Source organism: Cygnus olor, chromosome 2 (assembly GCF_009769625.2).
Source record: "Cygnus olor isolate bCygOlo1 chromosome 2, bCygOlo1.pri.v2, whole genome shotgun sequence".
Lineage (NCBI taxonomy): Eukaryota > Metazoa > Chordata > Aves > Anseriformes > Anatidae > Cygnus > Cygnus olor.
The window spans coordinates 149,460,091-149,748,448 of record NC_049170.1 but is presented as its reverse complement, the minus strand read 5'-3'; the positions used below and the strand labels follow the sequence as shown (position 1 = coordinate 149,748,448).

The following is a 288,358-nucleotide window of genomic DNA, read 5'->3' as shown; positions in this document are numbered from 1 at the left end:
GCAGACTTGGAATGAGTGGGGCAAAGATTTGCCTCTACGAACCTGTTCCAAATTAAAACCACTTTATTAATTCAGAATGCACTTATTCAAGTGTTTGATTGGACTATACCTAGACTTCATTTAATTGTTAAATGCTAATGAAAATTATTGCAGAAGTCATGTAGAAACAGGCTTTTATAGCAGTTAAAGAATATTTTTAATTACCAGACCTAACAGGTGGATCTTTCCTCCAATAGTTAAGCTATCAATCCAACAGAGGCAAAAAACATCCTAAAGTGAGTCAATGGCTACTCCCTGTGACAACAGATGGGGACGCAAAGCTGCCAAAGAGCTTCCACTCTCCCTTCTTCTCTCTCTCTCTCCCATGGATATGGCATTAACAAGATGGCTGCACAGTCACTTCTGATTCCAGCCTCTATGAAGAAAAGTCCTTTAAAATGTTCTCTGTCTTCTCCTCCCCATTTTTGTAAGAAGTCATACCCGCTGCATACCCTGATATCTCCTTGCATACACCCCAATCTCTAAATGAAAAGGCAACAGGTGCAGGTCTAATTGGCTGCCAACATTCTTACTTATCTCTAAAGAAAACATGAACAGCAAAAATTCTTTAAATAAATCTTCAAAGCAGAAGTTCTTCAGGTAATTCTCTTCATTGTAGAGATATTTTAACTAAAATTCAACAAGGCTTGGGAGAAAGACCAAATCCTAGACATAGACATTGGGCTCTCTGAAGTCAATGGGACTCTAAGGACTCCACACTGTATTCACCCACTGGCCTGAGACGTATAACATCTGAGTGCAGTTCATACCTGCAAGAGCTGCCCATTTCCACTTAACAGAGCATCTGAACTCTAATCAGCAAGTTAAGATACAGTAGGCAACAAATAGACTAAGATTTTGTTTCAAAGAAGAAACATGAGGGAAAGTCAGAATTTTTGCTTTAAAATAAGCAAGTTGAGCATTATTGCCCTGCTAGGAAGTGTAGAGAGCTGACTCAGGGTGCCTGAGAGAACACACTAGGTATGAGGTGTATCAGAGCTTGTTCTCAAGCATTCCCATGCTCCAGACCCCCCAGCACTGGCAGTAGGTGCTTTGCGCTTGCTCATGGATGAAGATATTTTTCCCAAGAGCCTATTGTCAACAGTAGTGTTGATGCTTAATATTTTGCTATAAGCCATCATCACTTGCCCAGTTAGCAGGACACCTGAGTTTATTTCTTGGTTCTTCAGCCTCCTCTAATGAAACCTTTCTGCTTTGTGTGACAGATACGCAAATGATTTACCAGGTTGCTCAGAGAGAGCAAGAGGCAGCATGTTTGGTGCAGATAGAGCTGTTACTTTCTGGTGAGAACCTATGTTTAGGTCCCTTTAAGGACACTTCATTACAATCATTGGATGAAATATGAGAACAACATCTGTAGCAGGACTTGGATCAAGTTCCTCTTCCTAATAAACTTCTCCAACCATTAAAATTCATGTTGTTCTTGTACCTTGACCTTGGCCAGATTAATCCTCTGGGCATCCCATTCTATTTCCTGTAACAGCATTGTTTAGGCCTTGTCCTCACCGGTGGAGATGTGGATTTGAATTCCCTCAGGGAGTAATCCTGCCAGATAAAAGAGTGCTCTGACTGCTCTGCTAGCAAGTAAAAGCAGGAGTAGTGGTAACCCCACTACTGTGTTCTGTGAGGAGCAACTTTTGAGAATGTCCTTCCTGAGTGAAGCCCTCCTGCTAATGTTAAGGAATGAGAAAACAGTTTATGGTACTAAGATGGCTGATAAGCAATGAACTATTCAGCTGTGACAAGACCAAGACATTCCTGGACGAGATACGTCCTTTAGATGGGTGGGTGGACAACTGGATAGATAAATGGATCACCTGGTTAATGGATCATAAGAATTGTGTATGTCGAGTTAGGTAGCAGCAGAGGTTATGAAGATGACCTTTTCAGATGAAGGCCTTCCAGCTCCATCCAACTGCATGACATTGGGGTACCTTGGTTGTCTATTATGGCAAAGAGAGATTGGGAGAGGAAAGAAAAAACAAACAAACAAAAAACCACAACATTTCAAACCAAAGTATCTGTCTAGGGACAGAGACTGAACCAACCTTCATCCTCAGGGGCAGGTCCAAAGCCACAGTCTTCTGGGTCACAACTTGAACTGCAGTTCTCTGGTTTCCACACACAAATAAAGATAACAGAGGTAAGAAGCAGCCTTTGGTGGTGCAGGGTGTTTTTGTTGTTGTTTTTGTTTTGGCTTTAATATAGTCCTGGCAATAAATAACTCACTGGCTACTTTGTTGACAAACTGCGGTTCCGCAGGCATTCTTGAAACCATTATGGTGCCAAATCCAGTATAATCTTCAATCCACTTAAAAAAAAAAAAAAAAAGCATTTATATTCCCCTGGTTCATTTTGTCATCAGAATAAAGTAACAATGCTGCAGTCCACAGTCTGCCTTCAGGCTAAAGAGCAAAAAAAGCAGCTGTCCTGATTTTAGAGACAATGATTTGCTGTTCTAATTCTTTATTTTATCTCCTCCACTGTATCAATTTATAACAAACCAAGGGACATCTCCTCTACCTTCATCTATAAAGAAAAGGAGTGTGTTGAGGAAGCAATGCATCTCACTTCATTTCTTAAAACCAAAACAGTTTCAATTTCTTCCTAAAACAAAGCAGGGGATATATCTTCCTATTAGTGTACTCTCACTGCTCTTAATAGTGGTGCTTTTCTTCAAAGTCAGCTTGGCCACCTCATTAGAGAAAACTTCCAGCTCCCTGTCTGCTCTTCCTGTTTCTATCCTCAAGCTGCAAAGGACTAGCTGAATTTAAGAACTCTGGCTAGGTAATTTTTTTTTTCCCCATGGCCCTTAGCAGTTCATGTGAAGTTAAATTCCTACTGTTAAAAGAGCCTTAATTGTCAGCCTATTTTGGCAGTCTTATTGTGGTCTCACCATAGCAGGTACTAGACTAATTACTGCAGACCTTCAGATAGGATTTGAGTCAGTTTATGGTTTTTTTTTTTTAAGTATCTTTTTATTGCTGCAAATCTTCAAAATACAAGTAAGAAAAACCAATTCCCTTTCCACATTCAATCTGAAATTTCTGATTTAGCTACAGAGTACTTCACCAAAAGCCAAATTCCATGCTGGATATCCTGTTTCTCTTTCCACTTTGCTTATATAAATCCCAAATCATATGAATTCAGTTTAAGTTGTTCTATGCCAGAGATTGGCATCAGTCCATTTTTTTCCAAATTTGTGTGAAACTGAAAGGAGAATTTGTGCAAAATTGAGAGTTTCCTCTTGAGTATAGGAACTCTCAGGCAGCACTGGATGAGCATATGCTTTAAGGGATGGTCTGAAAACAATATTTGCAGTGACAACCCTGTAAGAACATCTGGAAGATAATGCTAGAAAGGTTCAGTTCTCTTTTTAACCCAACCACAACGCATCTTGAAAGACACCATACGGTCCTCTGAAAATATCACGCATTCTGTTGTTATTCTTACAAATGTCTATATAAAACGTAAAGTCATGCAAGAGAATTTTAGGCCCCCTTTTCCCATTTTTCTAGTTGCCCATTATTATATTCCAAATAGTTTACCTGTAGATGGTGCAAGGTAGTGAGCTGATTATTTGCAGTCATAAAAAATCAAACGACATGCCAAAGAGTGGTGGTGTTAAGTGGGCTACCAGCAAAACCCAGGATGTTTGTCATGGTAGGAAAAAGTCTCTGGTATGAACATCACTTTTTTGTTGCTCACGTGGATGATAGAAAGTCCAGTGGAAGTAAAACCAACTTTCTAACAAACTCATGTTGAGCAGGGTCCACTTCAATAAGAACAGTGTCATTACATGTGTACAGCACAGGGTAGAAATAAAGGATCATCTTTACCTTTTAGTAAGTGCTGGTTGTTAACTGAGATCAAGGCCCTCACAGTTCTGTCTCTCATTGCCTGTGGACCATGCAGCACTCCAAATACATGTTTGTTTCAGCCATGCCATCCAGACTGGAGGATCTATTTCTGCTCGTGCCCTGAGAATTATTGCAGCAGGGAAAAGCTGCACTTGTATTTGGGACTAGCTGTCAAGTAAGTCTTCAGCTCACTCCTTGAAGACTTCAACATTTCAGTTTTCATTTCTGCTAGATCTGAGGGATTTCCATTGGAAAATAAATAAATAAATATTCCCTACTCCAGTGTTTTCTTCTAAGAAACCAACACACTCACACCCTGCAAACTAACCCCTCAAAAAAATCTTATGTTTCTATAACAAAATGTAACCTGCAAATGTCTTTTCATTTCAGTGTTCTAATTCATCTATCTGACTATGGCTTGCAGTAGTTTAAAAATGGCACAACTTAGGATGTTTGCCAAGTTTTCCAAAGCAAGCGTTATGTGTATTAAATCCTGGATGAAATTTTCTTTGAATGTGAGCTTAGAAATGTTATTACGCCTCTCAGTTCAAGTATTTTGGCAACCCAGTAACACCAAGGTTGTTTGAAGTTTTTTGCCATATAGGGAAATTTGGTGTGAGACAGATGCTTTGTCTTTTAGGTAACCCCATAGCAAGTAGCTTCATAGCTGTAACTCCACAGCAATTCCCACAACTCTTAATTTTCCCCTTCCAAATCTAAAGCCAAGGTACATTAGCTACATATTATTCTATTTTAAAGTTCTGTATTGCATGGTAATAACTTAATGGAATATTATATTTTTTGACTATTAGAAGTAAAAGAAGAGGGGGGCCAAGGGAAGCAGGATTTGGAGCATGAAGGTATATGCTTTCCTGAGAGCATCTGCTCCAAGACAGAGACAAAAAGGAAGAGACTTGTGACATTTGAGAGATTTTGAGGCTAAACAGTTTCCACAGACAGCTGTGCTTTGGACATTATAATATGACTTTATCATCACTGCATTTAATGGGTTAAGTATGAATCCCTGGAGGAATCTGAACTAAGTACTTTAGGCTTCCATGATGAAGAAAAGTTAAAAAAAATAATAATAAAATAAAATAAAATAAATAAAATAAAATAAAATAAAATAGAAAACTAGCACCCAGTTTGAAATGCCTTTTACTTCATACTATAAAAGAGGTGAAACAAAATACGTGGATAGATGCTGGAATGCTGGAGTCATCTCGCTGTTGGCATTGGGTTAATTACAGTGGTTTCTGAACCTCTGTAGTTAAGCAAGTGACAGGTTTTCATTATAAACCTAATTTTTAGACCTTGGAAGTGGAAAAAAACGCTTTGGGATAAAATTTAAAAATTTTTAAGAAGCACGTGATTTTACATAGAAAGTTTAGCTATCGTAGAGGAAGTAAAAGTAATGTAGATAATCTTTTTCATTTGCTATTTAAAAAATAATAACTAGTTACAAATGGCTCCTACATTAGAGTTACATCTAATATTTCCATTACGTATTTCGCTATATACCTAAATATGTGCATTTCTGGGAAAAAAAGGGGGGGGGGGGGATCCGAATATATTTTTAAGGCTTGAGTGTAAGAGAAAAAATAACAAAAAAATTATTAATCTAGTAGAAATAAAGAGATCATATTTCAAAAAAATGTTGAGCTTACCCAGTGGACCTCTAAGGCATCTACTATATGTTTCAGTATTCATTTGGACCATTTTAAAATATCTCCCTAAGTGTTATTCAAGCACACTTGCAAGTATTTTTTTGCAAGGCAATGTAATACAAATATGATAAATAGTCCTATCTGGCTGTGCCTCCCAATATTGGTATAATTTTGCTGAAGTCAAGAAGTGGCAGTCTAAAACACCATTATCTAAATATATGCTGATGGCAAAGCCTTCTCAACAGCATGGGCCAGGCTCAGAGCTCACTGCAGGCATGCAGGGAAGCACAAACCCACACCTTTTAAAAAGAGATTTTCTGCCTATTGCTCCCTAGTAGATTTAGCCCCCTTTTCCTGTGGACATGAGCAAGCAGCAGGCACTATATTTAGGTTCGTCTCTTACTGATCTCTTCTATGTTCCAGCCTGAGCTGGAAATCAGTTATTGTGGTGATGGACACTAAATCAATGCCTGTAATCATGTTTACAAAGCATCAAGAAAAACATATTTGTGACTAGCAATTCAAGAAAACAACACAAGGCTACTTTGGCTACACAATCACTTTTCAGTAAGACTGTCCTTTGAAGCAACTGTGAAATTTCACTAGCCCACAACTTCCGACTGCCCTAAAACACAAGCATATGTATAGATATTTTACTTTTGTTTGTTCTGTTTTAAAGTAACTGTTGATTATCAGTGGGGAAAAAAAAAAAAAAAAAAGTGATTAATCCAAAGAATGCTTATTTGTTCTGTCAGTCAGCATGTTGTCAGAATTCAAATCTCTCTTAAACCCATAAAGGACATAACCCAAAGCTTATCCATAACACTCCACCAAATAATCTGGTTTTCCTTGCAAAGACAGTAGCATCTTTTAAAACAAACAAACAGCAAAAACTAAAGACATATATAAGCTAAAAGATATCTTAAGTATGCGGGATTCATCTGAATACAAAAAATACATCTGATTTTAAAGTATTACCCATGCATTTATTAGAAGTGTTTTGTGAAGGAAGGTACAGTGAGCCTGGTGAGACTTCAATGAGTTTATTTTATACAGCTAAACAAACCTATTGCTGTCAGTTCATATGGTACAATGTAGTGCTTATTTTATTTAAATAACAGCATGAAGAGAAAAACAAAACAAAAATAAGGGACTCACCTAACAGCTCATTTATCACAGAATTAAGTATTCTGAAAATCAGGGTTGCTTTTAATTGCAACACCAGCCCAGTTTATGATTACGAGTGGTATTTGTGCATTAAATTATTTAATAATTATGCAAAAGACCTGAAATTATTCTAGTTCAAAGCTATTTTTCTTAACCTTTATCCATTATGTAAAATAAGAAAAAATCTAGTCTTTGCAGATTTTTTTTCTGTATCCCTGTAGACTTTAGGTTCTCTTTATTTTGCATGCTAATATTAAAGTACAAACACTACCGGATGTTATAAATAACAGTCCACATTCACAGAATCACAGAATGGCTCAGGTTGGAAGGCACCTCTGGAGATCATCAAGTCCAACCTCCCCACTCAGCAGTGTCCCTGGAAAACATAACCCAGATTTGCACCAGATGACTTTTAAATATCTCCAGAGAAGGATGTTCCATAACCTCCCTGTGCAACCGTTCTAGTGCTCAGTCACCCTCACAATAAAGTTTTCTTCATGTTCAGACCGAACCCCCTGTGTCGCAGTTTGTGCCCATTGCATTCATCCTACCACTAGGTACCACTGAGACCAACCTGATGTCCACCAGCTCCCTAAGCCTCATATGTGCATCCCCTCAGGGCCAATGGATTTGTGGATGTCAAGTTTGCCTAGATGATCTCTAACCCAATACTCTTCAACCAAGGGAAAGTCTTCCTTTCTCTAGACTTTTCCAGATCTCCAGGTCCGGGGTTCCTGAGGGCTTGGCCTTGGCAGTGAAGACTGAAGCAACGAATGCATTCATTATTTCTGAATCACATCATCACAAGGATCCTGCCCCTGCTCCAAACTACACCTTTCTGGGAAAGTTCAGTGCTTTCGTCCTTTTTTTTGGTGGTGATAATGTGCTACTGGCCTATCCCAGAAGCAGAGTAGTAAAGATACATGAGGTGTGCTGAAGAGAAGAGTCAGATATACCACTTAAAGAGCAGTTAAGATTCCCCACAGGTTTTGGAATATACCATTTCTATAATCCTGGGCTTTCTATGAGAAATGCTGTTTTCAATAACAACAAAAACATTCAAAATTATTTTGATAAATAAATAATCCAGCCTAACTCAAATGGAATATTTACATAATTTCTTCTTCAGATCTTTATATTATATAACTAATTCACTAAAATGTTCAAGTAAAAGTAAAAAGTATTTATTTTATTGAAACACAATCTCTCAAAGAATCTGGTATGTATACCTTCAAACTTCCATCCAGTAGAAATTCCAGAGTTATTAGTTATCATACCAGTTTGTAACAAATTTTGAAACTGCCCCACCTGCTCAATGCTAGGAAGAAATCTCCATTTTTGCTCAGGTCTTACTATCTTCATGAAATAAATAACAATATACATGCTCCTTTCATACAACTGATTGGAACATGGTGTGGAAGATAATGAAGTACATTTGTTTATGGATGCCACCACTGCATTAAAATTGGACTTTATCAAGTCTCTGCTGTGTCAGGTGTGTTACAAACACGGGAAGCAACCAGCCCTGTCCCTGAGGAGCCATCTGCCTAGTTAAGAAAAGACACATCAGCAGAGTAATTCAAGCAGGAAGGACTATGTGTTTATGGTGGCCCAGACAATAAGAGCATGCAGTTAAGTAGCTTGGTTGCTCCAAATACAGAGAGTAAGATAAAGGTAAAATGAAAAATCAGACTGTGAGTTAATAGAAATGTCCAAGACATGAAAAAAAAAAAAAAAAAAAAAAAAAAAAAAAAAAAAAAACTTTTTTATTTCTGACCAGGAGAGTTTGAAAACTTTGGAAACATTAAGTGCTAAGATAGGGAAGTTGAGAAGGGGTGCTGGAAACTGAGAAACAAGGAAAACGGGGAAAAACATTTCAAAGTGGGGTAGATCAAAGGAAACAGGGAAGTGACCTGGAAACAGAAGGTACTCAAAGAGCCTGAAAAAAATCTGCCCGATCTCATAGCCCTCCTTTAATACCAGAACTATGTGCACAGGAGAAACTGACAGTGTGTTACATCAGCTTTCCAACAGTAAGCATTTAAATAGTGCTTGTGTCATGCAGCTGTCCAGGAAGACTATTTCTCATCTACACAAGCTACACGGAGTCAGAACCTGGACGAACATACCCATCTATTTTTCCTAAATCTGCAGTTCTCTGAACCATGCCTGCCATCTCTGTGGGGAAGTGCTGGCAGATGACATCTAAAACTGCCAGGGAGCACATGAACTCAACTAGGTTGTAGAGCAGTGCCCAACCCCATGGCACGGCCCTGTTACATTTACTAGGATGGTCATAGACAATAAGCCAATACTTAGCCCTGGAAAGAAGTGAGTCCCAAAAGATTAACAAGAGACTGTAACAGCAACTGAAATGAGAATCTCCCAAAGAGACACAGCACCCTACCCTAAGTGAGACAGGGGCCTGAGGGATCCTATCTCTATGACTCTTTCTGTACCTTGCCATTTCTATTCATCTGACAGTGATATAGTCAAAGATGAAGATAGAGCTAAATATCCTGGATCCAACTCTCTCATGGGGACCATTTTAGAGGCATAAAATGTTTCTTCTTTCCTCTTTAGTGGTGGTTACTTTCTTACTTAGCAAATACATTAATTAGCAACCACAGATCTTGACTCATTTTAGGTTACTTGAGTTGGACTAACAGATTGGACACAAGATGGGTGCTGCCAGTTTCAGCATATGAATTTGCCACCTGGATCCACTCCATTTCTGATTTAAGTAGACTTTTCAGTGGCAAGAAATGGAGCTGCAACTTCTGTATCTTTGACTCTGTAACCATGGAAACCAGCACTAATTATATGTATCACTAAGTTTTAAATGTATTCAAACTTAACACATTACTCTGAAAATATTGAGGTTGTTTTTCTTTTTCTCTCACCTTAATATGTTGCAGTTTGCCTTCTGGCTTATTTGGTTTACAAGAGGTTCCACTCATAATAAGATAAAAAGTATGTAGGTGAAAATTACATTCATTTCTTTTATGTAACCAAGGTAGAGTCATGTAAATGTTTGATCACACACTTCCTACTACTGCTGTAATCGAATGTGAGGGGTTACTTTTCATTTTAAGGAGGTGCCGTTTCCAAAACTGAGAAAGAAATCATAGAAATTCTGCCTCCAATGTTATGAAAGATCAACTTCTTCATGGAGCACTGCAATGATGGGTCATGGAAAGAGGGATATGCAGGAAAGGAAATCAGGAGGAATGAACCCTTTGCTTTCATTATTCCTCCTATTGCCATGCCACAGCCCTTGTAGAACAGCTACATGCCAGAGCAAAAGGTGAGCTAAACCTCCAAGTAAATCTATTCCCAGTACCTTCAATTGACCTTTTGGTTTAATGGACAGCCAAATCCCTAACCGTGTTTGCAAATGTTACTATTTTATCAAGTTCCATGACTAATGCTTTTGAAAGGATCCTGAACATGCACATTCATCATTATCTGATGAGTCCACTGAAATCAGAGATGCATTAGGCCACTACACACTTTTTTTCCCCACAGCTGAAAAGGCATCTCTCACAGACAAAACCTGATGTGGAAGTACCACAACAGGGAACGGCTAAGGCTGGTGGACCAAGAAGATTTCAAGTATAATGCTCTTGTCTCCCATGCCAACAACTAAGCATGGAAAGGTAACATCAGTGCAAGAAATCCTGGGTGGATGGTAAACAGCAAGGTTTGGACCCAGAGCTTGAAATCCTGTGTGGATGGTAAACAGCAAGGCTTGGACCCAGAGCTTCTGAGTATGACTACAGAAGTAAGCTGAGCATTCCCTGGGACTAATCCCAGCATCCAAGACTTGGTCACAGCAGTGTTAAATTGCGAGGCATGTTATTAGGGTGGTTTTGGCTACAGCCAACTAACACTATTCCAGACAATTCCCAGGAACAGCTCAGGTGCTGACACAAACCCAGGACCTTTCTCAATGCACAGTTTGGATATGGCTAATGTTTCAGAGACCAAAGGAGCTTAATAGCATAGGCACAGGCCATTAGTGCCAGAGAACAAACTCAAGCAATGTGATTTATTAGTATGGAAGTGGTCTGTAAGGCAGAAAGTTGCTGGTCTCCAAATACATTTCACAAAACTTTCTCACAGTGATATCCACCAAGCCTGAACTGATGGAACTTCACAGCCTGAGAAGAATACTTCTTCCTCTAGGGTTGTATGTTCTGTGCCCCCAACCAAATTAGAGTTGCTAACACATATTCACCACCAGCCAGCTCAAGGAACAAAATGCCAGTCCCTATAGTGGACTGGGGGCATTCACACGTGTTGGGGTATTCAAAGATCAATCTTCCTAGGCTCCTTATCTAGTACATGCAGAGACACAGATCCCTCCAGAAGCTGATTTGAATAAATTGTTGAAATTCAGTGGACTGGAGAGCAGTACAGGGCCCTGAATATAAAAATCCAGGGGAAATGGAGTCTCTTAACACAGGCTAACTTTAGGTGCCTCCCACCACCCTTGGAATTCCTCAGAACATTTTAAGATGGAGTTAATCTTTGGTTGTTTATTAACCTAAATCAAATAGTTTGCATTTCATAATCAAACTTCAAGAAACTGCTTCTTTGGAAAGTCACCTCTAGGAGATAAGGAAGAGAAAAAAATGAGTATCTGTAACAAGTAAAAGCCAAGAAAAAGTCTTCTGATAAATGGCCACAGGCAAAATGGCTTTAAAAAAATCTGATCTCCATAGATGGTTTACTTTGCTATATTTAACAACACCCATGAAATCCAAGAAGAAAAGATCACCTGAAACTGCCAACTGGAAAGAAAAAAAAAAAAAAAAGGCTAATACTGGAAGGGTTGTTTTTATCTTCCCTTGTTTCAGTGAAGTGACTTACTATATGACTGGTTTGCTGCCCCGTCATGTAGTGCCAACACCATAAAGCAAAGGTCATTCTCTGACAACAAAGTGCCAAAATGATCACTTTTCATTTCAGGAGAATAACAAATTTGAGTAGCAGAAGTAGATCCTCCTGAGTTGAAGACACTAGCTAAAATATAGGGCTTTTCCTCCTTGCACTATTGATTTGCTGACTGGCGTTGAGAAGCATCATTTATCCTTGGTTTACTTACATTTAACAGTAGCTTCCAAGATACTAAAAAGTAGACACTGTAGGCATAATGCATCCCCTGAAAGCCAGGGGAGAAATTTAATACCCTCTGGGAAAGATATACTGGCATTGCTTAGCCCTTCTTATTTATATTGTAATAATTCCTGCTGCTAGTGGAGGTCTTGTAGACAAGATGGTTCTGTCCCATGCTCCAGGCTGGGCCAGTGGCAATTTATCCTTGGTGAGAGTCAAAGCATTGCACCATATGTGAACAGGTTAATTAATTCCTGAAAATAATAGCTGCCCTAATTAAAAAGCTGCAAAGGCACACCTTTCAAAAGTCCTGCATGGGGTAGCAGAAGTTGACTGAATTTCCTCCCCATTTTAAGGGGCCAAATGAAGAGAATGGCCCCATGGTTTCCACTCAGCATCCACAGAATTTGATTTATTCACACTATGAAGCTCCATGGAAAAATCGATTAGACTTAGATTCTTCAACTTATGAAAGAAACCACTGGGCAGAAAGTAGAATACACATCTATACCATCACAGTTGGTGTGAAGACGAAAAAAATAAAGGCTACCCACTGTTTTTACAATACAAACTTTAGAATCACCTAACAAAGTTACCAGGTGATCACTTCAGAATAAAAAAAAAAGTTGTCCACCCCAAAGAAACACACACAATGCTATAATTAAATTATGCAACTCATTGCCACAGAATATGGTGTATTGTAATCAAGTTTATATGGGAATGAGAAAAATTCAGAGAGAAACAATTGAACACAAATGACCAGAAGCAGAAACTCCTTGAATATGGTTTTTCTACTTGAATACTTTCTCTAAGCATTTGTTACTGGCCAGTGACAAAGATAGGAGGCAGAACCTTTAACTGTGTAGTTGTGCTTATAGTTCTGTCTTAGTTTGTCTTGGTCAGGTCCTCAGGGCTCAAGGATGGGAACTGATTGCAGTTACTACAGTCACCAAGGGGTTTGCAAGCAAGTTTTGAAGCTGTCTTCCCCTCAGGCAGTGGAGCAAGGGCTTGATCACACAAACCCCTTCCTAAACAACCAGATAGTTCCAGTTAACAGGCATCCACTGGCAGGTGCACTGTAAATGCTGTTATGTCATATCACGGTGACAAAGCTTCCTTATCGCACTTCAGAACAAAAAATCCTCCGCTGTTTATTCTTGCTATGTTTATTGAAGGTTTTCGTACACATTTAACAGATCACAGAAGTCCTAAACTCAACCCCTTACCATTCTTCAAAAGACAAAGGAGGGGAACGCAGTTTGCATCTTTACTTTCTATCTCTATGTTACTATCACGTCTTTACTTAGTCAACACAGCCATCTCTTTAAAATCCAAGCATTAACAAGCTGATCTGTACGTAAAGTCATTCCTGTATTGTTGCTGGAAAATAACACTGAAATTTGATGAACTCTTCTAAGCCCCAGGATTTTCAAAATCCTTTCAGAGTTTTAGATTTTTCTTTTAAATCTTTTAGCTTTTTAGATTTTTATTCTAAGTACCAGGATTTTCCAAAATACTGCGATTCTTTAGACTGCACTAAAAAGAAAAAAAAATGCTTTGCATTCAGCTATACTTTTGCAGTGATATTACTCAAATAATAGATTTAGTCAGACTAAATGATAACAGTCTCTGAAGTTAAGACTGCTGAGAAGGCTTTAATTCAGAAGGGTTCTGAATTCCAGTTGTACTATTTCCTATTCACTACACGACGAACTGGCTGCCCAGACTCACTGATATTAACCCAACTTCTGCACTCAGCCCTAATTACCTCAAGAATATCTGACAGCCAACCGAGTGCTAAACTCATTGGTATTTCATCTTATTACAGGAGAAAGGAATAGGCCTGTTAAATTGGCTTTTTTCTCTAAGCACAGCACTACTGCATCTGCGTAAATTCCTATTTCCATCACCACAAAGCAAACATTGCTTTTGCAGCAACAGGGTAGCAGTGGTATTCTGCAGTGCTGTTCAGTACTTCATGCCATCACCTGCAATACATCCTCCTATAAAAGCAAGCTCAAGCCCACCCATGCCTGAAACCCAATTTAGATAATGGAATCTTTACAATCCATTCCCAAAACTACCAGAATCCATTGCAATACAAGACTGTTTCAAGGAGAATTTATAGGTAGCAGGTCTTTGGTAGATGGCTGTGTTACCCATCTGTGAATTCCCAGTGCTGTGCATAATTAGGAAGTATTTACATATGCTACTGCATTTCACTGTTCAGAGGATGCCAAGCTACAATATCATAAATCGTATTGTTGAAGCAGATGGAGCTCCTTGCTCAGTTAAACTTACAGTTAGGCATAATTAGTGAAGCCTGTGCAGAATATTCTTTATTCCTTTAACAACTTATCAAGTTCTTTATATTGCAAAGCAATTCAAATGAGAGGTCTTTTGAAACGTATTGCTAATAAGCATTTTTACACCATATCTTACAGACGGCCCAATCATTACACATTGAAGGATTATTTCCCACTCTTGTCAGGGCACACTTACACTGTAATTTCCCTCCCTGTTTCTGTCTTTTAGAAAAATTACACAACTGACCGTTTCTCTACCATTTTCCATTTAAGGATCTCAGAGCACTGCCATTATGAAGTATCACAACACTCCTTCAGGATACTAACCTCATTAGCTTCGGCAGAAATTGTGTGCAAAGAGATAAATATGAAGATATTTTAAAAGTTGCTGAAGTTTTGGGTGTTTTTCTTTTTTATCTCATCTTGGCATCATTTTCAGAAGTGCAGTTCAGACGCAAACCTAAGCAGCAGAAACTGTGGATACTTCCTATCTTAGTTACTTTTATAGGGCTCAATTTGTGTCTGGACTGGTACCCTGACAGGGGTGGTGTTGGAAAACAAAACTAAAGAACATCCTTTTGTTATTCACAGTCATGAAGTGGGCTGGAGTGACCTAGATAGTGGGAAAACTGATAAGTATTTTAAAGGAAGTTAGGAAGTCCAGTAGGATCTCCACAAAGGATGTTTAGCCAGGTTTATTCTCTTCACTTGGTCCTGCTGGCTGCTGCTGAGTGGTTAGAGCCTCTCTACAACATACCCTAGCACTCAGCTAGGCCAACCCAGCAGCTCATTCCTTACCTTCACATAACAATACACAGCAACCAAGAGGCTCAGATCCTGCACAGCTAGTTACACTGAAACATAGCTAAAAACAGCATTAACACAGAGTGGCCCTGGCTGTATTCTTGTTTTGGAAATATGATGCAGAGAGACCCAAAACAGACCCAGAAGTATTTACTTATTGCTCTTGGTGGTGTGTTGGAAGCTGAGTTAGTCTACAAAAGAGCATTTCTGGATTTGCAAAGTTGGGTAGGCCTGCCAGATCCAAGCAAACTCTCCACCTGTGGCAGAGGCAGTCCACTGGCCGGGTACAGAACATGGACAACCAAAAGCCAACACAGAGAGTCTGAGCCATGCATACAGTCTTCTCCCTCCTCCCAACCCTTCCAGACTGGGATCTGTGGTCCAGCTGCTTCTTCCCCTTGTGCTCCCCTGCAACTTAACACACTTCCACCTCCACACCAGTCTGGGTATGCAGTCCCTCCAGGAGCACAGCAGCGAGAGGAGTAACAGTGGCAAATGTCCTCCTTCCCCTGTAAAAAAAAAAAAAAAATGCATTTGAAGATGACTTTTTGTCTGTTTTATGAGCAAGATTACAGGATAGAGGCTACTTCTCGTCCCGTGTAAGCAAACCAGGTGACTGTGCAGGGATCCTGCAAAAGCAGTTGCACATTCATTGCAGGACAAGTACTTCCAGGCTTCTGCTCTATTAAATCCTCAAGGACCCTTGCATTCAAGACAAAATGCCTTTATTCCATTTTATGCTTCAGAATATCCATATGCAGAGTTGAAGGAGATTCCTTCCTCTCCTTGTGGAATATCCAACAGAGCAACTAGAGAAGCTTCTGCCCAACACACAAGCACAGCTCTCATTCTCAGGTGACCAGCTCCAACAAGTAACAAGTGTCCTCTAATAAGAGGTTAGTTGCCAGCTCATTTCTCATGTGAAAAACATCTGTTTTCTTTCTCCTGAGAAGAAGCAAGCCAGCAGTTTGGAGTATTTTCAATTTGAAGGGAGCACTCTCAGATCAATGATCTTCACTGAATACCCTCATGAGTCACTTCAGTAGGTCTGTGCCATGAGAAAGGATTATTGCAGCAAGGCCAGCTTCCCCTAGGGGGACCAAGTTCAAGGTAAAGGACAGTAGGAGGTTTAGTAAAGCACAGTCAAGCAGTCAAAATGGGCTTTGCACTCTGGTGATTCCCAATTTGCACTCTACCTGAACAAAATAGAAAGATGTGTAAAATATTTTAAGAACAGCTGGGAAAAAGCAAGCAGGTGAAATGTGCAAGTGCACACAAGCTGTCACCACATCCCATCATAATCATGCTCTTCCCATGCTCCTCCTGTGACCACCTGCGACTTGTTAGCAAGTCTCTTGGCATGGGAGAAAAGTTAGTTTGTAGCCTTCTCTCTTTGTTTCTCCTAATGTAGCTTTGTCAGGAAGTTTTCTCACATACTACCATAGCCTTTAAATGCACATATTATATCTGACTTTCTCCTCCTGCCCCTTCCCTGGAAAGGTTATGGATTTTGATTTTGGGAACTGTTTAGCGGCAAAATCTGCTGCTGACAGAAAATGATGCAGACAACAGTACCGAAGCCTAGGGGAAAAAAACAAATCTAAGCGACTGGGCAAAACCAACAATGGAGGTAATAAAAGACCGCGATGATTTACACTGGAAGAAACAAGAGCAACCTGTCACAGAGACACATGAGCTCATTAGCCTCTCCTTAGTCACAGTAAGGAGACCATGAGGCCATGTGTCAGTATTGGTAACTACCTCAGATGTGCCATTTTTGTAATTCACTCATGCCAAAGACTATACCCTGTGTTTCAAGATCTGTGGAGACTCAGACCATGGAGGCAGTACCACCAGCTATGCAATTCAAATTATCTGCCCTTACCAGGTCACATCTGCCTGAGCAATGGTTCCTCCACATCCAGAGACTACATATAGCAACTTCTGTCTTCCAACAAGATGTCAGCCTGTTATCTTCCAAAGACTCCTATTGCTTATCTTCAGGTGGAAACATTTGTAAAGATACCTGTGCTGTGAGTTTCCAGTACCCTGGTCCCTCTAATTTTGTTGGTTACTCTTGTCTTTTCATCTTTATAGCCTTTTCTTGCTATCACACTTTCAGAGGACTTATCACAGACTGTTTTCTTGCCCTGGTCACATAGCTTCTTTATTCCAGTTCTCACAAGCTAACTACAAAGATTTCTCACACATCACCCTTCTTTTCCTGGTGAAATATCTTCCCCCTCCCCATTGTGCAGGAGACATGTACTTTCATCTTGCTGCCTGCTCAGAACTTTTTCCTTCCCTTCACACTGTGCAATTATCTTTCTCAAGCTGCTTTAAGCTCAGCAGCAACCCCGAGAGATGAAAATCTTACCAAACACCACTGAATGACTGCTTACTCCAACATGAAGAACACAAAAATGTGAGATATGCCATTATATGCAGTGTTATCTGCACATCGCCCTCTGGTCTCCACCTCCTAATAATCCCCACAGGAGAAGTTGCTTAACTTCTGGAACCAAAAACTGCTTGCTGCAATGTCAGATTAGCAGTAGAGCCTACATCCTGATCAGTTTATACAACAGTCAAAAGCTCTGCACCACCACACCTTCTGTCTTTTGAAATGAACTCTCGCTGTTCACCCCACCAGCGTATCTCATCAGTTCATTGTAACAAATTAAAGCTGTTCTTGTTTACCTTCATTCCTTCACAGTGAAGCTCCTTGCTCCAGAAGCTACAGGCACATTTGCATACTCCTTATTCATTACAACTTCAAGGTCTTTGCAAAGGCAATTTTCAATTTTCCTTGCTCTGTACAGCACCAAGCACAACAGGTTCCACCTTTCCACATCAGTAAGCACTGCAAAGTGTAAGTGTCAAGCAATGAATAGGCCTGTCAATATTTAACTTACTGAGCTCTTCCCTGGGACCCTCAACACACCTCTCAAAAACCCTTGCTTAGAGGCTCCTTCACTGTGAAGAAAGCTCATCCATTTGATCAACTCATTTTTTAGACTTTTCTGTGGCATGATCTGCAAAACACCAAAACAATACTTCCGTATCAGGTCCACAGACTCTGAGCACGAACCCCTCTGCCTCTTCACTCCCTTTCAGATCAAGGCAGCTCACTGAAGTGTGAGACACCCTAATCTAATGCCTTCCGCCTCTCCTCTCCAGCCATTTCAAGTTCAATTAGTGAGAGAGGAGAGGGGACAGTACTGACATGCAGGACAGACTTGAAAAAGATTTCCTCCCCCTTTTTTTCCTTGCAGAGAGTATATGCTCAAGACAAAGAAGGAAGGGAAGAGGGAGACCTTAAAGGAAAGGCCATGCAGGAGGACACAGACAAAATATACACACAATGCACAGGTCTTCTCATGTGTCACAACAGTTGTTCATCAGGCTAAGGGAAAACAGAGATAAAAAGGACTTTAAGAGGCCACTTAGTCCACCATGGCAAGGTAACATATATGCAAGCCATCCTTCTCCTTCCATTTTCCAGCACAAAACAACAACATGCAATTTGCTATTTCTTTTCCAAGACAGGATTTCTCCTCTTCATATTTATGATTGTGTCCATGTAATCCTCAAGAAGCTCTATGAACACTCAGAGGACACCTACACTAATGCAGCGGGAAGGAGACATTACCTGCCAACAGAGGGATTCAGAAAGACGGATTTGTTCCCAGAAAAAAAATGGGAATTCCTTCAAGCCAGAAAGGCAGTCACATTTAAAAAAAGCAGACCTCGTGAGGCAGAACAAGGCACAGAAAATAAAAAACAAGAGGAGAGAGAAACTTTCTGAACAGTCTGTTCAGCAACTGCACTTCAAGGTCTTACTGAGCAGCGTATTAAATGTAACACAACAGGACTTTTCAGCTTGAGGCAACAACAAAGGCAGAGAGGACTGATTCTGCTCGCCCTACTGCTCACTGATGCTCTGCCAGCATTTTAAAAAGGGAAAACCATGAAAACAACCTCCCTTCAGCTTGCAGCTTGAGTCCATATAAGTTGGAGGCAATACCTAAACATAACAAAGCTCACCTTGCTACTTCCAACACAGGGAATCTTCTAACAAAATCAAAAAAAGTCAAACTTGGCCTTAAAGAGTCATTTTCTTTAAATTTGGACAGTCTTTATAGTTTGAAATACTCTGGGCTGGATTCTCAGTGGTGTGGCCATAACCAAAACTTTTGAAGAGAATTAGGCTGACTTTCATCTGCTGAACATCTGGCTCTGTTTTCACCTTCTGTCCTGATTGCAAAATCGTCTGTTTCCAAGACAGGTCTTCTTTTAACCCAAAAATGCATTCATTTTTATAGGTTCATTATGGTAGCTTCAAAGTAGGATTACACAATCACTGATAAACACAGGAACTTATTTTGTCAGTCTGGATGTCTGATCCTGAATGAATACATTTTTGTTTAACAAACAACCCTTTGTGTCCTGTTGCTTTGTTGCCCAGGGGTTAATGTTGGTGCACCACGTGCTAAGGGGATATATTGCTTTGAGTCAGAAAACAGTGGGGATGCTGTTTGTCTGGAATATAAAGAGGATGGAGCTAATGGCTAATAAAAAAACCACTCAGCCCTACGCTTTGCCTTCTTTGACAGTGGGTTGGTTCTGAAGGTGGCACTTGGTCTGCCTGATCAAAAACAAACTCTGACACTGTCAATAGTGCAACTCAGCCCACATGTGTTCACTGAAGACTGGCACACCAAGGCAAAACTCTGGAGCATTATATCCAGAGGGAAGGTGTGTCCCACTGCACAGAGCAATGTTTGAAGTTTTCCAAGCACAGCCCTATTCTGGAAGAAGTCTGACTCACCAGGATACCACGGGAAACATAATAGATTAGAAAAGGCTTCCACCAATAACGCACAATGGATGTTCTCACCTACCATTGTGAAGGGTGCAATCATCAGGAATTAGGGCACAAATGAGATAAGCAAAAGGGAAAATGCTGGCAGCATAGGAAATGGTAAGATTAGTCCCATGACTCAAGAATTGTTCATGGTTTTGGTCCACAAGCCTTCCTGCTCCGGCAACACATCAGCATGGCCCAGGTTGTCAGAGACAAAAAGATCTGAGTTGATTATGTCCTTTTGTCTAATCTCCGTGTACAGTGAGGTAGCTTCTAAGTGATCCCAGCATCTGCGGCAGTTTAAAAGGAGAGAGGTACTGAGCATGGGTCTAGCAATAGAAAGGGAAAGAACATCCAGTGGCCTCACACTTACTGCTCTTCCCATCTGCACCCATTAGATCTAGCTTAAAACTGAAAAAAAAAAAAAAAGAAAAAAAAAAAAAAAGGAGCCTGAAGGACTAATCAGAGCCCCCTCACTGTAACCATCTCCCCTGTCCTGTTCCCTTACTCCATCCACATTTTTCATCATTCCTCTGCCAAAAGTCCTTAGCCCATCTTCTCTTCAATTTGAAGACATCCTGCAGCCTTTTTGGACTTCCCTTGGACAAAGATCTGGTTCTCAACACACCAAGAGAAAAGGATCAGAGAAGTGGAGCTGGTTCCATTCATTTGTCTTGTGGGGCAGGGAACAAGGATATGGACAAAGAAAGTCTGAGGATTGGGAGAAAGGGCTGTATCTCAGGACCTCCTTGCTTAAGTGTTTTCAACATGGGAGAATTTTCCCTGTGCTGGTCCTGTGAAATTTCAGAGCAAGATTTTGGACTATGCAGGCAGGCATTCCTCAGGAGCTGGAAAGGAGTCAGCAGCCCTCTCTGCAGAAGAGCCACAGGACCTGGCCAGGAGCCTCACTAGGTCATACATGAAATACCTATTAACATGTTAAACTCACAGCATCCTGCAAGTTTGTTCCCCCTCCCAGCACAGACAATGTCTCTCAAGTATTGTAGGGCCTAGCTGCAGTCTTGCTCTTGCTCCTTCACCCAAACTGCAGTGGAGCTATGCTTCAAGATGTGAAACATCCACCAAAGCAGTGCTACAAAAGCTGGCAGATATGGTCAAGAGCACTCCCACACCCACATCTCCTGTCTATTGCCAGAGTTCCCCAGCACCCTGTCAAGCTCTCATGGTCCCCACAATCCCAGCTGAAGCAGCCACGTCCTCAAGACACACCAGGAAGGCTGACACTAAAACCCACTGCTTGGGTTTCAAAGCTGTCCTGCCTGTGGGGAGCTATCAAGCACAGCTGTTCTGGGGATGACAGTAAAAGCAGAGGGAAGCAACAGCATTATGTGGACTTTCAATCCACCTGATATTGTTTTGAAACAGCCATTCTCCTGGTTGATCTTTTAAGCATTTCTGAAGATTTCTACTTTCCCTGAACAGAAACAGCTGCAGCTCCCAGTCCTGAGCTCAATTGCCAGCACTGCTCTGAAATCTAAGCCCTTGCATTGATGTGTCTAAATGTGAAGGCCAGGGCCAGCTTCCATGAGCCTAACACTGCTCATAGCTTCATGCTATGCAAAAGGCCACAGTAATTCATGTGTCTTGAAGTCACTTGGTTCTATCTCCCACCTGCCATACACTTGCAGTACTGAATAGCACTGTGGGGTATGTTTACCCTTTAGGGTAAACCCAAAAGGACAATTCAGTCACTAGGAAGTAAAAGGTTTTTACCATGGGGCAAACCTATCTGAGTGGCAGTGGCAGTCTTCCAAATGCCACAACGGGTTTAGTTCAACTCTGCTGTAAATTTTAGGGACAGCTTCTTGGCTCAGCCCCACACACTACTTAGAGCCATGTCTTAAGTCTTCCATCCCCAAGGGAAAAAAAATCTTCAAGAAAAAATTAATGCAATGAATAAAATATTTCAGCAAGCTCCTTGGGACTTTCTCTTCCCCGTGTGTTTGCCCAGTGGGGCCCTGGCACAAACATGCAGCTCAGAGAAAAAGATGCAGAACAAACAATCAATTATTACTTCAGCCAACCACAGGACTAATCACTACATAGATATCTGTACCACTGCGTCTGCCTTCTGCTTTCCACCTCTGCTTTAATACATTCTTTAAGAAGAGGATTTTCAAAAAGAGCTTATGTAGCTTGCCACTCTGGTCTGCCAGGTCTTTAGGAAGACCTCAGCACTGAAGTTTTTTAGGTACCTTCAGAAATGCCAGCCCTGGTGATTAACCCATTTCCCTTTTCTATGCTCACACTTCAGAATTCTTAAACACCAGAAAAGAACTTCAGTAGAGTTTTAATTTCCTTTTTTTTTTTTTCTTTTTTTTTAATGGGAGAACATCTTCCTTGCTGCTGCTATGAAAAGTAGAGGATGCAGAAAACAAAGATGAAGTGCTTAATTTCACCAGCGTCTCAGATGTCCAGACAATTTTCAGTATCTCTTCCCTCATGCTCTTTTTCTTTCTCATTTCTTTACTTTTTCCCCCTCAGTTCACCCTTTCTTCCCCCACCATTACAGTCCCTCTCCTATAGCACTGTTTCCTGGCTTAAAGAAGGAAAAATTTTTGCTGACTATTGGAGAAAAATTCTAATACTTCTTTCTTTAGAACAAGATTGGAATAGACTCCTGAGGGAAGTGTCAGAAGTCCAATTGATTGAAACTTTTAAAACAAGATGTCCTGTTGTGGAGGAACATATATGAAATACACTGTAGAGAACAGTCCTTAACTGTAAAGAAATAACTATAGCAGATATAATAGATATATAACACTCGATGAAGGGGCTACTAGATGGCTTTTACAGGGATTTTCTGCTGGGGACAGGAAAACAGATGAGAAAGGGATGTTAAGGGAGGTGTTTACCTCCCTCCATTAGTCGTCGAGGAGACATGATGTGAAGCAGATGCAGCACAGTATGTCCCAACACTCACACCCTCTGCATCTGTTTTTATGCCCTCCCCAGCTCTTCCTCAGGTTGTCTCTGGAACACATAGACTATACTGAAACATCAACAAACCCGCTTGTACTGCTCCCAAGACATCAAATTTTGCAATTATATAGAAAAAAAAAAAAAAAAAAAGGAAAATCAACTTCTCTAGTACAACTTGCTCCACAAATCCATTCTGCTTCCTGCATTTTCAGTTCACTTCAAAATCTTTCTGGAAAGAACAATTCTGAACTGGACCAAACAATAAGTTTCGTCACAACTACTGAGAAGCATCTACAAAGAGAAAGATAACTGAAAAGGGGTAAAAACTTTCAGGTACTGTTGTGAAGTCAGTCTGACATAATGGCTTCCTTAGGATCTAGATATTTGTCAGTCCTCTACCAAAAACAGTGATAGCAGGGGGTGGGCGGTGTTGCAAAGGAGTTATGGGACAGAGAGGAAGACTCGAAGCACATAATCATGCCTGTAGGCCAGCAGAGATCTGCCAAATCTGACCACCCAGGCATCAAGATTCACAGAGCTCACTCCTACCAGGTGCTTGGCTCATACCTCACACATGAATGGGACAGAGCTATGGCTTCTCTTCAGCTTCACAGCCCCTTCACATGAAACTTAGCTGCTGACCCAGATCCACCAAGCAACTGCGCATGGGGTCACAGTGCAGCAGGGAGGCAGTACGTGGGATATGACATCTGGTTGGGTCTTACTGCACGTGTGGCACCTGTACTACATGATACAACCCAACATCCCTACTGCATGACCAGACACATGAGGTTTTACCCACTGGGGGAACAGAACATGGAGGGAAAATGCAAGCAAGCAAGGTCTCCCAGAGATAAAACTGGACCCTAAATTTATGTCTTAGCAGTAAATGTTGCCTCTAACACTGATACAGCATAGAAATGACTTCACGTAAGATCAGTCAGGCCCAGCATCAAAAAACACTATAATTAGAGCAACTGCCTGAAGAACATACGTTCTGTACCACAGCACTGACCTTACAAAAAGTCTTTGTGTAATTAAATCAAACTCGCCAGCAAAATGTTTATGCCATACTGTAATTGCACCAGCTGCAAGATCTGCAATGATGGAAACCCTTTGAAAAGGTTAGAATTATAATTCTATAATATGATCCTATTAATGGACATTTTATTATTCAAACAGTGAGTCAGGAAAAACACTTTATCTTTTCTTTCTTTGCCCTCCTTTTCCAACCTTCCTCTGTGGATGCAGATGCTGTGAGCAACCATCACGCGTACCTTTTTTGATTTGCAAACACTTCTCTTCCTACTTAGAACGGGAATCATAAGACCGTTTGAAAAGAAAGCTTAAAGGCTTAAAAAAGTAGCATCTGCAAAAGAAAGCCTTAGAAAAGTCTCAGAAGCAGCAGGGCTTTTTACATAAAAACTAGGAATAATAATGTGCTTTTTTTTTCTTTTCATTTCTAAATGCTACATTGCAACTTCAGAATTTAGAATTCAGAATCTACTTCATTCTCAGCTAAATGCCATAGAGTCCAGGTTGGGGCTACAGGTGTTTTTACAGGGAGCTCATATTAGCCTGCCATCTACTCGGACCAGAGCAACAGCCATCTTTAATTTTTTTTGTTGTTGTTGTCGTCATTATTAATGTGTAGAGCTGCATTTCCCAATGTTCTTGTAGGAATATAAATCACACTGACATTCAGCAGGATTTGTGCACCTAGATAATACTTGAACATTCTATCCATAAATATTTATATTGAAAATATTGCCTGGAATACATCTCAATAAAATCACTCTCCCAGTTGCACAGAGTAATGGCAGAGTAACTCAAATATTAACAGGAAAAAAAAAAAAAAAACAGGCATTGCACAAGTGAGCCACTAAGGTAGATGTTAACGAGCAGGTAGGCAAAGCAGGGTCCAGCACAGGATGTCATGGTGTTTGAATCACTCATTACCATCCCAACAGACAAAAGCCAAGCATAGCTCCCCAGCAACAACTGGTATTTTAGTGGCATTTCAGCACAGCACTTAGCATACTAATTACCGGCAAATAACACAGCCCTCCATTGTAAAACTAAATTGAGGCTATTGCACTCCAAATAGGCCAAGCCCAACTGTTCACTCACTTTGGCATAAAACAGGTACCGAGGCACGGGCAGCACTCCCACACTGCAGTGCGGGACCACAGCAAGGCTGCGGTGCTGGGCTGTACGACCTCCTGGCCGTGCTCAGCTCTGCTGCCTCCCATTTGTGCTGCTACACAGGACTCAGAGAATGATATAAACCAGAAAAAAAAAACAGGCTTTCCTTTCCCAAGTCTGAGGGGAAAGGGGTTTTGCAAGGTCTGAGGGATGTGCTTGCAGTGCTGCCTGTTTGCTTCCCCACTGGGTGGGAGGTGTGAAAACAGAAGAGCTGAGAGATGGCAGCAGCAGAGGATTGGCCAGAGACCCACCAATGTCCCTCAAGTGTCAAGAGTTTCATACGGCTACTGTGTGTAATTTGGGGCACCACAACATAAGAAAGACATAAAACTATTAGAGGGTGTCCAAAGGAGGACAACAAAGATGGTGAAAGGCCTAGAGGGCAAGATGTATGAGGAGCAGCTGAGGTCCCTCGGTTGTTCAGCCCAGAGCAGAGCAGGCTGAGGGGAGGCCTCATGGGGCCTGCAGCTCCCTCACGAGGGGAGCGGAGGGGCAGGCGCTGAGCTCTGCTCTCTGGGGACAGCGACAGGAACCGAGGGAATGGCATGGAGCTGGGAAGGAGAGGGTCAGGCTGGGTTGTTAGGGAAAGGTTCTACACCCAGAGGTGGTCAGGCACTGGGACAGGCTCCCCAGGGCAGTGGTCATGGCACTGAAGCCTGCTGGAGTTGAAGAAGTGTTTGAACAACGCCTCTCAGACACATGGTCTGATTTTTGGGTGTCTGGTTGGAGCCAGGAGTTGGACTTCAATGGTCTTTCCAGCTTGTGGGATTTCTACACGTCGCCAGGATTCGCAGGGGAAACAGAAAACTACTGTAGCTTGCCATCAGAAAAGATGTTTGGAGGAGAGACAAGCAAATCTATGCCAAGTGAGTACAAAGTCGTTGGAATTAGGGAAGTATGAGCAAGGAAAGAAGCAAGTACCAGCACTGGAAACAGAAAGTCATTGGGTGAATTAGGCTTGAGTATCAGTTAGGAATCCAACCATATCTGTGTAAGATTTATATATAGTGAGGTGAGAAAGGAAAGAAGTAAATAGTGCACATGCATTTCTTACAGGTGGGCAGGGTGAAAACCCTTAGGAAAAGCCTTGGAGAGACCAAAAGAGAGTAGCCCAGAGGCCAGAACTGCGAAGAACTTCAAAATCCCAACCAAAGACTGTTCATGCATACTTAAGCTATCTCCAAAGCAGTGAAACCCCCTCTCTGACTTGACTTCAGTTAGCAGCAGTAGCATAGAGCCAAGCAAACTTCAGCAAGAATCTTGCCCATGTCAGGAAACAGCCACAGACTTTTTTACAGTGCCCACATAGGCACATAGAAAACACTTTCAGAGACCCATCACCTCTCCTGCCAGGGCATCACTGCCTTCTGGAGAGAGTGTGCCTACATGGAGTGCTCCAGCAGGTAGCAAAGAGAAGAAAAGCTGGTCCTTGTAATAAACATTCAAAAAAAAAAAAAGAGAGAAAGGAGAGAAAGAGAATGGAAGAAAAAGGAAGGAAGGAGGGGAAGGAGGGAAGGAGGGGAGGAAGGAGGGAGGGAAGGACGGAAGGAAGGAGGGGAGAAAGAGAGGAAGGGAGAATGGAAGAAAAAGGAAGGAAGGAGGGAAGGAGAGAAGGAGGGAAGGAGGGAAGGAAGGAGGGAAGGAAGGAGGGAGGGAAGGAGGGAAGGAGGGAAGGAAGAAAGGAAGGAAGGAGGGAAGAAAGGAAGGAAGGAAGGAAGGAAGGAAGGAAGGAAGGAAGGAAGGAAGGAAGGAAGGAAAGAGAGAAAGAAAGAAAGAGAGAAAGAAAGAAGGAAAGAGGAAATTTCATCCATGTAGATGCATAAATTTCCCTTGTAAGACAAATTTTCACAAATTCAGCTCTGTACCCAGAACAAAGCCAGTTATACAGAATAACCATCTCAGCACTCAATGCAATCTCAGAGCTGCAGCTGTGATCAGTTATAGGAAGATCCTGTAGGTCTGGCTCAAAGGCCACCATGAAGGCAAAGGGCATAGATTCCCTTGGCACTCACTTCATCCCTGACTCTGTGCTGGGTCCCCAAGAACAGTTTGGAGCAGTTCAGCTGCAGTAACAATGTCAAAGTAGCTTCTGCAGCCCACCCTAAGAGGCACAACAAGTTCACCTGAGCTGTGCTCTGCTGTGGCTAGTTTGCTGCCGATAATGGAGCCAGCAAGTGAAAAGCCATTTAGCATCTCTGCATGATGTTTTCTGTGATGTCCTGGCACAATTTCCAAAGAAAAACAGTGGATATCCAGCAACATATTGTCCCTTCCCTAAAAAAGCAAGAATTTCAAGTTGCCAAGTGTTGCTTTATTCTTCTATTCACTGTCAAGCAAAACACAGGTATAAAATTTACATGTGACTGACTAGATTACCTGAGTGATGCATTTATTTCCCTTGGCAAATGAAAGGAAGAGAAATGTTAATGCACCATAAGAACTGTGCCCAGTATAACATACACTACTTATCCAACCACTGCCTGTATCACTTGTAACAGCAAAAGGGTTTGCTTTCATTAACGTCCCAGCTTCAATATGTCTCTGACACTCTGGCAAGAGCTACTCTTTGCAAGTCAGTTTGAAACAAAATTAAACTATTTTTTCTATTCTAGTTGGCAGTTCTTCCCTACCCAAGTGACATCCACATTTTATGTAGCCCTTCTTCTGCGCCCTACAGTGCTAGAGCATTTCCCAGTATTAATGCACCTTTGTCTCATGGCTACCACTACAATTAGGGGACAAGGCTGGTATACGAGTTCACCAGGTCAAGATGTCAAGCAGTTTAGCCATGATCACTTGCCATGCTGGAAGAAGTACTGAAACAGCAAGACTGGACTGATGCCCACATCTCTGGGATATTGTTGGAGTGATGTGCATCAGCTAGGTTACGCATGGTTTGGATGCATGCTGCAAGTAAATCTCTCTGTTGCACAGGGCTATTTGATATGAAAAGAGTACAGTAAAAAGGGTGGGTGGGTCAGAGTTAAGATTACAGCAAGCAGGCTGTAACATCGCACGCAGCAATAGCAGCCGTGAGATCAGTTACATGCCGTTAGAAGTGGTAACTTCTCATTTCCTTGTTTTTTCTGGGTCTGCGTCTAGCATGTGGCTGCCTGAGCAAATCAACTTAATGGTGTTTCTCCATCTGTTGGGATGTAGTGTGATAAGCTTGTATAATTTCTAAGTTAATTATTTACATGTGTTCCTGAAATCAGAGGAAAAAAGAAAACTGTATGCAGGGAACAAGCAGGGACGCAATGACTGAGTTCACTTTTGATCCTATGGCAGCTGAATGGGAGCTTGGTGGCTCCTACTGATTTCCAAGAAAAAGATAGGGGGGCAAAAGAAAGGAATCCAAAAGGCAGTTGTCAGGTTTACAGCTCTGAGTGGTTAATGCAGAATGAGCTGAACATCTGCTACAAAGTCCGAAATTGCTCTGCTGAAGCACAAAGCTTTCAGGTCGGGCAGGCAGGGATGGGGAAGCCACTGGCATCCCATGCTCCAGCTCCCCACCACAGCTCCATTGACCCAGGGACAGCCTTGCCTCCCACCCAGAAGGACGAATGAAATGTTTTTAGTCATGGATTTTGCTTCATGTCTGTCTCAGACAAAAGCACTGCTGGACAGACCCCTTCCCTCACCCAAGAAATACAAGACAGCGAGAGGGAGCTGTGAGGGTGTCTTTGGGCTGTCTCACAAGTTCTGGCTGGAGAGAGAACAGGAGGTGCCAGAGACAAGAGCAGTTTTCAGATCTGACAACCTCACACTTCTGTGAGAAACAGACTTTGGGAGGGATGGAAATAACAAGTCAGCAGCAACACTTGCTCTCTCTTTCTATGGGACCAACTTACCCTGAGAAAAACGTGACAGATGTGCAGCAGTTCAAGGAGTTTAGCAACAGATGATGTCCCAAGTTCAAGGAGAGGTAGAAAATGTGTATTTTGCAGTTTTATCTTGACATCATTTGTCAGAGGATTCCAGGGGAATCACAAAGCTGGCTTGCTTTTTTCCTTGCTCCATACATTGCGTTCAACATGAAGGTGAATCTAAACAAGCTGTCAAAGCTGTCACATTTTTTGTTACCAAAATTAAGTTTGTTTGTTTGTTTTTTTGTTGTTGTTGTTTGTTTTTGTTTTTTGCTTTTTTTTGTTGTTGTTTGTGAAAGAAACTGCTTTCCACTGGGGGAAAAAAAAAAATCTCTAAAAACTCCCATATGCTTTATTAGTTAGTTTTACATCTCCCATCCTATGCTATAAGGAGATCTCTAAAGACCATATTGTGGTCAAGACAAGATGTATCTGAACCAGGCATTCACAGCATAGTTCTGTCCCTTGCCACCCGAAGGGCTGCAATATGTTTTAGAAAACACATTCTCATAAGGATCCTGGCCCATAGGACAGAAAGAGAGAATTACATTGAATTAAAACATCTGCTACAATGGCATTTCCCCCTGTGAATTTCATTCCAAAAGCAAATTTCCCACCAAAACCCCTATAATTCATCTTAAACTGATTAAAGCAGCCATGTCAATATTTGTGATGATCCCATCATTACTTTTTGTTTCTGGGAAAGAGGGTTCTGGATGCTTTTGACAAACAGAGTGCCAAGGGTACAATACCATACTGGAGAGAGGTTCTCATTAGTTCTTACTCAGACAAGAAATTCTTAACAAGACAAGTAGCACCATCCTCTGGACATCTGTGGGAATCAAGCACAAAGCAAACAGTTTTGGTTCCTCAGGTAGTGCCGGATTCAGATTTCACCATCTGTGGCAGTCCCGTGTTCCAGGCATCTGCCTTATTTGCTGGAGTTCAGCATGAGGTCTCCATCTGCACCATGCTCAGCAGCTTCACAAATTTAATTCAGCATTTAAAAAAAGCCACTGGAGCAACCAATTAAAAATATAAGGAGGAAGAAATCAGCTGAAGAAATAAAGCCAAGAAAAAGCAGTGTATATCAGAGTCTAAGCAGAGCTCTTCTGAGAGCTATTTTCCATACTATTTTACAGCCTGTAGATCACTATCATACTGTCCAGATAACAGAGTCATTGAATGAAAGCATAGCACGGAATTAATTTATTCTGAGATTTACGTTAAGGAAAAATTTGACTACACATCAATATGAAAGCAAATCTTGGTGTTATCATTCTTCATTTAAGAAGTTAAGGACCTTGGTAGAAAAAATTCAAGTGCTGGGAAAACTTCTAGTTCAAAATGGTTCCTCAGTCAATAGATTTTAAAAGATCCCAAATTCTTACTCAGTTATTTTGATGTTTTCAGTTTATTTTAAATCTGTTTCTAAGTTTACATGCAACCATGTAAGAACAAAGCAAAAACCTAACAGCTTCTTTCAAAAATAGTGCTAAAAAAAAAAAAAATAGGAAAATGCATTATTGAACAGAAATAGATGGATTTTTAACTGTGATGGAGCAAAAGAAAATGTTCAAAACATTAACCCAGTTAGAAAAATCAATGGGAAAACGCTGGGAGTATTTTATCAGAGAGAGTAAGGAATTTCCTCGTCACAATGTTGTCTGTAAAGTTATCTTTCTAAACAATGTAGCATACTTAAACAACAGGCTTTGAGGTCTGATACTGCTCCTATGTAAGGTAGGGAAGCAGAATTTGTGGAAATTCACAGTTCTGCAACATGCAGTAATGTTATATTATATAGACATTATTCTAGGGGCTTCCCACAAGCCTCAGTTTGTGAAATTCTGGGACTTATTTTATAGCTGCTGCAAAGCTAAATGCCTTTTAGATGATGTAAGAATAGTGATAAACCTTGGTCAGATGGGACTACAAGGTCATTCTGGTAGGTTTTCGGTGTACCGGAAGGAAGATCATTTGGTGTTTTAGACAAAGATCTTGCAGAAGGGACATTTAGCATTTAATTTCCCTAACTACACTGCCTCTGCTAATGTCTGAATGGGGATTAGGTGATTTGCCTGACAGCTTCATGTCTTCCTGTGCTTCACAAGATCAGATCCAAGAAATAGGATCATCCTTACTGAGAAATATAAAAGTATTTCATACTGACAATTGTAGTCTATTATGGGACAGGTCCTTATAGATGCTGAGGTTCTCCAGCTTTGGTGGTATGAATGGGAACAAAAGAGGGGCCCATTCAAGGAGTCAGCATTTGGCTTTTGATAACATACTGCTCTCCATACTGATGCTGTCTTCTGCTCCCCCGTTAGCACATCCTACAGAAGTGTTCATCATGGACTGGGCTAGGGCTTGGAGTGGTTCCTTAGAAGTTTACCTGGGTTTTTGTGCAACATCAGTAATTTATTATAGCAACAGATAGGACTGTTAACACCAGACTCTGCAGTATCTTTATGTAGAAACACATATTGGCCGCAGAAAAATTAATTAATTAATTAATTAAAAAATAAAGTGAAAAGCTCGTGTTCACAGATATGAAGGAATTTTGCCGCAATTTTGAATTCACTCAAGACATTGCAAACAGGAGCAGAGCTCAGAGTGCCACAGTCCTGGCCTCTCGCCATGTCCCTGGCCAGTGCCGATAGCGGCAGACTGCTGCCACTGCCGGCAGAAACCCTAAAGTGGTTCAAGCCTGTGTCTCTTGGCATGGGGAAGGACTTTTTGCAGCACAGACGGGAAAGCTGGAAGAGAAAATCTGTAGATAACTGCATACTACCTGGGTCTTGCACGGAAAGAAGAGCAGATGCTCTGTTCTGCTCCTGTTGCTGGGTGGTTGTGCTCTCTGTCGGGAGAGTATATATGTGTGTATACATAATACCAAGCTTTGTTGTGCCTTCCTCTCACTCAATGAGAGAACAGATCACCCAACTAGCCCCTCAACACCCTCCTGCCCAAGTGATGCCACCCCTCTCTTGATGGTTGAAGATCCAGGGGTCAGTTCTGCCTATTTGCTGTGCTCCAATCCTATTCTGAAGTGAGCTGCTTTAGAGATCCATTCCTTATATCTACCAGTGCATCGAAATAGAGATGCATGTTTTCCTCCATCTGCCATGTAATCTTCCTATAACACCCATCGATTCCTTGGCTGGCTGCAGTTAAGTTCCATCTCAGAGAATGATCATGTCTTCAGGCAGTCAGTCTAAAAATAAAAATCCAAAGATGAGGGATTTCACATGAGATGCAATGCAATGATTTCAATCAGCAGATCAGAGGAAGACAAAAACACAAGGGCTTGAGCTGATCAGTGGCTTTGGGAAGATGAAAATACTGATCAGAAAGCTGAAAGGCAAACACATACTTCTGCCTTACCTTCTACTCTCAAGGTGCAGAATATATGAAAAATCCACCATTAATCATACAATGTGTGATATGCTACTGATGTTGAGCTCCTATGTATTGCTATGCCACTTAGAGCTGGATTTCTTTTGCTGAAGTTAAAATGCAGTCTATCTGTTCTTCATTTCTTGAATGTTACTGTTATTGAGCCTTTCGTTACACTTGTTCCCTAAAATCTTTATAAGGGCTTGGTGGTTGTTTAAAAAATACAAAATTTATTGTAATTGTCCTTTTTTTTTTTTTTTCTAGGGTGTTTCAGCCTTTCACACTGGAAGTGGGATAACATTCTCAAGGGCACATGGTTTTGGGGAGAGATCTTTATTTAGTGCTGGAAACCTTTGACCTCAAGCATCGTGGCTCATCTGGTCCAGAGACGTGAGAATATCTGTTATGGCCTGGAGAAATGAGAGACTCCCCCACTAATTTTGCTCTTTGAATGATGCATCTTCCGCTTGGGGAGAGGGCTAGTTCTTTGGTGCACAGTTCATACATGTCTCAAGGACCCAGCAGCTTTTAGCCAGGATGCTGTGGGAGAAGACACACAAAATTATCTCCCACAGCCCAGTCAAACCAGAATTCTCCAGGTGATACTTCATCCTGCTCTGGCCTCCCCTTGTAATGGAAGGGAGGATTGTACTCGAAGAGAAAGCCAGCTGGAAATTTAGTGGTCTCAGATATCTTAGAAATATTCTCAGTAATTTCTACTCTTCTTTCTGGCTGAAATGAGCTGCAAATGTTTCCATAGTACCTTTCTCAATGACTAGTATTTCAGTGTGTGATAGCACACATGGCAAACTGCAGAGGCTGTGTTCAAAATACTTATCCCAATTAACAAGAGAGCAAAGAATGAAGCAGATGTTCATCTTGGTCCTATAAAGCACCACTGAGATAAACCTCCATCTTCAGAGTCCCAAGATTCATAACAGACCATAGCCAAAATGTCCAACACCCTCTTCCATTTCTACAAAAAAAAAAAAAAAAATGCAGTCCATAGCAGCTCTGGCTTCACAGCTCCTCTCTTGGTCCAGTGCAGACCTGGGTGGAGCTGGGGGAGGGAGCAAACAGCAGGAGCCATATGGGATGTGGTGCTATAAAGGGATAACGGGACATTACTTTTTCTAGATTGCCAGACCAGAAAAACTTCCAAGAGGCATTACCTCTTCCCCAAGATCGGTGTTTTATGGTTTCCACTCTCACATTGGAAACCCCACCCTCGAATCTACCTGAGGAATCAGAGCAGCTGAATTCCCCAAAGGAAGCCCAGTAGTCTTTTTTTCTGCTGGACTTCTGGACCATTTAGGGATGATTTCCTTTTTCCTCTCCAAAGTTTGAATTTCTCTAGTTTCATGACACTGTATCTCATTGCCCACTGGATAACAAATTCTAAATATCATGACTATTCCCCTTGCACGTACTGCATAGTTAGATTGAAAAGACATTTATCACAACTAAGCCGTGTTTTTCTCTTCATTGCAGCCTTCCCATGGAGTTATTCAAGGTTGGTGGGGGTTTTTTGTTTTGTTTTGTTTTGTTCTTTTGTTTGTTTGTTGTTGTTGTTTGTACTTCTGTAGCCACAAAACTGTGGGGGATGCTCATGAAGTCATAGTGGTGTATTTAAAGGCAGAGTTTTCTTCATCCTAGAAAACTCCTGTAGCTTCATACTGTGACCTTTTGCAAATCCTCTCCTCCATGCTGGTCTATTGAAATAGACGTATTTCCAAATGCATGGCATTTGAAAACCAAGAACTCCGCATATGCCGTAATTATGCCTAGTTTGTCAAGGTCTGTGCTAGTCTTAGAAATGCTTGCAGTAGGCCTCACTCTGGCACATCCCATACAGCAACATCAATTTCTAAGGAAATAGATTAATGTACTAAATATATTTTCTTACTATTCTGCATAGGCACGTTAGTGAAAAATTCCCTAATGAACCATCCTAATACTTTTCATGAGCTATTCAGAGCAGAGCTTTTTCTCTGTGTGTGCAGTGCACCAGTCTGATGCATACAGAAGGGAGAATTGTAGTCCCACAGTGGGCACTGGCCAAAAACATGAGTCCTTGTAATTTTGTCAGGCTACTCCAACAAGCCTTCTTTGCTCTCTCACGAGCAATAGGACAAGAAGAATTTATCTGTTTACCAACTACAGGTACGAATTCCATTGAAATGCCCGGTTCTACTCTAGGCAAAAGGAAAAGTTAGTTCTTTCCTTGCTTATCTTTTGCATAAGCCTTTGTGTTAATCTCCTCTTGCTATTTTTTATTTGTCAGGTCCCCTGAGGCAGTTTCTATATACATCTTGCACACTACTAAGCACATCACAGCTTAAACACAAAGGTTTCCCATTTACCAGTAATGTTGGTAATTCTTCTTATAAGTACCAGAAATATTGTGTCCTTTGACATTTCAGTGATGCATTAACCTGTTGTCTGGAATATAAATGTGAGTCGAGAACTGCTTTCACAACAGAGTAGACTAAAATTTTCTTGGAGAAATGGCTCAACATTTCTGTTTCCAGCTTTTCCACTGGACAGGCAGAATTGGCATCATTGCACATCTCTGAATGAGAAGAGTACTTCAGTGTGAACATCACCTTATAGAAATGATTGCAACAATGTCCAGCAGAAGTCCTGTAATGGCTTCTAATAGCTGGCCTTAAGGTAACTGTTGCTTCTGCTAAGCAGAACACAGTGGAAGGACTTCTCACACTGAGCTGAACTGTACCAACCTCACTAAACAGACCCATTAAAACAGAAGACTGCTAGTGTATTAGTTTATTTTTTATAAAGATTGTATGTTTACAAGAAAAAAATACGGATGTAAAGGTGCACATTCAAATTTTTATTTTTTTAAGCCTATTCACAAAAAAGGCAAACAGGATTTTCAGACTGATTTCGGATCTCTGTTTTGCCACATCCTGTGGATAAACCTTAGTCCTTCCAGAGAAGAGACCTAACTCAGATTCCACAAACTACATCCTGGAGGAAGTTGTTGACTGTGTAGGCTCCTGTCCTAGGGACCCTTGAATCAGATGTGGATAGCTAGGCAGTATCTCCTCACTTGCCTCCCCAAAATCATTTCTTTATTTGAAAAAGAACAAAGAATGCAGATGTAGTTATAGCTCTGATGTGGTATCTGCAGTCTGAATTAACTTTTCTCATTAAAATCTTTAACTTAAGCAAACAATAAACCAGGTCTTCCAACACATCATCACAAATTCTCTTCTGGAAAAGTTAAACTCTCCTCTGCTTGAATACTTCATCCCCCAAATAGTGAGCTTTATTAAAAAAGCGGTGAGTCAGGTTCACACTCTGACTTTAGCTATATGCTTTCCCTTAAATTAATGGGGAGCCATTCTCTGTAGTCACATGCTTTCAAAGTGCTCTTTCAATGATAGTGATATGTCTTGAGGGGGGTAGTTAATAGACCTGATGTGTTTGAAGAAGTTAATCAAAAAGGAGTATGTTACTTCTTTTTGCAGCAGGCGGCTCAGTAGCATCAGGTGCTCTGTAATCCCATATTGTCTGATGCATGTGAGGCATGTAACAGCAAAGCAATGCTAAGGGAGGATCAGTTTTGCCCAAATCTCAATTCACCACTGCCTATAAGCACATTTCAAAAGCTTTCTGCATCTAGGTCTCAATTATAAATTAAATATGGTTATGGGAGGATGAAGGGGAGTTTGAAGCTTTCCATTTAAATAGCCTTTGCAGGTAAGATAATTCAGGCTCCCTTTTCTACAGCACAGCTGTATGTAATCTCCAGTCAATAAGCTGAGCAAACGGCATCTGCTCACAATAAAGCAACCAGCAACAGCCGCAGCAACTGATAAAGAAGCAGCAACATGTCCTAGCAGGGACTGCCCTTTTCCACAAACGCCTCAGGGGCCAGGCTTATGTAGGGGAGACCACACACACAGAAGGGAGGTACCATGTTCCCTGTGGCTCCGGGGCTCCCACTCCTCCCAGCATCACCAGCTTGGCAGCTGGCACCTGGGGAAACCAGCCTGGGGTGCAGGAGGTGGCAGCAAGCTCCGCTTTTGGAGGAGTTAGGCACGGGTGACAGCACTGGGATGCTGTCTGCAGCACTGGGGGGATGACGCCTCCCTGGGACCACAGCCCTGTGCTTCTGTTCCTCCACAGTCCTTTCCCACCACGCACAAGATGCATTTCTTCAACTCAACCCCCCGGGCTTCTTTTCTGCCCCTCATCAATGACCACTCCTCCTTTTCTCATTCTTTTATTCAGTTTCTCTTATTTAATTTACTTATTACAGGACTCAGCAGACGTAAAGCTCCCTCACCATTACATGAAGAACAAAAAGCCAACGAGCCATGGCACTTGTCTCAGCTGGTTCCCATTCCCCTTCATGACCCCTCCAAGACAGGACTGCTGTTACACTGCCTTGACACAGAAAGGTCCCAGATATTTACCAGCAGCATCACACAAATGACAAAGATGCAACCCAATGACGGCTTTTCCATGTCTCCCATCTTCACCTATCTTTTTAAAAAATCTTTAGGTAACAAAACGGGTATACAGACAAATGTACAAAGATCTCGTCCATGGGATGAAGTACCAGTAACTCTGGTGCCCTGCACCACCAAGCAGCTAAGCACACAAACCTACAGTGAGGCTGGTGTCTTCTTGTGCCAATTCAACGTTAGGTGCTGACTACACCATCGCACTTTCTCAGCCACTTGTGCTTGCGGTTATGAGTGTTAATCAGCAGTAAGGATCCAGCCCAGTGCTTGGTTCCCAAGCAAAAGTCACAGCAAAGCTGGAAGAGGCAGCATCAGCCCCCTGGGAGTTTCAAAAACAGCGCCCTTCATTAACTTCTCAGCAGCTGCGGTTTTTAGAGGAGAAAAATCATCTCTTTCAACATCACGGTCGAAAAAAAAAAATAGTGAAACACATAGACTTTGAAGTGGTGGGGAAGTACCATTATCCATTCACAGACAGCAGTCTGGCATTCATTACGTGTGATAGGGAGGCTGCGTGCGGCAATGCATGTAAGGACACAGTTCCTGCTGAGAGCAGGGAGGGCGTACGCCACGCTCGCAGGCCACGCCAGGCACTCTTCACACGTTGCTGACCCTGCTCTGGGAGCATGGGGTTCTTCCCTCTTGGGCCTTTCTTCTTTCTGGGGCACCTTGTTGGCTGGAAGTTCATTGCATGGGCATGGGGATGGTCATCCAGCCGTGGCTTTCTCTGTTCAACCTCTTAGAGTAAATGTTTGCTCCTCCTGGCTCCCAACTCCTATCCAACCGAAAGGCTGAAATCCTTGCTCTAGCCACATTTTCTCTGTCCAAAATCTCTCTGATTTTTACTAGGAATACTGGATTCATCATCAATATCCCATACCTTTTCCCTGCTCCCACTACTATTCCTCTGCTCACCTGTAGGTTTGTTACAAATTCTGTAACACAGGTAGGACTCCATGAAACGCCGAGCTGGGCCAGCTCTAGCCAAAGAAATGCACCTAGATTTAGATTGTCTAAGAGATCCCAGTTCCTACTAATTGATGATAGCATATTGGTTGAGGAGACAATTAACGGAAACCCTGAAAGCAAAGGTTTCAGCTTTATCATTGCGTTTCCTGATTAGCCAGTGTAATTTATCCCCTTGGAGACTGCATCAGCATTGTTTGCACTGGATATGGTAGTTAGCCCGCTCAGTCTATCCATCAAAACCATTCATAAGGATATAGTAGGTAAAGAAATATCACAAATAAATGAAAGAGAAGACTGTGACTTGACACTGGGGGCTACTCTGTCTTTTCTTGGCTCTGTGGCGTTTCCCTGCTCTTGTTTCTTCCCTCTTTCTGTCCTCCCTCTTGTTTCCCTGCTACTTAAACGGCAGCAGACTCAGCTTGCTCACAGAGCCCTGAACAGCCATAATCCTACATAACGGGAGATTGTTCAGTTCACATAAAAATTTCCAAGTCAGAGGACATATACTATGGATATGGAAGAATATTCTGTGTTGCATCCAGTGGTGTTAGGGAGAGCAAAACCACCACATTCCCACAGAGTTCCCCACTGGAGCAGAACCAGGGAGGAAAATTAATATGCTTCCTATCTTCCCTGAAACTGCACCCATCCAAAACCCATTCATTCCCCCTGTCATCCTCTGCCAGCCCCCACCGAGCTTCCCCACCTGCCTGCGCAGAGATCTGAAGGCTGTGGGATCTCAGGGGATTATGGGGAAGCAATTATGAATGGATTTTGGATCCTGGATGAAAGAGCTTGACAACAACTGCACCAGCCTTTCTGAGGGAAACACCGAGAAGCAAGATCATAATCTCCCGGTCCTGTCCTGACAGCATGATCTTGCACAAGTCATTGCCATCCATATGTGAAGGTTTTTTCTGTACCAAACAGAGCCTGGTGGTGCTCATCCACCTACAGAAGTGTGGGGACGTGGTGTGGCTTAAATAGTGCTTACGTGGCACTCTGAGAACACAGGAGCCTTGTATGGCTAAATACCTCCAGGCCAAAGTCACCTCTGGCCAGCTGAGTTCAGGAATGGATTTGCTCCATCATTTCCAAGTATTGTTTTTCACCCAGGCAGCACTGATTTCAGCTCTTCCCAGGTTCTGAACTTGCTGGGTACTGATTCAAGGAGATGGGTGTTAAAACTGCTCTGGACCTTTTTCCATGAAAATAGAAAGATTAAATACACACATTAAACAGCTACCAAGGCCCATGCAGGCAATGCTTCTGTTACACAACTGTTCATGTTAATTACTGTATTATCTGTTTTACATGTTCTAATTGTCTCCCTGTGGCATACTGGGGGGAAAAAAAATGCAATTTTGTAAGAAAAACCCCACAAGTATCTTTTTCCCCTCTGGTTAAAATAGAAGGAATGTCAGATTGTACTTTCTCTGCTTTTTGGGATTCAGGCAGAATTTGAGCTCCCCCTGCTGTTTGGAAAAAAAAAAAAAAAAAAAAAAAAAAAAAAAAAGAATCATTAATACAAGTTTCTCCGGTCAAGGGCAGGCCCTGGGGATCCCGCTACTCGCTCTTTGGCTCAGGCAAAGAAATAAGTAGTTAGATTTCAACCAAAGCCTGTTCTTGCAGTCCCACCTTTAAATATGGAAACTATTATGTTCAGAAAGAGGGAAGATAGCTGGATGAACACAGATATTTACTGTCTGAGTCAGAAGAGGAGAACATTTATGCAAGCCCAAGAAGGTGTTGACCTTAAACCACACTCCAGTCTGAAGCCAGACGTGGATCCAGCCCTTTTATAGTAGGCAATATTCCCAGCTTCTCTCCAAGGACCAGAGCTGAGGCTGGAGCTGACTGGCTCTGTGATGCTGAAATCACTACGTCCTTCATGCAAACATGAGTTTGTACACAGAAAGATATGCTTTATGGAGTGCAAATATTCCAAGCAGGGCTTGTGGAAAGAAAGCCTGGTGCCCCCCCTCAGAAGAGTTCTGAGCCAGCCAGGCGCAGGTTTACGCTAGGGATATTAATGATTTGGAGTGCCTTAATGTTGGATGCTCACCTTGGCAGAAACGAACTGAGTCCGGTTATCAGGAGCCAAGGGTTTCAAGTCCCATTATTAAAACGCCTCTGGCACCTCTGTGTGTGGTATGAATTCCCCTAGATTAACCAGTCATTGCCCTCAGTCTTTTACTTCACTCATCAAAGAGGCAGACACCTCTGAATGCTCTCCAGAAGAGGCTAAATTAGATGCTCTGAATCAGCCTCTGGAAGAGCCCCTCATGCAGCCCAGACAGGGAGGGCAGATGCTGAGCCAGCTGGGACACCCCAGTACCTTCAGCACTAGGTCTTCATCTTCCCACCTCACTGGGTGCTTTTGAAAAAATAATGCCTTTTACAGATGTTAACCCCAAGGGGAGGAGAAAGAAAGGAAAAAAAAAAAAAAAGAAAAAAAAAGTTCTAATAATGACTCCCAAATGCTAAAATATTTTCCTGTTTTTCTGGTTGTATGTCAGGTCTCATTGGGCTGTGTTAATGAACTTGTTCCAGGCAAGTTTTAGTGCAGTTGTTGTTTGTGGTTTTGCCTAAGACATGTGAAAGGGCAGGCTGTGCCTGGCTTGTTTTCAAGCTACTTTAACAATCAGAGGATTTGGGTGGGAATATAAAATGAGAAACGGGTTACAATGTGGGATTCAACACTTGCTTTCGATCTGCAAGAAAAATACATATTTAGAGAAGTCTCCTGCATGTCAGGTTGTTCTTCTGTCACAGCACAGTGATATGTGACCCTTTTGAGGGGGATTCAGTTGAATTTTGTCTACATTTGGGTTATATTTGAAAAAGCAGCAATCAGAAGCCAACCTGTGTAAAGCCCGCTGCAATCTGGATACAGAAAGTGCTTAAACCAGCACAGGCATCTTGGAAAAGTCTTGTCATTCCTAGAAAGTTTTTGTAGATTAGATACATCTTTGTGGTATGCACAGAAAGGCTGTGCAGCATTCATTTTCTTTGGAAGAATTCCGCAGCTTCCAAGTATAGGCAGTGAATATGGACATCCATGTCAAAGAGGACTGCCAAAGCAAGAGCCTGGCGTCACTGGTGTTCTTGAGATCTCACCCCACCTACCCTGGCCACTGCATTCCTGGAATATCAGCACCAGTTTCTGAAGAAAAGTGAAGTTGGTGACACTGAGGGGGGGAAAAAAAACTCTAACTCTTCAACTTTGTCTACTGGAACAGAGATATTCTGCAAGAGAAACTGAAATCTGTAACAGCATCTGGATGATAACAGAGGGAATGAGTCAGACACACATTGCTACTGCTTGCATTGTTTATGTTTCCCATACCCCTTTGAGTCTCTCCATTATTCATTTGTATTTATTTTACAGCATCAGGGTTGCAAAAACTGTGAGCTGTTACAAAAACAAGGTCATTGCCCTGCTGAGTGCAGGGTTTAGCAAAACTCTCTGTGCATCTGATCTCTATTCTGCATTCCCTATATTTAAATGAGCTTGCAAGAGCCCAAACCAGCTGCAATTGAGTACTCATGGGCACTACTGCAAGGTTGGTTAGATATTTTTGTCTAAGGAATCAGGGATCTTCATTCAACTGGTATGTGCGCCATCAGAAATGTAAATAGTTTTGAGATGCAAACATTTCCACTTCTGTTTTAGTACTCAAATATGTAAAGTGTGTCATGTGGAACACCCTACTAACAGTGAAAAGCTAAATGCCAGCTGCATCACTCAAGAGCCATATTTAACAAGACTGTACTGATGTCACTGATGGCCAGTAGTCACACTGATACTGGAAACCTGCCTCTGCAGGAGAGGTTTCTGAGGAGCATTTCTTTCATAGAATCATTAAGGTTGGAAAAGCCCTCCAAGATCATCTGGTCCAACCATCCCCTTACCACCAATGTCACTCACTGAACCATGTCCCTAAGCCCCACGTCCAACCTTTCCTTGAACACCCCCAGGGACGGTGACTCCACCACCTCCCTGGGCAACCCGTCCCAATGCCTGACTGCTCTTTCTGAGAAGAAATGTCTCCTCATTTCCAACCTGAACCTCCCCTGGCCCAACCTGAGGCCATTCCCTCTGGTGCTATCGCTAGTTACCTGTGAGAAGAAGCTGACCCCCAGCTCCCCACACCTTCCTTTCAGGCAGTTGCAGAGAGCAATAAGGTCTCCACTGAGCCTCCTCTTCTCCAGACTAAACACCCCCAGCTCCCTCAGCCACTCCTCACAGGACTTGTGCTCCAGGCCCTTCACCAGCTTCGTAGCCCTTCTCTGGACACGCTCCAGGGCCTCGATGTCCTTCTTGTACTGAGGGGCCCAAAGCTGAACACAGTACTCGAGGTGTGGCCTCACCAGAGCTGAGTACAGGGGAACAATCACCTCCCTGGCCCTGCTGGCCACGCTATTCCTGATACTTTACCCCACCATTGCTCAGGAGGCAGGCCCCTGGTGGGAAGTGATTCCCTCACTGGGCACTCATTCCCTCCTTGTAATACCACTACTATAGGTCTCTCCAGCTTCAGTAAGCATTTCTCAAATCGCTTTAGCAGTAGCACTGCACTCACAGAGACCAAAATCCTTTGGGTTTACCATTAGGCAAAGAGCCAAATAACATCTTTCCATCCCTGTTCCCTGCACTAGCATGGTGACAAGCAGCACCCATCAGTTCTCTCTCACCACAGCTCAGCTCCTAACCAGTAGCCTCCTTTCACCATTTTCTCTACCCACTGGCCTCAGGACGCACTAGCAGTTCTTACCCAAGACCTCAAGCACCCTGGCCACATTGCACCCTTATCGCACACCTTACCAGACCAAAAACACAGCTGCACCGCACAGAGCATTGGCAGCACACGGAAGCACCAGGGAGAGCCTGTAGCATCCTTTAACACCGAGTTGTCCAACCTGCCTCAGAGCACCACCACTACCCTTTCCTCACACCCTGCGGGCAGTTGCATCTAGGTTTCCTAAAAACTAGCAGCATAAACACAGCTGTGGACTTGGGATCTCCTGAAGCCTCATTATTGCAGTTCAATTGTTGCTGGCTTTTTTTTTTTCCTGTGAGTTTCAAAATTACTTCCAGCCTCTATGTTGTTATAAACTAATTAGGCTTTAATAAGTCAGAAAAGGAGGCAGATTAGGATAATTAGGGCCTGTGATTGATTACTGGGGCTGTTGTGCAATACACCAGGTGAAAGGTAAAGAAGGGAAGAGTGGGCAGTTGGAGAGGAACAACAAGGTTAGGGAAGCAGACACCTAGATTAGATTTGGTGAGCATTAGTTTTGAGTTAAACTCGATCAATTTGTGGTAAAAAGCCCCCAGCATAGATGTATCCTTGTCTGGATGAAAAGGAAGAGCCCAAGGTTTAAGTATCCAAGACACGGGCTGCTGGAATTTTGGCACTGACATATTTCTTTCCCCCTTGCTGCGAGGGTGGGCAGTGGGGAGCAGTGACAGGAGCACTCTGCGCCCTGCTGCACCGGTAGGGCAGGAAGGAGGAAAAACCCAGGCCCTGCTCAGCTTTCCCTGCCTTGAGAGCTTGCAGCCAGGCTTTGAGTCAGCCAGAAACACCTGCCCTTGTGGCCCAGCGCTTGCAGCCACACAGCCAGGAGGTCTTGAGGCAACCAGCCCAGTGCAGGGCCGGCGCGTTGCACGCAGAGGCGAGCGGTGAGTCATGCCCTCTGAATCTAGGCGTGAGGTTTTGGTTCCCACATGATAATAAAAGGGTAGCAACGCTCATCACATCAGCATAGCAAAGGCTTTAATAACCTAATCCAGTTCTGCAATAGATCCAGATTTGGACCAGGTGAAAATAAATGTTCTTCAAGCAGTTGTGAATGAGTCAGTTTATCGCATAGCTTTAAGTGAATTTTGATAAAACCTTCAAAGAAAATGACTGTACCTGTGTGAGGCAACACTGAGTAATAGGGGGAGCTTTCAGCAGACAGCCACATCTTGAAAAGTGCCCAAAGTAGATAAAACCAAAGACTTTCTTCCCTCCTTTTTTCTTATATATTCCCAAGTCAGTAGAAAATTTGCAGAAGACCATAAAAGTTAGTATTATTTCAGTATGATTATGGTGCACCAAAGCTTGGGCTAACCAAACCCTTGGGCGAGCCTGGATGGCAAACCTAAAAAGGGGGGAAATTAAAGTTCTGTCTGCTTGGACAAAAAGGCAGTTTTGTTCCAAGATTAAAACGTTACATTTGGCAACAGCAGGACCACGATTACTTATCTCTGCCCAGTTATCAGTCCCTTGACAAGCACATCAGAAAGAAACTCCTTTAAGATGTCAGCCCTATAAATACACAGATGTGTTAGGAAGCAGGTAGCAGTGATGTAAAGAACCCCTTATCCAACAGCTTCCTCTGCAGAGCAGAGAGGCAGGGTGCAGCCGCTTGATAAGAGGAACTCAGGATCCTATCACTTAACTTACATGTTGCAATAATCTGCAGGGCAAAGGTTTGCAATGAAATATAACTGCAACAGCCTACTTGTAGAAAAGGGCTCTGAAGTGAAGGTTGCTGGGTTCACAGTGCTCAACTAAGGCACGGGAAAGCTGCTGTCTGTTCTACCTCTTGTTTTGCCATAGCCTCCCGGCATGATTTTGGGCACATCATCAACTCCTATGTTTATTCTGGGTCCAGCAGCCACATTAGAAATACTTGTGAGCTCAGTTCAAAGTTGTGAACATGAACACCCCTGCTCAGCTGCCACATGGGCATCTCAGGTCATGACCCAACAACCTTCTGACAAAATGCTGGGTTTTGGAGAGGCTGAGCAATTTCAGGCTTCATTAAAGCCTGGAGCCAGAATCCAGGTGTTCAGTCCCAGCTCATTCATGGGCAAGATCAGCCCCTCAGGGAAGCTGCAGCACCTGATTCTGTTCTCCCAAAGCAACAGTCTAATCATTAACACCCTCGGCCGATAAGTGGGAGGCTGAAAGCCGAATTATTTCTTCTGCTGGCAGAAATGAAAAGACCTGATTCTCCCCCAGAAGATTACCCATTCAAACACGTGTTTTTAAACAGAGGCATAAATGCAGTTGTAGCCCAATAGTTTGCCAGGCTGGGTTTCAATCCGTGTCAGTTTTGCATAAAACCATTGCTGTTTGATGCCTCTTCTGATCCAGCAAGTGTTGCTTTCTTTTCTGCACAGTGGCAAGGCTGTAAGAGAAAAGAAGGGTGCCGTGCCCACGTAACAGCCTGCACTGTGAGATTTAGAGCATTTTTCAAGGAAGTATGATTTGCAGATTTGAAAGACCTGCGGCTAAGGGGGGAACAGCTTCTCCATAGCTGCTGTACTGTCACCAGGCGGTTGGTGTTACCTCCTAAGCCCTTTGCTGAACAGAAAAATGAGAATCCCACTCAAAAACTAGAAAGGACGTGTATTTCCCAGCCTTTTTCCTGCCTCTACCACTCACCTCCCTCATTTCAGGACAAGGGTTTCCCAGTAGGCACAGGACTAGAGGGAGGTGTTTGAATTAAGGCTTCTGGGGCTGGGATTTACCACCCACCCCTGTTCTCAGCCACGCTGACTAATGAGCTGTAGGCAGGTGCATGCCAAATGCGTTGACTCTGGGCAATTCCCTGCTTAATGCACCAGCTTTCTGGGGCCATCAGCTTTTCTTTGCCTCAGCCCTCATCTAGATGGGCAGCACAGCTGCGAGCAGGTTGTATAAAAGGGAAGTGTCTCCAGGAAGGAGATGCTGTGGGGTCCATTAGTAAGCCTGTTTTTACAATCTTTCTCATACTCGAGGCAGCAAGGATGCTGGATTTTGCTCGTCTCCCTCGTCAGCTGACTTTTAGGTGTCCTTTGCTGGGTCTTTGCTTTCAATGCCCTTCTCATAAGTGGTGTCCCTCTCACACAAGGTACTCCCAGGCTGCTTCTGCAGTGCCTGCTACAGGAGAACCCATGTTTCGCCTGGGAGTCCGCGGTCAGTGTGACGCGAGCGGCACGCTGCAGTCATTAACAGCACACAGATACGAAGAGAAAAAGGTCCCTTCTAGTGGTGAAGAAACAGGTTTGGCTGAGGTTCTGCTAAGGCCGTTCCCACACTCGAACTGAAAAAGCAAATGCAAATGTTTCAGAGTTGCCCTGAGCGAATTTCACGGAGTTCACGCAGGGCCAGCAGGACGGCTGCCGGCGGGAGCCTTCCTCCTCCGCTCCCTCCCAGCCCTGCCTCGCTGCTCCTTTTGCTCTGGTGCAGGGCAGGGAGTCACCCAACACCCACCTTTCCCCCCGACCCACCGAAAAGGTCCTCTGCGTCATGAGGTGGTGAAAGGCAAGCGAAAGTTGCGGACAAAAGCCTGAGCCTTTTCCCTTATGCGTAGGGATGTTTGTAATTATTAATCTCACAACAGCAGAGGTAAATATGATAACTGCGTGAGTCAGGCTGCACCTCAAAGGTCATTCTCGGTTCCTAGCCTAAGCCAAAGGGGAAGAAGGAAAAAAGCCTGTTATATTCATGTTCTCATTTCTCTCCTAGGTGAGTCACCCTACCAGTTAAACGCTATAAAATGACAAACATTGGTAAATAAGATAATATTAATGATACTGATGACTCAACTGAAATAAGCACACATCTGTCACTGCTCGGCAGCCCAAAAGAACGTTATGAGAAGAAAAAACCTGCTCAAATCAAAGACAAGATGATGATTGCAAATCTGCTATTAATAAATATTTTTCTATGACAAAGCATTCCATGCAGTATTTATATTTCATTATGCACAACACAAACCAAGCAACTGGAAACATTACTCATACCAATTGTGGAAAAAAACTGTGAGAACTCTTTCTCCTTTCTGTTTGGGCAGTGTAATTGTCTTTTTTACAAAGCAACAGACTTGCATTCATGTAAAACCCTTTCGTCCTCTTCCCGGGACGGTTAGGCTGTATTCCCAGATTTACACCTTTTTTCTAACACTAGTGCTGAGATGTAGCCCGAGTGACTGGCGAGCAGATAGTCTCTGGCTCCCTAATTCAGCAACAAACTGCACGGCACACCTGGTTTGGACATGTATTCCTGGTGCACGGAGACAAGCCTGCAGCAGCTACAGTTTGACAGAAAGGCTCTTCAGCTCCAGAGGAAGGACCCAAGTTGCCACCATGGGCTTTGATGGCACTGCTCTTACAAATATCCCCTAAGGAAAGGGCATGAGGAAGGGAAAAGTGATACAACGGCAATGTTGCGGCCACCAGCATGTTCTCAGGACATGCTCTCACACGTGCTTGTGACCTCCTCTCTCCCAGCCATGGATCAACAGATGCTGTTCTTCCTACATGTGCTTTCCCTCCTGTACTTTCCTTTTTCCTAGATTAACAACGCCTGTGTCATTCATCTCGCTGTATTCTTGTCCCTCACTAGTGTCTGCATCTATCTGGGAGAGTCCAAATTAAAACCTCTGAGCCAAAAAGAAGCCGAGATATTACAGGAATTGATGCGTGGGCCCTCACACAGGAGGCAGACCTTTTTTTCTGCTCCTGCAACCACCTCTTCTTGTGATAAAGTCTGGAGATGTAAATCCTGCCTCCCAATATGCAGCTCCCACTGAAGTCACCAGCAGGTGTTTGCAGACAGAGGGTAGAATTTGCACGTAGGGAAGGATCATTTGCAGTTTGCTTTTCAGAGCAGTTAAGCCTGATCTGTTGGAGATATGTACGTGAGTCATCTCACACACACTCACTTTCCTCTCCTTGTAAAGAGTGAACAAACTTCAGTCTAGTAACCACATATCTCTTCTGCACCATCTTTATGTCTTCTTCCCTGAATAATTTGCAGTCAACACAGAGGGGGAGAAAATTTACATCAAAATACTGGGCAGGAGCAATTTTAGGTCTGATCTTGCAGAACTGGTGGACTTCATTTCCTGATCTCATACCCCAGAGTGTCTTCTTTTACCAAGATATAAATATTGAGAAAGTTTTGAGTCCTTTGGTGTAAATCAGAAGTAACTCAGATGAAGGCACTAGAGTATTTTTTGTTATTGCTTGTGGTATGTGCCTTATATCACATAAACCACAAAATTCAAAGCCACACTTTTCTCATTTAATGTGGTATAAATCCAGTGGAATTCATCTCAGTACACCCATGTCTTTCCGGGGCGACTTTTGTCCAGCTGCATTTGTCATTTAGCAGTCACTTAGCAGCACAAATGTCACCAAGCTCTAAAGGCTCTCAGGACAATGAATGGCGCTGCAGGTAACCTTGAGGCTGGACAACTGCATCAGGCTTCTGGCTCAGGCACAGACTCTCTTCGCTAATTCCCTTGATCCCAAATCAGCTCTGCCTTTTGGAAACAAGTTATTGCTTTCCTCCCAACTTCTCTCATTTATCAATGCTTCGTTGCAGGGACAGCCCCCTAATAGGTGTTTAAAAAAATCTCTCACTAGGTTGAAAAATGTGCTGTTACGTGTGCCTTTATACAGTTCATCTAAGCCAATTTTTGCATGGCATAACTGTGGCATTAAAAATGCCAGTCTCCTTCTTTTGATCGGTATTAAGTGGCCTGCACTAAAGGGTGCTTAAGCAAGAAGACTTCCAGGAGGTATTTTTTGCTCTGTGACCTAGCAGTAAAATTTTCCTTTGGAACTTCTGAATACTTCCTCAGGCAATCAAAGAAAAATCAAAATAGCTCTGTCCCCCTTCAAGTTCATATGAGAACAATTAGGTTCTGAGAAAGCATCTACACAGCTGAGCTGAAAGTCCAAAGCAATGAGGAAATTTCTCCTCCAACTGCTGCAGATTTCACGTAAAACTAGGGGAGAGCACAATCCCAAATACAGCTTTCTGTCAAAGTTAGCTTCTTCAAGTTAAGCTTCAGGATCTAGCATTTTGCCATTATATCATTTATCTGTTTTGATTAGATGATTCTTAATAAAAAATCTGAGTTTATGAATACTCTGAATTTCATAGCTAATCTTTAATGGATACTAACAGACAACAGAGTTACAGACAATAATAAAAATGCAGGCAGATGATTAAGATGCCTTTCCCAGATGGAGCATTATTTTAATACTGGTGTTGTTTTGTGTTTTTTGGTGTGTTTTTTTTTAATCTGTTTTCCTTTGGAATCACTTAAGAACTGAATACAGATAAAATAAACTAATTCAGGTGTTTTGTCATACTGGGTTTGTAGAAATGTTACAAGGGACAAAGGCAGACGCCGGGGTAGCCAGACATGCTATACTGTGAAACAATTCAGTTCAACTAAAGACCTGCTGCCACTACTCCGCCCTGGCCTCCATCCATCCTCAATCCCTGGTCTTCATCTCACCTGTGCTGATGTGCCTCTACAGAGTCCGGTCCACCTCAGTAGCTCTTACTGAAGAGGAATGAATCATCTCACTCACAACATCCCAAACCTAAAATAACTCCTTGTGATCTCCATTGAGAGATTTAAAATACTCTCTCCAAGGCTGGAAGCAAGCCTACAAAAAGGATGCAGGGGAGCGGATGGCATCATATCTAAGGTTCATCTGCTACCCTCTGAAATTAGGCTGCTTCCTCACTTCCAAAAAAAAAAAAAGAAAAAAAAAAAAAAAAAAGTGGATTTATTTGTGAGAAGAGATGTAGGGAACCACTTATCTCCTTGAGAAGGGAATTTGGGGCATTACCAAAAGGATAGAGCTGCCCCAAGGCACACAGAAATTTTGCTGGAGTGGTTCTTCTCCTTGGAAGGAGCTGTATGGACATCTCAGGGCTGCTGCTGTAATTTGTTAAGCAAACTTGGCTGCATACCGGAGCTGGTCAGGACATTTTCCACAAAGTGAGATTTCAAAACTGAAATGTTCTTGTCAAGACATCAGGTTTTGAGAAAGTTTTCTTGCAAGAGAGTCATGTAATTTACATCCTGGTGGTTAGGACAGTGGCCAGGAGATGAAAAAGCCAGGTGAAACTCCTCTCCCTGCGCAATTGAGAAAGAGCTGCAATGAAATCTTTTGGCCAGGAAGACAGCTGGGGCTTGAACAAGTCTCTCACACTCCAGGCACCCAGTGCCTTAAAGATAGGGAACAAAAAAAAAAAAAAGTCTGAAACCTTGAAAATTACTGCAAAACAGAATAGTTGTCTTCTAAGTCAATTCTCCTGCATATGCAGCAGGCTTGAGTAAAGTGGTTTCATGCAGGCAACAGTAATTGAAAACAGCCATTGAAGTGGTAAACAAAACCAGAACGCTAAATATTAATGTGCAGTAAGTGCCCATGTAGGTTTTCCTTCAATATTAAGGATTTAAACCCCACAGTGTATTTGCAATAACCCATTCTTGTTTTAAAAACATTTTGTTCCAGATAGCTCAAAACCCTGGTCCCTCCTGGCAATGAGAACAATAGTTTTCTCATGGAAGCGAAGGATAACTTGTTCTAAGGCAAAAATTTCTATAAAGTTCAACCAAGTGGCTCACAGGCAAATGGACTCTGTTGCAAGAATAGTGGGTCAGGACCTTGGTTTTTGCTTCTCCAAAAAGGAGCACCTCCAACAACACAGAGCCCCATAGCAACATGCTCGGGCATTGACTCTGCACTGAGTCAGAAGGAAGAATGCCATTTAGTGACTCACCAGCACCACTTCTGCAGTATTGTGTGGTGCTAAATAATCTAATCTGTCTATCTACTCGAGAGCCTTTAAAGAGTGCTAGTGTGCAAGGTAAAGAGTTTTCACTGGCACACATGAAAGGCGTTAAGGACTGGATCCTACTCGGTGGAAAGCTGCCATCATTTCCATCGGGAGTTGGACCAGAGCTTAGGTGCAACACATAGTGTTTGGGGGAAATAAAAAATGGGGGGGGGGGGTCTTGAAATCAAAAGGCAATAGCTATGGTTATCAAATACAAAGCTCTGCTCTCAGGTATTCTGCATTATCAGTGCGTGCCGATCTCCCTTTGATGTCGCTGAGAAAGCTGCTGCTTTCCAGGGGAGCACCGCACTGAGAGCAGAGCGCAGGGGCAGCAGGACAGGCCGTCCTGCAGGTTCACAGGACAGTCGCGGAGCTTCCTGCCGCTTTCCTGTAGGTGGCAGTGCTAAATTTTTTAACAAAAGTGGATTTTGTGAACTCTGGCTGAAGTTCTCGGTTATTTAGTAATCTTATCTGAATGGAAAAGCTAAACCATGCAAGCCACTTCCCTGTCACAGCAGCGTGCTTCGCACAGACACAAAGGAGTGCATGCCTGATCCTGCAGTCAGTGAAAGTCTAGGGGAAAAAGAAATGTAAGGTCATGGCTTCTATTCATGTCATTAACTGAATGCTTTCCTGCTAGGAGTTCAGTCCAGACAGAGAACTCTGGCTCTGATTTCCTCTCAGGATCACAATTGTAGGATATCGCTGCTGTCTCGGTTACACAGTGATACGCGGATGTGTCAGAGCCATTTCTTATCCCAGTATAAAACACATGCTCTCAGCTCCCGGCCCATGTTAGATAGCCACGCTGCCTACAGTTGGCTTCTGCTAGCAATTTCAGTGCCTTGCAGACATTGCTGTGAGATTGCCACAGGACCCAAGGTGCACCTCTTGTGGCAGAAGAGCCATTTGTCCTTTCCCAGACCTACTGATACATCCTGTTATTTGCAGCAAACCAGGAGAGGCAGCTGTGGATAGGAAAACCAGAGAGGCAGCTGACGAAAATGAACATCTGGAGGGCAAAGGAAGGATTCCCTGGGGACTCAGGGGGATGCTCAACCCATATCAGCCCTGGGCATCCGTCTCCAGACCCACACAACAGCACATCTACATTGCAGGTGTTAACGCGGGTGCAAGAAGCTCCCCTCAAAACCAAGCTGTCAGAGCCAAACCCAAGGTGTCAGTGGGCTGCTTAGCCATGGGCTGGCACTCTCCCATGCAAATCCAAGCATGTATAAAAATCGCAGCAGCATATGATGGTTTTCCTGCTGACCCCATCTACCTTATATCTGACACGTAACCTGTCTTGTGAAGGTTAATACACTACTGTTGCAATAGCAGATTCACAAGCTTTTTGAGACCTGAAAAACTCTGTTTCAAGAGCACCATGTGGCAGGAAGTCCCATGTGTCAGACGCTGTTACAAAAACATCCTCCTCTTGCACCAAATATGGATCTGTCACCCTCGGTTTCACCGGTTCCTTTTGTCATCAGATATCAGGAATAATAACTAGCAGGGACACACAAGCTTTTGGAACATCATACACAGAAAATACTGTTTCTGGCCAGGCTCTCAGTCCAGAGGGGCTTCAGGTTTCCCTCCCAGATTTGCTGCTTTCCTTACTATGGGAAGGGAAAGCAGGCAGGACTCTGAGCATGCTGTAATTAAAGCTTCTCTGGTGGCCAGATTCAAAGCAACGTGGATATAATCCAGGCATAAGCCAGAGAGAAGCTTGTATCATGACTACCTGCTTTTTACCTCTTCTTTAATTAATGGAGGATGTCTCAAGCAAGCTCCTACTGCCAGCACTGAAGGGAGAGAGCAAAAAAATTCCCTCTCATCCTTTATCGCAGCTGCACTCATTTGACAGGCACTCAACCCAAGGACACTGCTTGCCTTCCAAGGTGAAAGCTCTCAAAAAATTGATGCTTATGTATCTAGTAAACTCCCAGTTTTTACTACCATCGTGGGATTCAAGTATCTGGAGAAGAGATTTGACTTATGAGGGATGGCAGCACTAGCAGCTCAAAAGTTCATTCATCCTCAAGAGCATGTATATCAGATGAAATGAGTTTCAAAGGACCATTCACTTGAACTGATTTACAGGTACACCAGCAGACACAGAGACACTTCTTTCAATGACATAATTTTACTAGGCCAGGAGCATTTTTTGCTCTTGCAGACAAGATCAGGATATTTTTATTTTGTGTGTCAGAAGGAAAGCTTTGCTTTACATGCACCTAGCCTAGGGAACAGAGTTTCCTGAAAGTATCGCCAAGAGCACATCATTTTTGCAACAGAGGTAATGGTGGGAGAATGATGTGCTTCAGTGGTCTTGATTGGGGTTCATAAACACATTTGCAGCCATCAAGCAGAGATCCAAGCCGAAGTGTCCAGTGCAAGTGTGACATGCCCTCCTCCAGGGCAGAGCAGCCCCATACCACCTCTGAGGCTCCATGCACTGCCATCACGGGGGACACTTTCAAATTGACCTCAGGGAAGGTGTAAAAGTGCTTTATTTGGGTATGACAATTTTTTCCACAACCCCAGGGACCCCAAACCACACGGAGTCCCACGTGGAAGTGCTCCCCAGCAAATCCCACTCCTAAGGCAGCAGCGTGAGCACACGGAGCTCATGTGGAGCAAGGCCTGGCGGTGACGTGATAGGAGAGAGTTCGTTGAGGGAAAGGGTGCATTGCATAATATTCCCCACCCCCGTCAGCACAGCCAGCACTCAATGGGGAAAAATGAGGTGGCATGGTTTTATTTTTCTTATGTGACGTTTTTTCCCTCCGTTAGAAAGGGGAACTTCACAGCTCTGGCATTTTCACCTCTAAACTGAGCCTGTGGAACAAACTTTGAGCTGCTGACTCAGACAAACACCCAGTGCTTTCAGTGGGACTTCTGCCCAAGCTATGACTGCAGGATTTGGTCACTGCTACACATGAAGTGGGGATTTGGAAAAGTAGTTTTCACTCACAGGCTGACTTCTCATCTGTTCGTGGAAGAGGTTGCCAAAAGCCCAAGTTATTCTGATGTTTCCTCAAAGCTTTTCTTTTAAGTCTTATTTTCTCTCTATCCCAAGGGTAGTAGGCAAATAAAGAGAGAATTCTGAATGTTTAATTTTAATCCTCATTTAAATTTCTCAGAGTGAGAAAGGGGGCTTAAGTCTTGGGTACTCTAAGCACTAATAGGTAGGGACCATTTTAAGAAGGGCCTCTTCTTTAACATTAAACATTTTGCTAACGTTCAACTAATAGTAGCTACAGCTCAAATCATTGTCCCTGCGAAGGATCCCATTCCCCACTATCATATTAAACTCGTGTTAAGCAAAATGCATTTGTGCCATAAATATTCTAACAGCAGGCAGACACGTAGACAAACTCAATCCCAGATGCACTAGGCTCAGCCTGACCCAGCTGATCACAGAAATGCTTCACCCTGGAGCAGGGGGAAGATGAAAGAAGGATTTTTGCTCCAGTTTGCCTCAGATGTTTCAGCGTTGGGGTTGTTGTACAGCAAGACACACTCGGGTACTTGGATGGCAGACAGCCACAGCCCTCATCAGTAGCACTGAGGTGAAAATTATCGCACTATAATTCAAGCCCTGTCATGCCTCATTGCTTAATTATACAGTTCTGATTACAACGGAATCATTTTTCTATAGTATGTCCCAAGCTGACATCACTTTGATTAACAACTCATTTATCTGATTACATAGTAACTCAATAACATTTTGAATTGGAAGGAAACCAGGAAGCCCTTTCATGCCCATTCAGCTTCCTCGCTAGTGTGCATATAAGTACCCTGTAATTTCATCTTCTTTATTTATAACAAGAACAATGCTTTAATGACCTGGAGAATGGAACAAGCAGTAAGGTACAGAGATTTAAAGATAATAAAAAACCTAAGAGCCGTGAGAGAAAGAGATAGACCCTACAGGGATCTGTTGCAGTCCTGCAGCTGGTGCCATCTTCGAGCTTTAGTTCCTAATCATTTATTACAGAAGGGCTCAGAGGCCCCAGCTATGTCGTAGTGCTATTATGTTCAGCACTGAGCAGGCCTCTAATTGAGGAGAGTCTGTTTCAAAGAACTCGCAGTCTTAGGCTTTGATTCAGCAAAGAACTGAGGCATTAAGTCTCTGACTTTAGGCTTCATTATCATACCTCCTCTTGCAACACCGACTCTTTCTTTTATGACTCCCAATGTTTCCCATAATATGTTGTAGTTCACATCTTCAAAGTGCTATAAAATATAAGTAAATTAAGCTTTAAAACTACCCCAGTGAGATCAGCAGACAGTTGTTTCAGAGACAGAAACTGAGTCATAGAAATATGAAGTGACTTACCCAGAGCCCCATGGTAAATCATTGATAGCAAGTCAAACAGAGAATTGCTAGTTCCTAGATGTCTGCTAGCCCACCACACCTTGCTATTTGTTCTTCATTCACCCATTCACCCTTAGGTAGTTTCTTACATGTGCAGTGGAAATAAGAAGAGAAGAAGACCACTGTTAATGATCACATGGACTTACCCATGATGGGATCCAAGGTAGAGAACTGTGAGACATAGCAACTGCATTTTAGCAGAAAGGTTGCCCATCAGAAAGGGCTGATTGAGATCAGTATTGCACAAAGGTGTGTTCATTCCAACAAAATCCCCAGTGGTACTCAAGGCAGCTGGCATGCCCTTTGCTTGCTTCATTCCTGCTAGTCAACTTGAGCAACACTCCAGGAAACAGGCATGCCCATGGCGGAGGCTGCCATCCACCTGCGATCCTGAAGGATTTCCGTTGCCCCTTCTTTCAAGCAACCTCCCACTGAAGCCAAGCCATCAGCACCAGAATTGTTTAAACAATTAAAAATCATCTACTCCGAAATTGTTTTTTAAATGAGATCTGTGACTTTTTTATGTAGCAATGCTGATTTTTCTTTCCAGCTTGGTAAGGGTTTTGATAACAAAATTATGTTTTGCTACTATCACTGCAACAGTTTTAGCTATTAAAACATCATTTCAGCTTGTAACATCCTCAGGAAAGGGGCTTGTCTGCCTTACATGTAACATGGTGTTAACAGCTGCCTGGTATATTGTTCATTGTCAGCTCATGGTTACTACTTCTCTGGCTGCTTAAATAACAGCTCTATTGAATTTCCAAGGCTTTTTCAAAGCCAGCACATGGTGTACACATTCTTGTCTGCTCTGCATATAAATAGGATGGGGGGATTTCATTAGTTTGTACCTGAAGTTTGCTCTGAGTCTCCAAGCTATATTCACTAAACCTCGAGTCAAGACCTTCACTGTGTCACGTGCTGCACAGATGCATGTGTAATAAAACATTTGCTGCCAAAGTTCACAACCTGCACGACAGATCTGATGCAGCAGGTGTGGCTGTCGTGTCAAGAACTATCTTGGGAGTTCTCCAGTTGTTTCCCGTTCAAATGTCTGTTTATTAACCTCCCTGCAGTTAATCTGCAAATACTTCCCATTTCTCTTCTTGACTGCACGGGCATGGTATGCAGCCTTCTGCAAGGGAAAGATAATGTTCATCATGCTGACACTCCACTTGTCTGGAAATATTTCCTCAAATGCCAGTGGAAATGAAATGCTATGTCTACATCCGTGGCAGACTGCAGCTGAATTGAACACAAAATGGCAGCTGCGTGAAGCCTAAAACAGCCTTTAATAAATTTGGAGGGGCAGCAGAAGGAAAATCATCAGCATTTTACCACCAGCAGCTTGAGAGTGCATGCTGAAACGTGAAAACCAGGACTTGATTAATTTTATTAACAAGTGGCAGGAGGAATCCACAAGAACAATTCCTAACCTGCTTCAAAGACCAGAAGAGCGGATCCCTGCCACACAGCCCACTGCAGTAACAGTTACTTAGCTATCTCCACCACACAAAGCCATCTGGCTTTGGTTTTTATCCACAGGCCAGCGCTCATTATTTGAAAGGCTGGCAAATATCTCTGGCCAAGACAGATCCAGCTCCAAGCAACTCTGGACAGATTGGGAGTGTGGAGTGAGAACCATCATTACAGATTTGGGGGTCCACAGGACCTGGGACAAATCCAAACCAGTCACCCAAGAAAAGCCCACCCAAATTCAAGCAAATCTGCAGTATCCCAAAGAATTGAAGGCACAGCATTTGCTCTAGATGTGCTTTGCTTTCTAATGGGGAATAAAATACAAATCGCAGCGAAAACATGATTGTGAAAACTGATTGCAGGACCCGTCCTGCTTCACTTCTAGCCCAAGGCATCGATGCTAGGGGAAGACAGCTATAAACAAACTGCACATAATTATTCCATTATTACAGTACATGCCTTCTGCGTGGGTGGGAATTCTTCTCTTCTATCTCTAGCATGTTTCCCTGCATAGCTTCCTCCACCCCCCGTCATCTGTTCAATTAAGTAATGCAACCAAAGGACATTACCTCAATGTATTAATAGTGGATACCAAAGCAATAGCAGACAATGTTTGAGGAACTTTTAGACAGGTGTGTATTCGTCTGATTAAAAATAATAATAATAACACTCCCACAACCTCCGGGTTCCTCACTGCTTTTCTTTGCCTTTCCAGCTTTACCAGGTGTAAGTTATTTGCATTTTATTATTATTTTTTAAAGAGTAATAATTAGGGAGGGTGTGAACACAGAAGCACACTGCATCTGGCTACAACCTCTGCCAAACTTCGAGTCTTCTTTGCATTCCACGGTTAGGATCAGGGAATTAAGGAGTCTTGTAATGTGGTGCTGTGGAAATATGTATTTCTCAACCAGGGCCTGAATCTTTACTCATTCATATAGATGTAAATCAGGAGTAACTGCATCAAATCAGCTGAATGCTATAGAGTTAGGATTGCAAGTAGCAGAAAGTTTCTGGCTCTCTTTTTTCTGAAAAAAAAAAAAAAAAAAAAAAAAAGGAGGGGGGAACAAAATGAAAGCTTTCTTGTGGACAGTTTGTGTTTGCATATTTATTCCCACAGGTGTAGTTTTCTTTGTGTGGTTACAGAAGAGGTATATTACTTGGACATTAAATGATGATCAGCAATATCCTTAGAATATCCTAGTGCTTCCATCAGCAGAAAGGCTTGGGTAATTAAACACAAGCTTGATAGGTCTTAGTCTTTCAGCTGACAAATGCTTCCAGCTTCTCCATGACCCCAGCGTCAATGAGGCAGGTTAGAGCACACATCACCAGGTTGTCTCTCAGGAGTACCATTACTGGGTGCTGTAAATCTTAATTGGTGAAAAGTCCTAAATGATACCTAGATCAGAGGTGTTCCTGTATGTTTTGTTGTAGAGGTTGTGCTTTCCCTACTCTATTTTGACTAACATTGCACCTACTGGGACATGGGCTTCACCCCAAAGGGACCACCTGCACTGTATTTGCCAGCCTCTAGTGTATCTCAGCAGTTTGACGTTTGAATATCTCATTGTATCTCAGCATTCGTCTGTTTTCTAAGCTCTTGAATTCACATAGAACCATAAACTGATGTTATTCTACAATAGCAGGGATGTGAGGCAACACCTTGGCTAGAACATCTCTCCACTTTTCAGAACTGTTCACCTGTAGGGTAGGTTGGTCATTAACCTCTTCAAAGACTGCATTCCTCTACCAGCTCCGTTCCTATTACACCCTACATTTTATTAATAACTCCTTATGGAGTATAATCACTTCTTCAGCCCCATTTCACCCCACGTGGACTGTCCAACTTGCCATTGTCCTGGACCAGGACAGCTGAGTGCTGCAGAGGTAGGATATTGTGCTGTCACATGTGAATAATGGTCTATGCTTTCTGCACTACTGTAAAGGATTGTACAAAAAAAAAAAAAAGGGGGGGGGGGCAATGGAAAGACAGTTGTCTGCCTGTGCCCCTGAAGGACAACTGCATGCAGTACATTTCTATACACACAAGTCAGCTTTCTTGCCCTAAATGGAAGAAAGCAGTGCTCATACATTTTCCTGATCCCTCAATATCTCTGCAGTCAGAAGTTTTTGCCCATAAACATATATTACACTTCTGAAGTAAACAAAAAGTTCAGAGAATGTCTCATTTATCCAGCCCAGCATATTTCAGTTCTGTGAAAAGAAATAGATCTCAATACAGAGGAGACAGTTGCCCTGCCATGTGCAGAGCTACTTTTTTTCCATTAAAAGAGCATTGTGTTATAATTAGCCAGCCAGGCTTTGAAATACATTTTCAGCTTTTAGCTAATGTAGAAAGAAAGAAAGAAAGAAAGAAAGAAAGAAAGAAAGAAAGAAAGAAAGAAAGAAAGAGAGAGAAAGAAGGAGAAAGAGAAAGAGAAAGAGAAAGAGAAAGAAAGAAAGAAAAAGAAAGAAAGAAAGAAAGAAAGAAAGAAAGAAAGAAAGAAAGAAAGAAAGAAAGAAAGAATAAGAAAGAAAGAGAAAGAAAGAAACTACAACTTTTTAAACTTCAGTGAGGGGAATTATTTATGTTCAAATTATGACATTAACATTTTGTCCCTCAGAGTTTGCTAGTACCAAATGAAACCTGTATTTATTATTTGCAAAGTGAACTAAAACAGTGGCAAGACTGGACAAGGAGGGTGTGACTCGAAAAGGCCTACTTTCAGTAGAGCTTACGCATCTTACTATCACTAGGATCTTCAAAAACCCTGCTAAGCTGACATCTAGAGCTGCAGGCAACCAAGTTCATGCCAGCAGCAACCTCTTGCTTCTGACACTATCAAACCATTTGATAGCATCTTAGCTAATGCCAAAATCCTGTCTGGGCAGGAGTGAACCTAGATATTCTCCCACTTGTCTCCATGGTCCCAAACCAACAGGTATATTCTAGGTATACTCTGTACTTGCTCAGCTGTATGTGGCTTCATGGCCAGGCATCACAGAAGACCACTGGTGAGAAGGCTGTTTTATGATTATCCTCATCCCAATTTAAGTTTTACCAAGGTGATTCCCCTAAAATGGGGAAAATCATTCATTTTTCCAGAAACTCAAGAGGTGAAAGAATCAGAAGATAGCTGCCTTGACTCCCAAATGACAGGCCTAGCTCTGAATATCAGGGTAGCAGTGAGAAGATGTCCCTCTACACAGTCAGAAAGTGCTGGCATGTCTTAGCAACATAAGAGATCATCATCACTTACGGTTTACATCGGGACTGTCCTGGAGAAAGATACCCCATTTAAGGGGTCTAGCTATTGGGTTTCCCTACCAGGCAATAAATCCTATAAATCCTGTCCTAGAGTTTTAATGTCTTCAATGTCTTTAAATGTCCAGGCTTTGCAAGGGAAGGAAGTCTGAGTGCCTAACACAGGGCTAGGGATGCCACGAGACAGCAGGATGCCTGAAAGTTAGGCAATACAGTGTCCATGATGACATAAGGAGTTAGCCCAAAGGGCCTCAGAGGTATTTCACAGCGAAATGAAACAGAGCCTCTGACCATTGCAACACTTGCCATCAGAAACTGCAAAGTCAGCTGATTTTCAGAGCAAATTGCTGGTGAATACAAGCATTGGCATCTTGTGCTTTCAACTGACTGACACGTGCCTTGAAACTCCAACATTCTCAACACTAGGCTGAACATTTCATAAATGCTTTATTTTTCCCTTGTCCCCTACCATTAAAGAATGTACATGGCTCATTAGAGAAAATTCTCTCACAAGAACTGCTATCAACAGGGTTAGTGAAATGGACAAGTGTTCTTTTCCTTATTTGACAGACTGTTCCACACTACTCTTTGCAGCCTACCAGCTGATAGAAGAAGTTGAGAGTGGCCTGGTCCAGTACGCCACGAATTTGTTTCTGGTCCTGGCTCTGACACTGATTTACTGCATGACCTTTGTCTCCACGGAACTCCATTTCCCACCCCCAGATCTGTCATATCTTGCTCTTTTTGAACTGAATTCTTCAAGAGAAAGGCTGCTTCTTATTATCATAAACTCTTTTGCTTAGTACAGAAGAAGACTGATACAAACTGGAGAGTTTTAAAGCTTAAATGACACAACCGTCCACCTAGGGGAATTTAAAATAGCCAGCTATTAATGATAGACTAAAACATGATCCTCAGGCTGAAACTTCTTTTAGCTTTGGAGACTGGAAATCATTCCTCTCATTTTGTTTGTATGTCTTGATTCTTCAGTGCTGGTGTGAGTGCAGCAGGCAGTAGCTGGATTTCAAGGAGGCCTGTACACTGCCAAGGCAAATGATTTTGTGAAGTCCTCATCATTCCATTTACATGAGATGCTAAGAAAAGAAGTTAATTAGAATCTTTTAACACTCACTGGACTGCAAGAAAGGCTTCCTGGGTGCATGGGAAGCCTGCACTGTCTCAACCTTGAATACACTTTCTGTTAGAATTGAATTGCACAAGGTCAGATTTCCTCAGAAAAGAGCAGTTTGTTACTGCGGGCTGCAATAAGTTACTACAGCCCTGAGAAACATTCCAGATAAGCAAAATCCTCAGAATTCATTACAGCATCTTTGCTTTCGGCATCTGTGGCAGTGCTGACCACCTTGCTACAACTATGTTAAGTTTCCTTCACTTCCACTTCACCACCCAGAAGTTAAGCACCAAGGTCTTCCCTAATTACTTAAGGCTCAATGTATGGGGAGTTAGAAACAATTTTTCACCCCAACGCCTTCTTCCCATAGACTTAATACAAAAGATTCACTGTTGATTAGGTCAGACTTGGGTGTCTACCCTGTGTCACACATTCATGTACCCTCCATCACACAGCCAATGGTGGCTTAATCACAGATCCTTAAGACTGAACCCTGAAGTTGGAATCAAGGCCATCAAGAGTCTTTTCCCATTCTGGTGCTTGTGCTTATACTGCTTAACTCAAGTGCTTTCACCCAGGGTCATCAATCTGAATACACTGAGGTGCCTGCCTTCATACACAAAGTGGCTGATGCTGGCAGGAACTAAGCTCTAAGGGGAGATTCAGATTACTAATGGACAACATTTTTAAAAGATACAATAGTCCTAAAGTGTCCGCACACACATACAAAATACATAGTTCCCTTCATTTGTCTGCTTGTGGTGTAGCTATACTGCAATGTGATAAGCACAACTGAAGAAAAAAAATATCAAATTTTAGGCAGAACCTATAATTCTGTGACCAATAAGCAGGGAGCAGGGCAATGATAAGGCAGAAAACCTCTTTGTGAATCTAAAGATTCCGCAATTAACATGTTTTTCAACACTGATGGAGGTCTCTATTATAAGACCTGTCTGCTGCAACATAGATTGCTAGCAAAATATCACCTTCTTTTACTGGCAAGTCCCAATTTTTAAGCACAGAGCAAAAGATTGGGAACATGCTGTGAAAAAAAATTTAAAAAATATACGCCAACATTCTGGGGGGTTTACATCTGCTTGTAAGCACTGTTTGTGCTGACAAAATTCGGGCTGGCATCTAAATCTAGGTACATACTGAAGAAACCTTCCTTGTGGTCTTCTACTAAACTGAACTTTCCAGTCCAATTTCACCTGTTTATTACAACCATTTCCAAGTAAACTTTCTTCTCGTTTCAGTTAAGGCAAAGTTCAAAGATAACAAGTCTGTTGCATGAAATTTGCTTTTTTTGTGGGCTTTACAGTAGGAAAAGGGCACAGAGAGCTGGGCAGGGAGGCCACAGGAAGTAAAGAAATGTAGGAAAATTTTATACGAAGGACATAGCTCGGAAACTGTAAAAATATCTTGTTGATAGGAGAAAACATGCTAAAGATAAACACTGCCCGTATTTACTGGGGAAAGAAACACCAGGCAAGAACAACCTCCTTATTTTTCCTCTTACCATCAGTCCTGTTTACCCTACGTATTAAGGAACTGAAAAATTGTCATGTATTGTTGAGCTCTGCCGTGTTTGCTTACATAAAGGAGAAGAATTCCTTCAGCAGAAAGAATTACTAAGTTAAATGGTATGGCCTGTTTCAAGAAGCTGGATGAGATCATCTGCCTGACCCATCTGACCCTAAAAATTACAAAAAACATGCTCTAGCTTCCAGATTCTACCGTTAGGATCAGCATCTCTGAAAGTCAAGCCACTTGTCACATTTCAAAATTTAGGCAACAACACCTAAAATACAGTCTTTGTCGTCTTTAGGCCAAACATCAGTTTTACTATAACCCTATTGAAAAAGTAGAGAGATAATATATCCCTGGCATCCCCAACTGTCTCTTCACCCCTCTACTAATGTCAGGATTTTTCAGGCTATAGCATGGCTTCCTTCTTTATAATTTTGTAACTGTCTGAAACTTGAAGATCACTGCGAAGCTCAGTATTAGTTATTTGCATTCATTAGAAGACATATTTTCATTTAGAACTTTGTGAATAGTGTTTTCCTTCACTTAATACTTTTAGATCCATATATTTTTAAACTTAGGGGTTGGGGGAGGAAGCACCAGAAACTGCCTAGGATTTGGCTCAGGGCTGTAAGTGCTGGCAGTGGTCCTGCAAGGTGCTTAAACACATGCTCGACTCAGCACACAGGTATGTCTTCATTGACTTTGCTAGGACAGGTATGCTGGGTATGCAACATCTTACAGGACAAAGCTCTTCACACAGCAGTTCTCAAGCACTTCCCTGTTAAAACATAGTTTCTGACATTCTCATGACTCTAAATATTAAACCAAACAGTTTAGTATCTGTTGAGTCAGGACGCCACTTGTAACCCTCTTGGGGCATGACCTCTAGGCCAAGAAGAACTGTCCTAGAGCCCTGCAAGCACACGGAGAGTTTCTGTTGTGATTATATGTCAGTGTGTGACCACTACACACAGAAGGAAAACCTCCCCTCTCTCATTATGGAGGCTGGCTTGGGCACTAGTCCAGTGCTGCCAAGTCCTTTATCTTCCCATGTAGTTAGTAATCAGTTCGTTTCTACCTCACCCATATTTACGCTGGTAGCTGAGCACCATCTCAATAAGGTGAGCAGCTCATTTTGTATTCCCTTTCCTAATTGGAGCCTTTAGGCATCAGATCATGTTTGTGCAAGATGCTGTAAAACATTTCAAATAATTCAAGTTCTAGTTAATTCAGGTAGCAGAGAGCCTTGATATCATCTGCTGTATCTAAGATGAATTGGTTGCTGCAACCCCGAAATGCTCCCCAGCATTTCAGATGAGTTTTCAATACCATTTTCGATCACTGGTACAGAATCTGAAGTACCTAGTAGAGTTCCAGTTTCAATCTATGACTCTACGCATGATCATAGTATTAACTAAGATGTTAGGTGCTTTTCCATTTCTTTTCATCCTTTGTCTCTTGTGTTACGTTTACTAGCTCTTTGAAGAAGAGAAAGTCTTTCTGTTCATTGTTCATCAGCCTTTCATTGTGTTCATACAACCTCTGTTCGGAAACTATGGCTTCCCAGTCCCTGTAATGGAAATGCTTATACCTGCTGTGAGTGAGGGAGCCAATAATCAGACATCCCATACTAGGAGGCTAATGGCAGGAAATTAACACAAAGGAAAATGTCATTTTAAATAACTATATAACTGTCATATAGTGGTAGAGGAGGGCTGCTGGAACCAATAAAAAGCATTCCGCTGCCGTAGAGAAAGATGTTTAAAAATTATAAATTAGCGCACAAAGGAAATTTTTACCCTGCATTCATGAAACCAGCAGTTGGAAAAAGAAATCTTAACACTTTCAAACATGTCCCATCCCTTATTTTTTCCATGTAAACAAGTATTGCCTTAAAAAAACAACACTGTGGGATTCATCCACATCAGTAAGTGCCTACAAGCTGCACCCTCTGCAGTGCAGTCCTTGAGGCTCCCTCCACGCTGGGTGGTGAGACAGACTCCTCAAATGCAACTCAATCCCATCCTAAGCAAAGTGGGTTTTGTCACCTGATACTTTTTGCTTCCCCTTTAATTGAGCGTTGCCTTGTTCTTTTATAGCTCAAGAGAGTAAACAGGAACACCCCCCTGACTTTCCCTATCCCATTCATTAATTTGTATAGCTCTTAGTCATCTGCTCTCTAACAAAGTAGTCCTATTCTTTTCAGTTTCTTCCTGAGGGAAGTCTGTCCGTGCTTAATTATTTTTGTTGCCTGTTCTCAACCCCCCTGTGCTTCTGCTGTCTCCTTTGTCAAGGCAAACTGCAGTTGGTAGTCCTGATTGTAGGGCTGACAATTCACACTGACAATTCACACTATGCTGACTAGTTACGCAAGACATTCAAGTTAGGGGAAGAGAAACTCCACATATCTTGTGTAACTAACCAAAACCATGTAAATTACTACTGAATATGCAACTAGGACTGCCTTGCTTCCTGCAGCGAAAGAAAAAAAAAAAAAGGATGGGAGCTTCTGGTAGGCTTTTGTGTGTGTCCTGCTTCCAAGCCAAGAAGATCCAGGGCTGTGGGAAGGAGCAGAGGAGGGTGCCTTACTCTCTGAGTGCCCTGCTTGTACTGCTGCAGTATCCTGGTTTTCACCTCACAGTCCTCAGGATTTGGCCCCTTTCTCCCCATCCCCACATCCCCTTGCCCCCAGCCTCTAAACCACAGCATCCCCCACCACCCTCAGCAACAAACCCCAGGAAAGTCCCTGTCTCTTCTTCTGCCAGACACTCCTCTCTAATTCCACGTCCCCTCTTAAATCATGCTAACGGTTCAGGTACCCCAGTCCTGAATTCTCCCTCTCCTCCCTCCTCTGATCTCTGGCCCCCTCTCATAGAGGCTGGAGGGCTCGGAGAAGCTGCACGTCCATAGACGTGCCCCAGGGAGGGCAGTAGCTGTGGCTGGCAGGGCTGGTTGCCATAACCGAGCACAATCCTGGCCTGCTCTTCCCACATAAAAAAGTTTCGGTTCTTGCTTTGAAAGGCGCAATTAGGACATCGGCCACACTTCTCAAAAAATCACCCTCAGTGACACCTGAAAAGAGATGGAGAAGACATGCCTGATGAAAAACAAGAGCTGTTGAAGTCCTCAAAACTGGGTTTTGTTCCCCTCCCCTTTCCTTTTTTATTTTTTTACCTCCCTTTTCTAAAAGTAGTCATGAGATACTGTCTGACGGGATGGCAAACACGATGCTCCATCCTGCTGCTGAGGCCAAATGCAGGCAGAAAGCACAAGCTGTTCACAACAAAAATCATCAGCCTGTGAGTGACTTGTGGGGAAAAAATGCAAGTGATTTTCAGCAGCGAGGCAGTCTTGGGTGTTGGTTATTGGCAACCTCAGCGAGACGGCCACGGGAGGAGAGGCTTTCCCGTGAACCAGCAAGAGGCTGGTGTGTCCCACATAAGCTGGTTAAATAACACAGCATTGACGCTGCCCCTTGACTGGGCATCTTAGGTAAGAGTGAATTGCGAAATCCCCAACCCAGTATTACCATCTGACATTTGCTTTTGAAGAAGTTACCACAGAAACCTCAAAAGCAGGTTTCAACGATAAACACACAGGGCTAAGGCCCAGCAAGGCCCTGTGTGAAGAAGCGCATATCGTGCCTCCCATGGCCCTGGCACTCCATGGGGCCCTTGTGTCCCCAAAAGTAGAAATGCTATTTTGGGGGGAAATGCTCCCTTTCCCCAAAATCCCAGTGGGATGCAGAGAGACCACAGACCCCCATGAGTCCTCACAGGACACAATGGGAAGTCAGTCTGAGAAAGGAGACAGCTGAATGGAGGCAGGCAGCGCTGCGTGAGTCTGCAAACCCCAGCCCAGCTCTGGGTATCTGGCTGATGAATAGGGATGGCCGGGGATGGCTGTAGGGGTTCCCATCTTCGCCTCCAAGCCCTGCCCCTGCTTCAGGACACCTCAGCTGCTTGTGCGGCAGGAATTGAACCACTGCAAATTACAGCTGGGTGTATTAAAGGCAGCCAAAGTTGGTGCCAGTTTTTCTATTAATATTACTGCTCTGCAAACTGTGCTGGTTCAACAGCTGCCTCCAAAACAGCTGAGCCACCTTCGCAGCACGGATGAAAACTTCCGAGAGAGAGGTGGGGCAGACAGTCGGCAGCAGGAATCGCTGCAGCCATCTCCGGGTAAGCCATCCTCGCCCGTGAATCAGAGGCCTTACAAAGTGGATCCAAGGCGGGATGTAAAATATTACACATAGCTCTAATAGCTCTGGGGTTTTTTTTGAGCCTCATGATGTATGGCATTCCCCCATGGCACAGACTAAATCCATGACTGCATGCTTTCTAAGAAGCTTAGGAAGTGATTGTATAAAATTAGTATTAACTAGTTTCACTATTATTAAATGGAAAATTAAAGCTCTCAACACTAAGCCATTCAAGGTGGTTGCTACACGAATACTCTGTAATGCCCTCATCAACAATAACCATCATTAAGGCTGCTCCTTAAAAGCTGAGGAAAAATGCATAATCTCTTGCATTACAATCCACTTTCCTAGAGCAGCCATGAATTTAAAAATCTATTAAGAATGGCGTGTACAGGAAGCAATTTCCTGCAAGATCACAGAACTTCTCAGCCGTAAATAGAGCAAACCCTATCAGTTAAGTTGCAAAGGGTAATCAGACATATCCTGCCCTGGACTCAAAGCACCAATTTAGCTGTTTGGCTGACTTTGCTTCACTCTCCGTGTTATAGTTTGTGGTTCCAATGTACCAGGATACTTAAGGAAACCAAAAACCATGAAGGATGTTTCCCTTGCACCACTTGTCATTCATCTTAAAAATCATGCATCTTATTGTCCCCTTTGCTCTTATTTTTTGAGGTCCTCAGCATTTACAGACTTCATATATTGCACTGCCTTTAGCCTGGCAAACAAATACAAATTCCCCCCATGACAAAGCAAAGGAAAAAGGTAATAACATTGCCAGCAGGGCAAAGTGCTGCCACCAGAACCAGAGGCAGCAGCTGCTGCTGTGTCAGAGCCGCCAAGAGCTGTCCATGTGCAAGAAGAGATAAAGGGGGAAAAAGTACCCCAGGTCTGCATGGAGACAGCAAGCTGCTGGTGAGACCACAGTGTTTTATCTGAATAGAGCACACTGGAGAGGGTCATCTTGCATCAGACTCCCAAGTTAGCTTCCCTATTTCGCAGATGAGAAAGTAAGGACCAAATTATTTCAGGACAACCACTGGGGCAGCAGTAGGACCAAGGCTGCTTTTCTCACAACCACTGAGCAATGTGCATAGTTTTCTAGAGTATTGTATTCTGCCCACAGCATTCAAAATAAATGATAAGGCTCAAGACATCAACAAAGAACAACACACATTTTCTGCTCTAATAGGTCCCTGATTGCCTCCTTTGCTAGTATCCATCAGAAAGCAAGAGGGCAAAATAATGGGGGAAGGGGCAGTCTAAAATGCCCTCTAAGGCTCAGATCCTTGTAACTATTTGGGTGGGCAAAAATTTGGGTGCACACCCCCATGTTCACTCACTGAATGTGGAGGCAGTAAGTTCTCTAACAAAAGGCCTGCCAGGGACCCAGGTGAGGTTTTGTTGGGTGAGGCTGTACGTTCAGCAGAAATTAATTGAATATGAGATGTTTTAAATGAGATGTTTCAGTCTGATTCCATGTCAGAAGGACACACCTATGCACTCCCAGGACTGTCAGTCAGGATTTGTTCCTGGAGTGAAGCTCCCAAGCAAGCCTTATCTTAATAAAAAAGTAGAAAAGAAAAAGAAAAAAAGAAAAAAAAAAAAAGAAAAAAAGGGAAGGGAAGGGAAGGGAAGGGAAGGGAAGGGAAGGGAAGGGAAGGGAAGGGAAGGGAAGGGAAGGGAAGGGAAGGGAAGGGAAGGGAAGGGAAGGGAAGGGAAGGGAAGGGAAGGGAAGGGAAGGGAAGGGAAGGGAAGGGAAGGGAAGGGAAGGGAAGGGAAGGGAAGGGAAGGGAAGGGAAGGGAAGGGAAAAGGACCAACCTATCTAGCAGTTATGGTTCTTGGATTCAGATTTCTGATTGAAAAGAAATGGGGTGGCCTTCAAATCTCCCATGTACCAGAGTAATGCCTCACCAGTGGGTGTGCAATATTCACTGGTCACCTTCCAGACAACACTAACAAGCTTTCTCCAAATGTATTTTATAGGAGGCCTGGTCTAAGTTGTCTTCCAAGTATGTCCTTGAATCCAGCTGTGTAGTCAAACATACCCAAATATGAGAATCCTGTTGACTGCCACTGCAAGCACAGGCTGTGCCACATCCCATATATCAGCTTTTGAGCAATTTTGCCTACTTTCACCTGAAAAAAGATAATGAGGAATTGAGACTTTTCCCCATCCACCGTACTTCATTCTTCTCCAGCTCAGTAGAAAGCTTTTTCCATGAGTATGCTGGCCTACATTTTGCCATCAAATATCTTAATGCCAACTTACCGGTGATGGAACATGGTCTGTCTTTCATAAAAAAGAGCTTTCAGTAAATCTATGTGAACACATAGGGCTCAGCAAGCAGGAAAAATTGGATTTTCAAGAGCCCTCACTGTTATTTTCATTAAAATTAGCAGCAAAAGTCCCATTAAACTTGAGGGGAATGCTGCAGCCAGTGTTAAGCTACTTTATAAACCCTGTCTCTATTGACTACAATCTACAGTCTTACTCCAAACAAAAATCAGTCCCATGCAAGAGGCTCAAAATTACTAGACTATGAAAAATCCATAAATTAGCTCATAGGCTAATCAGCTCTTCAAAGTCATTCTTATTTGTTTCCTTGGAAATGAAAAACAGCTAGAAGAAAAAGTCGTCAAGCTCATGAAAGTGTTCTCTCTATAGCTACATGAAAAAGATCTGAGGATTTAAGTGAATGATGAGTGCTCAGTAATAACCTCTTCAAAGTGTGCCCTCTATGCAAATGTCCCTGATTGCGATAGTCAAAGGAATAATAAAATTATACAGGCTGAAATTCAGCCCTGGGTGGAAGGATTCAAGTGGTGCCTGCCTAATGCTAATTTTCTGCACGGAGGTCAAACTCAAGCCACTGTAAAAGTTATAATCAGGTAGTGCTAAGACTAGTAGGAAATCCTGCCAAGGTGTTTAAAATATACTGTTGATTTTTGTTGTTGTTGTTGTTTTCATAAATTTCTTTTTCTCCTTTTCAGAATGTAAAATAGAGCATATTAGGCAATTTGGAGGACTGGAGCATTTTGGGGAAGTTTCATGCTAGAACATTGTCTCACGCTGCAGGATTTGAAAGAGTCAGAGTATGACAGATTCTCCACCATAGACATCATTGAGATTAAGGTATTCTGGTTTAAAATTGTATTTCTCTTCATATTTCCACATCTTACAGAACTGATACCATGATATCCCATCTCAGGCACACTGGCAAAAAAGCTTTCACTAAACTACATCCATCTGAAATTTTTCTGCACAACAGGCATAAACTTAGCTCATTTAAGAAAAAAAAAAAAAAAAAAGCATCCCACCTTTTGTTATTCTGCTAGTTGGTTATTTTCTCAGATTTCCTGGTGATTAAAGAACCTGGTGGTTTTACTGAGGTATGAGCTCTTTCCAATCAATTAGTAAAAAAGAAGGTTTTAGATATACTTAATTTTTAATATTTTCAGCCCTGTTTACTGAAAAAAGGAAGGAAGGAAGGAAGGAAGGAAGGAAGGAAGGAAGGAAGGAAGGAAGGAAGGAAGGAAGGAAGGAAATAATAGTTCCTGTTCTTCCATCCCACAATGGATAAGCTGCTCCCAAATAAGCCTTCCTCTATTCATGCATTTGTAAATGGCTACCTCCTAATATCCCCAACCAATATCTGACCCAAGAATTGGACCAACTTACACTCTACCTGACTTTATATCAAGTCATTCCAAAGCTGCTGCTTCAGCAAAATGTTCTTGCTTAACTCTTTCCTTAGGGGGAAAAAAAAAAAAAAAAAAAAAGGTGCCCTGTGTCTTCCCAGAAAGTCTAGCAGCAACAAAATGCCCCAGCTTCCCTCTGGCAACTGCGGCTCCCAAGTCTCCTTAGCACGAAAAGGCCAAACTCCATAACAGAAAGCCCAATGTCACTTGCTCTCAAAAGAGTTATTTATTGCCCACATCACAGAAATGCTTTCACAGAGCATTTGCCAGAGAAGCTCTCTCTTTAGCACTTCTGATGCCTTTGCTCAGTCGGCCTGGAGGTCCTTGTGGCTAATTAAGTAAGACTACAGCATAAGCTCCCACCCAAAAGTGGCTCTAGGAAAGTAAAATTAAATCCCCTGGTCACCTCTGTCATCCCTGATACACGCATACACAGCTCAGGCGGCAGTTAGGCATGTGGAGTCACAAGTACCTTTATGTTTAATGGGAGAACAATAGCAAGACATCTGATAGCCCTCTGTATGCTTATGGAGATGAAAATAAACAAGTCTAATCTGTGCATCAGGAATTCAGTCCACCCTCTTATTCCAGTCCATCTCATTAAAGGGTTGGCTTGAGCCGTTGCCAAGGCACTTGAACTTTTCCTTTTGCTTCCCTGAGGGTCCAGGTGGCAGTGACCCTTCCCAGCTGACCTCCTCCAGCCCTCAGAGCAGCGCACCGAGGTCCTCTGCAGAGGACCAGCTCTGCCCAGAGCCCACCGCGGTGGAGCCAGCTCCACACTGCCACCATGTGTCAGGCCCTGCTCTGCACTCGCCCAACTCGGGCAACGTGTCCCCATCAGCTCCCAAACGGATGGTTTCGGGCAGTACAGCAGGGCTGGAACCTCAGCATCCTTCCAGGCAATGCCCTGACCTCTGCCTGCAGAATGGGGCTGGCTCCCTGGCCCTATGGACACCTACCCCATGCTGCAGGGACCACACACAGAAGCAGGATGGAGAATGTCCCACCCTGAGACACTCTGTAGCCTGTTGATTGGAAATAGCACATGAGAGAAGCAGGTTCAGACCTTCTCTGGTAGACAAATTGATGGCACGCACACATCCCATGTTCCGTCTGAGTGATGGAACATGGGATGTGTCCAGATATATCCACAGGAATATCTGGATGCAACTTTTAAGGGAAGTTCTCTTTTCATATGTGTGCTCTGGGATGCATTTTGGTTCAGGCCCTAGGTTACAAAAATGGGTAGGAGGGACTGTGGATCATGTAGGGCTGTAGGCACTCCTCAACCCAATGCAAAGCATAAGCAGACATGAAGCAGACATGCCTAGAAGCAGAAATGTTAGAGACTGACAGAACTTTCTTGGTAAAACCTGATGCCTACTAGCTTTAAGTACCTCCTAATTTGTCGGAAATGAGCAAGTGAGTTACTTTAATGTCTGAGTTTACTCTTCTCTGAGGATAAGACTTCAATGCTGAAGTCTTTCTGTGAATTCAGTGTGACTATAACTAAATGGCTAGTGTCCTAGGAACCCAACAACAACATTTGGGAGACTCACGTTTCAATCCCTGTTCCAAATAATATTTTTAATGTAAAACAGAAACCTGTCATCCAGAGGGACTCATAATGATTCATAAAGACCCGACTGTCATAAAGCTGTATGTAAACTCTAGTGCTCTACCACCAGCAAAGAGCAGATTTGCCTCCTACACATGTAAGTGCTCCCCAACACTCTCATCCTCTCCAGACAAGAGAGAATCTGGTCAGGGCTTCTGTTTTCAGAGTAAAATTAGACCTTCACAGTTAGTACACCTACCTTGTGAATCTCATTACCAAAGAAACAAATCAGAGCCAGTTTTCTCCAGAGAAGTGTCCAGAGAAGCACGTGTAGAAGTAATGGAGCAATGGAGACATTCTTGGCAGAAATGCCAATGCTGACAAACAAAAAATGAGAGAGGTTTTGAGAGTCTAAGTTGGCAGTTAGGTGCTTAAATCCTTCTTTCAAGCATATCTCCATCCTTCTAGATCATGTGGGCCTTAGGTGAACTTCTGCTTACAGCAGGTCAACACCTTCCTGCGCTACCAGTGTTTGCATAGTAGAAGCAATATTGATATTGCTGTCTCCATACATCACCCTTGCAAGCAATGGAGCTGAGTACAAATGAGGTCATTAGAAAAAGGTAAATAAACTATTCCATCCGTTAAATACATGGATATAAATGCAAGTAGTCAGGCAGGACAATTAGGTTCAAGGCATCATTATATTCTCTACCTCAGACACAAACTTAAGTGCTGTATACAACCTGGAAAAGGTAACAAGATGAAATGGAAAGTGGTTATTGGGTTGAGGGGTACTATTCCTTAACATATTACACAATTGCTTATTTCCTGGTGCATTGTAATTAACACCACAGTCTTGCCCACACAGGTAAATACCTCCAGGACAGAGATGAGGGCCATCACCAAAGCAGCATGGAAAGCATAACTAGTGTTATACTCCCTGGGGTACTGGAGGGCATTTTTTTTCCTAAGCATTAGACGTTGGCTTGTGCTTCCTGTCAAAATCTTGTGAATTTGGCACCACAACACTGGAACGAGCAGCGCTTTCAGAAATACCCAAGAAAACGTTCAAAGCTGTTAATGTGCTTCTGTTCTTGTTAAAATGATGTAGATGTCGGAGCAGAGGGAGGAAATAGCAAGAATACAAAGTCTTTGCTTTATGTCTTTTTGACCTCTCTTAAGCTGCTGTTCAGCCATGGGAAATAAGTTCCAGAGATACAACCCTAACAGAACATGTGACATCTGGGTGAAAAGCTTCTTGCACCGTGGGATGGTAAGGAGCAGGCTATGTTTTGAAAGCAGACCTCTGACACAGGGTCTTGCATTTTGTCTTGCTGTCACACTGTATTACCACACCACATCACACTGTGTGACATAACCGACAAACCCTGTTGTAACCTGCCTTCGTATGTGTCATGGGAAGGCAACCTGCTGCTTGATGCTTGTAAGGGTGCTTCAGTAAAAAGGCAATCCTGCTACTTCCCCACACCCAGAAGTGTATCAGAAGCAAAGCTGAACATAAAGATCTGCTCTCTTTCTGCCCACCTATATTCAGCTCCAGGCAGTCGTCACTTGTTCCCAAGAACATTTCAGAAATTCCAGAGTACATAGCGATATAAAGCCTCTGAAATGGAGTAACGTTCCATGAAGAAAGAGTCTGACTGTTGAAACCTACTATTTCACATTCAAGTAGGAGGTGTATGATAGAGCACACCACAGAAGAGACCTGGTAGCATACATCAGTGAGGACAAATGAACTTTCCAATGCTGGCCCAAGGCATTTCAGTTTGTCTTCCACTTAAGTTTGCTCTTCTAACCCTCTTCATGCCTTGTCATCTTGATGGTGGTGATATCATGATATCTGGAAGTGATACCAAAGAACTACTCAGAATTTGAGAACTTCATACTTTTCTTTTTGCTACATTCCCCAGGAATTACCAGTTGCATCAATTTGTGGGAGTCCCCGCAGATAACATTTAACCAAGCACTCTCCTGATTTATCTTGTCCCCAGGGGATTTCTAACCTATGTGGACTATGTCTGTGGATAATGAAATACAATGTCATACCACAAATTAAACACGTTAAACTAAATGAAGGTCTTTCACACTTTCTGACTTTGTGAACTTCTACGCTTGTATAATTTTCCTTGATATGTTCAGTACCACAGACTCTCCTTAAATTCAGAGAAATGAATTCTTTCATGCAGCTCAATAAGCAGCATTTTAGAAAGCCTTTTTTTATACTGACCAAGCAGATCACTCACCCCTGGGTACTATCTCAGCAAAATGGTGAGATGCTCCTTTGCACCTTGATTTAGAGGTGGATTTCATCCAGCAAGAGAATTTTGCTTCTCCAGCAAACAGGATTGAACTATGGGCTTTGCAGGCAAAGAGGCAAGATACTTCTCTTCTCAACATCTCCAAAAGCAGGGGTTTTTGTCAGCAAGAAGAATTAGGGAGAAAATGTCCCTCTGTGCAATGTAATGTACAGTCCCCCTTGGTGCTCACCTGTCCTACCAGAGGCTTCATGGTGGATAGGCAGAATGAGATACAAGGTACAGGCCAAATTCCCCCCACCCAGCTTGCATTGCAATGACTGGGCTTCACGTTCCAAGGTTGCATGTGTCCTTCAGTCTTTCTGCTCTTGCACCGTGCTTTCTGGCTGAATTTCCTCAGCAAACCCTCCAGCATGACCACAACAGAGCCATTTGCAGCCTCCCTGGGTCTCTGCCTCAAGCAGCACGAGGGGAGCCACACAAAGCCAGCAGATCCCCGGGTGCTTTCGTCAGGAAATGAGAGCCCATCAGAGCACCAAGGGAGGCATTTCACGGTGTGAGGGAGCAGCCCAGCGTGACATCAGTGTGAGTGGTATGGGGAGGAGAGCCGTTTACTTGCTGTGTACACAGCAGCCACCGCAGTGAATGGCTGCAGGCGGTATGATTAATGAGAGTTGGGATGTGCAACTGTCTTGATGAGGGAAGCAGACTGGATTGTTGCACAGGTTACCAGGCCTGTATTTGCAGGAGAAAGGACAGTGGTAATTGTTTTCAGGGACAGACAGACATGGCCACAGCCCATTGAGATGCCAGGGCACTGCAGCCATGTGGCAGGCAATGGAGGAGAGGCGAGCTGCAGGCTAAGGCTGAGGTGGAGTGTGACAGGTGGCGTTTGGGGGACAAAGGCCAGATGGAGGCAGTGGGACTCCACACCGGCACCTTCCTCAGCTTCAGGACTGAGATGGTGGCTGGCCAGAACTGCCCTGTGGGATATTGCTGCTATCGCAGCCAACACACCGGCCTCTGTGGGCCAAAGGCATGAGGCAAGGGCCATGAGGGCCGATGGCGCTTGGCCCACAAGACCTGACCAGCCCCTGAGCTGGCGGCAGGCATGGGACGGTGACGCAGCCGCCAGGGCCGAGCGGCCACCTGCCCTCAGGAGCAGGCCCGGGATCAGTATCTGCAAAGAACGAAATTGCTGGCTCCTGGCAGGCGGCCTGCCCTCCTCGTGCTGTGATCTTGTCAGATCACCTCAGAGAAAATGGCTGAGTGCCTCGGCCGGCTGCCGGGCAGGACAACAAAGGGCGAGCACGGGTGATTCACCGGTGCTGCCAGACGCTCCCCAGCAGCACCCCGCTCTCCCGGGCATGGGCGCCAGCAGCCTCCGCTCCCCAGTGACCCCCTGACACCATTTTTAAGAGCTCAGGTTTTAATCTGAGCTCCTGCGTGAATCCCTCCCGGCTGACTCAGCTCAGTGGCCAATTCCCCAGCTTGCACCTTTGAAAGACCATTTTGGAGGAAGAACAGGAGCAGATTGCATTTAATTGTACTGCTAAGTCTTCAGTTTCCACTGGTTTGTCCTTGAGTATTTCCTACTGCAAAAATCCCCAGTCCCAACAGAGATGAGGCGGCTGTAATTAGTATTGGATAAGATTAAGATAAGGAGTAGCAAACTAGATAATTTATCAGGGATCCAAGAAGGAATACACCCTGAATGTTGATGCATGTTGCACTTATGGTCTATTGTTCCTCATATCTTCACTGTCATTAATATTTGGGGAATTCATTAGCAAAACAATGTCAAGAAACTTGTAGCGGCCAGGGAAGGAACCAAACTTAAGTCCCACATAGGGACTTCATCAAGCTGTATCGTCATCAAGCTCCCTGCTGTAGCAATGCATCACTGGGCGTTTGAGACACTCATTTCTAAAAGCACTAAAACAACACTTGTGCTGTTCCATTCTATTCCTCAGCAGCCTTTGTGTGACATCTTATCCAGCTTTCAGAGTCAGCAATCCACAGAGGAAAGGCTTGAAGAGATTTGCAACCTCGCTTTGAATGAAATTTAAAATCCTGATGTCCCTTCAAAATTGCAGAAATGAAAATGTTTCAAGCAAATATACAGATGGTCAGAGAGAAACAGAAGCTTCATGGCTGGAGAAATTTTATTGCATGTACATATCATATCAGACACTGTATCAATACATTTCAATGCACAGATAGTCCCAGAGCCCTAGCTCCCTAGCACAAAAGCTAATGTTTTATTCACTCTGAGTCCAATTGTTTGAGACTAGTACAGTTACATATTACAGTAAATATACATGTACATCTATATTACATTGTTATCTTATGTCTACTTCATACATAGATATAAAATACTTTGTGTCCTCTGTGGCTATGTAGGTATTTCTTAAAAGCAGAATATTTTACATCGTTGTTGTACAGTATTTTTGCAAATAGATGTACATTAGTAATAAAATGTCCTACTCCAATTTATATTCAAGCATCTTTTGCTCCTGGCTGGGGAAGCATGCTTGCAGTGTCTGTACAGCCTCTTAAAAGCTATAAACACAGATATCCATCTTCTGTAGAAAAAAAAAAAGTCATGATTTATGGGTAACTCTCTCTCTGTTAATCCTAATAATAGGGTTGGGAAAAGCAATGTGCAGCCTAGTTTAGCCTTCAGATTTAAGGATTTTCAGAGTCTCCTTCTGCTGCTCTCCAGTAGAAAAGCAAACAGGCAGCAAAAGAGAAGCAGCACACTTGGCCATCCAGAGTCAGAGCTGCCAGATGAAAAACAGGAAACCAATCCGGTTTAAGAGCAACAGCAAACTGTAAGTATGCATCTCGATGGAAACACGTTCTCCATCTGCAATGTTCTTAGCATACACCCTTATGCTTCACAAATGCCTGGAGGAGGACAGCGACATTGTAAAACTGACTCCAAGCAATCTCATCTTCTGAGCTGCAGTCTGGCAGCTGTATAAGTGGCGCAAGAATGACATTCCTCTGTCCCTCACCACTGAGTCACTGATTCCCACCTTTTGGCTGGGGAATGGACACACACTGTCTTTCTGACCCTATATTTTATGGGTTCTGACCCCATTAATACCTGCACAACCCTTAGAGTAGCATGGGCAAGACCAAGCAGAGTCTTTGCATGAAAGTGAGTCTCCCATCCGTCCCCACACCTCTGTGTCCCAGCCGATGTCATTTCTGCTTCCAGTCCCCATCATTCGCTAGCTCCCTGCCTGCTTCCTGCTGCATGTGCTAGACTCCCTGGCTGGAGTGCGTCTCCGTAATGTACTGCAGTCATCAAATTGCCATGATGCATCCTGGTAGTGTAGACAGCATGGAGACTATGGTGTGGTAAGTAAGGGTAATGTAATGTGGCCACAGGGCCAAGAGGCCTGAGAGGAGCTGAGACTGGAAGCACAGGAAGCCTTCTCCATGAGGCATTAGAGATACTCATGCAGCCACACTGATTAATACTGCCTCTCCCAAAATGAAATATGCCATCTCAAGGTCAGTGTGAATGAAAAGCCACACCAGAGTAAAACTCTCAGCTTGTTCAGACTGAAAGAAGGAAAAAAGGAATGCAGAGCAGAGGAAAGCAAGTGGTAATAGCAGTAGAGATTACAGAGGAACTTAATAAGGATTACTGCCTGTCATGATGTAGTAAAGAGGATAGCTTTTTCTCTCACTTTTCCTGTTATAATTCCTTCTGAAGAATAGCATAATTCTGCAGAAGGGCAGTGAACAATGAGCTGATCTCAATTCAGGAATAAGTTCCCAGTACAGATGGCAGCAGATGGAAGAAAGTTCAAATACCTCTGCAGGAAAATTGGACAAAGAGTATATGAACTACAGCAGTTGCCTCAAATCGGGGCCTCTAAGGGTTATAGCTGGCCTTCAAGGCAAATGGAAGACAAATAATGTACTGACAAAGGAAGGAAAGGACTAATACCACAGGTGAGGATTTGGATGTGTTTTTGCCTCTAGACTTCTGGCAGGGACATTCTTAATGGTCTGTGGGGGTGAGGTATTTTGCAGGAAGTCCAAGTAATTGCTTGCCAGAGATTTGTTTCTATGAGCGCTGTGGTTTCACTACACCTCTATAGATCAGGCCCCATCATGTTTCTGAGTGACACCAGCTCACGGCACTGTCTAAATGTAGTGGTTATTATTAGCACCCATGCACTGTGGACGTACAAGCTTTAACCACTCAGGCTCAGCCTTTGGGAAGAAACAGCTTGTGTTTAGCTGTGTACATTTGCAATGATTCATGAGATTGTCTGCAATCTCTGTAAAAATAGTACTTACGCAATTCAGGAGCTACTATTGAAATCCTGACATTATTGGGTCTTCCCCTCTTAGTCACACTCATTTCAATTAATTTCCATGCCACCGAGAGAACTTCATACAGAAAAGGCATAAACCTGAAAGAGGAACTGGGGGAGTTAGGAAATGCAGCGAAAGGGGATGATCATTTCTTTGCAATTGTGATGAGGAAAGATTGCAGCTGTTATTCCCCCTGTAGAAGTGAAATGTGCAAACTCAACGAAAAAAGGGAGACAAATCTGTAAGGGCCGTTTTTTTTTTTTTTCTTTTGTATTTTGCCGAGCTGTTTTTCTTTACTTTTAAACTGGGCAGCTAAGACATGGCTGGAGGGTAGGAATGGTTTTCCACCCTTTTTATACCAGTGTCCTATTCTTTCTCCATTTCCATCTGGGCCCAGCTCTACAGTATTTACTGTACCTGCAGCCTAGTATGTGTCAGCTCTGCAGCACCCTGCTGAGGACCATCTGAGGGATGGCTCAGAGCACACATAAGCACATGGGGTTTAGCCTTTCTACACCTAAACAGCCTCCCAGAACTGTGGTTCGTATATAGGACTCATTTCCCCCACACCTAGGGAGATTTCCTGGCCCAGGCCCTACACCTCCACCACACAAGCCCAAATGCAGTGAAGAGACCTGTGGGTCTGGATAGGGACTAGGACATCTTTCAGTGTTCACAGCTACCCTTAAAAGAACTTTCAGGTAGAATATGTAGGGTCAAATGATGAGCTCCTTTTCTGTGCTGGCAAAGAAGCTACCACTGCTTCCAGACCTGTTGAACCCATAGGAGTTGTTTGGTCCAGGCTGCTCCCTAATGTAATGAAGACATGGGGTAATCCACAGGCTGTCCCTGGGCCATAGAATAGGGGCACCATTGTCACAGGAACTGTGTGGGTTCCTCTTCACTCCTGCGTTACCTTCAACCTGTGCTGTTACACATCCATGGAGTTACACTGGAGTCTCAGCACTCCAGGTGGGATCAGATTTGTAACTGGTTTGAAGTCATCTGAAATTCAGATGAAATTAGCAGAGCTCTGTGCAATTGGCACACTATGAAACAAGGCTTTTGGACTGCATTCTCTCAAAGTGCTCCTTCCCTTGGAAAGGAGGAGAATATCAACAATTACACGTGCTGGAGCACCAGACAAAGGCCTTCAGAAAGTTCTTACCATAAAGTTTGTCATGTATAACCAAAAAAAAAATAAAATAAAAATAAAATAAAATAAAAGCTTCATAGAAATCAGGCCTGAAGGAAAACTGCTCAACTTGGTGTTCACAGCAAAGTAGGTGTGCAAAATGGGATTGAAAAACAACTGGAAGTAGCTGGGGTGACTTGTACAATAGTATGTGGTACATAAGCTGAATTTGGGTCCCTCCATAGTACACCTCCACAAGTGACAATGATCTAACATCTGCTTGCATCTCACTGCACTCCTGCTGAGGCTACAAATCATTTCTTTGCGTTCTTACTCTGGGATTCTTCCTAATCTACCATCCTGGCATGGAAATGCGATTTCAAATTTCAAGGTGCTTAACACAAACAGAAGCAATGTTGGCTTCCTACTTGGTTAAACAAAACTTGTAGCTCACTGGGCCAACAGTTTGTCTCTTCAGGGCTACACGGTACAGGATGCAAAGAGACACATAGACTTTGTAGAATACAAAGATCATAACAACCAAGCATGTTTCCTCAGCACTCTGGAAGCTCTTCACCCATAACTTTGAGATACCTGTTAGGCCTCCAGGTGTTATGAAAAAGAGCACTCAGACAGCTGCAGTCAGGGCAGAGCATGGAGTTGGAATACATATAAAGAGACTCAGGGCCATCTCATCGTCTTGGGCAACTTCTACATGAGCAGCGTTTCAAAACAATGTACAAAATTAGATGACAGTCTCCCAGAGTGTGTGATCAGGCAGTGTAAAAAGAATAGCCTATGGATCTCAGGAACCTGTCTGAAGCAGTGAGCAAGAGCAGAGAGAATTCAAGTGTGAAAGAGGTAGGCAGGTCATGGAAAAAGGCTCTTTTCTAGTGTTCTGTGACCTTTCTAGCAATGTGATAAAATGGACTGGTGTAATCTAGCTCCAAAACTCATATTTGCTTGTTCTCTGCAGAACATAGAAAGGAGTTGTAGCAGGTCAATGCTCTTCACAGTCTGTGTCTCCTGATACTGAAAAAAAGAGATGTTCTTCAGAGAGATGTCCCTTATACCCATTCAGTCCGATCTCTAAGCCAACAGAGGTGGTGATTTGCATATAGACAGCTTTCCACTGGAAAACTGTCCTTTCTTTTAGAGCAAAGAGCAGTCTTCAGAAGGTTATTAAAGATCCATGTTTTCTGTAGCCAGCCAGCACTCAATGCAATGGAGCCATACAGGTACAACCATTCAGAGGTCATGTTTTTTCTGTCCAAATTCCAGCTGGAATTCTACAAGCAAGCTGCCCAGTCTGATTAATTCTTAAAAAAAAAAAAAAAAAAAAAAAAAAAAAGACTTGGGATTGCAGAAGAAAAAAGAGAAGATGAAGAAGAACAGGAAAGATGACAGGGAGGGATACAGACTAAGATTAAGAAACAACCAAGCAGTTTAATGTGAAAATGCTGCCACATATGAGACAAACTGAGAAAGGAAAGTATAAACCTTGCTTGTGCCCCACTTGCTTCCCAACATAACAGCCTGGCCGAGCTCTCTCTTTTGCAGAGTACAACCATAGACACTTAGTTTATGGCATTAAAAAAGACCAGAAGGATCTAGAAGAAATCAAAACCTGGAGTGTCTGTAGTGTAAAACACTGGGTTTTCTCTAAAAGCAGAGAAGCTTAGGTAAGAGGCATGAATTCCCTGAGGCATCTATAGCCCTGGATGCAGTGCCAAGTGCTTCCTTTTCACTCTATTCCCAAGAGTTCCCACTAATTCGGCACTCAGAAACAAGCCAGGAATTTCTGTCTGATTTGAGTCCTTGTTGCATGAGCTTCTTGCTTCAAAACTCATTGTCAGAAAGCTTTCTCCTGAAATCCATCCTCACATTCCTTTTCCCTAACTGCCTGCTGTCCTCCTGTGCTGCACACTTCCTTTGGACGACGGGGACCTAAAGCTGTGTGTGCCCACCTACCATGTTAGCTTTCCCTTAAAGCTGGAATCATCGTTCTCACCAAGTAATACGGGCTTGGGGAGCTTGGGATAATGGCAAAGAGAGATGAGGTGTTCATGGCGCAGCAGTGAGCCGTACCACTGGGAATCACATAGTACTGGAGGGCCCTAATGAAATACATTGGCACCAGTATAAACCATTGTCTCTCTGATTACAAAATGGCTGTGTTGAAATGACTACCAGGCCCTGCTAAAACACCAAGCTCTTATATACCACTTGTCAGCCATCGTTTTCAAAGCACTTTCAGAGGGTGGGAAATGATTTATGCAAGGTCACTGAATAGAAGTAAAATTAAACCCCTCTGTGCCTGAGTCATCTGCCAGCATCCTAACCACTGAGATACTCCAGGAAACCCTGGTGTCTTTGTCCTATTAGACATCTACGGGGCAGGGTATAGCAGCAGCAGCAGCAACAGCTATACAGCTGGGATTTGCTTAGACAGAGTTATCAGGACAATTTTAAGTGGGGCAGTGCTGAAGCACTACGTGTGAGAAATCTCTCTTTGCAAACGCAGCAGAGTAATGCAAGTCATGGCATATATTTTTCTCAGGAATCTATGGGAGAAAGGTGACCAGGAAGTCCACACAAATATCACATTTACATTTAAAGTCATCAAAGCAGGAAACAAACAATCTGTGGAATAGAAGAAATCACTGTAGACTCTACAGTTCTGAGTGGTTAATGATCTCTCCATGACCTTTTGGTTTTACACCTCATCTTTTATTTAAACTATCTATTTAGAGCCGCAGGGCTGGGTATGAAGCACGTGCCTGGATCCCTTTTCTTACAGTATTTCAAGATTAAAGTGTGAGGTTTTGTTAAGGAAGCTAGAGGGAGTGGAGCTTGACTCTAAGCAGTTTTACAGAGCTAAGCAGGGAGCCTGCCCAGCAAGGCGTGAAGGAGACCCGGGTAGAAGACTCCAGCCTTTGGCTCGCCCAGTAGCATCAGATTAGCCACCTCATCACTCAGCTTTCAGTACTTTGCTAAACTGGGAAAACGGTTACCTCAGTTCCCTGCACTGTCAATAAAAAGAGGTAATAACTCTGAATTACTGCCTAAATTCGGGGTCTATAAAAAACAGGGCAACACGGCCTGTAGGAACACCTGACAGCTAAAGGTGGGTGCCTGGCCTCGTTCCCTCTATGTCTAAGGTCACCCCTTTCTAATCCCTCCATTTGTTTGACAGGATTGGGAACCTTAAAATAACTCTTATGATATCAAAAAGCATTCCCTTAGAGGAATACAATGAAGGATTGATTTGGCAATGATTTTAAAAACCAGCCAGCAAACTTTGAGTCAATGTGCACAGTTTTCAGAAGTGGGGAGCACCGGAAAGATCTCTTTAATCTGCAGGCTATTTGCACACCATGTCACTTGGAAGGAGCCAGAAACCCAGGCTGAGGACATCACTTTGAGCGTCTCCTTGAGAAAAGGCTTGGCCCAGCATCCTAGCACGCTCAGCTCCCACTGCACAGCCGGTGCTGAAGTGCTGTGTGTCACTCCCTCTGTTCGCTGGAGCCATGAACTCATCCCATTCAGTCTTCTGGGAACTGTTTTGCCATTAAAAATGTAAATAATAGTAGCTAAAAAACTAGCTCATAAAAAGCTTTGAAGTTTGCTTACAAACAAAATACCTTCATAAACTCTCCCAATTCTGTTTGTGCTAAAATATTGACTTTTCAGGGAGGCAAATATTTCTCCATTGCTCATTGCATAGAAACTTATTCCTGCTGTTTATTCGTATGCCAAGGCCAGTAAGTACTGCTGCAGTGTATATAATCCTGGTTTACAGGCTGTTGTACAGTTCCCAGCCTGTTCCCCAGGAAACTGGCCAGTGGAAATATTTTCATTAACTTCAGGGAGAGACAGGTTTTATTTGCGTGCTTGCAGTGCTACTCTGTACCTTAAAGTGTGCTTAAGAGGCTATTGTGGTCTTTAGAAAGACTCCTTTTGCAAGCAGATTGTTGCTCTCTCTTGTCCTGTGGCTGGTCTACAGTGCCTTGCACATGGCCCTCTACAAAGTTTGAATCATTTGTTTTTCTGGGGTAACAATCAATTGCAGGTGATATTTGTGGCTGAGTCACGTCTAGCAAGGGCAATAGGTAATGCCTATTTGCGTACGTGTAAGCCATATCCCTTCTTGGGGCTGTGCCATTTGACTACAGCCGGTGATAATTCTGTCCATCCTCCTCTCCCTTACATCTCATTTAGGTTTTATTTTGCATGTTCTATTTGCAGAACAAGGGAGTTCTCTCATTCTATTACTTATTTATTTATTTATTCCTGTGGTTGTATCTCAGAGTAACCTGACAAACACTGGACAAGCTCATGTAAAGTGCACCTATCTATGCAGAGGAGTAACTGCTATCTACCCTAGGAGACAAGAAAATATTTCCCTGGAAAAAAGAAAAATAAACCAATCTATTCTATTTCCCTAACAAAGTTACCTCCATATCCTCCAAAGCACCCCATTTATGTCCAGCCTCCCAAACATGCTCCCGGGAGAAGAAGCTAGGGAAAGAATAAGTGACACCACAGCATTGAACTCAGGCCGTTGCCAAGCATGGGGAAGATGGACCAAATCTGTCCCTCTGCAGTGAAAATCCACTTCTCAAACAGAAGATCAGTGGGGCCTGAGGTCACAACCTTATTACAAGAATGAGGAAAAGCTCCTGCAGCAGAGAAGCTTATGTATCTGTTTGAGGCACACAGGGAAGAGAGCTACACAGCCACGTAACTGCTAACCTCACATGACAGAAGGCACGTGCCTACTGTGTGCAGGCTTAGCAGCATGGAAGTATGGCTAGATCTTCCTTGGTCAAGCCCTTCCTCTTCCCTATCCTGCCTTCAGCACATCTACAGCTGGAGAAAGGGGGAAAAACAACCTAAAGAAGTGGTAGGGCTTACCTAAAGATATATCTAAAGATATATTCCAGATCAGTAGTGGAGGTATGACTTGAATCAGCCTTCTGGCAGCCATGGTAATGTTCTACACACAAAGATTTACTTGTCTTGCTTTTTTTTCCTTCTTCTTTTTGCCTTTTCTCAGTTACTCATCCCTTCTCTAATCCCCATCCTCACCATTTTCACAGTCATTTTACCATCCCTTACAGCCCCAGAAGGTGTTTCTGATAATTCTCTTTACCTAGTCCAGCAAGAGGACTTGGGAAAGGTGAGCCAGATGGACTGTAGTGAACTAGTCTCATTTAATACAGACACCTGCCCAATCCTGCCTGATCTCCTGACAGACAGCAAAACAAATCCAGAGGTAGCTCTTGTCTTGATGCAGTAGCAGAGGTGGTGCAGGCAGATGGGATGAAAATAAGGAGATCCATACTTTAATCCTCTAATTTTTCAGACCACAGTCAGGAAACAAATCCCCTGAAGATCCCACATGTCAATTTCCACTTCCCCACACAGTGACACACTTTTATATAGCGATAGACCTCATGGTCACCAACAAGGAAGGACTGGTCCGGGACGTGAAGGTCAGGAGAAATCTTGGCTTCCTTGACCATGAGATGGTGGAGTGCAGGATCCTGAAACGTGGGAGCAGAGCAAAAAGTGGGATCACAACCTGGACTTCAGGGTACATCAATATTGGAAGGAAGACTAAGGAAAATATGTACCCAAAGCTCAATGGGTTAGGGGACCTGGTGAAAAGGATATGGAAAGGCCAAGGTACTTGATGTCTTCTTTACCTCAGTCTTTATTGGTAAGACCTGCAATCAAGAATCCCACAGCTCTGAGACTGGAGGGGAAGTCTGGAGCACAGGTTTACTGTTGATTGGTGAGGTCCAGGTTAGGGAATTTAAACAAAGTGAACATATGCAAGTTTATGGGCCTGATGGGATGCACCCTTGTGTGCTGAGGGAGCTGGCCAATGTCAGTGTCATCTCACTCTAGATTACATCTGAAAGGTTGTGGCAATTGTAGAGGTTCCTGAGGACTGCAAGATAGTAAGTGTTGATACTATCTTCAGGAAGGGCAAGAAGGAGGAACTGGGAAATGACAGACTACTGAGATTCACCTCAGTCCCTGGGAAACTGATGGAGCAAATGGTCCCAGAAACCATTTCCAAATATCTGAATGGCAAGAAGGTAACTGGGAGTAGACAGCATGGATTTATGAAGGGAAAATTGTATTAACCGACAAAACAGCCTTCTACAATAAGATGACTGGCTTTGTGGATGAAGGGAGAGCAGTGGATGTTGTTTATCTTGACTTTAGCAAGGCTTTCAGCATTGTCTCCCACAACATCCTCATAGACAAACTGATGAAGTACAGAGCAGATAACTGGATAGTGAGGTGAACTGAAAACTGACTACATTGTCAGGCTTAAAGGTTTGTGATCAGTAGCACAAACCCAGCTGGAGGGCAGTCACTAGTGGTGCACTTCAGCGGTTGATACTGGGGCCAATACTCTAAGATTTTCATTGATGACCCAGATGATGGAAAACGTCATTGCAAGTTGGTCCTTCCCATCTGTTCAGCCCTGGTGAAGCACATCTGGAGTGCTGTGTCCAGTGCTGGGTGCATTTGCCATACCGGAATGAATCTATTGAAAGGCCACAAAGATGATTGAGGGACTGGAGCACTTGTCTTATAAGAAAAGACTGAGAGAACTGCAACTGTTCAGCCTGGAGAAGAGAAGGCTCAGGGACATCTTATCCCTGTTAATAAATACCTGATGGGGGGCTTTAAGAAGATGGAGCCAGTCTCTTCTCAGTGGCACACAGGGACAGGACAAGATGTGAAGGAGAAAAGAAATGAAATACAGGAAATTTTATTTAAACGTAAAAACAAACAAACAAACAAACAAAAACTTTGTAAATCATGGTTTGTCAAATCCTGGAAGAGATTTCCCAGAGAGCTTGTAGAGTCTCCATCCCTGGGGATATTCAAAACTTGACTGGATGGGCCCTAAGCAACCTTATCTAGGTGCTTCCACTTTGAGCAGCCGGTTGGGCTGGGCCATCGCAAGAAGTCCCTTCCAACCTCAGCCATGTGATACTGTGATTCTGGGTTGCCTAAAGCATGTTGTCCCACACCCCAGGAAAACTGGTAGGATCTCTAAAGATGATCCTTCTTGTTTCAAAACAATAGCCTTCTTTTAAAAGAATAAGCTGTACCTGTGTAATTCCTGACGCATATGTGCATCTTGTCCTGCAAGCTCTACCGTAACAATTGATTCTAGTGTTTCATTGTCTTTCATCATTAGATTTTTTTTTCCCAGTGACTAATCTGAATCTTTCCTGATGAAATTTAAGCCACTGTTTTTGTTTTCCATAGTGCATCCTACATTTCCAAAAGACTAAATAGTCTTTCTGTGTTTGCAGAATGCTGTTGTGTTCCCTGTCAGTCTTCTCTCTAAGCTGACTGCAATTTCTTCAGTCTCAGCATGACAAAGTAATTCTTTTCAGATGGCTGATCTTTCCTATTTCCCCCTTCTGGGCTCTCCCCAGTTGGCCCATATCTTTACTGAAGTGCCCCAGACTCAATATAATACCATAGCCAATGCCTCACTAATGATAGGTGGAGCAGAAGGATGACTTCATCCATCTTGCAAGCTACATTCCTTTTACCAGAACCCCATACAGTGTTTGCTTCTTTTGCAATCCAATGACACAGCTGATTCATGTTCAGCATGTGATCTACTATAACCCTACAGTCTTCTCAAAAGAGAACTGAAGGTTAAAAAATTGTTCCACGTCCAAAATTGGTCTTGTTACTCTATTTCTGCTCACATGTAGCATTTTGCACCTGCACCACTAAACTCTTCCTTTTTCATCTCATTTCTGCAATTTGTCCCAAACATTTTGAATTCTGACCATGGCCTCCTGAATATGTGCAGCTTTGTCATTACCCAAATCATTATAGAAGAGTATGACCCAGGGCAGACCCTTTCAGAACTCCACTGGCTACAGTTTTTCATATTGATAGTGATTAATTCATGGTTAAACTAATAGAATATTTTCTGAGGACAAGCTAGGAAACAAGCTGTCTACAACATCAGTAATTTATTCTAGAGCATATTTGCTTGTCATATGGGACTATGTCAAGACAAAAGCTGAGATGGAAACTCTCCCTATTCCCTAAACCTTTTACCCTACTATAAAACGAAAGATCGATTTTACGTGAGTTGCTTTTAACAACTCCATGTTGACTGCTGCCCATCTCTTGTGCTTGCAGGTGGTTTGTTTGATATTTGTTCCAGAGTTTTTCCAGGATTTGGAAAGTGGTCATGGTTCCATCTCTTCCTTCTCCACACCTATAATCCTCATTTTAAACATTTATCTGATTTTAATGTTGCCAAAAGGATGGCTACTTCATGGGAGAGACTAGAGAGAAAAAAGATGTGTCAAAGATGCAGATGGATCAAAGCTTCAGATCGGAACCTCAGTACTGACCAGGTTTCTGAGACTCTTGTCCCAGCTCCAAGTGTCTGACGCATGAGTTATCCCTTCCTGTTTTGATTAGGACAGAGGGCATTGACCTACTAATGTATGGGTAAATTTGAATAACACCTTCAAAATGCCTGCCTCTAAATGTCAGCACTTGGGGAATAATGTCTGACTAGCAGAAATTGATGGCTCCTGTGCCAAAACATGGAAAAACTGAGAATTTAATATGCAGGTATCTTAGATTTCCAGTACTGGAGAGTAATTGGCTTCAGAATAATATATCTATATCCTGGCATTTTGTTATGAACTTTCTCCTGATTACCGCTCTGCTTTTGCTTTTTTTTTTTTTTTTTTTGAGATAAACTGGTACATTTTATCATGGGTCTCATTTATCAGATGTAATTTTAAAAGCAAATCGTGCATGCTCTTGCAGAGTACATGTACTTCCAGGCCAGACTGCCTTGAGCAGTCAAATCAAATCAAATCGCTCCAGGCTATGTGCTGTGAAGGATATAATCAGTCCCAGAAAAGGGCAAAATCTCCCACTAAACCTTTCCCCTCTCTCACCTTTCCCCTGACTGGCAGGTTTTCCCTCCACTATTACACTTGCTGGCTCCCTGACAGGCTTTATTTTCCAGCAGCCTGACTGTCACCGGCCCCTGTTTTCCCAGAGATAACATTTCTGTACGTCAATGCCCACTATCTAGCTGTGTCACATTTAGCTTTAATCCTTTCTTAGACTTTTGTGTGAGGCCTTTGCAGTCAGTACCTGTTGCAATGGGGGTCTTGTAACATTTGCTTGCAAACTTAGTTAGGCAACCTGATAGTGTTTGATGGAAGTATCTTGAGTAAACAGCTTGTTATGTACATGGCCACTTGCTCAAGAGGTTGAACGTTGCATTACTCATTTACACATGGGATGTTTTGAAAATAAAACCCAAAACACTGCCTTCTTATCAGATAGTGTTTAACTCATTCATGTTTGCGAAGGATGATTCTGGAATTCCCTTTCTATAGTTCCTTTCCTCTTATGACTGTTTATAAAAGGTGACCGAGCTTATGACTACCTCAGGGAGGTAGCTGTAATTAATCAAAGCACAATTTAGGTATTTACATCCCGCCTATCTGAAATCTCTCTCTAGTTTCAATTGAACGAGGCTTTCCTTTCCACTTCCTAGCCTAAATTGTTGCTCTGGAATGTTAAATATTTGCCTCAGATCACTCCAAAGCTGGCTGTACTTCAGCAGGAGATAAAGTGACCTCTGGGAACTATTTGTGACATTTTCAAGAGGCTTTGAGATCCTACAAGGAGGGAGGAAAGGCTCTATATACAGAATAAGATTTTGTCCATGATTAATCAGCATTATATTCATTTTGCAAACAGATAAACTGAATCAGAAAACCCTCAACCTTGTCTGCCCACTTAAGATAGAGCCAACTGCAACTGCAGAACACTTTCAAGAATTTGACACTAACACCACCGTTCCCAATAAAAGGGGTCAAAAGCCCAACTAGAGTGTCTGCAGCTACATGCAGGGTCATGAGTCTGACAGAAACTTACTGTAATCCAGGATTTATCCCAGTCCTGGGGCTATGCTGAATGACCAACACGGCAGGAAAGAGTTTGAGGAATGTGGTCTCCAAGTAATCAGACTGATGAAGGGAAAACATGCTAAATCACATCCAGTTCCATTTAAAATCTCCCTTGCTATTAACCTAATGTAGGTTAAAGAACATTAGGTAATTTAATAAGCTGAAGAAATCTGAAAAAAAGTATTTTGCTTAGAGAAAGAAATCCTATTATGATTCTTAATGAAAAATATAAGGTGGGTTTTTTTGCTTTGCTTTGTTTTGTTGTGTTTTGTTTTAAGAGAGCTAATTAACGCTATCTAAATTATCACTTTAAATCACCTGCTTCCATGATCATAGTGCTGTGGACCAGGCCTCCAGCAGCCAGAACTGATGATGCTCCAATAGCTGCAGGCCTTCATTTTTGACCATTTGTGTTTTTTCCTTCTGGACTCTCAAGGATTCCACTTTCTAGCTTGGCAGTTTTCTCTGAAGAAAAATGTTGAGCCTGTTTTCTTTACTTTCACATCCATTTGGCCAGCCACAATAAGCCACAAATTTCAAAAACTGCCATAAAGATAAAACAAACAAACAAAAAAACCCAACCCAAACCACCATGGAAATAGCCAAGTCAACTGCTCCTATTGAATTCTACCAGCCTTACATAGACCCCTGGGGCTAGGTTTTCAAGTGCTTATTACACTCAATTACTGCTTCTGTTTTAAAAGAGGGTGCGTATTGGGTGCTGAGCACCCACCCTCTTTTAAAGATCTGGCTTTCAAAATTAATCCAAGCAACAATTGTGCAATCCTAATTACCTGCTTATACACACTTAACTAAGTGGTCCAACCAAAGGCTATGCCTATACAGTAAAATAAATGTGCTTGGGACCATTTCTGGCCCTGAGGCCAGCTGGCATGGAGCACCATGTCCGTACAGTTAAATTCCCTTATCCATCAAAACAAGGTAGCCATATCCAACCTGCCCACTGTAAGCTGAACAACCTGTGTTGACTCCCAAACAACCATGCCTGGGAATTGTTTGGGAGCCTACTAGTTAACACTGGCCAGAACTGCACAATGGAACATTTTAAGTACTAAATAACATGGATGATTGTGTATAGGGCCCAGGAATGCATGCTGCTTAATATACTAATATGGACATAGTCTGAGAGTCAATTATGACCTGAAATCTTTCTGTTAGATTGTATTTTTTTTTTTATTCAGAACAAAAATAAATGTCTCACTGTAAAACCAGTGAAAGGTCTCTATGCCTCTCTATGGACCTCATTCACTTTTGGCTCAGCTGCTAGAAAATATGTATTTATAGGCATGTTGTTAGTATTTACATTGCAGTATCGCCAAGGCATGCCAGTCAAGGACAGGCATCCCTTGCAAATGTAAAACAAGATGTGTCTGCTTCAAAGGGTTTGGGAGATAAGCGTTCTAGCAACTCCAGCATCAACATCTACAGGACTGACTGCTTTGGCTGCTGCAGATAGATGGGAGCTCTCTCTGCCCATGCTAATCCCAGGATTGGACGTGTGGGAAGCGTGGTGTTGAGAGATTCATTCAGGCTGGCGGGGAGCCAGGTCGAGTCCAGATGCAGTCTAGACAAATCAGGCCGTAGCTGCCAAGAGCTGGGGCTTGGGAGCTCGTGGACAACATCATGTAAATACAGCCTGACTTCTCCAACCTGGAGCTAGCCAGATCTTTGCTGCACCTCGTTCCACACCATGGATGTGCCCTCGCTCCATGCCGGTGTCCTCTGAGCATGCTGCCCCCAGCCAGCACGGCTGGGACATGTCCACGTTGGAGCGGCACAGGTATCTGTTTCGGAGTTTGCCAGAGCTCAACCCAGGCTGCACAACTCACCCGTGGAGCTCCCCCAGCTATTTCTGTGCCATTGGAAGCCTTGTGGGTCTGACCACCACATGAAGATGTGTGTCTGGGAGAGCCCTTGGTTAATGCTGGCTGAATCAGTGAGTGAAGAGCATTCAGCAGCACAAGCTTAATTAATCTTGAAGCTGTCGGCATCAACCAGATTGAGTTGTCCTTGATCCACAAGTGAATCAGCATGATATTTTGCCATAGGCATCGGAATTATTTTTATATTGCAAAACATATTTCATACAAAAAATAAGAGAGAGTCTTTGCCCTTTATCATGCCCTTTGAAAATTATTGAAATTTTTCTCAGTGATGAGAAAAAGCAGCACCAAGCAATCTGGAAAAATTACACAGCATGGTCATAGCAAAAACAGAGCCTCCTGCTCCAGCATGCTCACCACTCAACACCGCAGCCATAGCCAGTGCTCATCTATTCGTGGTCTCACAAGGTGCTTGTTACATCCCCTGCATTTATTCATAGGTTCTGCTCCTGCAAAACTTCTGATCTCAGCTGTGGAGCCCACATCCACCTAAGCCCCCTCCTGTGTCTGTGGTGCTGTGACTGTCACCTCTGAGGCAGTTCGTCCCCCAGTCTCCCCTCGAGTCTCTGCATCCCACTGCTTTTTCACAAGGAAAAGATGTTTCATCTCTCCTGAGCTCAGCACTGAGCCTCTTGATGTCCTCCTCTACTGCCAAGGTGTTTTCGGGAGGTCTGAACCCAGATGAGGACTGCCAGTTCTGCCCCCTTGGCACAGCTGCACTGTCATCTCCAAGGCTTCTGCTGATGATGAGCATCGTGTGCTTGGTAACATCAGCTGGTGAACCCAAGGTTACAGTATCTGAGAAGGACGGATTTTGAGTTTGCTCATTACTCCTTCTAATTCCAGTGCTGCCAAAGTCACTCAGAGTAATTAGGGTTATTTGGAAATAGGGAAGTGTCCTACCAGGTGGGGTGTCTGTGTACCAGGTGGAAACAGAAAAGCCACTGTTCCAGAACTCCCCTGGCACTCCAGTGCTCTTGAAACTTTGGTTTAGCTTCTGCTAGAGGAAATAAATGGTAGTCAGGACCCCCTGTGTGCTCTCACAGGGAACAATCTCCTTCAGGAGCCAACATCAAGAGACATGCTTTGATCCCATTGAAATTCTAGTTTCAGGTATAGTGCGGTGCTGATGGCTGTGGTGTGATGCTTCCAGGAAGGGGTGATTCCCCCTGAAATTTGTACTTGAGCGTAGGGAGGAGGACTTGCCATCTTTCTGTGAAGTGTAGCTCATGAGCATGCATCCAACAGCAGCACCACGGAGCCAGCAGTGAGGTGAAGCCTTGCTTATCTCAACCAAGAACTGCGAGCCCATCCCCTGCATAGGAAGAAATTATGTAGTTTCTGGGAGAATGGGTAACTTCTGCCTGGCCCTCTTAGAGGACATCCAGAGGCAGGTGGGCTCTGAAACTACCCAGATCCACCAGGAAGGCAGATGGGGTTTCTTGGATGTCCCAGGGGTGTAAGAGTGGTGGCAGCCCCAGCACCTCCGCGTCAGGAAAGGGAGCACACGGTGGTGGCATCAAGGTGGCATCTGCAGCTTCATCCTAGCACAAGCAGGTAAAGGAGGGGGGAGTCTCTAACCCTGTCCTGAAGAAACAAGTCGTGGTTATTTTTTTCCATCGTGCATCAGTGCTTTTGTCTGCAGGCTGGCTGGCACTGCAGGTGATTTTGAGATAACCAGGAACAATATGGCTTTCCTCACCCACGGGTGTGGTGAATGAACAAACGGGGTATTGGGACACCTTGGCAAGTGCCCTGCTCCTTGGCATGGGACTGGCAAGGCCTTCTTGCCCTGCCCACCCCACCTGGGTGTCTCCACGGAGGCGTCTCCGCTGACCAGGGGAAGTCTCACCCTGCATCACGATGCTGCAGCTACACCCAGCCCCTGAGGGTCTCCGGGAGGATCTCCCAGCCTGGCCACGTCTTTGGTTGTTACCCTGCCTGTGCTCCTGGCATTCGATGATGGGACTTAGGTGGGTGCATGCTGAGGTCTCCAAAAAAGAGCCAGTTATCACAAGATGGTTGGGGATTCAATCCTGTTGAGGAGGTGAGATGTGCTGGGATGGCAGGAGGTAGCAGTGGGATGAGCCAGCTGCGTACCTGTATGTATTGCAGTCACACAGCTGGAGGGCTTAGACTTTCTGCAGATGTTCCCGAGTTTGTGTAATTACAGCCCAGAGAGGGTTGTTCCTACCAAAAACAAGCTCCAGAACACATGGTTACAGCGCTGCAGCCATGCAGGGCTTCCCGGCTGTGTTGCCGACTCCATGCCACGGTGGGTGCCAAGCTTCAGCTCCCTGTCCCTAGGGACCCCTGCTCCGAGAGGGGACTTCTGTCCATCCACACCCTGCTGCTGCTCCCGCCACTGTCCCCAGGAGGTCACAGCGGTGGGGTGACCGTCCTAGCCTCGAGGGACCTGCCTCTTGTAGGGGTGGGAAATGGCCACGGAGGCCAGCCCTTCCTGGAGCATCCCCAGTGCCTCGCTTTTTGCCCTGTTTTGTTCATTAATCACAGAATTCTATTTTTTTTTCATGAAAGGAAGGCCAGAATGGGTCCAGCTGTCGGTTATTCCTGGTCTCTGTGCTGTTGATCATAGGGGAGATGTCATAGCTGGCAGCTGTCCCGCATCAAGCAGAAGCACTGCAGAGGAAATGAAATTAATCTTGCCAGTTTCCAAAAGATAATAAAATATTTGCAAACTAGTTGCTTTACCTCATTTCACTCTTCCTTTTCTTATAAAGACCGTTTTGCCCTCACCTTCAGGGTAAGGCTCTACCAGCAGCCCCAGCTGCTGCTGAAGGGGTCCTGGCAACTCCAAGACACCAGGTTTTGGCTGTGCCCGCTCTGGAAGCAAATATGAATGCACATTATAAAGGTTTCCTTACTTGGCTCATTCCTACATCTGTGTTCAACTCTAAGGTACCCTGAATAGTGAATAGTGAAGTTGTCAGGAGACACGGCAAAATGAAATTGTAAATTACAAGGAAACACTGGGTGAGCATACAGGAGCATGCTTCTTCAGTCTTCTGTTAAAGTGGAGTGCTGTTCGGTAATGGTTTTAGTTTCTTTCTTTCTTTGTTTGTTTTACGAGGTGCCGCTCCAGTTACGTGATGGTGGAAGCTGATGCTTCTGCTGGGAAGGGAGGAAAGAGCCAGTGCCGGCCAGCGGGAGGAGTTCTGGGCTCTGCTGATGTCAATGGCTGCTCCCTGCATGGAAAAGATGCAACATGTGTAAGATAAGTGAGTCAGCCTGGGTCAGGCCCCGAGCCAGCAACTGCTGAGCTCTCTTCCCAGCTCCGCTACTGATTTGCTTGATGGCCTTGGTGGGTTCGTCAGGCCAGAAATACAGTGCTGCGTGTGCAGCCTGTCCCGTAAGACAGCAGCTGATTTCTCATCGTCCATTATTTCTCACAGCTTCCTGAAATGTCAGCCCATCTCTGTTACCTCCCTGCTTTTCCACCTGCTTAATGGAGGTAATTGTGCAGATGCATCCCAGCGCTATGCAAACAGACCAGACAGGCCTTGCCAAGGCACATGTGCAACACTGGGCTCTCGAACCCTTCAGTGTGGGAAGGAGATGTGTGAGCTGCTCAGACTGCAGCTACAGAAACGCTGAGCTCCATGTGGCTCCCTTTATCCCGTCCAACATCTCTATTTCCCCGTCAGTAACTACATTTTCATGTCTGTCACTCAGCCAACTTTTAATCCAGGTGGTGTGTGCCCTATTCATCCTGTACAATGTGAGCTCATTAATCAAGCTGTCATGTGGTGGAGAAAGCCAAGAGCACTGTGTCAACCCGATCTCTAATCTTGTCTGAAAAAAAAAAAAAAAAAAAAAAAAAAAAAGACAACAGGTTTCTTTGACAAGACTTACCTTCCACGAAACACTGCTGATTCGCACTGGTTTTATTTTTAGCCTCTATTTCCTTGTTGTCGGAGGCCTGAAGTAACTTTTGGTGAGTCTGTCGAGGGATGCTGTCCCACTAACCAGCCTATTGCTCCCCAGAGTGTCCCTTTGACGCTTGTGATGTCCCAGAGCTGCCCTGGCAGTCTCCCATGCCTTTGGAATTTCCCCAGCTTTGTAAACATAAAACTTCACCAAGCATTTTAGCTGGCTCCTTTAAGACGCAGAGATAGCCGGGCCAGATGATGTGAAAAATGTTTAATTTTAGCAGATGCTGCCTCACATCCTCCTTTGTTCCAGATGGTAAATGCTCTGCTCCATCCGCAACATCATATGGGATGAATATCCCGCTCCTTTCCAAAGGCAGAGCAGAAATAGCTATTAAACTTTTCTGCCTTTTTTTGCACCACTGTTTATGGTTTTACCATCTGCATTCAGCAATTGGTCTATACTGCCATGGGGATGGTTTGGGAGAGGATGCAGCATTGTTCCTAACAGGATTTTTGGAATGTTTTCTGCATTTCTTTAGCTCCGCTGGCTGCTGAGAGTTTATTAATCCTTTGGTTTCCTTTTATCAATCCCTTACATTGTTTTAGCTTGTAATTTATAATCATTGCCATTCTATTTCCTATTTTTTTTCCTTCTTTATACATCATTTCTTCATGTTATGTTGCTCTTTCTACATCTCTTTTTAAATGGGCTGTTTCTTACCCAACAGAGCTATTTTCCATCTCCATGAGATCATGGATTTTTGAACATCCAGCAGAATATTCTTGGATAATTTCCAGTTTTCATTAACACTTCTCATTTTACATTTATGTTTCCAGTCAACTATGCCAGCAACTGCTTTAAATATGTGCGTGCAGGCACACACACACACATAAACACAGTGCAACCTTGAAAACCCAGACACAAGGGGACCACAAAAAAAAAAAAAAATAGTCGTGTTAGCAGTAATTTGTATGAAGTGGGAACACCAAAGAACAGAATTGGCAATGCGTTGACCCTGAAGTGAGAGAGTGCATTTAGCCCCCTCTGTATGGTGAGCAGGCCTTCAGTCATGTCATTACTAAAAAAAGTCGGTGATCTTTGCCTCCAGGATGGTGCTCTCTGCTGCTCCGCAGAGGTCTCGGTTCCATCAGTCACAGTGAAGTAATGTGATGTACCAGCCTGTGTCTCCAAGAAGTGACGAAGTTTGTCAGCGTGTGCTCGGGCTTCTGACAATGATACATGTTCTGCAGGTCTGCTGACTTCAGCAAGGGCACCAGCATCACTTGGATTCTCTCCTGCAGAAGCTACAGCGAGAAATTTGACCACAAGGTCACAAGGGCTTAGCTTGCCTCCTGGCTACTAAAGTTACACTGGCAGAGACCCAATCTCCAGTGCAATCTCTTCCTCTCCTACCAGGCCATACATTTGTCTATGGCTTAGCTGTTCCACCACCACCACAAGCTTTGCCCAATCCTCCACCTCCAAGATACCATCTTCCTGGACAAGCCCAGGTGGCTGAAGCAGCCAAAGCCATTGATGAAGCGTAGATTGTCCAGCACCACAGAGAAGGAGATCCTCCTCCCCACAAAGGGCACCAATAACCTTCCTCACATGGGTTTTAGCTTCGACCTTGTGTGCGTTTCTGGATGCAGAGATGTATAAGTGTTTATGATCACAGATATATGTGCGTGCACTACATGCATAGGCTGATAATTAGTGCTCTAATCTACTTGCACGAGATAAATCTAATTTGATTATGATCTGCGGTACAAAAGCTACTTCTACTTTTCAGACAGAGTGATTAGTCCTTCCATTTCTGTCAGAAGAAGGCTCTCTTTTGAGTTACCCAGGGCTGTGTGAAGCTTAAGAAATAAGCCCGTTTGTTTTTTTTTTTAACTCCAGGGAGCTGCAGTTGGCTAGACAAAGTGACCAAATGATTTGAATTCAGTGCGCTGAATTAAAATCCTGGTGGGGTTTCCCCCTCTGAGCTATGAAGAGGTGACTAGAGGACTGAACGCCCTGTTCGCTTGTGCAGCTAGGTGGTCTTTTCACAGCCGCCCATCAGTATCTCATTTCCAGTTTTATTAAGTAGAACTTCACTCCATAAATCACATCTCATTACTTGCAGCACCAGAAGGAAGACATTTCCTGCTGGTACTGGGCACTAATGCCGTGCAGGCTTTCAGGGCTTGGCAGCACTACAATCCTGGTGCAGAAGCACGGAGATCCCAGGTTTTCCAGGGGCTCGCTCCAGGTCTCTACAACCCACCTTATCAGAAAGCACGAGCTGGTGTGTATTCTGTCAGATTTGTTCAAATCAAGAAGGCAGGATGAGTTATATCAGTAGGAGAGGACAGCAGACAGTCTCCTCTGATGTGCAGGTTATGCTCTCGTCTCATTGCCCAGGGCAGCTAGGTGCAGTCGGGGGTGAGTTTCTGTGTGCTTTTTGGGTTGAACATTTACCTGTGCCTAACATCCGTGTGACAGTAGCTGCTGTGTTCCCCAGTACAGTGTCCCAAACAGCCTGCTCAATGGTACTGTAAACAGTTGCTTTGTCTTTTGTCTTTATTAGTCCCCCAGGAGATAATATTGCCTTTGCTTTTGACCCTGTGCTCTTGCTGGTACAGCTGTCTTCCTGCCAGAGCACGTATTAGTTCCTGAGCTCAGGGTGCGCACAATGTGTTTTGTTATGTGTTGACACAGACACACACATGCTGCTTCACCCGCATGACGTGGCTCTCTCCGAGAGCTGAGAGCTCCCTTCCAAGCGGCCATGGGGGTTTCACGGGATCCAGAACATTACAGGATGGCTGCCTGCGTGTCAGAGACAGTTTTGGAGGGACACTGGGGACTGAGCAGGAAAAGAAATAAAAGGAAAAAAAAAAAAAAAAAAAGGTGATTTACAGGTCTAAACAAGGTGGCATCAGTGATCGTGAGATTTTCCATGCCAAAGGATGGACTTGGCACAACTAAGGTGCCCATCCTGTGAACATGAGGGTGTCCCACTGCTCCCAGTCCTGCTCCAAGCCCCAGGTTGTGGTGGCACAGCCCCTGCGCTCCACTATCTTCGGTTTTGTCAGTTCTGGTGCAGGCAGGCCCAGGCAAGCGGCTCCTGGCACCACATCAACACTGTGCTGCAGGAGAGACTGCCAGCAAGGTGTCCTCGCCTTCGTCTGGCTCCATGAACGGGCACACTGCCCTTCCCCATGAGGGGATGGGGTGGGCGGCAGGCAGCAGGTATGGAAAGAGAAACCCAGCGCTCGCGGGGGGCAAACGTCGGCTTCAGCCGGGGAGCCTGGCTGCATACAAAGTAGCTCAAAAGGTTATCCTAGGTAAAAGGAGGCAAACAAAGCAAACTTGTGGGCTTGTTTCCGTGGATACTTGCCTGGAAGTAGAGGCATCCTTTAGAAGTCTTCATAGCCTCAGTGCCACAGATTGTTATGAATCACTTGGGACAAATATATCCTCAAAGCAACAATGACTTTTTAGTCCATTGTAAGTAGCTCATGTGTTGATGTTTTAGAGAATAACATTGCTTAATGTGTTTATACTTTCTGCAGGATGACGCAACCACGTCTCTGTACAAGGTAACCGGCTCTTGTGGAAAGACCCAGATGGCAGGTAAGGCACTAGCAGCACAATGATCCAAAGCATCCTGTTGTCCTCTGTGCAGGGCTTTCCTGGTGGCTCTTCGGACGTGTACTCGTGTACTCTTCTCCCTGGTACTTTCTTTACCCCAGCAGAAATGCACAAGGCACCCGTTTATAGCCCGTTCCAATTTTGCCTGCCTTAGGGGCAAAACTTTTTTTCAGAACCTCCAAAAAATGTAGTAAACTCCCTTATGTGTGTTTATGTAGCCTTTCATCAAAGACTATAGAAAGAGGCCATGTGGTCTTGTGGCTAGATCAAAGCTAGAAAGCTCCTGAGATCTAATCTGGGCTGAGCCAGTGACTCACTGGGTGGTTTTGGCAAATCACATGATCCCACTTTGCTTAAGCCTCTCCAGCTGAAAAAAGCAGGCAAGAAAGACGTGCTGAATCCAACCTGAGCTTTCCAGCACGGATGTGTTTACAGGAAAGAACCTAAACTGATCTACCGCACGTTTGGGCTAGGGTTAATGCTCCGCAGCAAAGACGCCAGGCTCTCAGTAGTGCCTATTGACTTTGGACCTGTGGCTCCTTCCTTGCATTCGCAGTTCTCAAACAATCTCAACACAGGCAGGATTATCTCAACAAAAGGTTGCAAAGACGCGTGAATCCTTGGGATATCACGCTGCTTTTCCCTCTGCTCTCTAACCCAGCCTCGAGTAGCGGGTGTCTTATGTTGCCCACTTTTCGCACCATGCTTTCCCATTGCTCCTTTTCCATGACTTGGTTACTTGCCATTTCTCTCAGGACGCAGCGTGTGAGTGCACAGGCAATTACCGTAATGCATGCGGTGGCATTTTTGCTTTGCACGGGCCTGCAGCCCGTAATGCTGCTCCCAGGCTACCTCCGATGGGAAAAGCCCAGCTCGGCAGCTGCTGATCCCAATCTCCAGCTAGTATTTATCCAACAATTCCTCCTGGAGAGATTCTCCAGTGGCAAATAATTTCCCTCACGTGTTTTCCCCTTACACCTGTTTTGAGGCTGAGAACATTTAGGAAGGCAATCCTGATCCTAATCTATATTGTAATCCTTTCAGCCGAGCATGGGGAGCAGTGAGCAATCTGTTTGCCTGACAGTTGTAATATTTGGAGAATGACGGTGCGCCTGGAGTTACGCTGCTGCGCGGAGATGGTGTTGAGTCACAGAAGGGGTGGGAGGGGGGGAAGTAAAAGGCTAAAAGTAAAAGGTTTCCAACGTGAATCTGAGATTTTCACTATTACTGAAACCCTCTTGTTCTCTGCTCACAGTTGCAAGCCCAGTGAGTGAGTCAAAAGGCGCTGTTTGGCTTGGCGAGGCGACCCCAATGCCAACAGCACCAGCCCCTTTGCTGCCGTCCCCGAGCTCAGCAGGTCTGGAAGCAGAGCTGCAAGTGCTCCTCAAGGCGAGGGGCAGTGGGAACAAAGGAGACAAAGGCTTGGAAGCACAAATGATGATTCAAAGCACTGGCAGGTCCCAAGGCACACACCACCACCGCCAGTGCTTCCAGCACCAAAAACGTGGCACAGTGCTGAGGCAGCACGTCCTGTGCCTCTTAAACCTCCGTGGACTGGCTTTGCTTCTGAAATCACAGTTTCCCCTCATTTTCGCTAGGGAAAGCATGGCTGGAGAATCTGGAAGGGTGTCTCAAAGCTAGAAGTGCTGAAAATCTGCAGCCAAATTTTGAGGACGTTTTCTGGTGGAGGGCAGAAGCTCAGACTCTAAGTCTAAAACTCAAATACTGCTTTGAAACATTAAAGACCTACTCAGATTCATCTGCTCTGAAGGAAACAAATTTTGAATCAGAACTAAGCAAAAGCACTTTTCAATGTATATTAAAACCCACTCCTGGTTAACACCCCGCAAAGTGGCCGTTCTACCAATTTTATTCTAAACCCAAAACGATGCACGTATTTGCCCCAGGGGAAATAAAACCAGTTTTCCCCTTCCCTGGAAATACACTTGGATTTGCCTCATGGGCACGGCAGAGTTGGTAGTGGCTTCTGATGCTGGGCTGCCCGGTGCAGGGTTACAAGTGAGCATCGGAGGTGAAATGAAATGTCGGCAGGCTTCGATGGTGTTGGCATCCCCTGTGCTCTATTAAGTGTATTAACAAGTAATGGCATAGTAAACTCCAAAATAGAGCAGAGTAATTAAAGCAATAAAATCTTTAAGGTTGAAATGATGCCTTTTTTTGTGGGTGGAAGGCGAGGGGAAAAACAGCTTTGCATCTGCAGCAGCCCTGTGAAGGAGACTCCTGGAAGTGGCTTGAGAAGCAGTACCCTCTCACTGCACAGAAACAAAAAGGGGCAGAGAGGGTGTAAGTCCCTGAGGTCAAGCTTAGCCCTCCGCAATGTTGTAAACACCTCCTGCTTCTTCTCATCTCCCAGTTCCTCCCTGAAGCCTCACCACTACAGCTTCACCACCAGGACCCATCTGATCTGAGCAACAAGCAACCCTTGCATTTTGCATGTGGCTGAATTTCATTGCATGATTAGTAAAAAAAAGAAAAAAGAAAAAAAGAAACCTGATGGTTGAATCTGGTGAAAGGAACTACTGTGCTTCTGTGCTAAAAATGAGAAGAGTTAGACTTCTGCCCTGGGCTCATACAGCTCTTCCCTGCATGGAGAGCCCAGAGCGGCACTTTACTTTGCACAGAGTGCTGACGCCAACAAATACCATAATAGTGGAAGTAACTTTAACAAAACATTGCTGGCTAGCACAGCACTTCTGAACCCGAGCTGATTTTTTTTTTTAAAGCTGTTTTGAAAGTTAATTGTTGAGCCTCACAAAAAAAAAAAAAAAAAAAAAAAAAAAAAAAAAAAAAAAAGGAGTTGGGCAACTATTTATGCCAAGGTTAAATTGGGTCAAATCCTGAAATCCTGACTTCAGGCCAGACTCTACAGTTCCCATTGATTTACACAGGAATGTTGCATGCACTGGAGAATTTGTCCCCGGGTTGCTGTTCAGTCTCTGCAGAGAGAAAACTGAGTTAGGATCTCTAGGTTTCACCCAGCAGGCAGCAAACAGGATGGCAATGCAGCGTGCTGCTGGGCAGGGGGAGGCTGGTTTTGCTCCAGGTGACAGGGGTCGCATTACAATTTATGCCAGAGCAAAAACCCTGAATGTATCCCTGAGTGTGGCTGAATTACAGATCATGTGAGAGCAAACTTTCGGCACGTACCCCAAAGTTCTGGCTGGGGATGTTCTGCACATGGGATCTGTGGGACCAGATGCCCCATGCATGGGGCCTGGCTTTTCGTCTGCAGAAGACACGGCTGGGCTGCCAGGGTTTCATCGCAGCTCCCTGCTTCTCAGCAGCATCTGGTTTGAGTGAAGCCTTTCTAACTTGCACCAGTGGGGTAGGACCCACAAGGGCATTTTTTGACACTTTGCTAGAAAAGGAGGGGCAACTGGGATATGGGATGGCTCCAGAGGTATCGTGCTGCATGGTCTGGTCACAAGGAGAATCCTCAGTTGGCCCATGAAGGGAAACTCCAGCTCCTTTAGGCTGCCCAGCACAGACACCAGATAAGAAATGAGAAGCTTCTCTTGTGTATTTTCAGAGCATGTATTTTCTATACCTACACACAGAGAGTCATATTTATTTATCCTTACTTTGAACTGCTGCAGCAGCCTGGATCATGGCTGGATCATTAGCTGCTTACTTTTTTTGTTTTGTTTGATTGCTTCCCAACTTAACCCCTTCCTCCCTGTTTGGTCTGTAACTGAAGAATTTCTCCCTTGGCTTTTGAGGGCTGCAGACATACCCAAGGAAGGTGCATTGCTGCCGTGTCCTGCTGGGTGTCTGATGTGATGGCCGCTGGAAAAATCTCAGGGCCGTACTGTACTTTGGCATGTGGTGAGATGAAATAATCCTGCCTGTTACAAAGTCACTCGTGCTAGTTGTTTCCAAATGAATCAATAGCCCTTTTAAAGCCACAGCTGCCAGACCGTGATCCATCTACCGCTGGCTGCAGTCATACCCAGCATTTGTTACTCCCTGCAAGTCATCCCATTGACTCTGAGAAGCGCTGTGGACGTTCAGGGCTTTGTGTTTAAGTGCCAAACCATGGACACGCTTCCACTCACGTGGTCCTGGAGCCCCTTGTGGCTGTAGTGATTTCCAAAAGGATTCAGCGTGACCTTTGCTTGAGACATGCGACAGATTCCTAGCAAAGATGAATCTCATTTCTGGAGGAATCACACATAAGGCCGCGGTGGTAAATTTCCAGAAATAATCAAACACAATTATTTGCAGGAGTCAAAAGTTCTGGACACCTGTTTCCTGAGAAGGCGGCGGGGTGGCTGTCTGGACCATCTCAGCTGTCCCAGGGCCCGAGCGAGATTAGCACCTGGGTAAAAAACAGCTGACGGCTGCTGAAGATAGCAAGACTGAGGCCAAGCTGATGGGAAGAAGAGGGGTGAAGATTGCATGGCTTTTCCAGGGGTCTCTGCCCATCATGGATGTGGATCAGCACACACAGCCCTTGCTACAGGAGGAGCTCTGGAAGGTTTATGGGAGCCCTGAGCAGCTCCTCTGGCTCCAAGGCATGCAGATGCCAAAAGGAGGCTTTAAAACATCTCTAAAACTCCATCCTGTAGCATTTGCCTTGAAACCCTGACAAGGTAGTGGGGCACACGGTTAGCTCCAAACCCCTTTCTCCACGCCGCAGGTGCAGGGGCCACCAGCAGTGAGGAGCTGTCACCTCTGTCAGCACCTAACCCCAGTGCCCTGCAGCGCTCTGCCTGCACTGGGTGAGGCCTCTTCCTCCCGGGCTCTGACTCATGCCCACATGCATGAGCAGGATGTGCATCACAGGCCGGCCCTGGGCCCTGGCTCGCCCGCGGAGCCCCATGGGGACAGCCCTGCCCATGTCCAGCGGCCGGAGGACTCCAAGCCATACCCAGAGCTGGACTGAAGTGAGGTGTAACTCCAGCCTTTCCCCTCTAGCACAGAAATCCTGGCTCCAGGATGGTCCAAGTATGGACCATCTCCTGCCCCAGGTGGTGCTGCCTCCTGCAAGCGCATCCTCTACAATCACACGGGGAGCTGGTAGAAGGTTTCTCTCAAGGCCAGGGTCCCATCCTGACGTGCTGAGAGCTCTCTCCCCATGAAACACTGGCACAGCCCTTGCTTCATGCTGGAGAAAGGCTTCCCAGGGCCTTGGCTGTGGTTGGCATGTGGACACGAGCCGCCTGGGCTGCAGCGTGGCACGTCGAGGTGCTCCCCGTCCAGCTGAACCACTCATCCCGCTATTCCCCATGTGTCGGGAGAAAAAGAAGAAGAGGAGATTGAGAAAAATGTTACTAAGTCAGGAAATAATTCTGGAGGAGGGGGAGCAGTTCCTCTAACCTCGTGTATGTGGAAAGAAAGCTATTTGCTGACTCGGCCTTATTTTTTAATTTATTGTTTTGCCAGCTGCTCAGATAAAAGGACAAAGCTCTGCCTGCTGTAATGAGGCAGCCGTTCAAGCATGCCTTTACAGTGCGGAGCATCTGGCCAGGACACCAGCGATGAGCAGGGAACAGTCCAAAGGGTTCACAGGACACATCCTTTCAAATCCCTCTTTGCAGCAGCGAGGACCGGGCACTTGCTCTTTCTTCCTCCCATGAGAACTGGAAATCTCCTGGAGATCATTAACTTCAGCAGACAGGGCTCTTACATATTAAGGATCACAAGACCCGTGATGCAAAATCCCATGAGTTCGCTGATTAAGCCTTTCTGCCAGACTCGAGTCCCCACCGCCGCAGGCTCTGCAGCCATCTCCCACAGCAGCTGCCCCGCTTCACCTCCGGCCCCCGCAGGGAGCGAGGGCAGGACAACATCCTGCAGAAACAGGGCCAGTTGGTCCTCCGCAGCGGTTCCCGTCATCTTCTTGTGTTTTAGAGAATATCCTTTTGTCCAAGAAAAAGCACCGAGTTCAGCTCTGGTGCTTGCTGCTGCAGGATTTTGAGACTTGAAAGTACACAGAGGGTCAAAGGAGGTTGAAAGAAAGTTCTTGGAGGATGGTTAAATAGCAAGGTGGATGTTGGTGGGCCACTGTGACCCTGTACAACAAGCGGGACAGCGCAGGAGGAGCTCAGCAGGCACCTGCCCTGCTCCCATGCACCTCTGCAGGCATCTGCTGGTACTTCTCCTGGGGGCAGGTGGACCTGTTGGCCTGACAGACACAGGTGGTTTGAGCACAGCTATCAGCATGGGGAGGAGAGGATTCACCACCGTGCAGGTCAGGCAACAACTTCACACCAGGCCAAGGTGGGTTTCACCCTTCCACCTAGGCCTTGGGTGGTGTTGTCCCCCTGCTTGGTCACTAAGGCTGAGGGGTGAACTTTGTGAGCCTTACTCTGCGGCCTTTACTCACCAGGGGAAACTCTTACTCACACCAGGCCTCCTGCCACCATCTGCAAGGTCATTGTCATCAGGCATGAGAGCCCTGAGCAGGCTTCTGCCCCAAATTATTCAGTACTTTGCCCCCAGTTGACAGCACAGCAAAGAGAACTCACAGTATTTAAACCTCAGAGAGACTCTGACAAGTCAAGACTGGATGGGGATATTATCACAAGGCCCAACAATGGCTTTACACTCAATTACATTTATGGTTTCTGTGATTCATCTAAACGTTTATGGCTTTGTCACTACCTGGAAGTTAAGAAAAGAGAGAAAAAAGGAAAAGAAAGTGCCGTAGTGAACAATTTTCTGCTGCAAGACACTGGGTGACACAGTAGAAACTGAACGACTACCTTCGGCAGTGGGGAAGAGTCATTTTCTGTGGTGACCAGAGCTATATTTGATTTCTTAGGCAATGTCAGCTTTTGCATGCTACATTCTCTGGCTAATAGCCAGGGAGATGTGTAATACTTTAGCCACACTGTTGTTACTTAATCCTTTCCTAATCTGCAATTTGCGCAAGAGGAGTAAAATCTAAGCGAAGCCACTGAGAACATCTCCACTAATAATTTATCAAACTCCACTTTTGTTGCTGGCAGGAGGCGGCAGTCGCTGGAGGTGAATGTTTTCCCACCGCAGCGGTGTGATAAACACGGGGCAGCTGATTCACGCTGCACTTATTTTCTGTCATCCACCCTCCGTGTCACCCTGATATTTCTTCGAATGATAAGCCTGCGTGTGTGCTCACAGCGCACCGCCGAGGTCCGAGTTTCATCTCTTTCTGCAAATTGCACGTTAATTAAGCATTAATAACAGCGGGAGTTGCGTGCAGAAATCCACACCCACTGTGACAAGGCTGTGCCCTCGCCGAGCAAGGGCCCTGCTCATCAGCCGTGCCTCAGTGCCAGCTTCACCCCGGCAGCCGTGCAAGGCACCATTCCCTCGGAAAATGTCCCCGGAGAGGAAAACAAACTGGCACTCGCCAGCCCTAATCCTGCCGTAAAGAAAAGCGTTACCTCTTGCTCTATGAATTTTATTTATTTTGGTCCTCTGGGCAGCGCTTGCTGTTGTTAGAAACATGATTGCTTCATACAGTTATGTTAATGTTTGCATTTGACAGAATGTAATTGATACTTCTGCTGCGACGGCTTCAAAGCCAAATTAGGAAATGAAGTGCTGCACATTAGCTTGTTTAGCTGGTTAAATACTGTAAATAAATACATACAGTGCAATGAAAACTAATGAGTTTTCTTTAAGGCATTTTCTAAATAGCTGGGCTCATAAAAGGAAAAAAAAAAAAAAAAAAAAAAGGTCCAGCTGTGAACTCATATCCTGAAGGATTTGTAGTTTTGCCGTAACAAAGATTGATCCTGGCTGCAATACGAACCCTGGATTTCACTTGGAGAGCAGGATTTTGCAAGTTACGGAGGAATCGGCATAAGAACTGTTGCAAATTTCACGGTACTTTTACCAACAATAGTTCTGAGAGATGTTGCATTTAACAAAGACATTTTTGCAAGGGATTAATTCAGAACATGGTTGTATGGCAGGCTATTCTTCTCCGTGCTCTGCAGGGAAACGTATTTGTAAGAGACATTTGCATAGGATATTTCTTGGTGCTGCTAAATCCGTGCAGTGCTGTAATGCTAAATGCTTTTTTTTTCTTCCTGACAGAATGCAATAGCATGAAAAAAAAACAAAAAAAGAAAAAAAAAATCTGCTTTTGTATAAAGAGAGAATCTGAAGAGATTTGCTTGACAGAGTGCACTCAGCACTGATTGAATAATTTGTGTGTTTAAAGCTCTCTCTCGGGCCTGCCCTCAATCCTTTAACGCAGAGCTCGAGAGGAGCCCTGCACAGGCTTTGTGATGCAGCCAAGCGCAATGAATGTCTCTTGTGCATCTTTATAAAAGTGTCGTTTTTTTTCCCTTTTCTTCATAAATAACTGATGCAAAAGTGTCTTAAACTGATTTTGTTAAGGTGTTGTCCTAAAATCAGGGCTCTTTTTAGTGTGTGTGGAACTGAAACTCTCCCAAAACTTCTTAATTAACAGCACATGAGCCCGACAGTGTCACCTGCTTGGCAAGGAGATGTTGACCTTCAATCCGAGCGTGCTGAGCTGGCTGCTTTACCTGGCGCCCCACAAGGAAGCTGCTTTATACACTCTGCTCCACTGCTTTAAGAATTATTGAACTGAGGGCTGAAATGTAGCTGAATATCAATTTGGTGTTGATAAAAATATGTATTCAGGAGATAAGGTCTATCCTGATGGGGAAGCAGTTGGGCACTGGCTGAGGATAGAGCCCACAGTGTAGTGGAAAAAAAAATCAGCATTATTTTTGTTTTCAGCAGCAAACAGATAAGAAGCAAAGGTTTCCAGCACCTTCCAGAGAGGCTGACAACATCTTCCAGATTCAGGACAAGAACGGTGACCAGCTCTGAGAAATAAATAAGAGATTCCTACAGCCCTCATCCAAAAGGGACATTTAAAAATAGACAAATTATGACTCAAAAAGAAATGTATGCATTGCATAAATCAAAGTTCTCACACCCACCATCAAAGTTTAATCACTTAATATGCTGGTCTTTCAACATGCTCTGAAACTTTGTATACAATAATACAAACGACGGGGTTACGAAGCAATAGCAATTTATTCTGCTGTAGAAACGGATGTTGCATTATAATCCCTAAAGCAACACAGAGGCTGTTTGCAGATGTTACTACAATTTGGCATTTATTTTAATTGCTCTACAGTGTAGCTCATGTGAAATAAAATCGTGGGATGACCTACACATTCACCTACTAAGGGTGACTTCACTGCAGGCAGAAAAAAAAAAAAAAAAAAAAAAAGAAAGAATGAAAGAAAGAAATGTTTTGAACATTTTCAAGGTTTCACCAAAACATGAACCTCCTGCAGCTGTTTTAAACGGATGCATCAGGGCTCCTGTCCAAGGCTGAAAGCACGGCAGGGCAGGGGTAATTCAATCAGCCATGCGATGCGGCGCATGTCTTTTTACAACTCTCGCTAGAATAACATCAGTAAAGTAACTTGAGATATTTTGGTGTCTGACATTCACTCAGCGAGCGCTAAGAAAATATGCTTACTGCACAGATTGCTGGTTTGTCAGAGTGGGAGGCAAGGCACCTTGGCTCCGTAATGACAGCCAGGGCTCTTTTCTTCAGCGCTGACCAGGCCCTGTCCCCTCTCTGCGCTCCCAGCTCACTTTCTAAGAGCAGAGCCTTTTTCAAGTCGCTCTGGCTCCAAGACCTGCCTGGATGCAGTTGCTCTGGTGAGCAGATTTCAAGCAAAAGGACAAAGTTAAACATGAGGCGAAGTATAAATAAAAACCAAGCCTCTCTTCCTCCTCCTCTGTACTTGCAAGCGATGATCTCACCGCTCGGGGTGGATTACAAGGGTGGCTCGAGCTCTTTCAGGAAAGCACATTCTCTAACCTTGATACTGCTGCTATTTATACGCCTCACTCCCAGCCACAAAGCGCAGCAGCTCTGTCATCTTTCAGCTCATTTTTAACGGGAGCATGGGGCGGCTTCTGCGCTTCCGCCGGCAGGGGCACCAGCACCAGCACCAGCCCACCCGCGGCACAGGCGATGCTCTGGGAGCCTCTCCTTCGGAGACACCTGAGACCCGATTTTCCACTGGCTTGAACATCCCCCAGCCGTGCACGCAGGTGCAGGATGACAACCTTTCGCCGCCGTCTGTGCTCAGTTATAAATGAATACGCAGGCTGGAAGGCAATAGGGTGCCTCAAGTTCCGCGGCTGAAACCTGACAGCCAAACTGGACCGACTTTTCCAAAGCAGAGCCACTTCTCCTGCCCTGTGTTTTTCAGGTAAATGGGACACACTGTCACACGTAGCTCTTTCCACTCCCCCCAGCCCCAGAGTCTGGGGGCAGAGTTCCCTGTCCCCTCTCACCTTCATGGGGATTCAACCGGGGAGCTCAGGGGTGATGGAGCACGTGCAGGCAACAGCGAGGGACTGACGCGTTTTGAGGCCAAAACACCTCAAACACTGAAGCCCCGAGACACCCTGAACTCACCCCAAGACACCACGAGGAATGGGAGCAAGCGTTATGAAACCAAGTTTATTAAAACTTTCTACAAGTCAGACTTTGTCATCCAGGTTTCCACATATATATACACATATTTACAAGTTGGACATAGTGTTTTTTAGCTTTTCTGGCAGATTTTTTCTACCAATATATACAAATGTACTGTTCTTTTCCATAGAAGGGTTAAACTGTATCACAGATACAAAAGTCAAGCAATCATGAGAAGTTTAGTGCAACGGAGAGCTGTAGCGCCCTGCTCTTAATGCTCATGATTCTGTCAAGTTAGTATTGCCAACAATAATTCACATTAAATTGCTCTTTGACACCTCTTATTAGGACAAACACGGTACAATTAAAAAAAAAAAAACAAAAACACAAAACCCCACACAGTACGGTATGTACAAAGTACACAGTCCATGAGGTATACATGGTATTCTCGCAGCGCGCGGTGGGACGGCGGCTGGCCGCCGGTCACCCCCGGGACAAATCCACGCTCTGTGCCGCGTCCGTGGGGTCCGTCACCCACCTCAGGGCCACCACAGATGCCTCCTTCTCGCCTACTGCAGACAGCCATCTCTTCATCTAAGCCGCCGGGCACAAGATGGGAAACATGGCAGAAGTTTTACGCGGGACTAAGCTTTACTTACCCCCAAACCCAGGAAGCTAATGATTTAGGTCTATTCGTTATCCACGCACATTGGAAAGACTATGAATAATCATGCAAAACAAAACAAAAAATTTAAGGGGCGGGGGGGGGGGAAATACGTAGCCAGAGGCCACCAACATACCTGAATAATCAACTTAAGCGTGTACGGAGATTTTATTCTTAAGACTAACTTTCTGGGGGCAAGGGGGGAAGGAGAGGGGATGTGCTGTTCCTAAGAATCGAGCCCGTAGGAAGACACGAACGTGTTTACATATACTGTACAAGATACCCCTTATCGCTGTCCAAGGGAAGGTGCCCCACCCGATAGTGTTACGTTTTGGTAAACGGATACCTTTTGGCACTGGGAACTAACGAGACCTGCTACTTGACCAGCTCGCTGAGGGCACGAAGTCGTACAGGACACGCCACGGTAACTTGAGGCTGAAGGCTATTTAAAATGATTTTGTGTTCAGCAAATGGCATCAGAGGGGATCCAGCTGGGAGATCGGCTATGTTCTGCGTCAGAAAGGGTCACAGTAGTGATCGCAGCAGTGATTTGATCACAGCCTGACAGGAGGAGCTAACAGCTTCGTCCCTACGGAAAAACAACCAGCTGGGGCAACAAGCAGGTAGCTGGACGTGGCCGGTGGAGACCTTCCCTCACTAAAGTGCACTTACAGTCAGAAAACTACTTTGCAAGATGCCAAGTCAATCCCCCCTCCACCTTTTTTTTTTTCTTTTTCTCCCCAACAGAAACAATTTTTGTCAGATTTGCTCAGTTAGAGACATGTCCTGTGCCCCCCCATCCCCCGCACATCACTGTCCGCATCCCCGAGCCACTGCAGCAGGAGGGGAAAGCCAAGGGCTGGCTTCGAGTCTCTCACATCGCCAGAAATAAGACTCTGCAACCAAAACGCAGCCGGTGACAGCGGAGGGCACGGGAGGCAGGAGAAGAGCCAGGAGGCTCTCGTGAAGCTGCACGGGTCCTCCAGGGCCAACGGGACGAGCCCACCGGCAGAGCGAGCGGGCGGGCGAGCCTCTGAGCACACACTCAGGGAGCGGAGATCGACGGGCCGACGTTTATTTTAAACAAGGTCACTTTTCTGATCATACTGGCACTTTAAGATGCTGTGAGTTTGTAACGTGGAAAAAAAATAAAATAATGAAACCCTACGGAGATGCCAGAGGTGAGAACAGCGAGGTTCTTGAGATTTCCGATTAGCAGAAGAAGGAACTAATATCGTCATTGTCTCCATGGTATTCTGGAACAATTTGATCAGAAGTTCCCGTCTCCTGGTCTGTATATCCAGGCTCCAAGACCGCCTCGAACCAAGGATGAAGCAAGATCTCCGGAGCTGTGAGTCTTTCGGAGGGCTCCCGCCTCAGGAGGCTGCGGATGAGGCATCGGGCTTTGGGGGAGACGTGGTCAGGAATACAGAACTGTCCACGGCGGATTTTGGAAAACAGAGTACTAGGGTCCGAGTCATGGAAGGGATAGCGTCCCACGAGCAGGGTGTAGAGCATCACTCCCAAACTCCACACGTCGGCCGACTTCCCCGAGTAAGTCCCCGTCGTGTTGAGGATCTCGGGGCTGACGTAGGCGGGACAGCCGTGTTTATCTGAGAGCGCATCGTCTTCGCCTTTGATGATGTGCGTGTCCTCCAGGCTCTCCAGCCTCAGCTGAGTCCTGCGGAGGGGAGGGAAGGGAGCCACGGGTTAGAGATTTCAGGTAGCGAAACACAGGCAGAGCTGAAGGCAGCAAAGCCCTCCACCACGGCAGCCACCGCTCCCTTCCACACATTAGCTCAGAGGAAAGGAGTGGAAACAACTTTCTAATTTGCTGCGGAGAAGTTGTTTATCCCAGATCCGAGCGCAGAGACATGCAGCAGGTATGTGCTCGGCGATGCCTGCTTAGCGACTGGGGATTTTAGCAAGGTGACAGGCTCTCGAGGGACGCCAGCAAGACTCCTCGCATGGGATGAACCAGAACCAGCACATCTGCATGAGTTTTAAAACGCAAAATCCAGCTCTCCCGCACTCACAGCGCTCACCAGCTTGCCTGATTTTTTCATTTGTATTTATTTATTTTTTTTTTCCCTTTCCAGGTGGTACCATATCCACCTCGCCCCCCCGTCTGGGTTAACTGGGAGCTTTTCATCAGCAGCGCCTCCGTTCACGTGCTGCGGCAGGGCTCCGCCGGCCGCGCCGCTGCGTGGATGTGCTAACTGCAGCCTGTCCTCAGCGTGACCTCCTGCTGCAATGCAAAATACCCATCGGTTCTGTAAACGGAAAATATGACTCAATGCGAACCGTGGGCCCGGGATTGGCCGCGGGAGCACTGAAACTGCACCTGTGCTGGTGAGCCCGAGAGCCTGCCTTGCCATTGCTTAACCCTCTTCTTGCCAAATGTGATGCACATGACACCGGCCTGTGCAACCCGTATTTCCAAATGAGCAAGGCTGTGTGCAATGTAACATTTCAACAAATGTTTCATCTTATTATGGGCGGGAAAAGCTGCAATAGTTTCCTTCAAAGGAATTACTTTCTTTGCATGTCAACATATGGTTGGCTGTGTTTTAAGGGGGGCAGTTCTGGTTAGTTTTCTTATCACATTCATAACCGATATCCTGAAGAAGCGTTAGCAGAGTTAAAAAAAAAAAAACACAAAAAAAACACATTTTCTTCTGTTTCAATAAATCATCTCCAGTTTCATCAGATTAAGCACAACTCCATGACAGCTTCTACCTATTTTTTAAGCTTTCCACGGGACAAGCAGCTGGTCAGAGTCAGTTCTGCCGATTAACACAGTATTTCTGGCTCTGCCATGTGCAGTGATGGACTACAAGAGCAGCAAACACCCCAGGGAAAATGCTGAATGATCTTCCCTGACCTAAATTTAGAAACTAATTCCAAAAGCATGCCTGTGGAAGGGGGGAAATTGGAACCTCCTCGCTATAAACCGAGGCTTTAGGCTAAGTTTTACCAAAGCGTTTTTCTTCCTCGCAGGATATTTAACTGTGTCCCGCCCTCCCTCCTGTGCATGCCTGCACCCACGGTGTGGGGAAAGCACCACCACCACCGGTCGTGGAGGGAGCACAACAGCCTCCGAAGAGGCAGCAGATCACCTGACCAGCAGAGATTTTGGAGAGAAGACCCCTCTCCTGCTCCGCATCGGGGCTTTCCCCATCCCCTCCTTCCTCTCTCTGCCCCAGCCCTTGATTCATTCGACCCCGGCAGAGTCGCACACACGACATCTGGCACTGAGTGCCCTGACTATCGCCCCTTTGTCCCCCAGCGGGTGTCACCGAACTTGTGCTGAATGAGAGGAGCCTCACGGCGAGTTTCCTCCATTTCGTCAGTCAAGACCCAACTACAAGCAGGCACGCACCAGTTGGATCCGTGACCTGCTCCACGCACGTGACGCAGCCCGCATCACGCAGGTGATGCCCGGCTTACACCACCATTCACGCTCCCTGGGATGCTTTTTGCCTTTCCACATGAGGCTTTCCTCCCTGCCCGCTCACCCAGAGGCTGGCCGCCGACAACCGCTTACCTTTCTTCATTGGAGAAGACAAATTTCCTGAGCTTGAGGTCACCGAGGACGATGGCCGACTGGTGGCAGTGAGCTACAGCCGAGACGATCTGCTTGAAGAGCCGGGCAGCCTCCTCTTCCCTCAGCCTCTTGCAGCTCCTCACATAGGAGTGCATGTCCCCAAAGTCCTTTTCGAAGAAGACATAGGCCTTGGTGTCCCCGAGGATCACTTCCACCACCCCGGTGATGTTCCGGTGCGACGGCAGCTGGATGTAAGGCCGGATCTTGTCCTGGTAGTGTTTGAGAGGGAACACCTGTGAAGAGGAAATTAAAAAGAAAGTTCGTTTTCAAGGGCGTTGGAAGCGGCCTCGCTCATAGCAACTCTTCCCAAACAATGACGAGGGAGCTGGAGGACAGCCAGGGCTCCGCGGGAGCGCCGCTCGCAGCGGGCTCCGAGCCCCTTTATTCGCATCGGCGAGGGGAAAGCAAAAAAAAGCAACCCACAAATGCCAAACCTAAACCTAAACCCCCTAACACCTCACGATGACGCCCCCCCCCCGGGGTACCCCAACCCCTCGTCTCACCCCACCGCCTCAGCGAGCCCCTGTGAACGGCGTTCCTCGCCGGGCGGCTCCGTGGCGAGGTTCCCCTGACTTTTACCCCGAAAGAAGCCCCCAGGGAAGGGACACCCCGACTCCTCGCCCCCCTATAGCCCCCCCAACTCACCTTACAGCGAAGCTCCCTGCCGGAGCTGACGCTCAGCGCCCTCGACACCTGCTCCCGCTCGGCCAGCGGCAGCAGCAGGTAGGAGGCGATGAGGCTGGGCCCCGCCGCCCCTCCGGCGGGCGAGGACGGGGCGCAGGGCGAAGAAGGGGCGCTGAGGCAATCCGGGGGGCCTGCGGGGCACTCGGCCAGGCGAGGCCACTTGGAGGCCGGAGCCTCCTCGGCGGGGCCGTCGGGGAGCGGCGGCAGGCGCTTGGCCGGGGCGCTGCGGCAGCGGGCGGCCGGCAGGAGGAGCGCGGCGGCCCGGCGAGGCGGCGGAGGAGCCGGGCGGCTCATGGGGGGAGCCGAGGAGGGGAGCCGGGAGGGGAGAGGTGCCGGGGGGTTTCGGGGTGGCTGCGGGGCTAAAGGAGGATAAGGAGGAGGAGGAGGAGGTGGAGGAAGCAGCGCGGCTGGCGCATCCCCCTGCTGTCCCCGCCGCAGCCCCGCGCCGTGTCCACCATCTGCCGCCGAGTCGGCGTTAAAGTAGTTGGAGGGTTTAAAAAAAAAAAAATCGCTTTTCCCCCCTCCTACCCCGGCCCTGACGCACGGGGAAGTGGGAGGGGAGGAAGGCTCGGCCCCGCCTCGCCGCGCCCCGCTCCGCCCCGCGGCCCGCAGCGCCCCGCCGGGGTGGGCAGGGGGCTGCCGGGGGGTCCCCGAAACCCCGAAACCCTTTCCCCGAGAGCCCGAGGCGCTGGAGACGAGGGAAGGGGCAGCCGAGGGAGAGGGGAGCCTCCGCGAAGCCCCCCCGAAAGTGGCAGCGATGGTTTGGGTCGGCGACCCGAGGGGTGCTGCTGGGATGCGGTGTCAGAAAGCTCGGGGGGCTCCGTGGGGCTTCGAGGCAGCATCGCCGAGGCTTTCTGTGAGGGGTGAAACCAAAAAAACCGAAGCCAGGCTGACTGTGGAGAGAAAGCGAGCCCAGCTCCATCGCCACGAGCCCCTCCTGTGTGCGTTCACCACAACCTCAGCCCCGCGGTTGCCTCACCAGCCGCTCTTTAACCTTTGCTCATCCCAAAGCGTGCCCCACAGCGCTGGTGTGGGCTCACCATCATTCCTTCGGGAGCGTGGGCTTCACCACCAGAAATACTTTACCCCCCGTTTCGAAGCCATGTGCCGTCCCCAAAAGGCACAGCATCCCCCAAAGGAACAGCATCCCCAAAAAGCACAGCATCCCCAAAAGGCACAGCATCCCCACGAGCAGCTGAAGCGGCCGGTGAGGAGCAGGATCAACCCCAACAGCCACCGGCCGGCTCAGAAGCGTGGGTTTAAAGCCATGTACAAGAGGTGTTCAGCTGGGACTGCCAGGAAATGGAAGCAAAAAAAAAAAAAAAAAAAAAAAGAAAGACAACAAATCATCCCCGGAAAAAAAGCACAGACAGCTGTAGTTTTGACAAGAGTGCTCCAGAAGGAAACTCTCCCAGCTTTGCTGTTTACATATATGCAAATGTTCTGCAATCCGGTGCTGAGGCTCCCTAATAACTGAGGGAGCCCTGGTTTTGTTCCTGCAGGCCCAGCACCCATCCGGCTCTGGTCCCCCTGCTTTAGCTGCAGGCAGGGAGCAGGATGGGGTCCCCGCCACTGTGGCGGTGATGCCACGAGCGCAGGTACCCGCTGGGATTCCTGGCGGATAACTGCACGGCAGAGCCCCGCCTGCCCTCAGCTACTTGTAGTGTATTTTAAGAAACACATGAAACTCTGGTGATGGATGACTCACAGCATAGCAGTCCCATTAATGCATTTAAACATAAAATGCATATGCCATAAAGGGATATCCCAGGGGCTGCATTTTCCTTTTTTTTTTTTTTTTTTTGTAACAGAAAGACAATTCGGCGAATGTTTGCAGATTGTTTTGGAGCGATTCACCACAACGCAGAATGTGCTGCTTTATTTCGTTCCTCTTATAGGTGAAGCACGCACGCAGGCCCGTCGGACTTTTTTTGGTTTACATTTCCCCTCCTGGAAGGCTGATGACGGGGATAGCGCTGCTGGCTGAACTGGGTTGGCGGCTTCTGCATTAATGCACCGCTTGCTACGTCCGAGAGAGCGTGAGGTGTGGTGAGGAGAGCGTCAGGGATTTTGGGGACAGGGGCATGGTGTAGGCGCTTGGCCAAAATAGCGACAGGCCTACAGAAAGGTACTCATGGGTGCTGTCAGTGTGCAGTAGCATCGGGTCGGTGCCCCCCGGCTGCTACACAGACAGAAAAGTTTTGGCTCTGACGCTGAAACGTGGCTGAGGTGAACCCAGGTTAAATCTGGCCAGCAGAAGGTCTCTGCATGATGGGGGCAGCTCTTCCCAGCAGGAAACCTTCACTGCTTCTTTAAAACTGACATGCTGTTGGGTGCCCATACCATTAATATCGTGAATGAACGTATAGTAGCGATGCAGAGTTAACAATTAACCAAATTAAGAGTGCTCCGTACCTTATTCTCAGTCAGGTTTGGGTATGGATCATAGGGAAAGGTCCGCATCCAGCCTCCTCCTCACCCTCACCAAGTTCTTTCCAACATGCCGCTGAGCGGAAAGAGAAGTGATTCCAGGTTTGGGGTTTCTGTCTTTTCTAATTTTGGCTGATCCACAAAATAAAAAATATATACATATCCAAAAATAAAACCAAACCAAACCACCAACAAAAGAAGAGATGCCAAGGGTGGCTGGCTGCACAGCACTGGTGCTTCTCAGAGGGCCGAAACTTGTCCTCCTCAGCCATCTCTGCCACTGCTTGCATGCAAGCCTGTTTTTTTACAGACCAGTGCAGAAAGAAGCAGGAATTCAAGGGAGAGTTTTGTGGAGAGCAGATCTGCTGCAGCATTTCATCATTAGAAGGTTTTTGCACAACGTGGGCTACTGCACTTGCCATAGCAGACTCGTGTTCAGACACACTGTAGGTCACTTCACGGGTTTTTGGGCATCCAGGTGTATCACCCACACTAGTGTCCTGAAATCACAAGCCATTGGGGTCTGCCTTCTCCCTACTCAAGCTTTCATCATCTCATCTCCTCCTCCCACCCCCCCAAAAAAAAAGGATTTTCCTTGAGCTACCTGCTTAGCATACACAAAGAGAGAAATTCAGCTCTACCCAGCAAATACAAGGAACCAAACACCCGGCCTTGGATGCTCCAAGAGCAGTAAGGTGGGGCAGGGGTGGCCTTTGGGAACACAGGTCAGTAGTCCTTGTCCTTGGCAAAGGACAATGCGCAACAGGCACTTCCCAAGTCCCAAGGAAGTCTAAGGAGTTCCCAGTCAATGAGAACCTCGGGCATCCCTTCTCCTTGCATATTATTTTAAGGAAATTTTTCTTCTGTGGCGTTCAAGCATCTACCTGTCTCACCCTCAGCCCGTGCCTACGCTCACCTGCTCAGCTGCTTCTCCTGAGATGCTCGCAGAGTTATCTCCACTGCTCCACTTCTCTGACCCTTTATCTTTGTAACTGGAGCAGCCGGCGGCAATGAGAATTGTGTAACCATCTCCCCACTTCCAAAGTGCTTGGGACAGGTCTGGTTACTTTGATAATGTGTCTCCTGGGATACACAGCGTAAATCTCTATTAGATTAGGCCACTTATAAATAAACTGGGCGCTTGCTATGGGAAGAAATTAAAAAGTCATTATTTTAGTTATCGGATGACGGACGCATGACACACAAATGTCTCAGTGAATATTAAACTATCAGGCAAACGATGTAAAATAACTATCCTTATTTTACAAGTCACCTCAAGCCATGTAATGATATTTAAACTACTGCTAGCCTTTAAGCCAGTAATGTAAAACCAGCAGAGAGCCCGTGATCTGCTACGGAGTCACTGTACAGACTCACCCCGTGCAGAAAAGGCTCGAAGAGAAGTCGTGTGGCCAGGTGATAAAGAACTTAAAAGCCCCGCTTTATAGCAGGAATCACATCTGTGGTAACCCTACAACCAGCCTTACACATTGTGAAATTCAGTGGCAGATTCAATGCTAAGATATAAAACACATGACAGGCATGTAGTGACATCAAAAGAAGTGAAATGTAATGGCGTTCAGATGTCTCCCCTCGAGCCCTCCCAGAAACTCTTCTGAGGGCTGCTGTCGCTAGGAAAGCCGAATAATTCCCTTTTGATAACCCTGTTGTTATCAAATCCAGGGAGTCTCATGAGCAGCACCTCCTGACTTTGTTCCTGTGTGGACCGAGGAGCATGAAGGCTTCTTCTGTTGCTTGTGAGATGTGTGAAGGCTCAGGTTTTAAACCTCAAATCCTGTTTTTACTTCAGAAGTTGATTGCACAAGCGGACAGTGAATGAGCGTCTCTCCATTTCCCTTGCGGTCAGAGAAGATCCTATTCATACTGAGTTTACAAGCAAACACTTCCTTTGGTAAGCTTCCCATGCAATTCAATTCATGTGCGTGCTTTCAAGCTCTGTCTGCGGGTCGGGACTAAAATCCGAATAACCGCGTGAGGCACAGTCTCTCCCCAGCCCTGCTGCTGTTTTTAGGCAGCACTTTGAAACAATACATCACACAGGTTTTAGGTACATTGACGCCGGTCTGTTAAGAGATGATTACTCATGCAGAAGGCTAAGCACATCCATGGGTACCCATCACGTGATTTACACGCATCCCAGGATTTTACCTGCGTAACAATCAATGTGATATTCCTCCCTCTTACAGTTACTGGCTTGCAGCCTAGTATCCGCTGGCACCTAGACACAGGATCCTCCTCTGGGCACTGCTGTGACCGTGCCATGTGTCTGAAATAATGTGCATTCACTGGAAGTGCTTTAGGACCAGAAAATAAAATCATTATTTATGGAAGATTTGGAATCCCTGTTTGCAGTCAGAACCCTATATGTTAAAAATGAAAAAATCTTTGCTGACTGATGGCTTCGCAGAAGACTCTGCACTTGGAGTAAGAAGCCATCGCTTTAAAGCTTTGGCACCAGCATGAGAGCAGAGGAACTTTCCTTAGGATATTCTAACAGCTTCCACTCCAGGAAGCATGTTTTCTAGGAGCATCTTACCCACTGCATAACAGATCACCACCCCTCAGTGAAATGCTCGGCTGACAGACCACACAGTACCTCAGGGTCCACACAGGGGGATTTTTAGGGCAGGCGAAGTTTAACATTCACTTGAAACTGCAGTGGAAGTTAATCGAGTCCCACAGTGAATCCTACACTCGCTTTGGCCACAGCATTCGAGCTATTCTTGAGAAAAAATGTCATGAGGTACTTGTGACCACAGGTAGGTAAGACCTTTGTCATCAGCCACTCATGAGGAAACATGAGTATATCCAAGAGGACATTGTCTAAAATAAGGCAGTGTGTTGGCCTTGGCTGTTGAGTCATCGGTATCACTTCCTCCAGCCCCTGCTCTTGCTCCGGGTATTTCTCAAGGGAGCACTGACTTAGCCTTAGTCTTTTTGATTCTTCTAGAATGAATAAGATCACAGCTCAGGAGCAGCAATGATGAATATATCCTTGATTCAGAGGAATGTGTGCTCCTTTTAGCACAAGTGTGCTAAATCTTCCATGAGATGCCTGCCTGATTAGTTCTTCTCTTCACACGTCATGGCTCCACTGATTTGAAGGCTTCAGAGGGAGTCTCTGGTTTTAAAATGGAGAATCTGTTCCAGCGAGAGAGCTGTGCTAATGGCTCGTGCCCCATGGTACCACTGAAAGCTTTCACATATAGATCTCCCATGCCTTTTAGTTGTTTTAATGTTTGATTAGGCATTTCTTTAATCAGCCGAAATGCTGTATGGAACTTCTCCGGCTGACAGAGAAGGTCAGTGACAGACCCTTACTACATCTAACATCAGGACCCCGACTATATCTAGGTTTGCTGTATTTGTAAAGGACCCCTTATGCAACAGGAAAAAAAAAAATAAAAGCCTCACCTCTGAGTTTCTTTCCTTAAATATTGTTGCAAAATTCCTGACGTCAAACAATGAGACACAAATTACCCTGTGAACTGTTAACATATGCCTGTTTACATATGATATCTTACAGCCAAAACAGATTAAGATTTGAAGCTTTAACTGCTGTTGTTTCCACTTCTGTGAATCATACAGATCAGCTTATTCATCCCAGAAACTTATTTTTATTCTTTAACTCTTGCAAGCTACTTCCACCCAGAGCAGAGTCTATGTGGGGCATGGGACACGTGGGAACAGAGAGGTCACTGCTGTGTAATGAAGCCCAGACTTCACAAATGAAAGAGCACAGAGCTGCCACTGACTCCAGCCACCCCGATGAAGCAGTAGTGTTTTACAGCTTCCACCAGGTCAGTTGATAGGCACAGAAGCCTTCTTTATTTGCCAAGGCAATTCTGTCCTTCCGCCTAGTAAATACCAGCTGCAACTCACGGTGATGACCAAGCCTGGATCACTTCAATTCCAGAAGGAAAATTACTTGCAAATATCAACGGTAAGAGAGAATCAGCCATGAAAAAGCAACAGGATGGCTTAAATTCTGGGTTCAGAGAAAAATACATTCATTCATTGTACTAGGATTCCTTGGACACAGTTTAAATTCAGAAAGGACAAATATTTTGGGGACCAGGGCTTCACTCATTGCAGTAAATACAACAAGTTTTCTCTAGCGGTTGAATCTATGCTGTACATCACTGATTTTGACGGGACCCTTTTAAGTACTCCAGTCAGCAATCCTGGCATAAGTGCATCAAATATTTGTCTTTTTCTGAATAACATGGATGTGGCCATACTTGAAAAAGTGGTATACGATGATTAAAGAAACCTTCCTCTATTTAATTGCATACACCTCACAACCTCATATGTCACTGTTATTAAAGCTAAGCAGAGAAGCGCTCCCAAAAATCAGTCCATTCCTCCCAGCTGAAGACTGGGAAGGATTTCAGAATTTATAGGCTCTCTGATTCACTAATGCTGCCCAGCTCAGGCTAGCAAAGGAGGAAAGGAAGGAAGGTCACGTATTTTGCCATCACCATGCCACCAGCTTGTAGGTACAAATTAATCTGGGTATAATTAAGCACTTATAATGTTATGTATTATTTGAAGGCATATTCAAGCATCCCAACACCTACATGAACTAAATTTGAGGTGCGATACTGCGGCCATGGAAATTGTAGACACATCTTTGCATCTGAAAACTTAGGAGCCTGAATACCAGTAAGGATTGAATTAGATCCATGAGGACAACATTAATGCACCTCTATCAGAAACTGCAAACTGTCGAACCACTGTAGGTTTCACACAGGTTTCTGTTTCTGAGAAAAAGCTACCAACAGCTTAGGACATCCCTCCACCACCACCACCACAACCACCACTTTTGTTTTGTTTTGTTTTTTTTACTTTTTTTTATTCTAATACTGTAGTTAACACCCTCCCTTGTGGTATTTAATTGTATCACTTTCCTGAAAATCAGCAACCCACCTTCTGAAAAGCTATTAGTCTGACACCCGAGATGTCTTAAAAGGGACCTGACTTTCAGACATAAGCAGACAAACAAGTACACACTGCTCAGCCCCACCAAGCCTCTTTCAAATATTTCAGCTGAGCTTCCAGACAGAAGTACTCCTGATCGCTACTGAGTTTTGAAAAGATAGACCTTTGGGGTTAAACCACATTATGAAAATTATCCAGCTAATTCCCATGAAGTGTTTTGAACACAAAAGCTCAGTGCAAATAACAATGGCCCAGTTCCCTTTTTTAGCTATGAAATCAGCTTGCAGATTAATATTCTTCAATTACAAAATAATAATTTCATCTTGAAGTGGTTTGCACTCGAAGTGCAATTGGGGTTAATAACGGTCTAATAAAGGAAAGCTGTTAGCAAACAGCAACCCAGAATGAAAAGCTTAGCATTTTGGTAACGTGGTTACATTTTATGTTAAATGTCAGGTTGTAAGCTCAGAAAAATGACCTAGGAAAACAACATCTAACCCACCAAGGAACCCAAAGCTCAAAGAACCCTGTATTTTCAGTTTCACATATGCCAAGATATTGTAATTGGACAAGGGGGAATGGCTTTAAACTAAAAGAGGGTAGGTTTAGATTAGATGTAAGGAAGAAATTCTTTACTCAGAGGGTGGTGAGGCCCAGGCACAGGTTGCCCAGAGAAGCTGTGGATGCCCCATCCCCGGAGGTGTTCAAGGCCAGGCTGGATGGGGCTTTGGGCAGCCTGGTCTGGTGGGAGGTGTCCCTGCCCATGGCAGGGGGGTTGGAACCAGACGGGCTTTAAGGTCCCTTCCAACCCAAACCACTCTGTGATTCTGTAAGTGCCACCTGACCACCAACCAAGGCAGCTCTTTTTACCTATGGCTATTTCTGATGCATATACCTAGTGCCTCATCTGCTAGTCTGCAGATCAATTTAGGTAGTAAATACTGAGTGTCACAAAGCTTAAATCTTTTCCTGAATTTGTACCTAAATGCATGGATATAATATTTGATTATCTGCTTTTAAATTCAAGTCATATGGTTACAATATATTTGTATTGTCTACAAATTAGTTACTGGAACACATCTGTAAATAATTGTAGTCTCCTAACATACAGTATTACAGCAAAGCTCCCTGGGAATTCCACACACACAAAAAATCTGAAATAAAAGCTTCTGCATCTCAAAAGAAAATGATAAGTTAGTGCAGAGTGTTCAATAATTATAAGAATGAGGCCAAGATCCACAAAGGTGAGTGGTAAATTTGTGTGTCCATACGCAAGGTACAGACGTGTAGCACTTCCTGCAAATTAAGCTCTTCTAAAGTTTCTTGAGGTTTGTATCAAAACAGGGAAGCACTCCCAAGCAGGGTATGTATCTTGGGTAAACTGTGGTCAGAGTGCCCAACTCTGAGTATCCCCAGCATTTACAGACAGTAACAGAACTATTTGAAACATTGAGCAAAGCAATCACTATTAAATGCTGGCAGAATTTGCATCTCTAATACACCAAAAAAAAATTAACACGCTGACAAGGAAGGTTAAATGACGAAAAACACATTTTATTTATCAAATATAAGATTTCTGAATTTCAGGAAGGGGAGAAAAAAACAAGCTACATTGGAATCCCTCATATTTGGCAGTTTAAAAGAGCACTTCCAGCTACAGCTGAGACCTTCAACTTTGCTTATAAATGAAACCCTTTAAATAACAATCAGTTACACAACCTGCTTACAATCAGCAGCTTATCTCACAAGATCTCTAATAACAAATTTTCTTTGTGGCAGCAACATATCCAGCTGACTTCTACAGCGTTGACCAGCTTTGTTTATTCTGACTGTCAATCGCTCTTTTAAGTGCTTCATCTGGCACTAGATCTGACTCTTTTACATCATCATGGCTACAGCCAATTTTAGGGCAGCTGTTAAAAAGAAAAGAGAGACTCCGGTAAATGAGAAGAATTGTATTAGTCAGATATAGGCTTTTAAACAACATCTGCTGTTTTATCGTATTTATCTGGGATTCACTCTCTCTATCAGCAACTCGTTACCTCTTTTCCGCTTCACCAGTTCTCTGTCAGGAAAAATAAATCCGTTTATCTAAATCGGTGGGAATCAACAGCTGAAGGAAGGAACACGGGGAGAGGTGGAGCCTCTCACCTGTGGATCGCTCTCTTGCTCCCTGTAGACAAGCTGCCTGCATGAGTAACGATACTAACATTGCACAGAAATCTTGCTATGCTCCTTTCTCTCTTTGAAGTCCTCTCTAAGCTGCAGGTAACCACCTCTTACCCTGTTAACCTGCAGTGGAGTAGTATAATCTTCTCTGATAGATAAATAGGGAAATTAATTTCTAGGGAAATAGATAAAAGAGAAGGAGACTTGCAGGGGCTGACTGATGAATCAGTGGAACATCTAGTCGGTGTGAAAATTTGCCAGTCCTTTTATGAACTGAGAAAGCACAGAAAGGAGAGATGGGGTCAAATTAACAGCCTCTAAATGAAGATCAAATACAAAATGGCTTACAACTACTTGAGACAGAGAAAGATACTACTGTTGAAAAATATTCAGGGACCAGAGGTCATTTTCCTTTGGCAGTGGCCCAAACATTCACAGATGGTTCCAGTGGTCAGAAATCATACTTTTTCTGACTTTTTTCCCCTATTAGGAATAATCTTTATCTCGGGTGCTGAACTTATTTACATTCAGTACTCACAGCTTTTATTCCAGACGTGCCCACAGCTTACTATGTTTGTCATGAGTAAGTCACTTAATTGCTCTGTGCCTCAGTTTTCCCATTTATCACCTTATTAGAGCAATAACTTCACAGTTTAATGAGTAACAAGTCCTAAGAAAAGCTTCCAAGGTTTTCTGTAAACACCAAGTGTTAGTGTGTCCTTCCACGCAGTGGAAAATTGTGAGCAAACCAGATCCATCAGAACTGCCTGAAGAATATGGCACGTCTGCCAGGACAAAAGCTGGTGGCTGTGCCTGTGCCAGCTGGAGAGCTGCCGCTCAGCCAGGGGACTGCCAAACACACCAAAAAGCAGCAACACGACCAGAGTGGTGTGCTCGAATGAGGAACTCGTAGCATGCACTAGCCTGGCTTCCCACCACAGCAGGCTATGGTTTTGTAAAGACTGACTGCATTTTCTCAAGAAACGTTAAAATTACAGCAGGTCAGTGAGATTGGGCAGGGAAAAGCAGGCAATCTTTCTTAATTTAGTTACAGTGAAGCTTGGTTATTGCTGGGCTCTGGCTTTTCTAGCATGCTGGAGTAACTACTGTAACAAAGGGAAGGTTGCAAGCTCAAAACCCAAGATTAAGAACTGCCAGGATTCAGACTGCACAAATCACTTCAGTTTGGGTATAAGGTAACTTTAAAGCTGGGCATTTTACAGCTTTGATGGTTTTTACTCTATATTTTCATGGTAGTAAAGAGTAGACCTTTTCCTGATGGATTTAACAACATGGAGAAATGTCTAGATATGGGCATCCTAAATTCAGTTCCATATTCCAGAAGGTATTTTGTGTAGTAGGGCTGTTGAGCACCTGCTTCCTAGCCTGACCCCATCCTCCAGAACTCTCACTTTGTCCCCTCCACCTTGGGAGCTATTTCCCAGCTCCCCTTCTTCAGAGAGCCATCCCCATGGGTGCCTGATTTAGTAGTAGCGCTTTCCTGTAGCCAGGAAGACGCATGGAATAAGAAGTCCTGCTCCACCTTTGTACCCATGTGGCGGAGTGTGTAGAGTAACAGAAATGCCAGAGCTACCGATGGAGGAAGTAAGCTGACTGTAGCATTATCTTTGGAGAAATCGGGTTTAAAAATCAGTCTCTAAAATCAGTCTCTACAGTCTTTCCTGAGCAAACTGCATATTTATTAAAAAGTTCACAACTTGTAAGTTTCCATGAGGTCATCAACCCCCAAGCATCAAGCTCTAGCATTTTTGGTGCAAAACCAAATGTGAAATTAATAACGACAGCTCATGATGACATAGTATGTCCACTACACTTGCTCTAAAAAGTGTTTGAGTCCCTTTTCCTCTCTTTTAGATTTAGGTGTTGGGGGTTAGTTTTGGAAATTCAAAATAATTCTAAATTTGAAACTTACCAGGGAGAATTTCAGGTTTAATAATTCAACTTTTACGTGTTTGCATTCAATGAAATATGTCCTGCATGGCAAATGCAAGTGCAAGCTGCTTTGGTGCTATAAAGTCAGAATTATCTCATTGCACTGCAGTAAGAAGTACACAATCCTATCTGATCATTCTTAAACTCTATACTACCTAGGAGCTTGACTTTTAATATTTCTTATTTCTAATCGTATTGGAATATAACTGCAAAAGAGAGTGCACAGCGGAGAGGTTTATTTTTTCATTAACCCTAAGGCTTGCTAAATAAGCAGTGGAAATAAAATGAGCAACTGAATTTTATGAAGCTTCTCTTTGTTGTTCACAGCTATATAAAATCTCTTTTATTCTGTTGTGCAGGTACCGTGAGTAGCTGTAACTTCCCCACACACTTCCTGAATATTTCCTTGCACATTGTTTTCATTAAAAAAAAAAGATCCTTCATGCGTATAGTACTAATGAGGAGACTGTGACTTGGGCAGACACTGAAGTATTACTTCCTGCAGCCTTGCCAATCCAAATACATTTCCTAGAACAAGTGGAGTAAAATTCCACTTACACAGCAAAGCAAATAGCTTTTCCACACATTCTTGTTAGCTTACCGGACGTTTTTCTTTTGCTGCTTTCGAGTCTGGATAATTTTTAGAATGGCATCTTGTTCATAGGAATGCCCACAGACTTTGTTTCGAACCGGCTTCTTCATTTCCACCTGTAATCAATAAGGTTTTATTTAGAGGAACTGATAATGCCCATGAAAGTGCTTCTTATGAAATGTATGCAAAACAGCAGGAAGTCTTTACCACTCATACATTGCATTACACTGAGATTACGGGGTCAGGTCCCACATGGTAAACTGCATTGCTACTTATGAGGTGTTTTTTTCCAAGCAGTGTTGCTCCTTTCTGATAATGCTTGTAATTTTTACTGCCTGATTTTTCACAAGTGTTACAGATTTGTAGTAAACAATCCAAGGAAGAATACGAAATAGCTATTTCACAATCTGTTATAGTAGCAGTGATAGCATACCTGTGTAATGGGACAAATGAAGTTCACCTGACTCTGAGTCACAGCTATATCTTCATCGATTTGTTCAATGGCATCATTATCATTATTATCTGATTGAAGGCGAACTATAATAGGAAACAAGACAATTTTCATTTAATATTTAATATAGATAGCCAATACTTAAAATAAGCAAATAAAGTCCAGCACATGCCAAGCATTATCTCACAGTGGTATCTAATATGCCACAACATATTTCTGTATCCACTCCCTATACTGCAAAAAATATCGTGCTACAATCTCTGGTAGAAAATGTCGATTTTTTAATTGCAGACAGATTTTTGTTTTTGTTTTTGTTTTTTGGTTGTTATTTATAGCCAATGTTAGTAAGGAGAGCTGGAAAGGAAAGCAAGCTGGCCTAAACATACATGTAAAGTCTTTGGTTTTCCCTTTTCAAGTTCACCAAAAACCTGTAGCCTGCAGATGAGTATCCAAAATCTAATAAAAGATGAGGTGAAGCTTTTGCAGATTTGGCAGTCCTGCCCTCAAGATCAGTTGTGTTTGAATGTCATAAATGGGTTTGCTATACAGCCTGGATACACAGTATATGCTCTAAAAGGAATTTGTACTGTTTATCATAATACATCATTTGTAAAGTGATGCCAGTGTATTTTAACAAGACTATAATTAGTGAAAAACAAAAGCTAGGAATGTGTTATTTGAGATAGACAACAGAAACGCTATTGGAGTAACCTTAAAGAGGTTACCAAAACGAAATACCGTAGTCTCCCAGAGTACACCTGATGGCTTGGGGCCAGGGAACGAAGGGCAGACAGGCAGGAGGAAATCCACCTTGAGCCAGAGATGCTGCAGGTCCCTACCTTTGCCAGAACAAGAAGGCAAGGTGTAACTCTGCGCACCCACGGGCACGCCAGCCTGGGGTTTCATGCAGAAACTAATTAGTCGGAGTCAAAACTGAGACACCGGAAGAGCTAAGGAGAGTTCCGTGTTGCCAAGTGTAACCTTAATAAATGCCTACATGCTGTTTTATCTTTTCCTAACTTCGTCCTGTTATTGTGAATCTAGGCTTTCAGTTGAGTGCATTTGTTTATCTTGAAGTGTTATCTGGGAATACAAAGTTAACACCTGCCCTACGTTTCCGTTCCTTTGGGGGAACTCTGCAGAGTTTTTGCAGCAGTGCCCCGGGCCGTATTTCTCAAGGTGTCCCAAGCTGAACAGGACATTTTTTTTCTCTAGCTACACAAGCCAGTTTGCAAGGCAAGAACACAGGGTTCAGAGAAGATGAAATCGTTCAGTGGCCTGCCTTGGCTTTGCCTTCCTATGAGGCAGTGAGAAACACAAGCAAACACCGAGGGTTTAGAGTTATTTTAGGATTTCGCCTTCTACAAAGTCTCAGCCTTGGTTCCCTTTGCTGCAGATGCTATCACACGCTATCAGCCCATCTCTGCATCCCTGGTATTCAGTCCTCCACATCTGTTAAGGACCAGTGTTTCCTAACTTACGGTCAGTCCTGCATGCCTGTACAATGCCATCACCTTCCGGATGATAACAGAAGACATCACCCTTGGAGCAATCAGAGTCTCTCACACCTAGTCTAGATGGAGCAAGCACGTCTCCGGTTGAGGGACTCTTAGCATGGGGGTTGCAGCCATCACTCCACCACAGCACCTCTCGCTATGCCATCTTTCTTCCCTTGTGTGTTTTTCTTCTTCCTTAGGAGAGCTTGTCCTTCTCTCCATCCCATACCAAGAGTTTTTCAAGCACTCAGGAAAGTTTCTGACCCAGATGCTCCTGCAAATACTTATGCAGGCAAGCATCAAGGGTATTCCTCTTTCTGTTAGCAAGGCCTCACTCAATCAGCAGGGTACAGATGCAGGGGGAAGAGGGGCTCAAGTATCAGATGTGAATGATAATTGCATGGCTTTCATCTCCAAGAATATTAATGTGCCTTTATCTGATACTGACCCCCTAACAGAAGTAAATATTTGCAAATCAGAAGGAAAAAGTGGGCAAAAGTTACCTATAAATACTGAAACTGCAATAGTATAGACAGCAGAAAAAGACTTGCATCAGTTACCAGTTTTCTATTCCTTTTAGATTGCTCATATATACAGGTTATTCACTTAGTATTTTGAAGAAAATACAACTTTTTTTCTAAAAAGTTTTTCTTTTTTTTTTTTTTTAAAGGAAGCTTTTGAAATACAAAGCAATGGGTGAAATGCCATTTAGACAGTAAGGCTGAAGAATATTCCAAACACTGGTAGGAGCAAGTTTCTGCATGGGCTGGTTTATGTAAATACCATACTGATTTTCTTCCTATGAGTAATGCCAGCAAAGAACATGAGATTCAGAATTTCCTTAAATTCATGTATCTGCAAATTTTGACATACTGCAGCTCCAGCCTTTCCTGCTGAGAACATCTGGAAGCACACATTTAAGTGTGCTGTACTTTGTTTCACCTCATGAACTTGGCACATACCCTCAGTGTACCCACACATTGTGTCAGCCCATGAAGGTAGAACGCAGCGGTGCTAGCAAGATCGAGCACGGGTGCTTGATTACACAGGATGATTTTTATTTTTTATTTTTTAATCAATAATATTTAGATGCCAAAGAAGCTGGGTAAAGTTTTAAAATGTGCGGCTTGTGGTTTTACTTTTAATCTAAGCATTCCAAGTCAGACCCGTAAGTGGCCTCTTCTGGAAGTGTTCACCTCGTGCAGCACCTTTTGACTTTGCTGAGGAGTTACCCCTCCACTCATCACTTCTGCATGCGTTTATTTAGGTACTGACACAGGAATTTAGGAGACGGTGTTGAAGCATGCAAGTCTGAAAATGTTAGCTCAAGCTCAGGTGCCAGTGCTTGACTTTCCCTTGAACATCTCAGGTCTCGAAATTATGTGGGATAAGTCATAGTCTAGGTTTACTTCTCTGTCTTACTGGCTTTGGAGGTGATTTAGATGCGTCACATTTAGTGGCTGAAATAAGTTGAGACCCGTTCATGGTAGGTGGGATATATTAATCTTCATGGATTCAAACTCTCCTCTTGCTGCAAGCTCATCTTAAGCACTTCACGTTGGGACTTCATTTGCAGTGACACTGTAAGCAGTCTACCAGAGCAGGGCCCTGGTTTCAAGTGAGCCCTCTTTTTGTCACGGCACAAATGAATAATTATTTAAAATATTTCCTTTTCATAAGCAGCTAATATTTTTAATAATAAATACGTAAGTCTGGGATGATGCAAGTGATACCGCAAACATGTCAATAGCAAATTAGCATAAATCAGATAAAACACCCACAGATTTGTTGTTATTGCTTGATGTTCTAGATTACAGAAGGAGAGAGGAAAATAACTCTTTCAATTACAGTAAAATTTTCAGAGATGACACACAAGAACAGACATACATACATCCCAAACTGGTCAGTACGATGTTCTAAACCGTAGATCTACGCCTGTAAACTCATATTGGAAGATGTTTTTTTTTAAGGGAATTTTACCACATGAAATGTAGAAAAGTTTCTAAGTATGACTTCTCTATAGAAAGAAGAAATAGGAACACCAAATCATGCATATTTCAGCTAAGTCAGGTTACATTTTTCTAAAACTGGCTTTTTCTTGCAAATTAAAACCAGATGCAGAATACACTAAGTTATTGTTCCTGAAATTCAAATGTTGCCTTAAGCAACAGAAGTACATACGTCTATTTTGGTACTCTAACGTATGACATTTTAAGAGACTTGGGACTTTCTAGTTTTCTATCCCAGCCAACTGAAATCTATTACGAGCGTGTTAACACATTTTCTATCTGGCTATCTCAGCAATAATGTTTACAGGTAATTAGTGCCCACTGTTGTAATAAAACTGCATTCTCATAAAGGTATCTATTTTTGGTAACACATCATAATGAATTTTGCAACTGCCAACTGTTTTTGACTTATTCAATTTTAATTAAAAGCGGGTTGTACTTTATATCTCAATCACTTTCATCTCGTGATAAAAAAGTGACTAATGTGCCTTAGCTCAGTTTTTACCAAGTCTGCCGAGAGACTGCGAACTTTTAAGCCAACTTTTAAAAAAATGAGAAAACCATACTGCAGAGATATTAACTGCCATGTTGTGGATTATATTAAGCGTGAATAGTATACATATTAAAAAATAATAATAGAGGAAAGCTCCTCTTTGTTGTCATTTCCACTTTTATGACAGACAGACTGCTGTCTGCTCGCTGCTTCCAGGGCTAACAACGTCTTCTACCCGATTCCTGTTTCTCTAAGGCGGAGAAGTTTGCTATAACCTGGCCACGAGTAAGTACATGTTGCAATGTGAACTTAATTGATTTCTTTCCTTTTGTGCTGCACCACTCTGCCTTCTCACCTGCCATCAGTCTGACGCTAATCCCGAAAATCAAAGCGTAACGTTAAGCATGCAGGACTGAGGCTTTGTAAGACTGAGCCAGCAGACAGACATGGTCTTGGCTCCCAAGAGGGTCTATTGTACTGCTGACTCTATAGAAATAACAGCAACTCATCCAGGCTGGGAAAAATCCTATCTCTGAGAGCTCCAAGCAAAACAGGAATGTTGTGAGGGCAAGTCAAATGCCAAGTGTTACTGCCAGCAGGACAAAGAAAATAAGGAGACGGGGGGAGCTGAAGGGCATCGCATCCAAGAGTTAGATACATGAGTGAAAAGGGGCAGTGACTGGGCCTGGGCCACTTCTAGCACAAGGTGAGAAAGGGCCAAGGACAAGTCAAAAGGAGGGAATGAGCCCCATTGCTGTTTTCCACAAAACATGCTGCTGAGACCATCGGGGCAAAGCTGAAGAGCAAGGGATCTTGTTGCCCTGAATTTGGATTAGCCTTCAGGCCTGAGAACCAGAGCAGAGCAGCTGTCTGGTGTCCTGCCTCCCAGAAAGATCTGCAGCAAACTCTGCAAGAGGAATAAAGAGAAGGGGAAGCACAGAGTAATAAATTCCCAATAAACTTTCCCAGTCTCTAGCTATTCATGCCCAAGGACTTCCTGAGTCAGAGGTAATAGCTTTATACTTAATAGCCCCTGGAGTTTTCCTGCAATGAATTTCTCTAAACTTGGAAAGGGGAATTTAGGACTGGACTTTTCAGCTTGATTAGAGACAGTTATCTTTGCTAGAAAGGTTAGCAACAGTTTAATTTTCCTTGAAACTTACCGCAGAGGCTGCAGGTTACAGTTTAATTTGATTTTTAAAAGGGAAAATAAGGTGTGCAAGCTACAGCTGCAGTCAAAAAGTTCAAAGGCTTTCTGCTTTTGCTAGAGGCGAACGATAGTTTAATTTGCCAACCAAGCCAAACTAGGCTTTGCATTAAAGTACATTACAATTTGATTACTTGCTGGTGTTGCAATACACAAGTTGATCTAAGGAAGGTGGCCTCTAACATGTTGCTCCAGCTTGCAATAGCAAATTTACTTGCTCTTGTCCAGGCCAAGCAATTTGCTGTTAATCTACTGACAAGTCCTTCACATATGCCCTGTTTTACACGTAATTCTGTAAGGAGTATACAGACGTGGACTTGGTCAATCCAAAATAAAATGACAGTCCTGTGATTATAAGCCATTCCGATTTTCCTGGAGTATGAAAAGTAAATTAGATGAACAAATTAGCAAATTGTTAGCTTCTTTACATAATAAGAGTGGGGAAAGAAAGGACAGTATCCTGCACAAAGCAACTATCCTCTATAAACTTCTTTTTAATGCCATCAAATTCACAGCACATGTATTTTACTTTATTTTGTCCCACTAAGCTATAGGTCTTTCAAAATACACTTTTCCTAATGGAAATACTGTTCCCATTTTATCCTTTCACTACAGGGTAGAGCCGGCTGATGTCAGTTTTCCAGAATGACCTTATAATGAAGACAGACTATGATTTGGTGGATGTGTTTTGGGACACTCAGTTACAGAACTGGGAGTGAAGGAGACATAACAACACTTGAAGTTAGAGAAAAATTACTGTGTAATCCATTAATGAATAAAATGTGACTACAAAACCCACCTAGGAAAAAAAAAAAGACAAAAAAACCTCCAGAGAATTGTCCCGTGAAACCTTCAACTCATGCACTATTCGGAGTGAGAAGCAAGACATTGTCTTTGCCTTTAGATTTTGGGAAATTTGGCTCGCATGCAGTGGGAGCTGTGTCCCTAGAAATGTGAACAGAAAGTGTACCTTTGATTGTAAACCACGCAACTGGAACAGTTTGGTCGGAAAACAGAGAGAGGAAGCTTTCTTGCTTACTTTGTTATTGCATACAAACATGAGAAATCCACACTTCAAAGTCCGTGGATGACATTTCAAACAGCAGTTTCCTCATCCCTACAGTCTGGACTAGATCTAAAGAAGCTCCTGGGGGAGATGAAGCTTACCTAAAAAGATGTCATGGAGGCTCATCAGTAAGCTCAGAGGAGTCACTATTTCTGGAAAATCTAAGAAGGCCATATTCTTCCATCTTAACTATCATCACCCACAGTGACGTGCAAACTTAATAAGCAAGTTAAACACCAAAGGCTTGCTGAAAATAAACCCAACCGATAAACAGATTACTTAAACAACCAGGAAACTCTAGGTCTACATGAAAGGGTGCCAGGCATATGACTACTAAGCAAAAGTATTAGGGATGCCACAATAAGAGCAAAGCAAGACAAAAACTGGAATATCTTAGAGGAAAAAAAATACACAGACAAAAGCTACTAAATTACAAGTATGTGAAAAGAACATACAGATTACTTGGGTCTTCTACTCTTTGGAATAGAAAAGGCTTAACAATCACTGCTTCATACAGTATACAGGCAATTTCCATACTTCAAGAGCATCATTTGATATATCAGAGATTAGAGGGAGAGTAACACACATCTGAAAAATGAAGAAGAAATTCACCCCACACACATGAAACAAAAAGTTGCAAAAGCTACAACCAGAAAGAAAAAAAAAAAAAAGACCTACCATTTCATTAGAAGATGAACCACTTTCCATTACTAACATTGTGGTCAGAATCTGGAATGTCACTGATGCAATGCTAACCATCAAATGACATGAACATGTAGGGCTTGCCTACACAGGGAAGCTGTTGCAAAATAAGCGAGGGTGTGAATTTAGAATGCATTAGCTACTTGGCATTAACTCGCTGTGTGGACGCTCTCGCTCTGCACTAGGAGCGCCTTTTGGCTGTTTAGCCTAATCCACTTCCACAGTGGACTTGAGAAAGGCGCTGTTGATGCTGGACAGGAGTGCTGAGAGGACAGCTGTCGGGTATTAACAGCACCTTGGAGCCACATTCATTTATACATGACTCCCTAGCAGGCCTTGGATGGTCTGTTCTGAAAATGTAATTCACACGCTCCCCAAACAATCCATGCCAAATTATCTACGTATTAGCCCATGAGCAGACACCATACCTACGATGTCTCTGACCAACAAGTAATGTCATATATCTTGTAACCAATATGATCGGAGGTGACTGTGAGCCTTTTAGGACATCATTTGTGCATTCCTGTAGTCATTCACTTCTGAAAAGCTGGTGACAGACTTTGACGTGGAACACGTTTCTGCTAGAAGACATTCCTGTGACAGAAATGCTCCATGGTACCTGAGGGGCAGAAAGCAAAGAGAGCTGCGAGCAGGTTCCTTGCAGCCGGTCCAAGGGGCTGCTATGGAGCCAACGAGCAGAAAAGCCCCCAGCCAGCCCAAACGATTAACAGGAACACCCCTATAAGATTAGCATTCTGATTATCAGTTCGGTCTGTCTCTTCAAGTCCTCCTCACAAGACTTGTTGCCAAAGACTTCACTGTGGTTCTTCCCTGACTAGCTCTGCTGAAAAACATCTTCAAAAAGTTACCAAAATAATGCCACCGGACCCAGTGTCAGGAGAGCAGTGCACATAGTTTGTGTGTTGGGGCATCGGTAAGAATATTTATGAGGTACAGGGCGAGAAGGCACCAAGCTATAACCCCTAAACACAACTGTGGTGATTCTGTGATGGTGCCAGCCATCTTTGATGGGAACAGACAGGTGCACGGTATTGCTCGTGAATACAGACGTGAGCTCACAAGAAAGGAAAAGTGAAACTGAAGAAGTGCCGGGGACAAAAGACTCTTTTTCCTATCCCCCAAAGCCCAATGTCAAGACATTTAAAAGAAACTGTTAGGTGAGATATTTCATTTCAGAATGAATATTAATGAATGGTTAGAGCAACATTTGCAATTCTGTTATTAGTAATACATCTCAGTCCTTCAGAGTGCTTTCTAGAACTCTTAACCACTTCAGAAATGAAATTATTTCAGTTAGAAATATATAACGCCAAGTGATTACAGTTGAAGCACCATATATTTCCACACAACTTACTGGCGTTACACGATTAAGACGTATAGAGAAAGAAGCTGTGCTGACGTCCCGAGCTTTTTCTATAGAAATGAATTTCCACTGTATTTTACATATCACCATGAGAACTCAGTTTGCACTGCCTGAACCACCTCTGCTGAAATGCCCCTGGGATGGGCCAGGAGGTTCAGCTGCCCACGTATCGTGGCCAGTACTCCAGTGCCGCCCTAGGCCTCGTGCCCGCTGCCGCTCACCAGGACCCGCTCGGGGCTGTGCCTCCAGCTCTGCTCCTGCCCTTGGTCCTCAGCCCACAACCTCAACACCCTCCTCCTCCTCAGAGTTCTCCTAAGGCAACTCATCATTTGTGGAAGTAATAGCACCCGGTTCCTTCTCTTGATCACAAAGCACAGCAAAAAGAGTGAGTTCCACCACCATCACTGTTGTGCCAGTGGAAAACCAAAGCACAGGGCAGGAATACGTCCAGAGCCACCGCTGCCTTGCTCGTAGACCACACTGCCTTCCCCCAGGTTACTATGGCTATGAGTAGTTTCCAAATGCATTCTTAGCAAATGTCTCAGCTCCATGCTAAAAGCACAAAATATAATACAGAAACCAGTATCTTCTAGTAATTGCACAATATCTGGTTGTTTACTTTGAGAAAATTATCACTTGCACTAAAGAACGTGCTCAATTTCTGGTAAGTCATATTCATATAATCGTGCTCCTTTGCTAAAATACATGGGAAAATGAAAAAAAAGTAACACCACACAACACTTCATATCGAAACAAGCTAAGAAACAAAGCTCACAGTTATGTTGTTTTTTCTTTTTAAGAGGAACTTACAGATCTGCCATTGCTCAATCATAAAACTGCAAGGTTTTCATTTAGGTTAAGGCAGAGACATATTGCATGTGTGTGTACAAAGACATTCTGCATAAACCATGCTGTGCACACTGAACAGATCTTCACTATAATAATCCTCAGTAAACGGTTCCCTAAAAGAAATTTAAAAATGTTGCCAATCCCAATTTATATAGCATCCTTCAAAACAATGTCATGGGGGCTTGTGCAGCTAAACATGACACTATCATCAGTTAGGAACAGCTGAACAGTTACTTTTCTCAACCTGTGATTTAAGATTAGGCTTCTTGAACGGCAGTCAGTAGAAACAATCTACTGCTAAAGACCAGAGCTATAAATATTTATGGATTATAACTGCAGCAACCTGGTAGCTTCTGATGGTAATTAGTAGTTAGCTTTAAAAACGGATCAATATTTATTTAAAATCTCTTTCTGCAGATTCTTATTTGCCAGGAGTGTAGCTGGAAGAGCACATCATCATTAATGCTACATGCATCCGAAAAGCACTACCACTGTATAGGTGTCATTTATACGGCAACACACGCGCTTCAGACTTCACCTTGACATTTTTGCATGGTGCAAAAAACAGATAATGTGGAAATGGCTGTGCTTTATGGCGAGTGTGCAGACTGTGATGGGCTTAACTAAGGTCAAGCATGAGGTCTTTTAAGCCTTCAAGGTTCCTCCATGTCAGCATTTTCCTCTCCTGATCAAGGCGGTGAAATGGGACAGAGAAAGGACTTAAATACCCTCAGCATAAACACACAGCAGCAGCAACATGAACAGCTAAGCACGACAGACGCGGCAAGGGAAGACACAGCTACTGTTGAATTGATGGGACAGCAGTGGCAGTGTCACTTGCACTTCATAGTAATAGCAACGTGAGCACACAGCTAAATCACATGGCAGTTCTCATCTTTCTAACAAAGCTCACCTTTTCAATGTTTTATTTATTACCAGGATGGAGTAACATCACTGTTGTCCTCTTAATGAACTATTAGCTTCCCTTGCAGCTTTTTGGCTGGCACATCAGCTCTAGCAGGAACACACTCAATCCCTTTGTGTATGCTAAGATCAGGATTTGGTCTCTCGAAATAAATGCGCTGCTTAAGGAAAGAAAACAAAACAAGAATACAACAGAGCTACCCTAAGAAATCACTGTTTCAAAACTGTGAAGATAAGGCATGGTCAGTGCTCCTTTTACATCAGAAATTAAGCACAGCCCTGCAAGCCAGAGTTAAGTTTAGGTCAGAGTTACTGAGACTCTCCAGTTCATAGAGGCAGGTCAAATTCCTCCTTTTCTACAAGTTTAGCTATAGCTAGTACACATGTGTGGGAACTGGGTTCAGCGACTGGGAGGAGTAGAAAACTTTTAAGGACAGATTCAATATTTCCCTTATTCTAGGCTTTTATTTGCAGATACCAGCACTGACAGCCATTTTTCAGGACCAAATCCTGCCTTGGTATGGCTTGCATGCTAACAGTAGAACATGTAACACAATTTAGGAAATCTTTCATTAGATTAAGAAGCTGAAATAGCCTTTTAGAACAGACCATAGTGGGATGATATCCTTTAAAAAATGCAACAGAAAACACTAGTCACAGGCAAAAGACACAGCTGGGCTCCTCCATGACGAAACACACTCAGCCTTAACAAAAAACTGCCACAACCATGGACTTCCTAGAAGTGGCCTGCCAGTTTTCTCACTGCAAACCTGATCATGATTCAGCATCCCGTTTTGTAGAAAGGAGAACATATAAAGTCTCAGAAGGGCAATCCAGAGGGCTCATACTTGGAACAATAAATAACTCCAGCAGGAGGGTAGAGGGCAATCCAGAAAACAGCAGTGAGTCGCGTGCCCATTCTGTCACCATAGGAAATGATCACTCCCGAACTTTCAGCTGCTTGAGGTGCTGTCCACCCATGGATGACAAACGTGGCAGGGAAGAGTCACTGTGTTAGTGACACCCACAGGTATGTGGACAGGGCAGTCATTTAGCAGTCAGCATTGCTCCCTGGGAAGTGACAGTCTTTGCAATCATGCATTCCTGGGTTACTACATTTGGCCTCTGGCTTGTACAGCACAGGGCTTGAAACGAGGAGCTCGATTATCACTGACAGCGCTGATCTGGAATTTCAGGAATGGGTTGTAGTGGGTCCGGGGAAGCAAACAGCATTTATGAAGTGAAGAAGCACTCTATAGCTTTGCCAACAGAGAATGTTATATTGCTCAGAGATGTCGCAAGAGCATGCACGCAGTGTGGGAAAAGTGCAAACAGAGTCGGTGCAGTAGGAACTACAGGGGTGATGACATTATTTAGCAAGGGGGGCAGGAAGGCATAAGGAGTTCCACACCAGTCAGCACCTGAAAATATGCTTCAGCAAATTACTAAACAACTCAATTATAAGCAGCAAAAGAATAACAAGGTAGTAAGAGGCAGTCAATACATTTCTTTCCAGATCAAATCATGCCAAACTCATCTAACCTGCCTCTCGGATAGATTAACTGTCCTCGGTGGACAAGAGAAATCAGCTAACATACATATTCTCATTTTAAATACAGCTTCTGATGTTCTCCAGATGACGTTCTCCCAAGCAAACTAAAGGAATTAGTATCTCTCTTCACCCAGATCCAAAACTAACAGAATAATTAAGCTTTCTTCTGATTACAGGTTCTTTTCTTCTAAAACGTATCACTGGTGTAGCAATGCCTAAAAACCATAATAGAGATCAAACAAGACTGTACAAGACAATATGCACGTTCATGAAAAGACAATTTCTTGCATTGTGGAGCTACAGTCCAAATAATCAGGACAGACAAGGAAAATATCTTATCAGCACTGTCAGAGATGGGAAACTGAGGCAGAAAAAGATTAAGGGCTGGATTTTCACATGAGCTCAGCACATTTGCTGCTGAGCTCGCTTGAAATTCTGTCCGTAATCAACAGCATGGAAATCACTAGATATTGAGCTCCTTTGAAAATCAAACTTCAATATGAAAATTTGGCCCAAAGGTCTTTTGAAAATCTACATCAAGAGGCTTACCCAAGGTCACCCAGGAAGTCGGTAGCAGGGCTGGGAACTGAGCTTACATCTTCTGACTCCCACTCTGGTGCATAACTAATGTCGCTCTGCCTTCTGTTTTAATTAGCTACAGGGAGATCTCAAACCAGAGAAGGCTTTTAAAATGAAAGGAAAGAAAACCCTCACAAGTGCAGTCAGTTTCCTCCCAGAAGTAGCACCCCAATGGACTTCCAGCAACACGCAAGCAGTAAGGATTTCAAACTTCTTTTAACAGGCTTCTGTTTCCCTTCAGGAAGATAAACTTTTTGTTGTTTACTTCTCACAGATAAAGGGATTCATTGGAGAACTGTTCATTTTTTTCTATAATAATATTTTCCTTCTACATGTACTATGCCTCTGACCCATACAAATGCTTTTGCAGTGACGAGGATAGAAAAAGGAAGCCTGCAGAGTGCAAAGGCTCCTAAGGATTAGTAGACAACCTCTGGGGCAAGGAGTGGAGACTTATGCTATTGCTTATTATTACTACATTTTTCCCTAGGTAGAGAGAGTTGTTTGAAGTGGTTTCCTTGCTAATGCAGTGGCAGAGCAAACTATTTACTTTGCATGTAGATGTGGTTGCTTCAGTACCTCTCTTGCTGGTCCTGTGGAACACCTAAGATGCACTGTTTTCAGCAGTTCACAAGTTCCTGCTGGAACATCCAAATTCCCAACATTTTCCCTGGCTCTGGCAGCATCCATAGGCCTGCAGACTCCCCAAGCATCTTCCCTGATAAGTCTTCTGTCAGAGAGCTACTGCAGCCATCTCAAGATCGGCAAAATATAGCCAATTTTAATAATCAAGGAAAACAAATGAAAGCTGGAGTAGGTGTCTGTAGCAACTTCTTTTAGACTAATACACTTTGCTGAAACCTAGATATGGCATTATTTTTTCAAAGACAGAATAATAGGTTAGCATTTCTGTTCGTATTTCTTACGCTCACAGACTTTAGCCTACTTTCCTGTAAAAGACTACACAGGTTGACATGTCGGAAGAGCTCTTCAAAAAGTCATTTCCTCAGCTCTCTGACCCTGCTATGCTGTCTATGACCAGCGAAGACTTCTCATTTCACTTTGTGGTACTCTGGGTACCTCACTGATAAGATGCAATGAGAATTTTACCCGGTGTTCCTCAGACAGAAAGCTACACGATGGCCAGAAATGGAAATTCTGGCTTGTGCTGATGGCTAGAGTTTTCATAAAAGAGGAGCTGCTGGGTTCATTATTCCCCAGATTTCTGTCAAAAGGAGGAAAAAAGGGCTTGCTTTCTTCCTTCCAACTTTCAGTCTTCTTGTACCTCTTTAGTGCTATTTTCAAACCTGCTGCCTACTTCAGGGTACGTTTCTTTTGGGCTCAGAATGCTCTCTTCCTTCCCTGTCAAATGCACCTCCCACTTTTCTCCTTGATTTTTACTGCCGCAAAATGCGTCCAGCTGCCAAGCTGTTTAAGTTTAAAAACAGCTTTGTCTAGAAAAGCCAAGAAACACTTCACTGAAGACAAAACATAATAGGTGTGTGAAGCTAACAGATGGTGGAGCGATAGAGACGGTGTCCAAGCAGCATGCTTGTTTCTACAGATTAGCTGTGCGCACAGTTTGTACTTGCAGAGCATTTTAAGAGTTCCTTTCAATCATATAGATATATTATTAGCTTTAGTTTAGGACTAGTTCAGGGATTGCTGCTGTTTCGACAACGGAAGTCATTACTGGGGGCACTGAGGGAAAGCCACGGGGCTCCCTTCCTTCTGGAGAGCGTTTGTCATGTAAGGGATGGGGCACACACACACACAAAGTAAAGGGACACTTAGTGGGAACCAAGCGAAGATGACAATCAAGGCAGCCAGCACTGCCCAAGCAGAAGGGAAGTGGGTGATTTTTATCCGTAAATCACACAGTGCATCGGCAGGTGTGGCAGCTCTCTAAAAGTCCTCAAGGGTAGTGCATGCTCACAGCCTACTCCTGCAGGAGTCCTATCTGGCAAGTTCTTCTTTTACATCTTATCTGCCTCTTGTCTCACTCCACACCCTCCTTTTCTTTAACAGCTTTCTCATTGTCTCGTCTCACTTATCTTGGATTGCAAGCATTTTGGGGCAGAGAACACATCTTTATATAGCAAAGAGCCAGTGACTTTTATGACACTACATAATTAATAACAATTTGTTCAGTATGTAAAGTGAAGCTTCTCAGATAAGCATTAACAACCACTTGTCTAGAAGAGGGGATTCCTTCAGTAAATGGAAAACATTACTGAAAATCTTGGGTTAACCTTCAAGTATATGCCTAAAACAAACCATGACCACTATTAAACACTCGGGTTGCACATGGTCTGGAATGCTGATTGAGCAGACTTATGTGGCATCATCCAACACTTTTGCAAGCCGATGAATCTGAATAATTAAGTTTTTCCTCATTACAGGTCTCCGAAGCACACTAATCAGCCCTCCACAACAACTGAGTTCATTCTGGAGACAAGAAAACATCTTTGACTAACTGGGTGTTTTGATCACCTGGATTTGGTAAACTCAGGCTGCATTTGGGATATCTGTATTGATCATATACAGTATCACATGCTGCCATATAGATTGTGCTATCTGCACACTGACATGGCAATTGATCCTACGATGTACATTATTTTACCATACCTCTTTTAATTTTTGACAAGTCTGAATTTTTAAGGACCTTACGAAATATTTTCTCCTCTCTCAATGAAATCACAAAAGGAGTGTTAGTTTGTTTTCACTAAAGGAAATTTTACTGTATATTATGATCCTGATCATGAAATAAGGTCCACAAGGGCAGTCTTGTTGACTGTGTTCAACAGAGATCTTGTTGTCCCAAAGTTCACTGAAGGATGGACATCCCTGTTTGCATGTGCTGCTGTCATGGCTTATGTCCTGAGAAGAATTTTATCTGGTCTGTTGATCGCGCAAAATTTAGAATTTAAGTAACACTTATACAAAGCAAATCTACACATGAAAAATCAAATAATACAAATATTAATGCAAAATGCTTTTGAAGATGCAGGGGAATTTTATTTGGAGAACGTAATTAGAATCCTTCAGGTAAGCATGCTCACACTGATCTAAAACCCTGAAAAAGGAACAGAAATCAGGCAGGGCTAACACACTAAAACTGGTATAAACCAGTAGCGTTAGCACCACCCCGCTGCACTCCCGCTTTAATCCTGCAGACTTGTCTAGCATAGGTAGCCACAGGCATATTTTCTAACACGCAACATCACAAAGATTTAGTTATTGGATACTTGAACATTTAAAGCGGGTTGAGTATTATAATGTAAAAATGAGTTTCTAACTGAAATCTTAGTTAGCAGTACAACATCGCACATTCCTTCCAAAAGGAAATTAACTAACTGGAGATAACGTACAGCTCTAATGCTGTATGTAAAGCTGTTTGAGATAGAGCACTTAACAAATACTAGCAACTTATATTCAAATATGACTTGAAATGATGAAAACTTCCTTATCAGAGGCTAACATCAGATCTAATCCGTTGAGCAATACTTGTGATTATTACACAAATAGATGGGTGGAAATGCACAGAGTTATTAACATTTTTGAAATTAGGAAACCTTATAATCAAAATATTATTTTACAAATTGATTTAAATACTGAAGAGGAATATGTTCAGGCAGGTCTTGTATTTCAGACATCTTATTTCCCTTTGAAACTTAAAAAAAAAAAAAGAAGAAGAAGCAAAAGAAGACGACAGACATGTCAATGGCTGAATGGGTGGGTGGGTCTTCTGTGAGATGAATCATACTTTTCATTCAGTTTTATGAAAGTCTTGCTTCAAGCATGCCTATAATTACTATTTGTTGCAATCAGATGTATGGCACACCAGCTTGCCATGCAGTACAATTTACAAGGCTTTGCTAAATTACTGAGGGTGAGAGTCTCTTTTGGGGACACCAATTGCAGTGTGGGTCCCTACCCCAGCATGTACCTGTGGGCTGGGAGAGCTGATAATGAACTTTTAATACAGGATGGTCACGGAGGTTCTTTGTTATAATTGTCCAAATACCTAATTGAAGATGTGTAGTAATCATCAGCATAGACTGAGATAACTATCTGGTTCCCTTGGCCAAAGTTAGCTCTGCCTGAGAAGTTGTTACTAAAAGGACACACCAACCAGCCCAGAGTATGTTTTATATACCTTTCCATTACTGCCTTGCTTGGGTACCAGATATGTAAAGCTGAGCAATTTTTAGAGCTTATTCCATCCACAGATTCAGGTGCCCAGCCACTGTGTCAGGAGAGAGAGAGATGAGTTGGATGCTGCAGCTTCTTACAGTACTTTGGGAAAGTCAGCTACCTAGCAAAGCGATCTACGACTGCCACCAACCTCAAACCTGCTCAAGTAGGCACACAGCAAATGCTGATGACAGCATTTTAGATCCCTTATTTTTGGGAGTTTGGTGTCTAATTCTGAAAAAGCCTCCTACCACCAAAGATTTAGACTTTTGAGGCTCCTCTGGAGTTCAAAGTCCTTTCTTTCAAAACAGTAGGAGACAATATTGTTCCTTTCAAAATATGTCAGGAAGAGAAGGCAATAGTGCCACTGTTCCCTTTCTTTCAATAACTCAGATAGGAAAACAAGGTAATTAAGCTTGGGTAGCTTGCAACCCTACTAAGGAAAATGTAGACACTCTGACATCTTCTACTGAAGTTGGGTCACTGTGCAGCTGGAGTAATGAGCTGAAAACGAGAGCCAAAAATCCAGAGCACTATTTTGCAACTCCGAGAGCAGGGCATTCAACTGGGAGGGAGGGAGGAAGTTTTGAGCTTCTCTCGCAGTCCCCAGGGTTTTCTCTAGTGTGCATTCACAGGCTGGCTCATGTAAAATGCAGCCCTCCGTATCTTGAGAGCAGCACCAGTGCCAACACCCAGCTGCATGCCCCAAACAGCAAAAAGCAAAAATATTCCCTTTTGCTTGGTCTTCTCTTGTCACCCCTGTTCTGTTTTAAAGAGCAGAGGAAGGCATGGATTTATACCCAAATAAACAAATGAAGTTTCTCATCTCAGGCTTTTGGATTGCTCACTAGAGACATGTAAGTGTCCCTCCCAGGTACAACGTACTAATGGCGCATAGTAACTCTGATCAAGGTACCTCCACTGCTTCATCTCCATTTAGTGGTCCAGGTCACGCAGGTGTTCTAAGCACTCTGCTGCTCAAGCCTGCTACATGCTGTAAATCCTATCATTAAAGAGCTGTTTCCATTCATTGTACAGAATGGGTAGGCACCGACTCAGCATTAGGCATTCTGCAATGTGACCTGGTCTTTTGGTGTTACTAAGGAATGTATCTCTAAACCTACAAATGTCTCCCCAACCTCTTGTTGGTTTTAGTCCAACCCTCTCAGGACCTAAATCCTTAGTGGGCTTCATGGAGTCTATGGCACATCTCTCTTTTAGCATAGGTTTGTGTATTTTATAGCAAACTCATAGAAGTGCAGATTTTGTGTGCTCATTGCAATTAAAAATAAAAAAGTAAGAGAAAATAATAACAAAAAAAAACTTACAATCTTAAACTACACTTGCTTATAAACTCATTGTGGAAAACACCAAGTAGCTGAGCTATAGTAAACATTTTTACTGTGTTGACCAATTCATTCAATTACATCTTTTTCCTTACTGTAGATACAAATATTGGAAAATAGCTATTTTAAAAAATTGTTTTCCTTTTTCTGTGTGTATATATAAGCCGTTTAATGTAAAGCTGTAATCACTGTCCATTTTAGGCTGCTTCATTTGTATGCATACAATGATAGATCCTTTAGAGTTGGCATAAAAAAAAAAAAAAAGACTTTCATGTACTATATTTAAAAAAACTCTGCTAATATAACATTTCTGTGTCATAGAGACAATTCCTTTCTTTATATTTTGTCACTACACGTTTTTCAATGAGTGACCTCAGCCACTCACATGGCTTTGACTACTATCTGCAGATCCTACATGTCTTTCCACTTCTGACCTCTCTCTTTTCATTTGCTCCTGTATCTCAACGCATCTCTCTCCCAGCTCATTTCACATTTCAACACTAGGATAAACATTGAAAAGGCTGAAATACAGTTCCTAGTCGAGCATCTACTGTTCAACTTGCACAATCATCTATAAAGCAAGGAATAAGAAAGTGAAAAATATTCAAGTTCTCTAGAGCCCAACACCAAACACGAATTAGAGAAGCTACATTGTCTGTCTGATCTTGAAGAGAGCCGACAGTGATACCAGGAGGCCATTCTGGAGCCTGGGGATAACAAGAACACAGGGATGCCTGTTCAGTGGTGGCCCTTCACCTCTCAGCAAACTGCAGAAGTAGCTGTTATGTTCCTTAGAACTGGGAATCTAATGAGTTGGTAATGGTTTTATACCACTGGAGAGACAGCATCCCTTTCTTTTCCTCTTGAACCCCTACACTTGTCCACGACCTGCCTCCAGTCAGGTGTACATCACTGTTGCCTTTGATATTCTATTTTTCCATGGGCACGTTAGCCAGGGCTGGGCTAAAAACTCTGTTATCAGTACTTGAGCTGCCCAGTTTAACGCAAACTACTGCTGCCCCTCTTGTGATCACAGCATAGACATACCCACTTGGGCAAAGCCAGTGTCTGCCTCTTTCAACTTTTTCTCTCAAACGGGGACACAACTAATGGGAAAAGGGAAATAAGGATCAGAAATACCGTTCAACAAGCAAATATGGAAGATAAACTCATCGGAGTCAGAAGATAAAGAAAAGTGTATGGATAGAAAACCTACAGAACAAAGACCAACACCTTGAAATCTGTCTAACATTTATTGTGCAAACATACATCCTAATTCTCAAGGTGGTCATTAGGCATAATTCGTTTTACTTGGGCCTCACTGTTTCTAGGAAATCAGGACACCTACTCACATATCTAAACACTGGCTCAGTTTATGCCAGTAAATGCCAAGAGTGAACCAGCATCTCTTCCAAGAAACGGTATTGCTAGTTACCTCATGCATTGAATGAAACCGTATGTTAAAACTGACCATCAGATTAGAACATCAGTTATCTACACGCTCAGAAGTATCTCTCCGTACATTATTTTCCTGTATTCAGACAAAACTTTCTAACAGAACCGACTCTTTATCCACAAACAAATGCAATTATTTACACAGATGGAACACGATGTCTGCTACCAAAATACCTTCTTTACTTTTCCTGAAGTCCACATTTTCTCACGTTCAAAACAAATCCCTCTGTGCTTATTTTTGGGGCAAGAAATAAACACAAAGGCTATAAAATAGCAGTATTCTCTGAAGACATAATGAAGTCATACATGTCATTAAAGTTTAGTCAATCTGCTCAAAATCCTCTAAGGCAAATACATTCAAGGTTAACACAGTCAGCTCTGCTCTTCTACTGATTATATGACTTTATCTCCTCGGAGAAATGTAGATTTGACCTTCAAATTCTGCATATAATTACAAATTTCAAATTAAGCATATGTAGCTAGTCTTTGACATCAAGATATTTTTCACCTTTTCAGTAAAGTAGCTGGATAGAATTAAGTAGCCCCCTCCCATCTTGCTTTTGGGTTTTTCCAATAGCAATCTTCAGTTATTTAAGCACACTTTAAAGCACCTTACCTCAATGTTTACCCATTTTTGTCTCAGAAGTCTGGAGCTGCTGACCTAATAAATGTGGCTTTTTAATATTTCTGGACTAGATATAGTGAACTGTATCACACATTTTACCCCTCACAATCACCCCAATTCGTCTTGACCTTAAGAATCTGACTGCAACAACCGGATGAATAAAAAAGAAAAACAAACTAGATTAACTTCCACGGTTCAATTTTCAAAACAAACAGGGAAAAAAAGATAAAATGTCGTAGCTCTAAAGCTAGTGGAAATGTGTGAAATCACATTCACACAATGCACACAGCTATTACAGCATCCTGATTCCACCAAATCACTGTAAACACACTTCATGTTTTCAAGAAGAGCTTTTGGTTGAATAGTGGACTTTAAGACTCGGAGAATTCGGGTTTCCGCTCCTAATCCTACTGCAGAATGCTTTTTTCTTATCCAATACATAATCAGTCTCTCTAAGACATTATTTCCCCTAAATAAAACAGGGATCATAAAAATTTCCAACCTCATGGTAGCATTTCTCCTGCTGGAGAAAAGTTTGGGCATGACTGCTAAGTGTTTGGATCAAAAGCAGAATGGCAAGCTGTCCTCAGTTACAGGGAGAGGTATAGAGCAGTTCCTAACAACCACATCTGTTTCTTTAATAAGTTAAAAATTTTACTGTTACTGACAATAGAACAGCATCTTGAAAGTAAACAGTTACAGTTTCCGAAGTATTTTTGCAGTGCATGAGAGGATTAACAGAAAGCACTGACCATTCCTAAAGTTCAAGGGAACACTGCAAAGAAGTTTGCACAATCACGGGATCACAGACTGCTTGAGGTTGGAAGGGACCTCTGGAGATCATCATCATCAGAAGTCAAGTATTCTTGCCATATTTCCAAAAGCACAGTTAAAAACATTTGAATTTCTTCCTAGTTTTCAAATAATTCGGGTCGCAACACAAATTAGCATTGTTTGCTCTTAATGACTGTCTCTTGGAGGATCTGCTCTCTGCATCCCGCCAACTGCTTCTGGCCAAGCTTAGCAAGGCCACGGAGAGATCTTCCTCTGCCATTTGTGGGGGCCTGCCAGCAGAGGCCAAACAGGAGGTAAGAATTGATTTAAGCAAGTCTCAGTCTCCACGCAGCTCCCTGATTAGCTCCTTTGGCTCGACACTGCCATAAATTACATCAATTGCGTACTGAGGTGGGCAAAGTGGGGGAACTGGAGGGGGAGGGTTCACTGTGCATTTTACCTTGTAGATATGTGAAGAAGAGTTTTAAGTGCAGGACTAAAAGTGAATTAATTTGTTTTGATGAGACTGTGGAGGGTCACTTCTCTGCAATTCAAACACAAAGACAAAAGGGTCTGCCCCTCTAAAACTCCTTCTTCAAGTAACAGATGGCTTTGCAAGTATTTCTGGACTTCCCTTAGACCAGAACTAGTTTTGAGAATGATGCTTCATCTAAATTAACTAAATCTCACACTATCTCTGTTAATTAGATATCTTTGTTCCCAAATAACGTTTTCAAAATTTCACACCTTTCACATTTGCGTTGCTTCCCAGCAGAAGGCAGGCTCTCCCACAGCATGAGCCTACCAACAGAAATTCTAGGCAGAACGATTGTAATCTTCAGCTGATATACTGCTGTTAGGGGCTTTAGGGGTTCTAACAGAAATTTCCTGAACCTTTGGCTTTGTTGATTTTAATAGTAAATCCAGCAAATGTGGTACAAGTCTGTTGTGAGATGAAGTTAGGCCAAGACATAGTTAGAATTTCAAAGATCAGTAAAACTGTTGCAGCTGATGAACTCAACAACCTCCAGTATCAGATATTTGGCAATACAAAGGACATCATCGTGCCATGGATTTGGCACTTGACATCCCCACGCAGAACTGGGCATCTTAAAAGCTTAGGAAAAAATAATTTTGCATATATTTTACTAGATTATTAGTACTTTGGAAACTAAAATTTATAAAAGGTTTTCTCATAAGCAGGAGCTGAGGTATCCACGCCAAAGATTATTAAAGAAAATATGTTTCTGCAGGACTGAGCAAAGATCCTTTTATGCACTGAAGCTGGAGAAGAGTCTGCTGCAGGATCAGGATCTCTCCTAGGGATCACTGCTGGAACCAATTTTCTTCAACATTTTCACAGGTGACCCAGAGAAGTGAGACTGTGGTGAAATTTCCAAGCGTGAGGATGCTGCTAAACTCTTTCGAATGGTCAAGCGCTGCCCTGATGATGAGGAACTACATTAAGACTTTACAGAAGTGGTCAAAAAGTTGACAGAAGAGCTTCAGTGCAGATAAGCGTAAGGCGATTAATCTAGGGAAAATAAACTAAACCACAGATGCACAGTACTGAACTTAGTACTTGCAGCTGAAAATAAGGAAAGAGATCTTGGAGCTGTCACAACCAGTCCTGGAGCAGCACCAGTGAAAGACGTCAACAGGCTGCTGGGCACCATCAGGACTGGCACAAAGAACATGATGCTGGGTGCCTTCCTGCCTCTACATAAAGCACCAGTGCACCCACGTTTAGGATATCGTACGCAGTTCTGTTTTTTTGCATCTCAAGGGCAAAGTGGAGTTAGCAACGGGCAAGTAAAATGATCAGGAAGAGGGACAAACTGCCTGACATGGAAGGACTAAAAGGCTGAATCTCTTCCGTAGCTTAGGTTCTGAGTCTGAAGAGAATATGAGTGAATGGAAACGGGAAACTAGGAACAGGAGATGGAAGGAGAAGGGAGGCAGATTCAGGTAAGAAATCAGATAAGTGGTAGGAATGCACAAGGCGGATTAGTTGGGCAAGAATTAGGATGGTAAGATGAAAAATATAGCAGCAGTTGGGTAGAAGGAGGAAAGGTGGGAGTGACAGGCAGAGGCTGGGATGAAGAATGACAGGAAAGTCTGGAAAGGGAAACGAGGAGAAATACCCAGAGCTGCAACAGCAGAGTTTCTACTAATTCATTTCTTCCATGTGTCTGAAATTAAACTTGAAATTCCAGAAGCTCAGCACTGGAAAAATCTCTCAGTAGTGGCTAGTCAAAAAGAGAACTGTGAACTGTTGCTTCTGCTGGTATTTCTTCCCCCTTCAGTGCAGGGGATGACACAAACCCAAATGATCCAAAGGAGCTGACAACCATACAGGCCCAATACAATTTTAGACTTTCAACCTTTTCTGTATGGTTCCACATATACTAAACTGTGTGTAATAGCACACTGACAGGTAATTCCTTTGACATTTCTTGATATTCCCCACAGCAGGTTTGGAGGTGTCTTCTCAAAAGGTGAGGACAAACCAGCCGTTTCATTGTGCTTTACTGTTTATAATGGAATAAAAATTGTTCAAACATTTCTGTAATTTCTTTCACCACCACCCCTCCCCAGAGGAAAAAAAAATAATAATAATAATTAAAAAAAATGAGATTTGTTAGTTTTCATTGTCAGCCAGAGTAAAAAGTTTTTAAAAATACTGGAATTTTTTGTTCAATGAATTCTAAACTTACTATAACTGATATGAGATCAAAAACAATACAAAAAACAAAGACCAAAAAAATGACAAAAATGATGGCAGTTCTAGCATTTCCTAACTTTAAGAGCTAACATCTTACAAGTCTTGTGAGACTTCTGTTGCTCTCTGACATGACAATACATACGAAGTGGGGTAGTGGGCTGGCAGAAGGTTGGTAGGTGGAAAAGAAGGGAGGAGTAAGGCATAACAATGAGACACATTTCTGAAGTTTTATAAAGCTATTTCTGTGACATTTCAATGAATCATTTTCCAGCATCAATAAAACTTACAAAATACTTACAGCCTGTTTATAAGCTGTTGCAATAATGGATAATAAACTAACAAGGGGTTCCTTACATCCCTAGGAGGGAGTTGTCTAACTCCACATATGCTACTCGGTATACTGTCTTCACAGAAATACAATAGCTTTTGTTCCATTACAAAAAATTAAATATAAGGCATAAAAAACAAGCAAACAAACCTCTTTTTCAAAGTATCTCAATTTTCCAGTTAAAATACCAGTGTGGTAAGTACTGCTTAACGCCTGTAGAGAATTGGGAAGCTCTGAATAATTCTGATAAGATCAGTTTTACAAAAGAGTATGTCTAAACAGTGCTTACATGAAAGATTTCAGTTTACAGGAAAGAAAGGGAAATCCCCTCTGCAGGAATTGCACAAGATATGCCAATTACAAGGTATAACGTTATGACACAAGGATATGTTTTTATTTTGGTTTCTGATGACCATATTAACCGCAAAGACAAGACTTCAACAGGTTGCACTCTGCACATGTAACTGGTGTCAGGAGGCAGTAAACACACTACAGCCACCTTATATGGACTGACATTTTTAGCATTGGTGTGAGAAGAAATGGGTACTGTAAAACACAACACTTGCAAATATAAAACACAAAGCACCAGGCATAGCATTACAGAGTAAGTCACTTTCTTTCTCATCAGAAAAACAGAAAATGGATTTACTCTGATGAAAACTGTGACCTAGTTTGATTAGTTGCTTACTCATTAATGTAAAATATTATTACAAAATAACATTTTGTAATATTCAACATTTTCAACATATATCACTGAGAATTTTACTGAAAGCAAAATCAAAAAGCAAAGAAATTAAAAATGTTGAGCTTCATAAATATATTTGTGGTTTCTCTATGCATTTAGAATTTACCCTTTTGACCTCATGTTTAAGCAAATAAGCATCTTTATTCAAGATATTATCAAACTAAAAATCCTTTTTTAGCCACAACCAAATATAATTCCATTCATATTAATTCATATCCATAGTTTTGACTTGAATAACAAAATATTTCATAACAGCAAGTGTGATTAAATACTTCCACCTTGAAGGGCTGGAATTGTGCAATACTATTCTGTAACATCTTGCTAAAATACTCCTTGACACCACTTGTGCCTCGTCCTTTATTTTAAAAACATGCAATTAAAAAAGCATTCGTACAAATCTTCTTCCAAACAGTTTTAAGTGATCCTGTATACTTACTTAGAAAGACATCCACCCCAAGTAGCCAACATAAAGTTCCTTCTATATATGTTTCTTCCGAAACTATGATTTGTTTTACTGCCTATCTTATATTTCATATTACATTTTCCTAAGTGTTGGAATCCAAAGAAGGGGGTAGGAAATAGCGTATTATATCAAGAATATTCATTAACAGGATAACTACCCAAGGTATTTCATTTCTTTGTTTCTACGCATCATAAAACTCTAAGGCACCAAGAGAAATCTGTTCTGTTGCTGCAAAGAGAACTATAAAGTCAATTAAGTTCTTCTTCCTGTGAATTTAATGACTACTCATCTAAAACTCAGTGATGTAAAACATCAAATAAATCTTAATAGTTGTTGCACTGCATTCACGACAGGAGAGTCTGCCAGTCCTCTGTTCCCGTTACCATCCAAGTATTTCACAATCATTTTGAACAGATGAATGTGAAGAGCTATCGAACTTGGAGAAGGCTATCATCTCTTAAGAAGATAGCTTAAGATCTATTTAATAGTTTCGCTCTTCTAAATACCTTAGACATAAATTCATCATAAGTTATTTCGTAACTACCTTCTCAGGGTTTGGCTGTGTTTTGTTTTGGTTTTTTTTTCATATTAAAAGCCTCTGTGTAAGCTTCTATGTTTTTATTAAGTCAATAACTTGTCCACCAATTTGCCATGAAGTTATGAAAAGAGAGAAAGCTGAAGAATGTCTACTACAAATATTTTAAGTTTTTCCTCTTAAAAATCAAATGCACTTGACCTTTGAACTTGAAACAAAAATAATTTTTTGGTTTTGCTTTATAAATTTTGAAATGTATTACTTCTGTCTTCTGGAAGATCACAGTGGAGCATATCGGGAGTAACAACTCTACTTTTCTTACATATTTGAAAAGCATCACTCCTTCCTGAAGCTAAGCTCTGGTGTGCATAACAAAACGGTCTCTCAAATACATATTTTCATACTTTAGAAAAACAAACAAACAAAAATCCCCATGGGATGTCTGTGCTGCTGATAGCACAAGATTGTTGGAGACCAATGAACAGATCACTCTTTATCATTCTGTCATTATGACTCAGAGTGTGGTTCAACGTCTCATTCACTAGAGCCATCAAAACCAGAATTAAAGAAAGATCCATTTCCTCATAGGTTTTTCCATGACATTTAGCTGTATTCCTGAGGCTGAACCAACTGCTGGGGTGACCTTCAACAAATCACTTTCTCTTTCAGAGTCTGAATTTTCTCATCTGAGGTGACTTTGTTGGTAACACACTTCAAGATATATTGATTAAAAACAATATATATATATATATATATATACAGTAATAATCAAGTAAAAGGCAGTTATCACATGTTTATGTTGCAGAGGCTTGTAAAGTCATCAGCCACCCATCAGTCCTGACACAATGGTACCCATGATAATGACTATTGTTATTTTCGGTACATGAATATCAAAGAAGCTATTTCCTGTATCAATGCTGAGAAATACTAGATTAAAGCAATGAAATTCAACTTCAAACAAAGATGGATACTAAAATCAGTAGACATCTTCAAGACCATTCATCATGTGCTATATGTTCTGAATGAATCTGCTGAGGAGGAACTAATTTTACCTTTACCTTTTTTTTTTCCAGTTTCACAATTTTAAAGGGAACTCCAAAATATACTCAAAATATTTAATGGAGTTGTATGTAGTCAGAAGAAAAAAAACATAAACAGTGGCAGTGAAAGAAAATAACCAAGTAATGAGCTGGTCGTCATCCTAAAAACCCCATCCAAGCATGGAATCTCACAGTGAGAATAGTGGTGGATGAAGGTTCAAGAGAGACTAGAAGAGCAGAAACTCTGCTGCAACCCAGGGAAGACTTTACAGATGCCCTCCATTACACTCCTACAGAAGATGATCTTTCTGCTTCAAAATAAAATCCCTAATTCTACTAGTTTCTGTACAGTAAAATAGTAAAAGTGCTGCTAGACAAAGGGACTGCTGGATATTTACCATGTCAAAAAGAGCCCATATTTCAAAAGACTCAGAAAGGATGTGAAACCTCACTTCCAAGTACTTATGAAATAAAGTATGCTTAATGAAACTTCTGCTAAAAATGAGTAAATAGCACATGATCACATTTTGCTTCTCTATTTTAATAAAACCTCTTCAATCTAATGAGTTAACTTCAATAGAAAATAATTGATGTTACTCTCAGTTCTGTCCTACAGTTCCTGACAGGGTGGTTTTGCTTGGTTAATTGAGATCTGGGTCTTCCATTCATCATCTTCCATCTTGTTTTAACAGTATTTTTACTTACAAAACCAAATGAACCTTTTTCATCACTGTTCTCCAACCATCACACAGTAAAAATAATAATTAAAAAACAACAACAACAACAAAACATGAGTAGGGGCCATCAATATTTCTCCCAAAGAGCACCCCAAGGCTCACATCAATCTTGTGGTAAAGCAATAGTTTGGGACTCAGGAGATCTGGCCATTACCACAGTTTTGGGGATTTTGCTTTATAAAAATTAGGAGCAATTAGGAATAGTGCTGAATTTCTGCACCTAGACTATAATCTGTTCTGAGCAGGTGCTACTTCTTACGATGTGTATATGCGGTACCCACTCTAATGGTATACCAATCTTAAGTGAGATGAACAGAACCCATCCGCCTATAAAAATCATAAATACATACATAAATATGAATAGTATAGCTATGGAAACAGATTGGTGGGTGGGGAGGAACTTGAAAATAAACACAATAGGAACAACAAAGCAATCACTCAAGAAAACCCTCCAAACAATACTAGAAATGTGCTTAGTAAGTTAGCAGACTGCGAAATACAGGTAGGTGGGCTGAGTTTCTACAAAGTGAAATACAAATATGAACATGAACACTTCAGTAAACAGTGCTATTGACACTGCTCACAGAACTTCTACAGCACAAATGCTTGTGGTATTTGCAGGTTTCATAGGAGAAATCATGATATTGAATTATTTTCCCTTGTCTTTGATTTATAAGGTGGATCCTAGTTTTAAGAAATACGATGTTGTTTTCCTCTTTTTAACCCTCCAATAGTTTTCTTAACCCAGCGAACATCTATAATGTCAGTTAAAGGTTCATTTGTTTCCTCACTGATTTCCTGTAAAACTTGTGACTCAGCATGTCACCTGAACCTGCTGCTCTGTGGACTGAAAGGACATCGAACACTTTTGTAATCACGCTCCAGCTGCACGCTTGTCAGCAGTGTAGTAGCCATCACTGAATTGGAGGTGATCATTACCCTGTTACTAAATTCACCCCTGCATTTATGACTGCACGTACACACACCTTGCTAACTGAGCCAGAACTATTTCTGTCATCTGTAATCACTGTTGACGAATATACCTTTTTCTCTATTCACTGAAGAATATTTTTTTTCTCTCAATAGTTTCGATGTTAACAAGAGTCTTGAATAATTTCCTTGCAGCACTGTTCTCCACTAACTCTTTTTGGATGAGATCTCCTTTTAATAATGTGGATACCTTTACACATGTGCCCCCAAATCATTCATGTGTTAATTTTTGAGCATTTCTTGGAATTATTTATGTCTCCTTTTCTCATATATGTAATGAACACTTTCAATCTGAATATTTGTCTATTTAACATGGTAGACTGAGGTCTAAAGTCTTCTTGCCTTTAAAAACCTCTCATGAGATTTCCTCCTATTCAATCTTTGAATTTTTTGGTAAAGGCTTTGCTTCTGGGTTTTCAGAATACCTTTTACTTTTATTCGAGGAGGTATTCCAAAAACACCTCTTTTATATTGAATTGCTTTAAGCTGCTGCATTTAAAATGAAGAAGAGTTTTCCACTCTGCAGGTTTAAATAAAACCTACCTGAATGCTGCAGAGTACATCTCTATCTGAAATAAGGAGTAAGAGTAAATAGGACTCTCTAATTTTTTTTCTTGGCATGATTCATTATCTTATGGTCCTCCCTTCTTTCATTTCATTTCCAGTCTAGATTTCTACATACAAGAAAGTTTTTCTGTGTCTTTAATAATTTTTCCTGCCTCTCTCTGAATGTTACTTTAACTGTTTGCCTTTGAAGATAAGATCCCTGCAGATGAATACAGCATTCATGGAGAGGATGTATAATTTGTATATTATCTCTTAGGTTTCTCTGTTCATTTTTAATATGATCCTTTTCCTCTTGCTGTACTGTCAGAGGTCTGAATCTGGGGACACAGAAAAAAAAAAACACTCGTCGTTTTGGGCCTTCCTCCTCCCCCAGTTTGTCAGTAACAAAATGAGGCGACATCTGCCTGGAGAGGGTTAGGCTGAAATTCTGCTTCTGAAGAGTGTGGGAAGAAAAGCATGGGATTCAGAAGGCTTTCCATAAGGAAGTTAGTCTGCTGCCGGGATCCCTTCTTGGGAAGGTCAGAACTCTCCTCCCTGGAGTTATTCCTCAGAATACAAGTGCAGGATGACAAAGCCTTCTGGCTGTAACACCTGTTTGACCTCATGAGCTGAGTCCTTGTTCTGACGTGTACTTTAGAGTCATAGAATCACAGAATCATTAAGGTTGGAAATGACCTTCAAGATCATCTGGTCCAACCATCCCCCTACCACCAATGTCACCCACTAAACCATGTCCCTAAGCACCACGTCCAACCTTTCCTTGAACATCCGCAGGGACGGTGACACCACCACCTCCCTGGGCAACCCGTCCCAATGCCTGACTGCTCTTTCTGAGAAGAAATGTCTCCTCATTTCCAACCTGAACCTCCCCTGGCACAACTTGAGGCCATCTCCTCGAGTCGTATCATTAGTTACCTGAGAGAAGAGGCCGACCCCCTCCTCATCACAACCTCCCTTCAGGTAGTTGTAGAGTGCAGTGAGGTCTCCCCTGAGCCTCCTCTTCTCCAGACCAAACACCCCCAGCTCCCTCAGCCACCCCTCACAAGACTTGTGCTCCAGGCCCTTCACCAGCTTCGTAGCCTTGCTCTGGGCACGCTCCAGGGCCTTGATGTCCTTCTGGTACTGAGGGGCCCAAAGGTGAACACAGCACTCGAGGTATAGCAAAGAAAAAATATCTTACAAGAAATAACTTATTTCACCCTTCTGAAACACCTTGATTTTTGATACCAAATCCTGGGGGACTGGAGACTGCCAGTTGCCAAGCAGGAGCCCCCCACTCACTCCCGGTGCCTGTGATGGGCTGGATCCGGGCTGGCAGTGCCCAGCTGCCCGTGTCTGCAGGCACCAGTCTCAGAGCCCAAGCATGCCTACGTATATTGAAGTCCTCTTTTCTGCAGGCATTATCTCTAGACTTACCTCTGCTATCCTGAATTAATCTAAGGTGATGCATATCACAGTTCACACAGTTCTTCAATTCTCGTCTAGTTTATTTATTTATTTATTTTTAATTTACTTAGTAAAACAAGTTATTATGTTACACCTGTTTTTTTCTGAGAGGATTCCCAAGTCACCTTAAACTGACTTTCCTTTATGATGAAATTTGTTACTTCTCTTCTTTATTTTATCCTCTCCTTGTCCATATTTACTTGCTTTTTGAAATAAAAAGCTCTTCACATGCTACTGAAAGGGACTTATTTTTTCCAAATCTGATAAAGACTTTATTATCCACAACAATTTCAGATTTTCTGCAACGGGTCAGGAGACCAAACTAATTCTGTAGTTCAATAGTACATCTATTGAAATTATTCTCATACTTAGGAAATTCAACAATGTCAACTTGTTCACCACCTGAACAGAAATACTTTAAAGGCTTTCTGAAAGCTTTACGGGTTCTGCCGCTCTAATTCTGAAAATTATGTCCCTGCTCATGAGGGATAAGTTTCATCTGCACAGCTTTACTTCTGGTGAACAGACATTTCACCGGGGGTGCTTGTAGCCAGAGATACCCGGCAGGAAGCACCCTCTAGGCATATGTTCTGCTGTAAGGTATGTATAGAGACAGACTGACCGAGGAAAATAGGAAAAGACATTGTTGAGAAAAAACTGTTCAGAAGAAAAAAGTATTAACCTGTGACAGGAGAGAAATGGATTTATTTCTCTGTTCTGACACACTTTCTGAAAGTTCCTGTACAAATCACTTAAACCTAGACCCACAAAGATAATGATGTGCCTAACTTCCACTGAAACCCATGAGAGTTGAGTCCCCAAAAATACTTTGGTGAAAGTAAATCTTGTTTTTCTGGGTCTCCGCTATCCATCTGCACAATAGGTATTACTGCAAAACAGCATTTCGTCAGAGGCAGCTCATATATTCCCTGTTAGAATCCACAGTACAGAAGAATTTAAAGAAGGCATTGGCTGTGTGGGATATTATACAAATAGAAGAAAGGGAGACCTAGAAAAACACATTTCAGTGCCAAAACTGTACTTGTCTTTAAAATAAGCAGCCCCAGTGTCCCAGCTGTCTGAGTGTCACTGTTTCTCTGCCACTCTGCTGTGGTTGGAAGATTACAGTACAGCAAAACCCCGAGTGGCACTGCTAAGCATGGGAAAAAGAAAGATAACCAGCAAGGGTATAGCAATCTACCCTTCCTTTCCAAGCTTAATAGAAAAGAGAAACATTTCTACATTTGAAACAGAACCAAAGGTTTTCTGCCCAAATATTCTTGTCATTAAGTTTCATGCATTTGATTTATTACCACTTCCTGCTGTTCATATTTAAACTCTCCTTTCCAGCAGGCACATAATCAAAATCACATTAAGCGTTCCAACAGCTTGCTTGTAGTGGCTATTTATAGTAAATATTTACTGATAGATACTTTAAGAGAAAAATAAAATCCTACACATGACAATTATTTGCAAAATACCGATCAAATTCAGTTAGATCAACACTTCAGTATAGGATCTGAGGTTAAAGACAGAACAGAGTCATATTTATGTTATTTTTAGAACCTATTTCATATTGCCTCACTATGAATCTATAGTGCAGTTGCTTTCTAGCATGTTGCAGAGATGTGGAGCCAAGAGGTTTTTTGCCGCATCCAGTTATCTCATCAGGTATGAAAAAAGCTTTATATGAACTCTCACATTGGTGAGAGCAGTTGTCATATGCCCAACTCATTAGCAATCTTTCCTAATAGACCCTGTAAAATGGGTCCTAGGTTTGATGACAGTAAAGCCACCCTTCAGAGTTCTGAGAGTTTGGAAATTCCACATCCTGCTAGAAATTAGAATGTGTGTGTTATGCAAAAGTTCAGTAACATACAATGGAAATTACCCTGTATGGGGTCAAATAGTCTGCAGAACAGTTGGAATTCTAAGGCTGCAAGACTGTAAATTAAAGAGAAACCAATCAAATTTTCAAAGAAACACATTAATACAGCATGCTTACGGCGGTGCCAAAGCCCTTTATTTTAGCGCTTTTTAGGACTTATGCCTCTCATTTCATGATTGAATTGTCAACTGAATGCATTTCATGCTAACTGTCTCAAGGCACTAAACTTGTGATCAAGCTGATGATTTAAGAAGACATCACAAAAGACTGCCTAAGTGGCAGGCAGCATGAGTATGTATGCCCCCAAAGATGGAGCTAAAGAAGGTTTAGTGTATTTAGATACACTAATGTGACGGTAATGGATACCATCCTGAAGAGCTCAAAAGAAGTAGATACCCAGCCTGAATCAGTTTCATCATAAGCTTTTAAGAAGAAACTGTGCAACTCTACGGTTAACCTGTTACTCTGGTAACAGCTAGCATAAGGAATCCAAAAAGGAGTCATATATTTAAAGGTGTGTGCAAACTGGTGAGCAGCTGTGTTGTTGAATCAAAACAAATTAAAGGCAGCAGAAAAGCCCATCTGTGAGCACTGATACATAAAGTGCTGCTATTCTGACATAATTACAAGCAAAATAAACCATAGACAGCACAAACTAGGTAGTGAGAAAACATACGTCGTAGCAACCCAGCCTAGGGATTTCTGTGAAAAGGGCACGGTCCTAGGAGATTCTGAGATCTTTAGCTTGGCTTTGTTACTTGTGAACACAATGCCTGGATAAACAAGGAGACAAAGGCAGAATAAACCTCCTTATATCAATGACCTTTACTCAGCAGTAGCACTTCAGTTTTCCCAGGGTTGAAAATAAGGTAGCTTTAACACAGCCAGCTGGCAGTATCATCCAAGCATTACTTCATGGGAGATGCTGAACTTTCAGGTTCTTCTGAGGAAAGAGAGACACATCTGTATTTCACCAGCATACTGATGAGTCTCTTTTATAAATTCTGAAGTGGTGGCTCTGCAAGGGATCGTATTAAACTACCTGGGAGGCATGATATGGCCTTAAGGGCTGCTACGTTTCAAAACAGTTGATGATGACACACAATTGTCTGCCAGTACCTGCTGAGCCCTTTCTCAGAAGCGTGGTGAAGTGCAAGAAGAATAGCCTCCGACTTATCTGCCATGTCCCTCATTCACCAAAGCAATAAACCACAATCAAACGTTCTTCTAGGCACTCAGCATAAACGTGATGATTCGACAACCTAGAGCTAAGAGTGAAGAGCTGAATGCACAAGCAACCCACCTCGTACAACACACAAAGGAAAGCCAAACCTGGCCTGGAACCTTTCCAAATGCCACCAACAAGCAAATTTGGGGAAAATAACCAAACCATTCTCTACTCTTAAATAAAAAACAACACAACAGATGAAATCTTGGTCTTACTGAAGTCAGAAGCAAAACTCCTCATTTAACAGCGCCTGCACTTCATCTGCAGGAAATTAACTGTCAGGCTTTCAAGCATTTTGTCTCTTGGGTAATACTTGAAACATTCATCAGCAGTGCAGCGGGATACCAGCATCTCTGTTTAATTTTCCTCTTGGTAGAAAAAGATTGCAAAAACTTCCATGTTGCTGCATTTATCTACACTTTAAATAATGGAATTATAATCTTTCTACTTCCCCTTTATTTTTTTAGAAAAGAAATTCCCTGACGGGATGGCCTTTTTCCAGTTCGAGGTTTTCATTTTCCACATCTGCAGCTGTTAGTAAGTGAGAAGCTGCTTTGGATCATCTCAGTGCGTATTCTACCACTTTCTGCTTAAGAAACATGATTCTAGTAACAGACAAGTCAGCTGTCAAGAGGTTGTTTCACAGATGTACTTGGCAACATGTGAAGCCATTTTCAGCTGGCAATAGCTTGAATAAACATGTAATTCTACCAGAGAAAAAGGCTTAGGATAAAGCAATGATGAAATCAAGAGTAAGCAGCATGCATTATTTAACCGTTTTTTGATGTTCAGCATCCCCTTCCAGAACTCGGTGCACATCTCACTGCTGTTTAGCCCTAGCAGTGTCCACTTCTTTTATGAGACCCCAAGCACAGAGACAAAAGGAGACTGAATGGATCAAGGCAGGACACTGTGTAAGGGATCAACAGCACAGGCGAGTAGCACACCAACGGATATAGGTTTAGTGCCTTGATTCACCTATCAAACTCCACATTTTATAGGGCAATAAAAATATTTCCTTGATTACGCAACGGATAGACATTCAGCTTTGCTGCTTGTGTCAGCAATACGCTCATGTTCCTATTTCTGGAGTCTTGTGAGCCTCTTACTTGATAACACACAGAAGTGTGGAGCACAGCATTTGATGTTGAGCACTATATTATCTTGCCAACCACAGTCTATACTACGGATTGAGTTTGACTGCAGGCAAGTAGCATTTCTCACAAGGATGTTCTATGAGATGAAATATTTTCTGATCAGTCCGTGTAGCTGGAAGGGAATAAGCAAGTTTGAAGGGAATAAGTTTTTTATTATTTGTTACTTTCCAGGTTGTAATCAAGTAGCACCCAAACTGTGCAAGGTGTTTCTTGTGGAATTTTTGCTCATGACCTCCCAGATGAGTTCCCAATCAAAGGAAACACAAGAGAATAAAGATTCAGCTTACAGAAAAATCAATTAAGCACTTTTCCTTCAAATAAGAGGCTTATTCACAGTGCTGTAAGAAGAGACTGAAAATGCACACTACAGTGTGGATACCGAATCCATAACTAATCCTATATAAATGCACCAAAGTGAATATTCCAGAATTAACAAACAATGTGCACTTTCTCTTGCACATCACATTCCATCAAGTATTTGTACTGTAAGCTGCTTGGAGCAGGGACCCATCACTGTTAATTAGGCCATAAGAATTATGTACATTTAGTTACCACATTTAAGATTTTTTCTTCTTTTCAAAGAGCATATTTCAGTTTACAGTTCCCCTATGAAACAGAGGTTGAGAAATAGAAAGCAAAATCTCATTTTAAATCCCAAATGACTTTGGATGATTCTGATCTTAATTTCTTTTTTTGATTTATGTGTAATTTTTATTAATGCAAATGGTAGGACAACACGTTTTGATGTTTCACACAGTAAAACCTCCAGTCTGCTCCAGCTAGACAACCTGCACAATACCTGGAAGAGTTTTCAGAATCACACGTTCAGGACACATCCTAAGCTACATATCTTACCTTCACAATCATGAAGGGTTGAAAACATCTCAGACAAAAGTATTTTGTGGAATCATATACTAGGTAGGGGACTACAGAAAAAGATTTACTGGAAGTCCACAATTTGGTGAACTTTGGGCTATTTTTTTTCTTAGAAAGACAAAGAAACATAAATTCAAACTTCCTTAAAACTCAAGAACAGGAAGTTAAAATCTTCCAGATGCCCAGATTCACAACCAACTTGAAAACTGATTTTTGAGAACAGACAATAAAAGTGATTGAAACATGAAAAAAATCGTTCATGCTCTTATTGTTCCTCCCATACTGTTGACCACACTGACTCTTTCAATATGCAGCTCTGAAGGAACCAATCCAAAAGTACAATATTTCTGAAATACAATTTAAAATCAGAAAAGAGGAACAAGACTGGGCACACGTTTCAGAAAACATGACCTCATACGTAAGTTTTTGAATCAAAATCTGTTGTTAAGCACTTCCATGTGAGTTACTTCCAAATCCAGAGCAGAAAACCCAACTGAAATCATCAAATTACAATGTGCCCTTGCCCAGATACGTTCTTTTTGAGGCTCTTAAGAGGATAAAATAGCATGCACCAACTGCAAGGCTCTCTGACGTACAGGTAAACCCAGGATTGCTTATCTTGTGGAATCAACCTCTCACGTAAATGTGAGTTTCCATATGGATGTAGTTGCAGGAAATGAGACTCTCTTCTCACTTATGCAGAGAAAGGGTTCTCACTCCTGCAGCTATTAGCACACTCCCTTTGCACCATCAAATTCATTCCTTCTCAACCAACTCCAGCGCTCAGATCTCTTCTGACAGAATTGAAGGATTTCAGTGGAGATTCAAACATAAGAAATCAAACTCAAAAAGTGGAGATGAATACTCTCAACATCTGAGTATATATACATCCCTTACCTGAAAGGTTTGGGGCTACTACAATCATAAGTGAAAGCATTTTTTAAGAAAGAGCGTGTATTTTGCTACAGCTAGAGCTATTTCAGAAGCAACTATTTTGAACAATAGGGGTCTGCACACCTGGGAAGTTGGCAGCCAAGCCTTAGGCTATTAACAAACAGAGAATGCAACCTTCCTTTAAAAACCTCAAAGTACTAATTTGGACAATTAAATGTAATATTGGTTTTTTATATATATATACCTGGTTATGTTGTGTAAAACATCTGTGATTTTTCAAAATTCTGAAAGTTCCTTCTATAGTTAAATACAATTTATAATAAGACTCCTGAAATGCTAAAATGCTACTTATCTTTCTGGTGCCCTGTACATCCATGCCATTCATAAATGTTTTTACACTACCATTTCTGTCTTCAAGGATTTGCAAGATAAGGCCCCATTCACTAAAAAGCCTTAAGTCGATGGTCTTCAGTCTGTGGTCTGTGAGACTGTAAGCTTTCAGAGAAGCAAATTAACCTTCGTGAGACGTAGGTTTGTTTCGGAAGGGCCTACAGCTTCACTCTGTGAAGTCTGCAAATAAAATCGGTAACTCCTGCGTTAGCAGTGGAGAAATCACACAGATATTAGTGGGGCCGGGACCCACAGACTAGGCCTCTGACAAGCAGGAAGCTGTTTATGGGGTTCCAAGTGCTCTGGATTCTCCCTTCATTGTTTAGTCCGTGCTATCCATTGGATTTACTAATTCATCAAGCTGTCTTGGGGACAGGCTGAGACTTCTGCTCGTCACAAAACTTCACCAAATCCTCCTTTTCTGCTTTCAAAAACAGAAAAAGATCTCTGTTCTTGAATCTATCAGTCACTACTCTGAACTCGCCTTAAACCTACATGTGCAGTTTGGCTTCAGTTAGAAAAGTAGAAACCATTTTTCTACTAAACCTAGTTAATTTCATCATCTTTCTCATCAAGCAGAAACAAAACCCATGACAGCAATTCAGCCCACAAACCAAAAGCTATGAATTGCTACTTAGTAAGATTTCTGTTTACAATACTCGGAGATATACAAACCATTTGTTAAACATGAAAGTTGGCTTCTGCTTCTGGCCTGATCAAAGCTGATGCCAATGCAGTACATCAGTTCTGCCACTTAGGATATATTCTGGTGAGGTACAAGGCCATCGAGCAGAATTCTCCAATCTTTCTGCTATTCTGCCAATACTGTCTGTGCTAAGAACTGGGCAGAGCAGCTGCATAGCTGAACAGATTTGCAGAGACAGGACCAAATATATTTACTGCTAAAATTTGGATACACTGACCAAAGTTTTTCCAAAGTTTGCTGCTAGACTCTCGTAAGTGCTAAAAGAGAATGAACCTAAGAACACGCCACCATAGAAGATAACCATAGTCTGTATCAGCCCCAAAATGTTGCCCCTCCCATGCACGCTCAAGTTTTTTTTTTGCCACTTTTCTGCTGTATCTGTGAAGAACAATCATAAATACTATTGCGTATATAGTGTAATAATATAGGAAGATTTTCAATCAAAGAAGATTAATTACTAAAGAAAAAGAATTCTATACATTTCTCTCAAGATGAAATTTTAAAGGTATCTTATAAAGATAGCATCAAGTAAGGTAAATTAATGATATTTCATACTCAAAAATATATATATTTCATCTCATATATATGCATATCATGTATATTGTATATTTCTATATATATTGTATATTGTATGTTTGTATATATATTGTATATGTATATTTCATACTCAAGAATATATATATATTTGCAAACATTGGATTTGGCTGTTTTATTAGAAATGGCAGTGTTAGTAAGATAGTAATATTGGGCTAAATTTTGCTAAATGGTATTCACTTTGACTAAAACTGATGGACTGACTGAATTTCAGTCAAAAAAAAAAAGCGTATCCAGTTCACCAAACCCAAGAAACCAAGAAAATCACGCAGTGTTACCTCCATAATTCTGACAATTTGTTCTTTGGACAGCTCCAAGGTCATTTTGTGCTGAGTAGGGACCTGAAGTTAAGCTCAAGTCATCTCTATGTTGGTAATAATTTTTGCCTTTCCTATAAGAATCTGTCCGTTGACGGCACAATGACTTTCTGAAAACCCGAAATCTGCACATTCTCAAACCAAAAAAAAATCTGGCCTTAGTGATACTGAGATTTCATCTTGACTGGGTACAAGTCCAGAAAGAAGAAAGGATGAAAATGCCTAAACTGCATGGAGGAAGAGGCTTTCTGATCCAAATGGGATAAGAAGAAAGCCTTAGAAAGGGAAGGGGAAGATTGGGAAGATCAGCCTGAGGGGTGTGGAATGAACAGAAGACTGGCAGGGGAAGGAAGAGGGAAGAGGGAAGTTAGAAAGGGAGTTTCCTTATTCCAAATTCAGAAAAGGAGAGAATTGAGATGACCTATGAAACCTGATGTAAGACTGCATCCTGCTAGCATAAATGCTGAAGTCAGTGGGAACTGTGTGCCATTTAACAATGCTGATAAACCAAGTCCTAGACTTCTCATAAGGTACCAAAAGCACCCATGTTAATCTCTTTGAAATTTCAGTTTTCCATCTGTCAAGTTGGAATAATAATAATCCTCTCATATGGGTAATGTAAAAACAAATTCATTAATGCTCACAGATACTGCAGTTAATGAGTGTCATTAAAAAAAAAGCCCAACAGAAGTACTAACTCCATATTAAGAACAAGGTTTGATTGGTCTGCAATAAACAACGAGCCAGCCTTTTGTTCTGTGTGCTTGTATCTTGAGTTTAATACAATGAAGTCTTGATATTTAATAACTAAGCAATACCGATAGCAGCAGTAAGAAAAAAGGTACTGACTGTATATAAAACATGGTAAAGAATACAAAATTCTGAATAAGAATTAAGAGGTACAAGCAAACGACGACTATATAGCTTAAAGGATATCTGATTGCTCAGGTGTAGGGACTGAAGGGGAGATAAAATAATCATTTTAATTCAGACACTTCTCGGTGTGCAAGCTTGCCTTTGCAGCATTTATGATATCCCCTTAACTGCGTATTATGTGTGTGTACATACCTATGTTCATGCTGGCATTCAAATCTTCTGTACTGACATTGTGTAGACAGCTATACTCATATATTAAGTAATTTTCCCCTAAACCCATAAAATACCTCTAGAACTACACATTCAGTGTTACTGCACAAAGAAGTTAAAAAAAATCATTTATAGCATAAATTACTCATGAACAATAGCAGCTTGAAAATATATTTTTCAATTCTTTTGAACTTAAACTAATCTTAAAACAACAAATGATGAAAGTTCAAACAAAAGCTAATTTTGTTTAATGAACTAACCAAGGAGGTATTGTGAAAGTATTGTGCAACCAAATGCTAAGCTAATTATTGTGAGATCAAATAACTGTTGCCATAGTTACTGGACAGTGTTTTCCATAACCACTTTTATCTCTTCAATAAATCTTTGTGACGCAACAAATATAAAAAGTTGACTGTAAAATGACTATTATGTTTCAAACAGCATTTAGTTATGACTGACCTGTCATTGTGATTGTGTTCCCATATTTCTCAGAGGACAATAAAGGACAAGTATGTGCTCAAGTTAACACTGAAACAGCAATAGCCACAGCTTGGCTTTGGGACTGTAATTCAGGTTGTTGATTTTAGCACAAATCTTTTTTTGTGTGTGTGTGTGTATCAAACACGTTCGTGTTGATTTGTTTGTCTTTAGACCGTAAAGTATCAAAAAGGTCATCCCGTTGTCCCATTTTCCCCCATTAGAATAACAGTTATTCTTTTATGTTAGTTCCCATTAGACAATGCAGTGAACTCTGCAGTAACTCAAAGCTAAAACCAAAATCTGGGTCGTCAACAACTGCATATGAAAGTCAACATCAAAAGCCCATAGTACTGCATAATAAAATGAACCCTGCTGCTCGGATTTAATGCCCCTGTAAAGGAGGCTGGTACACTCAGTGTCATAGACTCGACAGTTGGCTTTTGTGAAAATTGTTCAGAGTGAGTAAGTATTTTATGTTATCTTCATTTTTATGTAAACAGTTTTACCAGGGGATTCAGGATTACATTTAATGCTTGGAATTAACTGAAATTGGAACGGTCTTGAGAAAAAAAAACAAACGCTGCTTTTGACTGGTGAACTACAAAAATTACAGACAAAGATGGATACCACAGAACAGGCTGAGTCTCTCAGTGAAACTTTCTAAATTCAACATTTTAGTGCAGATGTTGAAATGAAATCCTCAAGAGCAGAAAATAAATGCTGTCTAGACCTTTGTATTAAACATCAGTTCTCTATTTCTCTAATATCCTGCAATTTCCTGCAAATCCTGCCAGCTGACACAGGATGCTGCAGAAAGTCCCACAAAACAGATGTGGCTCTGAATCTGCTGCTGTCTTAAATTCATGAGAAAGTGATTATCAATTAAAGCTAGCCACAAATTCTGCAATGTAAGAGTTTCAGAGAAAAATGTAAAACTGCCCAATTTCATATGTTCTGGGAACACGGTCCAGATTTGTGCACCTTTCTTCATGTCACCACCATGTTTCTGATTTCCTGAAGGGGGAGAGGAACTTTTGTGAACACAAAATATTCTCATCACACTTAGGTGTCCCAAATTTCAGAAGCACGTTGTCAGGGAGAGGCTCCATCACCATCACAGTTTCTCTGACTGCCGCAACAAGGGACTGTTTGTCCCGACAAGGGACAAAGTTCAAGACTTCTAACATGGTAAGCCAACGAAGCAGGAGGTAGGTTTTGGAAGAAGGAGATGCATTCGAGAAGACTTAGCATTCCTGAAGCTGCAAGTGCCATTCCTGCCAGCTTTGCAGAGGTTACACAAACAAGAACACCACAGTTCAAGTCAACTGTTGGATATCAGTTCAGTGTAACAACTTGTCAATTTTCTTCTCAGCAAGTATTTTCACAATTTTCAATAGATAGGAAGTTTTCTATTTTAATCTGTTCAGCAAACAAAAATCCTACTCTGGGCTATTTTTGCAAAAGGACCAAAGGAGTGAGATGGCACTTATGACCCAAGAAATTGCAGTTCTCAAATGAACTCTGAATTTACGCAGGTTTCTATCAGGCATGGATCTGTGCAGACTCCACAATGTTTTCCAAACTTTGTGGCTCAGACATTAGAGCTCCAAACAATGCCGTTTCTCTCTGAGGCACATGCATCCAGCCCTTGTGTTGACAGCAGGGCTCACAGAGCAGACAAGTGGCCTGGGCCATCTTTGCATTCCGCTGGTTTTTGCTGCTCAGATGGCCCCCAGGCAACCCCGAGGCAGCCGGGCAGTTGTGCTTCTCAGATGGATCAGAATTTAATGTATTCTGTTGAGAAAGACAATAAAATAGATGCATATAAAACCATCTGAGCAGGTGGCTAACAGGGAATGAGTTAACTGAGAAGCACCGCGTAGAAGACAATAGCTTATAAAATGAGATTTGAAAACAGCAAAGAACAAAGGGGGTATTATTTCTACAGAACCAAAGAAGGGAAGATTTTCATAGGACTATAAGGGACTGTGATGCTGAATTTTGGATCACAGGTGAATGACTCATATGTTGCTGAGTATTTTTTCTCCTTTCTCATCTTCCCAGTCCAGTAATGAATTTCATTATTAGTTTACCTAATTTGAATGCTCAACTCAACCTCTAGCACACTTTTCAATGTTTCTATAACAAAGCTGCCATCTGGATATTACACGCCTGCAATACACGCTGTCACTTACTGAAACTCTTTTTCAGGTAGAAAATAAAAGACTGCACGTGTTCCCAGGATATAACTGTTTCAGGGAAGAGACAAACTGGTTAGTTACATTCATGTCACCTCGAAACTACAAAATTTTAGAAAGCTAAAAACCTCAAACAAATAAACAATAAAATGCCCTGTCAGTAACCTAAATCCCCACAGTCCTTACTCAGGGCAAATGCCTGTATTGTTAGAGAAAGGACAAGGTTGCAGGAATTGCATTCATATGAATTACAATATCAGATAATTTACAGCAAACTATATAGAGGTTGAGAACGTTCTTTTTTTTTTAATGTGGGATATGTTGAAGATTGAGACACTGTAGCCAATGAAAAGTTGTGGGGTTTTTTGTTTGTTTGTTTTTATTGTTTGTTTTGTTTTTAGAATATTCTTCAACTGCTCATTTGGCTAGAAAACTGTGCAGATCCAGCGCTGTGATGGATTTTAGCTTTGCTGATGTTAAACTGCTAAGCATTGAGTGCATTACACAGAAATTTCATGAGGTGAAAAAAAAAATATCTGTGCAATCCCTGTTAATGGGAACACATTTTGCATTGTCACCCATGCTGCCGTTCTGAAGACATTTTAGGTTTTTTTTGCTTCTTGCAACACTCAAATGCACAAATTTACAAAGACTTACTTACACAGTGCATCTCAGAGACAGCACCTCTTTCTCTGTGCATCACAAAGATGAAGCTTCGAGCACCTGTTTGTAGGGTAGTTTGGAACTTACTTCTCCAATAACCTGGCAGAATAAAACCCTTACAAGCCCAGACTATATAACCTCTGACAACACAAGCCATTCCAAGATGCCAGGCAGCCCTGGAAAGCAGAGAGCCTGTTTCAGAGGGCAAAAGAGGTGAAGTGAGGAAGAAAAGTTGAATGAATAGTAGTTGAGGGAGGGAATTCAGGCTTCTGTGGCTGGTCCTAGTGCAGTGATTCCTAAGTTTTTCCTGCCATAACCCCACTTCTAGCATTACACCCCAATTTTCACTGCAAATTTTGATATTGACCATATTTGAGAATCACAGATCTTAGTACTAATCTCAAAGTTTTTATGAAATTAAATGAAGTTCATCAGTAACTCCAAAGTGCTGGACACATGCGAACTGAAATACATAGCTCCAAATGCTGCTCCCAGTTGCACCATTGGGTTAGTGGTTGCCCTTGAATCATACCACTGTAAACAAAGTGGGGGACAGGGATTTGCATCACTTATATAAATAGAAAATATTCTTTGTACTGTTACATAAAACTCATTCTGCAAAAGACTTTTTCTAAATCTTTTCTACTATTTTACTTATTTCCTTGCTAATTAGCTTTTAACCAAATGTAGATGTTTTCCCTGACCTATTTTCAAAGCTAACTAATCCCTAAATCCCCCAGTTATGCAATCTTGAAGGATTAAACATTTGTAATGAAAGAGTCTGGATTTGTTTAGACTGAATAAATTTCAGTGGTTTAAATACAGTTCATTGATTAAACTACATTCATAGAATGCTGGCTCTTGTCACAGGGAGTCTGCCAAAGTAGCTCTATTTAGATGTATGTGATATAAGCTTCTGCTCATAGTTAGGCCTACAAAATGTTTGCATGTGGTGCATCTTGGAAGATAATTGGTCTCTTTTTATATAAACCTGTTCCATCTCTGCAAAAGTATTACAATTATATAATACGTACAGTGCAGTAGCACCTGAATGCCAACCTGGTCCAAGCAGCATTATCCTAAGCAAAACGTCAATCTTTTCTCCAAAGCAAGCAACCTAAAAGGCAAGACAAACCAGGTGGAGGAGACAAACAAGTGGGTTGGTCTGGGGGTGGTAGCAAAGACGGGATAACAAATAATAGGATGCACAGGATTGGCAGCCGATGAGGAAGAGCAATCACAACATGCCATCTGCCCACCCATAATTAGATTAGAGTTGTCTCCATGCAGTGCGGCAGAGCAGTTGTGAAGAGACACTTGGAGGAAGAGGACAGGACTTTGTCCTGCAGCTTCTCCTATGCTTAGCAAGGTGTCATGAGGGCATGGATGAAGATGCTTAAGTGGAAGATTGAGAGCAGCAACAAAGGTAGCCGTCAAGCACGTAATGAGATAATGTCATACACAGAAAGGTCTAAATAATCAAAAAGGTATACTCTAAAACCAGCTAGATGGTTTTCTTTCTCATTCACAATGGACTGGGAACTACTATTTCCATTCACAGTATCTTAGCTGGCAGGGTATAACCTCAGCCCGTTGGCACGGCACAGCTGCTTCGTACTTCTTAGAATGCAGCAAGATCATTTGCAGTGAAATGAAGACTTCTTTATTGGAAGTGTGAACATCAAGAGAGTGATGTAAAAAGAACGGAAAACGCACAACTGAAGCACGTGAATATCCCACCCACATTCTCTGTGAGGCAACCAGAAGGATTTCTTCAGGGTTATATGTGAACCTCTCAATGAGGAAGTCAAGACTTTTTTTCCTTAGGCGCAATGATCCTTGCTTGGGTTTCTGTCCTTTCTTCCAAAACAGTATGTCTGTCTGCCACGGGACAGGAAATCAGAATACATAAACTGCTGCTTCACCTACTCTGGTGACTGCTATTTTAAACAGCTGAACTACGCTGGGCATTTATTATTCACTTTCAAGCTAAATCTGTAGATCCAGAACTTACTCAATGGATTTAGATGTGCGCTTCATTTCTGAAATGAAAAACTTGAAATTTCATTTTCAATTCATTCTGATAAGTCACTCTATTGCATGAGCAGGTACTACAGATTAATCAGTCACAAAATTCACGTTTAGCAAAAAGAGTTAAAGCACTACAAAGCATCTGCTGAATAAAGATATGTAAAATTCTATCATGACATTTTCTGTAAATACAGTCTTTTACATGATTACACGCTCCCTCCTTTCTGGAAATGTAAGTCATTTTCAGTTTCTGCTAGGGCAGGAAGAACAGCTCGCTGAACTTTAGGCCTCAGTATTGCAAAATCCTGTAAGGATAAGGCAGCTTTTTAAAAGAAAGTCACACTGGACTTGCACACTTTATGGGTGGATACCCTGAGTGGTTGTACTGCATGACTTCAACATTACCCTGCAGCAAGCAACAGATAACCACAGCTTCAGAATAGGTACAGACAGCAGCAGATTTGCTGTATTTAGGACAAAATCTGGGGGAAATTCACAGCTGCCACAGACAGCTGTGTGCCTGCGCTTGCAGCATCACAAAACAAAAATACTGATCAAGGATGAAAAATAACCTAGTAAAACTAAAAGTAGAAAAATAAGAATACTCTTGAAAATAATGAAATGGAAATGGGGAAATGAAAATAAGGGGCAAATTAGGTACAGAGAAGCCCTGGCAAGGCCATCTGAGGCCTTGAAAAATAAAAGGAACTATGCTAGCACATGGGCTTCATGCTGGGCAGCCTCATCACACAACCTCTGAAGAGCTACTACTGATCAGACTATGGCTTAATCAAAATTAATTAAAAAAAAAAAAGCAAACAACTGGTGGAGAGCAGGAGGATTTAACACAAAATCTATTTCAAGGAAAATTAGTTCACAGAAGTAAATCAAGAACATAAGTTTAATAAAAATAGCAGAAAAGGGATTTTTTTGTGTGTGTGTTTTATTCTCCTAATGTTTCAAGCATGTCTTCTTTATCCACTGTTATTTCCAAAACCAATGCAGTCACAATACACTACCAAAGCAGTTTAATTTATTGACTATTACACAAGCATATTAAACAGCATTTGCTCTAGGCTTTCTACAGAAGAGTTAAAAAGACTTTCTGGAATATCAGCTGAATTAGCAGAAATCACCCAGAACGCACCTCCTGTTGTTTTTATTTCAACAGCAGGCAAGGTTGAAGAGCAAGGATGTGTGTAGGACTTGCCATTACTTACTGCTCAGTGTAACTCAGCACACACACATGAGCCTCCATGTGCCTGGTATCACAGCACAGGCTCAGGGGGCATCTGGCCCCTCAGTAAGGACAAACCAGATTGCAGGTCTGGGGAGGGCTCTGGTGCCAGGCTGTTTCTCAAAGGACCTTCTAGCAGATCTGCTCAAGCACGGGGTCTGGTTAGATGGCACGGCCACCACGACAGCAAAAGTGCAGAACACCATCCATCAGCCACCGACCAGAAAAGGAGAGACTGCAGGGTTGTAAAGCAAAGACGGGAGCTGTAGGCAGTGCAGGGAGGGCTCAAACCAGTAAATCCCATGGTGGGAACACTGCTTGACAGGGGTAGGTAGTGTGCAGTTACAGAAGTGAGTGTATACCCATCAGGTAAATGTATACCCATCAGGTAACATATACAGGGTATCCTAAAGACATTAGTAAAAGGAAAAAAATCTTACTTAAATTGACCACACCGATAACTACAAATGATCCAAGGTTTAAGTACGAGTATTTTTAAGCACAAGCTTTAAGAATAATGGTGCTGGCTCAAGACCAGCACTGGCCCTGGGTAGAGCCTTAGACCACACATTTTGCATTCGTAAATGTTTCTAGACAAATGTTGAGTTAGTTGATAGTATGTTCAAACGTAATACGTGCATTTCTAACAGCACTCCAAATGTTTTGTTACTTCCTTTGCTTCACATACTTAATTCTGAGCATAAAAATTCATATATCTCATCTGGAAACATTTGTATACTTACCCCTACACCAAAAAAAAAATGTACTTTTGCTAGGTTTTGGAGAGAGAGCAATCACATAGCTTCCAGCTCAGCTCTTGAAGGGAAGCTGAGAAGTCCAAAGACTCAATGGCAATGGTTACACCAGGATCTGGGGAAAAGAAACTCCCCTCACCCAACATCTAACCATCAGAAGATGCAATTTCTCAATTAAAAAAACAAACAACCCTGCACTAACATATCTTTGCCATGTTTACACACATCTGGTTTCAATTAAATATTCATTTTCACATAAATAATGTTGAAACCAAACAGTAAACCAAACATGTATGGAACTTCTGGAAAAAGTTTCCTATACAATAGGAATGGCATTTGCCGCAGTACTGATGACCTGCCTAAAATCAAGGCATACTTTATGATGGTGTGAAGCGCTTGCTATGGCACATTTTCCTGTAATGTCTCATACAACTAGGTCCAAGCAGTATGCAAGGTTTTCCAGATTAAATTGTTGTGCTACATATATGAAACATCCCTCATTAATTATTGTTTATGAATTAATTTCTATAAGGGAAATGCATTTTGATGGTACAAGTCGGTGACGGTGTTAACGTCAGTTTAAAGAGAACTGTCTAGAAAATAAGCAGAACAGAATGCATTATTTGATCTTTTTTTCAAGTCTTTAGTTGTTTATTTTATAGAGAATAACAATTTTCCTCCTGAAGACTGCCTTTCTATTTTAAGCCTTAAACAATCTGTTTCATGAGCCACCTGAAAAAACGTGTTGAGAAATAGTTCGAAAACATCCTATTATTATAATTCCTGGAAAAAAAAAAAGTGACAGCCATTATCTATGATGAGACTTTTTTATTTTAAAAGAGTTAATTTAAATATCGTGTTGATCTCTCCTTCCCCCTCAAAACAATGCTGAGCGATCGGAATTCATTACGGTGCCTATTATAAATCTAATGTCATTATTTCTTCTCGTTACAAGGAAGACAGCATATAAAACAAATCAGAATGGAAAATATCACGCGGTAAAACGAAAATGGTATTTTGCATGAAAAACACTTCTCTACCCTCGACACCTGGACGGGACCTGCACTACAGACCACTGACTGTGCACTGCAGTGTTGGTGATCCGTGCTCAGAGGTTCACTGACCCAAAGAGATATTATCAGGGCTTATATTACTCAGCCACACGTCTTAATGAGAAACTTTCCCGTTTCCCTGCCCGCAACCGCTGGCAGGCTGGCTCGTGGACGCACCTTCCCGTGCATCATCCAGGCCAGTCCACGGGTTGTACGGACGGTCTGAGCATACCAGTGCAGACGGGGAGTGCTGCAGCGCCTTACGTTTCGACGCGGAGATGTTGTGTGCTTTTATGCAACCGCTTCTAAGGAGGTTAAGGAGCTGTAATTAGCGTACATCATCTCTCTGTCAGCAGAGCTAATCAGGCTGAAAAATCCCAAGCGTCTCCACTCCTGAGCAGCCCAGCTTCTCGCTTCGGTATTTTCAAGCTTTCTTGCTAATTGCTCACACTGCCTTCAGACTCGCTGGCACCACGGAAAGCTTCCTTCTTGGGTGGAAATGGGGGAGACTTTCTGTCTGGAAGAGCCCTTTCCTCTCAGCTAGGAATTTCATTAGAGCTCCAGACTCTGCTGAAGACCTCTGTTGATGCTGACAATACAGACCGCTTCCAAGCTGCTGCTATACATTCAGCTTAATTCTCACTGATTTTGGGGCGAAATGCCTGTGCTGTAAGATCACCAGTGGTTTGAAGGCAAAGCAGTCCAGGTGTCACGGCTGCCAGCTGCCAGCACAGCTGCAGCTCAGGCTGAAAGCATCCAAACTATGATTACACACAGCAGAGGTTATGGGATCTGCTGCTGAGCTGTGGTTGTTACGCGCTCAGATCTGCCTGCACCCGATCAGATCAGCCCACACGACTGACAGCTCGGGGTCAGTGCTAGCAGCCTCACGCTCCCTTCGCTGAGAGCATCTCCCAGAGCCAGACCTACGTCTGCAGCTGAGAATGGATGCACTGGTTACTATTCAGCTATCTTGAACAAATTTACTCAAAACTTCACAATCTGTACACCATTTGCAATACCTGTTCACATCTAAATGTAATAATGTTCACCATCTTTTGAGCCACAGATGATCTAAGACCCAACTGTTTTAAGAAACAATCTAGCTGGTCTTTTTTCGTTATGGCTAGTGTCTGTCGGGCTTCCCTCTAACTGTCCTGACTAGGACCGATAGTAAAATATTCTTCATTGCAGACCTAGCCTTTCCAGCGTGTTCTCTCTGGTTGTTGGATACCATCTTCATTTATCAGCTTCCCAGTGATTTTTCACTCATTTTGATGACTACATAACTGTTTCACATTATGAAGTACGAGTGTACTTGTAGCAGGGTGCTTCATGCTATTAAAATTCAACCCTCAAAATAAATCACTGTGTAGTGAATGTTACAAGCACAAAATAATTTGTAAAGGCCAAGAATTAAATAATAATTAGATTACTTTTTATATTCCTTCTCATATCATATTAATACGATTTAATTTTTGAGTTGTTTTTTCAACCAAATGACTTTAGGAATCAGAGCTTCGTGAGTTCACCTTAGAAAAAATAGAAAAACAAAAGCAAAAACCCACTAAACAATATATTATTTCATTGTATTGATGTCAGAAGGATGGTATAGATTTGATAGCAGAGAAACAAACTTTTAAGGTCTGCCTCTCAATATCATAAATTACTTTTTTTTTTGTTTACAGTTGACTTTATTGCCAGTGTAAATGCAAACCTTAAGTATATCTGCTCATCATAAGATTAATTAAAAGGTAGAGAACACAAAAACCTTCAGAACTAGAGAACATAGTTTAAAATATCAAGGACCAGATTTGCTATGTAGACGTAGGGTAGTGCACTATATCCTCATTCGTTTTTTAAGTTAAAAAACAAAAAATAAACAGCAATCTCCCTTCTTTATTGAAAGGTCACTGTAATGCAATAGGACACAGTAAGCAGTTGTGAAATTAAGCCCTCCAGAACCTGGTTGCAACTTTGGAATGTGACCATTGTTGTGCAATGGAGTTTGTCACCATCATATGAAAAAGCCATTGGGAAATAAATCTTTTGTTTACCTGCTTATCACAGATATTCATCAACTGATTCACATTTTGTAGTATTTTACTAAGGTCTAAGACAATACCTGAACTACAAACATCTTGACCTTTTTCTTTAAACAACTCAAGTAATCTTGGTACAATCTTCATACATCCTACATACAGAATGTTCTTTTTTCTTTAGTTCCTCTTTAAAGAGAAGGTATGTCAGTAGGTTCACAACTTCTTAAAAGCTTCTCTGTTCCTGCCACATATTACTACCTGCTGAAAAAATACAGGAATGATGCTGTGTTAGATATCCAGTGTCATACTAATAATGCCGATGTCTCAAGCAGGGGCTTGACCTCTGCTCAGGAGGAACAAGCAGTAAAAGCAAATTAACCCACATGCAGAGACATCTGTATACCCAGAAGTATGAGCACATTGTTCTAATTATGCTCTTCGTTCCCTGGAATTCTGAAGAATCTGAGGACATACGTACCTCATATGGTTGTAGGTGTAAACACAGCTCCTTCACCCATTCCCCTGGGTGAGCAGATGGAGATTGCTGCTGATTCAGAATTTGTGCAGCCACGTTTGCATGGCACTGAGCTGGCTAGATGTAGAGACAACGCAGGCAGAGGAACTCAATATGTCTGCACATGTCTGGAGATGCTTACCCTGAGCAGCAGGCTTTCCCTGATACACAGAGGGCAACATAATAAAAACGTTAACCAAGCTTCTCAACCAAGGAACTGAAGTGATACTCCAAATTTATACAGAAATCAAAAACATGGATCCTAAATGGTTCCTTAGGTTCCTAAATGGGGATTTAGGAACTTTGTAATGTGCACTCTATACAAGAACTTAACTCTCAGGATCTTGAATTTCTCAAGTGGCACAGCTAGCTAGCTAGATCTGAAATACACAAGCTAGGTATGCATTTAAGTAGGAGTCTCTAACCTGCATAGAGAATAGCATCTCTACTCTCTTTCCCATCTTCCTTGGTGACTTGACTTTTCCAAGAGTATGGAATTTCATGACTGGAAGATCTTTTCAATTGCAAGTATCTGTGAACTGTCTCTATTCTCTAGTTAATCTCAGGGAAATTTGTCCACTAATACCTGCCACTATTAGTATAAAAGTCTTGCCATAGGTTTTAAGAAGTGAGGGAAAAAAAAAAAAAAGAAGAAGCAGTGAAATCTGCTAGACTAATGGCTTTTGAAAAAGTGAAGAATTTGGAAGCTGCTTAGAAATGCGCAATTTAACACACAGCCTCTTTTTCTCAAAAGGTGATAGTGATTAAGTCAGTCCAACGATGCTTCTGGATCTTGTATGACTATGCTTGTGAATCAACCTCTGACAAACTGCAGTAAGAAGGACTACATTCTAGATTAAAGGCTCAAAGGACAACCTTAGTCAGTAAGGTTGGTTCTACAAAGGCACAGTCACAAAAACCAGGGCAAAAGACAAAGAACATTTTTTTTTTTCTGGCCATCTGTAGCTTATGCTATGCAAGCACTACATTTTATGTCAAATTTGCTTAGTAATAAGAATATTATTCAAAGCTTATGGGCAATAAGGAATTTTATCCTAAGCATCCTACCCATTATATATGAGTAAGAGTTCTCCAGGTTAGATGTACCTGATAAGATGAATCTGAAGGGTGGGAAAAAAAGCCTTCATTCTGCAGCTGAAGGCAATGCTGAAACTTAATATATCCATAGAATACAATTTGTTACTGCTTTGTTAGTCACTTTTCCATTGACATCTTACAGTCATATTGGTTCCTATATTATACTTCAAACACGCTTGGAACACCCAAGAGAAGAATGCAACAAGATGGACATCCCTGCTGCCTGTACTGGTTGAGTGGATGTGAAGTCTTTCAGCACTGTGCACATGATTTACAGCTTTATAAAATGTGTTCTGCTTGTTCTATCACTTGAAAATATTAAAGAAAATCAGCTTGGATTCATAACTGGAACAGAAAGTGATTTGAGAACCGAGAGTTTTCGTCTGTCGTTTTAGGATGTAGATGTAACAGGATGCCAGTTTCAATTCAATAGTGTGCTTCTTAGGCATTTATGGAAAACAGTTAGCACTTGGTAATAAAGTTCACGTTCAGCGGTAGACTACCTTGCTCCTGTGAGCTTAACCTCCAGCTCAGCGCATCACCTTCTGGTATGTCCTAAAGAGAAAGACTCCACGTCACTGCCCTGCCCATCCTCTCCGTGTTGATAAGTGTGAATGTGTACACAGAAGCACACGCACGGTGAGGGGAATAATTTGCTACAGCTTAATAGAAACATCACTTACACGGCGTGTATGGAGATGCCCAAGAGATATCATGCCTTAGGCAGCTCCAATCTTTCTGATGATCCTCAGAGCAGAAAAACCTCCTACACAGAGCTGTCTTTTAAAAGGCGCAGTCTTACTCTTAACATAAATTCTCATGTCTATATTCTGCATAACATGTCTGGAGGTGTGGCTGAGGTACAGCCTATTCAGTGGCTTTGAAGAGATTGCTAAAGAGCATCTATCATGAGTAACTACTGAAACTATTTTAATAACAGTGATTTGGGGGTCACTGTCAAAGAGGTAACACAGAAAAACATCAGAACCATGTCCCACTTTACACTGTTTGCTATAACAGTCATTTTTTTTAATCTAGGAAAATTACACGGTATCATTTTTTGGTATGATTGTTAGGAAAACCTATAGAAAAATGACTTTAGCCTTATTTTAGTTAAATTTACTGAACAATTTCAAGTCTTGAAGAGAAGAATTCTCTTCAGTGCAAGTATGCGTGCACCTTTATTCATAAATCTGTGTTAAAATACTATAGAACAGTGCACATCAGGACAATGCATAGGATGCCACTGTTAAGCCTAATAAATCATTCTTGCTTCTCTCTTCAGTCATCAAAATGAGACTTTTTATAGAGAACCACTGCAATCGAATTTTTGAAGTTGGTGTTCTAACAGATTAGATAGAGAAAACTCTTTAGCTTATAAAGATCCTGCAACATTATGTATTATTAAACACACAGATGAACACACCATCCAGTCTCTATTCTCATCATCTGTAGTTCAAGGAAGAGATAGATAACAAACATTTTAACTGTGCCCAGATGTTTTGAACTTACTATATTGGTATTTTAATTTGTTTTCTGGTAAATCCTTTAAACACAGGCAGATGGTTGCATGCTGATAGCATAAGATTTCCCTTCAATGAATTTTTTGCTCTCCACAAGCCATGGTGATAATTTTAAAATGTAAAAAAGGAGTATGGAAAATATTAAAGCACGTTAAGGTTTTGTTATCTTTTGTTCTCAGAAGTGACTTTTAGTTAGAAATGACATTTAGTTGGAAACCGAATTTTAGCATACTGATGAGTGATATTTGGCCCTGCCAGTGTATTTCAGGCTATCATCACATGGTTGCCTCAGCACGCTGCTTTTGGTTTCAGCCCTCTCTCATTACCCTTTCCCATCTGACCGAAATCAGGTGATCTTTCAGAGGCATTCCCACAGACGGCCAGCAAGCTACTCGCTGTCAGATACCAAGCACCATATTTAGGGTGTGCCTTTTAAATACCGAGGCCAATAGGAACACAGTTGCCTCGTTTTGTCTGCCCCTTAGAGCTGACTGACTTCCCATCCAAAATCCTTTGCCAACCAAAGAGAAAATGTTCTCAACTACAGGCTCCGTACTCCGATTCCACACATGCCTCTGCTGAAAATGTAAATAATAATAATAATAAAATGTTAAAATGTTTAAAATATAAGTTACATAATCTGGATAAAGTGTAATTAACTTTTAACATCCATGCAATCACTTTGTTATTGCAGCTAAAAAATAATTCTCAGAATCCAGCTCTTCCAGAATCTCCAAGAAAAATAGTCTTTGTTTCACCATTTTCTGATTCATTCGACTTTGGAAGCAAAATAAACACATTGCTGTGTTTAATATTGTTGCACAAGAGAATTCACAAGAATGAAATGTGTTCAAAGTTCCTAGAAAAAAATGTAGCAACGCAGGCTGCCAACTTGTTCAATGTCAAGCTCTAGGCAGTATAGCAGGACTAGCAGTAAATGACTCACAGTGAGTCACGCTTTAGCTATTTTTGCTTTTAAAGTAATGCCAGGCGCTGTGTTAATATTCAACCCAGAGTAAATTTAGCAATGCAAGAAAACAAGTGTTTCCATGGTTGCTCCTTCACAATGTTTATGGTATATACACAGCCATTAGGCACAGGAATTAAGCCAAATGAAGAATATGGAAATGTTCCTCTTTCATTTACAACCGAATTTTGCTACAGCGGGTTTCATGACTCACTCGGCTACTAGTTTTTCCAACTCGAACGAAAATGTAAAGCAATGGCTAGCACAGCTCCAGCGGTACTGTTAGTGGTCAATAACCACCACTTTCCTCCAAATTACTGCTTGTGCTGTGCACACAGCCGACCTGGGAGCACACCGGCGTATCAGCAGCTGTGCAGTCAAAAGCAAATGCAAATGAAGCAGTTTCAAGGCAATTACGTCACAGATATTTTTTTTTTCAGGACAAAACAAGACTGATGAAGGCCTCACCAGTGAAACTAAGCACATCAATCACGGGCAACGTGTCCTGTGACACTTTGAGGAGGAGCTGGCAGGGAGGCAAGGTGAAGAGGAGCGCTGCAGGGAGGAAGGTCGGGAGCCTTTGTGGCGTCATGCGAAAAGGGAAAGCAGCTGCAGAAAAACCAGGAAGGATGCTGATTCAGGCTGGGGAGCAGTTGGGTAAAATGAGGGAAGTGGTAAAGAGCACACGACGGAGCTGGAAAATATCTGTCCGTGACATAGCTGTGTCACAGATGTGACAAAAGCCACACAATTGCAGTGGAGCTGTCTGCACAGTGGTGTTTTCTTAGGTGAAGACATGTAGACCATGTAGACATCTGACATGCCATAAGAAAACTGTGCCAGAGAACGTGGAGCATTTTATCCTTCTTGTGGGGGGGGGGGAACACAATGGATGCTACAGCAAAGGTTAGGTGAATACCTTTCTTTGCCCACACTAATAACAGAGCTGCCAAATGATTACATATGATTACTTGTTAAACTTTTTTGTTCACATTTTAATACAGTGATTTATTCATTAGTCTTAAATTGCAGTAATTACTATTTTTACTGCAGAGGCTGATAAAGCAATCAGGCAGCTTTTACATTTTTCCCCTCAAAGAACTCTCTCGTCTGCTTTTCTGCACAGTCTTCCGTGCTACAATACGCAGGGTTTTATTTTTCCTGTGTTCCTATCTGATTGTAAACTAGCTACTTAGTTTATACTGGAAGTTTATAGATAGATCCTTATGAACCTGGAAAGCCTTCCTGGAAAGGCTTCTTTTGATTTCATCAAGTCTTGAACTGACCCATAAACTTTCAGACAGGGAGTGAGAGAAAATACTTAAGTCTGGGCCAAATCCAAAGAACTGAAGCAAACTACAGACAATGAAGTCCAAAATGATGAAAAATCCTGTTCAGTGGCTTCCTAACCCCGAAGGCATCTAAATCTGGTAAGTCCCTCCCAGGTTCTCCGGGGATCTGAAACTCTGCCTTGCCCAGAGCTGCCCCAGCCCAAGTAAGGAGGAGTAGGGCTTTGTCCTGTGACCTTTCTGGCTCTTGAAATGAGGTGCAGCTCCATCCAAGTGGCAAAAGAGAAGGTGGCAATGGAAGAAAGAACCCACCTCCTTGTTCTTTGTGGAGTGCACAGTCACGCACCTCTTGCTTGTGGTCTTGCCTGCCCCCTCACACTGTTGCACAGTGTGCAAACCTTGCTTCAGCCAAAGGGCTGAAGAGTGCCCTCTACAGACTAGCCTAAAGCCAAGGGGTTGCTTACAAGCATATGAGCAAATCCATGATGTCAGACTCAGGGCCCATCCCATCCAGCCATTGTAGTCTGGTGATGAATAATAGCAAATCCCTACAGAAGGCACAAGGCCGGGGAAGCCTACAGCGATGTTTTCCTGGTATCCTTGCCTCACCACCAGTAATCTGGGAAGGGGCATTTGGAGGCTCCAGAGGAGCCAGAAGTGCCATCTTCGCATTTAACACCCCATGAGTGACTTTTCTTACGTGTGGATTTATTTGCATCGCTGGGCATGTGCTGCAGACACGACGGTCTCCTACCAAACAAGCACTCCCACCATTGCTCCACTTGCAGTTGTTGGGTGACTTCTCTCCCTCATGAGGTATTTTTGGTGGCTGCCGGCACACCTGTTAAGTAACTTTGCCTTTAATCCCGCAATCACTCACGGCAGGTCCGGTAACACAACAAACCTGCATCCATACTCGAGATGCTAAGACGTGATAAACCCATCCACACTTGTCAAGTCGGGCGGTGTGTCTCAGATGAGAGCGGGTAACAGTGGAAAGGTGACAGCTTAAACCACTCCTCCCTCTGTTGTGACAACGTCTGAATGCTTCTAGCCCGTTTTAGAGTAAGTGTAAATGCTACCAAAGATGTTTGACTTCAACTTCATGCTAATGGTGACTAAAAGGCTGCGTATCACAGGTTACCCCTACGAGACCATATACACAATTACCACTTCAGCTCCCAGACATCAGTAATTGTTTGAGCGCCTGCAATTCCCCAAACCACAGATTAGAGCTATGGTCCGCTTCCCCTCCACCTACATAAAACGTGTGCTCAGTCTTACAGTTAAAGCTCTTAATTCTCTCCTTTTGTGTTACTTTATACTTGGCATGCTTTTAGCGATCTTATGCAAACCTGTGATTGACATAGAGATGTACAGCGCATTCTGCTGACAGAATAGATCCCTCACTGAACAAAGTTGTTCACGTAGACGTACCCTAACCCTCCTTGTGGGAGCCAAGGCACTTAACTCCGGGCTCTGGCATCCAGCCCGAGGTCCACAAACCTTAAAGATGGGTTTTGCAATCCTTCAGCATTTCTCTAGCTCTCTTCAGGTCAATTTATTTAACAAGCTCAGGGCAGTGTGAAGAAGATCTCCAGTAAATTTCACGGCGTAAAATTTAAGATGGAAAGAAATTATGCTTTTCTGCAAGGTTATTGGTGCCTAAGGCTTTCAAGAGGGAAATGAAATAAGATTATCAAAAACTATGGGAAGCAGCCAATACACATGAACCACTGATTAAAAAAGTAGAGGATGTTTATTCATCTTCCTGCACATTATTACTTTGCATGTTAATGTATGTTTCAGGTATAAATCAGGGAAATTCCGTTGACTTCAGAAGCTGCACTGATGCTTAGCAAACAAAGATCTAGCTCAACCTGCAGCTCTTCTGAAGGGCACACCAAAGAGATACATGGCAAATAGTTTCAGGAACCATAAAAGCACCAAATGTTTTCCTTTCTCTGAACTAGAGTACTCTGAAGTTACCATGCAGTGTGATATGCACTGATGGATTATTATTTAGTCAGCATTATCTCAGATCTACTTCCCTGTACTTCGTCAAATGCTTTTTGTGCTGGCACTCAATCCAAATGTTTTACTTGGGTGAATTCTACTTATACTAGAATTTCTTTTGATCTCTGTGCATACTGGTGGCACAAAGTCACACATGTAAATTACTAAAATGAACACATAGGAAGGGTAAAAGAAACTACTATCTCTCCAGGAGTAAGACAAATACTTAATAAGCAGAATAAATGAGTAAATAAAACAAAGTTCCCTAAGTTTAAATCTCTATTGAGCTTTATTTTTCTACTTCTTCTTCAATATCCTAACCTCCAAAAGAGAACGTCTCAGCTGAAAAATCGTAAGACCAAGTATGCTCTCTCCCCGTCTTCTTTCATTGCCTCCTTCTCCTTGGGCAGTTCTTCGCTTTATTTGTTGTAATCACGCTTGAAGTTTAAGCTGTAAGCTCATGGCACAAGAATGGAAGTCCTCTGTTCTCTACCTTGGAAATTTGTCTGAATGACATACACAAAACATAATGCAAGAAAAATTATAGTAAGATGGCAGACACAATCCTTGCATTTTCACTGCTCAGATTTTTACAAGAAGAATAGGGTGTATTGCTACACCATGAAAGAAGTGAAATTGCTCATGTTTTATTACCAGAAAACAGATTTTCCATAGAGTATAATGCATCTATTGAAGTTTTCTGAATTCTGTGGGCAAACTTTGACATCTATTTCTATGCTTCTTACTCATCTGAAATGTATAAAACATTTCTGATTATTTCATTTATGGTCACAAGACATAAGCTTTTTTAAGTTTCAGTGTTGCAACAAAAGGATTACCATACAGCCAAGAAATACAGGAACTGACTGAATTAAACTACACACCAGTGAGGGAGAAGATCTATATAAGCTAGGGTGCAGTGCTAGCTCAAGAACAAATGAGCACAAATTTCACCAAATATTTACTTTCCCTGAATATTTCTTACCATCTGAACAAGGTTCTAAGGCTCTTCATCACTTTTCCAATATAAGCAGAGGGGAAAAAGTTAATGTATGGCATTTTGTTAGATGGTGTGATTGACTGCAACATCAAAGGAACAGAATCAGCATCCAGAAACTCCCTTTCTGACCTATGACAGTAAAAATGCCACACTAGTAGCCATCAATGTGCTTGCTTAAAAGAGAATTATCCCATGACAGTAACAGTAAATTACCCAAACAAAGAATTGTCCCTAAGTGTATAATAATAATAATAAATATTTCTCTGCAACACTCCATTTCCTTCCTAGACTTTATATACTCAGTGCTGATTTGAAAGCCCTGAAAGCTGGGCTGGTAGGAAAGCAAGAATTATACCTTGCAAAGACTTGTGCAATGGAATGAAATGTAGATCTTTAAAAAATACGTGTATAGATCAGATGAGAGACATAGAAAGAGATAAAAAGAGCTCATCCTTAAATATTCACTGATTGGGAGGGCAGCTATTTATAACGAGACAGACCTTCATCTGATGCTCCTTCAGATTTAGATACCTTTCAGCTGAGTGCATTTACTGTAGGGCTAAAGGATCCATGTCTTGACACTGTATTTCCTTCTGCAGTTGTTTCCATTTCTACGTATAGTTAAATACACATTGAACACGGAAAGGGAGAATCTGATTCCAGAGCCTACCAGTCAATCACCTAGTAGACCCAGAGTCAGTTCAGATCTGATTTTAAATTGCTGAGACCAAAACCCATGTTTCCTACGCTCCGGAGCAGGACTGTTTGAGGAGGTAGGTTGATTCCTCTTTCATTTTAACTACAAATTCCACTTCAGACCTGTCAATGCCAAAGCAATAAACGTCTGCAGAAAGTACTTTGATAAATCACACTGCAAAAGCAATCTTTTCATCAAAGAAACCTGCACCAGATCCATTGGCAACTGATGTTCTCCATGAATCCACTCAGAATTATTGCTAATGGAAGCTTCTGCCTGCTATCCTATCAACGTGTTAATTTTTGACCTGGAAAAATTGCCCCAGATTGCATGAGAGGAACTCTGACGGCATCATTTACTCTAGAATTGTTCCTTCCATACAAACTGGCAAGGATACTAGCTTTGATAGTAATTATGCAATTTGGATATTCATCTTAGGTGCTCTGTAACTGCCACTGTTGTAGCATTTGAGCTTCTTGTTTCTTTAGCTTGTATCTCTTTCCAATAACTCTGTGAACCAGAGGGCTTATATATCTGACATAATTATCATCACTCTAACTCATTGCATTTCATTCCCAGGCCCTGATCTCCTAATCCTTCACAACTACAAATGTGCTATCTCACTTCTGAACAAGCCAACTAGTTCCTCCCAGAAAAGATCCAGACAGGACAGTCCCAAAAGGACAAAAACATGCCAAGTTTTTCTCTCTCTGCTCAGGGCAGCCCTCTAGCCCTACCCCAAAGTCAGGTCTCATTCACACAAATGCCTCTAAACATCTTCATGTCACTCTTCAGGGTCTGCAATTTGCTTCCTCAGCACCGTGCCATGAAAACATTACTCTGGCAGGCTAAAGCACAGTTATGTTATTGCTTCCAGCTCTTTGAACTGAAAATCTGAAAAAATAATGACGATGATTTAGTGCCACAGGAGAGCCACATGAGAAGCAGGCCAATTGAATGCTTTGCAGCGCAGCGTGGACGTGGCTACTTTGCTCCGCAGGGCAGCAGCCCTGGGCAGCATGGATACGTGCCAGTCCACACTCATTACCCTGTCCTGCACTGTCCACAAACACAATAAATACTTAGCCAAGTTGCAGACACAGGTATAACGTTCCGACCCACAGAGATTTTAGACCTAACTCCCAGTTAAATCTTTGCTGCTCTGAACCAGAATGACCTGAGCTAATACAAAAAGACTGTAACAAAGCAAAGAACTAAACTGAAGTATCCTAAACTGCAAGCTACCTTCCCAAGTCTTAGATCAGCTTTCATTTCTTTTCTAGTTACAGGGCTGCCTATAAGGAACTTTACATAAATGAAAAGCACATATCCCACACACACCACCAAACTGTCATAACACCAATCCCACTTTCAGTTAGAATTTTCAACTTTTGTGCTGCTGTTGTTTTACCGTAATTACTTGGTAAAGGGATCTTAAATGAGTATTTTTATTTACAATACAAAGAAGAATAAATTAACCTTATTTTTTAGCTGATCTTCTGCCAGCACGTGCAAGTATAAAGATGAAAAGCTAAGCACATAGATGAAGATGTGACTTTGCCCAAGTAACTTTTTCTCAAGTTTCTATTTACTTATTTATTTACACAGGTAACTATTTACTCAAGTTGCATGTCAGTTACATGGTGAGGAATAAAATTAACTTGTCTACCTCAGTACAATGTTGAGAGGATTAATTGGATTAAAATTGTCAAGGATTATGCTACACAGTGTCATGTTGCAGCTTGTTTTTCTATCCTAATAAAAGCAAATCAAAGAATTCAGTCTTTCCTGAAATCTCTAGATAGACTGTTTTAGGAATTTAAAGAGAATTCCTTTCACACTATTGTCTTCTTCTATCCCAAACTGCATCTAAAGTAACACTGCTTACATCACTTTCTTTCAGCCAATTCATGGTTTTAAAATATATGTATGAACAGTGCATAATGGTGTCTACTTGAACATTAAATATTATAGTTTGCTCCTTTGAATATATTTGCTGATTGGTAACAACTATCAGCCTGTCCCAGCAAAATGTTAAATCTGATGCATACGTTTTCCTTTCAAAATCTCTGAGATTTTGTTTCTTCAGTGGAGAGGGCACAGAAGAGCACTACAACCCCATTGTTGCTACCTTCCAGGCTACATTACAATGACTGGTTTTCTATGACAAAATAGTTGCCAAAATGAATACTGCATCTATTAATGATTTGTTCCCTATTAAAAAAATAAATAAATAAAATCATTCTTACATTTTCCAAATTCACTCCTTAAACCGTTTGGCATAGCCAGCAATATTGTCATTCACTCAAATCTTAACACTTTCTACAAAGTGACTACTGCTTAAGTGTGCATCTGTTAGGCATTCGCACAGAACGTGGTTATCAAGGATTCCAAAGTGCAAGTTATCAGCTACTATAAAAGGGCTATGAAACCTGTCCCACTTTGTGCACTGAATGTGAAACTGAATAACCTTCAGCAAATACAACAGTGGTAGCTAGGGTCACAGGAGTAAAGATTATACCTTCTCATTAGTTCTTTTCACAGGGTATCAGAAACTTAAGCTGATACACAGAGATTAAAGACTGCATTTACTTTCATTTCATGAAGGCAAAATTCTCATACTCTGTGCCAGAAGATGCCTTTGATATATATACACTGGCATGAAATAAAAAGACTCGGTAATACAACACTAAACAGAAGGGGGGATTTTAAATTTACAGTAGATACAAAATGCAAAGTTACAGTTCCTACAGTAATCATGACTTAGCTCCTGTGGGCTCAGTCCTGCAAGGTTCTGTTCTGTGGTTACAATCCAACAAGGAAGTGAAACATGCCAGCAATTTCACCCATTTCAAAGGACCTACTCATGCAATTTAGTTTAAGCAATTTGCTTAAGCTTTTCACTTAATCAAAAGTAGATCACTAAGCACTTTGCAGATCTGGGACCCTTACGTGTAAGGAGAGCATCAGTCATGTAGGGTTAAGGTCAGAAAAAAATTTCCGTAGAAACCACACATACAATCATTTTGAATTCTCTAGTACTACCAAATTTACTGAATATGCTGCAAGAGCTCAATTATTTGGAAAAGATAATGTAGTCATTCCAGGGTAAAAGAAATGTTAAAAAAATAAAATAAATCAACACTTCTATTTTATTGGTTACAATCTAATCGGCTTTAAGTAGAAGAATGAAACTATCTTCTATTAAAAATAAGAAGTGGGCATTTAGGAATGTAAGACAGTTCTGGAAACAGACTTCACAAAAATCACTTGCTGTTCACATAAAACCTGTCTGACAGTGTTTTGACATATACCATCAGAGGTGGGGATTTTGCATCATTCTGCACAAATTCCAGCTAAAGTAGCTCAGAGATTGAGGGAAAATGCCTGCAAACTGCCTGAAAGATGAGCAGAACAGAAACTGCTCTAAGGCATGGTATCATCTGCTGCTGCTTAAAGTTCAAAGCTAAGAAGGTCTCCTCCCTGCAGAACTGCCTGGAGAAGAGGACAACGTGAAGGTGACAGGGTGTCTTTCAGCTCCCTGAGCATCAGAGCTGCCCACTGCAGCGCATGTCACCTCTCAGGTGGCAGGTAAGAACCATGCAGCTCCCTTTCCCTCGCATTTACTGTGGCAGTAAACATCAAGAATCTCAAGAACAAGATGGAAAATATATTAGCTCTCTTCATTTTCTGTTAAAGCAAGGTTATATTTAACTGTTTCATGCTCTGCACTGTACCTAAAATCCTTGTGTTGAGAATGTTTTTCTCCTTCAAATCCTAACTGATTCCCAAGTAACAAGATAACATGAGTACATAACGTGTCCTTGTTCAGCTATTCCAGAATACAAATGTTAAACCTGCATAAAAGATATGCAAAGATTAATGGTAACTCATCATGGAAAGCAAATCACTTTTGCATCTATCCCTTCTGCCCCTTTGAGGTGGAAAAGGCTGGGACAAAGGAGAATACCATGAAAGCTCCTCTGAGAAAACTTGGTTGCAGTTCTGAAATTTCATCTGAGTTGGCAATAAAACCAAATCCCAGGAAAGAGCTAAAAATTGGACCACACTGTATATGTCTCCGCACTGCTTTAAACAGGCCAGGGGTTATGCACAAAGTTGTGCCCAAACCTGGCAACACTAATAGTTGAAAAGAAGATATTAAACGGGTAGCTGTTAATGAAGTTGTTGATATACATAACCCCCCAAAAGCAGTTTTAAAGTCTGTCCCAGAATTTGCAGACACACTATATTATGGATACGTATTGAAGGACCCATGCTTATGAAGGCACAGCTCATAAAGGAGAAGCTAGAGAATACACATACAACACTCTGAGCCCACTTTATTTACAGTAACACTGCCTTCTACTTGGTATACGTGGCATTTTACATAATACTGACAGTGCTCTACTACACATCTCCACACACCGCTTTATTACGTAGAGCCCAACAATGAGAAAATGTTTTTTGTACTAGTTGGAGTTCACGAGTCAGCTCAGCCTCTCACAAAGATGTTAAGATCAGAGGTCCCGATCCTACAAGAATGTATCTGTAATGTTTAAGCTTGTGAATACTCAATTCCATGTTTAGAGTTTACAGCCTAATTAAAGGCTAGACATGAGTAGGGAAAACTCATAAAAGGAGGGAGAGAGGATGAGGGTAATGGCAAGAAGATCACATTACTACATAAAATAGAGAAATTGGGCAGCCTTACTGGTTCCAGGTCACTACATCACATGGAAGCAAATTTATGTATGTGAATATAAACAGACTTCACTGATCTTCAGTCACACATTATTACTCAAGAATTTCCGGTAGCCTTCCTGGTAAAAGAGCATTTTGGAGAGGAAAATGAAGTACCAAAGTGACTTTAGGGTGGATCAACAGATTACTGAGGCAGAACAGGCCACACTGATGCAAGTCTAAGGCAGCAGAATTCTTGCTTTGAGAAATTTACCTCTGAATTTTCGTCTCACTTCTATCTGCAGACCTGAGGTGGTATTTAGCTTACCATTTCAAAAAAGGGGATGCTGAACGAGATTGCTTATTTGAACACAAGATCGTTATTTTACATACAAGAACATTATATCACATCTGAGACTGTCTCCGAAAGTTAACCAACGATTTTCCATTCAACCTTTAGAATTTCATTAAATGCTGAAAAAGGAACAAACATGATGGATTTACATTATCAAAAACATTGTGAATCCTACTAAAGCCAAGCTGACTCAGCTGACAAATAGTCTGCATGCTGATCACATCAGTTCATCCAACATCTTCTATCTTGTCAGCCACAGTCTGACCCCTGTGCCCAACCAAAACAAAAGTCCAAGTTGCTACTAAGACAGATCTGGATTTCAGGCAGTAGTAAGATAATGATGTCCTTGTATTCCTTGTATCTTTTTTTTTTTTTTTTTTTTTTTTAAGAATACGTATTTATTTGGGGGATTTTTAATTTGGGGATTATTTAATTTGGGGATTTTTTAACAGGCCTGCCAGTTAGAACTCAGTCACTTAGCTTGAACTAAATATATTACTAGGGCATACACCCCCTCCTCAGGCAATTACAGGGTGGAAAGTAAATCCAAAGTCAGTTATCAAGATTTTATCTTCTCAGTTACAAACACCTGGAAATTAGGAATTACAACATAATGGTGGGGCAGTAATAATTTTATGGTTATGTAGGGAGCGAAAATTACACTTTTTTGTGGTCTGCAACTTGCTATGTTCATTTTTAGAGTGGTGCCAGGAGCTCTATTAAACTCAGAGATCAGTGCTAATACTCAAATCCAAAATGTTAAAAACCATAAAGATGGGAAACAAACGTATTAAGCCCTCAAGCTCTAGTCCTAGTGAGTCTTGAGATATCGGATCTAAAATTCACCTTGTCAGGCATGTCCTCACACTTCATAAATCTCTATGGGGAAGTAATCCAAAGTCCAGTGAAGTCAGCAGGAAAATTCTTTCCGCTAGTTTCAGCGGGTTTTGGATTGGCCTCCAAAAAAACAAAACTCAGGAGAGCTACAGGAGAGAATCCAGAATACCAGTTTCCAATGGTATAAATCATTAATCTGTGACTCCTGAAGTTCCTGAGATACCAGTTTATGTTGAAATCAAAATGTGGGCTAGGAGGGAATAGGTACAGGGGTCAAGGGATAGCAAGCAGAATAATATGATTTCAAACATAATCGTGATTGGGGAAGAACAGCACAAATAGTGTTAGAGCCCATGAACTTTCTTTCCCAGCAACAGCAATCAGAGTGATTTTTAATAGCTGCTATTTGTGCAGGGCAATAAAAGTATACTACTTTGTTGTGTTGCATAAATACTAAAGCTGTTAACTCTCCAACTTTTCTTGCAATTCAGGCACAAGTAACTTAAAATTTTAACACTTGATAAATCCACACAAAACAAGAAAAACAGATCTTAATATGTTGCAGCATTAGATGGTGCGTGCATAGAAGCTGTAAACCTGAGAACACACAGAGTAAGCATTTTCCAACAATATAGTTCTACGATTAAAGCAAAGGTCTTCTTAGAGTTGCAACACATCCGAAGTTGTGAAACAGGAGCAATTTGTTTAAGTGACAAATGAAAACAGCTTACCTAATCCTTTTAGAAGATCCTATCAATTAAGGAAAAAACCCTGTCTTCAGATGAAAAAGCCCACCTTACAAAAAGAGATGTGAAGCAAGATTTCCACGGTACTTGTATCCAAGCAAGACAGGAACTGAGAGAGTCTAAATAAAACTACCTAGGTAACTACGCTGGCTTTTTGCTCCACAAATATCAGTTTAAATATGTTTTGAAATAGACCTCAGTTTGAGCCATAAACTGAGCAGTTTGAGTACAAACTGAGTTTGGCAGTTCCATATTTTAGAATATTTAGTACACGTTATCATTTAATGTTCAAAGAATCATCAAAAAAAAAAAAAAACTTACATTGTTTTCTCATCTCTTTAAGTTGATCCTTAAAATACATATATTTTTCATTCTTTTCCAAATCTGAGTCACTGTTCTTGCTCTCCAGTGCAGTGAATTTTTCTTTTACTAAGTATTTTAAATCTGGTATATTTTCTGGTTTCTCTTGTTTTAGCTGTAAGGAACAAAAAAGAGAATGCTGTTATTCATTATGAAACATATTGCAATACAAAGCAATAGATGTCCAGCAAAAATTCTTGAGCATAATCCTACTTTTTTTTGACTCCAGTTAGGTGTTCTTCTCTGAAACCATAAACTCCTGGTAATTATTTATTCCAAGAGAAGTAACTATAAAATGTAGAGATTAACTTCCATTGTCATTTAACTCATGTAATTGCTGTATATATGTTATATCTAACGCTAACAATAAGGAAAACTGAATGTCTGTGGTCAAATTTACTTCCTTGAGTGGTAAAGGTCAACAACAACCATCATAACTGAATGTGAATGGAACCAAAGAATACGACTCTGTTCCAAAGAGTAAAGATGACTGAAAAATAGAAATAACATTTTTAAGTGTGTTAAAAAAAAAACAAAAACCTCCCCTCACCATTTTTCAATCAGCTTTTCAGAATCTTATAATCTATATGCGATTGGTGTAATAACACCAGTATACGCCGTACAGATAGCTAACATACAAGGAAACCACCTGAATTTATTTGTGTCGTGTAAACAACAAGCATTGTGCCACACAGGCAGGCAAGAACACCATTTCCCTAAAAGCCCCTGCTTGCAGTATTGCCTCTGGAATGATGTGAAGAATAAACGACTGGAAATAATATGGAGGTCACCACACAGGCAATACGAAGGTATTCCAAGGATGCAAAAAGGACTTTGGGAGCCCCCCCAAAAAAACTATAATTAGAATGTTCCCTTCCATTTCTCAAGCCAACATTAAATTTTAGGGCACTGTGCCTTTGACAGGACTTCCTAAGAGCTAGCTGCTACCAGCGGTGGGCTAGGGACGGTGCCATGCAGTGGTGACCTGCATCAGTACAAACCCTGACAGAAGGCAGCATCTGTCAAATCCTTAATCCTAAATGTTTTCTGAACCAGACAAAGATTATTTCTACTCTAGCCCATCAGGCATAGGGCAAAACAAGAGAGAAGGAGGTAAGCACCATTTCTCCTCCCCAGCTGCACACGTTAAATTCTGCCCCCCAGCAGACAGACAGCAAAGAGCCTCCTGAGGAAAAAATGGTCCACTTCAGTAAATCAATTATGGGTTCTTGGATTCAAAGAGAAGTTGGAAATCCTACAGAATATATTTTATTTCAGAAGCCACAGAACTAGTAAATGTTCGTATAACAACTGTTCCATAGAACTATCATTTCTTCCAAGAACAAAGCCAGTTTGGCACATTTACTTTAGGCAGGTGCAAGTTATGGCAAGAAGAAAAATACGAAAAAAAACCATGCACAGCCAGGTGATAGCACACAGTTTTCAAAGGCACCTGGAGATGAAAGACCACCTGCTACAACATCCAACTGTGAATGGGACAGACATTGTACCAGGGGAGCACACTAAGCTCTGCTAAAGACCAACAGCAGGATGCTCAGACCGCTGCATAACACCAGGCAGTCGCTTACAGTCCTCATCCTCGGGAATTTGGCAAAGGGAGCAAAGAAAAAAAGACATCCTGTGCCTGGGGCAGTGGGAGCAATCATATGCACTCAAAAGATTTATCTGTCTCAGCATCGCCGTAAACTGCTGTGAAAGAGACACAATGAAAACCAACACTGTTCTGTACTTGGAGAAATTTGGCCTCTCCATTTGACCTGGAGAGATTTGGCTGTGTATGCAAGCACAGGAAAGTAGTTACTACACCAAAATACATTTTAAATCCAACACATTATAAAATCATGATTTGATTTGGACAATACATAGTGCAGACGTACTCTTTTCTGGGACAACTCCGTCGGGCTGTTTTTACAGACATTCCCTCCTTAACATCATGTCTAAACTCAGGACCACACTCACAAGCACAGCCCAACTAATACCCAGTCACTAAGACGTGCCCTCATCAAGACTGAGCACTACGGCCAGATAACATACCCAAGATCCAGTTGTGCATCCTAAAAAAACCCCGAGTGCTTCAAGTTGCTGATATTCACACAAAGAGTGAAAGAAATGACTTGGACATTCATTACAGACATCCGTTTGCCACAAAGATAATGTCAATAATCTTTGCCTCTCCACAGGGACTAATGTTACACATCGATATAGTTACATCAGGCTCTTTTTATCCATTTCTTGACTCACGAAAGATGTGAATGCAGAAATTCACCGATTTAGTGTCTCCAGTAATCCCATCTGAGTGGCAGGTGCAGAGAAGGGCACAGCCACTGTTAGTTCAAACACCGCTCCCTCGGCTACAACTTCCAGAATTAAAGGACTTTACACGTGAGAAGAACAAGAGCAGGAAGCAGAACTTACACCGTTATGTTAGAAAAAGGACAGATGTTTGAGAAGCCGCATTATATCCATACAAATAAGCTTTGGCCCAGCCACCGTGGAGCTACGAGAAGCTGCGTGTAGACATCCACACTAACCTCAAGAGCCCCCCTTAGCTCTTTACCTACACTCACTTGTTGCCAGATACCTAACAAAGTACAAGCTATACATTATTTTCTAATGGCAACATGAACAATTCCACCAGTTATCAAGGAAAAAAAAAGTATTTCACACCAGCTATTTTCCCAACAGTAATGCATGAAGCTGTGAGGATAGTCCAGCAACGTAGCATACATGACGCAGGCTCAGACAACCACTTAATGTAGAAATCTGTAGTGTCAGATGAGAGAGATGGTCAAAGAATGCTCCTTCCTGTAGTTTAACTTATTTCACGTGTTTACAAGATTAAATTCAGTTTCTGTTCACCTCCAGATGATTGCTTTCATTAAAATGATTAACAGGGACACCATCCCTGACCACACTCAATACTGTATTGTCACATATGCTATTACTAAAATGCCAGGTAGACCTTCTGGAAGGTCAACATGTCATAGGTGAATAATAAGGCACGTCCACCCACTATAATAACAAGTAAATACATCTGCTGTGCATAAGCAATTTCTCTTTGGTGCTGCACATCCTATTCCTTGAATAGGGTTAAGAATGGTCTAACTCAACAACACATACGACAAGAAAAGAAAGAAAACTTGACATCCGTCCTATTTCCTCACAGTGGGACAGCATTGCAACATCTTACGCACTGCATCAGCACAACACACTTGCAGGTACATCACAGTTTTCTTTAGTACTCACCACCCACTCCTACTCTACAAATTCATGATGGATGTAGTGATGAGATCAGCAATACAACATGAAGGAGGACAATATAAACATAGGACAGAGCTAAGGGACAGGGCAAAATTATCAATATTCAAGGTAACAAGTTGGGGTCATACTTCTTTTTGATCTCAGGAGGCAGTCAGATAAATGCTCACCACCAAACCTGAAGCCACCAGCATGTTCAATTTGTCAGTAAAAATTACTTCACATGGGAACCATGAAAGACATGTTAAGCAAACGACTGTTCATTTAGTAGCACTGTCAGCCAAAACCAGCATGCTAAGCAACACCTTGCAGTCATTAGTCAATCCATTGAGAGTAACATTGATTTTGAAATGGGGCGGAGGCATACACACCCTACAAAGCATCCTGGAAATGACATATAACTATGAACTGGGAGTGTTCGGGACATATGGTGAAAAGAAGTATCAGTCACAACAGCTTGTTTACAGCAATAGAAAAAGCAAAAGCATCTGCTGTGACAGTCCCATAGCAGCAAAGAACCACACGGGTATTTACATGGAAGCTCAGCAATAAGGAGAACAGGCATGTTATATGTTATGATTATTAATGATACACCGTACGTGATCTACTAGCAGCGCTGATAGGAAAACGAATTTAGAAACACACACCAAAAAGTCATGTTTAGAGAAACGTAGCTGTGGTTTACCTATCAAAAGATACATTTGTTCATGGCACGCTCACAGCTGATATATGGAAAGAGGTTTCTGTGTTTGATGGGCAATGCTTATGAAGTAAGCCAGTTCACGTCAGGTCTTTGACTTCTATCAGTACATATCCATAAGAACAAGCCTTGCTTTTGCAGGTTCTTTCACTGGTACGATGTGTATGGTACATGCATAAACAGACTGTGCCCCCCAAAATTAAGCTTTTTGCAAAGCTAACTTGCATAAGCCTAAGAAACCTGCAAACTCTGGTATTCTAAATGCCAGTCGGGGGAACTTTTATTTCATTGATTAGCATAATGAAAAAGAAATAAGCTATTCTGTTCCAGATCAATCCCAGAACCAGTTAGGTTGGACCAGCTTGCAGTACTAAACTATATACAGTAAGCATCAGTGTCTAACAAGACACTACTGAGCATAACTTTGCATGCAGCAGAGTGTTTAGTAATTTGCCCTTCCCAGTATTAAAACTCAAAGCACTTGGCAAACATTAAATAATTTAGCCTCAAACATCCATTGTGCTATATGTACAATCAACTGCATTTTACAGAGAGTGAGACAGTGGCATGAAGAGATGAATAGCTTGGCCTAAGCTTGCACAAGGAGACTGCGGCAAAACCAAGAACAAATAAATCCCAGTCCTCTACTTTGAGCACAAACCCATCCTTTACCTTCTTTAGTTGAGGGAAAGTTCAAATTAATATGTGTATTTGGTTCACTCTTGTCAAAGAACCCTAAAACAGCTTGTGGCTGCTTGGAAAACTTTGTGATAAAAGGACGGCATTCTTTGTACCACAAAAATGCTTCACTGGACTTTGTGTTGCATTCGTTCAGCATGTGACACTCCAAAGTTAATTTCTAGCTTTTTCCTTCTTCTCTCTCTACCACAGAAGTCCTTTAGCTGCGTGTTTTAAATCCTGACACAGTTCCTATGTACCCTCTCTCAGGGTCACTGCTTATGTTCCTTGGTTTTGAGGAATTTGCCATTGCCATCCATTTTGTTTTGCTGAAATTTCTTACCACACCTGAACCATGCTGACATTTCCTGTCCAGTGACACAATCTGCAAAAGAACTGTTCTTTTCAAAGAATTCAGAATTATCTCCTTAATCTTTCAAGCCACACGTTATTTGTTCCCTATAATTTAATGCCTTAAAAATATGACTTGTAAAGTTTAATTTATGGATATTATTGACACTTGGTATTTGTGAGGCAAAGAAATAATCCTGGTTGCTAATGACCTTTTTAATGACCAAGTCAGCTGACACAGCATAATTTCTTCATTTTCCAGATTCTTTGTTGTTTCATTTATGAAAGGGAGAGTGATTACTCACTCAGTGCTAAGAAGCTCAGAGGTATGTAGCTACCTAGATATTTATATCCTTTTGGGACAACCCAAAAAAGGATATGCTGACAGCCTCTGGCTAGCTCTAAGCTCAAAACTCGTAGTAATTTAGACTGTATTTACACTACAGCCATGTGTCTGTGAATATGCTTATGCAACACTGATAGCAGTTGTGCCTTTTGAAGAAAAACTTGGTGTCTCATGGCTCCTGTTGGGACAGAATGGCTTACCTCTGTGAATCTGATATTGTATCGGAACTCGGTCAACATTTTTTCAGGCAACGTTAGGCACTTCAGGACTTTGCATGACCAGCCAAGGACACCCTACAAAGACCCAGTTTTCAGAACTCAGGTATCTCACGCTTTCTGAATTGGCATCGCTTGTCTGACCCAGACACAGAGGTACCTAAACCTACTTATTTCAGAAAACAAATGCCAAGAACTGGCCAGCTGTAGCAGTAAATATGGACATTGTCAGAACAGCCTTGCTGAACTCCTCCATCAGACAAAAATAACTCTTCTTCCTTTATTTAGATCTGCTATGCAGCAGAATCAACCAAAATGCATGGCACATATCTTTCTTGTTTAATGATTCCTATGTCCTATTATTTCATCCTTACCTCAGTAAATAATTTATTATTACAAATATGCAGCCTTTCAACACACACATTTATTTTACCTCAGGGTAAGTCAAAGTTTGCTGTGATTATTTATTATAACCATTATTTTTTTTTCACTGAGAGGGAAAATAACATGGGAGCTAAGTAAATTTGTGGGTTGAGTCACCCATACTCTTTGTGAATCATGTGAGAACCAACTCTAAGTGAGTCACCGCTGTAACTGAATCAGGCTGCAAAATTTCAGCTTAACCTAAACAGTCATTTATTATTCTTCAATGGCTGGATTCAAACCCTTAGCAAATATCAGATCATTTGTTGATGCGCAAATAAAACACAGCTCTTGGAAACATCTGCAAGAAGGGCAGTCAGAAAGGATATCATCATTCAGCAGCAGGGTCGGCACTAGTTTGAACACGGCTCTGCTGCAGCCAGGGTTGCCTCAGGGCCCACATCTGATCCAGGAGATCCAACACCTCTATGCACCGTGGCTGCAGGGCTGGGACTCCGGTTGAGCAACACCTTCGCAGACAATTGTGAAACGCCAAGAGAGGCATATTTATGAGGGCTGACCCATACTTATGACACATAGGGCCTATTAAACCGTGCCAGCACAACAGAAAATGACTGTCAGCACGTTTCGAAGATCCCAAAAGTCTGCCAGAGTTAACAGTCTGAAGGTGAGGTAGGGTTGCTGAGCTTGGAGAGCAGCATGTCAATACGGCGGCTGCAGCTGAGGTATATCCCCCGTAATGATATGGTTAGGCCCATCCACAGTTTATTTTCCCTACTACAAACGCAGCTGGAGATGTTTAACATTTATAAAGAAAGCAGGCACAGAGGCTGCACGCTGCTCCCGTGCTCACTGGGATATTTCCAAGCGAACTCCTCACAAGTCACCGCACGTTGGAGTCATCTTGCTAAGGCTTGCTAAGGCTAAGAAGGGACTTCGGCCCCCTCTGTTTGCTTTCTTTCTCCTGTTTGGAAAGGAACCACATATACAGAGTGGGATTAATGTAAGTGAGCACCAGGTGAAGAAACAAAATTGCCAGGGCGCAAATGCGAAGTTTACAGTCCGATCAGGATTTCTTGGGGTTCTCAGCCATTGCAAGTTTCACCTCAGGTACAATGTGGTACTCCTCATGTGTTTTAACAGAAAAAAATGCTCTATTTTCCCCTGTTACCCACTATGGTAGACAAGATTGTGAACGTCCTTCTGTTTCTCTCCAAGACCCCTTGAGCCTTACTTTGCAAAGTAAGGGTAAAAAAAAGGGTAAAAAAAAGTAATGAAAGGGGATCACATTTAAATACCAGTATTGAAACTACTTGCTACCAATAGTGTAAAACTAACCCATAAAGACAGCAATAAACGCAATCATTACAGGTAAGGTTTTCCCAAAACACCAAAGTGAAGAAAGTTAATGGATATTTAGCACTTTAACCCCTTGAGCATTCCTAAAAGCTCAACTGCCTGTGGTTTGCCTCGAGGGTTGGACTGAATTTCCTTAATGATTTTAACCAAATAGAAGTCTGTCCTCATCTCTTTCTCTTTAGCTTTTCAATACAATGTACAAACATACAACGCAAATCACAGTATTTAGGAAATACTTATGGAAACATCTAAGAATTATGGTTCAAGACAGTGTAGATACTAACCTTTTCTTCTCTATGTAAAGTTCTGCCACAAACATAGTTTACACGCATGGTCCAGGAGAGGTACACCGCATCTTGTCCTAAGCAATTTTGCCTGAGCACAGATTAAGGCCTTTAATGGCAAAAATAACTACTTTCATCAAAATGTTGCTTAGTTTTCACAGAATGTTAGAAAGTGGGAGGCAGATGGTGCATCACTTTTAGCAAGGTTGATTCAGCAAATGCATCAGGCTGTTGAACCAGTTTACCAGGTTGCTGATTAATTCATATATTTAGAAAACACATTAACATGGATATTAGTATTGTGTGTATGTGTGTGAGTGTGTTTAATGTCCCACTCAAACTGATGGGAACTTAGACATTGATTTCAGTGGGAGAAGAAAAAGGCCCTAAGGTAATTTCAGATTAACAACCTGTTTAGTCTTGTATGGTTCTGCCTGGTTGACTGAGATCACTAAAACCCATGTTTTCCATAGTGTGGAAAGGACTAAATCCTAAAACAAGCACAATTCAGTATTATCTTCATCAACTCCTACAAAATCCTGTTGATTTATACCAGCTGTGAAGCTGAGCCCTGTTTAAATACAAAGTGTGACTTATTCTCTTTGGAGAACTGCATACATCACGTATTGTTAAAATCAGCTGATTTTCCAGAGGGATGTTTTCCACATTCCTCAGGTATACCTTTAGTGAAAGTCAAGCAGACATTTTCAATTTTTACTCTTTTTTTTTTCAATCTTTTTTGTTCATCTGATGAAATTCTTGTCCCCCGAAAGTTCTTTAGCACTGACAGCATTTCTTCTTCATACTCTCTGAAACAGCAATGTGAGTCATATTGTCATTTTTTATTAAGACTAAATGTAACCTTTAAACTTGTGGGAATCAGCAATAAGATTTCTAAGTACAGACTCATGCTTTACTTGAATTGACATTAGTTGAAAAACATATATCCTGTCTAACACTTGCAGCCTAGCCTCACTGAATTAATATATCTATATTAATACACGGATCGAGATGGCAATCAATCCATCAGAGCCAGCTCCACCTTTAGCACAGATGACTGATTTCAGTGATGGTGCAGAGCTGCACTAACAAGAAAAAAAAAAAAAAAACGAAAAAAAAAAACCATTGAGTGCAACTGCAGCTGCCCCAAGACTTCATTATGAGTAGATAGCACCTAACTTACTTACGCCTGCAGTGGGTGCAAAAGTGGGTGCACCCCACCTAAATAGCAGCCCCAGTCTGTGCCCTAGAGCAAAACTGCCTTTTACTTTGCAGGTTATTGTGACTGCCTTAGCGACAAATCTCTCCCTTGAGCCTTTCCACATATCACATTCTTCAATCACTAATAATGTTTTCCTATCTGGCTTCCTATTGGGACAGTCCTCAATATAATGATTAGCCACTAAATCCCAGGTCCTACTTCCATTCTTATCCTTCTTGTTTTACCAGTTCTGGCCGACAGTTTGCATCTCTCATACTGTCTCAGCAAACACTGTGGGCTTTCCTAGTACATGCACAAGCGATCCTCTTCTATGAAGTTGCATAGGACACTGTGGAATGCTAATGTACCCTTTTTGCTATGCAGGTGTCCCCAGTTTTTATAAGTTCCCTGCAGGCAGCGTATCATACGACAAAATTGTATTTTCAGCTGCAGTTCTTTTCCTCCTCTCTGCTTACAAATCCCATCGCTGTTGCTAACACAGTTCAGCAAAGCCTCAGAAACCGAACTGCGTCAGAAAATTAGGATTAAAGGGCCTTTGTATGCTAAATTAAGCTGCTTATATGTTCCTCTGTAGTCACCAACTTTTGCAAAGACAACACGTGCTGTGCAACAGCCTGGATTAATCTCGTCTACTTTACCACCCTACACATCCCTCTATGGATTTTCCAAAATCCTTGGAATCTATCCCCACCTTTCCCGTTATCTGTCAGAGTACCAAGAGGCTGCTTCTTGCCAACTGATGGTGCCAGTCGCTGGCACTCCACCTCTTCGATTTTCAAAGAAGTGCCTTCGCACTTTCTCTCTCCTGATTCTTCTGCTGTGGGAAAGCTCCTCATAAACATGTGGGAATATATATTTAAATCCTTCTTCAAAATCTTTGTTTAAAAACATCCTCCTTTACTATGACGCCCACAACCCCCTCCACGACTTTCCACCTGCTGCTGTGCAATGACAGCTATGTGTCCTGTGTGCTTGGTCTCAACTCCCTGTTTCTGGAACATCCCCTTTTATCCAGAACCTCACAAAACTGCAGCCTCAGAAATGTGATGAAGCCTGAACAGCTATTTTATTACAGGCCATTATATTGACTTGCACATCGTAGCTCAAAACCATCTTGCTTATATACTTATACTGCATTAAAGCAAACCTCAAAATTTGTGAATACTGTATTAAGCTGTAATTAAACAAAGTACTAGTGATAGTAATAACTAACTGTAAGGTGGACAGCAGATGTAATCTGATAGCTGACTGCAGAATAGAAAGCATGTAAGAAGAGTTTTTAAAATTTTACAGACTTTTGCAATTCTCCTGCAATTTATATGCGATGCTTTTTTTTTTTAATGTAAAGGTAAATTATCAAACAAGGCTTAAAACTATGAATAAAAATGAAATCATATACCAAGTCTACAGCAGCATAGATTCCTCCATTGCACATAAGCCCTTGATTTTTACACGTTGTTAGATGTAATTAAAATCCAACTTTCATTTAAAACAGTTTTTAAATAGTTCATAGTCAAAATAACAATTTCAGTGAATGAGACAGGTGTGTCACAGCAGTATTAACTTACATACATCTGCAAAATGTGACAGCCTGGTGAGAAGAAACAGGAAAAAAATGAGAGCCCTCTACTGCAGCTACAAGGCTGAAGAAGAGATGGCTCTACCTGTGTCTGCATGCCAATAGGAAAAAAAGAAGTATGAGACAGAATAATTCCTAAATGAAGGTGCTCCTCAGATATACTGCTGAAATGTTTTTTTTTGTGAAAACAAAATAGATTAAAAAGCTTAGCCTCAAATTTAAATACACTTTTCTTTACATTGCCTCGACTGACAAGAAAAGGTTACACAGTAGAAATCACGTCTGACTCAATAAGTATTTATTCACTCAGGACGTCAAACTGGTATCAGTTTAGCCATAATACTGCAAAAAATGAGTACTTTCCTGACCATCAACAACATTCCCATTATGCTGGCTGACAATCCCAGACATTTGATGTTGCCCGTGACTAGAAGCTCTCTCACTTAGCGTAAGATTTAAAAGCATGAAAAGAAGTCATTTTCTTCCAAATATATCACTCTATGCATGCAAGTATTTCCTTTCTGTTATTTTCAAACTCAATAGACATATCTTTTCTTGTTTCAGCTTCTGCAACGCTATCAAATTTGTCTCCCCAAACTCTCCCAGGCTGCTAGCATATACCCTATGCCAGCCAGCTCTCCTGATCACACTTCTCCTGTCATTCCAACTTCTCCCCTGAATTTACAGTCCTAGCTCTTGTATTTAATACTGGTTTTGAACTTATCTTTCCTGTCTTATTACTTTGCTTTCCCTTTTTTGTGCTCCTTCTGAACATCTCATCACAATTCATCACAATTTCTCAGTACTGCACTTTCCCTTTTACATCTATCAAACTCCCTTTTCCTTCGTTTCTCTGACTCATTCACTGTATATCACATGCCGAACTGATTCCTCTCTTATTACGAGCCTTAATTATGGGATGCCTCCATTCTTCCCTTTTTATATTACATTCTCATCAAACACCAGCTCCTGAGTCACTGGCAAAGAAGCTGGGGAGCAGCCGGAGTGAGTGAGTGCCTCCCCGCCACGCAGGGCTCACCAGTCTCACGGACGGGTTATGCTGACCCTGGGGCATATCGCACGTAGCGTGTGCTCTCCCAAGTGCACGCGTTGGCTTCTAGGAGTATTTCATCCTGAGCGTGCCGCTGTTGCACGCTTCCCTCAGCAGTCAGCGGCCTCCTTAAGTCATCGCCCTACAAAACGAAAATACACCATCCAAGGTGAAGCAGTATAACTTACTGTAAGTAACTAACCTTTATAATTGCATCTCACTTTTCAACAGGGATTTGAAAACATTCAAAATTTGATTTGAAAACAGATATTCACAATCTGATAAGATTTCAGCCACAAGTTAGCAAACCACTAGCTATTTTGGGTAGTTCCTGTAGAAACTTGACGTTTCAAACTGTTACCAATCTGCATCATGATTGTGCCCCTTTGTTCCTGTCTTCTGCCATGCAATAAACAGTCTCATGATAATATTACTTGTTTCATCAGTTTCTCTTCTCCACCAACCTCACTGGCACATTCTGTTGTCCAAGGAACCTTAGTTTTGAAGCAGACATAGTTCTACAAAATACGCAGTTGGTATCTGCCGTTGTTCTTGAAGTTCATGCCAGACTCCTGTGATGAGGAATGAGGAATCTCATCCTGTTATATAAGATATTACATGCAAAAGAACCCAAGAACAGGATACACAACTCCCTGAGGAAGCTATGGATTACAATCAGTAAATAAATGGATCATTAACTGGTCAATCATTTCACTGTTCGCTTGACAGACAGAATGAGAAATGCCTACTGCAAGGTGTGCAAGGTGTCAGTAACACAGCTGAAAAGAAAAAGAACACCCAACTCACCAGCAGAGGAAGAAGAAAAAAAAAAAAAACAGCTTTTGCAGAGTCACTAACTCAAAACGGAATAATTAAAACTCCCACTTCAGAAGCTACTGCTTTGAAGTGGAACTGCAGATCTCTATTTGCATATTAGGAACGCTTGTGTCGATTTCCATGCTCAATCTGGGTATGAGATTGCAGATGGAGATGACAAGGCTCTGAATTAGGACAAATCAAATGGATGCAGACTCATGAAATCCTGTAGAGATAATTATGAGTCTCTCAAGATGATGTAATTAGTACGTTAGCATGGTTTCCTCCTTTAGCAGCAAATGCATTTGAACAGTGTGTAAAGCCTTTATGTCTAATATACCAGCCCTGGTAAAAGTCCTTTGTGCCCTTCTGTTCGGTCTGCCAGCATCTTTATAAGCCCCTACTTTGTGGCAGACAACTAGATTCACAAAAAGACTAAGCTGTAGCAAGGATGCACATTGTAGAACTTCAGCTTTAGACATCCCAATAACCAATGCAATCCCCTCCCCTAAATCAGACAGTCAGACTTTTTATAAAATGGATGAAGAAAGACAAGTGCCAAAAAGCAGGAACCACAAAAGCCATCTATCTAGTCAAAAAGTTGTCCGAGTGACTCAATAGGACAGGCAGTCCTATTCCTCTAATGGCGATGGGTGCCTCCACCGCAAACCCTTTCCTTGAGTCAGATGCTTAAGCCAGCCAAATCCTTCCCAACAAACAACGATGAGAAAGACCCACGCACTATCAGATTTAATATCTCTGTGGTTGAAACAGTCATCAGTAAGGTGAGTGACCCGTTCTCAAATCTCTGCTCATCCCGTATGAGTTGTCCTAGCCCATAGGCTATTGGGTATTCAGGGGTAAGACATCTCGATCTCTCCTGTTTGAAGTTGTTCCACTTTGTATAACTAATTAAAAGATAATTGGAGCAAGTACTTGAACCTGACTCTCCCGCATCCCAAGTTATTGCCTAACTATTTAGCGGAGGATTCACTCCCTCATTTTGTTTCTGAAAGGTTCTTGAATCATGTAGGCACTTCTGAAAATCTTTTTCTCTGTATTTTACATACAAAGCTTCACAGGGCACAGTCACATTCATATGAGAATTACCACTACAAATACCTCCAATTCTTCTCATATACAGTCCCAGCTCACTCACTTGATGGCAAAAGGTAGGTGCTTTTTGTCTGGTTGTTGTCAGTTGTGAGGGAGGGATGCTATTTCAAATATTTTGTCACAATGTAATCCATTTTTGCAAGTACAAAACCAACTTTTCCTTGGTTGGTTTCCTTGGTTCTTGTTTTTGATTTCTCCCTTGGAGAAGGCAACAAGAAGCCTCCAGCAGTATTCATAGACAGCAGAATAAAGGCCTATTGGTCTTCTACAACGACTGATGATCACTCTTTGGATTCTAAAAATATGGTATGGATTTCAGAAGGACATGATATGATGAACAGATCTCCGCTCTGAAGAGCTCACAAAGTAAATGATGGATCTGGCAGACAAGCAAAGATGCAATATAAACCACACGTCAGGAAAAACACAGATTACAAATCCAGGATAATGAAGCACAAGTGAAAGCTTGTAAGGTATTTCAAAATAATGCCAGCCTGGTATAACAGGCATTTGTTCAAGGACTAAAAGAGCATTACGAGCTGATATAAGAAAGATAACAGACTAGAGAAGAAATAGTTCAAGAAGCAGTCCGCATGACAAAGTAATTCAAGGAAGGAATTTACATGCAATAAATGCAAACAGTTATCCCAGTACAAAACTTGCAGACCCTTTTCTTTTATTTCAGCTTACATATCCTATATGTGAGTTCAACAAAATAAAAACAAAAAATAAAAAAACACACCAAACAAAACAAAAAAAACCAACAAATAATTAAAAAGAAAAAGAAAGAAAAGAAAAAACACTCATCCCAGAGCAAGAAGGCAGGGAACACTGATTTAACTATATTTTTTTTCCTGACACTGGCAAAACCTTGCCCATGAACAAGCCCCAGTTTAACTAGGGTGCAGGCTGAGAAAAGACAAGGGAAAATTTTAGAAGTGTTGGGTGAACAGTGGCGTAGGAAAACTTCAGAGTTCAACAAGAGTATTGTGAAATGCTACATGTGACAACATTACACAGCACGCAGGGGAAGATCTGATTCAAAAAAAAAAACAAAATTTTGGCTGGCAAAAACACGTTGGCTCACTTATGGTTTCCAGAAATGTTTTTGCTATACAGCATGCTAAAAGTCTTCAGCTTACAGGAGTTCTTGGCCATGGCAGAGGCTTGTGGTGACATAATGCAGGCACAAACCAACCCCCAGAACAAAAGGTTAAAGTCTTTTACAATATTTAATTTCTGTAGAGATTTAAACATTTAAATATGTCATTACAAAACAAAATGACTCAGTATAGATGTAATTCAGATGTACCAAAATGCATTAGTCATTCAATAAAACCGGCACCGAGGATTTACTAAAAATACTTTACAGAAGGAAAACAACAACATATATTTACTTTATTGAACGGTTGTTGTAGAAAGCACATAAAAACAAATCCTGCGTAAATCACCTTAATTTGCCTACCCCTAACTAGGGCTGCTAGTCCCACTGGTAAAGCAGCAGAACTAGCTCAGCTTCAGTTTCCAACCCTTGTGCCGAACAGCAGCGCAAGGGGAAGCGACGCGTGGCGGTGCCGGTGATCCCACGGCAAGCAAACAGGGCAGGGAACGAAGTAACTGGCAGGATACGAGGCTCGCTGCCCGGTACAGGTCCCAGGAGGGGCAGAGTTAACCTGCATCAGCTTCCTCCTCCTCTAGCACCCCAGGGAGCACCAGCAGCAAGTCGCCGGGCCATCAGGACACGAAGACAGAAGCAGAGCGGTTTTATAAGGCTGTTGGATTGCGGGGAGCACAAAGAAGTCTCCCCCAAATGGTGAAAAGACAACACAAGTCAGCAGTGTGGCCCCTTCTGGTGCTTCAGGTCCCTCCATGCAAGCGCTGAGGGGACACGGTGCCACCCGGGGCCTGCTCAGGCACTCGGTGCTCCTCCCTAGGGCAGGGAGCCACGGCCTGGGCCGGGGAGGTGTGCTCCGATTGATCGAGTCACTGCTGTGCGTGGTGAGGAGGTGCCAGGAGAGGCAGGCAGGCTCTGCCACATCAGCGGTGACCTCTGGAGACCTGCAGGAGCTTTGAAGAAGTTTCTCCGAGGCCCCAGCAGGGCAAGAAGGAAGGCGTGAGGGAAGGAAGAAGATACGGACTTGCAGAGGGTGGAAGCTGGAAGCCTGTGACTTCAGGTAACAGGAATAAAGCTCTCTTTCCTCCTGTTTCAGGAAAAGTAGTGGGTGTTTTGGGAGAAAATACTAAGCGGGTATCTCAAGTCTTTGGATTAGTACCAGCACTAAGGGAAATACCCGTGTTAGTGGCTGGTGATGCTCCTCCACGTGAGACAGAGGAACCTATCCCTGTTATCCAGGTAGGTCTGATGTGTGTCCAGGGCCTGGGTCACCGCCAGTGCAGACAGACTGCCATCACTCAGCCAGCCTTTCCAACTCCATGCCAGAAGGGAAAGTTACACATTTCTGTTTGGAAAGGAGGGCATGCAGAGGATTACCACAAGTGTCTGGATACCAATGCACAGAGCTTGGGCAACCAACAAGAGCTGGAAGTCTGTTCGCAGTCAGAGAGTTACGACTGTGATCAGGATCACAAAGATTAATGGGATACCATTCGTGACTGGAAAAGTGTCACAGGAGAACAAGCAGTGAGGAAAAAGGGCAATTGCACCTGCTTACAAAGTGTTTCACTGTCCATGCAGAGTTCCAGGGTGAAACAGACTGATCCACCAGGGCTCTTCTGGTCCAAAGCAAATGCCATATTGGTCTCGTGGCACTGGGGGCCTGTTACAGGCCATCTGACCAAGGGGAAGAGGTGGATAACCCAAAACAACTCACTTATCGGCCTTGGTCCTCACTGGGGATTTCAACCATGTGGGCCCCATGGCACTGTGCAAGCAATCCAGGATGTTTCTAGGCTGCATTGGTGATAACCTTTTAACGCAGATGCTAGAGAGACCAAGCAAGGGTAATACTCTACTTGCCCTCTGCACACAAACAAGTGGCAACTGTGGTCACAGATAGCAGCTTGGGATCAGTTACCACAAGCTGACTGCATTCAGGATCCAGAAAAAGGCCAGGAAGGTAAGCAGAAGATTTAGGATTCAGGATTTTATGCAAGTGGACCCTGGGTTATTCAAGGAATTCTTCAGCAGAAACTCGTGGGAAACTGACACAAAAGGTGCCTATGATAGGTGGCGATTTTTTTTACAGAAAATTTATTGATAGGTCAGGAATAAATAATCCTGTTGTACAAGAAAGCTAGAAATTTCGGTAGAAGGATTACTTGAAAAAGCAAGGAGCTCCTCATGAACTGAAATGCGAAAGGACAGCATAAAGGAAACAAGAATAGACAGCGAAAAAGGAACACAAAAGCAGTGCTCTGACACTTAGGGACAAAATCAGGAAACCCAAAGCCCATTTAGTGTTAACTCAAGCGAGAGCAGCAAGGATTTCTGTAAGCTCAGAGGAAATGTGGGGATGTTATTGAACAAGGGAGACAGCCTAGTGGCTGTTGAGATGGAAAAGGCTGAAGTACTCAGTACATTTTTGCCTAAATCTTCACGGGTAATGATTACTCCTAGATTTCCAGCTGTATCACGATTGTTTGGCAAGGAACAGGTCACAGAAGACAAGTTAGGAACAAGTTAAAAAGTAGCTGGATGTGTTCAAACCCAGGATGCCAGAGAAGATTTACCTGAAAGTGCTGGAAGAGCTGGCTGACATGACTCCAAGACACCTGTACCTACAAAAAAGCATGACCAAGAGAGCAGGTCCATGACAACTGGCAAAAGGCCAGCGCTACACCTGTCTTTAAAAAGGGCACGAGAAAGGACACAGGTAACTAACTATAAGGTTGGCTTCACCTCAGCCCCTGGAAAGATTACGTACCACATCCCGCTGGAACTCGCTTCCAAACGTGCAGGGAACAAAAAGGCAATCAGCAATAACCAAGGTGGACATACAAAGGGCAGCTCACGCTTGATCAACCCGATTGCCTTATGGGATGAAATGACCTGCTGTGCAGACATGGGCAGGGCGGTGGATGTAATCAAATGCTCTGGTCGGTAGATTGAAAATTACCGGGACAGCCGGGCTGCGAGGGTAACACAGATGGTAAACATTAGTTTGACATCTAATTGGTAGCCTGCACCTAGCAGAATACTTTAGTGGTGAACAGGAGGGCTGAAAATGTTCAATATCCTCACAAACAACCTGGCTGCTGAAACAATGCACTCTCAGCAGTCTTGTCCGTAGGACAGGAGGAGCAGTATTGGGAGCAGCATGGCCAGCAGGAGCAGGGAAGTTACTATCCCCCCCTACAAAGCATGGACTAGGAGGCAGCTGGAATATTGCACCCAGTTTCAAGCTCCTCGGTTCAAGAGGGCCATGGCAAAACTGGAGTCTGGGAAGAGGTAAAAATTACTTGAAAAAGAGTTACAAAATGGCGGACCCAAGCTTTCCTCCGCATATGAAAAAAGTGTAAAATTACATTTTTTTCTGACAGCGCTATCCAGCTTAGTGTTTTCTTTTTTAAAAAAGAGAACATGCTTGATGGTCTCTTATTTATTGTCTCCTGTAATAAGCAACCCATACCAGAACTTTGTTATATATATATATAACCCCAGTTGGACCTTTCTAGTTTATACCACTGCTGGATGGGGTATAAAAGGCATTTTTTTATGTTTACTGATCCAAGAATCTCAAGAACTGTTCTTAAAACTTTCAGATTCTCATCTACTAAAATAAGTAGAAAACCTACACTGCAGGGACCTTAACTGTCCAGGAAAACACTTCATCAACTTTGGTGTGCTTGAGATCAGATCAGGTGCTTCAGTTGGAATTTCATCAAATTTATAAGAAAGGACCCCATTAGACACCCAGAGCTGTAGCTCACTTCCTCTCATCAATGTTACATGCTTGATTTGTTATTTAGAACAAGTTATTAAGTTTTTCTTGGGCATTAAGGGAGAAAACTGGCTACATGACAAGGATCTAGCTGAAGACTTCTCCCTTCTTTGGTCCAAGTGGGTGTAGCTCTGCTAACTTCAAGGAGGATTTTATCTGCTGGTACCTAATTATTAAATGGTTTGTGTGGTTTTATATGATACGGATTTGAAGTGAGCTTTGAGATTAAGAATTTTTCAATTATGTAACAATGCCCAAAGCAGGAGATGTTCATTTACTGATTTTTTTAAATCAAGTATAAGAGCAAGAACACAGAGATAAATTACTAGATACCTTGAAGACTTTCCACATATTAAAATTATGGAGGTGAAAGGTAGTTTTTAGATAGGACTATGTTCCAAAATAGGTTTGAAACAGAGTGCAAATGTTATCCCTCTAAAGCTAAGTAGGCAATCAACATAGATTTCAGGATGCAGTAGTGCTTGCTGAGTCTATATCTTCTGTGTAGTTTTATTTCTGTTGCATAAAGGTGCAAGCACTGCATCAGACCAGGGATCAATCTACCATATTTTCATCTTTGACAGTGGCAGAAGCAAAATTCTGGAGTAGGAGTATAACAAGAGTGCCAAACAAAAAGATATTCCCCTGTTCCCCACCATATACTTTCCGTACTTCTATCAGCCTGCAGTTTAGGGATTTCCCAAGAGAGTGACTATGTTTGTATCTTTATGTCCAATAGTCATCAGGGAGTTTTTCTTCCATGAATTTGTCTAGGAGTTTTTTGAACCAATTATTGCTTTTGGTCTCCATAACATCCCGTGGCAATTAATTCCACAATTTAATCATTCACTATATAAAAACTTACTTCCTTTTGCTGGCTTAAAATTTGCTGCCGGATAATTTCACTAAAGGTCTCTTTGGTTTTATGTGACACATTGTGAATAAGCATTTCTGTTCCATCCATGACTGTACTTACGGCTATTTTAGTCACCTCTTATCTGAATGAATTGACAGTTTCTCCTTGAACAGAAGTAAAGCCACACCTATGATCCTCTATAGGTGCTTTTTGCTTTAGCTGGATTTTCTCCTTACCATAAAACAAAAAAAAAAAAACACAAACAAAACACAAACGTTCTTCTATTAACAATTTAACAGACTTATAAGCAATGAAAAGAACTAATCTAAGGAGGAATGAGTTTGGGGGATTCCGAAATGGGTCATTTTGAGCTGTAAGACACATTACAACTATAGTTTTCTATGTTGTACATACAAACCTGGTTGATGGCATTTGTCTGGATATACATTTTTAAGCCTGACCGAAGAAGAAGGCCATATATATGTATATGTAAACTTAACTGGTAGATTAGGGAGAACGACTAGCTGTCCTGAGGACAGAGATACCATGCACTGGTGTGGATGGGGGAAAAGCCAATGTTTCTGTAAGTCTTCTCCGAGTGAATGCCATCAAACTAACAACAGCCACGTCTGGTTTTGGTCAAAAGAGCATGAGAAAGGGATTCTAAATCTTAGGGCTGTAAGAGAGGAAGCAGGGAGAGAGAAGTGCAGCTGCCCAGCAAACTGACAATAATCAACGTGCCAATCACAGGACATCCAACAGGGGTAAGTCTTGGGTCATAACCACCCCATGCAGCGGCACAGGCTTGGGGAAGAGTGGCTGGAAAGCTGCCTGGCAGAGAAGGACCTGGGGGTGCTGGCCAACACTTGGTTGAGCATAAGCCAGCAGTGTGCCCAGGTGGCCAAGAAGGCCAATGGCATCCTGACCTGCATCAGAAGTAGTGTGGCTAGCAGGACCAGGGAAGGGATTGTCCCCTTGTATGCAGCATTGCTGAGGCTGCAGCTTGAATATTGTGTTCAGCTTTGGGCCCCTCACTACAAGAAGGATATTGAGTTGCTGGAACACGTTCAGAGAAGTGTAACAAAGCTGGTGAAGGGACCAGAAAGTAAGACTTATACGGAGCAGCTGAGGGAATGGGGGTAGTTTAATCTGGAGAAGAGGAGGCTGAGGGGAGACCTCATTGCTCCACCTGAAACGAGGCTGTAGCCAGGAGGGTGTTGGTCTCCTTTCTCAGGTGACACACGATAGGATATGAGGAAACGGTCTCAAGTTGCACCGGGGTGGTTTACATTAGGTATCAGGAAGAATTTCTTCATGGAGAGGGTGATTAAGCATTAGAAGGGGCTGCCCAGGGACATGGTGGAGTCCCCGTCCCTGGAGGTATTTAAGAGATGTGTGGACGTGGCACTAAGGGCCGTGGTTTAGCGACAGGACTTGGTAGGTCAGGTTGATGGTTGGACTTGATGATCTTGAAGGTCTTTTACAGCCTAGATGATTCTGTGATTCCTGAGAAAAGAGGTGCTGAAGAGGGCTGTGACTGCAGCAGTTAGTGGAGTTTGGCAGCCTGGAGTGGGGGAAGGCAGGGTTGTTTGATGTTAAGGGGGTACGGTGGGGATTTTCGTAGCTAAATCCATAAACACCCCATTTCACTCCAAGATTTTACTGAACTGGACCGTACTGCCTCTGGCACAGCCCAGCCTTTACCTGTATCCCTTGATCACCTCCAAGTAAGCATAAAAATATCTGTGGAGAAACATTTCATCCGCAGCCCACACTTCATTACAGCAATTACCACACACCACAAAACCACACCCGGCGAGACTGCCCTGCAGAAGCTGCCATCTTTCCAGAAACCCTTGTCAACTCGCCTTCGCATCCAATCCCCTACTTTACTCTCCTTTCCCAACACAACAGACTGCTGGGGAAAAAATAGCACAGTAACAGCTTTGAACAAAGGATGAGCATCTAGTGGAACAAATGCCGAGGAATGTTCATACGGAAGCACTGGCAATGCAGCAAGGCACAAACATCTCCAAAAAAAAAAAAAAGAAAGGCAGAGTTAAAAGTAGCAACATCACAGAGCTTTTAATTTCTCTGCTTTTGTGGAATTTATCAGGTGCATGTGTGTGAGCCCATTAATGTGAACAACACACTTTACAAGGAAGATATGAGTGTATTGATACACACACTTAAGTCTTTTAAAATATGTTTCAATATTAACACACAAGTCTGGGGATAAATGAAATACTTCAGCTGGTTAAATCAGTTTAGTCAGGTCGTGCACTTAGCTCGGCTAAATAAGCTGAGAGCCCAGAAATTAGTTCAGTTTGCCAACCTTTATTATCGAGCACAGTGTTTGTAACTCACAACAGGTTATCAACAGCAGGACTGCATTTGGGAGATACCATGACATCTGGTATTGATTTCTGGCAGGATTTAAGTCTTTTTTGAAACCTCTATCTCAAGTTGGAAAGATAATTAAATGTGTATGTGCTTTTAAGCAGAAATATATATATTTATAATTTTAAGAGGCATTAAAATAGGCAGAGTTGCATACTGCAGCAAACCACAACCACAAAGAAGGCACTCTTCTTTTTTTTTTCTTTTAAATCAAAGCACTACCTCCCATCAACAGGAGCAATGAGAAAGGTGAGAAGGAAAGACAATTCCACATCTGCAGAACAGGTTGCGGGCAAGTGCTGAAAATCCAAAGCGATCCATTATTTAAGTTAGTGAAATACAAGAAACATCAAAAAGCTGCTCTTTAACTCCCAGCGTTAAAAAATAAAACAGAAATGCTCCACAAACCTTCAGTTCTCCCCATTTTAGCAAAGGCCCTAGGCATGTAATTCAATAAAAGACAGACACTCAGATCAATGCATATCATGAAGTCACAAGAATGCAGCGCGTTCAGTAGTAGCAGCCAGACAATCAAAAAAAAAAAAAAAAAAAGTGTGATCCAGTTAATGCTGTAAGCAACGTTTTATCTGTGATTTATTATAAAGCTGCTCGGAATTATGCAGAGGGAAAATCTGGGGAGCTTAATGCTTTTATTGATAAGGTCAGCAAAAACACGCAAGAAGAAAGAATGCATGTGTTTAAATGAGTGGCCTAACATTTAAACTTTCAGGGGAGGAATATGAAAATACTAAACATACACATATAATCTCTGGAAACAATTACACTAATTAAAACAATGCCGAACATTTGGAGAGAGACATTTTACGGAAGGCATTCCAGAATGATCTCCCCAAAGACACTGATCAAACTGGGTGTGTTCAATTAACAGGAGAAATTAATTTCAAGTGAAAACCCCCGCTGCTGAGAATCATTCAGCCTTTAGCACTCCCCCCAACCCTGGCCCCAGCATTTAAATCCTTGGACTGTCAGCAGGAGCTTTCTAGATGAGATGGTTAATTGGAAAGGCTATTTTCACGACTGGTCTAGTGAAGCTCCAGCTCCAGTGTTTCCAGTAATAAGTTTCATCATCAACAACAACAAAAAAAAATCCATGATTTGAGATGAAGATGGCCTTTTACTTTGTACTGGCTGTCTACCTCAACGCCTACATTTCATATTTTTCTCTCTCTGCTCTAGGCTAAGCTAAGCCAGGCAGAATTAACTCATGTTGACTCTGAAATGCAGCCATTGCCTAGAAAAGCAGGGATCCAAACCACAGCGCCTTTCGGTTGCTCTCTGCTGTGACCTTCTGGAATTCCAGAAACAGTTCGGACTGCCAATTACCATCCCGAGCATTCAAATAAAATCATAACGAAGCTGAATTCAAATTGCTTTGAAATCTTCTGACAGAAAAAAAATAGATCTCTTTACAGACAGATATGGGATACTGTTCACATTTCACAGATGTGGAAACAGAGATCGTGGTTGAACCAGATAGTAAATTCAGTTTCAGTATGTCTAGCACAAGATCAAAAACACCACAGCCGCATGACGCACTGATGAAGTGCAACCCACTCTGCCAATTCTAATTTTGCACCGGGTGATGCTCCAGCAGGTAGCGTCTGTCCTTCTGCAGGTGGCACGCAGCCAGCAGGAGCGTGATGTCGTGTGATCTGGCTTATCTGAACGTGCTACCAGGTGATTCGGTACGGCACAAAAGTGGTGTAGAGGAACACGGGACCATAGCCCACGGCTCAGGGCAAAACAATTTGTAAGGGTCAACCACATAAGCTCTTAGCAGACCCGAGAACAGTTCCCAGTCCTTCCTTCATCCCAGGCTGGTTTCCCACCTATTGGACAGCTCTGCTGCCCAGCACAACAAATGCAACTTTCATATTAAGACGGACTCCTGAGGATTTATTTCGCAGATTTGTTCTAAATACCCTCCCTGTTTCCACCCCACTTACAGAGGTCCCGTTTCCATCTGCTGGTCCTAGGTCCAGAATACTTCTTTTCCCTCAAATCCTCGCTCTGCTAACCAGCTGTGGCCCCTGCTGCCTCACCTCTACCCACACAAGCCGAGAGACATTTCAGCAGCTACAGAGTTGACACTGCAAATATTTAGGAAAACATTTAGCTTGACAAATGCAAATAATCACAGCGAAGTCAAACAAACCTATGTGTGTGTGCAAGGGTTTCCAGGGTTTAGTAGCCGAAAAGTAGGACACTTTTTTACGCTTGCTGCGAGACACTCAGAGACACTACTAAAGATGTGCTATATAACCCACATAAATCAAAGAACGCTACTCCTACTTCTTTATATACCGCTTGCTAGAGAAGTATTTTTTACTGCAGGTTATCAAATGCGGACTCTAACGTATTAACACTCTCTGGAGGTGTTCAAGGTCATGTTGGATGGGGTCCTGGGCAACCTGGTCTAGTGGGAGGTGTCCCTGCCCATGGCAGGGGTTTGCAACTGGGTGATCTTTAAGGTCCCTTCCAAACCAACCCATTCTGTGATTATTGTAGTGAACTATACACATGGATTACTAATTCTGGGGAAATTAAAAAAAAATAAAAATAAAATCAATCATCAAATGCTTAGCCCAACTCATAGAGACAGACACAAAAGGTAAAGTAAATATTAGAAAGTAAATGTTAGAAATGTGTTGAAATGCATCCTTATCCCAGTTTCTGCAGCAAACGCAGTACATGACTACAACAGAGCCGCACTGTTTGTATTGCAGTTTGGAGACTGCAGCAGGACAAAGCAAGCATTACGCTATTATAATAAACTATGTCAAAGGAATTGCAAAGAATAAACTTTAAAAAGTTAAAGAACTCCAAAGCCAGAAAATGCAAGAATTAAGTCTGCCTGCAAAAGTTTTAGTAAGTCCTATGGCACTATACTTATGCAGAGGCACAACTACAGTCATATTATTTTCCTCTATTGTCCTGCATCAGTCGTGGTAAGGATTTGACCCAATGTCCGTATTTTGCTTATTCTGTAAGATGAATTATTGGTCTGAAGTGGCTTCATTGGTAAACAGCACGTAACCAAGAAGTAAAGAGCAATTTCAACTAGCATCCATGGTACCAAAATAATGGCCATGGAGGTACCCAGTGTTAACAAAAAGTAAAAAGATGAAGCAAGTTCTCCAGAAATCTATGTGCTGGGAGAGAAAACACTGCACCCATACGGTGTCTTTCACCAGGGGATTGAATGTTGCTGCTGATGGTGCACTTCAGCACACCATATGTGAACTTCAAGACAGATTCACTGGCTTCTACAATTACAAAGTCCTAATAAATGCAGTGAAAGACTACAAGAGCTCTTTCTACTTTTCCTACCAGCCCAAGAAGAGATTTATCAATTCCACTTAAGCCATTTTCATGGTAGCAGACTTCAAAGATGTATTCCTGAGCAGCTTCTGTGTAGCAGAGGGCTTTTTTGAGGAAATGAAGGTCTCAGAATTGTCATGACTAGCATGCAAAGTTTCAGGATCAAGAAACACCGATACATTGCACGTATCTAACAGAGCCAGTGCTCTGAAGTCAGCTGGAACAGTAAAGGTCACAGTTACAGATACAGATATCGCCAGTGGATTTTGCCCTAAAAAATGTTGTCATGACAGTGTAGCAAGAATGAAAAGAAGAGCAAAGCGCTCATTAAGAAAGCATCTGCACCAAACCAGGCTGTTTCTTGAGCCTCTCTCAAACCCAGTAAGGCCTTAGGAAGCTTCATGTCAAAAATGGTTTCAATGACAGCACCTTAGTGGGTGTCCCAGTGCCAATCACTGTGCACTGGCACAGTCCTGAACCAACTGAAAAACAACAATCCCGAGGGATTCATGGTCTTCCCGGTACTCAGCCGTGCAGAAGACCAAGTGACAACCTGATTTTGAGGCCCAGCCCTGTCTCTTAATAGGCAGCAGGGTCACTGATGACACTGTCAGCGCCAGCCACGCAGCCTGGACATGGTCACCACGTTAGCTCTGCTGCCACAGCTATGCCACCAAGGAGCACAGGGGCCAGGTGGCACCACATCCCCTGGTTGACCTTGCTATTCCTTCAAAACCCACGCTGCACGTGCGGCTACCGCTCCTCAGAGTGTTTTGCTGGCTTCATTTGCTTTGTCAAAAGGCATGACTTGGATATACTGGCAGAGCCTTCTCCAGTAGGATTCACTGCCAGCACAGCTACGCTGGCAGAGCCTAAGTAACAAAGACGTTATCTGCAAGTCCCTTTCGTTTTTCTCAGGCCAAGGAGGATTGCCCAAGTCAGGAGAGCATTATGTGCTAAGTGAAGAAGCTGGAATTCTTCTAAACCGTTTGTGAGTCAAATATAGCCCCTGGACTTTCCTGTACAGTAGAGTTTTAAATAGGATCCTTTCCTTTTCTGCAATGCTGCTTAGGTCAGTTAAAAACTGCGCTGAAAGGAATTATTCCTCAGCAGGATTAAAACCTATACACTTGGCCATGAAGATATGAGACCTCAATACTGAGGAATCTGCTCTACATTACTGACAGAGCGAACAAACATCCCCCTACTGCCCCTGCAATGAACTATCACCAAAAATAAATAAAATTTATATTAATTTATTTTATAAATAAAAAGTAACTATTACCAAAAATACAAAATAAATATAAGAGTAGTTCCTGTATATTTTGTAGAGACAAAACTGCTCTTGAATAAGGAACACAGGAGCATCCCTCATCGTTGTCAAGGAAAGACTCAACACTTGACGGGAGGTAACAGCACACAGGGCTGAGTGAACCAGACTTCAACTCCCATGCAAGATGCACACCTACACCAATTGTATGCACTTTTATAGACAAAAAGCAACGAAGAACACGTTTAATTTCACTTCACATGTTCAAACTATAATTCCCATTGATTTAATTTACAAGCTGAGCTCAAGCACTCAAGAGCTCGAATCGGTTTCCACGCAGGACAATCAGGAAACACAGAAGACATCAGCAGCCACTGACACGTTGGTATAAATCACTCGCCTGAAACAGCATGGGAAAGCTGGGGCAGGGATAAAACCCAAACATCAAGACAACTTCTAATACTCCCATCTATTTCTTCCAGCTTAACAGCATCATTTTCAGAGTATTCTTTCAAACAGCCTCCTTTCCATGTATCTATATGAATTCCTGACTTCCTAAGCCCTTTACCTTTCCGTCTGCCTCTTCCAGCTCTCAGCCATTCTTTTGTATGATGCTGAAAACTCTTCTTAAACACACCTCCTATGTTCTTCTTCCACATCACCCAGGCTTGGATTTCATGCTTCCTCACAATGCTCAGACTTAGCAAAAGAAAGACAGGATGCTAGCAAGATAAATCTCTGCTTGGCAAAGCGGTAACTTACAGCAGGAAGCACTAAGTCACCTTTGCCAGCGTGCCGCTACCAAACTCAACATTTCTCTAATATGCAGGGAAAAAAGAAAAGGCCAGATCCTCTTTCCCTGCCAAATTTAGTGGAGAGATGAGACATGGGGGTGCAGGAGAAGAAAAGAGAGGCAGGAATAATGCAACATTAGGAGAGTTAGTTATGTCTTCCTTGTTCTCTAGATAGACCTAGAGTATCTTGTGATTCGTTTTATTTAGAGAAGCCTGGGGACTTCAGAAAATTTACCCCAGCTCCTACAGCCCTCCAAAAAGCTAAATGCTTGAAAAGAAGAGACAGCAATTGGAGTCCCCAGACAACATCTCTTCCAACCTAGAAAGCAGAGTGGGAGAGGGAGCAGGCACAATATGCTGTCAATCTGGCCACTTGAGAGCTCTCCCAGAATAGGGGGACACTTGACCTGGCCAAGCCAGCCTGGGTCCCCATCCCTTGGGCCACTCCAGTGTGTGAAGTCAGCAAGAGATACTGCAGCTCCCTCAGTCCTCTGTTGCTGTTGCTACATTAAAAATAAGAGCGTTGCCCTGACATTGCATGGAAAGGGCCCAAATATTGGCTAAGTTCTTTTGAAAATACTCATTAAAAAATCAAGAAGGCAGCAGCAGTAGGAGTCCAGTCATTCCACAGTTACAAGAAAATCCAGTGGCACAGGGAGTTTCCACAGTCAAAGGGTTTCCCACAGCCTATTGTTGGAAACACTGTGATTCAATTGCTCACTTCTTACTCAACAGGCTGCTGATTCAACCAAAGGCGATGCTGATACGTTTCACCTTCTGCATTCCATCCACTGCAGCCCAAACCAATAAAAACTCCACGTTTAAGAACACGTAACTGTATCTCGCACTAGTTACTTGTTATTTACAATACATACTTCTTTTGTAAGTATCTTCCTGCCAGTCATTTAAATGTACACATAATAAAACCATAAATCAGGAATTTTAACCGATGCCATCTCCTTATCTTGCTAACTCCCAGCTGGACATTGACTACAAGCAGGTGATTAGGAGGTGAAACACAGCATATTACCTGCTTTCAGATTCGCTGCTGTCTGAAAAAAAAAAAAAAAAACAGATCAGAAAAAATGACAGCAGAAAACCTCACAAAATAATCGGATAAAATGTGTTTTCCAGCTTGAGATAAACACCGTTAATGCAGTTACACAAAACCCAGTCTGCTTGTGAAATTGAATGACCTGCTGCAACTTCCCAGGGAAAGCCCTCAGGCAAGGAATTCAGATGGAGCCAGGGAGCAAGCCAGTTGAGGCTATTTTAAATCCAAGCCTTTCTACAGCTACCTCCAGGTGCAGCCCTAAATTCAGCAATGGTATCTTTGTTTCCCAGAAGCAGATTTGAAGGTGATCTCTGACAGGTAACTGGAGATCCGCTGTGCAGTGCTGGAGGCACGGCGTGAAGCTATCTTCCAAAACAAAGCATGAGCTGTTAGTTTTTAGGGAACAATTCACATCTTTGTTCTACTGCAGAACCCTATACGCATTTCCTTCTCTTATTCTGAAAGGTTTGCTCAGAATGCAGGCAGTGGAAAGTACAGAAAATTCCCTAGAGTGAGGTAGGGAAAAAAGATAGGAGAAGCATGGCTTGAGGCTAATAAATTAGTCATTACTGACTTTATAATCTACGCAGACCCTTGAATGTGTTCAACATCTTGGAGCTGCATTTTTAAAGTCTTAGGAATGAAAGAACAGGGAAGGAGCTTGTTTCAGCAAAGCAAGGAGGAGTCTGACAATCTAAACGAGTTAAATTAGGGAGGGGTAAAAAAAAAAAAAAAAAAAAAAACCACCAACCTTCCAGTACTTGCTTTCTTTACACACAAGCATAGATGTGCACACAACAGATGCTGCTGAAGCCAGTCCAACAATCATGACTGTATCATTGCTCTACCTAAGCCCGCGAAATTCCTTTTGCTTCAACGAACAGTTAAGCCTGTGCTTAACTTAAAGGTCATGAGTAAAGGCGTCCGAAGCAAACAGGATTTGAGCACTTTGCTAGCTAAGGCACAGACTTCCTCTTTATACTCCTAAAATATGAAGAAAGTGTTTTGCTGATACAGAGGAATAATGAAAGAAGGTACGTTGTTGAAAATTACTTGAAATTCCTATTATATTGTTACAATAATAACACATCATTTAGTTAATAGCTTACAATCAAAATATAAACCTACCATGTGTCACTGAAGTCCAGGTATACACCATTAATCACTAATGACGTGAGCACTACCTTATGTTTTATTAGGAAAGCTTTAAAAATCCTGAATATTCCAAAGAAAATGGAAAAGTTCTGACCTGTCCCATTTCTGAGAAATATAAACTAGCAGTTCTGCAATTATGGTGACATGTTCATTGAATGTGTATTTAAATACTGCATGGGGAACACCGAGTATGCTGTCCAACATTTGCTGATGCAGGCATAGTTTCCAGCTCCTTTTAAACATGCAATATTTAATTGTTTGGATGAAGATTTTTCAGCTGAGCATCTGACTCAGGATGATTTTAAAAACTCACTAAAAGAAAACCTGTCAGAATTTCTCAGAATAGAGCTAGTGCAAAAATGCATCGCTTCCTCTCCTTTGTTTTAAAAATAGCAAAACAAAACAAAAAAAATTAGCTGAAATGCTCTAACGCCTTCGTACCTTGAAACACAGATTTTGTACCTTGAAGGGAAATCAGGGACATGCATTTGCTTCCTCTAGAGAAATTCCTACAAAATTGATGCCTGGAAGTTTATTTGCAGATACCAAAATAGGTTACTTTTAAAGTTGAGTTCTCTTGAGTATGATGGGATGGGATGGGATGGGACAGAATGGGATGGAATGGCGTGGAATGGAATCGATTGGAAGGGACCTTCAGAGATCACCTAGTCGCACTGCCTGACCACTTCAGCACTAACCAAAAGCCAAAGCGTATTCATGAGGGCATTATCCCGATGCCTCTTGCACACTGGCAGGTATGGGGCATAACCACCTCTCCAGGAAGCCTGTTCCAGTGCTGGACCACCTTCACGGTAACAACATCGTTCCTGATGTCCATCGAAACCTCTCCTGATGAAAATGAAGCAATCAAGCAGCCAGCACTGAAGTTGATTCTCTCAACACATGGATCTGCCATTGCACCCGCACTTTCGACACCCTGCTTGCCACTGGCTGGGCAGTGCTGGTGAGGGCTGCAGGCCACAGCCCCAAGCTGTTGGTGAGGTGAAGCAGCAGCAGGGGCCTGGTGGCCTGGACGAAGAGCCCCTGGGGCTGGGCAGGTGGCAGAGGGCATGGGCACAGCATGGGGAGGCCTTTATTAAGGATCAGCAAATCCATGTGGGCTGAAAGACGCTGGAAACCAGGCACCACTAGTTCCTCTCCTACCACAATGCGTTTATTCCTGAAATCACTCGTTATGCAGCTCCCGTCTTCCACGCCGTGCGAAGCCGGTACCGTCCAAGACGCCGGTGACCTAACTACACGGCCCTCACGTGTTCCCAAAGCGCTGCTCGTCCCGTACTCTGACTGGTGCAAGAGTTTTGTGGAAAGCAGTAACACACAAATGTGTAATTAGGAACTGGATCACGCTGCATGCAGGAAGAAAAATTAATTGTTGTCCTGGCAACTTTAGTATTTTATACCGTTTGAAGATTATTTTTCCCAAATTCTGTTTTTTTTTTTTAACATAACATTTGTATCTACTAAAAGATGCTCTTTAAATAAGGACGTGTTTTTGTAACTAATAGAAGGTGACAGTTTACCTGATTTACTGTTTCTTCAATTGCTTTCATATAGTGATTAAGTTCTCTGTCCATTGCAGCATATTCTAACATGACTTTCTCCATACTGTTAACATCCTCCACATCATCTGCAAAACAAAATATTTCGTACAGGGATGATCAGCTGTGTTTGTTTCAGGCAGCATTTCTTCTTTACAGATACGAAGACAAGCATTAATGTGAATTTCTTACAACATGTGTAAGGCACAGCAGGTGCTTTCAAGCTCCTCAAACATGTACCTCCTTCCTATTTTGCAACTGTAAACCTTGACATTTCTTGGGTAACTTGAACAAACATCTTACTCAGAAGGACACTTCCCTGGTTTCATGTGAACAAGAGAGAGTGTGTGTAATTTCATCTACCAGCACCTAGTCATTAGGCAATCAGGATATTTTCTGCAAAAGTTATATTTCATGACTCATCACATTGCCTCAGAACTACTCAGAAGAAACTGAAATGCCCTCTCAGTACAGTATAGTCCACGGCTATAACTAGACCCCTTTGTCCCCAATAAACATAGCTAGTGCAAAATCAAAACAGAGCTAGCATTTTATAACCCAGGAAGCAATGGAAAACTGAATAATATTGGTGAATCAGACAGTAAAACTTTAATTGCCAGTGAAAAATCAATGAATAAAGGACACGTGCTTAGTAATTCACATCCACTTTCACTCTCTGCCGCGCTGCTCCTAATTTCACCCCTTTCATCTCTAACTACACCTCTGCTTTCCCATTCTGACCTGCCGTGCATCTCCTCAGCTGGGTAAGGACTCTTCGTGGGTGCTGCAGGGCTGAGCAGGCGCTGAGGTAACTCCTGACACAGGTGCATGTACCGCACCAAATGCTGCCACCTGTGGGAGGACAGCCAGCCACAACCCCGAACCCATTCAGGAAATTAAGGTATTAGGAAACATAAGTTTCTACTTCTCCTGCTCCCTTTTACTCCTACTCTGCAGTTTCCAGGTACAAAAAAAAACAGCTGGAAGGTGTGGAAGAGCCCCGAAGTTTGTCATGCAGCATTAGTTTAGGGGCAGTCACTTAATGGAGTGTTCTCCTTTACAAGCAGTGTAAGTACACTTAAGCTGTGCTGTTATTTTTAGGACTAAAATCACTGTATAGCTCTTTTTCCTTTTTTTTTCCTTTTTTTTTTTTTGTGAATAAAGGAAAATGCTTTCCTATTTGGCAAGGCAGAACACTTCTTAAGTTGCTAACTGTGTGAGTACGTTGGAGCACAAACAGCCCTCCCTGCACAAAGCTACCAGAAAGCACCGTGCGTGGCTGTCCCGGCTTACGAGCAAAACCTGAAGTTGTTGCTGAAACGCATCACGCAGGACGGAGCTGCACACCACATTGATGGATCCAGGAGACAGAAAGAAAAGTGTTAAGATACATTTACCCAAAAAAGATACGTAATAAGCCATACTATTTTGTGAACACGGCAATTACAGTCATGATGTTTCCCGTAATTCTATCCAGGCTTGGTATGTATCCATTTTTCATTAAGTAGACGAATGGATAGCGCAGACAGAATTTTGGCATCCCCGCAACTTTCTTCTGAATAATCAGCATTTCCCTCTCCCCTTTCCCTTCCCTCCCACCCCGTTTCCGTACCCTATCTGGTAACTGTGATCATGCTCTCTTTCCTTCCTGCTAGGAAGCATATGAAGTGCCTCCTTCAAGGCTGACACAAATGGCACTCCGTGAATCACAGGAAAGGTTTGTGTAGCAAGTAACTGTCATTCTCCTCCCATGGCCAAAATGAATCATATCCACAGCATAAAGAAACTACAGCGGCCTAAATCTATTTTTTTAGGGGAAGAGAAGCGCATTGTTGAACACCAAGAGAGCCGTATGAACGCCATCTGTCCTAAGTTCAAAAAAAGTTTTAGATAAGGAATAATAACGCTTCATCTGATCTTACTGCACTGGAGAAGCACGCTAAAATAAAGCACAAAGAGCTGGAACAGCTCAGGGAAGAGGGACATTATCTCTAACTGTATCCTGCCCTACATTCCTCACGTCCTGACCGTTCCTCCCATCCACCGGCCTGGTTTAAGTCTCGGCGATAGTCACTGCTGTCTCCCTGGTCTTCCATGCCCATGAGGCTGTGCGTTATGTTGTATGTACTGGGAGAGCTCTGAACGTGTCCGACCCTAACACACGACCAGAGCATGCCCTTGAAGGCATGATGGAAATACAGATGGGTCTGAAGGACTGTAGACAGGTCAAGGATGGCCATCCCTTATTTCTGCCCTTTGACAGATACTGCAGCACATTTTCTACCTGCAGTTCAAGGTACTGAGAGCTAAGATGAAGTCTCCCACGTTGTTCCACTCATCTCCCAACTCCTACAGAAGACCTAAAAGAAAACGTACATTACAGGGTATTCCATTTGCCTTTACAAAACTATCACAGCCCTACGTTAGACACTGCAATAACGCTCCTGTGCATGGCTCCTCCGCTCCCACCACTCTCCTTTCCCCTGGTGAGTTAAGATCACTTCTGCCACTCCCTGGTAAGGAGCAGAGCAGACCTTGTGTACACGTGGTGAGAAGCTGTGGGTTTCTGTATCGGGATGTGAAGTTTTACAGCTCACCAAGGCAGGGATCCCAGAAGCTTCGATGTTTCCGTACAACAGACACCCCCACAGACTAATAAGAACATCCCAGCTGACCTCATCTTACTGGGGAAGAAGAAATTAGGAAAGAAAGACTTAGCTGTCTTTTCTAATCACCATCCTGCAACTCACCCCCCCCCAGATTCCACCAACCCATTAGTTTAATAGCGCTATAATCACAAGAGGAATCAAAATTTATTTCTGACATCAGGCTTCTGAAACATTCAAATGGCATTGTGTGTTACCCACTCCGCAAACCCCACCGCCACCTTTATTTCAGCTGTGAGAAAGGCGGTGGAGATTCATGGCAGAGAGAGACTCGAGGCACTCTCCCTCTCCCATCAGACTGGGACTGCGTTATCCGCTGAGTGCCCTCTGACCAGGCTCCAGCCAACTCTCCGAAGCACTCAGACCTTTCACTCTGCAAGCCAACAACCCAACTCAACGTCAAAACCAAACGCTCTGCGAGTACTGGATGGGTGCCTCGCTGCTATCTAATCAAAATTTATCCTAATCTCGTTTCTAATTCATATCTAAGGAATGCATTGCAAACTCTCTGCATATGCTTTTAGCTACTGCCACAAAATACCATTGAAGTTGCATGCTGTAGTTAAGTCTCCTTGTTATCTAGGCTAAATATGTTGAGTTTAGTAAGCATTTCTCCGCAAGCCTTTACCCTCACCACCCAGAGATTATACATTTTGCAATGTTACATCTTTTACTCAGAGAAAGCCCAGTTCAAGGCCATAATTTTCATTTTCAAAGGCTCATGTGCATCATGTTAAAATTAGCTGGTTGAATATCCACTCTTCGTAAGAATGAATTCAAGCTCACGTGACTCCATGAACTCTCTCTATAATAGCAATCGGGTTATTACTCCGAAAAGCCTCCCTACAAATTGAGTAACAAAACTACATAAAGAGACTACCAAGAGTTCAATTTCTCATTTCCAATACGAGATCAAATTGATCACACTCAGGTGCCTTACTGCTGATTCAAACTGTAATCAATCATGGCAGGGTTACATATCATGAACCCCAAAGCGCTAAAACAGAAGTTACAGTAACAGGATAGTCAAATCAGTTCTGTTTTAACACTTTCTATATTAGCACTTGTCTAAAACACCCCCCATTTACCCCAAACTGGTTTTCCTTCTAACATCTGAGTTCATATTTAGTGTTTACTTTAGTTCCCAGTATACATCCACAAGTTAGTGAATTCCTAAAGATTTTTCACAAAAAAAAAAAAAAAGGATTTTTCTCTTTCTCTGTGCAAAAGTTACTAACCACATCATTATTTGCTTATTTATGGTGTAAGAGCTGACCTCCAGCCAACACATACCAATTAAAATAATCGTTCACTTCCACAGTAGACTATCTGAAACACAAAGTAGTCTGGAGTATCGTGGAATTACAGGCGGGCTCTAAGCCTCCAAGTATAACAGTACATAAAATGAACAGTTAAGCACAGACAGCGTGGATTAACATAAATATTAACATTGACATCTTCATATTATTGGCTAACGAAAACCAAGCTTTCAATTCTAAGCAAAACAGGACGTTGGGAGTTCTACCTCTTGCACTACATATTAGGTTACTCTTAATTTCCAGGCTACACGCTGTTTTTTTCCATCAGGCTCTCCCATTGTACGAGGCAAAAGAGGAATGGGAAACCATTGCCCACAGATTTTGACAGCGGATTTCAGACTTTTAAAACACATGCAACACAGACATCTGTCACTCGAGCCAACAGCAATAGCAGTAGTAGGCAGCTGTCTTCATATGCACCAGCAGCATGAAAAAACACACGCTTGGCCAGCAGGTTTCAAGTTACTGCTGACAGCAGGGGAATACAGGCTCTAGGACTCCTTGATTTAGTTCCATCTTCTGCGGGAGAATGTGCATACTCAATTCAGGATAGAGCTAAGCATTTTTGTTGGCCTTTTTTTTTTTTTTTAAGCAATTATGTTAAAAAAAGAAGTGCAGGCTCCCCCTGCCCCATCTCCTTGGCCCCAATTCTAGTCAACTCAGACCTGTTTGTAATTAAAGTTGGACAACACATCTGGAAAAACAAAAAAAATGTAACAACTAGCCTACACTTTATGAATCTTTATAAACAAATTCACACAAAACATTTGGAGAAGACAGTAGTAAGATGTCCTCCTACTGTCTAGATGCTCAGTGGAGATGGTACAGACCTACGGAGGAGACCACAGCGTTAGTTCCCTCCTCTCTCTAGGTGTACTTGCACCCCGCCACGGTACTCAGACCATACAGACCAACAGGAACTTAAACAGGAGGCTGACCGCTTCTCCAGCACTCAGGATAATCCTCCACGTTTCCTCCTCCAGATATACGGACAGCTCCTCAGAAAACTCTCACTGAAGATTTCTTTCTAAGCCTCATCTCCCTGATCTGTAATGTATTTATTTATTAGGCTGCAAAAAGAGCAGCCTAGTACAGAAAGTTGTAAACAGAAAGAAATTAGAAGTAATGCACAGGAACGGCAAAAAGCTGTTTTGTGTCCTGAAACGGAATCTCCTGAATGCAGGCGTCTTCACGTGAAAGCCAGAGAAATGGTTGAAACTGGAATGCACAAAAATGGCAGTGAAGCCCTCTGGATACGGAACTAACCACTGCAATTAGCATGAGAAGAAAAATTATTGCTGATCAGAGTGCCAACAACCATATGAGGAATGACAATTGGTGGAGTAAAGGGAACTCAGGGCAGTAATTGCAAAACTTCCTTCCATACAACAATCAGAAGCTACTTACAGCTGAAGCCAGTCCTAAAGACGCCTCCAGCTTCTCAGGAAATGCCTTAACAGGGTTGCAGTGTGTTTCGAGCTGGATTTCCTTCACTGTTTCCTAATGAAGTCATTCCACTCACGCAGAAAGCTTTGGTACAGACAGAGTTACAGGCTGAGTGTGCAACAGTGACTTTACAGACCTACACCTTTACCTAGATACCAGGACTCTAGGGAAAATTAGGTATGTCTTACAAAATGAAATGGCATCAGTGATAGAAAGAGAAACCAGATGTAGGTGGCCCTTCCTGAGCACGGGTTTGGAGAAGACGACCTCCAGAGGTCCCTTCTGACCTCATTCATTCTGCAATACTCCTCAATAACCAACAACCTTGTCTCTAAACCATCCCTCTGGAAGGTGGATGAAAGCGAGTTCACATCTACAAATACCTCTCAAGCAAAGAAGGAAGTTGAGTCTGAGTTTCCAATATTCTACCAAAGAGAAAGGGGGAAGAAAAGAGATGAGTGTGGGAGAAAGGACTACTGGAACCTGCCAGGGACAAACCAGCACAGCAGAACTCTGTTAGCTGACCGTGCCCACGGTTCCACCAGAACTATCACCTGTGAATGGTTCCTAAAACTTCAGCTTATTTTCTCTTTGGCTTTTGTTTTTAAAAAAATCCAAATCACATTACAATACTTGGATTCAGGTCAAACATTTTGCTTCACCTGAGTCAGGTCTTTTGAGGTTTTATTTTGCAGCGGAAAGGGCAGTGGTTTGCAGTCTGCACTGAAACATTTATTTTATACAGCAACTGAAAAAAAAACAACAAAAAACTCTTCAATTATCCAGTTCTCAATGCTTACATTTTATTTTTTTAAAGTAAGATGAGCCAAGAGTGGCTGTTAGATTACAAACTGCTCCCGACAAGAAAACTCATCTCGTGTTACAAGCCATTTCCCTGTAGGCTATGACTGTCTGAAACGGGAAGACAAGATTCAGTGACTCAGGAGGCTCTTGCCAATCCCATAGAAATGAAACCCGAGTGCTTTATATTGTAGACAGAGTCCGAACTTCAACAGAAATGGACGACGCAGGGTGCCTCCTTTCCGAATGCCCAGTCTGAACCATTTCAAGGGGACAGCATTTTCAGAGAGTGGGTGTCACACACGTTCTGAAAACAACAGTCATCTCAGAGTGGGCACGGAGCAGCTGAGGTACCCAGTATTACTAACCACTTTTGAAAACAACTTACTATATTATTCTAAAACAAAGTAATCATGAAACTTTTGCTCAACATGAAACTCCCTTAAAGTCTACTGCCAGCAGAACTAGGCCAGCAGCGCTTTTGAAAGATCCTTCCTTACAATGCTTGTTTTTCTTAAAGACTATCAGGGGAAGGCTAAAAGTCATAATGATCCCAGTTCAGACTTGAGAGCTTACCAGATATTTCTGCCACGGTATCCAAACAGACTGCATGGCAAGGAAGGGCAGTATCTCCAAACACTTATTGACACTGGGGTAATACCTAGTGAAACAAACAGGGTTCTCACAGAGAGTTGCATTTAGCAAACACTCCGACGTGCGCCGACAGGTTTTGCTGTATAAAATCCTAAATAAAATGTTATTCCACACAAATACAGATGCTTTAACTTAGGCTGAGACACACAAATAACAAAAAGACAACCTAATCTTTCATACAGATAAATACAATTTCCTATGGGAGGCAAATAGAAGGAAGTCTTTATATCATATCTACGTATTTTCTCCTACTGTAACCTCTGCATTGAGTGTCCCTCATAGAGGACTGAGAAAAGGAACAGCTAGTACATGCACACCTACCCACAAGAAAATGGATCCTTGCTTGACTATATATTAAGACCCATGCAACTACCAGGCTATGCCAAACCCTTCAGACAAAAGAAAAAAGAATTCTCTGACCAGCACCTCTTTAGGACCCAAGGGACTGGCATGAAGCTGCATCAGGGGAGGGTCAGGCTGGGTGTTAAGAAGTTCCTTCACCAAGAGGGTGGTCGGGCACTGGGACAGGCTCCCCAGGGCAGTGGTCACAACACCGAGCCTGCTGGAGTTCAGGATGTGTTTGAACAACGCTCTCAGACACATGGTCTGAATTTTGGGTGGTCCGGTGTGGAGCCAGGAGTCAGACTCGATGATCCTTGTGGGTCCCTTCCAACTGGGAATATTCTATGATTCAGTGATTCTCTCCTTAGTAAATTACAAGGACATGGTGACATTGATCTTTATTTTAGCAACTAACACCTATTTGGTTCTGCAGACAGACCAATTTAAAGTTAACAAACTCTAACTAGTAGGCAGGAGCGCTGAAAGGAGAATAAAGCGTTTACAAGATGCAAGAGTTTGGAGAAGCAAGTCAAGCTCTCCCCTTTCATAATCCTGTATCAGTTTTCTGGTATTATGGTGATGTCTATCCAGGACTACTGTGCTCTGTTCAAGTAAGGAGTAAATCATCATTCCTCAAAACCACCTATACCACAGACCCAAGAAGAACAGAAACAGAAGTTACTTTGACAGACCAGTAGCAATTAAATACCAAGGTTCATGTACCTTTCCCTTGGCAAGAGAGGCAGTTCCACAGGTCACAGCGCCCATCCTTGCTGCTCCTCCACCTTCCTCCTCTGCTGGGACTATATGACTTTTCACCCCATCATGCTAAAAACGGGACTGATGAAACAATCCAAGCGTTGCCCCCCCAAAGCAAAAAACAACAACAACAAGAAACCCCCAAACAATGGTTCTTGTAACTGGATTTAAAGTGCAGGTATGTAACCAGTTGTACCAGCCCACTCGAGGGGGTGGCAAACTGTAGCCGGGTGGAATTTCAGGGGGGATAACACCCAAAGCCAAATTGTTTGCCAAGAAATAGGTAAAAGCACCACGCCTGTATTTTCCAAGCAAGCACAATGTATACGTTATCTCCACACCGAAATCTCAGTTCAATCTCTCATGAAATCAATAATTTCTAAAACCCCTCTATTTTCCTAGCTATATATATATACGCCCCTCTCTTCTCAGTGGATTTCAACATAGGTTGAAACTGAGGCTGAAAACAACATTCACTAATAATTTTAATGGGAAAGGATTTTCCTATGACTAACAAGCTTCTTGCCTGTGGAGGCGTGGGCATGTCTGCACCACACAATAGAGCATGGTTCAGAGCCTCGAGCTGCTGCTGACCCAGCCTGCCTGAGAACTGGAGATGGGAAGGTTGGCAAGACCTACCCTCGTTCTCCTCTGAAGATTTGACATTGGCAAGATCAGAATTTTGGGGGCAAAAATTTCTCTGCATTAAATACTTGCCTCACAAGGAATAGGGAAATCCTCCTTACGGTGTTGTAATTGTTTTTCTTTGATCCCTCAGAACACTTTCTAGAAGTGCTACTTACAATTCTTTTATTTCAAGACTTTTAGTGGGTGTTTCCAATTCCCATCAAAGGTTCATAAGCTGCTGGATCTATCACCTCCCTTGTAAAGGAATACCAGCAAAATCACATTGTTCATTTCCAACAGGCTGGATTTTTATTTTTTAGGAAGCGCAATTTCTTCTGTATTAATACAAGATTTCTGCTTGCATACCACAAGTCCCACAGAGATAATCCCCTCCTTCTTTCTTTACCAGTCAGAGTTAACGCTTCCTGTGGTCAATAACTGATTCTTCTCTTACTTTAAATTTCATCAACACGTGGAAAATAAATACTTTAGGGTGAAGTGCAAGTTTGTCCATAATATGAGGCATATTTCTTATTATCTAACAGTAAACAATAACATTAGGATCTTTACAAAATAAACTTTGCTTCCACTAATGAACCTATTAACTCTCATCTGAGAGAAGCACATTCAAACTGCATCCTCACCAAACGAAATGCAGTTACTTAGAATTTCCTCCAGCTTAAACTGACTTTTGGGGAAACAGGAGGAAAAGACAAGCAGCAAAGATAGGAAAATTAACCTTTTTCACCCAAGTCCTTCAAAATTCTCAGACACATTGTGTCTCTGTAGAGAACTGGAGGCAGCCTAGCTCTGTGACCAAGCCAACAAGGCCTCATCAGAGCGCATTAAATCAGATCTAATGTTTCAGTAAATGCAACTATCTTGGTTCTGGGCTCCAGCTATAATAATATCCGAGTCTGCTGCTGATATATCAGCTTCAAAATCTAATTGCGCCGACTAGACATGCTCCATGTGGCACCACACGAAACTGGAGTCACAAGATGCAGCCCAGCCAGCAAATGGGGCTGTGACGCAGGAGAAGCACAGGAGAGTTGCTGCTCAAAGAGACCGAGCGCAGTTTCAGTACGGAGGCAGTCTCACTCTCGGTCCCTCACTGCATCCTCCCATATCTTCACTGGTGCCAGGACTCCACACGAGCCGCCCAACAAACTGGTCCCACTGAGGCTCAGAGCTGCTCCTTCTCGTGCAAGCAAAGCGCCAATCAGCAGACTGCACTGGTACAAGTTCAAGCAGTTGAATAGATATCAAATGGGAAAGTAAGACAAAGAAAAGCCCTCACTTCAAGGCAATCCTTCACTTCAAGACAATCCAGCACTGACTTATTTCAGCTCGGTTTAATGGCCATAGTTATTTTACCAAACAAAAGGAACACAGAACCCAAGCTAGTCTTCCCCAACCAACAGCAGCAGCATCACGCAGACACCAATGAATGCTGTTCCAGCACTGAAATTTTAACGTTATTGACCTAAAGTGAAACAGCTGGGGGAGGAGAAATGCCAAAATAAGTCTGCCTTTTAAATGTCAAATATTTTGATTAGAGACTTTGCAAACATAACTTTTTTTTTTTCCTCCGAACCCACACAGTCTCCCATTCTAAGTTTTTCTATTTCTGCCTCGACAACCCGTCTCTGCTGACTTCAGAAGCCAGAGAAGAGAAGCACTGGTCCCAGACAGAGCAGGCCTGGACCTCAGCTAACTAGCCAGGGGACTATACGTACTCCAGCTGCAGCAGCAAGCAGCTCAGGGCAGAACAACTATCCAGTTTTATGCTCAAATTTTTACATAAATTTGGCTGGCAGGCAACTTGAAGTTCTGTACCACTATGGACAGAGCGGTGATGGATCTTACAGCAGAGCTGACACCGGTCCACATGTACACTGCAATAAATTAGAGAGAAATTCGTTTTGCAATGGATAGCTAACAATACAAAGGTTTGTTTTTAATATCATAAATATTGATCTGTTAGCATATCAGAAATGTCTCTGTCTTGCAAAAGTTGGTAAAAAGAGAAATGAGTATACTCTCCAAAGCTAATTCTTTGTTAGAAATGCAGATAACTTCCACATGCCTTAGGTATTTTCGAGTTTCTGTTGATAACAGGACGCAAACAAGGTTGGACTATAGCAGCCCAGAACACCAGCGTCTCACGTAAGTGAAGGTCAAGTGATGTCTCCCACACTAAACATCTAATTCAGCATGAATCACAGATTGATATGGTGCTCTCGAAGTGCTAACCATGCAGCAGTATCAAAGACAGGACTTTCAGAGCCCGTAATTCCTCAATATGACTTGGAAAAGAAAAACACAAAAAACAAAAAACACACCCACAACCTAATCCTCTTACACAGACGAGGCAAAGGCAAAGTCTGGTCACAAACTCCAGGCGTAATGAGAACCAGCAATTCATCCTGCCTCTAGCAGGCTGCCTTCGCATAAAACCTCTTCTGTGAATTGGCAGATCTCCCCTTTTTGGCATGAATCGCTGGTATGTGGCATTCATCCTGTTGCTTGCATACTGGTAAGTGACAAAGCTAAATCTTTCCATTGCTGGAATTTCATTTTCCATAAACTTCAGACAAGAATTTCTCCTCCTATGAGGAGTTGCTGTTTTGTTATCATATGGAAAATGCACATCTCTGTGCAAAAAAAAGAACAATGAAAATCTATGTTGCCCAGGTCTCTCACATGTGCGCAAATATTTATGATTTTGAGAGGAAACAGGAATTTGTTTGATAGCTTAAAGTGCACTACAGAAGATGATCTCTTAGCATTTCTTTAGATAACCCTGTTATCTTTGTCCACGGGAGAAAAGAAAGAACTTTGTGGGGCCTTGTGTCATTTAAAGGGGGTGGTTTTGAAAAAGAAAAAAAGAATATAAATTGAGACCGGGTGTGGAAATGTTCTGTAATCAGATACAGGAAAGCTCCCTCTGTTCAGTACTTAAACAGAACTGGAAAAGTATCACATAGCTATGAAACACTGTGTTAATAAAATAAATTAAATCCAGAACCGTATCACTGTGCTTGAGATTTGTGTAGCTGAGATGTACTAGCTCAGAGAATTCCCCCCCCCCCCCTTACATTGATAAGCTTCTTAATTTTGTTTAATTTTAACTTGGCTTTCTGTAAAAGTGACTGAGCCGAATCTGTGCACTGAAGTAGGTATCTTCAGTGGAAAAGAAGTCTTCATTTTTAATTAAGAGACTACCTTGAGACATCGGGACAAACTACACACCTCCAACTAAGAATGGATAAAAGATGAATCTAAAAATACTGAAAAAATACAGAATTTCAATAAGTGATGGCATACCTAATTCACTCAAAAAGCAGCTGTGAATTAGATCCACACCCACAAGTAATAAACTTTAAAAAAAAAAAAGTCTTGTGAAAATGTCACATTAATCTACCCATACAGAAAAAGTCTACTCACCCACTGCTTACTAAGATGATTAGTAAGGAAATCACAAGTTAAACTTTATTCATCTGCTTAAGAAAAATAGGAAAGAGTTTGCAAGGTTGATTTAACTCACAAGATATTATTGTCACTTGACATTTACATGCAATGTATAATTCCATTCCCACTTACAGTCTGGGGAAAGCCTGTTAAAATACTTCCTTAATGTGTGAACACTTCTTTGAATTGTGTTCTTTTCATCTGCCACCTTCTCCTTAAGCCAGCTGGCTCCTTTTGTTAAGCCTTTCTTCATATGAAAGTTCATTATATGTAATTTATGGAGCAGTTTGAGATTGTCACCTTCTATCGAGCGCTACAGCATATGCCTATTTCAGAACACTACAGCATTTTTGATAATGTCAAAAAAGCAAGGAGGTTCACACATTTATGTATCCTGAACAAGCCCAGTGTGAGACTAATCCAAAAGACCACGTACGCCCTCTCATTCAAAAGCCACGCATGGTCAGGGTGGCCCTGCTCAAGCAGGGGCTGGACCAGAAGAGGTACAGAGGTCCCTTCCAACCCCAACGATTCTGTGATCGGTGATTCATTGCAGCCATATGCAACAGTTCTCATTCAACTTATATGCCAGACTACTCTTCCCATTTTGCGAAAGTGTAACAGCTTTGTAGAAACTACAGAAGTTGCTTCCATGGAAAACATCGTTAGGAAAGCATTAAAGTATCTTTCATCATCTAGAGCACAATCAATGTATTGTCCTAGTTAATCCTCTTGGTGTGGCTTTCTTATTTCTTACCTCTTTTCTCCTTCATTATACTTTTCTTTACCACTTGCTCCTCTCCCCTTCTCTTCCTCTGCAACCAGTTCCCCCATCTCTGCTGTTTTTTTTTACTAGCCTGCTTTTGATTCTTTCTCTATTAGCAAGTGATATCTTCCTGGTGATCACTGTCCTTGGGGTCACCTCCTACCTTCTCACATCCTCCTATATAACGGCTCACGGCTCTTTTCTTAGTGGTTTTATTGGCATAAAAGTACATTAACACACACACAGAAACCTGAAAACAAAAATAAGACATAAGCTCACTCATTAATAGTAACTGCTATGTAGTTCACAGTTTGGGAACTAAATACAAACAATGCCTGAAAGTGTGGCTGGGACAACAGCACGAGCAATGACGGATTACCCAAATGCCCTACACAGAAATTTGTGCTTTATGATGCTCACAATGAATGCAATACCCTTGTTCAATATCTAAAGGAGGGTTGTGGTTTTTTTTGTTTGTTTGTTTTTTGTTTTTTTTTTTTTTTTTTTTTTTTTAACTGAAATGGGGGCTGACTGTATGCTGACAACTTTGCAGGTATGTCCTTATCTTTATATGGCACATATTGTATAATTTGGGGAAAGGCTCCTTCTAAATCAACAGGCATCCTGCTAATTGCATTCTTCAGTAAGCTCCTTCAGTATTTCAAAGAAAGAGCAACACAAATTACTCAAAGGCTGGAAAGCGTGTCTTACATCAAGACTTACTAAAGCTGCTTAACTTGGCTAGTTTGAGCAAGAGATGTTAAAGGTGACTTGCTCATGACCTACCACCACCATCCTGAAGACTTCTCAACGTGTTGGGCTGTGATTAGCAGAGAAAAACATACAATCCAGTGGCTGAAAACTGAAACAAAGCTAATGAAGAAAGAAAATACGTGGTTCTCTGTCAATGAGAGTTGAACTACGTATTCAGAGATAAAGCGGATTGTCTTTCACTTCAGCTGACTTTTTGCTGGACCGTGGGTTTCACTGGTAAATTTTCTTTTGATAAGCCGTTTTCAGCAGTTTCACATTGTATTATTTATTGACCCGTTATTAAAATGTCAAACTATCCTCCTACAGACATAGCCAAAAGGTCCACTCAAAAAATTCATCTAAGTGCAAATCTTCACTTCGTGTGCTATGCATATTTCAGAGATGCAATATTGGAGATGACTTACTGGAGCTGTGGTACGTCTTGTTAATGCACAAAAGGAGAAGTTGACATCTTCACTAGGCTATTGGTTTCCATTGCCTGTTTTTCCCCTGCACACATAATTTCTGCTGGCTACCTCTTTCTTACCTTTTCCAACCACCTACTGCCACTACAGAGAGCTGAAATTCTTTCCAGACTCTCACAAGATTATTTCCACAAGCACAGAAGACACAAGCAACAACAGAAGCAAATATCGACACAGCGGTACGTGATATTCACACGTTAATACATCTTCTCAAAACACTCCTGACATTTCTTTTTAAAGAAGGGAAACTGATGCCTAGCGAGCTTGAATGACTCGCCCAAGGCCACACAGCGACAACCTCAGCCTGAGAGCCCAGCTGTTCCTTGCCTCAAGGCCTCCGCAAAATCGGACTGGGACCATCTCAGTCATTTTGCACCTTTCATATAAAGCTATTACGTCCTCCTTGCTCCTATTGAGACAAAATGGGAAAGAGAAAGAGGAGAAGGGAAATAAAAAAAATCTCTGTAATTTATAAGGAAAAATATTCTAAACCTACAGCTCAAACAAACAACTTCTGCCTGCCCTCCAAAGGCTGAAATTTTTCATAGGTCTCACTCTCAGCAATCATAAGAAAAATGCAAGTCTTCTGTGCGACTCTGACTGATGAAGCAAACATTCCCATTTAAATTCTTGGAATTTAACCAGTACATATTACAGCCTTCATTCTTCACTAGAGTGTCAGTATGCCACATAACACTGGTGTAAACAGAAATACGTCCTAAAACCTGGATTTCAGTCAGAGTGCATTTTTAAGTTTCCCTTTTCAAACCATTTTTTATCTGAAAGTACTAAAAAGATCATAATTAATTCTACCTGCACTGATAGAAAAGGTATTTGTGAGCAACAAAAAAAGCAAGGTTAAAAAAAAAACAAACAGCTACAAGTTCTTGAATTGTTGAAGAGATGAGCACAGATGAGAATGGAAAAGAAGGGAAAATAGAAGTTAAAAAAAAGAAAAAACAGGGTGAGTGTCCACTGCCTCTTGGGAGGGGATCAGGATGAAGGTTTCAGAACGATCATGTCCATGGAACTGTTTCTTTAGTGCTTTGACCAAACGCGTCTGCACAATGCTTACTTTTAACTTAGATAAATCTTTCCCTGATGGAAAGAATCAAGAAAAGAAATACAATTGCTTTATTTTCTTAATCTTGACAAATGCTGCCAACCCCAGATTAAATTTTTTTTTAAAGAAAACTTTTGTGGGTTCCTCCTCCCTCCCCAGTTACTTAGGCAGACAATTAGATCACTGAAAGCCAAACACTGATCTACTCAATTTGATAAAAATTAAAGCTTCAGAGTGGGTTCTTCAAAGCCCACACTATTTTCTATATATACTGTAAGCCTCTACATTTAAACAGGAGCTAGCTGTATTTTCTTATTGCCATATTTCTGTGGCAGAAATATGACGATAAGAAAATGACAGATTAATATACTACAGAGAATATTTTCATACAGTAAATTATTCAGATAAAATATTCCTCTCTGGCTTTTGTTCAAAGAGGTTGATTTATCTTTGTGCTAAAGAGCCCACACAAGACCTCTGCAGTACTTCATAGTATTTTGAAGCTGGAACAGACCATTCGGATCATCTATTCTGATCTCATGCATAGCAGAGGCCAAAGAACCTCACCCAGCAATTTCAAGCCTATAACTTACAGCTGTAAGCGTGCTCATTCTCTCAAGGTTAACTTCACTGGTGTGCAGAGGGTCTGCGAAAAGGTCTATACAGCATTCAAATTCCCACTTATGATCTATTTTGCAAACTGCTGCCAATTTATGAGGTCTAGGACACAGAGAAATTTATAGTGACTATACGGGTACATGAGGTAACCCACCAGGTGACTGCAAGCCTTCCTAACTCCTAACGACCTTTGGGGAATACAATTACCCACTTTGTTAGGAAATTCGTAAGAATAAAGAAGTATAAATATACATACATTTCAAGTACATATGAATGTATGCATGTACTTGAAAAACTACCTACTGAAACCTGAGCACTAAAAATTGTGCAGTTTTCATCTCAGAGCTCAGAAGAGCTCTGACAAAACCGAGACTGTCCAGAGGATGACCTCCCGTTCAGGTGCAATACAGTTCCATGAGAACACACTGAGGACAGTTACTCAGCAAGCTAGCTTTAAATCAAGATTGGATTTCACTCTGAATGATGCTCTCTAGTTCAACCACAACATACCAGCTTCGTGCAAGAATAATTGGATGAAACGCAATGATCTGTATTACAGAGGAAGTCAAACTGGTAGATCACGTTGGTCCCAAACAGCTTTAAAAATCTATGATCTGATAATACTAATTCTCTTTCCCCACTGTTAACCTTAACCCTCCATTTATATTTTCGTGTTACTAAATACAAGAGTACGATGCTATAGCACCAACACCTCGAAATCCATTCCAGGAATGAGTTACTGCAGTGCCGCAGCTGACCACAGCAGGTGAATGAGAAACTGCACGAGCTGCAGGAAAGCCTTTGCTGCCACCTAATGGGTTTCCTTTTCCTTCAAGAACTGCAAAAGTTGAGGAACAAAGAACACTTGGATGCATTCAGCTGAGTATCCAAAATGAAAAAAGAGGCAACAGGACAAAAAGCATGTTGCTTAACATAGCTACCTTCCCCTCACCGCACCGTGTTCTTTTTACAGTCAGAATTCCAGCTAGGAAATAGTAACAAGCCCGTATATTTGTTTCTTCCCACTATGCAAGATTACAGACTACGGTCAGGTTGGTTTTTGGATAAATACAAAGGAGCTCAAATCTTTCATTACAAGTCACGGTTTCCAGATTTTGAAACAAGGCATATTTCCAAATTCGCATTTTTCAGACAGCTTCTTTGAAGAACAACCTTCAAAACCAAGCCGTATTCCAGCAATGGGCTCACCAGTGCTGGCTATAAATGCTGTAAGAAATTCTTCCACTGTGCCTCAATGATTACAAGTGTAAGTCAGAAAAAAAGAATCCAACCCTCTCTTCTCAAAATTCTGGTACTGATTGAAGAGTATAATGTGCAAAATAGAATTTTTTGTCTTTGGAAAAGCATTTCACAAAAACCCAAGCATCCTTTCTGCTTCAAAACAATGAAATTACTTGAAGAATTGCTTTAATGGGTGATACCATTCGCCTACCTACTTTAAGAAAACATACATATCTTCCTTACTGTTAATTGAAAGGTTATATATCCGAAAAACAATCCAAGAAGCACAATGTAATACAGGACACAAGCATAAGTTACTATAAAAAAGAACATTTTTCCTAAAAGAATGAAGCTTCAGAGAAGGATTTGAAGGAAAGAAAAACAACGCTGTATTCTTGAGAAAGAGAATCCGAAGCATTTTATCTCAAATACTCTGGAAATACAAGTTTACTTGAAACAACAGGAAAAGCGCCTTCCCAAGAGAAAAGAAGTAATTCTGGTGCCCACACCGATTTTGTGCTTAGCACCAATTAGTACCGCTGACATCGGTGCAGCAACAAAGCAGAGCAGTTAACAAACAGCTTCTGGAAGATAAATGCCTGGGATCGGAATGAAACTTCCCCCGTGAACAGCTTTGTACAGTGGGGGAATTCTTGCAGCTTCCAACAAAGCACCTGGTGGAGACTCATGGTGAAGGGTTACCGAACTTAACGGATCGCTGGTCTCGTTTCATTTTCTACCATACCTTCTCTCATAGCTAGGAAACTTTTTTATATACCAAGTGTCCGTGAAAAGCCATTAATCTCCAGGACAGACTTTGACAGTCTACACTTGCATTCTTCACCAAGAAAAAAAATAATCCCACAACCCTTCCTTGGAATTTACTCCAACTTAAAGAAAAGTAAATTCTGAGAGACTGAGGCACACTCCTGGGGATTTCAAATCCAGGTAAAATTGTTCCCTCGTGTCCATAAAGAAGTAATGCATTGCTCAATTCTAATACTATTCCTACACGGTATGTAAAATTGTTTGTTATTTCCTTCCCAGGAGCATCTTCGCAGATCTATGGGCACATAGGGGGGAAAACAAGATCTGGTTCCTCATGCACGGTCCCTACAGCACAGCCCCCAGTTTTGTCCATTACAAGGCCACTAATCCTGTAGATAGGCAGCGGCCTGACAAAACCACAATTCAAACGCAGAGGAAGGTAGGATGTAGAAGAAAAAAATCTTATCACAGATTATCTTCTCCGGCCAAGGACAGCCAGGATAACAAGTCAAAGTTTAGTCCTGCTCATTTCCTCATGCAGCAGATCTTCATCCTACCTCTTTATCAAGTAGATTGCAAAGTGTCATTCTAGCTGATAGACTGTAGCCTGTTCTCAGGACAAGTACCTTAAGCTTTGATTACTTTTATGAAGTGCAGTGATCTCTAACATCATGGAAACTAACAGAGAATGACAATTTTGTGAGCACAGGTATCAGCAGGATCGTTTCTGGATCCCAAAACAACGACATCGCGGTCACTTCACACACAAGAACTTCTCCATTGTTAAGATTCGTGTTATGGCACTGAAGGAATCATTTTCATGCATTTTCAATGAAAAATAAACCAGAAAAAAAAAGGACAATGGAAACAAATGAACCAAACCATTACGCAGTCAAACATGAGGATGGATTCCATCCTCACACTGGTGTTTGCACCATTCCAAGCAGGAGAGCTTTAGGTCAGTGACAGAGAAACTTCCACAGAAAGGATTCCTGCTCTCAATGATGAATGAATTTCTATCAAATCTTTTTCTTTGTTATGGGTTGCCACTATGTCTTCAGCAAGCCACTGCACGTAAAAATAGTAGATGTTCCGTAGAACCTCGTGAATTGACTGTCTATTAAAAGGCTGCCAGTAATTTCTTAATACCAGGCTGACCTACACGTCTATATTCCCTATGCCAACAAGGGTCAGCAATGTTTAGAGTGATTCCTGTGTAACACCACTGTCAGACAGCAATGAGAGAAACCCGAGTGCTGTGGGTAGTCTCACAGAGCTAAACCCACGTTTCAAAGATCCGACACCACCGACTACTTCTTGGCTAGTATTCAACAGGCATCAAGACCCAAGTGGATCCCAAGCAATTTGGTGAATAGAAAGCAGTTAGTAAAGGGAGGACGTCACTCGTGTGAGGTGCAGTGCAGCACTCAAAAGTGTAGAGACAGCTCTAGGGCAAGGGGAACCAGACAAGTGGGATGAGCAGCCAGTGCTGAGGGAAGCTGCTCTGGCAGAGGGAGCAGGTTATGCAATAGGAAACAAGAGCAGACAAGCAGGAAGAGCCAGAGCCGTAAAGGGCTCTTAATCTGGGGCACATGCCACAAAATTGTATCACTAAAGCTCCGGAAGACCCACGGGCCTGCCCTGTCCGGAGTGGTGAGCAGAGAAATCCTTCAGAGTGTGGAGAAAGAAAGCGGACGGGGTGTGGGCGAGGAGCTCTCACGTGGGTGAGCTGCAACAGGAAGATTCCTGCTACATTATACTGACGGCGAGCAGCCAAAGGTAGCAGCTGACCGTGAGATTTTAGGGCAAGTTTTTGAGAAGGAAAAAAAAAAGACTCATTTTTTTTTCCCCTAAGTAAGATTAGACCTCAGGTGGCTGCCTGCTTCCCACCCACCTGTTCTGCACTCCAGGGCCTCTGCATTTTAGTGGGAACGTAACATGCAGCTGGGAGAAAGTCCCAGACATCAGGGAAGCACCTTGTCTACGTGAAAACCTGTTCATATCATCAAGCAAAACGCCATGTGCTAATGCTTTATAACGTTTTTTAGACAGTTTCTTTTAAGAATTTCTTAGCATCTTGTCTATAGCTAGCATGCTCTCCAGTCCCTCCAATTATTTCCCAATTTGCTTTGGCCATTCTTCCCAGTCCCACGTGGCTTTGGCTCCAGACCAGAGACTTTTAAAAGCAATTACCCCTTTAAAGAGCAAAGTGCTGGGCTGGAGGCCAGGAGATGGCCATGAATTAGTCTTCTTTCCTCCAATATCTACAACTCTGTGTCCTTCACAGCCCCATATTCTTGAGAAAGTTCTGCTTTTGAGGAGCCAGATAAAACCGCCATCCTCAGCAAGCTGGCAGAATTCATAGCCCATTCTGCCAAGCAGAGCTGGGAAGTGATGTCTGTCTTTGTTACGGCATATCCATAACATCAGCAGCACATCAGTCCATACATATGGCAGGTTATAGCAATGCAAAAAAAAGAAAAAAAAACAGAAAGAAAGACCTATCAATACTTCGAGTATTTCACGCGGGTATCCAGCAGTGCCTTCTAACTCTATAGGAAGACGCTGAGTTAGGTAAGCAGTGCAAATAGCTGCTCCTCAGCGTGCAGAGGTGTTAACAGGGGACTTAAAAGATCAATACTAGGAACATCACAGCTGAGAGAAATTGCCAAACAAGTACTGACAGTGAATTCTTTCTTCAGTCACACCGCTAAAGCTCAAACAACAGACTGAGGCTGAATTTAGAAAGACAGAAATTATAGTAAAACTCAACGATTTTACTTGCACTTGTAACTCATTTCTAACAGCGTCACCTTCAAATTCCCGTATCTATTAGGACTCCAGTCCAGCAAAGGATATGAGAATGCACGTAACCTTTACAATATGCAGACCACTCTGAAAGTTGGTGATCACTCAGGAACTGAAATTTATCCTTTTCTTCAGTGTTTCACTGGACTAGGCCACAGAACGCCCAAGAGCATTTTGAATGCAGAGAGGACACACTGAAACCAACTCTGCACACCCCATTTTGCTGCTTACATGGCCTTTTCTATGGTGACATTTTAAAGTGTCTGTGTACCACAATGCTATTTCGGAAAACAAAAACAAACAAAAAACGTATGACCTTTAGACAATGTCAGTACCTAAAGATAATCGGCGGAATGACTGGGATGGACATAAATCTTTCATTTAAAATCATTAAATAAAATAAACTTTAAAATTAGTTTTCCCTTTCGCATTCAGTTTGGTGAAACTAGTTTTCATCTCCAGCTCAGATCCTCAGTTCCTCAGAAATCCTACTTCAGCTCTGTCAATTTGCCAGCACATGCTCACAACACAGCGCCACAAGTATGCTCAATGTCAAAAGTCTGCAAATTCTCTATGAACAGGCAAGTTTTATTCATCAATATAACTTCATGGATATCAACAAAGTTTTTTGAGAAACAAGAGGTTTTCAGGTTCAGATACATTAAAATTATCCTTTACCTGAATCAACAGAGGTTAACAGAAATCCTGAACAACACTATTGCCTTACTTTGGTAGAGATCATGTATGTTCATAAACGAGTAATGCCTGACCTGAATATTTAATACTAGCGTTTTCTTTTCATAAGCCTATAGAGGACTAGAACAAAATGGACCTAAATACACTAGGGGACTATGTAACAGAAACGTTGGTGAAACTAAGACTCGGATAAGTGAAGTTTTGCTAATAAAGCTTACGTCAGTACAACTCTCTCATCCCTACAGCACAGGGTGAATAGTAGGATCCTTAGAGGAAAAAGACTTGGGGACCACTGTGGTCGGAGCTCACTGAAGGTTTGTCTCCAGAGTACAGCAACAGCGAACAAGATGCTAGGAGGCACAAAAGAAAGAGGAGGTAGTAAAAAGCCGGGAACAGATTCTGGGTCTTTATATCATTAGAAGCCTCAGAGATATTTCAGACTGCTTTAATTCTACTGCAGAATACTTTTCTTTTGACTCCATGTGAGGTCTGTTACTATTGACAATTCCATAGTAAAAATATCCATACTTGCTCGTTACCGCTCGCTAGGATTCCCAAAACACCTCACAACATTAAATAAGGATTAAATGGACAGAAATCATTTTAAACTTACTATTGTGGACTGTAAGCAGATGTCAGGACAACTATATGCATAAGTAGAGATAACTGTGAACCTGCTTGGAAATCTTGGACATTAAATCTTTCCAATATTCCTGTGAAATGGGTAAGCATTATTTTTATTAGTATTATTATTTTGCAGAAAGTAGTAAAACGAACCCATTCCAGGTTGTGAAGAAGTAGATTAACTGCTACATTTTGTCCTGCATTGCCAAGTGGGGTAGCATCTGATGAAAGGCTATAAATCTTTAAATCTTCAAAATCTTTTGAAACAGTGAAAAAGATTCCCTCAATTTTCTACATTCCTCAGATTAATATTTATTGCAGCTTTATTACAGCTTTTAAAACTGAATAATTTGAAGTACAGCAGCACAGTAATACATGGTAGCATCAGTATGCGTACTAGCTTGCAGCCATGCCACCTTCACCCAGAAACAGATCAAAATCCCTTTAAACAGGATTGAAATGAGTCAGTGGGTAGACGGCAGCTTCCTAAAGGGAAATATGGTGCTGAGAGAAAGGAAAGTCTTACTTCAGTAGGAGGAATTCTACGTGGGAAATTACTGCTTAAAACCCAGTGCTGGATTTTGTTCTGAAACTTTCAAAGCACACATCAACACAAAGCCGTGAAAGATCTACTGTGATATTTATTCATGAGTAAGCAATTTTAATCTGATGTCCCCAACATCCAACTCAAAAACCCCCTTCTATCTTCTCTAGTTAAGTTTTCTCTGCTGTTTCAATCAGATGGAGGAAAACTTATTCTTCTCTTTCAGATTATTATGGAGTGACAACGTTTCTATATAGCAGCCCTTATTCCCTCAGAAGATTTTCATTTCAAACCTGCTGGAGGAAGTAATCCCTGCAACCATTATTTACCTCCCAGAGAGCAGAGAGGCTTAGCCAGTGTTTGCAAAGCAGCTGAGACCTGCTAAAGAAAGGTTACGGAAGGTTACAAGGCTACTATAAAGCGGGGAATATCCTGAGCCAACTGTGGCACACAAGTGGCACCTCTTCCCATCAACAGCCCTCAGGGTTTCACAATCTAAAAAGCAGGCTTGCTCCCTCTTTATTCCACGTAACACTACCACCACCTGTTAAGGAGCTTAGATTCAGTCATCCCGAGCGGTTTTTATGGCTCCCATAACCACTGGAAGAAGAGTTCTTTGTTCTCTGGACGGTTTAACTGGAGAGGGCTTTAGGCGGCTCATGGATCACGGCCAGATCAGCAGAGAGGTAAGGCAGCCAGTTTCTTTTCAATACTTTTGGAGCTTCAAGGGAAGTACTGTTTACTTCCTATCTTCTCCTGCCCCCTAGCGAGCTTTACAACTTACATGCATACAAACGTGCTGAGACGCCAAACTGTTTTATGTTCTTCAGAACTGTTCCCTACATCCTTTTCCACTAAGTATGTCAGAAAACGAAGAGCCTTTTCTAGCCCTAGTATGCAGACTTCTACTTAACAGGGAAGCACCCTCAAGATTGAAATACCATAAAAGCACTTTAAATATGTCAAAGAAAATTCATATGTTAATTTCTATTTCTTCTTTATATTATTCCTATATTAGAGCACTGAAGTTAGAAAAATCACACACGGGTTCTTTCATGAATCACCCTTAAATCTTAGGGAGAAAAAAAAAAAAACAAAAAAAAACACAAAACCATAGCGTTTGCTGCCTATAAAACATCTCAAATATAACACATGAGCAAAACCCCTATCACAATCTAAAGAAAAAAAAGAGGGAAAAGTGATCCAGTGAGATCTTTAAAAAAATAAAAAAATAAATCTAACTTCCTATCAGGTGCATTTATGGGAGATCCCTCCATGATACTGCATTTAACAGTAGCCAGTCCGGCAAACACTAATGTGTATTATTTAATAAATATGCCTACCAGTAAAGGTTTTCAAGACTGGGCTCTTGGAGAGTAACAATTCAGAAAAGAAACAGACGTCACTTACTGCACTAACTTTGTATGCCTTTTTGGTTATTTATCTTCAGATGTAAATCCAACCTCTCTCATGTACTTCCTAAGAGAATTTTACCCCAGTACTATTCCCAAAAAGCAGAGTTGTGTAACATGCAAGCATCTTCACAGCAACAGGGCTTGTAAAATAAAATACTAACCACATAATCACAATAGAATTCTTTTGCCACTGCAAAGCCTAGCAATGAAACCTGTCAGAAGCTGGATGAAGCTAGATTTTGTAAAGGAAATTAAAACAAACTGCAAATGGACAACAACAAGAATGCAGAAGCACATTACCTAAAGATGTCTCAAAATTAAATGACTAATTTGCCTCAGAACATGCAGGCTAAGTAGAATAGGTGGGTGACAATTTTATATTAACACAACCTGTCATATATCAGTAGGTTATACGAGCTTAACAGCCAAGTACTGCAGACCAGATGATGCCAACTCAAAAACACTAAACAAACAAAAAACCACAGCAGTTATTTACCAAAAGTATGTCACACCACAGAAACTTTGTATCTTCCTGATGGCATTGTATATGGAACATAAGAAATTGAAGCTCAAGTTCAAGAGATGAATGACCTTTATATATACAGCTAAGGGAGTGAAAAACAAACCTTGTAAAAGAAAAGTGAGGGAGCTTCACTCATTTGCTTGTTTCACATGTGCATAAATCAGCAAAGAAAAGAGTAGGAGTGAAGGAGAGAATTACCCTAAGTGAAGAGTTAACACCATAGCACATAGATCATAGGGATTTAAACTACATAATTTTTAAACTACAAAAGTAAGTCTGTAACAGCTTTTCTGTAGCACAAGGGGACGGACTATGTTAAAAGGTCATGCTTCAAAATCCTGGAATTACAATTCTACAGGATGTTACCCCTGCTAAAATAAAATGAATGTTATGGCCTGGGAGCTGTTTCCAGTCACATGATACAACTTAATTGTAACAACGGCCATAAGAAGCTCATCAAGAGTAAACCCCTCTCTGGACAATATATTACATAAGGTCCTTTTGGTTACTGAATGAAGTGGACAAATAACTTTAAGGTTGTAATTAAAGACTAATATGCCAGAAGTAGGTGATTGAGAAAGATCATGAAATTTCCTAGGAGTATCATGCACAAACCCTCAGCTGCAAACCTGCACAGTGAAGCTTAAGTTGCCTATCATGCCTCCAAACACGAATGCAACAGGGGCTTGATTTGGCTTCCACTGAAAGGTGATATTACTCAAAACTTCTTCTGTCACCAATAACTAACTTCTGCAGATCATTCTGGGATTACGAGAATTCACTACATTCAGTGTGTCTCCACTTATGGAAAAGTAGGAGGGATGGTGGCTGCAAGGGCAGCGAGGAAGCAGAACTGGCTATACCCGTCTTACCACAAAGGGAATCCCCAGCTGACTGTTCAGACAAGCTTTCCATTTCCCCTACCATCCAGAAACAGCACGTCAATTGTCTCTGACAGCAACACGGATAAAAAGGTCAGAGGAGAGAGAACTATCACACTAGACAAACGGAGAAGCATTCATCTTGATTGTACATAAACCTCGGCTTAGCTGAACGCAAGATTTATAATGAATGACAAATCTTTTCTTTTAGAGGACTTTCACTCTCTGCTCATAATTAAAGCTTTAAAGGTGTGATTTTTTGTTCCTAGTGAAAATATTATCACAGATCTAAGGAGTTACAGAAATGGGAGGCATAGTATTTGTCTTTGAAAAGTAGCTTTGCACTGCACCTGTTACTGTGAAATAGCAATGACAAGACTGTTAGAAATGATTAGAGATTTATGGTATCCCAGTTTGTACATGTCCAAACTGAAGCACCCTTAAAGGGTCTGTTTTTCAGCAGAGAAACAGCATTTTAGAAAATTGCATCCCCTAACAGGTGTCTCAAGCTTTGTACTCAAAATCTTTAGCATTATTTAAAATATCTTGCCCTAAACATTAAATGAAACACACACAAAGAAGCAGTATTAGAAAGAAAAGACATTTTATTCACCTTAAAAGGTCTTCTCCATCGTCTTCAGCAATACTGAAGTTTTTACAAAGCGATAGGATAATAAACACTGGAACACTGCTAGTCTGGGTTGTTACAAAAGCTGGGACAATGTTTGCTTGGTATTTACATTTTCATTGAATTTATCATTGAAGAGAATGAAGTGAGTGGGATGAAAACACCCTGTATAGCCAGCAGAGCTACAGTTCCTACAACAAAGATAGATATTGACTGTAACAAAGTCAAAATATGTAGGCCTAGGATTCACCTGTGAGATTCAGGATGCAATAGAAGAAGATACGTAGAGGAATTACTTACTGAAACTTTCCACGAGGTCAAGGGCAACGTGAGTAGTGATATCCATTCCAGTATTTATGTAAGATAGGCAGTTTTTCAGAGATGAGAGAGAGGAATCCACGGAGTTGAACAAAATTCTTGCAGCCCCTGGCATCTTGAAATCGTTACTCTAGAAATAACAGACAGAACATTCTGAATGCAGTTTACACCCAAAGAATTTGGGAGATAAAACGAAAGTGCAAATAGCAGTGTTCACAGGACCGCTGAAACACTACAGAGCAGGGAGGACATCTTAGCTCACAAGTGAAGCACTGAAACAGGCTGCCCAGAAAAGCTGTGGATGCCCCATACCTGGAGGTGTTCAAGATCAGGTTAGATGAGGCCCTGGGCAACCTGGTCTAGTGGGTGGCATCCTTGCCCATGGCAGGAGTTGGAACCAGATGATCTTTAAGGTCCCTTCCAACCCAAGCCATTCTAGGATTCTATGAAGTGTCAGTGGAACTGCAATTCACCAGAGGTTTTCAATTCCCTTCCCATTCAACATTAAGCAAATATTAAGCAAAACTACACCCCAAAAAGCAACTTGCCCTTTTCATCTGCTCATTTCTATTGCTAAACCACAATGAAATCTAAACTCAGTGATAATGTTAGCTTGAAAATTACTGCTCTATCTCAGCTCTGAAGAAAGCCCACACGCCAAGATTTCCCTGTGTTTTCTAGACACATTAGCAATCAGGCTAGTAAGAAATACAACTTCTCACATCAAATTCAGCCCCACCATCTACAAGCCTGTTTCAACAGCTTACCCAGTGGGGAAAAATATAAATAAATACAGGGCTGTAAGCATATATTCAGCAGTAAATCATCTAACATCATTTTTAAATAAAAGCCCACCTTACAGATGGTGCCTGTTTCCCCCAAAGTTGTCACAAACTGTGTTGTTAGCAGCAATGTTCCACTGGCACACAACAGCATCACACGAGAATCATGTTTGCCTCTTTACTACCATCTTCCCCAATACAGACCCACAACCTACAACTTTCCTGGGATTAACTGCTTCTCCTCTGTCATTAACATAACCCTCAAGTCAGTTTGCTTTCGCCATCCCTATCCACACTGTTCATATCAGTTGGTGATCTCCCCTCAAAAATTTCAGCTTCTGCCCTTCCTTTTTTAAGCTTTACCATAACTTGCTTGGACAACATGTAGGTATTGTAAGAAACAAGGATCCGGTGTGCAGAGGTTTATACAATTCCGCTCAGCTTTAAAAACACACTTGTTTATAAAAGTAAGTCTTGGACAGACAGAAATACTGTATCAGTCTATGTAAACAGTAACTAAGATTTTCAAGGACTACACTCAGATCACACTGGGAAGGAGGGAGAGAACAGAATCCACAACCAAAATTGATTTATAGTACAAATTTTATCTAAATAGTACTCAAAATTACAAGGGGATGAGTTGGTATACCAACAAAAGCCTTTGACAGGCCATAATCCAACAGAAATATGCAAAATACTAAAGGATAAAGCTTTGCCCAAGGTTTGCATATCTAAGGCTGTATCTCCCTCTCTCCCTCTACTACTTACCCTTGGATTCCAGAACTACATCTTACGCTCATCCTAACATGAATAACATCGCCATGTTCCTCATGAACATCATGCAAATTGTAAGAGTTGAATACCTGCCATCACAGTCTCTTCTCTCCTAATGTTTTCTTTCATATCTTTTTCTTTTTTTTCCTGCTTCAAAAATGTGCTTGGCTACTCAAGACCACCTTTTATGACGCTGCTTTCAGGTCATGGGTTTACAACAGTTTTTAACAACATAGTGATTTTTTGTGTTTGCCACAACTTGAATTTCTGAATTCCTTATTAACTGACTTCCTCTCTTTCCCTTCTAAAGGAGCATCTTGCCAGAGAAGAGGCAGCAGTCTTCAACAATTGTTCCGGTTAGCTCAGCTCATGCTCTCCCTGTCAAAAGACAGCAATTGTTACCTTTAGAGGCTGTCAGACTGACAGCAGAAGACATGCAAAAAGTTCCTTACAGAACTCTCTGAAAGTTTAAAAAATAAATAAAAAATTAAAGATGCTCTTCAAGATATATTTAATAACAAATGCTTTAAGTTGTTATATTATTTTTAACTTTGTTTTTTTAAGCAGCTGTTTGCTATCTTACCAAGACTATTTGTATAGAACCTCTGTGATCCAAATCTTATACACCGTTAAATAGTCACACAAAATCATGTTATCAGCTTTATCTTTCTGGGCCTATTTAGAGCATCAAAGTTAACAGCAAGAACCTAGCTGACTTCTTGAACTTGGTAAATCTCACTCATCAAGCAAGCCCACTGTTCTTTTGAGAATTTCACAGATATACACTGAAAGACAGGATTCTGTAAAAAACAACAGTGAAAAATTAAACTAGCTTCTTCGTTCTCTTAATATTTGTGGAAGCACTGACCAAGCCAAACTGAAACTTAAGTTATTGTTTACAATATTAGATCATACCTCTGTATTGGTAGTTTCATCTCAATTTGTGCTTTGGAAGATAATTTAAGTACTCTCAGACAAAATATATACATATATATAGATATAATATATATATAAAAGCTTATTTTTCTTAGAAATTGTTTTTGATCCCAAAGATTTCCCTCTCAAATTGTCTAAGTGAACTCTTCAACATCAGCTTGCAGCTGTCCATGCTGCCAACAGAGAAACAGCCACATCCTCACTGGAATTGGTTTTACAGCTGTAAACCTGTACAGTTTTTATAAGCCTGTACAGCTTTTGAGCCTTTCTTGCCAGAAGAGTCTTAGGCAGGTGCATCCATTTGCCACTCCCACCCCAACACACCTCACTTCAGGAAGACCCAAGCAAAACCGAGAGTTGAAAAAGTGACCAAGTGCAAGCAGTGAGGCAAGTTTCTTTCAACAGTAAGTGACCAAACGGTCCAAACAGGGCTGCAGAGCACAAATCTTAAATTATACTGCATATTCTACCACATACCTTTGAGATTTGAGCAAGCAACCTAGCTTCCCCACACTCCCAAACCACGAGGCAGAGATCCAAAGGCGCCCACCTCTTGGACGCCCACCTCCTGGGCATCTGGGTGACCGGCTGCCCCATAGGGCCGCTACTCTCCTCCCACAGCGGTGTGGAGAGGAGCCCCCCAAGCATCAAGCTCCGTTCCCCGTGCCCTCGTACCCTCATCTCACCCCCCGACCCCACGCTGAGGCCGCCCTACACCAGTCCCACCCGGATGGCAGCGGTCCCCCTCCATCTCCTCAGGGGGCATGGGGCGGACGAGGCGGACTCCCTCAGCAGCGCCCGCTGCTCACCTAGAGCCAGCCGCCGCAGCCCGGAGGGGTGCCGGAGGGGTCCCGGAGGTCCACCGACCCTTCCCTCTCTGCTACGAACGGGCGAGGCGGGCCGGGAAGGCGGCGGAACAGCCTCATCAGCCGGCGCCTCTCCACATGACGGCGCCATCATGTGATGGGAGGGCTGGGCACAGCCGCCACCGCCTCCCGCCGTGCTGCCACCGCCGTGGCGGGGAAGAGGTTTTTGGGGGAGAAGCCGGAGCTCGCCCCGCTGTTGGCAGCCCTGAGGCATGGGGCTAGCTCCGAGGAGGTCTCCCCAGGGCTCGTCCAGGCGGTGAGGGGCAAGGGAGGGCCTGGCGGGGCGGCCGGAGGAAGCGTCCGGGGCTGAGGCGAAAGGACAGGGAGGCGCCCGGGGCTGAGAGGGCTGCGCTGCACCGGGGGCGCGTTTCGGGCGGCTCCTGCGATCTTGGACGGGGTATTCGGGCCAAAAAGGCACCCCACGGCCCGAGGAGGAGTGGGGGAGACGGAATTTAAAGCCAAGTCCTGTTCCATCGGGATTACATCCTGTTACACCCCGCTGGGCTCCACACGACCGGACGGTCAGGCTCCTGGGTCGGGTCAGGGGGCTGAAGGGGTGCCCCCGCCTTCAGTTTGTTCCAAGGGGCTTGGAAAGGTCTTAGTTAAAAAACTAAAGTCAGTTCGAAGCCTCACGCAAAGGCTCCTAAAATATAAAAGCTTATTTTTAGTGGTGCTGTGCTGCGTATCTTGAAGGAAAAAACGTCAGTAAATAAATAGCTGCAGCACAAAAGTTAGCCCTTTGGCTGCAAAAGTTTTCTTTGTTTTGCTAAAGCCCGTTACAATTATTTCGGCTGTGTTTGAACCTATTATAGGCACCTAATCTGTTTTGTTTTCCTTGCCACCATCTCCTGCATGGCCTCAATTGCTTCAGTATTTGTCATCATTTCATTCTTTAACATTTCTCTTCAAATTTTCTGGTCCAAGAGACTGTGCTTGTCTCGCCTGGTTGCACAGGTGACTGAATCAAACACGGTGTATATGCTAAAGTTGAGTTCAGTGCACTTTTTTTTCACTTCACCAACTGCTTTAAATAGAGCATTTATCTTTCAACTGAAAGATTTAGGGGTATGCTTAAAAATCTGCATGGATTAAGCTATCAAAAATACAAACATGAAGCACTCTGAATGTGTGTGGTTTTGTTTTTATAGGTGCTGTTAATGGAGCAGCTGGTTTTCTTCAAATTCTTCTTCAAATAACCTGAAATCTAACGTTCAGAAACAGACTACAGGACCTGTGCTACGTGTTCACGTCCAGCTCCACAATGGTTGATTTTCTTGCTGAAAATAATCTCTGTGGTCAGGCAATTCTTCGGATTGTCTCCTGTGGAAATGCCATCATTGCAGAACTCTTAAGACTCTCAGAATTTATTCCCGGTGTTTTCAGGCTGAAGGACAAGGCTGATCAACAGAAGTATGGAGATATCATATTTGATTTCAGTTATTTTAAGGTAAACCCTTTTCTTCTATTGTTAAACTTCACCTTAAAGTGTTGCTGTCCTGGTAGAGCATAAGGGCTACAAAATAGCCATTCCTGTGTGCTGTGTTTATTACCAGCATGCTTCAGAATTGACTGCAATGACTTGCTGTTTGCTTAGTGCTTACCAAAAGTCTACTAAACTGAGATAGTAATTGGGATATGCTCGCATGCTAACATTCCACTTCTGGACTGTCTTGTATTTTGTATAGTTCTGGTCACAATTAACCTCATCTTACTCATTTGAGTGAGCAGAAACAGTCCGGTGAGCACTCTGTGCTTAGGCCCCTAGGCAGAATATACATTTAACCAGTACCCGCGCTGAGTTTTAGGGCAAGAAGGGGTGGCAATTTTAAGTGCATACATAGAAGAGCAGTCTTTCAGAATGTATGATGAGTCATCTGGCCTGCGAATTTTGATGGTTGTTGATCATATAAGACTCAAGTCCCCGGTTATTATTTCTTGAAGGAACTTTAAATTTTGCTTTAACCAGCAAGTTCTGAGCCTGTGCAGTGGATTGTTTTTCTTTGGAGCACTACTGTGGGCAGTATGCCCATCTTCCTTTGGTTATCTGTAGCTTATTCTTTGCAGCCGTGAAAACTGCTTCATGCTTTCCTGTTGGACAGTACCATGATTGTTCATTCACTGGGCTCATCACATGCACTGGATCAACAAATAAATCAAAGAGAGCACGAAAAGCCCTTGTTTCCCTTACAAACTTGAAGATTCTCATAGAACATATTTCGCTCTATCATTCTCCAACGTGATTTAGAAGGAGCTGTAGGGAATTTGGCTTTGCCTGGATTGTACAGTAAAAGAAAAGTTAACAATATAGCAATATGGCAGGGGTGGAGAGGAATTGGTAAGAGCTGTCAGCTTTGAGTACTGGCTCGGAGCCTCAGGCACTGAAAACCCTAAGCACAGGTGATTTCCCAGATACCTTTAGATTTAAGTGTTTCAAGTCTCTCTAGAAGTCTCGTTTTTTTGTTGTTTGTTTGTTTTTGTTTTTAGGCAAATTACTTGAAAATTTTAAAGTGGATAGGTGTAATTGGTGAGAAATACAGTTATCCTGGAAACTGGAAGGATTTAACGTTAAGGAAGCAAAGCAGTGCTGCTACTTTCCAGAGTGATTGCACCAAAAGCAATAAAAGACATACTTACAAAACAGAGGTTATATCACTGCTAACACTTCATTCCCGTATACATGATTCTTAAAATTAGTTAATGAGAAAAGATTTGAAATTTTGAAAAAATCCATAGGCGTTTTGGGACCTACTTTTATCCTTTGTTTTATGTGGCAATTTGAAAGAGTGAAACACAAGACCATTTTTAAAACTACACAACAATTACCAACCAGATATTAGGCTTGATATTTTATTTTAACTCTATTTTAAGTTTTTTTTTAAATCGAGTTCATGTTTATTAAATCCTTTGAAGTCATGGTCTTATGCCATGGTAAGTGGTCTGTGGAATATCAACAACATTTTCAATTAAATATTAATATTTTCAATTAAGCATAAGTGATATTTTCAATTAGATGTTAGTGATAAGACCAAACAGAGGTTTTAAGAAATATCTACCATACTAAATGCTTAGAAAGAAAAGGTTGCAGCCTTGCTTTCAGAAAGTCAGGCTTGTCATCCCTACCCTTTTTTACACACGGTTCTTAGTGACATAGTTTCTGCGTTAATTTGGGGTACTGGTACTGAGCTAGATCCGGAGTCTGTAAAAACTCTCAGATAAGTCTCATGCTTTCAAGCAGTTTAAATGCATGAGAAAGTACTAAGCTCACAACTGTTTGTGAGGGCTCAATCTTATGTATTCTAGCTGAGATATCGATCAGGTCAAAGGTGTAAAGGAAGAAATTCCAGCAGGGAGATGGATAGTACTACAGAAAGCCCATTGTGAAGCATACAGCAGCTTTGGATGCATCGAAGTTTTATCCAAAGTGTTAGCTGTTCTTTTCTATTGGTTGCAAAGGAGAAATCATGTTCAAAATCAAAGTGTAAGAAAGCATAAAGTTAATCTTCGTAGATGTTCAATCATAAAGTAGCTTGGAAAATTACAGGTTCTTGTTTTAGTGAGAAATGTTAATTTGTTGTTACATGCACACTGGTGGTTGTGTGTTGTGTAATCTACTGAAAAGCGTCGTGGACACAGTCAAATGCTGTCTCTAAACGTGAATGTCTTTTCTTAGGGGCCTGAGGCATGTGAAGGCAAACTGGAAGCCAAACCTGAGTTACTGGACTTAGATGAAGAATTTCGTGAAAACAACATTGAAATTTTGACAAGATTTTACCTAGCTTTTCAGAGTGTACATAAATACATTGTAGATTTGAACAGGTATAGTATATTAAATACATGTAGAGTTACTGACTAGGGTACTATTGAGTCTTAATGATGAGAAGCTTTTTCTTCAGAGAGCTGGTATGCTCGCTGTTTAAATGTATTCATGTGCTCTTGGGAACCTGGATTACTGGAGTAAGCACTAATGTTTAAAATCATAGAATGATCTAGATTGGAAAAGACCTTCAGGATCTACAAGTTGAACCATCAGCATGACCTACTGCATCCCATCACTAAGCCGTATACCCTAGTGCCACATCCACATGTTTCTTAAATACCTTAGGGATGGGGATGCCACCACTTTCCCTGGGCAGCCTGTTCCAATGCTTTACCACCCTCTTCATGAAGAAATTCTCCCTCATATCTAATCTAAACCTCCCCTGGCACAACTTGAGTTTGTTTCCTAGCATCCTATAACTTGTCACTAGATGAAAGACTGACACCCTCCTTGCTGCAACCTCGTTTCAGGTAGTTATAGAGACTGATGAGGTCTCCCCTCAGCCTCCTTTGCTCCAGACTAAACAACTCCAATTTTCTCAGCTGCTCCTCATAAATCTTGTTTTCTGGTACCTTCATTGCTCTTCTCTGCACACACGTGAGCAACTCGGTATCCTTTTGAAGGACCCAAAACTGAATACAATATTCAAGGTGTGATCTCACCAATTTATTCCTACTGTTGCTTACCATTAATACATGACTTGAAAACATTTAACCTGTTAATTAGAGATATTTTTTCTCCTTTATCATCGATATTGTCATGAAGATTTTTGAATAAAAGGAGACTCCATGTTGTCAAACTAAATTTTTGTGAAAAAGTTCCTGAGAATCTTAAGCATAAGTTATTTTTGTTGCTGGTTTTATCTGAAAAGATTTATCGTAGGGTAATATGTAGTGTTACTGGAAAGTCCTTAAATAAGAAGAAATTCTGTTAATCCACAAGAACGTTCTCTGTTCCTAGCTCCACCTTCCATATTGCATTTGAGATAAATTTAACCTATTTCCAGGAGATGTTTGGGGGGTAACTTGACAATGTGACAGTTTTACTAGGTTTTGGAGTGGGGGAGGAGCTTTTCTTTCTCAGTCTTTTGTTCTCAGGCTGTTATTCACCCATTTGAACGTTAAGAGGATGTCAGATGTAAGGTACAGAGTATCCTCCAGCGTAGTTCATGCACACCACCTGGAAATGGAAGGAGGATTTTGCCAGCTGGTTGGCTCTAGCTAGGAGTTCCAGCCTCTCATTTCAAACTAGAGCATCTCTTCCTCTTTGTCTGAAAAACCTAATGCTGCTTGTACTAGGAAGATGTTCTGACGCATCTCTGGACTTTCAAACGATTTTGGTCAATTGAGTTCTGAAGAAACATAATTTGAGAGCAAAGCGGTCGATGACCAACTCTCTTTGTTGTGATTCCTAGATATTTAGATGACCTCAATGAAGGAATTTACATTCAGCAAACGTTAGAAACCGTCCTCCTTAATGAAGATGGAAAACAACTTTTAGTAAGTATTCAATAATTCTGTAATATAAAACAAGGTACCAAGCAGTTCTGTGCCACACTAGACAAAAATGAAAATTCACCAAATACACAGTAATGCTATGGCTTATTTTGAGGAAGACAGAGACCAAAAATCTTCAGCCTGCCATTTTTGACAGTGTGTTGACTACATAGTTGCCATTCTGTTAGTTTATCAGCACTTGTTTGTCTTTTAATGTTACTACAAAATTGTGTTGATGCAATTTCTTCCCTTTGTTCTTTTTCTTTCCCGACAGTGTGAAGCACTCTATCTATATGGAGTCATGCTACTGGTCATTGACCAAAAAATTGAAGGAGAAGTCAGAGAAAGAATGTTGGTTTCCTATTACAGATACAGGTAAGGTATATCGGTATTCAGAAGCACTCAAGGCTGAAAAAATGTAACAAGATATACTCAATTCACTGGGTTATTGAATTAAGATAATGGAAATATCAGCACCTGTTTGACTGTATAGATAGACTGATAATTTTGCAGAGCTCTATAAATATCAATAGAGCTCCTTGCATTAGCTGTTTTTGCAGGTCTGGCTGTAAAACTGCGGCAACAGATTTTTCATGCTATCACAACAGAGAGTTGAAGTCCACTGACATATAAGCTTTCAGCTAAAGCTTTAGCATTGCAAGTGTGAGCTGTGAAGGTACCATAGGTATGTGAGCAAATCTTGGTGAAAAGTCCTGAGTATCTAGATTGCAAATGTGTTGCAAGTCAGGCTTCTTGTTACAGTGCTGGGTAAGTGGAATCAGTAATGGGATTTCGTAGGTAGACTGACAGCATCATTATATGACAGGAAGGGTCTCAAAGGGTGTAAGTGCAAATCCTTTCACACATAATTTAACTAAAAGGGGGTATCCTGTTCCTGTGTTGCTTTGACTGTTGAATGCAGAAATGGAGCAACAAGCAGAATTCATAAAAGGCAGGTGGAAGAAACAAAGAAACAGAACAAAACTATCCCTCTGAATACAAAGCTGTTTTTTCTGTCACTGTATAAAGTTTGTTTTTCTGTTTGTGCTTTGTATGTTTATCTGGGATTTCAGTATGGATGTGTATCAGTGTCCTCCTATAATGGTGAAAACTGTATTCGTGGCGTAAACAGCCAAAAATCTTCCAGACCTTAATATCTGATTGTTTTATTGGAGGAAGGTCATGGTTACAAGGGAAGGGAAAGGAGGAAATAACTAGGTCATAGAGCTCAATTTTTGTTCCTTCCTTTTGTAAAACAGTGCAGCCCGATCCTCTGCTGATTCCAATTTAGATGATATCTGTAAATTGCTTCGAAGCACTGGGTACTCGAGCCAACCTGGAGCTAAAAGACCTCCAAACTACCCTGAGAGCTACTTCAGCAGGGTACCCATAAGCGAAACATTCATCAGCATGGTTATTGGCCGCCTGCGGTCAGACGACATTTATAATCAAGTAAGTTACTGTGAAATAAAAGAGGCATCTACAATAGACTAGCAGATGATTTCTCAGGTAAGCTACTCAACAACGAAGCACAGAAGAAAATAAATCATGTAATCACCAAATTGTGGAGGTTGGAAAAGACTTTTTGCAGTCATGTAGTCTGAGCTCCTGGCTTAAGCAGGGTCAACTTGAGCAGATTGCCCAGGACAACATCCAGTTGGGCTTTGAATATCTCCAGAGGGTGGAGAATGCAGAACCTCTCTGGGCAATCCATTCCAATGTGTGACTAACCTCACAGTAAAAAACAAGCAAACAAAAAAACTCACCCATTTTCTTTAATGTCTTTAAATCTTAAATGATTGGTCGCTCTTAATAACTAATCCCCTCAGAGATTGCTGTTATTTTAGTTAGTTACTACAAAGAGATTTATCATCCCTTAGTAGATAGCTTGATTAAAAAGAAACCCTAATGTCACAGTTCTTAACTACGATAATTGAATTAATAAAGGGAAAAACAAAACGAAAGAAGCAAAGTATGAACAATGTCTCAGTCTCCTCTAATATGACTCCTTTGAGAGAGCTTTAACAAAACATTTGCTTTTGAGCAGAGTTTGGTCTGTAGCGTGAACAATCTTTTTTTCTGTAATTTTTGGCACACATTTAGTGAATCCTGGATGACTGAAACAGTACGTAGATGCCAGAAAAAGTGTGTTTGAAGACTATTGGAAGATAGAAGAAACAAGCAAAGGCTTAAATCTGTAGGTAGGAGTGGCAGTATAAAAGTAGGGACCTCACTGAAAGTGCTTTCAGACTGTGGACAGACATACTGACATTCAAAGGGGAAAAAAGCCTCATCAGGTACTGTACTGCAGAATTTTTTTTAAACGTTGGAAAGTTCATGAAACAAATAAGCGCATTTAGCAAGCTGCAAAGAAAGCTCATTTTATGACATATTTATGTTTCTAGTAAGAAACCAGGAAGTGTTAGTGAGATTGTACTTTTGTAAAGTACTTCTTAATCTGGAAACCTTACTTAGAAACGATACTTTATATCAAAATTACTTGCTCTCTTATTTATATAATATTATTGACTTATTGCAAAGACAGTAAACATTTGTGATTTCTATTTCTATAGTACAGTTAATAATGTTTACTGAAAAACAGTAATGTTACTATACAAAGCATTATAATTATATAGCCATTATAAAGCATGGTTATAATTAATGCACTTTTTCCAATGTAGTTCCAAAAGTTAAATTCAGGTAGAAAACTTCAGTTCAACCCGAAGTGAATGGAGCTTGTTTTACTGAAGTACATTATGTCTGTGTTGTTACCTCCTTTGATACTTGCAGCCTACTTTCAGTGGCAATAGGCAGAAGTCTCCTGATTTTTCTTACTAGTCAAAAATCTTAACCTTATAAAGTAACTAGACAAAATTAAATTAAAGTAGGATGTTACTAAATAAAAGCAGGGAACAGTTTTCCTAGGGACAAATCGTTGTGTCTTATTTAATATGATTTTAATGCCAACTCTTGTGTTAGTATGGAGGTCTTTTAATATATTATCCTATGTACTTTTAAAATGAAATTTCAGTTGATAATTTGAATCTTTTTGGTCTCGCTGATACACGGAATGGGTGAATAATTAAATTATCTTCATTCTAATTGTCTCTTTTATTAAATTACTCTTACTTTTATTAAATTAATCCTTGTTTCTATGTGAGATGAACTACAGCATCCCCAGTCCTTATGTAATACTTTTTTCCAGCTCTGCTCCTTTCAAATCATCTTAAGCTCTTTGGTTGATCCCTCCTTCAACCCATGTACAGCACAGTAATATCTTCTGGTAGCCTGTTAAAATTAGAAGATATCTACACAGTCAACTTTTATATTCTGTAAAATATATCTGGTAAATACACTGCATGTATAAACATGTCCCACTTACGTGCATATGCTCTTTATCTCATAGTAACCTATATATAATATACAGGATAGAATATATAACATATATCCTTTAGGATATATTATATATAATATATGTTACTATATAATATGCATGTATTACTTTTTAATGTGCCTCATGATATTTGCAAGTGGTTTATGTGGCTGTGTATTATATTCTTGTTTTGTTTTGTTCTCTTTTCCTAGGTTTCTGCCTATCCTTTACCAGAACACCGCAGCACTGCCCTGGCTACTCAGGCTGCTATGCTCTATGTGATTCTGTACTTTGACCCTTCTATTCTTCACACACAGCAAGCAAAAATGAGAGAGATAGTGGACAAATACTTTCCAGATAATTGGGTAAAAATTAATTTTGTTTTAAAGCTGTTCTCTGGATTTACTGTTATAGAAATAATATACGTAGTTTTTACAGCATGAATTACAGAAAAAAAATGTTCTAAAAGAATCTGTTCTTATTCTTTTCTGGTGAAGTTTTACTTTGTTCAGAATGGAGCAATCTGAGTCAAACCTTCTGGGTAAGCTCGGAAAGCTATCCTTTGAAAATATGAATTTTCACTGTAAATGCTTACCTCAACTACATTCTGATACCACCAAGGTAAGTCAATCACAAAAAAAATGTCAGCTGGAAGGTGCATATAGGCATCTTCTAGTCCAACCTTCTCAAAGCAGAGCTGGCTTCAGAGTAAAATCAGGTTGCTCCAGGTCTTGTCCAGTAGAGTTTTCAACATCCCTAAAATAAAGATTCTACAGTCTCAGGGCTCCTGTGGCGAGGTTTAATCACTCTCGTGGTGAGGAATTTCTTCCATCTGTCCAACTGGAATTTCCTTCAGCTCATGACCGTTGCCTCCTGACTTTTCACTGTGCTTCTCTGAGATGAGTCTGGCTCTGTCGTATCTCTTAACTTCCCTTTAGATAGTGGAGGACTGCCATCAGATCCCTTTGCCGCCTTCTCTCTAGCATAAACAAAGCCAGCTCCCTCAGCTCCCTTCCATTGTGGGTCCCATCCTAGTAGCCTTCCATTTGATTCACTCCAGTTTGTCCATGTCTGTCTTGTGCTGAGGAGCCCAAACATAGGCAAATTACTCTAAATGGGACCTTATGAATGCTGACTGGAGGGACTATTCGCTTCCTTCAATCTACTGGCCACAGTCTGGCTGGCATAGTCTAGTGTATGATGAGTCTTCGTTGCCGTAAGGCTGTGTGTCTGATTCCTGTTCAGTTTGTCCACCAGGACACACAGGTCCTTTTCTGCAGAATTCTTAAGCAGGCACTCAGTTCCCAGACTGTGCTGTTGCAAGGGTTTGTTTCTGTCTCCAGCTACCGGACTTCATGTTTAACGTTACTGAACTTCCTCTGTTTTCTGCTGGTGAATTCAACTGACTTGTCAAGGCCTCTCTGGATGGCAGGCTTGCTCTCCAACAAATTCCCCACACACACATTGTTTGAAAACTTGCTTGAGGACACATTCCATGCCGTTGTCCAAATAACTTAGAAGCAAAGCCTGTCACTGTGCGATTCTATAGACTGGTAAGATGCAGTGATCAAAAGGGCATTTCTGTGCATCTTAGTGCTAAGATTTAGGACCTCCATCCAGAAGCCCTAGTCTGCAAAAAATGCTACTGAAGTAGGCTGGCATGTAACAGGAGAGTCCTCAGGTAGTCTATATCAAAGGGAATCAGACTTCACAAAGAAACTAGAAATTCATTTATGTATCTTCATTGGTTTCAAATTGCATTCCTCTCTACCATTAGTGGAACAGTGAAGAAAGGAGTGAAGAAACTGCAGTAGCTGGCTATTTTAATATAAGCTCATTACAACTCATCAGTTTTTTTCCTCCTTTTTTTTCTGAAAAACTTTAAGCTTGTATTAGGGATGAGAACTCAAATTTTTGAGTATGCCAGCATCTTTATTCACTTGACTTCATTGTACAAACTATTACTTTGATACAACGCCTGTCTAGTGATCAGGTATGGACGAGTTAGCTGCATCATACAGAAGCGTTTCAAATCAGTCTGAGCAGTGGAACTGTAGCCTTTTAAGGAACTGACAGCAGGAAACACCGAGCTTTATTTCAGCAGTATTAGAAGGATCTTCTTATCAGCAGACCAGTGTCCCATTTACCTCTTCTGGCTTCTTTTTTGACATTTTACAAAACGGTCAGTGGTTGACAGTGTTCCCCTAGGTGTGATCACTCCAAGATGGACAGACATTGGAGCAATAGTGTGACGAAGCTGATAATGCCAAAGCTCTGTGTATCCTTCATCTGTCAGTCACCCAAGACTTCCATTTTTAATCATGTATCTTACAAACACTTGCAAGGCAACCACAATTCAGTATTTTTAATCACATTTAAACTTGACCTTGGGGTCTCAAAACCGTTTCTCTTTGTTCCTTAAAAATCAGAGTGTGGAATCATAGCTTCCTTCTGTTTGTGTTTGCGATGGAAGACACATTACATTTCTGTTTGGCACTTTGGGCATTCTTAGAGGAGGATTCGTTTAGATGTTTGTTGTTTTTTTTTCTCTGTCATAGTCGGCTCCCCAGTCAGTCTTGCTTTTGTCAGCCTTGTGCACAGGAACATGGAAATTCGGAAATGAAAAGGAAGTCATAAGTTCATGGGCAGGAGTGCGGAATAGAGACCAAGGATCAGACACAGTGACTGAAAAAACTGTCAGCTTGTTTTCAGAACTAAGCTTCAATTAACTAATTAACTGTATTTCATTTCATTTCTTCCTACTCTGGAGCAAAGAATACAGATATCAAAAAAGTTTAGTTATTTCCTATTGATACCTACAACATATAACTCTCTACTCGTGTTGCTAAATGAAAAGTGTGTCTTCTTAATAAAATTGTAAACACAGCTTCTTGTTTTCTGCTTAGGTTATTAGTATTTACATGGGAATCACTGTAAATCTGGCAGAAGCATGGGAGCCCTACAAAGCTGCTAAAACCGCCCTCAACTACACGCTGGATATTTCAAATGTCAAAGAGCAGGTGTGTAAGACAGCATTCAACATTTTTAGCAAGATTTCAGGCTGTGTGGCTATCTCAAATATCTGTATTTTTATTCTCTTGTGTACAATTGTTTGAATTGTATTCAAGTACAATTCTTTGAGTATGTAACTTTTGTAAAAAACTGAGTTAAAAATACTTCAAGGTCTCAAAATCTTGTACGCCTATCATTGCTTATTTTACTTCCTCTTGTGGAAAAAGAGGCTAGAAGATTCCCTTTTCCCTAAAAGTTCCTGGGTCACAACTTGACAAAATAGATGCTGGCGCTCAACACCATCTTGTTCAGTATGGCATACCTTAAGCTGACTATGGTGTTTGGTCTTCCATAGGTGAATGTTTTAGAAGTTATACATTCATTTTGATAATGTGGTACTCAGCCAAATAGTTGTACATGGTGCCTCCCAGATTAGCTAAACAATAATCTGGAAAAAAACACCTGCTTTAAAAGAATGATACCTTAACGTTGTATAATGCAATGTAGTTGTAGGTTTTTTATGTGAGATTATTTTTTTTATGCCTAAAAAACAGTGAATAATACTGGCCTGTTTGTAAAACCAGGCAATAATTGGGGGATTTTGCTGGACTGATGATTGTTTAAATGCCTCCTTAGAGTTTGAACCAAGTGCTCAGAAAAGAACACCACACAGAAGTGTCTGATTAGAAGAACCATGTTATACGTTGTCTTCTAAACTTAGGGAATGTGAGCAGACATTTCTTGTTAGTCTTCAGGGAAAGAGTTTGCTAAGTAGAACTGGCACTTAATTCATGACAAGTATATCCCGTTCTCAAGTAGATTTTGTTTTGTTCTTTCTTATTATCACCATTTTTAGGAATGATTTCTAGCAAGTATGTAAGTGAATATATATGAAGCTCGCAAGTGTAGAGCAAAGATCCTGAAATATACTTTACATTCGTTGTTATGTAGCTGCAGTTTATTATGTTGCCTACCAGAACTGATAGTGAGTTTTTTATATTACTTTTCTGATCTGATACCCTTTAAGCTTTAGGAAGCCCCAGCCACATTTTACATGACGCGTCCCTTTTGAGGCAAGGATTATATTGACAAAAGCATTGTGTATTCTAAGGCAAGCAGGTACGCTGCGGTCACTGAGCGCGTGCACACTCAGGTGCAGCAGTTTCTCAAAGAGGGCTGTCTAAGGGAAGAGCTGGTGCTGGACAATATTCCCAAGCTGCTGAATTGCCTACGAGACTGCAATGTAGCAATCCGCTGGTTGATGCTTCACACTGCAGACACAGGTAAGACCTCGTGCCAGACTTTTATTCCAGAGTTGTCAGTCCTGCTCTACTGGTGCTTCATCTTAGGTCCTGAGAGAAGTTCACTGTGTGCTACTGTTGAAGTCAGCAGAATTTCATTTACTGTTTTCAGTAGTTTGTTGAGCTCTTCTTTTGTTAACAGTCTCCTAAAATCTTTGGCTGAAAAGTACACACATGCATTTCCTTAAATCTTGCAAACTACATACAGGTATAAAAAGAACCTTTGAGAAGTCATGATCCTGTTGAATAATATTCTGCAGAAAAAGTCTGGGAATGTTATCTTCTTGTGCCTTATCATATGAAGCATCATTCTGAGAATTGTATGTATCACTAAAATGAAAGCAATAGTCAGCTTTTTAATATGTTAGTAATTAATTATTTGAAAACACAGGTTTTATTCAGATAACTGTTGAATAATGTCTCTGACATGAGTTTGGATCTGTAAACATACCTGCTTAGGTATACTCTACTCTTGGTTGAATGCCTGTGCTGTCTTTGGGACTTCTTGGTACGTGAGATCTTCTGTTGCACCTACAAAGATTTAAATGCTTGGCCAAATTCTGTAGCAGTGGAGAAATGTTGTCCTTCCATTTTCAGCTTGTGATCCAAATAATAAACGTCTCCGCCAGATAAAGGATCAAATTCTAACAGACTCGAGGTACAATCCCAAGATCCTTTTCCAGCTTCTTCTGGATACAGCTCAATTTGAATTCATTTTGAAAGAGGTAACGTGCTGCTGCTTTCTTCAGTGTTCTCCCCTGAGCAACAGAGCAGAGCTGAAGACTTGATTTTGCCTGAATATCCCGATAATAAGCACACTCAAATCTGTTGAGAATGCTGCACAACTTTTTATCCTCCCATACTTCTCTTTTCCAGGCTTTCTTTAAAACAAAGAAGAAAGCCCATGTCTGTTGAGGATAAGCTGCTAGGAAAACTCTTACATCTCTATATAAATTTATGCCATCTGTAAAAACATTCTCCATTAATTCTGTGGTACTAATCTGGTAAAATACATACGAGCATGCTTAACTTCAGTTACATGCTCCTTTGGATTGAGTTTCTGTGTATAGATTGAGATAACTATGCAAAGTATAACTCAAAATTAGATCGGTCTTCTAGCATCTCTAAGCTAAAAAAGTTACTGGATAATTCTATAACTGACTAAAAGCCAACAATATCTGTCATATATATATTTTTAATTCAGTTAATTTCTATCACCATATGTACATCCCACTGGCTGTATTTCTCAATGCTTTAAATTTTGTATTTAATGTTCTGGTGAGGTCTTGAAGTTATTTAGTACTCCCTGTAAGTCAGTTCCATCTGTTATAAGTATTTCATTTCATTTATTGTAGTTTGCCTTCTTGCCAGTTTAATTTATCAAATGCTTTGTTTTCAATAGATGTTCAAACAGATGCTGTCAGAAAAACAAACAAAATGGGAGAACTATAAAAAAGAGGGATCTGAAAGGATGACTGAACTTGCTGATGTCTTCTCAGGAGTTAAACCTCTTACAAGAGTAGAGAAAAATGGTAATTACTAAAAACTAAACTGATGGGGGAAAAAAAAGTAATTTTTTTTTTTACTTCTAAACAAATACTGAAAGAAAATACACGAGGCTAATACTGATATTAATGAAAAAATTCATATCCTTCAGCTGACACAGACATCTCTTACATGCTGTCTAACTTAGGTTTACTGCATATGTTCCATATGTAAGCCATGATTACGCACCTAATATTTATATGGACATATTTTTAAATATTTTTTCTTATTGCTTTGTGTAGAGATGTTAGGTAAGGTAACAAAATGCCGTTGCACTTTTCCATGTGTAACGGAGTTGACGTTATTGTGTTCTATGTACAAAGGAGTGGGAAAACCATATCTGTTAAATATGGGGTTGCTTTAAGATCTCCTTTCATTCTTTTCCTAGTCGTGTCCTGCATTTGTTGTATCAGCATTTTTTTTAAAGCTTCTTTTACTTCTCTTCTGCACTGAATCTTTGACATTCTCCAAGGAAATGACTTAAAAGCATGAATCTGTATTTCCAAATTTCCTGCTCTGTTTTTTGAAACCTTTTCTTTTTTTTTTTCCTGAGTTGATGTAAGAATGAGAATTTTAGATCACTGTCTCATTTGATCAAACACTGCATAATGTCAGTGTAAGGGCGGTATTAGTGATTGTTCCAAAATAGCTAAATTTAGAATAAAGACAATTTTATCACTTTCTTCCATATAAAAGCAGACTTACCTTACTGAATTCTTTCCCTCTATCATCTTGATGTCAGCAAACTTCTAGCTAAAACACAGAAATTGCAGCTGCCAAGATAAATGACATTGTAAAACCATTTATAAAACACAATTTCATAATTTAAAGGGATTTATCTTCTTTGAATAGGTTTTATTATGCCAATTTGTTTTGATAATTGTTTTTTAATGTTCTCTGTGACACTTACCTAAGCATCTGCTCCTTTAAAAGTCTGTGTCTGGAAAGGCTAGAATTGTAGAAGTAAAATGAAAACGTTGTAAATAATGCCCTGTATGTATAGTTTTGAATGTTTTTGTTGTTCTTATTGTCTAGCAAATTCCTGGTGTCTTTATTGTTTACTGCCCTTGCAAAGATTTGATTAAATTTTGCTTGTTCTTACATAGAAAATCTTCAGGCTTGGTTCAGAGAAATCTCCAAGCAAATCATGTCTCTCAACTACGATGATTCCACTGCAGCAGGCAGAAAAACTGTGCAGCTCATACAGGCACTGGAGGAGGTATGGCAAAGAAATTTTGAGATAAGTGAATTACAAGACAAATCTTCATTTTAACAATAGGTTAAGTCTATAGATCTTTGCAGTCTTGCATATACAGTCGTCAGGACTTGCCTATAGACCTAATAATTGTAAAATAAGGAATACTGCATGAAAAATCATACCACCTACAGCTGATTAGTAAGATTTTCTGGAGAAATTAATTCAATATTAAACATTATCTGTCAACATTACTTACTATTTTATTAAAAATACTGAAAATAAATTCACTTGAAGCTAGAGAGGATAATTTGGAAAGCAAAATAAAATTGTAGGCCAGGATTTGTTAAGTGTCTTACTGTATCATAGCCTGGAAGAGGGAGATCAGTTTACTGATTTTATTAATGTTGTTGTCTTTAAAGATGAATAGACAAAAAGGGTATTTTTTTGTTTGCTTTTGTTTTTAAATACAGGTCCAAGAATTCCACCAACTGGAAAATAACCTGCAAGTTTGCCAGTTTCTGGCTGACACCCGCAGATTTCTTCATCAGATGATCCGAACTATCAACATTAAAGAAGAGGTCTTGATCACCATGCAGATAGTTGGTGATCTTTCTTATGCTTGGCAATTAATTGACAGGTATCCTAGCACGAGGTTTTTTCTTCTAAGTCATCATTACTGAAACTTTTAGGAAATAACATGAGTAAATGTTTTTTATAACACTGTTGGACTTGATAACCTTTGTAGGTCACTTCCAACTGAAAGTATTCTATGAGTTGTTGAGTATATTTTGCTCTTACCAACTTGAATAAGAATTAACAGCCATCCTTGGCATGTTGTTAGCTGCAGGCTAAGTAATGCCATACCTTTTTAGTTTATACCCTGTTCCAACTAAAACAATTTAAGTTTCTATCTCCACCCTTTAGTATAGTTAAGTGTTCTCCAAGATACTGGAGTTCTTGTTTCAACCAAAAACAGACAAAAATGTTACAGAACTTCTTTTCCAAGGTGTGATTTTGCTCAGCTGCTACTCCGTTAGTTTGGCTGTTACTGATGCCTTCTTCTTTTGCCCCATCTCCCCCTTTATCGTAGAGTTTTTCCTAGTCAGTAGCTCTTCAGACCAAAATTCTCCTTCAGTAAAGTTTCACAGATCTCCCATGCTAGTGACCTATGAATTAAGAGCTGAAAATAAGTTTTAGGGGAAAGAGCTGATCTGTTTTCTCTCTTTCCTATCCCAGCTTTACATCTATTATGCAGGAAAGCATAAGAGTCAGTCCATCTATGGTAACTAAACTCAGAGCTACTTTTCTAAAGGTAAGTATGAAAGAAAATGAAGGGACCTTAACACTTGTTTACCAGAGCATTTGTTAAATAGGCCTTAAGGCTGTGAAGTCACAAGTGATCCAAATCTTTCTTCTACCAACATTTTCTATATCCAGCTTTTTTAGAATTAAATTATTACATTAACTCAAGGTTAGTTTTAAAGAAAATAAAATCCAGTTATGTATGTTTGTCTGTACAACCAGTTAACATTGCCACCATTAGACAAATTAGTCTCGTCATCCAGGCTCTACTCTTTACAGTTACTTGCTGGAGACATCACATCCAAAGAGTGAATTCTCAACATATGTATCAGAGGAGACTGAAGGAATTAAAAAAGATAGGTTGGCTGTGCCCTTTTTCTGCCACAATGAAGATGTGGCATCAGATGAAAATATTTTCTGTAGAAACATGAATGGGAAATAGCGTGGGAAGGGAAGGGTAAAATTACAGAAGGAAAATACCTCACGTAACTGATAAGATTAGGGAAAATGAATGCAGGGAATGTAGCATTATAGACTGCTGAACTTTTCTGACATTTTAGCAAAAAATATACATATTTTACTTTTTTATTGGCAAATCTGATGTTGTAATGCTGCTGTTTAGGAAGAACGTACTACTTCAAGGTATAATTTAAGAGCCTGAGGAAGAAAATTTAGGTGTTAAATTTATATTAGGAAAGCAGAGGTGAAGTTAAAATGTTAACGTTGTTTCTAGCTTGCTTCTGCTCTTGACTTGCCACTTCTCCGCATCAATCAAGCCAACAGTCCTGATCTTCTCAGTGTATCACAGTATTATTCTGGCGAGTTGGTTTCCTATGTAAGAAAGGTAGGCATTTGAAGAGACATAATTGTCTTATTCTGTAATTACCTTTCCTCAATTGATGATTTTTTTTTGGAGAATGTACTGACTTTGTTTGTCTCGTCTCTCTTTTACAAAGGTTCTACAGATAATTCCAGAAAGCATGTTTACTTCTCTTCTCAAAATTATAAAGCTTCAGACTCATGATATTATTGAAGTGCCCACTCGCCTTGATAAGGATAAGCTACGAGATTATGCTCAGCTTGGACCACGATACGAGGTGCAGTTAAAATAGGGAATTCTTAAAAAAGCATGTCGTAAGGGTAGCCAACTTCATCCTAAGTTTAAATAGGTTCAGCTCCACAGAGTTACACTTTAACAGTGAATTTGGGTTTGTTGACTGAGTAAAAATTAAAACTGACTCCTGTTAGAACAAGAATCCCTTAGGTTTCCTGAAGATAGATGAGTAACTTCTCTTCTGTTTGTAAAAGTCCAACTTTTGATCTTGCAGAAAAGGAGAGGAAAATTAAATATATTTGTAAATGAGTGTAGAGATTGTGGATTTATTTAGGTGGTGATGGGAGTGACAACAAACTGCAAGTCTGAAATTAAGCCAACATATTTGGAATGCTTGTTCCAGGAGAAGGAGAAAGTTAAAGACTGAATAAACCAGCAGGGTTAAGCCTTTTGCTGTCTTCAAATGTCAAGAGAGGATGGGGGCATGTTGATTTGATCAGATGAAAAAGCTGATATTGCTTGTTGAAATTTCTGTCTGTGGGGTGTCTTCTGCGTTGTTATAAGTCTGGAAGAGTGAGAAAACATTAAAAAAAATGGTTTTATATTTAATAGAAGATTGAGGAGCAAAAAATGAGTAGACCAGTAATTTTTCCCTCAAATAATATATACTTTAGTTCCCCAAATACCAGTAGGGATGCCATCTTTTTTCACCAGTTTTTGGCAAAGTGTGAAGAGTTTTAAACAAATAGATTGTGATCTCTAATTAAGCCAACATTCAGACCTAAATACTAGGCTTAGGCTTTCCCATTAAACTTTGTAAAGATAGCTTATTTGGGAGTGAGTGGAGGGCAAGGATAGAGGAGGAGGCAGTATTTAGTAACATTCCTTTAATTTTGGGGAAGGAGAAGGGCAACTTCTCACTTGTGATTTCTGTGGAGCTGTAAGTCTGAACTGTGTTGTTTCTATTCTATATTGTAAATGTCTTAAAGGCAAAAGACTGGCTTGTCTGAACTCTGAGCATAAGGATGCCTACCTAATAGTTTAAGACTAAGTGAATGTGCTTCTGTATTTTGTCAGCAGAAATAGTGAAGTGGTCTCATTGCTAGCAGCAGGCTTTGTTGCACAGTAACTACTTCAAACTGTGCCCCTAGCCTGCTCAAAGCTACTAATGTGCAGTGCGAGATAGCCAGCCAGGTCTTTTCTCTCATCATCTTTGTAAAGCTGCTGAGAAATACTATTCTTTCCTGCTGGTAGCATATCTATATCGATCTAATCAGAAGATAGATTGTTATTGTACTACATAAGTAAGCTTAGAACAAAATGTAAAATTGAAAGTGCATCAGTGCATTATTCTGCAACAGGAAGCTACCACTGGAGAAGATGTTTATCTTTCTAGCTTGATTGTCTGAATCTGTAGAATCACTTGAATAAATTGTATCCTCTTTTTCTATTAAAGGTTGCCAAGCTAACCCACGCAATTTCAATTTTCACTGAAGGTATCCTCATGATGAAAACTACTTTAGTTGGTATCATCAAGGTAACGTTCCATTATTTCAGTAGTCATTTTGTTGGCAATTAGCGCTTTAGCACAGATATTTCAGCACATTAAGCAAGACCTAGAAGTCAAAAAGACAAGAAAAAAATGAGCTTGCATACTAGTTTTCAAGCAGGGATGCCTGATATGGCATCCAGGTATGAACTGTGTTATTTAAGGTCATTAAGAACCCACAGTTCTCATTGTGCATAGGTTCCTCAACCTTAATTAACACGTTTTTTTTTTTCTATTAGAAAAATGACTGCAAGAGTTTCTGGAGAGCTGTTTCTTCCATTGGCAAAGGCTGCTCTACCTACATTAAGATTCCTATTTCAGGACTTCAGAAGCAAGCATTCTTGAAGCAACATATAATTCTTAATGAATTCCGGCTTCTTATAATTGTACAACATTCTTAATGGATCATTAACAAAGCTTGCATATGGGAACAGACCTTTGCCATTCAACTTAAAGGAATGATTTATTATCTAGTACAAGCATGTAAATATTTATCTTCTGGACAAGCAACTGGTGGGAGAGCGGATGTGTTAGCACTGCTTTCCTATCAGAAAATAAGTATTTTAACGTACTTCTTGGTAAACCTGAAATCTTTTCATATTTTTGATACATTTCCAATTTTCAGGAAAAAAATGTTTCTTCTACTTAGGTGGACCCAAAACAGTTACTAGAGGATGGAATAAGGAAGGAGCTAGTAAAACGGGTAGCTCTAGCCCTTCACAAGGGACTCATCTTTAATCCTAGAGCCAAGGTGTGTAACAGCTTGATTTGATTTGATTTTTTATGTATCTCAGTTTTGCTGACACCTCTTTTATTGTACTACTTTGTAGAAAATAATAATTTTCTGTACAGGTTTCCTTTGTGTAAAATACATTTTGAACTTCTTAAAGGCTATTCTCAGTCTTATTTGATGTTGCAATGAGTTTATGAACTGGTAAGAGTGCACAGAATTCAAAAACCTATTTATATTCTCTTCCAAGTGTCCTATGAATACTGAGTTACAGTTGTCTTTGAGATGATTCATGGCAACACGTGATATCATCTATACAAGCCAGGTTAAAAACAAAAAGAAAAAGTAGAATAAGGATTATGACTCCTTGTTTTGTTTCTGTCCAGATTGTTAAACCTCTCTCCCAGATCAATCAAAAGTATTATTGAAGCCTAGAAGAAAAATTAGAAACAGGATGAAAAAAATATTTTATAAGAAGAATCACTTAAGATATCAAACAACCTGTAATGCATCTCCCAGTGTTTTTTAGTTCTGGATGGAATATAGTGAAACACTGGAGAGATTGTTGTGTAAAAAGGCATTTAGAAGCCTATACATTTGCTTTGTATTCTACCTGCTCACAGTTCTGTTTTTCTTTTTCTTTTTTCCCCTCTGTAGCCAAGTGAACTGATGCCCAAATTGAAAGAAATGGCAGCAACAATGGATGGATTCCATCGATCGTTTGAATATATCCAGGATTATGTCAACATATATGGTTTAAAAATTTGGCAAGAGGAAGTGTCTCGTATTATTAACTACAATGTGGAACAGGAATGCAACAACTTCTTAAGAACAAAGGTGCTGGTCAAAACCAAAAATGAACAAAAAAGATGATAAATGCTTTTATATTGGGGTGTTCAAGCTTGTGAGTGATGGAACACATGTAATGAATCATGCACGCTCCACAGAGTTGTGTCTTCAACTAAATCTGTTATCTGCCACAAAAAACATCTGGCCCCAGCTTTTTCTGAATGATTTCAGCATCCCCCCCTGCACTGGTTGTACATAAGAGCAAAGAACCCCTACCAAAATATTTTAATATCTCTTGCCAGTGAGCAATATCCTTCCTCTCTTTCTCAAAAAAAACAGAAAATAACTAATGAATCCCAGTAGTCTTCTCTGTATCTATCTTTAGCTATCTGTGTGCAGGTTTAGGAAGACTGCAGTAGTTACCAGCTCTTTTTGTGATATTTCCCAAGTGATTGAAGGAATACATTTACATTTGGGAAACAAAATGGTAGACAGTTTTCCTGCAGAAAGGAACAGATGGAATTCTGAGCAGGAGTGCGGGTAGTTCTCTCAACTTGCACGCTTAGGTTTTGCTTGCCCTTTATCATAAGACCTGTTCTCTGCTTTTTTACGTTTGTTTTTTTTTTTTTTGTACTCTGTGTTGTATAATTTACTATATTGTTTTACATTTTACTCCTTCAAGTTAAACAAAATCAATAGAATTTGTAGGGCAAATTTAGAATGTGCAATGCTAACACTGCAAAAAACTGAAACTTATTTTTCAGATTCAAGACTGGCAAAGCATGTACCAATCTACTCATATTCCTATACCAAAATTCACACCTGTAGATGAATCTGTAACTTTTATTGGTCGGCTTTGTAGAGAAATCCTGAGGATCACAGACCCAAAGTAAGTACTGTACATCACAAGCCATATTACTAGCTCCATGCATTGAATTGGTCCAATACCACTATATGCAAATGAAATATATAATAGCTTTCCTTCGACTGCCATATCGTCATCTTCATCTAAAGCCAAACTTACCCAGTCTGCCCTGTATGTTTTAAATGTTAGTTTAGAAAATTCCAACTTTAGTATACAAAGCAAAACTGTGCATGAGCCCTTGCAGAGAGACTTTCTAATGTCTTCCAGAATAAGATGACTCATTACTCTTATCACAAAAACCGTCTGCAGCTTATTCTGAAATATGTTATTTCTTTGTTTAATTTTTTCTTAGAATCACGTGTTATATTGACCAAATGAACACCTGGTATGATATCAAAACTCATCAGGAAGTAACCAATAGTCGCCTCTTCTCAGAGATCCAAGACACTTTAGGTACCTTTGGTCTCAACGGTTTAGACAGGCTGTTATGTTTCATGATTGTAAAGGAGCTGCAGGTAACTTTTGAACTTCAGTTTCTCAAGATCATATTGCTTTTACTGCTTGTTAACTTTTGTAGTGAAATAAAAATCCAATTAACTTTTGAAATGGCAAATTCAAATCAAAAGCATTTGAAAAATGTGCTTTCAAACCCAAAGGTAAAATCTGGGTTGCAGAGAGTCATTGGGTTTGTTGCTCTTCAGTGAATTGAGCTAGGCAGTGTAGGTTATGTGCTAGACGATGCCTCTCAGAGGTGTACGATTTCAGGTCAGCTTTTGTTTTTTATGTCTAGATATCAATGAAAAATTGGATTCTTTGAGTCTACTATGATATGAATAAAGTAGTGATTTTATGCAATGATGCCTTTCCATTCTATGATATCTAGGAGTGCAAGCGAGTTGTTGGTTTTTTTTTTCTTTGAAGAATCTGGTCTGGTTAAAGATTTTAAAGAAAATCAAATATTGATGAAGACAGTTTTTCCTTGCGAATTGAATATATTGTTGGCTACAGTGGGTATGTGTGTTGAGGAGGTGAATCTGCTAATTGTCCTAGCACTGATTAGTGTAAGTCAGAAAAACAAAAAGGTTAACTACATATTTCTCAACTATTTGTCTCTGGAAACAGTCTTTCCTTGCTTCCCCTCTAGCAACAAAAGACTGCTGTTGAAAACGCGGCTGTTGTACAACCAAGATTAAGCATAGCATACACGTGTGAAGATTTTACTTTTCTTTCTTTTATTTAGAATTTCCTCAGCATGTTTCAGAAAAATATATTACGAGACAAGACAGTACAGGATACCTTAAAAGCACTTATGAATGCTGTTAGTCCTCTCAAAGGAATTATAGGTAAGTGCTTTCTGGTTAAGATGGAAGAAAGCTGTTGTCTTAGCACATTTGCATTTATTTATGCCTCACCCTTCTTCTTTTCTCAGCAAACTCAAACAAGGTTTATTCTGCAGCAATTGCAAAAACTCAGAAGATCTGGACACCATATTTGGACTCCATAATGAAGGTAGGCTTACATTATTTATATACAGAATCTGCTATAAGCACTTTAGTTACATACTTTAGTCTACTTACGTTACAGCGTTGTGTAATGTTGACATGGAATGCTATAACATTACAAATGAAGCAGGACTGCGTTTGTGAGAGCTCCTGAGCTTCAATTATACGCTCAGCTTAAACTCCGCAAGGTGGTTAGCACTGGAATCCATATGTAAAATCCAATAATTCACTAAAACTGAGTACACCATTAGAGTTCTGATCTGAGAAGGCTGAGGCAGTGCTCAATATCAGGAGCTCTGACACTCCTCACAGTGCCGTGTGAACACTTGTGTACCTAAGGCTAAAGTTTTGAGCAGTAGCATGTCCTGAGCTTGCCTCCTTCACACAGAAGGCTGTCTGACATGCCAAAAATTTAAACAAACTGTGCCATTAACACGTCTGTTTGCCTTGCATTTGTAATGATGCTTTGTAGCCATTTTACAAGACACTGTGAATGTTTGCTGATGTTATTGAAGAGAAGAGGAAAGGGCAGGCAAAGAAGGGGAAGAAAGTTGACAGCAATAAGCCTCTCCATGATCCCCTGTTGTTGTTTAATCCCTGCCATTGCTGACCCTAAGGTCTAGGGAGAGGTGGGGAAAAGCGTCTTCACTTCCCAGTGAAAAACAAGCAAGTAGCTGGGTTTTTGTTTCTGGTACCTTTTCAGTGCCCTCTTCACACTGCCTGTATTTGCTGTCATGAACTGCATATAAATCTTGAGCGCTGTGACTGTTCTTCCCCTTTTGCACAGCTGGGGTCTGTCAGTTCTGATTTTGGGCAGTCTGAATTAGTGCTCTCTTACTGAAATGAGAGTGGCTCCAACCACTTTGTATGTCCCTACTTTGGGCAGCCCTACAAAGGCTGTTAGTTGTAATGAATACTTCAGGTAATCTATTTAAATATTAATTATTGTTACTCTAAGTTTTTCCTTAATTTATCTTTCTTCTTTCCCCATTGCATAACACCACTTTTTTGTTTGTTTGTTTGCACAAATAGGTTGGTCAGATGCAGATTTTAAGACGGCAGATTACCAATGAGTTAAATTATTCCTGCAGGTTTGACTCCAAGCATTTGGCTGCTGCATTGGAAAATCTCAATAAGTAAGAAGTAAAATGTGCTAAAGAGCTGCATGTGTTACTGTGATGTGGTTATTCAGATTGCTGTCAGATAAACTATCTGTAAAATCTGTATTATGGCAAAATATGCAGTCTGATTGGGTTTTTGTTCTTGTTGATGGTTATTTGGATTTGAACCCAACAAAAACTGGTTAGAAATAAATAGAATAGAATTGTAGAATCATCATAGAATGGCTTGGGTTGGAAAGGACCTTAAAGATCACCCAGTTCACGATAGCGGATTAGAGGGGGGCGAATCACCTCCTCCAACCTGCTGGCCATGCTTCTTTTGATGCAGCCCAAGATACGGTTGGCTTTCTGGGCTGCAAGCGCACATTGCTGGCTCACATTGAATTTCTCATCCACCAACATCCCCAAGTCCTTCTCCTCAGGGTTGCTCTCAATCTGTTCCCCACCCAGTCTGTATTTGGGCTTGGAATTGCCCCGATCCAGATGCAGGACCTTGCACTTGGCCTTGTTGAACTTCACAAGGTTCACTTGGGTCCACCTCTTGAGCCTGTCAAGGTCCTTCCGGATTGACTGGATGGCATCTAGTCCCTTCAGCATGTCGACCTCGCCACAAAGCCAGTGGAATAACTCTGCTAGTGTAAATAACTCAGCTAGTAATTGTATGAACGTATTAGTGGACAGCACGGGTTTTTAATTATATTTACTTTTACCTAGACTTGAGGTCATTAATTATATTTACTTTTACCTAGACTTGAGGTCATATTTGGATGAGAAATAAGAACAATGGAAGTGGTGCTGATTTTAAAACAAAAATGATCTTTGTAAGAAGACATCTCAGAAAATGTTGTTTGCTCTTGATAGTAACCATTAACAGGTTTTGTGTGCATGAAGCTTTTATATTAATATGGTATATGGCATTGCATTAGGTTTATTTGTGGATAGTTCAAGTAAGTATTTAATGCAAATAATTTATTTCCCTTTTAGAGCAATACTGGCTGATATAGAAGCGCATTATCAGAATCCATCACTGCCTTACCCTAAAGAAGACAACACTCTTCTGTATGAAATCACAGCTTATCTGGAAGCAGCTGGCATTCACAATCCTTTAAATAAGGTCAGGCTTACATTTAAGTGCTTTTAAGCAGTATAGTTGCTTTTTCTCTGTCACAGATGTGGAAAAACTGTGCTCTTTTTTTTCTCCCCTCAGATCTACATCACAACAAAACGTCTGCCATATTTTCCCACTGTCAACTTCCTATTCCTGATTTCACAGTTTCCAAAACTTCAGCACAACAAAAATTTAGGTATTGTATAAGTTGCTTATTGTTTGTGTAAATCTAACGAAAATCTATGTGAAATCATTTGCATAGAAGCCATTCAACTTTTTTTTACTTTAGTCCACCATGTCCAGACAGGTTTGTTTTAACATTAAAGCAAAATAAAATGGGGTAGGAAACAGAATCCAAACTTCTCCCTTTCTCATTCCATCCTATGCCATAGTTAATATCATTAAGCTATTTGCTGTGGAAGAAATACAGCTGCTACGTTGTTTTTTGTTTTCTACTTGTGGGCAGGCAGAATGGGAGGCACAGCAGAAAACCTCATGAAAATGTATTATATATATTTGTCCCTGCCACAAATACATTGTTTTATAAACATGCATTGTTTTTTTTCTCTGTTTTTCCTGTGCAGGAGTGGTGTGCAAACGGCCGGCTGATCAAATTGACTGGCTTCCTCTAGTGCTGGGACTCCTTACCTTGTTGAAACAGTTTCACTCAAGATACACAGAACAATTTCTGACTCTCATCGGTCAGTTTATTCGTTCAACGATGGAGCAGTGCACAAGGTATCCACATGTCACTTTCTACTCACCTGCAGAGGGTTTCAGTATTTTTACTACTGCTTTTCCAGTGTGTTCTTTTAGTAAAGTATATTCGACATAATAATAATGTTATTTGACTTAAGTGTAAGATTAAAATGTTTCTCTCCTTGTAATTGAACCGCACGGTGCGTAGTGGAATAAGCATTTTTGAAGACTGGGATTTTCATGTAATGTTATGCAAATAACTGACCAGCTAGTAAGACTGTGGTCTTCATGATTGCTTAATATTAGCCAGAAGATACCAGAAATGCCTGCTGATGTGGTGGCTGCCCTCATGTTCCTGGAAGACTACATTCGCTACACAAAATTACCAAGAAAGGTAAGAGAGAATTCCATGTCTTCTGTAGACAGCACTGGGAGTGCTGGCCCCTCTGGACTTAAATATATCTCTAGATCTTAAGACAGTGTCTGAAAGAGAATTTAAAATAAGGAGACATTTCTTTATGTGACATTAACTGTTGTGGAAGCCAGTGATACAACACTTCCCTATACTAGCTTGAATCTGTCGGGATTATTTTCAGACTATTTAACCACTACTCACTGTAAATTATTTTCCCCCATTGTTCCTTACAGTTATGTTCTTAAATGCAAAAAAAAAGCAGAAAACAAAGAAGTGTAATCAGGTCTTCTGAATAATAAGTGCTGTTTCTGTTTGGAGAGAGACTTGTATACATCCTTTTCTGTCTGGAGTCCTGCTCAGAGGAGCTAAATCTTGGTTTATGCTGCAGCTGCATACCAGCAGTTTGATCACGCGTGCCTACTCAAGAACATGGCATCATCTGTAAATGAAAAAGCAGAATAATGGACTTGCTAAGCATGTCCAAAAAGCAGTATTTACCCTTTTCAGATGATCTGTAAAAGATCACCAAACTGAAATGTGGATGAAAAATCTGTTACCTGATATGAAAGGGTCAAAACAGATTCTTTTACTCCGTACAACTAACAGCTCGTGTTACTTGTGTACTTTGTGTAACTATTTTCTTATTAATCATAGTGTCTTTAGAAAAAATATTTTTCTAGAAAATACAGACAGAATAGAAAATACAAGAAGGATTTCAATTTTGCATGGACTTCAAGAGTAGCCTGTTTTCATTTAATCTTGGTGTTTGTTGCTGGGGCCCTTTTGGGAAGGGGTGGGTGGGATAAAATAGAAGTTCTGAGGTGTTGCAGAATTAAATAATAACAAGCTTATCAGTGTTCTAAATCCAGGGCGAAATGCTCTTTAGAAAGTGTAAATCTCCAGTCCTCGATTTCCTTTCCTTCCCTTCTTTCCAAAGAAGCAGGGCTTCCTAGGCAGCTTCTGTACTTCACATGCAAAGGAAGTTCTGGAAATTTGTGCTTGTAGAGAGACTTTCTTTTAGGATTAAATGTGACTTAACTCCTTTTGAGGATAATATTTATACATGGTATTAAAAATAAGTCATAATTCTATTTGCTATAGTCTGTAGCTCATTAAGAAAAGATGATTCATCAATAAGCCATTTTATATTTCCTAGATAATACTTAGGACTAAGAGATTTTTCCAGCTTCACCCTTGTTCCCAGCCCTCGGCACAGTGTAGCAGGAAGTCCCCACGTTGGTCTTTCAGCTGATGTGTCTGGTACTTGTGCCAGCTTCCACTTCAGCCTGGTGCTATGTGGAGAAACAGCAGAGAGGGTGTCAGTGTTCTTCCAGTCTTGCACAGGACCTCTGGTCCCAACAACTTCTTACGGCCCTGAGCTAGCTTCACATGCCTGACACCATGTTCCTGCCTTGTTCAGGTCGATAGTATTGCATGCTTGGTTGATAATTAGATATTAACAGAGCATACAAATTAATAATGAAGAAAATATGACTGACTTCCTCTTTACTCTAGGTCGTTGAAGCACATGTGCCTAGCTTCATTTTTGATGAGTTCAGAACTGTGCTGTGAAAATGGAGAAAGACCAAGGCTCTTCCCCAAGCCTGAAACAAGGAACTGAGGATGGGCCAAGCTTTTCAGAACTGTATCTTTTCTGTGCTTTGAGGCAATACCTGCAACTGTCACTACGAAATATAACCATCAGCACAAGTCTATATCATTAACACTTGTTTAAATCTTGGCGTGAAATGCAAACCATATCTCATCCAAACTGTGTACATTTTGTACTGCACATTATAAATGCTGTATGTAATTGTTTACGTATAAATCATTTAGTTTTTTGTTCTGAATAACTATTTGTGGAAGTTGGATTTTTGTATCACAAACGAGCAAGGAAATTGGAAATAAAGGTATCAGATTCTTTGCCAGGACTCCTGAATCCAAAGTGTCAGTTTACGTGTTCAAAGGACTGTTAGTGAGAAAAAGAGAAAAGATGTTTGGTGTCTGCCTCTGTGCTACAAAAAATAATTTTCCGTTTTGTGCTATACTATTTAAAAGCGCAAAAATTTCTTTCCATGCAACTGTAGCATGACTAAGGGTAGAGGCAAGGCCTGTATTCATGTAACTTTCAGTGCTGATGTGGAAACTTTTGCACCCAGCATAACTTCCTGCATAACTTCCTCACTAGGGGCTGCTGTGGGAAAGCCAAGGGGAGGTGTTACTCTATCAGGGGACAGCTTGGTCATTATCAGGCTCAGTCCTGAGTTTCTTTTTTTCTTTCTGAAGCACTTCAACTGCAAGAGCAGAAGGATGTTTCTGACACTAACGCAGACAGGAATGCCTAGGGAGCAGGTAGATGGCAAATGAGCTCCCTAGTTGTGGAGTTTATGTAAGAAAGCAAGCACAGAGGAGAAGGGATAAAGCCCCAGGTCCTATCTGCGTCACCCCCTGTCTGCAGTGAGGCTGCATCCTATTCAGCTGCTCCTACATACCCTGGCTTTTCTTCCTGGAACCAAGAACAGGGGCTGTCTCGTTCCCCTCCACAAAGGCATATGAAGGGGGCTGGCCAGGTCAGCTGCCACCCACACCTTCCACTTGTTCTGCATTGGAGTTGGCATAATAAATAACGGGTTATGGCCCCCCTGGTTACCAGGGCAGGAATAAACTTAGTTCATGAAAAATCCATCCTGACATAGACAGATGAATGCTAATGCACTTCTGAGGAGTAAAAAGATCAGGAAGTTTTGGTAATTTTTGTACTGTTTTTCAAGTCAAGTGTGGGCTGTGAGAGTGCCTGAACATACTACAGAGCATGATCTGTTTGCAGAAAAGACTTTGTGCCACTGGAGGGAAATGCTGCACTGGCACCTGGTCAGCAGTGGGCAGAACTCGTGTCTGTGCTCATCATACTAGAAGACACACTACCGCCATGAAGTCATACTACTCCAGTGTGTTCACACTTCTCTTTGCTGAACTCCATAAACTGGCTGTTGGCCCATTTCTCCAGCCTGTCCCAGTCCCTATGGATAGTAGCACAACCTTCTAGGTGTATCCACCACTTCTCCCAGCTTTGTATCGCCTGCAAACTTGCTGAGGGTGCAGTCCGCCCCATTGTCCTGCTCATTACTGAAGAGGTTAAACAGTATTGGCACCAGCATCAACCCCAGGGGTTGACGGAGTTGGTGCTGCTGACCTCCTGCCCCCTGGGCCAGGCAGTTCAGCCAGCTGGTTAAGTGAGGTTTTCCCCTCATAAATCCACGCTGGCTACTCCCAGCCACCTTCTTGTCCTTCGTATGTTTGGAAATGATTTCTGGGATGATTTGCTCCATCATCTCACCAGGTATCAAGGCGAGACTGGCCCTCCTGTAGCTTCCCAGATCATCCTTCATGCTGTTACTGAAGACAGGAGTAGTGTTTGCTGCCATCCAAACCCCAAGATCTTTCAAAGAGACTTGAGAGTGGCCTTGCACTGCCATCAGGTGGCTCCCCCAGCACCCACGGGTGCATCTCACCAGCTCCTATGGATCCATCTACACCCTTCTCAGTTAAACATTCCCCAATCTAGTCCTCCTCTGCTAAGGCACAGAGTACTAACCTTTGGAGTTCGGTGCTGCAGGTAGATGCTGTTTTGCCTACTTCCAAAAGGAGGTTCACAGTGAGAGAAAGAGCGTGAGAGTAATACTGCAGGAAAAAAAAAAAGAAAAAAAAAGAAGATGTATGGTGAAATGGAGGAAGAGTCAGAGGAGGCGTGACTTCTATTAGAAAGCAGAAAGGCCAAGAGCAACAGAGGAAGGAAACAAACTGGTATCAAAAAAAATTTCCCTATTTATATTTTTAAACTGTTCCTTTAGAAAACCCTAAATTTTCCCCAAACAAAAGAAAATATCCTGTCCCCACCACAGAAGTAGTTTCCTAAAGTTGGTTTTAGATAAGCTAACATATGGAGAAAACACTATAATATCAGGGTCTTTGTTATTAATGCTTATTTTTAACATTTGTGGCTCTTTAAACAAAAATCTGCACGATGAATACTTTAAATAATCAGATGTATAATTCAAGGAGACATCAAGTGGTTATATCCATAGTTTTTCATCCTTCTACAACCTAAATAAATAGAAATCTGCAGAAAACAAGGCTTCCAGCTCTCACATTTCGTATTTTTTAGAAAGGAACAACAAATAAGATATTAACGAAAATCCAGATACGTACAAATGAAATAACAACAAACAGTGTCCTCCATCTTCAAATCCTCCATCTATAAATCTTTGTAATGCAAAAAATAAGTACCGAGCATGAAGGAAAACTGAAAATCTTGTCTTCCAAGAAAACCGACGGGAGCCACCTCCCCATCAGGACCAGCCCTGGTATTCTGTGCTGCAGTCTGTGCAGAGGCTGCTGGTTCGATGATGGCAGACAGTTTTTTTGTTGTTGTTTTCGTTTCTCCCAGCACCATTACCCATTTCTCACTTGGTTAACCAGGCCTGGGAAAGCTCATTAGCTGGCTTGAGACAAGCACAAGACTTGCACCTCGATCAGCCCAAGGGATGCCTGCATAGTAATAGGGCATTCGAAATGCCTTCCCAGGGAGAGCAGGAAACCTTAACTTGAGCCTCCACAGAGATTCACTAGCACTAAAAAAGCACATCCCAGTGCGGGGCTCCCTCCTGGCCCCGCTCCCCAGAGATGTAATGGTTGCACGAGCGTGAAGGATGCTAAAACTTCAGTCTGTTTACTAGCGGAAACACACTGCGCCCTTAAAGCTAACGGTATACCCTAGGCTCATACAGATACAATCTCATGTCTTTTCGCTAGTGTCTTTTAAAACTGTGAATACCATGCTTGTCTCCATTTTGCATTTGGCAAACAACCACCTTCATTTACTTGTTTGATTGTAACTGGTTAAAATCAGGACAATCCTTTTTCTAGGTATGCTGGTCCCTACAAGCAGGTTATATGGCTATCTCTGCAGAGTGCAGCTCCAGGGCATCCGAAGAGCCACCCTCGTAGCACGGGGCAGCTGAGAGACCGGTGATGTGCAAGTCTGAGAGCAGAAATGCCTTCCAGGGACAGGCTTTAATTTATCTGATCATAACGATGGTGTGTGACAGGCACAGCAGCTGAGAGCTGCTGCGAAGGCGCTAGATGGAGCCGAATGATGCAGGCTGATGGTGATGTGATCAGACACACAAAACCAAGAGACCTTGGTTTAAACACCCCGTGTTGGGGTTGCAAATAACATCTACAGGCGCTATTCTCAGATGCCGCTTGCAGGATAGGATAGCTCCAGGCAAGAAGAAGTGCAGACACCAAATACGTTACCGAGAGACAGAGTTGTGCACAAGCAAATGTGATACCGAGGGAACCGGGGTAAGTCAGCACCCAATTTCCACCACTGCACGATTGCCTGTAGTCACCGCATTCCTGTGTGGCCAAACACAAGGCTGGGCTGACTTTCTGCTCACCCTTTGACAGAAACAAGGAAACTTGAGTTGAAAACCGGTGGTGAATCTGATTCCTCCCTGGCGATGCCAGGAGCTCCTAGGGAGACAAAGGCTTTGGAGCACAATGCAATATAGGTGGCAATTGTTGGTCAGGGAAGCTTTCAGGCATGTGGCAAGGCAACAGGGAGCACAAATGACTCCAGACATCCTGAGGGGGGCAGTGTCAGAAGCTTCTCCTGCCTCCTGTTGATTCTCAGCTGAAGGAGAAAACTGGTCCAGAAGCAGCCGTCTTAGGCTCAAGGTTAATGGAATCGCTTCCCCCCGCTAGAGATGGTAATGGGGACTCGAGGGAAGACAGAGGCAAGGACACGCACACAGAGCCAAGATGGATTTCCTGCATGTGACAGCGTCTCATCTCAAATGCCTGAGGGGTTTTCGTGTCTGCAGAGGGATGTGCATTGAAACACAATCATTGTCAATGAATGGCATTTCAATCCACCACTCGATGATGACACTGCCTCCCACACATTTCAAAAAGCAAAGCAAAAATGGCTCAAGGTCAAAGCAATGCCCACCACATTCTCAAAACAGCAACCGATTTCTTGCTATTTGTATCCTCTTCTGCAAGAGTTTCCTCCAGCAGATCGTAGGACAAAGCGCACAGTAAAATGATTTCCTAGCACAGAAAACACAGAGGCAGCAAATATCTCCAGTCACAACGAAGGTAGTAGGGCTTCATAACATAAAACATAATAACAGGTTTATATGTATGCTGAAATATAGGTGAGGGAAACGTTTTTGCCATACTTCCCACACAAAGGGTATAGGTGAACCAGTGGCACCTGGGCTCAGAGCTGTGCCTGGCAAGCCCCACGTGGACCTTTGGGCCCAGGATCTCAGTGTTCACCCTATAAAGTTCATAAAACATGTCAGGACCTATTCTCTGATCTGACACAGCGTGGCTAGTCATCCCTCACACTCAAAACAGGGCAGCCTGATCCACCCAGCATTGGCAACGATCCCTACTCCAGGCCAACTCCCTTCCCCTCCAAATCACACCCAGAAGATGCCTGGTACTGCGCAAGCCGCCCTGTGCCAGGACCATTAAGGACAGGGTGCTCCCAGTGCAGGGGGACAAACAGCCATTGCCCTGGTGCATCTCCCAGTGGAGATGAGGCCAAGATCTCATCTTCATGCCAACAAGCCCCAGGTGGGACCACGGACCCCTACCCCCTGTTGTTAATCCAGAGGCAAAGTTAATTTCTGAAGGAAACTAGCTGTGCCTCAAAGCCTGAAAAAGCAGTAGTTGCCTTAGAGCGGCCCACAAGTAAACAAGGTATCAAGATGGAGAAAACCTAAAAGTTCCCATGGAAAAACAAATTACCCGCTGTGATAGCATAGGTGGAACCATTTCTAAATGAGGTATGAGAACGCAACACGCCCCACTAAGTTGTGTGGGTGCTTCTCCACAATTGCTCGCTGTGTCATTAACAAGCGCTTCAGCTCAGTACTTGGTTCCCAGTTGTGTTGTTTCTGCCTGGCCGGCCTGGTAACCCATGCTCAAAGACTGGCTCTAAAACCTGGCTGTGATAGCAGAAGCTCCTTCAGCCGTGGCTCTTCACTATCTCTTTACCCTCTGAAAACGCTACCAGCAAAGCCCAAGCTTCACTCCAGCTTGTCTTGACTCTGCCCAAAGCATCATTAGCTCCTGCTATGAGGCATACCACTTGGTGCAGAGGTTCATTTCACGCCAAATTGTGTGTCCCATGCTTTTTTTTTTTTTTTTTCCTTTAGTCCTCCACTAACAGTTTCCAGCATCCTGTTTACCTTTCTGGCTGCTGCTGCAAACTGAGCAGAAGCTTGGGGAAGATGAGTCACGGTGACTGCAGGACCTCATTCCTCAGCACTTACAGCTGGACTCCAGCATCAGGCCTCCTTTTCTGATCTGTTACTTTCCTTACATTGACGGATTCCAGTTACTCCTCCAAATACCCCATCAGCTTTTATTTTCAGTACCTTGAATAACTTCATCTCAGCAAACTCTGCCGTGCTGCTGCTCACCGTGCACAACACGGGGGCTGGCACAGCTCTGCGGCGCTCCAAAGGGAGCAATTTAGGAACTGCTGACGCTGTTTTCCGTGTAGTAATGTCATGCTGAGCAAGCCCGAATTTCAGGATGCATAATTTATCAACTGCCCATATTTATTCAGGATTGAATGGACTTTGCTTTTGTCCTGAACACAAAAGCTGGTTCCAGACAGCAGTATGGAGAAGTGCAGTGAGCCAGGCATAAATTACACCCTTACTTACACAAAACGATTTGTGTTCATCAACGGTATTACAGTAAACACCAACACATAGGTTTTAGGAGATGTGAGCAGCCTTTGAAGTAGCCCAGGTAACAGGAAACCCATATTCATATGGGAAACCCGTATGGGAACAACTCAGCACAGCTCTCCTACCTCTCCTGCAGTGTGCGGCATCCTTCTGGCTGCCGTGTGGAGCAGAAAACAGAAAAACGAGCAGCAGGGATGGGGGAGCAGGGGCGTATGACCTGAGTGTGGAGGAGAAAGACAACACAGACATCGACGTTATCAGGAGGGAGCAATTATAACCAAGCTCAAGCGTGCCTATTCAAAACCAAGTCGCCGTTCAACAGGAACGGAGCTTGGGCAGTACCCTGTTTCTCGTTACTGTTTTATGCCCACCTGAATGTACTGCAGATATCAGCGGGATAGTCCTAAGAGTACAGCCTTCGAGTGCTCTTCAGACATTTACAAAGCGTTTACATCTACAGGAAACGATGTGCCCCTCTTTGCTTCAGCTGCAGAGCAGAATATTTAAGCCTCTGCTCGTATCATTCCCCAGAGAGGCACTATAATTATGCTGGAGATACCTAACATCACATTTTACTACCGCTGTCAGGACAATCAAGTTATAAATTACCAAATCCAGCGGCTGACCCAAGACTAATCAGGTAGTTTCTGTGTTCCAGGTGATTAAAGAGAATGAAGGAAGGAAAACCACCGCTACTCTGCCTTATGCTTCCTTGCACTGGAGCGAGAGGAGG

The 288,358-nt window shown here is 42.0% G+C and overlaps 3 protein-coding genes and 3 long non-coding RNA genes across 9 annotated transcripts; 1 reads left to right on the top strand and 5 right to left on the bottom strand.

Moving 5' to 3' along the window:
- Positions 1 to 109,288: 109,288 nt before the first annotated feature.
- Positions 109,289 to 114,720, bottom strand: TRIB1 (tribbles pseudokinase 1). Its single transcript, XM_040547120.1, has 3 exons — positions 114,174 to 114,720; positions 113,469 to 113,761; positions 109,289 to 111,602 (listed from the first exon to the last, which is right to left on the bottom strand). The coding sequence occupies exons 1-3, from the start codon at positions 114,504 to 114,506 to the stop codon at positions 111,134 to 111,136; spliced, it is 1,095 nt and encodes a 364-aa protein (XP_040403054.1). The 5' UTR covers positions 114,507 to 114,720; the 3' UTR covers positions 109,289 to 111,133.
- Positions 114,721 to 123,137: 8,417 nt separating this feature from the next.
- NSMCE2 (NSE2 (MMS21) homolog, SMC5-SMC6 complex SUMO ligase) lies at positions 123,138 to 253,185 on the bottom strand. Of its 4 annotated transcripts, none has more exons than XM_040547118.1 (7): positions 252,915 to 253,060; positions 249,596 to 249,743; positions 223,376 to 223,482; positions 220,656 to 220,677; positions 126,752 to 126,855; positions 126,328 to 126,434; positions 123,138 to 123,517 (listed from the first exon to the last, which is right to left on the bottom strand). In XM_040547118.1, the coding sequence occupies exons 2-7, from the start codon at positions 249,726 to 249,728 to the stop codon at positions 123,403 to 123,405; spliced, it is 588 nt and encodes a 195-aa protein (XP_040403052.1). In that variant the 5' UTR covers positions 249,729 to 249,743; positions 252,915 to 253,060; the 3' UTR covers positions 123,138 to 123,402. The 4 variants fall into 4 exon arrangements, with proteins under 4 accessions (XP_040403052.1, XP_040403051.1, XP_040403050.1 ...); XM_040547117.1 differs by lacking the exon at positions 220,656 to 220,677 and adding an exon at positions 192,644 to 192,797 and having other exon boundaries at positions 252,915 to 253,058; XM_040547116.1 differs by lacking the exon at positions 249,596 to 249,743 and having other exon boundaries at positions 252,915 to 253,185.
- Positions 207,278 to 210,323, bottom strand: LOC121064895. The gene is made up of 3 exons (XR_005816749.1): positions 209,947 to 210,323; positions 209,753 to 209,800; positions 207,278 to 208,521 (listed from the first exon to the last, which is right to left on the bottom strand). It is a non-coding gene; the product is annotated as an uncharacterized LOC121064895 (long non-coding RNA).
- LOC121064896 lies at positions 214,788 to 216,756 on the bottom strand. Its single transcript, XR_005816750.1, has 2 exons — positions 216,187 to 216,756; positions 214,788 to 216,082 (listed from the first exon to the last, which is right to left on the bottom strand). It is a non-coding gene; the product is annotated as an uncharacterized LOC121064896 (long non-coding RNA).
- On the bottom strand, positions 229,615 to 230,731 carry LOC121064897. The gene is made up of 2 exons (XR_005816751.1): positions 230,202 to 230,731; positions 229,615 to 229,932 (listed from the first exon to the last, which is right to left on the bottom strand). It is a non-coding gene; the product is annotated as an uncharacterized LOC121064897 (long non-coding RNA).
- WASHC5 (WASH complex subunit 5) lies at positions 253,106 to 281,778 on the top strand. Its single transcript, XM_040547114.1, has 29 exons — positions 253,106 to 253,227; positions 254,120 to 254,418; positions 256,642 to 256,787; positions 258,203 to 258,287; positions 258,559 to 258,659; positions 259,544 to 259,736; positions 261,870 to 262,022; positions 264,564 to 264,677; positions 265,781 to 265,952; positions 266,568 to 266,695; positions 267,373 to 267,502; positions 268,622 to 268,734; positions 269,184 to 269,350; positions 269,950 to 270,025; positions 270,749 to 270,859; positions 270,972 to 271,112; positions 272,526 to 272,606; positions 273,268 to 273,369; positions 274,006 to 274,185; positions 274,902 to 275,026; positions 275,355 to 275,517; positions 276,243 to 276,345; positions 276,432 to 276,511; positions 277,537 to 277,640; positions 278,610 to 278,739; positions 278,833 to 278,929; positions 279,318 to 279,471; positions 279,739 to 279,826; positions 281,363 to 281,778. The coding sequence occupies exons 2-29, from the start codon at positions 254,233 to 254,235 to the stop codon at positions 281,417 to 281,419; spliced, it is 3,480 nt and encodes a 1,159-aa protein (XP_040403048.1). The 5' UTR covers positions 253,106 to 253,227; positions 254,120 to 254,232; the 3' UTR covers positions 281,420 to 281,778.
- The last annotated feature ends 6,580 nt before the right edge of the window (positions 281,779 to 288,358 follow it).

Coding starts and splice junctions, on each gene's coding strand:
- TRIB1 (XM_040547120.1), bottom strand. CDS start 114,506: ATGAGCCGCCCGGCTCCTCCGCCGCCTCGCCGGGCCGCCGCGCTCCTC. Junction 113,762..114,173: donor GCAGGGAGCTTCGCTGTAAG/GTGAGTTGGGGG, acceptor TCCTCTTCACAG/GTGTTCCCTCTCAAACACTA. Junction 111,603..113,468: donor GTCTTCTCCAATGAAGAAAG/GTAAGCGGTTGT, acceptor TCCCCTCCGCAG/GACTCAGCTGAGGCTGGAGA.
- NSMCE2 (XM_040547115.1), bottom strand. CDS start 253,185: ATGCCTCAGGGCTGCCAACAGCGGGGCGAGCTCCGGCTTCTCCCCCAA. Junction 126,435..126,751: donor TCATTTGTCCCATTACACAG/GTATGCTATCAC, acceptor TATTGATTACAG/GTGGAAATGAAGAAGCCGGT. Junction 123,518..126,327: donor CAGCAAAAGAAAAACGTCCG/GTAAGCTAACAA, acceptor TCTTTTTAACAG/CTGCCCTAAAATTGGCTGTA.
- WASHC5 (XM_040547114.1), top strand. CDS start 254,233: ATGGTTGATTTTCTTGCTGAAAATAATCTCTGTGGTCAGGCAATTCTT. Junction 270,026..270,748: donor TCAGAGCTACTTTTCTAAAG/GTAAGTATGAAA, acceptor CGTTGTTTCTAG/CTTGCTTCTGCTCTTGACTT. Junction 276,346..276,431: donor TCCTCTCAAAGGAATTATAG/GTAAGTGCTTTC, acceptor TTCTTTTCTCAG/CAAACTCAAACAAGGTTTAT.